The sequence below is a fragment of the Rhinolophus sinicus genome, linkage group LG01 (assembly GCF_036562045.2).
Source record: "Rhinolophus sinicus isolate RSC01 linkage group LG01, ASM3656204v1, whole genome shotgun sequence".
Taxonomy (NCBI): Eukaryota; Metazoa; Chordata; class Mammalia; order Chiroptera; family Rhinolophidae; genus Rhinolophus; species Rhinolophus sinicus.
In genome coordinates, this window is record NC_133751.1 from 168,548,418 (window position 1) to 168,836,775 (window position 288,358).

Below are 288,358 nucleotides of genomic sequence, written 5' to 3' on the forward strand. Positions count from 1 at the left end.
TTGATATAGATGATGAAATCTAAAAGGACAGTCTGTCTTCAACTAACACTCAGCTGGATTCATAGAACAAGGAATAGAAGAAAAGTGATTTAATATAGAGGAATTTAGAAATGTACATGAATGCAATAATAATTACAGCGCTGGTGGCAATATATACTAAATTTTACAAGTTAGGGCATTGTTCCAAGCTTTTTCATTGTATTAACTGGCTTATCCTCTCAATAACTCTATGGAACATCTCCTAATATTATCTCCACTTTATAAAGAAACTAGGATACAGAGAGATTTAAAAATCCATCCAAGTTCACACAACCAGTAAATAGTAGAGCTGGGATTCAAATAGTCTCCCTCTAGAAACCAACTATTTATAAAGTGAAAAATATTAATGACCCTTTTCATATTGCTGTGCCATTTAAACCTCCCCCTCACACCCCACTTCTCCACCCCCAGCAATTTAATAACTCAAAGTTTCTCTTTGTCACAATAGGTTATTATTGGTTTGACAGCTGGAAATGAAGAATGTTACTGTGTGTTACTGTGTGATCAAACCACTATATGGTTTTGGATCACTAATAACACCCCAGATTGCTTTCCAGAATCTAGATGGTCTTCTGCAAACAGCAAAAGGCATCCTCCAGTTCTATTTTTCATTGACTTGTTTTTCTACCGTAAAATGTATATTTAAGTGAGAAAGTCTCCTGTCTAGAGATGCCTTCTCTCCTCCCTCACTCCCACTTTCCAACCCATGCATGTGTTGTTGTTTTTCCTTTAAAAGGCTCAGTGTACTACTAAGACACTTTGCTTTCATAAGAAAATATGATAGAGGCTGTGTAGCACAAAGGCATTAGAATGGGAATGAAAAAATTCCTTTCCATTAAATGCAGGCTTGGCAGACTAAAATAATTAACCTCTTGGGACATGCTGAGTTAGCACTAGTTAAGAGCAATATGTTATGAAAAGAAGTAAATATACACAGCACTCAGTTACCGAGGACAGCTGCCTCCTATGCTGCTACCAATACAAACTCCAGAAAGATACCCCCACACAAGCCTAACATCAGATAACTAACTCCTGCCAGCATTACTGCAAGCAGAGATATGAGTGCATCCACTTCAGAAGTCCCAGAATACCCTGGGATGCTTGAGGGTAGAGTAAGGAGGGAAAGCAGGATAAAGTGCTGAGAGCAATAAACATGGATTTTTATAGTGCCACTGTCATTCGGCTGTTGTTGGCTATTTTAATGAAAAGTATTTTATCTTTGGAAAGTGGACAAAATCTGCGTCGAGTCTGATATGACTTAATACATTTGAACAGCCCCTCTTCAACCACAGCCAAGGCCTCGGACAACCCATAGGAGGTGTCAGCAATTTCACTTAGCTGCTCAGGGAACGTGTCTGTGTCCCGTGAGCCTCCATGCCTTATCCCACTTGCTTTGTTTTGGCAAATCCAGTGTCATTAGTGTTCAACAATATTTACTAAGCAAGGGCCCTACATAGAATAAACATAGTCCCTACCCTCATAAAACCTGTAGCCCAGACTAGAGGAGAGGACACAGTCCTGTGTGAAGCACTAAGTAGACCTTACATCATGGTAAGTGCTATACAGATGTTATTATCATCATCACTTCCTACTACTGCTTGCCTGACTTCATCCTCATTTCTTACTCCTCTTAGATTCATATCTTGGTTGGACTCTGACTTTGCTTTTTGGCACTTTCTTGTATCTCCCTGAACACCATGTCCCCAGACAATTAGTCTTTTCCATCATTCTCTGTCTTCCTCTGTCTCGCTCTGTCTCAGACACACACACACTCCTACCCCCAGGATCAGAGTTCAAGTTCAGAGCCTCAGATTTAAATGGATACTTCTCAACCCTTAAATTGATGAATTTACACCTTAGTTACAATACAAATGGAAAGAAATTAACTGTTCTACCCTAGAAAAATTGTCTGTGTTTAAAAGAATAATAGTGTGGGCCTATCTGCTACAAAAGGACTAGTAAATGATCAAAATTAATGACTTGAACTTTTGTTTCCATTTAAAACACTGTGTTGAATGAGTAATTGCTCTGTTGAGGGATGGTATACATCTTTCCAGTCAGCAGGATGTTGTTCAAAATGCGTTTCTAAAGGACATGAGTTACAATGATTTCACACTTGCCAAAAAGAATTATAATTCCTATTTTGAAGCCAACAGAAGCTCAAATGCTTCTGACTGTGTCAGATCTGACTGGAAACAGAGCCCTTATGTGAATGAATCATTGAACAAAGTCATTTATTAATACTGACATTATGTAGGGCACCCAGCTAGAATCCTGCCTTCTACCAGCTTGCAAATATAATGAGGAGACAAGATATATATATAGAAGAAATATACACACACACACACACACACACACACACACACACACACACACATATATATATATATATATATATATATATCCTGAATTATATATGCTAATGAATAGGATAGCCCAGTAAAGCCAAGGCTGTCTAAACTGGAGCATGGAACAATTACTGGTACCTTTTACCCCCAAGGGAATTTCACACCTAATGCCAAGGCAAGGGTATGTTTTCTCGGGATTCCTACTGTGTATAATACAGTAGCGTCTCAACAGTGCCTACAACACATGGCAAGATTAGTGGGAAGTGCAGTAAACATTTTTTCTTGCTGCCCAATATCTAATTACGCTGCTTCTGGTAAGAGCACACAATTTATGTTTGGGGATTGGCCCCCCCCTCACTCTATCCGTGTGGTTCCTATGCAGGTAGTTCCACGTTCAGCTCTGGACGGTGAGATGTGCCCCAGACATCGCCAGAGCATCATTTTACATGGTGTCTGTTACTAATTCAGAAGCAAGTCAGTCATGCTAATGAGACTCTCAGACTTTAGTGGACTCATCAAGGTGGCAGACTCCTTCTTTCCTACTGGATTCAAACCCAAAAGGTTGTGAAGCCAGGGCTGCTGCAGCTCTCTGGTCACCACGAGGAGCCTTAGAGTCAAGCCTGTGCATGGATCCTCATAGGGAGATTAGAGTCAAGTTAGAGGACAGACAGAAGCCAGACTTCCTGCCCTTGGATTTTTCAGTTTTGGGATCCCGCCAATTCCTTCCTTGCGCGAGTTTGCATTTGAGAGTTTTGTTGCCTTTTGTTTTTGCCTAACACAACTTGTTAGAGTGGTATATAGACAAACAGTGGCTGATTCTGGAGCTAGTCCTGAAGGAAACTCCCTTTCCCTCAAATCCATTGAGTCAGTACTATTTTGTCTCTAGAACCCATGACTCACATGGCTGCAGCCAGAGCTGTTGCTCCCTCTCAAGTCAAATTTTCTCTGCCACCTACTTGACCCTGGACGTGTCCCAAGAGCCAGTCTGGGTGGAACTGTATCACCCTCTCCCACCTTTCCCCCTCATGGTACTGCAACTTGCTGGCTGTGGGGCCCTGGAAAACCCTCTCCCAGCCTCCACCCTCTCCTTTCTCACTGTCACTATTGCCGCAGTCCTTCCTCAGCAGTTCTTTTGTGCTGCCGTCCTTGAGGAAGGGTTTTGCCTACCCATGGAAAATGTGGGCATCATCTGCTGCCACCCTGTTCTTGTAAGCAAGTAATAATTGTTGACATGTGTTGAATACACATTAAGAGACAGTCACTGTTGAGAGCTTTAAGTAGATTACCTGATATAATCCTTTCAACAACCTGTGGGTTTAGTATTATTTCCACTTTCCAGATCAGGAAATGGAGGCATAGGTCAGTTGAATAAATTTCCCAAGGTCACACAACCAATAAGCAGCAGTATCACAAAGCGGAAAGGAATATTGCATATTCCTATGAATCTTGGCAATGCTTTGATGTACTCTGGTCAGATACTGATAATTTCTGTTTCACAGGACTGGGTAGGGGCAGGGGAAAAGGAGCCCGGGGTCAGGCAGAAACCAGATGATTCAGTTATGTAGAGATAAAATAAAAGAATATATGTAAGATCTATTTAGGGCGGTAAAGAACAGAATGATGATGTACAATTACAAGGAAACTGATGTCTTAACAATTTGCAATGGCTCATAGCAAATACTATCCTGCAACGAAGTGATGCCTCACAAATTCACGTATCTTTTATCTTGGACAAGACCCATTCCAGAAATGTTGTCTTGTTATGTATTCCATCAGCATTCTTTTCCTATCAGTGTGTCCCCTACATATTCATTTCATTAATGAAACAGATATTTGTTGCTTGTTTATTATGTACCAGGCACCATGCCAGGCATGAGGATATAATCGTTGCAAAAAAGGTCAGTGTGCCTTCCTTAATGGAGTTTGCACTATCAATCTATATATTACACAAGTAATTGTTAATTTACACTTGAGGTATGTGTTTCAAAAGAGAGACGGGTGATCACATCTGTGAGAGCCTATGTTTGGAGAAGTGGCCCAGTGAGGGAGACTAGGCAATAGAGAAAGAAACAAAAAAGATATGTATTTGGAAAACATTTCTTCAGCCCTTTAGTCCCCACATTTGCTTGAGACCCACCCCTTCATTATTCTCTTTTTTTTTCCCTATAATTTTTTATTTATTTTTATTCTTTTTTATTGGGGAACAGTGTGTACTTCTAAGACTTTCTTCCAAGTCAAGTTGTTGTCCTTTCAATCTTAGATGTGGAGGGTGCCGTTCAGCTTCAAGTTGTTGTCCTTTCAGTCTTAGTTGTGGAGGGCGCAGCTCAGCTCCAGGTCCAGTTGCCATTGCTAGTTGCAGGAGGCACAGCCCACCACCCCTTAGGGGATTCGAGGAGTTGAACCAGCAACCTTGTGGTTGAGAGCCCACTGGCCCATGTGGGAATGGAACCAGCAGCCTTCGGAGTTAGGAGCATGGAGCTCCAACCGCCTGAGCCACCGGGCCGGCCCCATTATTCTCTTTTTTATTCTCCACTCTCCACCCTTTAAGTCCTCTACACTCCACCACAGCCCACCCACACATACTGTCTAAGCCAGCCCCTCCTCACCCTTTCCCAAGCTCTGACTCATTCTCCAACCTGGGGTCCCAATCAAAATGTATATGTCTTTACGTCTGTCTCATTCCCCAGGCCTTATTCTACTTTAAAATTATATAGTTGTGATCACACTGTATAGATATGGCAAAAACTGCCACCTGCCTAGCCAGTATCCACTGGTCCTTTCTTCTTTCACACTAGAATCTTGATTTTATTTATTAATGAGCCTAGCTAAAAACACTGTATTTGTCAGCCTCTTTGGAAGCTAGGTGTGGGCATGTGACTAAGTTCTGACAAATTAGATATATGCGGAATATTGTATGGCCGCTTTCAGGAAACTTCCTGAAAAGCTAACTAGTGTGGGATGTTGCCTCTTTTTCTTTCGTATCTCCTTCTCTTTGCTGCTAGCTAGATTATAGATACAGTATCTAAAGGAGAAAAAAAAAACAAAACAAAACATTCCTATTTCTCTTTTGTGGTGACTCTCTAGGCTCAATACTTTGCTTACATTCAGAACACTCTACACTTCCGACGCGCCAGATACATGGGTTTTCCACACACCAAGCTTCTGCAATACCAGTTGGGTGTCCTAAAAGTTAACTGACACTATCTACCTGGACATAGCATCAGATCCTACAGATTAAACGTTCAGTCCCACAAGACTGCCCCCCTAACCCCCCTTCAGACACCAGCCTGCAATTCCAGGTTACCAGCACCTGTGCTTCTGACAGACAGCTATGAGTCAGAGGTTCCCAAAACCCTCTCCTTGGGTTCAATTAATTTGCTAGAGTGTCTTTACAGAACTCGGAAAACAATGCACTTACTAGATTCCCAGTTCATTATAAAAGGATTATTATAACTCAGGAACAGCCAGATTGAATGATGCACAGGGCAAGGTAGGAGTATGTGGGAAGGAGCTTCCACACCCTCCCCGGGTGAGCCACTCCCCCAGCACTGAATGGCAACCAGCCCCCATCATTAGGTACTTTCCAAAAGCCATCTCATTAATATAAACTCAGGTGTGGTTGAAAGGTGCTTTCTATGAATAACAAAAGACACCGTTATTGCCCAGATCACTTAGGAAATTCCAAGGGTTTCAGGAGCTCTGTGCCAGAAACCAGGATGAAGACCAAACATGTATTTCTTACTATAAATCACAGTATCACATGATGGCTGGAGCTAGAGCAGCAGTTACACCTGGCACATCCCTAAGCACTTTAAATCTTATCTCATTTAATCTTTACCAAAACCCTACGGGGCACATGCTGTCATCATCCCTGTATTGCATATGCAGATATCCAAGACCACCCCCCCAAAGGTCCCCACCCTCAGTTAAAGGAGATCTAGAAAAAAGTCTGCCCATGGGCCCCCAGAACTCAAGGTAACTTATCTCTGCCTGGACAGTTTGATTCTGGTCCAGTGATGGTCAGTGATGCCTGGTAGGAACAAATGAGAGACCAGTAAGAGGAGTACTTCCATAAATAAAGCCACGGGAAATGTCCACAGCAAAAGAAACCCCTGATGAATCCTAAGATACATGAAGAAATATTTTGTCATGAGCAGGACTCAGCAAATACTGTAAGTGGAGAGATTAACACCTCCATGAACTTGAGAAAACAGAATAATATGAAATAGGCTACAAAATAAGTATTTTCAAAATAACATGAAAGGAGAAAACATAAGAAAAGAAAGCAAATTACAATAAAAGGAACAGGTAGATTTCAAAAAAGACCAGATAGAATAACTGGAAAAGAAAAATGTATTGAGAGGTTAAGTAACTTGCTTGATGTCACTCAGCTAAAAAATGACAACTGGAGCTCAAAATGTGCCTTTATCTATCCCACACTATGTTCTAAACATCAAGACACACTAGCTCCCTACAGATCAAAATCTAAGCTAATGAATTCCACAGGGAAACCTCACTCTTTTGACTTGGCAAAATCTCTTTAGAGCAGGCATATTGCTAAAAATCACATGGGGGCTTGAGGTAAAACAAAAGTAAATCCTTGCTTTTCTCAGGGAATTAACAAGTTACAACAAAAAAGGTCTTGACATTGGTAAGGTCAACGGGGCAATTTTTAGAAATCACACGTGAACAGATCCATCAGCGGCTTTAACAATGAATAGCACAACTCATCTATTTTCCTTTTAGCTTCTGAACTGTTCGCCATTTGTCTTATGTGGTTATTTGGATGAGTTGGGGAGGAGTCTGGGTGAGATCTCTGAGTGGAGATGGGACATTGAGCCGCAGACATGGTATTTAAGAAGGGAGTTGGGTATTTATTGGTTTGAACATTTCAGATTCTGCTCCATTTATCTCTCTACTTCCTAACTATTCTACCAATCCTGACAAACAAGCGATTTATAGACAATTACTCCAACCCAAAAAATGGCAGTTTGTTCACGTGTATTGTTCTGGAGGACTGGCAATAACCAAATCACAGAAACACGATTGCCCTGTGTCACATCCAGCTACTGGAGCTAGGTTTGTTATATCAGACTTTTTGGAGGAGGTTTGTTGTACTGGACCTTTAACAAATACACCATTGTTTTCAAGTAATATAGTTTCCAGTACAAGGGCCTATAAAGGTTATTGTTAATGAAAAACTCATTATTTTGCCTTTCTCATAGATTAGCATGATTTTGCAGGCATTTATCTCTTCATTCCCAGGACATCGCTGCTGTTAAGGTCTCATGCTGTTCTTCCCACACTTTCCAGGCCACCTCTTGCATAAAGTGCTCAAAATGTTAGTGAATGCAAAGAAGGATATTATCTAAGCCAATGAATTCCAAAGGGAAACCTCACTCTTTTTATTGGGCAAAATCTCCTTAGAGGGAGCATATTACTAAAATTATAAATTATGTAGTTGATGCCAGGTGGTAAGCTGTAATGAAATGGACATGACATATCCTTCTTTCTGACTGCCTGATTACAGGGCACATTGTGTCTCCTCTCCTGCAAAGATGCTAGAACTTTTGGAAAGGTGTTGATTAAAATCTGAATCATGCAAGTAGGGGTTTAAGTGAAGTTATACAGCTAACACGGACTGGTCTTACGTTGTCTGCTTTTGTCTTTTCAGTGTGTAGTTTGATTTTAATTTTTATCAGGCATCCAGAACTTTCAAGATTTAAGGGCACTAACTGAAATCGGTACATCTGTTCATTCTAGCAACAGTGCTGAGTTGATCATGCAGATAAGCACCTCTGAAAAGGTGTTTTCCTGCACTTAGTCACTCAACAAGAGAAGGTAGTTTAGTCATCAATTCAGGCCATAATTACATTCTATTCCAGTGACCAGTGATAGCTAATTGTACTTTGCACCCAGTGTAAAAACAAACAAACACAGGAAAGTGTAGTGTTTGGTGAACGCCACAGGCATTCTTGGAATTCAGGCTACTTTCTTTGAATGGTGTAAAGGAAGAGGAAGCCTCATTTTTACCCCAGAATAATATCAGGTTGTAACAGGCCGCTGACTTGTAATAGTGCCCTCTCTGCTGAGCCTTTAAGTCTAGCAACTTTTGATAAGAAAAGCTGACGCTGTACAAAATAAAGCATTAACATTGCATATATTCTCTCAAAGAACATAAGTTACCTGTACAGACCTATATATAAAGCTTCACCTACATAAGCACTTTGGAAGAAAGACAAATGCACAGACCGCTGAGAGTACATTGAGTGTAGATCCATAGACTAAAAGACTATAAGAAACAATTTAATCCTTCATTAATTGATGGAGAAACTAAATTCAAGGAAGATAATAGGACCTCCGTAAGGTTAGTTAGTACCATGTTAAGTAACACAGTTTGGATCCAAACTTCAGCCTCTGAAAGTAAGTCAAGAGCTCTACGATACAGTACAGCCTCATGTCAGGGAATGAGGAATAATTAATTTTCCCATAGTCTAGAACCCTCAAATCTAGAGCCTAGAGAAATTCAAAAGCAGTAAACATTCTGTTTTCTTTAGAATTGAACTTTACATTTCTTCCTTAATTCGAACATTTTCATGCAGCTAGTGGAAATAAGACAGCAGGGTTTTTTTCTTGTTGATTTATTTAAAGTATTCTAGATTTTTGCCACTGAAGTTCTAAAGTGCATGATTTTTGACAAATCTGCATATCAACTCTACTATGTACTTTTTTAAAAAATGTATTTAAATTTTGTTTTAAGAGGATATATAGTCCTGCCATAAATGGAAAACAAAGCAATACAAAACAGAATCATTCGCCATAAATAGAAGGTAGCCTTAGAAATGAATATAACACGATGTTACTAAATTGTCAGTAGGTACAGTTGTCTATTAAAGATCCCCAGTCCAAGGCCTGTCCTTTGTTAAAAAGGATTATTAGCAAATATCAGTGGAGATATTAACACAAATTAGCCCAATCTGAACTTGACTTTTAGTAGAATGGCCTTATGTAGTAGGTGTCCTGTGGGGCCTAGTAGCACTGTCTCCCTTGTCACCAGAGCTGGGTGCTCCAGGTATGTCCTATTGTAGTTGAGCCTTGGTTGCTGTTTGCACGTCAGTAGGAGGGATTCACCCTTGGGCTGATTGGTTTGAGGACTGGCTTTGTCTACAGTGGAGGAGCTGTTGTGTAGGGGCTGACCCTACAGAGCAGAATTTGCTTTAGCAGGGCTCTGGTGCCTGGCCAGTATGCCCTTTAGATGTGTCATCTATGGAGGTGGCTGGGTGATGCTGTGGCTTGGTCCAAAGCTAGCCTCTGGGTATGCTGGTTCCCAGGGCTTCCTGGGAGGGGCCCCACCACAGGCCAAGTTCAGCCACAGCCTGTGTCCTGCCCTGGGCCACCTGGCATGAGCCACCAAGCAATCCACAGATGGCTGCCACTTGAGCTGTGCTTAGAGGTGCCTCAGGAGGCTCAGCCGTCAACCAAAACCAGTGGCTAGTGCCACTGTCATTAATGCCAGGCTTAGAGCTGCTCCACAAAAGGTATGGGACATGCCAAAGCCAGATGCTGCTAGTTTGGGTTTTGTGAACCTTTGAGAAATTTTAGGAATCTCTCAATGAGAGATTTTAGGAATCTCTACCATGAGCCAATACAGGCTGTTTGTACGGAAGAGGCACTGGAAGCAGCTTGAGTGTGCCCAAATGTTGGGTGGGGTGGGATCTCAGGGAATCAGTAGGGCAGGGCAGATGAAAGGTGTTAGCCAGGTTGATGGAGACTCAGATATGGCTGCCTGCGTCTGCATGCCAAGAGGAGGGAGGGCTCAACAAAGAAACAATGGTTTCCACCTGCTCCTCCATCCAAGAGAAAGCTACCCCTCTAGCCCTCGCATTTAAGCCAGATACTTCAGTTCCTCCCTGTATGAACCTGGTGCCGTTTGAGCTGCTGTCGCAGTGCTGGAGCTCAGAACAAATGAGTACCTCAGAGAGTAACTCCATGCATGGACCCTTTAAGAAGAATACCTAGAATTGTAGCCTTCCTCCGGCTCACTCAGCCACAATCTCCACTGGTTTCCACAGCCAGAAGTTATGGGGACTTCTCTCTCCAGCTCTGGGGAGCCTGGTGTGAGGCTAGGACCCCTCACTTCTCCAGAGTGGGGGGAGAACCTCTGCAGCCAACACATCCCTCCTGACTTTTAATGGTCACTTGCAGGTGTGTGACCAGCCCATTCCATGTCTCCACCCCTTTACCTGTCTTGAGGTGGTTTCTTCTGTATGTCTTTACTGTATTTCCCTGAAAATAAGACCTATCCGGACCATCAGCTCTAATGCATCTTTTGGAGCAAAAATTAATAAAAGACCCAGCATAATATAATATAAAACTGGGTCTTATATTAATTTTTGCTCCAAAAGATGCATTAGAGCTGATGGTCCGGCTAGGTCTTATTTTCGGAGAAACACGGTAGTTGTAGGGCTTCAGTTCAGCTAGACTTCAGGACATTCTACATGATGGTTGTTCTGTAGTTTAGTTATATTTTTGATACGGTCTGAGAGTAGATAAACGCAGCATTTACCTACTCCACCATCTTGACCAGAAATCCTCAAATAACCTATTTAAGCACTGGTTCTGTTTGTAGAAAACTACTACTCTTATTGCATTTACTATCATTAATATATAAAATTGAAGTCCTTCAGGATCCTGTTATTCCCTGTAAGAACTATAAGAGGTAGTGTATTATGCAGTAGAGGCCTTGGATACATTCAAACATGTGGTAGTTAAGCTGTATGCAGGGTTTCGCCTCTAATTGGATTTGATTTGTTGAGGTTCATATCCTGACTTGACTACCCATTTATCTGTGTTATCATGGGCAAGTTACTATTCTCTAAGCTTCAGTTTTTTCATCTTTTTTTTTCATTTATTTTTTATTGGAGAATATTGGGGAACAGTGTGTTCTTCCAGGACCCATCAGCTTCATGTCAAGTCGTTTTCAATCTAGTTGTGGAGGGAGCAGCTCAGCTCCAGGTCAAGTCATTGTTTTCAATCTAGTTGTGGAGGGCGCAGCTCACTGGCCCATGTGGGAATTGAACTGGTGACCTTGGTGTTATGAGCACTGAGCTCTAACCACTGAGACAACCAGCCTCCCACTGGTGGCTCAGATCCAAGTTCAAGCCATTGTTTCTTACCAGCCCATGTGGGAATTGAACCACTGACCTTGGTGTTATGAGCACCTTGCTCTAACCACTGAGCAAACAGGCTGCCTAGTATTTTCATCTTTAGAATGTGAATAGCAATAATACTTGTTGGGGTGGTTGCAAAGATTTAATGGTCTATTACATCTAAAAACACAGCTTAGCTTAGCGACTGCTTTGTTATCATATTGTACAATGCACTGCTATAGTTTGGGCTAAGTTTTAGGAAAATGTGTATAAGCCTTTCATGGCAGGAAGAATAAACTACCATTGTTTAGAACAAAACATTATTAAGCGGCTGCTTTGTATGCAGGACAGCTCAGGTTAACTTCCTTGTCATCATGGGAGATTTCTGTTGCCCTTTAATGGTCTTGTACCTCTTGAGCCACAGGTTAGCAGCCTTTCAACTGGCTGATGGGGCCACCCAGTGTCAGCGGCATGTGTGGGCTTCTTAAAGTTCTTTCCCAGGGCACGGTAACTACTGCTGGAGTTAGTGAGGGAGGCAAGTCAAGTATAATATCTAGTCACAGACTCTGGAATGTTTGGTCACAAGGTAGGGAATTGAGTAGTGATGGAGGGTGTACGCTGGCATGAATGAGAGAGAGATGAATGAAGTGGACAAAAAAAAAAAAAAAAGGATAAATAGAAAGAAAGAAAAAAATTCTGTGGGATAGCACTCCAGTGGAAAATATAAGAAACCTAAAATCCATTCTTCAAGGTAAACAATTTTGCAGAAAATATTGTGATTTAAGGAAGGTGGCATAAAAATGGATGACACTAAAGTAATAAAATTAGAAGAAAAAAGAGCAAAGTTTTTAGTTAAGAAACAAGTCTTTTGTAGAAGTTTCCCACAGCTAATTTTATGTTAGCATCTGTCTGTTTTGTGTAAGCATGTGTTAATATGCATGCTGTATTCTTACCAGTAGCTTTGAAGGCATACTTTTATTCGTTGACATGTCTTTATTTGAAAAACAACAAAAACTTAAAGATTTAATTTTTTTCCTTAAGTCACATTCCTTGACTCTAGCCAAGCCTCACAAAAGAGTAACAGATGATAAATTCCAGTCTTTTCCAAGACAGACTGACTCTGAGATGGTGGCTGTTTGGTTTCCATTAGAAACGTTAGGAGAAGTAAATTATTTTAGACTCATGGAAAAAATGTGTGTTACAAATATAAAATTTTCCAAATTTGGAAAATTAATTTAGTAATCTAACAGTTAAAATAAGAAAACCTATTGCTTTTCTCGATTGCTTAGAAAGCATAACTGAAAGTGGACACATTGAAAAGACTGTGGTGGCAATCCTTCACAGTCAGTGTCTCAAGATTACAGTTAATGTGTAATAACCACCATGCCAAGTTTGTTTTTTAAAGAATTTTGCCTCCAAGCCAGGTGATAATAAACATTAACCAACGCCAAAGTGGATTCATCAAAGACAGCGATTCTCAACATAGACCGCACACTGGGAGCACCTGAGGAGCTTTTAAAATGACTCTCTCCTAGCTGCCACCCCCAGCAAATTCAGATTTAATTTGGATGGATGGCAGCTTGTGCATCAGGGAATTTAAAAGCTCCCCAGGTGATTCGAATATGCAGCAAAGTTTGAGAACTATTGAAAGCCTTGTTACTGAAAAGTGTGGTCCAGGACCTACAGCATTGCTGTCAGCTAATGCAGAATGTCAGGCCCTGCCTCCTGCTGCTGAATTAGAATCTGAATTTTGCCAAGATCCCCATGTGGCTTCTATGCATATTAAAATCTGGGAAGTACTGCTCTAAAGAATTCTTGTCATTGGTAATTTTTTATTTCTCTGATGTTAGGCAGTAATTACATGATTAATACAAGATGAAAAAAATAGCTCCACTTTTGTCCTCAGGAAAACTGACTTTCATCTCTGACATCCTGAGGCGTAATCAAAGGTGGATAATATGAAGTGAGATCCGTACATGTAGTGTTGCCAGATAATATAGAATGCCTAGTTAAATGTAAATTTCAGGTAAATGATAATTTTTTTTTAAGTAAAAGTATGTCACAAATATTGCATGAAACATACATATACTAAAAAAAAATATATTCATTGTTTATCTGAAATCCAAATTTAACCAGGCATCCTGTGTTTTTATTTGCTAAATCTGGTAATCTTACGTATATTCCCAGGAGTGTCTCTTTGCTCTCTAGGCTCTCCCAGTAAAAAAGGGGAAATGATACCATAAATGGCCAAGTCTCTGCCCCCTAAGTTGTCTAGACTGATTGACTGTAATGTTGTTTCTCATCCTGTCCAGACAGCCAGGACTCTGTGACTCCCCTAAGCAGTGCTGGTGACTCACCCAACGGGAGAGTAATGGGAAATTTACTTGCTGACTAAGGAAGACATAAAACTTGGCAAAAATTTCCTTCCGTCTAAAGCAAAAGAAAAAAATTTCCAAGGCAAATGTTAAATAGAGTACAATATATTTAAAACACTAACTTGAGGCAGCAGGCAAATTTAAGGGCTTGTAATCACATGTTTTCTGTTAGTTGATTACAAAGACATTTTCATGGTTTGTTCCACTATTGCACTCAGAACCTATTATTTTTAAGTATTATTGCTGTTTTAAGCCTCCTCAGAGGCCACTTTCCAAGTATACATTTTAGATCTATTTTCTCAGATATTGCATGTAGTCTGCAAATAAAGTGGGAAATTCTTGGAGCAGAGATATGGGTGTGGATTGAATGGCCACCCTACCTTTGTCACTGACTCACAACAGGCTTTGTAACTATAGGCAAATCTGGTATCTCAGTCCTTCTTCCTGGAATGATTGTTTAATTTTCTAATCTGTACCTAACTCCTCAGATTGATTTTTAATCCCCCTTTATTCTACCCCACCGTTTTACTATTTTTAAATAAGACCTCTTGCTGTTATCAAATCACTAAAGGATCAGCTATGTTGGAAGAGGAAAGTAAACTTACATTTGCCAATTCTGACTTTTTTTTAGTTTGAAAAAATTTTGATCAGAAAAAATATGAATAAAATAGTTGTGAAAACTATGCAATCCTACCATATATATATAAATGATTTTTTCTTAAATAATTCCATAGTTACTTTTGAGTAAATTGAAAATGGAGGTGTAGCTACCCAGTCTTTTTGTCAGCTTCTGAATCTTTTCTGCTGAGGTTGGATCCTTATATGTAATGAGTTATGATATTGACAATCCTAGTTTCAGGACCTGAAAACAAACCAACTTGTTTCTAGCAAATATAGGAAGAAACTTCTATTTAAAAGCAAAGCCCACAAATAGCATACTCCAGAAGTTTCTTAACTACAATCCCTGAGACATGATGATAAAAGCTCAAAGTATTAAGTACCTAATATATATACTTAGCAATACACTATGGTGTGTGTATTATATGGTATGTTTACATACAAATGCTTTACAGCTGAGTCTATCAAGAAATGGAGTCTATTTTCCCATACTTTGAACCTGGCCTGACCTTGTAACTTGCTTTGACCAATAGAATGTAGCAGAAATGATGACGTGCAAGTAAAGCCTAGGTCCCAGGAGAGCTTGCAACGTCCACTTTTGCCTTCTTGGAACACTGCCTTGAGAATGCCATGTAAGGAAGTCACTCCTGGTTTCAGAAGCTGAGCAGAAGATGAGAAGTCACTAAAGGGAGAACTGAAGCACTCCACAGACAGCCAGCACCGGCTGACAAATACACGAATGAGGTCATTTTGGACCTTCCAGTCTAGCCATACCTTCACCAGAATGATGCTGCCTGAGTGAGCCCAGGAGAAACTGCTAGTCAAGCCACATAGAATCATGAGAAATTATAAATCATTGCTTTAAGCCACTACGATTGGGGGACCAGGAAAGGGATTTTACGTAGCAATAGGTAACTAAAACTCCCCTAAAGGAAATAGTTAAGAAAGAAGATCCCAGGTCCCACCCCAGAAATTCTGATTTAGTAGGTGTGGCTTGGGCGTCACACAAGTACTCCAGATGGAGGTAGTCCTCAGACCACCCTTTGAGGAACACACCCTAGTGAGATTTCCTTCAGTGCAGCGCAGGCCTGAGCAAGTGGCCACATAATAATAGTGCATCATACCTGCTAGTGGTGCTCCTGGAGTTGTGCAGTTCATGTCTGCATCCCCACATGCAGTATTCAGGTACAGACAGAAGCTTTGTTTTTAATGTTTGTGTGAAAAGATTATATATATATATATAGATTAATTGGGGGAGCAGTAATAGCATAGACCTCCTGGAGAAACCAGATTTGCTGGGAGATTTTGAATGACTTTGATGTGGGCTAAACTCTTGAAGAGGTTTAGGTACAAAAAATGCAGCAGAGTTGAGGCAGGTGCAAAAAGTGTGGACTTTTTGAGCACTGTGAAAGGAGGAGACAGGAGACTAGGGAAGGGAGATGCTCAGGGAGGTTTATTGGCGTGTAGAACAACATGAACTGCCTGCCAGTAAATATTCTGGAACCACTGAGAACGATGAAGGTGAATCTGCTTGAGAGAAACAAGGAGCCTTGGAGTCTTACTTACGTGTGCACCCTCATTATCCCCACGACAGGTACATTACAAAACTAAGCTGGCTTGAAGTGTTTAAAGCAGGGGTGTCAAAACTTTTTTCAACGTTTTTTACCAAGGGCTATATGGAGTAAAATACACAAACAGCCGGCCCACTCACTCGAGGTGAAGTACGTATTGCCTCACCTGGTTTATTTAAGTAAACTAAATATATTTTTGGAATTTGCTGCAGGCCAATTAACAATGGATTGCGGACTGCAGTTGGCGCACGGGCCGCAGTTGGCCCACGGGCCACAGTTTTGGCACCCCTAGTTTAAAGCCTTAGCTTTGTTTGTGCTGGATGGTGACCCATGGAATTTCTGGGTCTTGCTTTTATCTGTCTTATATATGTGAATTCTGCTAACATGCCATCAGAAGAGAGAGAGTTCCGCTGTGAAGAAATATTTGAAAACCAATGAGTTAAAAGCACGAAGGAAATGTTATTTAATTGAAGAGAAAGATTAATTACCAGACAAGTGTTATTTTAGTTTCAGAGATGGCTGCTTCTCGGTGGTAGATGAAAAGTCAAACTTAGTCTTCACGTGGTTCTCTTTTGCGCTCAGGAGATGATGGGAACCAGAAGCCCCTCAACAATTGCTATCTCCCAGGACCAACTTGCATTTTCAAAGGCGAGGTCAACTTGCATTTTCTTTGCCACAGTGAAAGTGAAATCACTTGTGGTAAAAACCCCAATTTCTGGTATAGTACCATAACTTCTACTGAGAAATCTCCCTTTTCAGGAGCTGTTTGTGAAACTTTAGTTTCTGAAATAAAGAGTAAGAAAAAAAGTCTAGGTATCTACAGATAGTTGGCAGAGAAGATCCTCCCAGGCCTTTAGGACTTGAAGACTCTCGATATTCACCAAATTATGATGTTTCCCCCACCCCTTTCTCTTGATAAAAAGGTGGAATTGGCTTACTCTTAGGAAAGTCACACAAATATATGTGCTTTTGCCTAGAATATAAATTATACATATTGTAATAAGGGAAAGTATATGATATTTACATAATTATGGTGAGAATCTTTTTTATAAATTATGTAATTTAAGACATCTGTATTTGTCAGGATTGGCTAAGATATATTACAGAATCAAATTAACTCACAAATCTCAGTGGCTTAACCCAACAAAAGCTTGGATTTCACTCTATTGCATATGAGACAGTAAAAAATGTGATGCAAACATCAGATTTTTCAATTTCTATATACCAAGACAACATGTATAGAAAATAACACAAATTATGCTTTCTAGCCAATAAAATTCCTATGAATATAGTGATAAGTTTTTATGACCAAGCTAAAATAAACGATCTCTAAATATAGTAGCAACCAAAGTGTGCTGAAACCAAGAAACAATTTTCAAACCATCACAGCCAAAAAACTAATGTTAACTGAGGAAATGGCTTGTTAGATTGACAATTTTCACAATATCTAAAGATAATTTATAATTTATTATACAGACAACAAGTTTTAAGCCAACATTGCATTTTGACTGCAAAAATATTATGACAATGATTAAATAATTTTCACAGTTTAAAACTAACAAAACTAGATTTACATAACAGTAAGAAACAATGGGAGGACATTTAAATGTTTTATAATTGAGGTAACAGATTAACACGGAGACTTAAAATTTGTGGCACATATGTGGATATTTCTCCCTGTACATGTGTACTAAGATTTATATGGGAAAAACTTGAGGACAAGACATGTTACTTATTAATCCACAGTGGTCATATATCATGTGTATATCTGTGTGTGTATATCTGTGTGTGTGTGTGTGTTGTATGCCTTGCTGCATCCCCTTTTTTGCAGAACCACCCTTCCTCCATCCTGAATGGTTAAGAACATCCTATCTACTGCAGTGCTATGCCACATCCTCATCACAGAGTGATCACCTGATCTAGGTATGGCCAATCATAATATCTCATTCCTCGGAACACAGTGATTGGGTCAGGGGTGAGCAATTATTATAAACATAGCCAATAAGAATCATTGCCTGGAGTTGGTAATACTGATTTGGGAAGAGGGCAGCTTTTTCAGCTAGGATGGGATTGCTAAATAAGAACACAGCTTTAGATTGTAGGTAAGTATTTTCCCTGGTTAACTGGGAGCCTGAAGCAGTAGGAGAGGGTAAGACTAAACAAAGAAAGAAGCAGAGCTGGAAAAAGAAGAGAGGGAAAAAGAGGGAGGGAAGCAGAGATGGGGGACAGCTACATTTCCTGGAAATTGTGTTGTGTTTGAAACCAGAGCCAACCCTGGGCTTCCTGGTTACATGAAACAATCCATTCTCTTTTTGGTTTAGTTAATGTGAGTTGGATTATTATTACTTGCAGTTGAAAGAGTCCTGACAAACACTTCATTCTTGAAGGCCCTGTAGGATCTGCCATAGTGCCATGGTAGCTTACATGTAATACTGAGTCAGTAAAGGGTTTCTTTTCTTTCTTAACCCCTTCCCCACTGTGAAGGTTTTAACTCAATGACAGCATATTTACTTGCTTCTCTAACTCTACTCCGAGAAAATATATTTTTTAAAATTTAAATTTCCATTTCCTCTATGTAACATTGGGTCCTCACAGTATGTCTGAATTCTTAATGTCTCCATGTGAAATAGCATAACACCAAAACTTTCTCTCTCTCTCTCTTTCTGTCTCTCTCTCTCTATTTCTTAATTACTTCTTAAATCCATATAGATTTCCATTTTAAATGATTTGTTTTCCAGTTTTTTGTCATGCCATTTTTCTAGTGCTCATGAAATATTTCCCATTTGGGATAATGTTATAAGTGATTGTGAGATTCTCAGACATGTTTATAGAATATTATTTAACCCATATTGTTTATGGCTGTAACATAATAGAAAGATAAATGCTTTTCAAAAGCCTGGTCTTCTAATTCCCATAACACTTTTTATTATTTTTATGACCATGGCCAAGTCTTCTCTGAAACTCATTTTTCTTGTAGTAATATCTAATTTCATGAAATATATAGTCATATGAAAAAGAGAAAATTTTATTTAAAAATCTTGAGCCAGAATCCTTTTTTAGGGTGAAAAAAAATTTTGACTTAGATTTTTATTTGAAAATTTGACTCTGGCAATATAAGTTCTAAACGTGGTCTGAAAAAACAGGGCAAAACAAAGAGAAGCCTGATTTGCTCAGAATAAAAAGCACAAGAGAAATGTAGACATGGCCTTTTCTCAGAAAGAAGAAATGGGGGCTTGGGCATGAAGAGAAGAGAAAAAAAAGACGGTCTGGTGGAGGTGGGTGCAAACAACATGATGGGAGAGTCTGAGAAGGAGACAGGCAGAAATTCCCACAGTAAGAAAACTGACAGCTTTAAAGGGCAGGGCTAGCTAATATACTGCAACATAGTCCTCCTGTCATTGCCCTCAAACTTCCTACAGAATTCTGCTACATGCAACTGCCTTGCATTTGGGTTGCTTTGTGGAATCAATGTACAAGGGACCATGGTACCTGTTTGGGTTGGGATAGTGTACATGCAGGGTTGAATGAACAAACCAGACGCGGAAGTGAGGTGCAAGTGAGACTGAAAACTCCATGTAGGCTGAAGCCCCTTGGAGAATCCTGGGAAACATTGTGAAGGATGCTGGCAATAGTGGGAGTTACTTACAGCCCACCAGATGCATATCTCAGATGTGCAATTCATACCACATTATTTACTTTAAGATCAACTTGAATCTGAGTCAGAACCCTTATTGCTCTTGTTGACCTCATCAATTCCTGTGGCTTTATTCCTCTAAGCAGAAAGCTCTCTAATGAATCTGGAAGTCCCAGCATTTAAGTACGCTCTCCACATCCTGCCACCTAGCCATAGTATTTCAAGATGAGAGAGGTGTCCTAGAAAGGAAGGACTATTGAAGGCAGTAAAAGGGAAAACCAAGAAGATTAGAAATGTTGATGGCAGAGCAGATTCTGGGTTTTTTTCCCACTGCACTTGGCACATTGTAGTTTTGTGATGACTAACCTAATGAATGAATCAATTTCAAATATCAGAAACAGGGAAAATTTGGTGCAGAATGGAGCAGAAAATGGAGGAGAAATAAAGTTTAATCATTTTTTCAGCTATGGAAATATAAAGTTGGAAGAGTCTTTAGAATCCATCAACTCCAATTTTTTCAGCTCTGTATGAAAACCATTTATAACTATACAGTCCAATTTGAGAGCCACTAGCCACATATGGCTATTAAAATGAAATAAAATTTAATTTTTCATGCTAGCCACATTTCAAGTTCAAATCATCACATGTGCCTAATGCAAGTATTTGGGGCGGTATAGGTTCAGAATATGTCCATCATGACAGAAAGTTCTATTACATCCCTATCAAATAATCATTTAGCCTTAGCTTGAATTATTTTTAATGAGTGTCATTCCATATTGCATTTTGGGCCAGACATAATTGTTAGGTTTTTCTTAAAGTTTTCTTCCATATTTATCCTAGATTGTTTAGATATATAGATTTATTCTCTGTAGGGAGCATTTTATTCCAGTAACTTTTAAAATTTTGTTAATGATAAAGATATTCTAAACTAAAATAGAATAACTAACCTAAAGTAATTACAAAAAAAAATTAATGCAGTTTCTTAAAGAATCTCACTGATGCCTAAAGAAGAGCATTAATTAATGTAACCATCTTCCTAATAGTAATTATTTTTTCAAAATTCAAAAGAAAAAAAAATTCACTGTAGAAATACCTCATGCTTCACAAAAATGTTGAATGTGCATCAAACCTTTTATTTCTTTTATGTTTCTATGAGCTAAACCTAATGCAATTATATGATTAAGAGCTCTGTATCTAACCCCTTAGTGAATGTAATCATTTCCTATTAAATCTGAATATCTAACATTTCATGAAAGTCCTCTGGCATATATCGATAATGACTGAAAGGTGGAAATCTTTAATTAGTCTTCAAGTTTTTTAGAGGAAGTAAGGCTGGAGAGTTTAGAAAAAACCCTAAATGAATCATTTAAAAGGGACAAAATTGGTGAAGGCTCCAACCCATCTAAAATAGTATTATTCATCAGAACTGAATGAGCTTCCATAAGACCCATAAAACTCTATTATGCACTGAAAAGTAAACTAATTCTGCTTTCTGTAAATAATAAAAAGCTTGTATCATCAAGGAAACTGTCAGGCAAATGCTTCTGTTTTAGCTACTTAAATAAATAGGACGAGTGGCAATATATTTAGAACAATTTCTATCAAAATGGGGTAAGAATACAAATGTTTGGTACTTAAAATTTAAATCTGTTGTTTGAGGAATTAAGGTGGATATATCAGTTAGGATAAGTTTAGTTAAGGTATAAGTGAAAACCTTAGTAATGTCTGCTTAAGCAAAGGTAGAGATATATTTTTCTCTCAGACAGCATAGTTTGCAGGTTTACAGTCCCAGACAGGAATGATGGGTCCATGGTTATCAGAAATCCAGATTTTCAGCTCTGTAATTCTTAGATCATGACTTCTGTTACCAAGTGAGGCTGCTGCAGCTCCAACCATCACATCCATGTCCTAGGCATCAGCTATAAAGAAATTGCAGAGGAAAAGGGACCTGATTGTTAAGCTAATTCCCTTCTATGAGCTTTCTTAGTAGCTCCACCTGACAACTTCTACTGAATTATTTTGGCCATTTCTAAGGGAACTGGGAAATGCAGGGGTTTTTTGTTTGTTTGTTTGTTTGTTTTTAGTGAGACACATTATTGCCACAACACAATACAGAGGTTTGAGTACCAAACAGGAAGGAGACAATGAATATTGGGTAGTAGCTAGCAGTCTCTGTCAGAGCAGGCAGATTATCCCTTCCCTGTGCTATACTCCCATTGTTGGACTGGTCACATTGCACATACTTATTTATATAGGAAACAGAATTGTGTAGCAGTAAAGAGCATAGGCTGTTAGAGTAATCCTATGTCTCAGTTTGCCCTAGATAGTTTCAGTGCATAGCTGTTGTACCAATATGATTATTATCAGTATCCCTATTATTCTCTAAAGTGACCCACTCAGTTGGACAATAAATTATTTGATCACTTTAGCTATAATGGACTGGCTGGAACATCTCTATCACTTGCTAGCTTTGTGACCTCAGCAAATTGCATAACTTCTCTAAACTCATTGTATGTTATCTGTTGCTGAATAACAAATTATCCCCTAAATGTACTGGTTCAAAGCAGCAAACATTTATTATCTCACAGTTTTTGTGGGTCAGTAATTGAAAAGCAGTCTAGATGGATAGTTTCTGGCTCAGGGTCTCTTTGAGGTTCGATGTTGGCAAGGGCGGCTATCATCTCAAGGCCTGACTGGGCAGAAGGATCACTTTGAAGATGACTCACATGCTATTGGAAGGAGGCCTTGGGTCCTCACCATGTGGGCCTCTCCATATGGCAACTTGTATGTTCTTACCACATGGCAGCTGACTTCCCATCCAAGAGAGAGAACAAAAGGGAGCCACAGTACCTTTTATGAGCCAGCCCACAAAGTTGACTACTCTTCAGTCTGTTCATTAAAAGCAATTCACGAAATCCAGCTCACACTCAAGGGGTGGGGAATTAGGCTCCACCTCTTGAAGGGAGCATATTTTAACATCACCACACCACTTACTGTTCTCACTGTAAAATGGGGTAAAATCACCGACATGCAATAGTAATATATTGTTATGAAGATGCATAATATTTATAAAGCATTTTAATAGAGCACTGGGCACGTAGTAAAATATATCCCTTAATAAATGTTAGCTAATATTATTTACATATTTGTCTAATTAAACTGTAGGTTTTTGGCAGGGTCATGTTTGATTTCTATTGGTAAGTCAAACCTCTGTTGAAGTGTAGAGGGGATGTAGTAAGTATTTGATGAATGAATGATTAACATATTTTTTTAATAAGACCAGTTAAGTGGAGTGTTCCTGTAAGTGGAAAGAAAAACAGTGCAATAGACATGTAAATAAATTTGTTTTATTTGTGTTAAAAATCAGATTTTCATAGCTCCTTATATAAGAGGGCATGAAAAGTGCATACAAATGTAATGTGTAATGGGTTATGTAACTTAAGTGTAATATTCACTAGTATATGATGCTATTATAGGCTCACCTTCTTATGTTCTTGATATTAAAATTGGTTCTGCAAAATTGTGTTTTGTGGATGTATATCTAGCTATGTTTTTTTTTTGAGACATGGAGATTGTTTTTATTACTAAAGAAAATATTTCAATAGTTATTTGGATGACATATTATTAAACAATGGGATTAAAGCATGTATCTAAGGAAAATAATTTCAAGAACTGTACATACATGTATATATACAAGTGGTGTGTTTTGTCATTAATGACACATTTTCTTGTCATTTTTTTCCCCAAGGAAAATAAATACTATATGCATAACTTTGTAGACTATAGTTTTTGAAGATCTTCTGGTTAGGAGTGTTTATAAATTGTCATACATCTGAAGAAAAAATAGAGAAGTTTTGGCTTATAATTTCCAGTTACTGCAAGGCTACATTTATAAAAAATAATTAGTAGGAGGAAAGTATTAGCAATCATCTATCAACTGCCAGAAATATTTTAAGTTATGCCACTTGTTCCTTTTATGAATCATGACACAAATAAAACATAGTGATTTTTTAAATTTTTGTTTTTTGATCTATTCTATTTTTAAATGTATTTGCTTATTCTGAATATACCACAAATATTTTGCTTTCTATATCTAAGCCTCTTGTTTGATTTTTCAGTGATAGAAGAGTAAGTTAGAATTACCTTCTTCCAAACATGGATTTTTCTTGTGGTATAGATTCTGTACTGAGAAATGTGATCTATTTCTTAGCATACATCAGAGCACACATCAACACTTCAAGCATTTAAAACAAAATAAATCCCCTTTAGTAGTTATAATGTAAGAGGATGCTGTAATCTTTATTATCTTAAATGGAATAATAGACATAATTTTCCTTTCACATTTTTACGGCATGTTAACCATTTGAAGGGAAATTCTGAAAATCACCAGGCATGTCCTTGAAGTAAAGAATGCCTGTGTGAGGGCACAGTGCTTTTTCACAACGAGATGCAGAGGACTCTGGGAGTTCATAGGATGTTTCTTGCTATTCATGGTGAATTTTTATCTGCTTCATAGACCCCAAACCCTAATCCCACGTTGCAACAAGGAAAGAAAAACTGCTACAAAAGCTTAGAAACACTATTCTAGATGAAGTTAATAGTTTAATCCTCTTTTTTTTGTCAGTTATAAAATGAATCTACTAGATATTCTTGGGCTTTTCTACTTCTTGTAAACTACATATTCATTCATTCATTTGTGCAAGAATACTTACTGAGTTATTACCTTCATGTGTTCAGTTTATAAAGGTAACAATTGCTTTTTTGTTCATACATTAATTCATCCTCAACAAATATTTCTTAGTTTCTTGCTATTCAATAAGAAACATGCTGGGCACTGTACATGTACTGATGGATAAGAGCAACATTTTCATTACAATTTTATTTGTCAGTTATACCTCAGTAAAGCTGGGTGGGGGGAGATCAACATGTTCACTTCTCATGTGGAATTTACAGACAGTCAATCAACAAGTTCTCTATGATTTTTTTTGAAATATAAATTCAGCACTGTATTCAGCGTTATGGGAGAATATATAAATTATGACAACATAGTTCCCATTTTTTAAGGAACTGATCATTTCACTAGGGAAAAATACTAAGATGCCTGAAAACATCAAGAATTCATGTCAAACAGAACGCATTCAAATACTGTGAAAAACACCAGGAAATAAAGACAATAATACATGCTAAGTTGTGAGTATATTCAACCTGGGAACACAAGACATTTTATTTTTTAAAAGATTTTTATTAAGATACAGCTAACATACACTATTATATTAGTTTCAGGTGTACATCATAGTTATTCAACAGTACCCACCTGGCACTATACATAGTGATTACCATATACTGATTATATTCCCTATGTTAAAGAAGCAATCATTGTGATAAGTCGAACAACCATCTGACACCATAGCACGCTATCAAAATGTTATTGACTATATTTCCTATGCTATATATTACATCCCCATGACTTACTTGTTTTATACCTGGAACTTTGAACTTCTTATTCTAACACAAGACATTTTACAGTGAGGGGAGAAAAATGAAGCCATGCAATGCTTCCTGGAGAAGAAGAATCTTGAACTGAATGCTGAAGTTTGAGTGAAACAGGAATAGAAAAGCAGGGGAAAGATTAATATTCCAGGTTGAGAAGAACAGAACTTCAGGAATAGAGGCACAGAGGAAGTGGTGAGTGTGGCATATTCGTAAGACTTGAGGAGACCAGCACAGGTGCTTACCTTGCAGAAGCTCCCTGCCTAGATGCTCTGCTCCCTTCACACACAGAATTCTAGTGCTTGTTTTTATATTCCCAGGTCCGAAAGGAATCTTAGGATTTTCTATACAAAGGTAATCAATATGGTCTCTTCAATTTGACCTTTAAGTCCCACAGTATTAAAAAGAAAGGATGAGAAATTTAAAACTAGATTGTATAAGTGAAATGAGTAAACTGAATGCATACTGGAGAGGAGATATTCAGCTGTAAACAAGTGAACTATGCTATTTCCACATTTTTCCTAACATGTATCTGAAACTTCTTAAGTTTGTAACTAACTTTCCTAGTACATGGATAGTGTGTCTGATCTGAAGGCCACAAATTGCTGATTTCTTACTGCTTTGAAAAGATAAATATATTATCTATTGGTGAGGAGGAGAAACATTTCCCCTTTTCATTCCTGATTTTCATGGATGTGAACCAGTTTTTCCTCAGTAGATGTCATTATTCTGCCTAGGGTGGGGGAAAGATATTTGAACTAAACCAGGTGACTCTGTTTCATGGGGCCTATCAACAGCCACCCCAGTTACTCTGGGAAGGTCACTGAGGTGGGTAAGACCTTGGGGGATCATCACCAGCTCCCTTCCTTGCCCACAAGGATATGGAAATCAGGAAATGTTAAGATATTAGTAGAGGAAATATACACACAAAATTGTCTCTTCTCTTTTAGATTAACCCTACAAAATATTCACTTACAATGATTTTCTTCATAGTCTTTACTGAAATCGTTGTTCAATTCCTCTTTCATAATTACTTCTTAGACACACCTTGTCAAGTTAGTTGAACTTACCTGATGAATACAACCAATAATAAAGTTTGATTAAAATATTTTATTGTTAAACATGCTGTAAAAAGTTCAGATGGATTGAGGATAAAGACAATTTATTAAGTAAATTTTCAGATCACTTTGGATATATTATATTTCTTTTATCTTTGTTTATTTTTATATTGTTATATCATGTATTTTTATATTGCAAAAGATAACTTAGTGCCAATGAACATGAGCTTGGAGTCAGATCATCATGCATTCAAAATCTGCCTGTGCCACACGACATTTGTGACCTTGGGAAAATTATTCAATCTTATAGAGAATCAGTTTCTTCATTTTTTAAATTGCGGGTACTAATAGAACTTACCTGATAGGGTTTTATAATTAATATGTGACAATATATACACAAAATGCTTAACACAGTATCCAGCACATAATGAGTAAGCTTAATAAAAATTTTAGTTATTATTAAGTCTCCAGACAATGGAATTAATTCCATCATTGAGCTCAGAAAATACAAAAACAATAAGGCATATTTCCTGATAGAAAGCTTCCTGGAGGACATGATGATGCCTGATACACATCTTAAAAGAGGAGTAGGAAACAGCCTGGTGGAGGAACTTGCATAGGTTTGTATGTGGTGGAAGGATGATGACTGGGGGAAGTGGTTAAGGAGGAGGGCTAATGTTTTCTAGGAAGAAAGAGCCCTGTGAGCAAAGCATTCTGAGGAGACTGTAGTAATTTAGTATTGCTAAAATTACTTGTGTGGTGGGGAGTGGTGGGAGGTGATAGTTGCAAGTGAATAAGATTGTGGTGGGGACGGGTAGAGGGAGAAATGCAGTGAGTCAAGGACAGAGACCTGGCCACTCCTAACATTGAAGGGATAGATTAGAAAGCAAAGTCCAGAAAGGAAACAAGTTTCTTGCCTTCCTTTTCTACTCTTGCACCCACCCAAGGAGCACTGATGTTGGGGATCTTTCATGATACAGATCAGATAGGAAAAGGTAGCACTGGGGGTGAGAATGGGGGTGAAGCCAGAGAGGCCAAGTCAATCTCCCTAATACATAGGTGGCAGAGGAGAAGCAAGAGTCAGACAAAAAGACCACAGCAACACTGTAGAGTTTAGTGGGTTAAAGTCTCTGGAGAAATGGAGTGTGGATGAAGGGAATTTCGGAAGGGTTTCTTGGGGTTGTGAACTGAATCCTCCTTGATATTCTTTGGGAGATTAAAAATGTGAAATTACTCTTAAATTATTTGGGGCTAACAACTGAGTTCCACAAAGGATGAAGCCAAGTGGAGCCTTGGTTTGATTATGGTTATTGAAGGAATTGTTGGATAGGTACTAGAACTAAGAGAGTATAATAATAGTCATACACATTTACTAACTACTGTACTAAACTAATAGTAGTAGAAGTATTAATGGCAAAAAAGTACTATTCAATTCTATGAGGTAGGTGCTATCATCATTCCCATTTTATAGATAAAACTGAGGTACAGAATGGTTGATTGCCCAGGGTCACACTAGTGATGAGCTAGTACTTGATGAAGTCAGGAATTGAACTCAGGCATTTGAATTTACAGAAACCAATGGAATCAGGATTTTTACTTAAGGGTAGAGGGGTAGAGGGTAACATTCAACGTCCAAATTATTTTTACTATCTAATGTTTCATTTTCTGTGTTAGAAAGTGATTATACTTAATGTAGATATATTATGCAGTTTTTTTAAAGTTGGAAAATTGTTATAATGCAGTTTAAAGAGTCATGCCATGGGAATGGGAAAGGGAGATAGGTTTTCTTCCATAGAATAAAAATGCTTTTCCCTCTCCCATGTACACAGTATCTGGCACATTGTGGATTCTGAATAAGTGCTGGCTGAATTGATATGTACTGTAATAAACTCCCTCAATTTGCAAAGTGCTGCATAGATGACTGCTCAATCATGACTACTTTATTACAAAGATGCCTGCATTTATAACCCAGGAGGCCTTAACGCACTGGGTTAATCTGGTTTACTGTCTCCTAATAGAAATGTATTCCTGATTCACTCAAGTTTCAGTGGGCACACAGGTGCTGCCATTGCTTTGGCTTCTTCCTTTCCTTGGTTTTCTCATTTCTCCCCTCCCCTCTTCTGGCCTGTTAGACCTCTGTCCAGGATCAGAAGTTGGGGAGTGGGAAGGCTTTTGGGTGTAGACCTCCACACTTCTCTGCCTTCCCTATTTGGATGGAATTCGGGGTCGAGGATTCCATAGGGATTTGTTCTCAGGTTTTTAAGGCCATGTGGGTTTATACATACATACCCACGGTCTTTTTGGTATACTAGGAAACATCTTGAGGCTAAAGGTACTATTGTATTTATGTGTATCTGTGTAGGATGGCCAGTCTCACAATTTCCTTTAGGCAAGTGCTGGACCATGGCTTGTAAAACATACCCATGGTTTTGCTGCATATCTTTTAGTCAAATTTAAAAATCAGAATGTATAATGCAATTAAGTACTATAAATTCAAGTCAGACATTTCAATTTATATACATATCCCTTCACAGGATTAAGAGCTGTTAGGTAACTGGGCTCAAATTTAAAAGCAGAGCCTAGCAGCCATTTTTAAATAGGGACTTCTAACGCACTTCAGGGAGAAGCCTGCACTGACTGAAGTGTGTTCCTGCTGTCTGATCCAGCCTTCATTAAAGGATTGTTCCTGGAATTGTATTTCAACCGAGAGGACTGAGGCTTTCCTCCTACAATCGGAGTTGTGGAGTTGCACAGCTATATCTCCATCAGCATCTTCACAGACCAATCAGAGGGGCTCCATTCTGACCAATCAGGACAGTGCCTTTTGGACCACTGAAACTGCAAGGATTTGGAGTCCTCATTTACATGAGGATGGACCAACCAGGGAACAGGGGTGAGGACTTCTCTCTATCTGTCAGCTCTCCTCTGGCTCTGGGAGTGCACTTTCTCTTTCCATCAAAGACTGAAGACTGGGTTTCCCCAGCTGCCCCTGAAACACCAGTCCAGACCTCTTACCAGACAAGAGCCAAGCAGAGCTGTCTAGCAGGAGAGGGCGGTGCCCCAGGGCTGACACACCCCAGAATTGAGCTTTAACACTACTGAGGTGTTCCACAGCCTTGCTATCCTCACAGATGTGGTGTATCACATTGAGCTGTTCCCACTGTATATTAAGTTTCCTTCTTCACCACACCCCAAATCGGGGATTCCTCTTAGCATTGAATTGGTGCCAACAACCATTGGTTGACAGTTTTAATAGTTACTTTGGGAAGACGATATGAAATTACTGTTCGAGTAACGTATACTTTTTAAGGTCCACACAATACTCTCAGTCTTGTTCACCAAGTTCTTTAGCATGTGATACACAATATGGGACAGTTACTTCTCTGGACAAGTTTACTCATCATTTCATTTTCATTCATTCATTCAATATTTTATTGATTGCTTACTATCTGCCTGGCAAGGTGTTGGAATTTGGGAATATAAAAGGTCAAGAATTGCCGAACTCAAGGAAGTCTCTCAGTCCCTGCGTGTGGTGCAACATGCCAACAACATGCATGCCCCAATGGGCCTTATTTCATAATAAAAGGGTGCATATTCCTTTTTCCAACTCTGAAATTGTATTTCCATGCAAATGCTGTAAATCAAGGAGTATAACAAATCATATGACTTCAGCAAATAAACTAGGAATGAGGTTTTGACTAGTGACTTGATTTAAAACGATTACTACCTAGTCAATGCCTTGCCAATCCTTTTGTGGACTACTGAAGGCTTTAACACAGCTCGCCGTGAAAGAGGCTGTGCTAGCATTCTGGAAGTTTATAATTAAGTTCAGTGTTGGTGTGTGGCATAGAGTAGGGAGGAAAACGACCGCTAATTATGGAGTTTCGTTTCTGAGAGCATGCTAGACTTTGAAGTAGCAGAACACGAGAAGCGGGTAAAGCATTCCTCATTTTTAAACAAAAGTCGCACGGGAGTTCCTGACGGGACCGGGGAACGTGGGGTACCCTTGGCACTCCGATGGACCCGGGCGGGTAGGGATCATCCCTCCCCCTTGCCCCCCCATCTCCGCCGCCTCCCCTCCCGCTCTCAGTGTGGGTCTGAGGCCTTTGTCCAAGAGCGCTGCCGCCCACGGGGGCTATGAGGGTCTGGGGCGGCCTGGGTACAGACTCCCCGCTCTCGGGACAGGAGGCGACAGCGCTCACGGAAGTGCGATAGGGCTCGTCCCAATAGAGGACTATTCTCCTCCTCCACTTCCTCCCGCACAGCGGCTCGGCTTCCCGGGCCGGCTCCTCCTCCTCCTCTGCCTCCTCCCCCTGCCGCCGCAGCACTCAGGCGGGCGGTGCGGCGCTCACCCCGGCAGTCCCGAGCCCCAGGGAGGTGAGGGGCCTCCCGCGCTGCTGCCCCCCGCCCCGCGCGCCGCGAGCTCCACTTCCCCGCGGCTCAGCCCTCCGGCCCCCCCCGCCCCGGAGCTGTCCCGGACTCGCGGGGAAGCGAGCGGCAGGCAAGTCTCGGCGCGCGCAGGCGGCGGGCCACGGACTCCGTGCGCTCCGGGAGTGGTGGCCGCGGCTCCGGGCTCGGCGCCCTGCGCGCACTTCGGCGATGGCTTCTCCGCTGCCGCGATGGCTGCTGCTTCACCTCCGTCGCCTCCTGTTCCTTCTTCCCGGATTCCTGCTGCCTTTTTGCGGCGCCTTCAACCTAGACGTGGACAGTCCCGCCGAGTACTCCGGCCCCGAGGGAAGTTACTTCGGCTTCGCGGTGGATTTCTTCGTGCCCAGCGCGTCTTCGTAAGTGGCCGCACTTGGAAGCGGGGGAGGGGGGTCGGCCCCCTCCCTCCCAGCGCTCACCCGCACTGCGTTTCCCCAGGGAGAGAGATTTCTGGGAGCGATCCTGGCATCTGTCTGTCTGCCCGTCCTCCCCCACCCCCGACCCCATGGGGGTGGTTTTGGTTTTGGGTGGATGAAATATTTGGGGAGATGAACCCTGCAGCACCCACCACCCAGTTTCCTCCTCCTCTCCTGAGAGGGAGAGCGTTGAAGCAGACCTGTGCTTAAAACTCCGGGGAAGCGAGAAATCAACAAAGGCTGGTGCGGCCGGACTGCGCGCCGCCGCTGCCAGTGTCCGCGATGTGGTCTGTTTCATCTCCAAACTTCTTTTTCTCCGGTACCAGTTAGCCTTCTCTTTAGTTGTTTTCTGCTTCAGACTTAAACACCCGTCCTTTTCGCTCTCCCTAAACAAGCCCTCCCCCACTCTTTCCGCCTTCCTGGCTGATTCTGTTTCTCCTCATTTACTCCATTTCCAGACATTCTGATGACTAAAGTGACCGTACTGACCTAGTGTCTTATCTCTGCGACGGTCAGACCTTTGCACATGTGACGGTGAACAGATGAATTGAATGTGTCAATTATTCTTTTTATAGTGATTCATTATTTAGGTCATTGTTTAGAAAGAACAAGGGTGTTTGCTGCGTGTTCACTCACTACAGGTCATTTGAATACTGCAGTATTTAAGAATTCAGTTATGTTTTCAAATTGTCAACGTTTCGCGTGCAAAGACCGTCAGGATTTGTAATAGAGTAATTGTCGTTATTGGACTAAAAGTTGTCTCTGACTTTACCGAACGTTGACATCATTCTCGCCACCCCACCCCCGTATTAGCGTTAGAAATACCTATTTAATAAGTGTTCAATGGATGTCTTCTGATGTTTAAATTTTCTTTTCAAGAGGGAGACCTGCCCTTAGTTCTTTCTAAGTTCTTAGAAACATATTTTTGTTTAAATGTTCTTTATATTTTGAAGTATTGTTTTTTTGGGGAAAGGGATAATGATTTTGATGTTCAGTACTTAGAACCATTTTTTCTGATTCGTACGTGCCTAGTTTGAGGATGATCTAAATACTTTTCCATGACAGTTAGAACAGTCAGCAGGATTTATTCTTATTGTTTTTCTAGATGTTGCTGAATGTCATTCATTTTGGTAACAGTTGCAGCAGTAAATAGGTTGGAAGCAGTTAGTGGAAACTAGACATTGCTTTTATGTAGTGAACTCAATTTAGTTTGTTGTTTCCAGTTAAAATACTTTCTAAGAGACCTGAGCACAGATTTTCCGAAATGATAAAAATAATCATTAACTTTTGGCAACGTTTACTGCCTTCTCATTTGATTTAATCATTTTGTCAACACTATCTGTCATTTAAAAATTTTTTGTTTCCAGATATTTTTAAGTGTATGCTTTTATGGTACAGAAGATTTTAGTTTCCCCAAGGGTGCTCTTTTAGATTTAATTTGTACAGAAATTCTAAGAATTTTGAAAATATATATTGTTTTTTGTCAAGAGTTAGTACTTAAATTAGCAAATTAGCACTCTATACTTCGAAGTTGATGGAGTGTTTTGCAAATGTTTCTTTTAATTCTGTATCAACCCTCTGAGTGTAGTATAAAGATACAAGATGATAAACTTAAACTGCGGAAAATGCAGTAATGTTGAACTGTTGGCATGAGATAGTTGCTATTTTGTATTACAAGATTTTGACTAGTCATTGTAGTCATTGGATATACTATGACCTCACAGGTTTGTATGACCTCCCACATGGGCCTTCAAAGGTAAGGTAAAATTGAACTTGGTTTGGTTTCATATAATATTTTGAAATCTTCATCAGCAACTTTGTTACTGATAGACTAGTGAGCTCCAGGTATAGCCTAACTTAAAAAATAGAAATCAACTTTGAGATTTTTTTAAAACAAAATATATATATGTAAAAGGTTTGTACTTATTGAGCTTTTCAGATTTAACAAAGATTAATGCAAAGCTATGCTCAATTTTATAAAAAGGCACTTTTAAATTTAACAAGAGTTGGAATCCAAAGTACATGGGATGCCGTTTATAATACTACCAGCTGCATTTATTGTTGTAATTTATTTGGTGTGATCATAAACTTCCAAAGGAAAAAAAATCCACACAATAAAAAAAAAAAGGGTTTGCTAATTAAAGATTCCTTTCTTCTGAAGGGAGATTGTCTGGATTAATGAGGAAGCAGGGTAATAAAGTCTCCTCTGCTTCCTGTTTCTATAGCTGTCTAAATACTTTTGGCAAGCTGTAGAATTGTTTTATGTCAATTTTTCTTGTTATAGAAAATTGTTATTGAATTATTTCCATATTCTGAAAAATAATGAATTAATGTTTATTACAAAGAAGGAAAAATAAGCACTATCAAATATTAAGGTGACTCTTTAAGAAAATCCCTCTAAAAATAAGTCTTAGGTATGAAGTAAAAAGTCACAAATGTAGTGATTTAAAAATTATGAAAAATTAAGAAATTAGCCTTCCATATTTTTTTCCTGTATGCATTAATTTATGGTGGCCATATTGCCATACTTATATAAAATATACAGATTATATACAGGCCAAGAAGTAAAGTCATGTTTTTTCTTGTGGAAAAATTAAAAATTGCACCCTAGGTTTAATTATAATCATGATATTTTACATTTAATTATAATAATGATGTTTTATAATTTGCAAAGCACTTTTACTTATGATGTCTCCTTTCACTCTATAGCACAAACCAGCATGGGAATTCTGGAAGCAGATAAACTCATTCTCAGAGATGAGGAAACAGAGGCCAGAAAAGTTTGCAGTCTTTAGTTGTTTGAGTGGGTTAGTGTGGGGTAGGGGGCAAGGTGGTATTAAAAAACATACGGTATGGAATTCAAATTCCATTTCATTTTTATATTCAAATTTTAAAATTTCAAGAAAATCATTGAACAATTTTCTTATTTATTCAACTACAAGTTATATATAGTTCTCATTTTACATATATATTTATTTTTAAATAATGCTATACTACGGAACACTGGATTAGAATTCTTGCCTTTTCTCCTATTAAACGCTAATGGAGCCTCAATTACAGTTACTTCAAGTTCCTATACCCCAGAGACAAAGTGTGGGTGAGTGTGCCCTGGTCACAGGAGGTCACTAGAATATTCAGAGGTTCTCAATCCTAACTTCCTGTTTGCAACACCTGGTGAGCTTTTAAAATAAAACTGCTGTCCTGACTGCATCTTAGATCTAAAAGTTGAGTTCTGACATCATACTCCAATAGCCTGTGGATCATTTCTCCTTGAATAGCCCAATCTTACCTTATTGTGCCTAAAACTGAACTCTTTTTTACCAAGACATGTCAGTTGCACCTCTGTTTCTATTAACGGTGCCATCATTTTCTGTCATGCTGGGAATAATGTCGTATTCCTCCCTCTCATTTTCTATTTTTCTTTGTCATTATAACTGCACTCCCCTAATATTAGTCAGTGATTAGTCACCAGGCAGAAAGTCCTAGAAATTCTTTCTTGTTAATGTTTCTTGCTTTCATCGCTGCTTTCCACTTCTATGACTGCCCTTTTTCAGCCCAGTCATCGCAAGTGTGGTGTGGCACTTAGATCCTTACCCCTTGCCCATCATTTGGCTCTTAAACCTGCAAAACATCTCACATGTTTCTAATAGTTTTATCTTTGTGAAACATCTTTTGTTTTTGACGTTTAATATTATTTTACATTCATTTCAGGTGTACAGCATAATGGTTAGACATTTATATAACTTAAGAAGTGATCCCCCTGACTAATCCACTTACCACCTGATGCTATATATAGTTATTATCATATTATTGACTATATTTCCTATCCTTTACATCCCCATGACTATTTTGTAACTACCAATTTGTACTTAATGCCTTCACCTTTTTTGCCCTGTCCCCCAACCCTCCTCCCATTTTTCATCCCAATATATCTAGTACCCATCTGACACCATACATAGTTATTACAATATTATTGACTAAATTCCTTATGCTATAACCTACATCCCCATACCTACTTTGTAACAACCAATTTGTACTTCTTACTGCCTCCTCCTTTTTCACCCGACCACAAGCCAACTCCTGTCTGGCAACCATCAAAATGTTCTCTATATCTATGAGTTTGTTTCTGTTTTGTTTGTTTGTTCATTTTCTTTAGATTCCATATATCAGTGAAAACATATTATATCTGTCTTTCACTGTTTGACATACTTCACTTAGCAAAATTCCCTCTGGGTCCATCCATGCCACCTCAGATGGCGAGAACCCATGAACTTCCATGGCCAAGAAATATTCCATTGTGTATATGTACCACCTTCTCTTTATCCATTCATCCATTAACAAACACCCAGGCTGCCTCCATATCTTGGATACAGTAAATAATGCTGAAGTGAACATATGGATGCACATGTCCCCTCAAAGTAGCATTTTGGGTTTCTTTGGATAAATACTGAGAAGTGGAAATACTGGGTCCTTCTTTGTCTCTTGTTATAGCCTTTGTTTTAAAGCCTATTTTGTGTGGTATAGTATTGCTATCCCAGATTTTTTTTTTTTTCATTTCCATTTTCATGAAATATCTTTTTCCCATCCCTTTACTTTCAGTCTGTGTGTGTCTTTTGATCTGAAGTGAGTCTCTTGTAGGCAGCATATGTAAGGGTCTTATTTTCTTATTCAGTCATCCTGTGACTTTTGATTGGAGCATTTAATTGATTAACATTTTAAGGTAATTATTGATAGATACATAGTTATTGCCATTTCATTATTTATTTTTTCATCTTAAAGAAGTCACTCTAAGATTCCTTCTAATATAGTGATACCTTAGTTTTCGAACGTAATCCATTTTGAAAACCGAGGCACGGTTTCCCCATAGAAAGTAATGCAAAATAGATCAATTCATTCCAGACCTTTAAAACCAACCCCTAAAACTGCAAATTTAGCATGAATTTTACTATCTAATGATACCATAGATCCATAAAATTTATGGCATTCATAAACTGAAATGTTCATCAATGGAGACGTTTGAAAACCAAGGTACCACTGTACTGGTTTTGTGTTGATGAACTCATTTAGCTTTTTCTTGTCTGGGAATCTCTTCATCTGCCCTTCAATTTTAAATGGTAGCTTTGCTGGGTAGAGTAAGCTTGGTTGTAGGTCCTTGCCTTTCGTCGCTGAATTATTGCCTGCCAGTCCCTTCTGGCCTGCAAAGTTTCTGTTGAGAAATCAGCTGATAGTCTTATGGGAGCTCCCCTGTAGGTAACTAATTACTTTTCTTTTGCTGCTTTGTGATTCTTTCTTTGTCTTTAGCCTCAGGCATATTAATTGCGATAGGTTTTGGTGTGGGCCTCTTTGGGTTCATCTTGTTTGGGTGTCTCTGAATTTCCTGGGTTTGTGTATTTATTTCCTTCACCAGGTTTGGGAAGTTTCTGTCATTATTTCTTCAAATAGGTTTTCAATTCATTGCTCTCTGTCTTCTCCTTTTGGTACCCCTATGATATGAATATTGGTATGCTTGATGTCCCAGAGGCCCCTTAAACTTTCCTCATTTTTTTTGGATTCTTTTTTCTTTTGGCTGTTATGTTTGGGTGTTTTCTGCTACCTTATTTTCTAAATCACTGATTCAGTCTTCTGCTTCATATATTCTGTTGATTCTCTATAATGTAGTCTTCATTTCAGTTATTATATTCTTCATTTCTGACTGGTTCTTTTTATGTTTTCTATCTTTATTTTTATGTTTCGTATCTCTTTGTTGAAGTTGTCCCTGAGATCATTGAGCATCCTTATAACCAGTGTTTTGAACTCTGCATCTGGTAGATTGCTTGTCTCCATTTTGTTTAGTTCTTTCTCTGGAGCTTTGTTTTGGTCTTTCATTTGGGACATGTTTCTTTGTCTTGCCATTTTGGCTGCCTCCCTGTACAGAGGTACCTCGGTTTTCCAACATAATCCATTCCAGAAGAGCGTTCGAGTTCTGAAACGTTCAAAAACCAAGGCACAGTTTCCCCATAGAAAGTAATGCAAAATGGATTAATTTATTCCAGACCTTTAAAATCAACCCCCAAAATTGTGAAGTTAGCATGAATTTTACTACCTAATGATACCATAGATCCATAAAATTTATGGCATTCGTAAATTGAAATGCTTGTCAACAGAGACATTTGAAAACTGAGGTACCGCTGTATTTGTTTCTATGTATTAGGTAGGGCTGCTATGTCTCCTGGTCTTAGTAAAGTGGCCTTATGTAGTAGGTGTACTGTGGGGTTCAGTGACACCCTCTTCCTGGTCACCTGACCAGGTGTGTCCCTTGTGTGGATTGTGCATGCCCTCCTGTTGTAGTTGTGGTTGCTGTTTGCAAGTAAATGGGAGGGATTGATCTTGGGCTGATTGGTTGTGAGGACTGGCTGTGATTACAGTGGAAGAACTGTTGTGCAGGGGCTAAACCTGCAGAGCAGCATTTGCTTTATCAGGGCCCTGGTGCCTACCCAGTATGCCCTTTGGGTGTGTCATCCTGGAAGGTGGCCAGGTGATGCTCTTGCTGGGTCTCAAGCTGGCAACTGGGCATGTCAGTCCTGGGGTCTTCTTGGAAGGGCCCTAGCAAACCTGTGCTCTACTTGGAGCCACATGGAATGAGCCACAAAGCAATCTGCAGATGGCTGCCACCCACGCTGGGCTTGGAGTAACCTTGAGAAGCCAAACCGTGAACTGGGGCCAGCTGTTGCTAATGCCAGGCTTGGGGTATGGGACACACTGATGTCGGATGTTGCTTGTTTGCATTTTGGGAACTTTTGAGAAATTTTAGTAAAGTCTGTACCATGAGCCAAGACAAGCTGTTTATACGAAAAAGGCACTACAAGCAGCTTAGGTGTGCCTGAATGTTGCGTGTGGTGGGGTCTTCAGGAATCATTCTGGGCAGGGCATACAAATAGTGTTAGCCAGGTAAATGGAGACTCAGATATGGCAGCTGCCTGCTTGTTCATTGCAGGAGGGTAGGGCTCAACAAAGAATGATTTCCGCTAGCTCCTCTGTCTGGAAGAAAGCTTCCCATCCATCCCTCGTCCTGAAGCCAAACAACTCAGTTCCTCCCTGTATGTCCCTGATGCCTTTTGAGCTGCTGCCCCAGAGCTGAAGCTCAGAAAGTTAGTCAGTCAGCAAGGAAGTCTGTGCATGGGCCCTTTAAGAGGAGCACCTGGGAGTACAGCAACCCTCGTCTCACTCAGCCACAATCTGCTGGTTTTCACAGCCAGGAATTATGGGGATTTCTCTCCTTGGCACTGGGGAGCCTAATGTGGGGCTGGTACCTCTCGCTCCTCAGGGCGGAGCTTCCACAGCCGAGATATCCCTCCCGACTTTTAATGCTCACGTGTAGTGTGGGACCAGTTGTTCCCCATTCTCTGCCCCTCCTGACCAGTCTCGAGGTTACTTCTGTATGTCCTTAGCTGTAGGGTTTTGGTTCAGGTAGACTTAAGGCAATTCTCAATGATGGTTGTTCTGTGGTTTAGTTGTAATTTTGATGTGATCGTGAGACAAGGTAAGCACAGCACTTACCTACTCTGTCATCTTGACTGCTCTGAAACATCCTTTTGATCCTGGTATTCTGCTGCTAAAATTTCCTCAGCAGTGATCCCCTGACCAGAGAGAAAACCCAAACTGCTAAATCTGAATGAAAGCCCCTTTCAGTCTGTCCCAGTCTTTTAAAAATTCATGTCCCATTTCTCCCATCATCATTGCAACTATCTTCACAACTCTTTATGAAATGGTGCTGGCTTATTTTCATGAACTTTAGTGTTGCTGTATTGGTTCTTTTTTTCTTGTCGTAAATAATATACATCCATAAACTCTAGCCTTATTATTTAGAGAGCAAATACTATGTAGATTACTCCTGATTAAGGCCCAATATTTATAGGACATTATAAAAGAGAAGGGAAAATTTATAGAATTTATAGTTACTGTGTCTGTTTTACATCATAAAAATGTTGACTGTAGCATTTTTTTTAAATGAAAAACAAGTCTAAGGCTGAAATTACAGCTCTGAAACAACATTCAGTGTTAAAATTTTACGCACATTTCTTTTTATATATGTATATGATAATGTTTCAGAAGTTCCGTTTGGTGAAGTCTCATTGGTCAACCCAGAGTCAGCCAAACATAGTAAATATGCTTTATCTTGGAGAGAGAAGTCAGTACTGAAAGCAGCCAAATAATTTAGTTCATTTGGAGGGTTTAAAAAATGCACTTGTCATTGTTTGGCTGGTTGCCTCTCCTTGGTAGTCAAGGTCACATTCCCTGAAGTAACTGCCCTTAAAGTACATTTTGGATAGGAAGGGTATTTGAAGGCCATCCTCTTGGTTGGTTTCACTTACCTTCTTGTCTGTCTCTCCTTCCCTCTCTTGCCCTCCATCATTCTGCCCCTCCCCTTCCCTTCCTCTGTCTTCCACCCCCCCCCACACACACACACCGATCATACACTTTGCCTTTTATCTTTTAGAATTTCCAGGCTTGATATTAACAGACTGCTCATATATGTACACTTTAATTTTCCAAGTCATTTATTGGAAATGTCTCAAGTCATTTAAAAAGAATGGTGAGGATGGGGATCCTGATATTGTTCTTGGGCAAACGTTTTGGAGTCTGTCAGGAGAAAGTTGCCGGCAAAGAAACTAAATTGCTGAGCGTCAGAATTTCTCTGCTAACCAGTGAAATCTCTGTGAGCCTCAACTAATCCTGTGTATCTTCCCCAGCTTTTCACCATTGTCAGGAAATGTTGCAAGCCAACTATTTCCTACCCTTCTTTTTCTTTTTTTCTCCATGAGTTCTTGCATTTGAGTTAGTTAATAGCCCTTCAAGAGAACTAAGGAAAGAAAAGCCCCTTTTAAAAACAGATTTTAACTTCCATATTTCCTACTTTATTAGGGAGTATTTTATTAATTGTTAATTTTAGTTCCGATGCAGTCATCTTGTATTTCTATAATATTTACAGATTTCTCTTAGTTTGCTTTTGTCTGTTTATATGGAAAAGCTATTCATACTATTCCATCTTCAGAAAATTTATTTTTTAGGTAACTACAGTGGGCATGGTTATCTCTATTCCTCTGTGGAAGAGGAAACTGAGACTCAGAGATTTAAAATGACTTTCACAATTGATTTATATAATGATTTGTAGCATTCAGTCCCAAACTGTGTGTCAGACAGTGCTGCTTGTATTGCAGATATTTTTTTCTGGTCTGTCACTTCTCTTATCCTAATTAAGCTGTTGTAGATATTCACCAGACATTCTTAGTTTAACTTCAATGAACAATTATTTCGTTTTTATAAAGTGCTTCAGGCTTTGTTTGTTGTTATTGTGGCAAAAAAAAAAAAAAAAAGACATAAAATTCACCCTCCCAAAACATTAGCAGGCTTTTCTCTTTTAAAAGTTTTCTATTATACCCTTAAAAGTAACTTAAATAACATGTTGATATTTTAGACAAAGAACTCTGTTCCTCAACGTCTGTTCCCTCATTAACTTAGCACTTAGGAACTGACAGTGCTCACACATTCCTCTTATATTAGTCTACCATTTCTGTAGTATTTCACCAATGTGCAAGACTGCACATGAAGGTATGCTTAGGAAAACTTAATAAACACTTATATTATACATCTAATTACCATCATTTCATGCCTATAATGTGCAAATGATCTGATGAAAAGCAGCAGCCTTGTTCTTGGTCTTATCCAAGGAACTCAAGCTATGTGCTGCCAAAAAAACGCAGTTCTCATTCAGAACTCAGTCCCCTAATAACTTCTCCGCCTTCTCTGTCTTATAGGGCCAAGGAAAGAAAAGATCTGAAATCAAAAATAAAGAAAATTATTTTACAGATAATTTAAATAATTGGATGTTTAATAGGAGATGATTTCTGCCTGCTAGGGGGTAGGGAATAATGGAAATGGCTTATTTATATATGACTATGTTAAGTTTAAGACCTAAAGCTATCAAATTCACTTGCTGCTCAGCTGTCAGTTTAAAAAAAAGCTTTTCTGGAGTGATTATTAGGTAGCAGGTACAAAGATGAATTAGAGTTCCCCACATTCAAGGAAGTAATTTATTGTAAAGTGGGAAGAATAGCTTTGACAAAAAGTTATAAAAGGATTGTATAACGTGTTATGTGATGCCAGTCCAGAAGTGAATTTTGCTTCTAGACTTTTAGGCAAATTCTGAGAACCAGCTCTCCTGTCCTGAGCTGGAACATGACCGTTTCCCACATCACTAAAGTCATATGTATACCTGTGCTTGTATTACGCTTATTAGGACTATGGCAAGAATGTCCCTACTCCTTTTCAGGTATAGACCCTGACAAGTACACTTGTCTGAAATGTTCTTTTTCACCATTGTGCACCAAAACTCAGTTAATTCAGATGAAGAGGGGAAATTTTGTGGTCAAATTTTTTACCCATTAAAATGAAAAACTTCATATACATACACACAAAATTAAGCTGTTAGCCATCTCTGCTGTAGAAAAAGAGGGTGTGATGACACTGAGTTACTCTGTTATTCACAGGGGTGAAGGCTGTTTTATTAATAGCCTAAGTTTTTTTCTTATAAAAGGTTCTTGTTAAATGAAAACTAAGTTGCTTTCTTACCCAGAGTCATTTGGCTGTGATGAGAGATTGCCAGCATTGGTGTTTTACTGATGCCAAATATGACTGCATAAAGCTTTATGAAATAGGGTGTGGTTTGATTGGGAGTTTTGTCCGCATTTTGAGTATGGAGTTTTCAGATTTGTGTCAGAGAGCAGATTTCCTGTAACACAGCAATTCATGCAACCAGCTCCTGAACAGTCTATAAACATAATTTGGGAGATACCACCCATGTGAAATAAAAAAATTGAAATTGACAAATTTTAAAATGATTGCATTCCATATTTAAGACTGTTAGACATAAGAATGTCCTAGACTATAGAGAATTTTTATATTTATTTGAGCCAAACAGAGGATACTCCTGGAAGCAAGATCTCAACAGACTAAAATGCTTCCTAGAATGGCAGTTGGCAATTTCTTTTATGCATTTTGAATTCAGGAGGGAACATAAAGAAGATTACATGAAGGGGGAGAAAGCAAGGCTGAGATTGGATTACAGTATAGTTAACAAGATTGTGTGCTCTCTTGAGGGTGGTTTCACATCTGTGGGGTCTGAAAAGAGGCGTTTCCAAGGTGTGTTAACCTAGATACACAAAGACAATGGACAGGTTTTGCTTAAGGCAAAGATAAACCTTTTATTAAAGAAGTTATATACCCAGGGTGTGACTACCCACCATGACCTGCCCAGTTAGGAATTTATAATCAGATCACCCTGTGAGGTTACTTTTGGTCACTGGACTTGTGAAACTATTATAAAGCCCTGTTTTTATCCAAAATAGTGAAGAACTAAAGAAAAGATCTCTTTTACTTAAAAATTGAACTCCTGATTATTTTATCTTCCTGAATTTTACCCTGATAAGAAATTGAATAGTGATCCTATTTGACATGGGATTGCTTATATTAATTTTCTGAAAAGAAATTTGTTACTCACTATTTCAAAAAAAAATTGAAGTACAGTACTATACCAAAATAAGTTTTCCAAATGGAAAAATAATAATATTTAGAACTATCATGCTTTAGAATAATTTATTTAGAATAATTATTTTTCATTCATCATTCAGGCTATAGAAAGTGGATAGCAAACCATACACACACACACACACACACACACACACACACACAATCAAAACAAAACTTTCCTGACTCTAGCCAGTGTACCTTTTTTCAGTAGCTGTAATGAGATATAATTGACATATAGTCTATACATATTTAAATTTGTCCAGTATAAATTTTTAAATGACATGTAACCCTGAAGTTGCCTTATAATATATTACTAGGATGAATAAACTATATTGAATAATGTATGTAAGAGAGCACCCAATGAATAATGAAGATTATGCCCTCAGTGAATAGTTAAAAAAAAATTTGTGGATAATATCAAGAAAATGATTGTTTTTCCTAAATTGTAAGATATTGTTTATGCTTGCTGCCATTTAAAGTCTTATTTTGCCTTTTGTATTTTAGCAGGATGTTTCTTCTGGTGGGAGCACCCAAAGCAAACACTACCCAGCCTGGAATTGTGGAAGGAGGGCAAGTCCTCAAGTGTGATTGGTCTTCCCACCGTGGGTGCCAGCCAATTGAATTTGATGCAACAGGTAAATGTTGATGCAGTGGTCCCTTTTCCTAAGTCATTTGATTTTTTTAGTATCACTTAATATTTGAAAGCTTTAGCTTAAATATAAACATTTAGTAAAATAACATATATAATAAGCGCTTCAGATCTCCTGAGAAAGTTATACACAAATGATTTATTATATGTTTTTTTTCCCCTGCAGTTTTGTGGCATATAAAAGCATTAAAAATACATTGCATTTTCATTGCTTTGGATGTCTTCAACTTTAAACTGATGGTGTCAATATGCAGAAATCTGGGGAAAATCTAATGAAATGTTTTTGCACATCGTCTGAGAAGAGGGAGCTCAGAGATACATACAGCAAGGCCTTTTGTCCTTTCTCTGTTGGCAAAACTGAAGCGTGACTCATTGGCAACTGTAGAAGATCATCTCTCTAATTATGAATATACCTAAGCTTGGGATTGTGCTACCAAAACCAGTTGAGGAATCTTTCACATTCCAGTAGATCTGATTGACTTAAAAAAAATTCTTATCCAAAATTTATTGGGAATGTTATGTAGTATGGTTCTGATAACATTAAAATTTTATTTATAGAGACAAATTTTAGTGTCAGGATTATGCTAGTAAGGAGAAAAATTACATAAGGAAAATGGGAAACAAGAAATAACTTACTGTATTTTGCTATGTATAATGCGCTCATGTGTGTAATACACACCCATGTTTTTGGCCCAATCTTTCAGGGAAAAATACCTTTTGTTTTAATTTTTTAATTCAAATTTTTATTTGTTTTCATTTAGGTCCTTGTTTTTTGTATTATAAAGGAATTTTAGGATTTATTTTTTAATATATTATGATACAAGACATTTTATATAGCAAGTAACTACAAAACACAAGAACAGATACAAGGTACAAGAAATGTTATGTACCCGTAAAAAAATTGTGATATTTATGCATCATAGAAGGCCAAGAATTCTTCATTGTTGCAAGTTCGTTGTAAGTTCTACAAAACCGATTATCGTATTCCAGGGTATTATTTTGCATACAGATATTGTTATTGATTTCTAGAGTTACACTCATCAGAATAAATAAAAGAATTAAAAACATGTATATAGATATGGAATTAGTACTACCCATATATATTGCACATCCTTATTTTTCCCTCACAAACTTGGGCAAAAAAGTACATGTTATACACGGCAAAATACATCAGTGATATAAAATATATATAATCCTATACACATCTGTATATTGAGATATGTATGTATATTTGTGAAAGCTTAGAGAATCCTCAAAGAAATAGTATGACGTTTTTCTGGTATAATAGTTTTACGGTTTTGTTTTGTTTTAAATGATTCTGGTTTGCTGGCTTTGATAGAATATTTTAAGTCAGAAGAAAATTAACCTTTTTCCATATTTTTACTTCCTACTAGTTCTAAAATCTATTCATTTTGGAAATTATGATGTCAGTGAAACAGGAATTATGACCGGACTATTCCATTTGACATTGTGACCAGTGCCATAATGAGTGTTAGTCAACTTTTAATAGGAATCAGGTCACATGTTTATTTTTTTCCATTTAAAACCATCTACATTAAGCCCTGTTGTGTCTTCCATATATGGCTGATATTTGGAAAACCCCAAGGCTCATGTTTACCACAAGTTGAGAAATACCTGTGGTACAGAATACGATGGGTCAGGGCATTTATATCTTCTAACAAAATATGAATGCTAATAAGATGAAACTGTAATCCAGTTTTGATAGGTTCAATTGCTTAGATAAATTTCTGTATCCAGCACCATAGATTTTTGTGCAGTGCAAGATAATTTATTGCTGGTCTTTTTTGAAATTTAGCTTTATATAATATTTTGTTTATTGAAAAAGTAATATATACCCTTGGTAGAAAAATTTACAAACAGTTCGAAAAGGTATACAATGAAAAATAGGACTTTCTCACATCAGCCTTTTCAGAGGCAATTACTCTAAACAATTTCTTTGTTCCTTCTCGAGTTTTGTTACTCTTACAAAAAAAAAAGGCAACTCACAAGTAGGAATATAGTAAATATACTGTTAGGCACCTGACTCACCCCATCCCTACCCCATACCTCACAATATAAATCTCTTGTAGATCTTTCCATATCAACATATTTACCTTACTCTTTGCATATCACTGATAGTATTCTATTGTATATGTAGCCCAATTTACTTTACTGTATTTCCTATTGATGGACACTTAAGTTGTTTCCAGTCTATTTATTATTATAAACACTGCTGTGAAAAGCTTTTGCACAGGTATTTGTGCAAATGTGTGAGTATGTCTGTAGGATAAAGTCCTAGCAGGAGATTTTTAGATCAACGTATTTGTATATTTAAAGTTTTGATAGATACTGCAAATTATTCTTCACAAAAGTTTACACTTCTGTAATTATATTTTCTGACGCCTATGCCAGTAACGTTTATCACCATATTATTTTATCTTTGTCAGTTTTGTATTGTTATAGTATTATTATATTGTTTTATTAATATGCATCCCTTTAATTAACAGTAAGACTGTGTCTTTGTATTTGTAAGCCACAGTATTCCTTTTCCTGTGAGCTTCTTTTAATGTATTTGCACTTATCTTATATTGATTTGTGAATTTAAAAAATGAATCTCAGTTGACAGCACTCTGTCCTTTTGGTTGTTTAGGAGAAAATCTGGGGTCATGTTTGACCTTAAATCTGTCGGCAAGTCAAAATCTAACTGCTTCTTGTCATTCCGCTGCTAACATCCTGATCCAAGCCACCATTGTCTCTCACCTGGACTGTTGCCCTAGACTCCTGAATTAGTTAAGAGTACTGCCAGGAAAGAGATGGAACACTTAAACTGGGATATTTTGAGAAGTTTTTAGTAAAAGTACTATTTACAAAAGATTGTGTAGGGTCTCACAGATCGGAATCCACAAGAGGACTAGGGGAAGGAGCTGCGGCTTTTGTCAGAGGGCAGTAGCCAGCTGAAGGACCGAGAGGGAGGAGCATGGGAATAGAACCCTGATCTCACTCTCCTTCCTCCTTCTGACCCTCTGTACCTGCTCCCCACTGGCTAAATCCAGTGGAAGCCCACAGGCACGGCAGCCCCTGAGTTCATACTGGTCAGCATCCTAGGCAAAGAGCAGGGTGGAGAACAGCGAAGAGGAGACCTGAGGGGCAGCTGAAGAGAGCTGGCTCACCTGTTCTTTTCACCTCTGCCCTGCATACCCACTGATTGTTTGCTCTCTACAGCAGCCGGAGGGATCCATTTAAAATACTCATATTATAACATTCCAGCTCACATTCCACTAATATCCTCCCATCCGAGACCGAGAGCACTCTGAGTATTCCAGCCCACTATTTCTGTCTTTACCTTCATCTACTATTCTCCCGTCCTTCACTCTCTCCCAGCCTCATTGGGTCTCTTTGCAGTGGCTTTTAAACACAGAGGGCACATTCCCACCTCACCTTTGCTCTGCCTGGATCATTGTTCCCCCAGATGTACATTGGGTCCCACCTCCGCCACCACCTTTGAAATGACTCAAAAGTCATCTCAGTAATGCTGTGACTATCTTATTAAAAACTGCAGTTGTGTCTTTCCCACTTAGTGCCTCCATCCTGTTCTCTGTTTTATTTTTCACTACAGTAATCACACTGCTGTATGTTATTTAGTTTTAGTTAATGTCTCTTTCTCAAATAGGATATATGTTCCAGGAGGATAGTTTTTCATCTGTCTTGTTGATTTACAAAATCCCTGGGCCTAGACAGTACCCTGTGCCTGGCACAAGTAGTGCCCAATAAATTGAATAGATGAATGCATGCATGAATGAATGAATGAATGAATGAATGAATGATAGAAGATTTTTCTATGGTGAAGAAATAAAGTCCTTTAGTTATACATGTACATATATATATATTTTTTTTTTTGTTGTTCTGTTCTCTTGTGTCCTTGCTTATGCTATTTTGTAACTATTTTGTATAACTTCTTAGACTTCTCTTATGAAAAGAAGATACAAATTAAGATTCCATTTCTTACATTAGAATTTTTATCTAAATTCTGTTTGAATTTAAAAAAGAGTACAATATAGATTCCAATATTCTAGTCTTGAGAATGTATTTTCTAGAAATAGCACCATTAGATTGCGTCTTGACTTTATGGAGGAAATGCTTAAAACTTACAGCGTCCACCAGAACTTGCCTCACACCTGTGTTCCTAGGAACCCTTATCCCATCTTAACGCAAACACACAAACTCTCTGCACCACAGCTGTCTTTTATCTTTTCCATTATCTCAAGAGAGTGGCTTTTCTCTCTTTCTTTCCCTTATCTTAGTCTTGAGATATATCTCTCCCAAGAAAGATTGTAGCTAAATGGGTAAGTGTGGTTTCTAGAGCTAAACTGCCTATTGCTCAAACCCTGGCCCTGCCATTTACCAGCAGTTTACCGTTCACAGGTTACCACCATCAGACCTGCTCCATAGGTATGCCTTAAACCAAGTGAGCTGATTATCCGTTAAGACATGTGAAGTGCTTACTAGTACAGGGACAGGCACATTGCAATCGCTCCATAAATATAAGCTGTTATATTGTTATGATTTACTCCCTTCTCGGGGACACTGCCTGTTCCTTCATTTATCTTTATGTTCCTGTTGTACATTTGTCCTTTCCTTTTTTTTTAACTTGCAAACATGCTTAAATTTTTTTTTACCTGAAAAATTAATCAGAACAGCTTTCTCTGGAACATGTCTTCTCTTAGTCATTTTCCTTTCTCCTTTTCTTCACTTCCAGGATATTGCATGCTATGCTTCTCTTCATTACTTCCCAAGTTTATCTATTTCTTTATCTATTTTAGTCTGGCAGCCACCTAACCCCAACCCAACAATGGCCCTCACTGAAATCGCTAGTGGCCACCTACTTTAGTGGACAATTCTGATCCCTCATCTTATTTAAGATCTCTTTCACAGTTCATCACATTGTCCATTCCTTTCTTATTTGAAGTCTCTGCTCTTTGTTGGAAACTGTTGTCCTCTTATTTCTCCTAACCTTTTTTTTTCCCCCCTTCATCTGCCTCCCCCACACCCCCCACTCTGGTTCAAGCTGTCATTTCTCAGTCTAGTTGTGTAGGACACAGCTCCCTGACCCATGCTGGTATTATGAGCCTTGTCCACCCCCCAAGCTGAGGCGATTGGTCGTCGGTCAGCCGCTCACAGCGGCTCAGGGTAGCTCTCACTGGCCACTCACGCTGTCCATTGGCCGCTCATGGCAGCCCACAGCAGCATACAGCAGCCCATGGCAACTCACGGCAGCCCAGCTCTAGGGAGAGCCATTGTTCGCAATCTTAGCTGTAAAGGGCGCAGCTCACTGTCCCTTGTGGAAATCGAACCGACGACCTAGGCGGTAGGAGCACAGTGCTCCAACCACCTGAGCCACCAGGCCGGCCCTCTCCTAACCTTCTTGATACTCTTGCGGCCTTTGTCCTTTGACTGTTTTTTTCTTTGCTCACTCCATATTTGCTCTACATCATGGTATCATGAAAAGGAAATAGGCCTTAGAGTCAGGCAGACTTGGGTTCAAATCCAGGCTCTCATTTTTCCAGTGTTATCCTGGGAAAGTTACCTACCTTTCCACATTCTATCCTATACTCCTGAAGTGAAGATGAAGAGTTTAAATTAGTCAGTTGATCTGCTTTACTTTATTGTGTTTTTGAGTCCAGAAGAGACTTTAATGTTTAAAAGGCTTCTATCCTTTTTTTTTTTGAGAAATAAAAATTTAAAAATTAGTTTATACAAGTTAGCTCTGATTTATATGATGTGGTAGGTACCTGATGGGGATGCTGTAGCTTTGGGGTTCCCTGAGTGCAGTGACTCTTATCACTGGCATGTTCTTTGCAAGAACTCTGAAAGCTAGAGCTATAGAGTCATTACAAGACGTACCGTACGTTCCTATGGGGCATGAGGCTTTGAAGCCAGGGTTGGTCCTGCACCTACCTGATCTTGTTTTTTCATATCTGAGCGGTCATCTGGTGAGACAGAGAGGAACTCTGGAGAGCTGTGTCCTGCTGCACAGGACTTTCACATAGGGCTCTTATCAAGGAGATATGTCTGTCTCGTTCTGTCCTACACCTTGTAAATAGAGTGGTGCTACTAGTAGCCTTTCATAGTTTTGTGAGTCTGAACGTTTAATTGAGCCCCGAGAAGCCCCTTTGATTGTTATTGGGTCAACATTTGAAGTGTGTAACTGTATGAAATACCTTCAGATCATTTGTTTCTTGGGCTGTTTCTTTTTAGAAAAAAAACAAATAGTGACTTTATCCATTGCTTTTTAAAAACAAAAACCAAAACCTCAGTTAGCCCCAGAATCACAATAAAAATTTGTACAGTAAGGTGCTTTTAAATGCTTGTTGTTAAATATTATGAATAGTCCTTTCCCATTTCCCTCCTCTTCCTTTTTGGTCAGGTTCTACTCTGCAGACAGCTTTAGTGCACTGTGTACAGCTCTTTTTCTTCATTAAGCTGCTGTAATTTATGTTGGGTTTTCTTTTTTATTTTTCTGCTTATCCTATGATATGTTTGTTTTCCTGACTAGATTGTAAGCGCTCCAAAACAGGGAGCAAATTTATTTCTGCTCACCATTGTGTGCTAGTGTATGGAGAAATGTCTAGCATATGGTAGGTTGTGTGTGTGTGTATTACATGCAGGTGTTGGGTTCTTAGTGAAAAGGAATAAAAATAGACACTGGCTAAATTTAGCTAGACAGGAATTTACTGGAAGTATATTGGTACCTGACCAGTTTTCTGCGAAATGGGCAGAACCAAGAGAAGCTAAAAGAGAGAGGAATTGTTAGTGCTGGGTTTTACTGCTGCTGGAATTGCTGTTGCTAAGTGTGGGGCATCGACAATTTCTTACCCATCCCAGACTCTCTGCATCACTTGCTAGAGACTCAAAGCTTTTAAGGTAGAACCTGACTGGCTGAATCTAAGTCTTATGCCTTTAAAAGTTAGGAAAAGCCTCTTATCTCACACAGCTAAGGAATGATAGATTATAAGCTTGTGTAGGGAACTAAAACTTGGAGTCCTTTAAAAGAAAAAACTGAAGAGGAATAATAGGGTGCCTTTTTCTCTTTTTGGTTGGAAAGCCAGGTAATAGAAAGAAAACATCCTTTATGAATACAGTGTGTATCTATTATTGATGAATAATTCATGGACTAATTTTACTTTCATTGTTTACTAAAGATGCACCTGGTTATTAGACAGTGTATAATTTATTAGAAGGCCATTTCATTGTGGCTTGTCACATGAATTAAGACATGTAGCAACTACTGAAGAAGAAAGTTTGGGTTTTGGTTTTTAGGTAGCATAATGCTTAGTTTCTTAGCTCTTAAAGAAGAAAGATAGTTACTTTTAATGTGCTTTCCTACCTGCTCCAGGACATGATTTTGGGTAGCAGGAGAGAAGGGATGATTTGAAAAATATGTTTGGAAAACCTATCTAAACTTATTTCACTTTAATTCTGAGCTATAGAGACACATAGATTTATACCAAAATAAAGAAGGTATAACGGAAAGTATCTAACTTTGCCTGGGGCTTTTGAGGAAAGCTTCCCAGATCAGCTGGTGACATTTGAGCTAGCTAATGAAAAATGAGATGGAGTTCATCAGATGTGGAAGAGGGGTCCAGGTAGAGGAAAGTTTTTTCACAGATTAGTGAAAGATGTTTATGAATGAAAATCAAGTAATTCCATGTGACCCACATATATGTGTCTATATGTAAGTACAGCAGGTCCTTGAATAATGTCATTTTATTCAACATTGTTTCATTTTAACACTGATGAAATGCTGTAGGAATTTAACTCTTATTTATATCAATTAGCTTATGGTAAAACTGATTTCGTTATATGTCATTTCATGTAGTCACAGAACCTATTGATGTTAAGTGAGGACTTAGTGTATAAGGTGTATGTGTGGATGGTGAGGGCGGTGAGGTGTTGAGAAGACGGTAAGAAATGAAGCTGGAAGTAAGCTGAGGAAGGTTCTAAGTTAATTTTTAAAAGATACTCTGAACTAGCTGTCTAACAAAATAAATTCATCATAAAGCATAACATGCATAGAGCTTTATATTAAAAATAAAAGGATCTAGAGCTCAGGGGTTAGATGTTGCGTGTTTGGTTCCTTGCCATGCTAAGTTGATCTGACATGAACATTACTGAGAAAATAACACTTCCAGTGTATAGTCTATTAATTTTTCCCAGTCATTAGTTTTGGTAGAATTATATAAATTATAATACTGTCATCAGGATAGCTTCAAAATATTGTAGACATGTCTTTTAAACAGTTAAGGGGAAATGTGGGGTTCTGTGATGAAAAGTTTAATTTAGTAGAAAATTCCATCCAACATGGCATGCTTACTTGCTGCTTTTATTATTATTTTTTTTATTGTGTATTTATACATTAGTGAGCCTGCAGGAACAAAAGGAAACCTCATTCTAAAGTTTGTTGTCTTGGTGAAAAAAGAGAAGGGGGAAAAAAATAAAAATAAAATTTGTTATCTCTTGGATTTGTGAAATTTAGATCCGGAACAAACTCTCTATTAATTTTCTTTCCAGCTATTGACTCTTGCTTGTCTTCTTTATTTTTGTTTTTCCTGCTGATTTTCTTGACATAATATGTAAACAAAGCCACACCTGGGATGTAAAAAGGAAAACCTATTGTGTTATTTTACTTGCGTGTATAGAGATTGCAATATTACGATATATATGTAGTAGTTGCCCTCTTGGATTTTTAAACCCTTTCATCTAGTGACTCCACCCAATTTGTAGGTTTAACCAAGGTCTGTATAATGGCTGAAAACTGATGTTTCCCGAAATTGACAGGCTCATACGACCTTTGAAGAATTGTGGAATTAGTGAAGATGAAAAGATCATTTTCGGATATAATTTGTTTGTTTTACACTACGATGACTGGCATGTAGAAAATGAACTGAGTTTATGTGAATGTGGATGTGGAAAAGTAGAATTTAAAGATTAACATATTATTTAGTTTGAAGATTAATGATCTATGTATTTTAGGAAGTAAAAATATTCCCAACTGTATTATGTTGGGATGCAAAATAATATTGAGAATATTCATGTGGTAGGCAAGGGGAGATCTGTTATTTGAAGTTTGTCTTCATGCTGAATTAGTTTCTTACTGCTGTTGTAACAAGTTACTATCAACTTGGTGGTTTAAAAACAACACAAATTTATTATCTTCAGTTCTGTCCAAAATGGTTCTCACTGGGCTAAAATCATGGTGTCTGCAGTGCTGCATTCCTTCTGAGGGCTCTGGGAAGAATCTGCTTTCATGCCTTTTCCAGCTTCTAAAAAGGCCACTCACATTCCTTGGCCTGTGGCCCCTTTTTCTGTCTTAGAACCCAGCAATGGCTAGCCCAGTCTTTTTTAGGCTACATCCATCATCAGACACTACTAACTCTTCTGCCTCCTTGCTGTGATTACATTGGACACACCTAGATAATCTAGAGTATTCTGCATTTCAAGGTCCTTCATTTAAGTCCCTTTTGCCATGTAAGGTCACCCATTCATTCACATGTCAATTTCTGGGGATTCGGATTTGGACATCTTTAGGTAGCAGATGGGTTGGGAGGGGCATTAGTTTGTTACCACAGTGCCCTTGTATGTATTTTGTTATTTAATATTGGTTATACTGCAAGCCACTTTAGGGCAAGAACTGTGCTTATAATGTAAGCAGTCCTTGTTCCGCTTTTATTCTTCTTGCTTTGGCTCTGTGGTTATGAGGAATGTAAATTAGACTTAGAAGATGTAGGCTCAGATTCAGGCGCTGGCACTCATTAAATGTGACCTTGAGCAAATGACTTAAGTTTGCCAGCTCAGTTTTTCCCATTTGTCACATAAGCATAATATCTCCTTCTCAGGGTTGTCAAATGAGATAATGTCTATGAAGGTACTTGGTAAAAACAGTGAAACTGTACAAATGAAGAAAGGATTATGTTTATCATCCCATACTACAGCTGTGGGGAGGTGAATAATTATAAAAAAAGGAAAGAAAGATAATTGTGGATATTCTTAAATGGATGCTATCTTGGTTTGCAGACATAAGGGACACATTTGGGAAAATCCTGTCCTTGCAACATGCTTTCCTTTTCTGGGAAGCAGATGTTACTAACAAACTGACTGTTGCCCAGTTTTCTTAATACTAAGTCTTTCCGAGAAGATGGACTGATGCTCTGCACCAAGGCGGGAGAACGGGCAACACCTGACCTCTGCAGAGTCTCTTTGTTTAGAAATACAGGCTTGCCTCCATGATGGTTACATATGCCCCCTAAAAAAAGGAGAAGCTCCTATGTTTATATTCCAAATTCAGTGAACGACAGTGACCTCTCACTGACAATATCTGTCTTAGACAAGGTAAGAAGTCACATTACTCCCCTGCTTACCCCAAATGGCTTTCTGGAACACTCACCACTTGTTCCCAGAAGGGCTTTGTCTGTAGGCTGTGGGCAAACCCTGGCCATGCCGGTTCTCTCGTCAAGAAAAATGCTGTGGAGTATTTTCAAGATATTACAACGCTTTGTATTTAATAGTAGAAAATGTTTAGCTGCTCTCTAGCCTCTGTGCCATATAGTTCCCAACTCACTGCAATTAAAACAGTCAGGCACATTCAAAAACAGCCTCTCAAGTTTGTCTTTGTCCTGTTGGTGAATTTTCGGTCTTCCATAGTTGTATCTGGATATCTCTACAGTTGTGACAGTCCTGCAAATTAAAAACTTAAAAACCCAGAGGAAAAGTCCCCCATCCCTTGTTACTAGAAAATAAATTCATACTATACTGGGGAATTATTTGTTTGTTTTTTTTCTTTTTAATGAAACTGTTTTCCAGATATAATCTGTCATCCCGTTATTCAGAATGATACAGTTACAGAGCTGGTAGTCTACCTAGAAATCAGTTAATCCAATTTATTCCTAGTTGACTAACACTTCTGCAGTTAGTTGGTATTTTAACACGTTAAATATTTTACCCAAACTAAATTCATATGGTTCTTTAAAGCCCGTCTCCTTCCTTGGCTACTTGGACCTGACTCATACCCATTATTTTAAGACTTAGCATTGACTTGGCTTTCTTAAAAAAAATCTTCAGTAAAGGGTTTTTGTTTTAAAATGTTAGATGCTTTCAGGATCAGTTTCTTCTCATCACTAGGAGGAAACAAACCAGCATTGAGAAAGCAGTGGGTGTTTTCAAAGAGCCTGTATTCTTTGTGTTGGCTCCAGCAGAACCATCAGACTTGCTCATGGAAGGAGAGGGAGATTTTGATTCTCTGTTCCCTGTGGTAGAGATAACTCAATAAATAAATACCGATGCCAGTGTAACAAGCTTCATGTTTTCTGCTGGCTCTGCTTTTCTGACTCTTCTGGTTTGCTTTTGGAGAACAATTATATCTAATTTTATGTAAAAGATATTTCTGGGCAGTTCTATGTAAATTAGTAACAATTTCTCATGTTCAAAGATTATGATTTTAGAACCAATTTTTATATTCACAAATGATTAGTTTCTCAGTAGCCTGTAACTCCAAACAATTCAAATTTAGAGACCTTTGTCTCTTGTCATTTTAAGTCAATACAGTTATACTTCTAGAAACATTTAAAGACACTTTGAAGTTTATAAGGTAAATCATCCTTTCATTAATACTAATATCTAACTACTACTTATTGTCTATCACAGTTGCTTAAATTAAGAAACTGATTTTTATTAAGTCAAATAAATTATTTACTCCATTTTTTTCAGTAATATATAGAATTTTGATTTTTTAATGGATTATTTTTTACAATATTCTCCTGTAATAGTTTGACTATAAGACACAGAGAAATAGGAAAGATAAAGCTTATAAAATTTGTTAGGAGGTGCTCCCTTCGGCAGCACATATACTGAAATTCGTTAGGAGGAACTTGCTTAATTTATATGTTTGTGAATATTATAAATTAAAACTCCTTTATGTGTGGGAGATGAAATGTAGACATAAAGTTAATTAAGAGGGGATATGGAAGCTCCTAACTAATTTGTATGTGAAGATTAACGGATACATATCCACACCAGTTTTTCTCCCACTTTGAAAAACATATCCATCACCATACATAGTTACAACATTTTTGTGTGTGTGTGATGTGAACTTTTAAGATCTACTCTCTCAGCAGCTTTCAAATATGCAATACAGTATTATTAACTGTAGTCACCATGCTGTACGTTACATTGTGGTAATAGACACTTTGGGGGCGGGGCATAAAATAAGCTCTCTGAGGACCTAAGCTATTTCATTATTCATAGAGTCATATAGTAATGGACAGAAACCAAATGATTAAAAACACAGGTAACTTCCTAATAGAAGTGTAGCGTCTTGCTTTTTTAATGCTTTGGCATTCTTCTTGACTTTGGCCTTTTTAAAAAAGATGACATAATCTTCTTGCTTCAAAAGATATTCTTTAGGCATGAAAAGAAGAAACAAAAAATTTAGCTTTAGTGTGATAAGGTAATTTTGTCTTAAAAATAAGCATCCCTGTAATTCTCCAGCAAGTTGAATGTTCAACAATGTCTTTTGAAACACTCTTGAGGAAATGAGAAATGAGAAGAATGGGCTACTACTCAGGTGGCATTGTCTAAAGCTATGACAGTTTGCTTTGCTCAATAGGTTTTTGTACCGAAGTCTTCAATCATGCGAGCTTGATGAAGTCCAATTGACAAAATTAAAAGCCAACAAAAATAGATATTAAAACTTCAAGTCTCTAGTGATTTACTTGCTAATTAACTTCAAGTTTCTCTAGCAACATTCTCTTCTGCGTATTTTTTAAAGTGATAGGATAGTATTATGTTAATTTATATAATATGGGGCATTTCTTCTCATTTTTACCATTGTGTGAAATGCCCTTTTTCTCTTTAATTCATTTAGAAGATCGAAGCTAATATTCCAAGGTGTTTTACAGAAGTATGGATAGAAATCTTTGTTCTTTCCTGACTGTTCCTGAGGAAGCCTTTCCTCTAACTCTGGAATTTCTGCAGTTGTCTGTATCCGCTCTCTCTTTCAAGGTCTTTCTCTTTCAAGGTCAGTGACATGGTCCAAGCAGACTGTGGAGTTCCAGCATAATTCGAAATGGTGACTTCAGGGCTATGACTCAAAATATTTACTTCACTCATATGCCTGGGATTAGCTGCCAGTTTCAGCCAGGTCATGAATGAACTTCTTGTCAGTTTGGAAAGTAGGCTTTCCTTTTCTTTCTCCCCACCCACCTCTATTCACATTTCCTCTAAGTGAAACTCCTGCCTGACGTTAAGTCAAGTATTTTAAGACTTGGTTTCTGGAAAAAAAAGTTCTGAATGGTAAAAAAAGAACTTCCTGTTGAGCAAAATTCTTGAAAATATGATAATTTGAGGTTATGTATGAACCTGTCAAAGCTGAAGGCATTCAAAGCAATGGGTAATACACCTTTTTTTTTTTTTTTTTTTTTGACTGTTGATTGAGTTCTGATGTTTGCCAGTGCATTATATCCAAATATATTTGATTTGTGTGGTGATGTAATTGAAAACACATTTAATCACCTGGTGTTTTAAGATATGGCTGTTGTTTTGGGGCATATCTAAGTTTTAGTAAAGCTCTAGGTTTTTCAAATGTACCTGTTTTTTGTTTTTGTTTTTCCCTATCAAAAAGAGCCATGGTGACTCATGTTTTATTGCTTTTGACTGGTGCTTCTTCATTTTCATTAAAGACTGTTGGTAAATAGCTTGCTACATGGAAAGAACTATGGATTTTTGTGCTCCACAATACTTGATGAAAGTAAAACCAAAAAGATATGTATAATTTGTACGTATCTTCCGTGACATTTTCTAACTTAAATTAAACTTGATGTCCACAAAAGCAGATATCCATAATTATTATGGCAGGGGATGTTTTCAATCCTTTTTAAGAATAGGAAATAGACCACGATAGCCACGAGAAGCATATGCTGTTTCATAGTGCACAGCAGAAGCCTGTACCATCACATGCAAATTTAGAGAAAAGTCTATTTGTTCAGGGAGAAAAAACTATCATGAAGGCAGTTTTTTAAAGTGGTGGGAAGAGAACTGGATGGCATTTTATGAAGAGGAAACGTCTCTTCAACCTTTCCGGAATATAATTAAAGAACAATTGCTTAGCGTAAAGGGCAATTCAGAAACAACGTGAAGCTCATTCTTAGCATGGCATAAAAGCTCTTAATTCCCTCCTGACGCTTCTCTCTAGTCACAGTGAATAACTCACAATTCTCGAAAAAATCCAAGGATAACTACTCTTTTGTTTCTTTGCATAGGATTTTTTTCTTGGGCCAGAAAGCATTCCCTGTCTTACACCGTGCCACCCCTTTCCCATGACTCATTACACATTCCTCTACCTTCACACCACCATAATTGTCCCATGAGTTAGATATTTCCTTCAGGGGCAAACTCACATTTCATCATGTGTTAGGGTCATGAGTGGACAACTAGAACTGAATTTTCAGGTAGAGTTTGAATCAAGAATGCAAGGAGTGAGGGTTTGAATGACGAATGGAAAGAATGGAATTTTCAGGTAGGATTTGAATCAAGAATGGAAGGAATGAGGTTTCCCAGGTTCGAAGGCCTGCAGTTGGGAATGAACATGACTTGTTCAGGAACTTTGGACTGAGGGTAAAGGAACTGTTACATATAAAAATACGTGTATCTTGAAGGCTTGGTAAATATTTATCTATTAGAATAATATTCTATATTACATACCATTTTATAGAGGGTTTAGTACCTTAATTTAGCAATGAGCCCATGGTTCAGACCCAGTAGCCTTAGGCTGAGCTTCTTGTTATAATGGAAGAGGAAGTAGATGCGACTCTGAGAGAGAATACGTCAGTTTCTTAAATCAAAATAGAAATATTCCTAAATTTGAAACTGAAGGAGATACAGGGGGTTGATTAAATAAACAGCCATATGGCTGTATCATGATGTACTACAAAACAATGAAAATGATGCTGTAGGTCTACCTTTATTGACATATTGTTACATGGAAAAAGGGTACATACATTGATGTATAATAATAACTTGAATGTTTTTAAAATATTGGCTTAAAGTATCTATGTTACATATAAAAGGATATGCATGTGCTCATGAAACAAGTCTTAAGGATAGATACTAAAATGTTAGCAGAGGTTCTTTCTTTATGGTGGCATTGTGGTATTTAGATTTGGCTTTACATATGGCTGTATTTATGTATTTTTACATATTTTATATGTTTTAACTTGTTTTGTAATCTTTTGTAATCAGTAAATACAATAAAGAATTCAAACTCAAATAAAGAGAAGTAGAAGATAGCCTGTTATTGGCCTTATAGTACATACAGTAGTGTTGATTGCTGTACTTTTTTTTGAAAAATTTCAAACTTGTAAAAAAATTGAAATTGTAATAAAATGAACAGCAGTATACCCTTCACCTAGATTCACCCATTGTTGCAGACATTGTGAAACTTTACTCCTAATACTTTAGCATACATCTTCTAAGAACTAGGACTTTCCCTTACACAACAAAACACTATCATTGCAGACTAGAAATGTGTCATTATTACAGTACTATGTTGTATTGTCTACTATACAGTCTAAATTTAAATTTCCACAGTTATCCTAAGTCTTTTGTAACTTAATAATCTTTGGACACAGATTCAATCTGCAGTCACATCTTGCATTGGTTACTTTGTCATTATTTTCTGTCAATCTTGACAATTTCTCTGCTTTTTTTGTGTTTAGTGACATCATTAAGAAATCTATATCAGGTGTCTGGTAGGCAGGAATACTTGTATTAGCAAAAATATAGTGATGTTTGTTCTGCATCATTTGATTTTGAAATTGGAAGTTTTAGATTATAAGAAAATATATGGAGCTTTAATTTGAACCTCGCTGATACTGTATTTCTGTTCAATCTAAGATTTCCTTCAGTGTAGAAATGTTTTGCTTCTGCTTGGACATCTTTAGGGTCTTGCCGAAAAGGCTGCTTCTTTTTTTTTTTTTTTTTTTTTAAATGAAAGCAAAAGCAGGAGGTAGCAGTTGTGAGGATGTTGCCCTTTTTGTTCAAATACATTAATCAGCTCATAAACTTAATTCCCTCAGGCTAAGATTACCTGAGTTTATCATGATGCTGTGGTCTCAAGGGACAATGAGTGGAAGTGAACCTATCCAAGCACGATCTCTTTCTTTCTCAGTCAAACTGAGTTTCTCCTGCTTCACTAATGGAAGGGGGGTGGGGGGGGAATACCTTCATTTCTTTTGTAGAAAGGAATAGAATAAAAAGCCATCAACACAGTAAGAGAATAATAACAATGGAATGATAACAACAACAAAAAATCCTATTAAATAACTTGTAACCATAAATTGTATGGTTAAAATCATTGAAAAACTATTAATTGAATCCAATTCTTCCAGGGGCTAAGCTTCTTTGTAGTTGTAGGCCAGGCCTTTTTGGAAATAGCATTGTATTTTTAGAATATATATTACTCAAGCTGTGCTAGGTTATGCTTCAGCAAAGCATGCTTTTTCTAACAAACAAATCTCCAAATCTTCCTCACTTTAAAAAAAGATTCTTTCTTACTCATGTCATCATGCAATGTAGGTTATTTGGCTGTTCTTGTGGTTTAGAAACTTGAACTGAGGCTGCTTCCATCAAGATTTCACCATCTATTCCTCTAGCCTCACGAATGAGAGCGAGAAAACATGGAAAACTCATATGCACTTGTGTTTGTTTGTTTGTTTTTTAATGAGTTGACTATTTTAGATTACACATATAAGTGATATAATGAAGTATTGTCTTTCTGTGCCACGCTTATTTCACTTAACGTCCTCCAAATTCATCCATGTTGTCTCAGTTGGCAGGATTTCCTTTTTTATGGCTGAATAATATTCCATTACATGTATATACCACATTTTATTTTTTTATTCATCCATCAATATACATTTAGGTTGATTCTATGTCTTGGGTATTGGGAATAATGCTTCAGTGAACACAAAAATACAGATGTCCCTTCGAGATGATTTTATTTCCTTGGGATATATATCCAGAAGAGGGATTGCTGAAGCATGCAATAGCTGTATGTTTAGTTTCTTGAGTAACCTCTACATTCTTTTCCATAGTGACTGTATCAATTTACATTCCCACCAACAGTATACAAGGATTCCCTTTTCTCCATATCCTTGCCAACACTATCTTTTTCTTTTTGATAAATAGCCATCCTAACTGGTGTGAGATGATATCTTCTTGTGGTTTTGATTTGCATTTCCATGATGGTTAGTTAACTCGTATCCACTCTTCATTGTCTTGAACTGTAAATGATACCTGCCACTTCTGCTCTTAACTTATGGGCAAGACCTAGTGATGTGGGTTGAACCTAACTTTGGGAGTATAGGAAATGTAAGGGAGTGCGTGGAGTAAGTAGTGATCTGTAGGTCACAGATGTGTATTGTTTCCAGTGGGGACAGTATGGTGAACATAAGCTTCAGAGGCAAGCCAACCATTGTTGGGGAATCTTGGTTTTCACCGTAAAGGGCTTGTAGTAGCTAGTTCCACTTCTCTTCCTTCCTTTTACTTATAAAACGGCGCCTCCGTGACCACTGATGAGAAGAACAGTGTTGTATAGACTACAGAGAGAGACCTTTGGAGATTGACACATTAATTTTTTTTTTTTTTTCCAAAAAAGGAAGTTAGAAGATTACAATGAACAAGGTTATACCCTTCACTTTGCCTATAAGACACCAGGCATTATCGAACTTCTCATTAATTATTCATAACTTCAGTTGATGTTAAGGTTTTAAAATAGAATTGAATAACCATAAGCACTAGCTTAGATAGTGAGATTTAGAAAACAGAGTTAACCAAACCTTTTGATGATATTTACATGTTGGCTGGCATTCTTAAAATTGACACTTTTCTGCTGTATTTGTCTAATATAGTTATTGAAATATATGTTTATAACAAATGATTATTATAAATTTTAAGAGGAACAAACTAAACTTTAAAAATAGTCTCTCCTAATCAAAATACTTTATGCATATATTTCTGTAATTATTTTCCTTGACCTGATCAGCTTTTCCATGGAAAAGATTCTTAGCTCTTTCTTTCTTTCTTTCTTTCTTTCTTTCTTTCTTTCTTTCTTTCTTTCTTTCTTTCTTTCTTTCTTCCTTTCTTCCTTTCTTCCTTTCTTCCTTTCTTCCTTTCTTCCTTTCTTCCTTTCTTCCTTTCTTCCTTTCTTCCTTTCTTTTACTTACAGTGCTTTACATGAATATCTGGTACTTTCAGAATAATTTTCTCAGTAATGTAGCCTGAAAAATAAGTGGTTATATGTAATGTGCCAAATCTAATTCTTTTTCCTACGAGCCAAATCATGTCTCCTGAACTCTTGTGTTACACTGTCACTGGCACCGTCTCAGTCTTTTACTACTAGTGCTCTACAGAGATGTTTTATAGCCTTTTATTTTCATAAATTTCATTATGCCACAGAAAGAACTACTGGAAGTGCAGTAGGTTATCCTAAGTATTTGTTTAATAGTTAATTATCCTACAATTTAGCAACTGGAAAACTTCACTCACTATTACTTTTTCCCATCTGATTATGATAACTTATGGGGTTAATACGGTAACAACCCTGAAACATTTCTAAGTCTTTATTTTATTTTTCTGATTAGTTGACAGTCCTGCATGTATATAAAGTATATGAGATAAATAGCCAGTGTGATATTTGATTAATCAAAGGCACACTATTCATAAACTTGGCTGGATTGGAATAATCTGTTATACTAAAGCATACATATTTTGTTTCTCACCCCTCACGATATATTTTTTAGGCAATAGAAATTATGCCAAGGATGATCCATTGGAGTTTAAGTCTCACCAGTGGTTTGGAGCATCTGTGAGGTCTAAGCAGGATAAAATTTTGGTAAGTCTTTTGAATATTTACTCATAGATGAGTTTAGTCAATTTATGTGAAAACACAAGAAGTTTTATTTTTAAAATCTGATAGTAAAACTGTGTGCGTGGGGGCACAGTGTATAATAAGATACCATAGCTCTGATACCCCATCTAAGAAAACCATCTCTCTTGCTCTTCACAGACTTGGCTTCTGCTACTTCCCACCTTCATTCCTACAGTTTCATTTCTGCCACCTCACTTGATTGATAGTTCCCCTCAGTTTGTTTCTATCCAGCCCTGTTTAGGAACAGTGTGCCTTTGATTAATCAAATGCTCTAGTGCTTCCTCCTTTTAAAAATACAGCAACCTTCTCTTTGCCTCATCCTCTCCTCTGTTATGACCCCATTTCTTTGCTCCTCTTTTCAAAAATTTTTAGAAAATGTTTCCCGTAGTAACCAACTCCACTTCTTCACTTCACATTCTCTTCGCACCCACTCCAGTCAGTCTCAAATAGACACGGCCAAGGTCACCCTTGACTTTCAGGTCACTGAAATCCACTGGTACTTATTCTTACTTTTTTTTGCCCCCTCAGCACCATTCAACAAAGTCAGCTGACTCATTCTTTTTGAAGTGTGGTTCTTCCCTTGGCTTTTGGGACGCTGTACTTTTCTGGTTTTCTCCCATCTTGCTGGCTGCTCCTTTGCAATCTCCTTTAATGGCTCCTCTTCTACTCAGTTTCTAAATGTTGAGGTGTCCCTGGGCTCTGTTCTGGGCCCCATCTTCTCTGTCTACACCTTCTACCTAGCTGCTCCTATCCTGTCCCCTGGCGGTAAATATAACATGTCATAATCTTCAAATCCTCAAATCTGTATCTCTGTGAGTTAGTATAGATTCTCTGAAACACAAATCTTTTGAGAGAATTTTTATGTCATGGATTATCCCCTTTTATTTCAGGCCTGTGCCCCCCTGTACCATTGGAGGACTGAAATGAAACAGGAGAGAGAGCCTGTTGGAACATGCTTTCTTCAGGATGGAACAAAGACTGTTGAGTATGCTCCATGCAGATCAAGTATGTATAGGACGTTGTGCCAGCTTTTCAGAACAGGGTTGGCAAGCCTAATTTGTTCAAAATATGTGTGTGTGTGTGAAAATTTTTAGACATCTTGTAATGTTTGAATGTGGCAAAATGAAAACAACACTATTAATGTAAAGAAGTTACAAATGTGAAATGAAGAGGCTTATCTTATCTTCCTAACAACTACTTTTCACCTTCCTTGGTTAGTAATAATTAAATGTGATTTTGGAAACTTGTATTTCTGGTCACTATTAGTTAACAGTTGCTCCATTAATCTTCTCTAGCAGAGATGTTAGAGATTCTGACTCAGTAGGTCAAGGTCAGGCCTGAGTACCTGCAGTTTTAACAAATTCTACAAGGCAATTCTAATGGAGACTAAAGTTTGAGAACTACAGCTTTAAATTAATAACGATGTTAAAAATTAAAAAGAAAAAACATCTTAAAGGTCCAGAGTTTACATAGGAAGGCAAAATATTAAGCTTGGAAGTATGTCTGAATTTCCTGTTTTTATCAGTTTCTTTGTCATTTTGTTATCAAGCTTACTCGCTTTGTTGGTCCAAAAGATCTCACACTGTTCTCTAATATTATTTGAAATGTCAAATGAAATTGATATTGTGACCAAAGATGATTTTGAGCACCTATAATTTTGATTATGCTTTTCTGAACTCTCTACATCTGCTTTTCCCTTGGAGATTCAAATCCTTTTGCCTTCCCACCTTTGTTAAACTGGCCACTACTCTCAATCCTCTTTATACTGGAAACATAAAAATAACTTATTGAAATGTGGTATGGTGTTTATATCTAGAGTACTTTTTAGGCCATTACTTTTTATGTTCCTCTGGTCACCAGATTAAGCATATGTAAGATTCTTAATGCTAGATTCTTTTTTTCCGCCCATGTTTAACAACTTATGACACCCGGTGAAAGGAACTACTCAGTCCTCAAAATTGTAAGCAGTTGAACCTCCAAGAAACTGCAAATAATTTCATTAAACCCTTATTTCTCTGCCTACCACCTGGATCCGACTTGTTGTAGGTGAGTGGTAAATATCAAAAGAATGATACCTCCCAGAACCACAGTGTTTATTAGGATAGGCCAGAAAGCATACCTTACACAGGACAGAGCAATTGGCTGCTTTATCCTCAGTACTTGATGCCGTCTGTATCACCACCTTTATGTTGATATTTTGATCATAGTGCTGTTGTCTTTGTGGTGTGTGGAAATGCGAGGACTGAATTAGTGTTTTTAATTTCTGTATTGCAAAAATGTTCCCATAGTGAAAAGACAATTTTATAGTTATGAAGAGTGAGTTAACGCTCATGTGCCAGGCTTGTAATGTATCATTCACATAACGGACACACACAGAAAATCACCCTTATGTTAATATGATAGATTTGGGACCTGAGATTCAGACAGTTGAAGTAGTTTTTTTCTTATGTCTTATGGTAGTGAATGGTCTGATGAGGATTTGAACCAGGTCTGTCTTATGCCGAAGGAATATTTCTTCTGTAGTACTAACAATAGAAAATATTTTCAGTTTCAATTGCCTCTGTATTAAGCAGCTTTTCTACAAAAACTACTTCCTGCTTTCACAAGTACAGATTTGGACAATTCCTGATGTATAAGAGTACATGGAACCCTTCTGAAAACAAACATTCTATTGGTGATCCCTTGTGGATATGTGGCCATGTTAGGCTAGTAGTTTTTGTCATTTTTGCCTCTTCAGTAATGAATAGTTATTTTCTCAACTTGTATTTAAAGGATTAGGGCAATATTTGCATGATGCATCTGTTACATAATACTTTCATTTTTATTTGGTTTAGGCACAGAAATTATAAAATCTTATTAAATCCTATTTTATAGTGTTTAACATCCAAATCAGGTCAGCAAACTGTGGCTTATAAGCCTCATTTTGTAAATAAAGTTTTATTGGAACACAGCCACACCCATTTGTTTACATGTTGTCTATAAAGGGAGAGTTGAGCAGTTGTCACAGAGACGGTATAATCCCTAAGCCTAAAATATTTACTCTTTGGCTTTTTTACAGAAAAATGTTGCTGATCCTTGACCTAAATAATAAAACCTCAAATCTTAGAAAAAGCACAAAGAATAACCTCAAAAAAGCACAGTGAATGTCTTTCTTCCTAATAAATCTCACTGTCTGTTTTCCTTGATCGTTGTATGCATTTTTCCACTCAACTTTTGGAATAGTAAGCTACCTGCAGACCCCAATTACAAGGGGCAACCTGCTCACGTGCAGGTATCTGACACTCGGGTTCTACTTACATTCTTCCAGCAACCTGCCTATGCACGTAACCACTCTGGGTTTCTGTCTCACCATTGGTAAAACGGTTTTGGACAAAGGACTTCTGAGGTACAATGTTAGCGATTTGTATCTTCTTCCTACTTCAATAAATTATGCAAACCAATGATTGATTTCCCATGGGGATAGAAGCTTTGTGTGGCTACATTGCTGACCTCTTGATAACTTTGCTTGTTTTGGTGGTGGGAATTAGTGGGGTCTTTTGTTATTTGTTTGTTTGCTTTTGTTTTTAACATGACCTATGTGGCCCCCCTGGGCATGGAACTTCACTGTCTGTAAACAGCTTACCTTATTACTGATTACATTTGCTTTTGGCTTTTTATAACTGTGTCTATGACTATTCTTGGCATTGCACAATAGACCAAATGTCTTTCTGTTCTAAAAGTGCCTGAGCCACAAATCATATGACTTAAATACTCTTTCAAGTCTGTGTCATACTGAGTGTTTTGTTCCTTCTGTCGACTTTCTGATGATAATATTATTTGTACATAGATATTTCTCAGTTTTGATTTCTAGTTGGCTTTTCTTTCCCATCGATCATTACTCGGGGAATTACAAATAACGTTGTTGATTTGAGGCAGTGCACCTTCCTGGTATAGAAATGCCTGGGCTCAGTACCAAGCTCTCTTATTTACTAGCTGGTTGACCACGGTCAGGTTACTTAATTTTCTTAAGCCTTAGTTTCCTTATCTGTAAAAGATTCTTTCTTACTCATTTGTGAATAATAATAGTATCTCTCAGGATTGCTGTAAAGATTTAAAAGGATAATGCCAAGGAAAATGCTTTAGTATAGTACCTTGCTTACAGTAAGTGCTTAATAAACATTAGCTGCTCTTACTGTCATACTCAATAATATTATTTATAATATTGTCAGGCTTAAAAATGGGAGAAACATTGATTGTTCATAGAAATAAAAACAAAAGCCTTCACTGAAACATTCTTTACATTTGCATAAACACTCAGTTTAATATGTACCAGTTAAGAAAATTGTAAAGGATAGTCATGTTCTCTAGTTACATGTTCTGGGAATCCAAGTAAAGCAGATAATTGTACAGTGTGATAATCAAAAAAGGATGTCTTTATAAATAGCCTGAAATAGTTCCCTAGATGCAACTCAAATAAAGGAAATAAAAGGCTGGTTTGAGGTCAGAGCAGAATTCCTTGGTATGAATTCACTAGACACTGGAAACCCCAGACCCATGTTTTCCCAGTCCCATTTGGTTAGAAAAATTTACATTGGGGTAACATTACACTCTTGAGGCTGTTTTCTTTAAAAAAAATTCTACATTTGGTTATTAAGTGTGTAATCTTGGGGCAGTTCCCAAGTTGTTAAAATAGGTTCAAAATTTTTGATGGGAGTATTTGACAAGAATTTTGGGAAATGGTCCTAATGACTGAAAATAGATACTTTTGGTTCCTGTATGTGGGGCAAATACAGTAATACTATAGTATGATTATTTATATATTGTGACATTAGCAATAAGAATTCCTTAACAACTGAAGAGTGGCATTTTTCATTGTTTCTTGTTATCTTCAGAATAAAACAAGGGAGAGTCTTAGGTTCATTGTTTCCTCTATTCTCAGTACAATATTACTCGTGATTTTAAAGTTAATTTAAAGTAATTGATTAATTATCCAGAAATCATCCCCTTTTGTGAGAACTACAAAAAGATGTAACTACCAAAAAATAAAACTATTGAGTCTATTATCATTTGGAAAATACTTGAAAGTGGCATGTTTAAAGACGTTCACTTTTATTAGACCCCAGTACGTGTTGTGAGCACAGTTTTATATTTTGTTCTTCACAGAACGTTAAGCTAGGGTCTAGCCATCTCCTGAAATTCTGAACTTTGTTTTTTATAGATATTTGTTTGCTGTTGTTAGCTATAAAATGTGCATGGGACATGTATGTATTAAGAATATATGTATCTCTGTACTAGTGAAAAGACGTACCAACTGTAGGGTAATAATAGTATGAGATAGGATTTCAGATTGGAGCTTTTAACTTGCCGATCACCACTCATCATTGTTTTATGAAAGCAAAATAGTGGGTCATAACAGTAATTTTTTTAAAAACTGGAATTAAATATAATAAAATAGCAAGTATTAGAGTGCATTATGCATAATAATAGTGATATTGTTTTGTGAAATTGTTTTATTGATATATCTGTTATACACACATAATGTGTGTGTGTTAGGTTGTGTGGGCTGTGATATAAAATATAATCTTGCTGTTGTCTGTGGTTAAAATAAGAAATTTGAAATCTGCTATCTTAGGTGATCTTTGTGTTCCCTGGTGATTGGTCCAGGTACATTAATTTCTTTCTGTTACCATATCTAAGAAAATGGTGCTGATACTAATTATGTTAGAATGTAATAATAACTCATTGAATGCCTGAGTGAATGAACCCTCCCAGAAGCTAGTACATTACCTTATGATTACAGTGATACCAGATTTTTCTCTTGTTTCGTTTTGTGTTATTTGTTTGTTTGTTGGGTTTGTGTATATTTCCAATCTTTTTATTTTAGAAAATATTGATGCTGATGGACAGGGATTTTGTCAAGGAGGATTCAGCATTGATTTTACTAAAGTAAGTTCTCATTTAAGACTGAATGAGATTCAGACCTGCCTTACCTAAATCACGGTTAAAAATTAATTGGTCATACTTGAGCTTCTCTATAACTATTACCTGTTTTATGAAAACAGCCAATAAAAATGACCCGTGCATTTTAATATTCTTTGCCTTATATCATTCTCTCCCTAGTAGACATTGCTTATTTGAAATTGACATCAAAATGGGAATGGAGGACAGTAGAAAATCTCCTCAGTAGGTGATACAGTAGATATGACTTAGTATTGAATTTCCAAGTTAGGTAAATTTCTAGAACATTCAGGTTTTCTGGTTTTGATTGAAATTGTTTTTTCACAAAAGCTATCACTGGTAGCTGTTTTGCAAAGTTAAAGTTTAATTACATAAAAGCTGAGAAACATGAATGTTTGCCAGCTATTACATGCCTACAGCCACCAGGTGAAGCTGAAACAACTTAGTTATTATAATAAATATATTCAGGACTCTGTATTTTTCACTAAGCTTATATGCTTTCTAGAGTTGGTAGTTTTTATTTCTCTAAAAAAAGAATTCCATTTATATTTTCAAAGGAAAATTTTCTTAACTTTTTTGTACGTGTGACTTTTTTTTGGTGGGATATGTGAACATTATGAATATCAAATTGAGAATGTTAATTACTCCTAGAAAAATCTCAAAAATGTGTTGGCTGATTCAAAGCAGAGCTTCCTAAGAAAGTTTAATATGGCTATCTCAGAAAATGTGAGCAAAAGTGCCTTACATTTATTGAAACAATAGAACTATCATCACATGATTCAGTAAAACTAATAAAACATTTTCTTATTTTTTTAATTTGTATTTTATTAATTTTTTTCTAGACTAGGTACTGAATTATAGCTAGCTCTATTTACTAAGTAATTGATTTTAATTTACTCAATTTGTTATTCATAATTCAAAATTTACTCAAAATTCAAAATTTAAGGAAGCAAAACAGATAAACTATATTAATAAATAGGCTTCAACTTACATGATATATTTTCAAATAGATGTATTTTAAAAATGTATCCATGTTTTCTGTACCTATGTCTGTACAACTGTAACCCCAGAAATATTCTCATATGGTGAATAGTTGTTGCTAAATTAACTATTCACTTTCTTCAACTAATTTCTAGGAAAAAAGTGTCAAAGCAGACAACTTAGAAGTATCTTTTACATAGCCAGGGCAGGAGATTGTTGAAAGTTGAAAGGGCTATAAGAAAATTTGAAGGGGGAAATAATTTCCTAGAGAAAAAATTTCCTAACTGCTCTGCTCAAACACTAAATACCTTGATTTAGATACTTAGAGTTTGTTACAGATATAAGAAATGCTAATCAAGTGTAATTTGTATAAATAACATACCCTGAAAATTTTACCTTCTAACTTCACTCCTGTTTAGATCTGTAAGACACTAAAAGTTTTCCTTTAGATGAAAAATTTTTAATGTTTGTTTGAAAGGAAGTTTGCCTATGTAGCCACAAATGTAATATACAATATTAAGGAGCTACTTTTTTCCTTAATGTAACTCAGTAATACTTTGCAGTAAGTACTTCATACCAAGTTTGTGAAGCAGCCAAGATCCACCCAATCTATATGTGTATTTATATGTTTATATATTTCCATATATTAAATGAATATATTATAACTTTCCTTATTGAATTTTATTTTACTTTATTTTATTTTATTTTATTGTGTTGTATTTTAGAAAAGTTACAATGAAAATTATTGAAACTGAAATGAGTTTGAGATTTATGATTTTGTTTGCTTTAATATATATGTATATGTTATATTCATATATATGCACGTATATGTAGCTTTTATGTTCATTACATTGCTTTCAGTTTTTAAAGCTATGTTTAAATATATGCTTTTTTGTTGTTTCATTTAATCTAGGCTGACAGAGTACTTCTTGGTGGTCCTGGTAGCTTTTATTGGCAAGGTAGGTTAATGTCATTTAAGTTACCCAGTAATGACTGTGTTTCAGACTCATCTGTCTTAGAACGTGCCTATGAGGTTTTTCAAATTATTTTAAAGAAATAAATGGGAAAATGCAATTTAGTTGTATAATCACTACCTGTTACACAGTATTTTAAAAAAAGGACTTTAACATAATATATATAAATATATAATGTTATATATATCATTATATATCTTAATATAACATTATGTTATATAATATATGTATATACTCCTAGTAGAAAATAATCTGAATATTTTAAAAGTAAATTTAAAAGTATTTAAAATAATTTATTTTTATTATTTGTCATATGTACTTCTCCATCTCTATATTCTAAGGAACATGATGTAAGCATTAGGAAGTATGTGGAACTGATATGTAATAGGTAAATTGTGGCATTCTGAAAACTCATGGTTTTAAAAGTGTTTTGAATATGCTTATTAGAATATTTAAATGGTTTTCTCATTAATCACTGACATCAACAATGACTTCTTTGTGTTTGGGGAGTTTAAAACAGAATATGTTATTAAGTTTCAAAAGAATATAATTAAACTGGCATTGATGATTCTTGTAAAGGTAACAGTCATTCAGGAAGGCCTATTAAAATTACCATTTGAACAAACATATAGCAGATCATTATTTGCTGACTGTTTAAAAATAATGTAACTAAATCTGCTTGTTTGCTTACTTTGTTTCATTTATCATTAGATACACACAATTATTTAGTCCATATATTCACATTTTTATTTTCTGCTACTTACAAAGTCAGTACCCTCGTTTATTGGCATTTTGATATTCAAGTATTGTCAGTATTTGGAAGAGCTGGAAAACCTATGACTATATTGATTTGCAAGTACTTTCTGATGCTGAATTTTACTTCTGTATTCTATACTATGCTTTCCTTACTAGCTTCTTTGTAGGAAAACCCATGCTTTTGCTTTTTAGAAAGGAATTAAAGGAAGAGATTTGCTAAAGGAAAATAGAATGGAAGGCAAAAAGAAGGAATGAGAAATAGGTATATCTGAGAAGTTAAAAGGGATGGGAAAAGAATGACAAAAAGAAAAATCAAGCAAAGACTGGGATCAGTATGAGTGACGTACTAACTAAAACTGTAAAGTTTGAATTTCTATGAGTTACATGTCTATTGGAAAATGAAACGATCTAGGAAAATTATAGTTGAATTTTACAGTTTTTCAATGAAAAAATAGTTCTAATTGCATATGAGAAAATAAATATTAATACTTTCTAGTTAGATATAAAACATGGATTTCTTTTTCTTCTTTAATGCCAGGTATGTCATTCAGTGGAGAGGAGGGAAGTGTCTGATCGGCATCTATGGGAACCAAAAATAGATTTTGTGATTCTCATTCTCAAACAGCCCTTAATATTATTATTCCATTTGTTTAACATTGACTTTTTTAGTGAATTAAAACAAATTCTGTATTCATAAATATTTGTTTATTAGCAGAGACTAATTTTAAGTACTAGCTTGGATAGACATAATTGTGACTTAAAAAATATTATCAAATTTGAGATTTAGTGTTATAAAGAATTATTTAAGGCTAATTAAAAATAGTAACATCTAATGCTATTTTCTTTCATGAAGGTGCCATCCATCATCTACATCATAAAGTTCCCATTAGAAAGTTATCATTTATTTTATATATATTTTTCAGGTCAACTCATTTCGGATCAAGTGGCAGAAATTGTATCTAAGTATGACCCCAAGGTTTACAGCATCAAGTACAATAACCAGTTAGCAACTCGGACTGCACAAGCTGTTTTTGATGACAGTTATTTGGGTAGGTGAAACCGAAATATAGATTTCATTTTCTGGAGCTGAGGTGGATTTGTCCTGTATTTGCATATGCTGCTTTAAGTAGGAAAATCTTTTATGTGATATATACTAAGATTTTTTTCTTTTAAATATAAGGGACATAAAATTTCAAATTGTTAATGTGTACTTTTTAGTAACTGAAATTTAAGAGCAGGATTATTTATACAAGGATAATAATAATAACATTTATGATATGCTTACAATATTCTAGGTATTGTTCTAAGTGCTTTATTTGTATTAAATCATTTAACCCTCCCAAGAAGTCTGTGAAAGTGTACTGTTATTCCCATTTTATATAAAAGGAACTCAAGTACAGAGAGGCAAAATGACTTGCCTGACATCACTTACTTATAACTTGCTGTTCTGAGATTCAAACCCACGCAATCTGACTCGAACTTTTATTATTCACTATGTTAAACTACAGTTTTGGTCTTTAGGATTTGTTCACTTTTCTCTCTTTTTAAATTTCATTCACTCATTAAACCAAGTACACGTGACAGAAATAGTACTATGCTGATTGATAAAATCTGTTATATGTTGCTACTTTATGATCAATTACAAATTATCATGTTTTTAACTGACTCCTTTGTAAAGGTGATAATATAATCTTAAAATTTTTAATAGAAATTTTGTGGTATTTGAGTATTTAACTCAATTAGTTCCTTTAAGATGCATGTGTTATACATATACGAATCTGTCACTCCTAGAGCATAAAATATTGCTTAAAGGAATTACTTGAAGATGTTGTCAAGGAAAGCTTAGTCAGCAAGTAGGCTGGAGATAACCGGTCCTGTCCTGATGGCGTTTCACCTTTGGTTGCCTTTTTAGGTTACTCGGTGGCTGTCGGAGATTTCAATGGTGATGGCATAGATGGTATGATGCGCTTGAACTATATTTAATCATTTTTTTTAAATTTTAAGCTAAGCATTTGAACAAGTAGCATTGACAATTTTCAGCAGTTAAACGAGTTTTGGAACCATTGTATTGGAATATAACAGGAGAAGCAAGGGAGATGGTAGTACATTGAGGTGAACTGTGTCTGTGTTAAACTTCCTCAAGCAGCAGCTGACATGGAGCCTGTGCTGGGGGCCACAGTCTCTTCCCCATCTGATCCTTTCCAGCCCCAGCACATCAACTATTTCTTCAGCTTCTTCCTCCTTGCTTTCTGCTGATACTGTTCTCTTGGAGAGGTTTAGTTTCTCTTTCCTTTAGGTATAATTTGTAACCTTCTTCTGGGCTCTGTGGGTGAGGTTGTTACCCCGTCCTCTCTCTATCCATCCATCTTCCCTCAGAGCTCAATCCAGGAATCATAGACTTTACCTGATTTTGATCACATCTCTGTGCCACTGCTACTTCTACCCTATTTCCGTTTGCTCTGTATTACTTTCCATTACTGTAAATGTAGTTTTTCTTCATTCTTAGGTCATTTTATCTTATCTATTCTCTTTTTAACAAGATTACAAATGGGTTGAGGGCACATGCATTTATTGGAGGGTCCTTAAGAATTTCTGTTTCTAATATTTGACTTTGTGGTTAAAAAATTCTGGGATCATTCATTATGGAATACTAATTTTTAAAAATCTCTTACTGTCTACTGAAAAAAACAACAATGCAAAGCTTTCTGGCATACCCACTTTCCCCTGCAGTTTCTAATATTGGTCTTAAAATGAGTAATTAAGTTTTTTTATTTTCAGACTTTGTTTCGGGAGTTCCAAGAGCAGCAAGGACTTTGGGAATGGTAGGAAAGTTAAAAAGTATTTTTTGAAAAATCTCTGGGTTACCTTATATTTTCCTACATTTCATATACTTTCATTTTTCCTGCACAGGTTTATATTTATGATGGAAAAAACATGTCCTCCTTATACAATTTTACTGGTGAGCAGGTATGCTTTTAAAATGTTTTTTTACTTAACATTTTAACATCAGCATTTGCTAATATCTTAAAACTTTTCTTGGCAATATTATAATGGTTTACTATTCAGTATATAATAAATATTGGTGTAATATTCAGTATTATAGATATAAAATAAGCTCTAAATATTTCATCTTTATTTTAACCAAAGTAATTTGTTTAAGTAAAGACTTTTGTAATTTCAAATTATGGCTTATTTGGTTTTCTTAAGGAAATACAAAATCAAATTGCATACACACAGAACCAAAAACTTGCTTTTCCTTTGCTGATGACATTAACTTTGCCGTTAAGGAATGACCTGTGCCTTTTAATTTTATAAGCTACAAAACAGAGCATGGCATAGATGTGTGTATTATAGATGGTACAAATAAACTTCATTTGTACTACATGAAATAAAACATTCTTCAGTTAAAACATAGTTTTAAGGACTAGACATTCTCTACAATTTTATATATTGTATTGTATGTCTCAGAGAGTTAAATAAGTCGGTAATGATAAAGGAACAGTTAAACAGTAGGTAGAGAAAAAAACATCTGGTTTGCAGATCTGGGATTCAGGCCACTTGTTCAGCTGAGATGGTTGGGCTTTGTGAGAGGACTGATAGGATGAGGAACGGACCTAAAGTCTCCAGCAACCTCTTTCCATTTGTGCATCAGTCAAGGTTGATGCACCACGTGAATGGTGTGCAGTTAACAGGCCCTTGGGGTTGAGGCGGGGTGATTATCCCTTTGTGCTGTTGTGACTTCTTCACGTCAAACAGCTTCTCCTGTTGAGCCCTTGTATGTCTCTGGATCATGGTGTATGCAGTCCATAATGCTTTCTTTATTCCTCCTCAGCCCTTCTGTGGGGGAAAACTTGGGCTTTGCATTAGGACAGACCTAGGCTCTTCATACTCAGTCTTGTTACATTGGACCTGGGATTTACCACTGTAAATCCGGTGGCTCATGTATAAAAATAGGGATACTCGTAACTTCCTCATGGGGTTGTGGTGAGAGTCAAATGAAAACATTTAAATCATAGTGCCCAGGACAGAAGTTATTTCAGTAAATGCCATCCTGTCTTTACACTTTCAGGCCAAATACCCTGAGAGAATAAGTCCCAAGAATAGTATTCTGTTAAATTCTAGTCATCACATCAACATGATACCCCAAATACAATACACTTTATTGCCCATGCTCTGATCTTGTCATTGAATACAGACCATGTCTTTCATTTTCTCAGTTACACTGTATCAATCCAAAATAGATAACATAGGAATCTCCCTTATCATTCCCTTCTTGTATCTTAACTAATAATAAAAAAAAAATTTGGAAGTTTTGCTAACTTTACATTATTTGGTTTGTTGATTCATTCTTCACCTTAGTTCATCTTTAATTTGTCTTCTCTTCTAGTTTTGCTTTGCATGTTGGGTTTTCTTCAGAACTTTCCTTTTTTCACATGTATTTCCAGCCAGGCTGCTCTGTCTGATGGCCAACAGTCTCCGGTGGTGGGGAGAGGACTTCCTTCTCCCTCTGCATAATAAGTCCATGATAAACGCAAACACATTTGTACTGTGTGTAATTCTAAAACCACTGGCATGTAATCAATTGAGATGAGAGACAAAAATGAACTCCATTACATGTCTTTCCAAAGAGTAATTTCTTTAGAGTTGTAATAATTTCACGTAGGGAGAGCCAATAATGACCTATTAATAATTACTGTCTTTGCTGCATAGACATCCATTTATAACTTCTTGGAGTCAACTAAAATGTTTGTCTGTGACTATATGTCTTTCTGATAGTGTGTCTGTGTCTGGTATACTTTGGGTAGTGGAGAGGAAGGGAGATAATAGGTTAGGTTTGGGAAGGAGCATTGATTGTACTTGAACTTAAATGGCATGTGTTGTAGTCACTGAAATGATATACATGAGGTATGTTGCCCATACATCTAGGAATATAAACAAGCTTCATTACCTGATTGTCATTGTGTTGGTAAAATAAACAAAAGAGAAGAATTTTAGACTGAAGCACTATATGCAGAGAAAAAAAAAATAACCCTTTCTATTTGGTAAATATACTACAAATATTAATAGTTAAACCAGTTGAATGAAATGTAAACATTTCATTTTCATCTTGTTATCCAGATGGCTGCATATTTTGGATTTTCTGTCGCTGCCACTGACATTAATGGGGATGAGTAAGTTTGAAAAAATGTTTCCAGAAACAGTTTTCCTCTCGTGTTTATGAACGCTTTACTAAAACTAAACATTTCTTCTTCTGTGTCTCTGTCCATTTCCTGCTAATTTTTCTGTTAGGGAACCAATTTGGAGCAACCTAATCACAAATACTAGAAAACCTCTATGTTTGTCATAATTTCTTTCAATAGCTTTTATAATATGAAGGAATACAGAAATTTTGTGAATTATTCATCATTTCTTAAGAGTTGAAAGAGCATTTGAATTTGAAATGATCATTTTATGCTTCAGTGTGGTTATGAGAGATGTGGAAAGAGGGAATGGAATTTATTCAGAAAGCGATTATTAATAGTCAGATGGAATTTGATCTTACTTTGGTGAAAAAGAAAAATATTCTGTTCTTTTAGTTATGCAGATGTGTTTATTGGAGCACCTCTCTTCATGGATCGTGGTTCTGATGGCAAACTCCAAGAGGTGGGGCAGGTCTCAGTGTCTCTGCAAAGAGCTTCGGGAGACTTCCAGACGACCAAACTGAATGGGTTTGAGGTCTTTGCGAGGTTCGGCAGTGCCATAGCACCTCTGGGAGATCTGGACCAGGATGGCTTCAACGGTAAGATCAAAGTCCAGCAACTATGGGTCCCTGATTTTCTGTGTCCTCCTGGAAAAGTCCTGTATTCTCATGAGTAAGACTCCTTCCTGGAAAGAAGGATGTGAGTGACAGTGAGTGACACACTAGGTTAAACGACAGGTTGCTTTTTTTTCCTTAAAAATCAGAGCAAAATTTTCAAAAAGTGATTCTCATGAGTTATTACTCATGCAGCCTCAAATTAGGGTGTTGGAATGGTTAATTTCTGATCGGCACTTGCATTGGTATGGAGCCCAATGTGAGCTGGTGATTTTGTGTCTCCTGCTAAGCGGCAGTGCCCTCTACTGTCCATTTGGATGCAAGTGTAGAAAATGCTCCCGGCGCATAGTCCACACAATGCTGAATAATGCATACCTCAAATGTATGATTTGCTATTAATATATTTAAAGTGATAACTTTGTTGCAACTGTCCAAAATATTCTGAGGGAGGTTATATCTCCCTTCATGGGGCAAGTAAAAGGTATAAGCTCATTGTTTTATAATAGTCCCATTTAATAATTTAATTAATAGCTGTAGGTATTTTTAAAAACAAAGTTGGCTTTTACTGTCAAATGAAATATAGATTAAAAATTACCAAGATTTTGGGCAGCTGGATGGCTCAGTTGGTTAGAGCAAGAGCTCTTAACAACAAGGTTGCTGGTTCAATTCCCGCATGGGATGGTGGGCTGTGCCCCCGCAACTAAGATTGAAAAACGGCAACTGGACTTGGAGCTGACATGCGCCCTCCACAACTAGATTGAAGGGCAACGACTTGGAGCTGATGGGCCCTGGAAAGACACACTGTTCCCCAATATTCCCCAATAAAAAAATAAAAATTACCAAGGTTTTTTTTTTTAAAGAATACTATTAACAAACCTTTCTAGAAATTACGAATCGACTATTGATTTGTTCATATAATCAACAATGTATAGGGATATGCCCCTGAAAATTTAAAGAAATTTGTAAATTAAGAAGAAAACTTAAAAAATGCAGATAACTCATATCTCCCAAGTAGTAGTGGAAAAGGAAAACTTTGGTTGGGCCTCAAGACTCCACTCCTGCCTTGTGGGGATTTTATGTCATGCACTGGAAGTATCATCTCTAAAATGAACCCTAGAAGTCTTCAGTGGTGGTGAAAAACTACTCAAAGGGACATTTTGCTTCCTAAAATAGTCTTAAAGATTTTTACTATTAAGAGAACTTAACATAAATCAAATGGAACTCTGGTGTCAAGTTCAAAATAGAACTTGAAAAGAATGCTATAGAACAGACCACACCAGAACTACCTAGAAAACATAGAGCCTAATTTGAGGTTCTACCTTGAGTAAATTGAATGAGTTCTTGGCTAGAGCTGAGAGTCTATATCCAGGTTTTCTGGGAGAGACTGCGTGTTTGCTTGTCTGGGGGATATTCCAGCCACTTTAAAGAACACTTTCTTATTATAATGATCTGGCCAAAGTCACAGCCTGCTTTTTATGTTTTTATTAAAATGTAATATCTATGAACACAAGAATTATAAACAAAAACAGCTACAAAATATTGAAGTCTCACCACTGTTTTACAGAGAGATTTTACTTTTAGAGATACATACCATAAAGGATAATTTTTGTTCTCCCAGGGTTTCTCATGGGGTCTTATTATCCCAACTAGTGAACAATATTGTCTTTAGTGGAAAATGATCTGAGCTGTATTTATGTTTGTAGATACACACTCGTAGTTTACGTATGTGTATATATATATTTATAGTTTCCATGTATATGCAGTTTATATATATGAAATGAACTATCAGTTATAACCTGGGTCTTCTCTTTGTTTAGACCTGATGACATTAGCCCTTTGCTATGCTCTTGTTCCTATATTCCTCCCTTTCCACCCACACCCGCCAGAAAAATCCTAGATATCATCAAGAGGGATACTGAAAACAAAACATTACAGTTGTGTTCCACAGTTATATGCAGTTTTTGTCAATATCCTTGCAGAAAAGCAGAGGAAAGAAAACAGAAAAGAGGAACTAAAATGATGAAAGGAAGAAATCAATTGCATGAAAAAGGATTCTCCAGACTAACAGATACCAGCCAAGAGAGAAGATGATTAGAATCTATAAAATTATGAAAGGTTTAGAAAAACTAAAGATCATTTTTATTACACGATCTCTCAACACTAAGCCATCATCTGTTGGGAAATTATATTTTAGTACTTTCTTAATACATAGGTCAATTCAGAAGTTATGCTTAGCTTTCGAAACTTGAAAAAGGATAAGAAAAGGACTCTTACATAATTTAAATACCACTTTTTTTTAAGGGTAACAAATTCTTAGTACTGTAAGCCACGCACTATGGTAGGTGCCAAAATGACAGAACAAATTAGAGTCCATCCATGTCCCTACGGGATTTAGCATCAATATGGGCTACTTTTATGTAAACAAGTAAACACTAGAATGCAATCATCGCAGTGTTTGGGATATTCTTGGATATAATGGTCTTATATAAAAGATGAATGATCAAGGTGTCTTTGATATCTCAGAGAAGGTGGCATTGAGCAGGCTGAAAGAGACTGGGTATATTAAGGAAATAGGCAGTTTATTTAGAAGGGCTGGTACCTAGGGATTGTCACAGGTAAGATGGATACGTCCTTGTTCTCATGAAGCTTATGTTTTGTGGAGAAGCCAGAAAGTAAACACATAATGGGGGAAATTCAGAGAGTAATAAGGCTGTGGATTTAAAACAAAGAAAGGCAAGGTAAGGTGATTGACTGCCTAGATGGAAAATGTGGTTGAGAAGTGAGGTGCATTGCCTCATAGAGTGGCCATGGAAGACCTCTCTGACAAGATGGCATTCGATCTATGATTTGGACAAACAGAAGGAGCAAACTTTGGAAATCTCTGGAGCAAGAGCTGTTAAGGCAGAAGGGAACAGCAAGTGGAAACCCAGAGATAGGAACTAGCTCTGCCTGTTTAAGAAAGAGAAAAAGGCCAGGATTGGTAAGAAGAGTGAGTGAGGGTTAGAATTAGAGGTGTGGGGGGACGCAGGAATAAATGGACAAGCCACTAGCATTTAAAGCTTTGGGAAATAATTGAAGGATTTGTAGAAGGAAGGTGGCATGATATTTACATTTGACAGTTTTGAGGAGAATGGATTATAGGAGCAAGAGTAGAAGTAGGAGGCCACTTAGGCTGTTTTCGGCAAAGGATGAGAATGCGTTGTCTAGGGTATTACCAGCACAGATCAAGGGAAGTGACGTATTTGTAAAATATTTAGTTAGGAAAGGTCATAATGACAATTTGATGTTTTTGGTTTTGGTTCTTTTTAGAGAAGTTCAAACTTTTTGTTTATGTTATTTCAATATAAGTTGAGCAAGATCAGTACGAAATCATAACTTTAAAGTTTCTGAGCCAGATTGACTTCTACTTCAAAAAAACCCCAAAACCATGCCCAACTAAATTAACTAGACTGTCGAGAGCTAGAATGAACCTTAGGTGAATCTTTTGACATGTCACTCTCCCCTCCATTTTAAAGATGACGTATTTGAGGTCCAGACAGGTTAACTGATTTGTTCAAGGTCAGGCCCAGAATATCTGGCTCCAAATTAATGTCATTTGCATATAGTTTCACTTGAATTTCCTTGAATTAGATTGTTGAATTGTATAAAGAGTGTGATACTGAACTTTGAATCAATATTTATCTTTTGATAAATGGGTGCATAAATATTAAGATCTTCACATAAATAATGACTAAGACTTCCTTCTCTCCATCCTTCCCCTTTCCTTCTTCCTTCCTCCTCCTTCCCCTTCTCCCTCTTCTTACTTCTCTTCATCTCTTTCCCCTCCCGCTCCTCCTTTTTCCCTACAGATATTGCAATTGCTGCTCCATATGGGGGTGAAGATAAAAAAGGAATTGTTTATATTTTCAATGGAAGATCAACAGGCTTGAATGCGGTACCATCTCAGATCCTTGAAGGGAAGTGGGCTGCTCAGAGCATGCCACCAAGCTTTGGCTATTCAATGAAAGGAGCCACAGATATAGACAAAAATGGATATCCAGGTGCTGTCCTAAAAATGCATAGAGCCTCTTAGATTTTTCAGTCCTGATAGCACATAGTATTAGTTACTGCGCTCTTCATTTATGTTATAAATTATTTCAATTCAATGTTTCAAGTATTGTTCAAGCCCCTACGGTTGTTTAAGGGATATGAAATAAAGACAGCTCTATTTCCTGGGAGCTTCCAGTATGAAGCACATGCTCTGAGTTTCTTTTATTGTCTTAAAGTCTGTGATGAAATGTCAGAGAAAAATATCACAGAAGCTATAAACTAAAGCTAAATGCTCATTCTAAGTTTTTGAATGTCAGCCGTATTTTTTGTTTGTTTGTTTATTTTGTTTTTAATGACCTAACGTTTTTGTGGACTAGACTAATCATTGTGATTTTTAAAAACTACATTATTTAATTTAATTATCTCGGTAAGGCTTGTGAAGAATACCATCTAGCTCAGCTCATTATTATACCATTTTCTGGATGAGAAAAGAGACTGGGAAAGATAATTTGCCCCAGGTGCCCACTGGTTTGAGCCAATACAAAGCATGAAGTCTTTTTCTGGCTCTTATATACTTTAGAGTATTATAATGGATCTAGGGTCATAATGGGTCTATTCTTTAAATGAAATATAATGTAGAAAACTTAGACTACCTTTGTTGTTGAAACAATGAATGTGAGCTCAATATTCAAGTATGGTCAAGTGTTTTTGGAAATAAGACATGAAATTAATTCTTGTCTATGTTAGTGTTATTTCAAGAATATTTTTGTTATAAATGCAATATAGCTATAGAACTTTTAGAAAATACAGCAAAACTTATTTTTCAGTCATTTTTCCAATGCATTCATACACATTTTTAACAAAATAGAATTATGCTTTATGCACTGTTAATAGCATAAAATGTTTCTCCATGTTATTAATTATTCTTCAAAAACATGAATTTTATATTTCCCATTTTATCAAATGGCTGTATCATATCTTACTTAACCTTATTTAGGGCATGTATATCCTTGTATATAATTCTGGTGCATACCTCTGATTATTTTCTTAGGGAAAAATTCTAGAATAGCTATGTCAAAAATAATCACTTTTTTTTAAGTCTGTTGATACACATTGTCAAATGATAGTCCCACTCTGTCCAAAAGAACGTTTCGCCACTTTTTAAGCACTCGCTAGTAGTAAGTGACTGATCATTTTCCCACATTTGTGCCCAACTGGCTGTCATCTTTTGTTTCTTTTAAAATAACTTTATATGATAGGTGGAAAATGTTATTTGTTTTAATTTGTAGTTTCTGATTATTATTGAGGGTAAGCATTTTTATTTGCATATTTATATATATATATATATATATATATATTTACTGTTGTGCATTTCCTTTTCGTTTCTTTCTCTGTATCTATTGAGACTTTTTTTTTTCTTTCATTCTTTTTTTTTTTTTTTTTTCTTATGGCAGTGCCTTAAATAGTGAGGCTACTAACTCTTTAACTCATACATATTTCTCAGTTTGTCACACTTGCTTTTTGGACATTAAGAAGTTCTTAATTTTTATGTAAGCTAATCTACCTGTCTTTATGGTTTTTCATGTGCTTTTCTGCCTTGAAAGGGTTTACTCAAATTTAGCTTGAGTATATTGCGATGTAGAGCTTGGATTTCATTTTTTTTTCCTAATTGTGAACCAGTTTTACCAATTATACATAAAAAGTAATACATTCTGTTTTTGTTGATTTGAATGCTATTTGCATTCATTCTAAGTACATGTAATGTGCTTTTTGTTTTTTTGCTTTTAAATAAAATAAATAAGATGAAAAATGTAATCCATGGGAATCTATACAACTTTTTCCTTTGTGGGTATGTGTGTTTGGGGATATATTTCCTGATTTTTGTGAAGAATCCATTAGAAAGATTCTTGTCTACCTGAATGAAAGACTAGTTTTATGATGAGTGTTTGCCGTTGATGATAGCTTATTTGCAGTGTTCATATTTTAGTCTTTTAGATGTTATGTTACAACCACTTACTGAATAGTTTTGAAACTATGTCTAAATCTTTATCTTATGCACTGAAAGTTTTATAGAATGCTATGTGAATTTAAAAAACCATAACGTTAATATTATTAACATTTTTTTCCTACTCTCTTTTAAGACTTAATTGTAGGAGCCTTTGGTGTAGATAGAGCTGTGTTATACAGGTGAGCGTGTTTCCGTATCCTGTAATATAGGAGTATTATAAATCATTTGAAAATTTCATAGTTAAGTATCAGTGTTTGAATTTCAGCTTAAGTTTCTTGAAGTAATACAATTTGTCTGTTCTTCCTATTTAAGATTTGTTGCAGATAACTATTGTTTATTCAAGGAGATCCCAAAGTAGGGGACGCTGTAGATTTTTTATTTAAAAAAAGCATTCAGAATTTTGCCTCTTTGTCCTTTAAATTATGTCCAGGATATTCTCCTGAATTTTAAATCTCTCTAAAAATTATAGGAGTTTACATTTTCCTCTGAGAGGCAAGAAATTAACGTGGCATATGTGCCACAGGTTTCTCTGACCACAAAGGCAGTATGTAATGACTTCTAAAATAAATATTTTTATTAGAGCAATGTGTAAATGCACATTTCTATAGTTCCCAGCTTTCTACATATTCCCAGTTATTCTCTGTATTTCATCAATTACTCATGCCTTAGACTATCATCTGGCATCCCAAGTAGATTAAGATGTGTATTCTACTGTGGACCATGTTCATCCGGCAGGAGAACTAACATTGCTGCTGTGTAATGGAGTTTGTAGTGGGCTCAGCTTCATTGGGGCCCTTAAGGCGGCAGCATACGTATGTCCATACAGATTCCAGGATTTATCATGATTGAGACAGGCTCACAGGCCTGAACCTACTGTATTTTCATCCAGAGCTTAAACCTTGTAAACCTGTGCCTCTGAACTTTGGAAAACTAATTGTTTCAATTTATTGTTTCAGTTTTTTGAATTGCTATTAATGAAGTAATACATATATGCAGTAAAAATCCAAATAATATAAAAAATCCATTCAATAAAAAATATACTTCTCACATAAGTGACTAGTGTATCCTACCAGAAATATGCAGTAAAAAATTGTGTGTGTGTGCGTGTGTGCATGCGCACGTGTACATGCATCCTTTGCACATTGTGTATTTTTCCCTGTCATACTTAAATTGTACCTTGGATGTATCTTAGAGACCATCGTATTAACACAGATGGATTTACGGCACTCGTTTTCCCCTCTGTGTTGCATTGCATTAGGTAGATATCCCATGACTTGTTTAACCGTTCTGCTTTAATGGACTGAATTCAGATAGGCTGGCTAATTGTCCTAGTTTGCCTGGAACTGAGGGATTTACCCAGTCATGGAACTTTCATGCTAAAATCAGGGCAGTCCTGGGCAAACTAGGACAGTTTAGGTTGTTTCTGTTCTTTGTGCTATTGTAAACAATGCTTCAGTAACCATTGCACTGTGTATGCAGTGAATGTGAACCTAAAATGCTTGTATCAGTCTAACATTTTAAGTAACTTTTTTTCTTTCTTTTCTTTTTTGTTTTATTCATTTTTATTTTCAATTTTACCAGGGCCAGACCAGTTATCACCGTAAATGCTGGCCTTGAAGTATACCCTAGCATTTTAAATCAAGACAATAAAACTTGCCCACTGCCTGGGACAGATCTTAAAGTTTCCTGGTATGAGTATTTGTTTAATAATAGTTATTATTGGTTCAATTATTATAAAAATAATTGAAAATGAAGGTGGGGGGCTGAAATATTTGTTGCTAAAGCAGTTTCTATGTTGATAGTCTATTTCTTTGTCATATGTTGGATTATAGAAATATAGTTCCAAAGAAGATATGTAGAAGACTTTAGAAATATGCTAAAAAGTAGTATAAAATTTTTTTAAGTGATGCATGCTCAATGAATTATAATCATAAAGAAGGAAAAGCTAATAAAATCTCAGAACTTATTTACACTTAATTCTAAACAGGCTCATGAACATTTTAATTTTTAAAAGACAGGATCTTTTTCAGATTTAATATCTGTATGAAAAATATTATGTTGTTTGTATATACTGGTCTTCTACTTGTTCCTTTACTAGTTTCTAAAGTAAAATATATTTTTGTAAATTTAATATCTGAATTCCTCTCTAGTCCAAGTCTCCATTGTTTTTATGCTACTCTTTGCTATATTGTATAATTTTTGCTATATTTTCATTTTATATGCATTTTAAAAATTTCCTTAAGATTTTTTTGTTTAAGTTCACTCATGTTTTGTTTTAAAACATTTTTAAATATAAGGGAGAAACCGGTATCTTTCTTGTACACGTTAAAATAAATATAAAATCAATCATGAAAAATCTTGATCCATATGCTGTGAACATTGCTATGAGCACCCCACTTTGGGAAGCACTGTTCCTGTCCCCCGCACCCACAGAAAAATCAGAGAACTTATATATGAAGGGTAGAATGAATGGAATCTGGGGAAATTTTACTTCAAAAATAAACTGAAAAACACTGTTCTATGGGAGTTTGCTAATTAAAGGAAGCTTTGGTGGGGCTTTTTATTAAATGAGACATTATTTTAAATCTGGACTGTCATTTCCCTTATTTAGATTTATCAACAGGTTCTATAAACTTGAGAGGTAGTTAGGAAATTCTTTTTCTTTTCTTTTTTTTTCCTCATCAAGGTACTATGAAAGGAAATGTGCTTAAATCACTGAAGAATGAATTAGATTATTTTTTGTAGTTTCATATTTAAAAAATAATATGAAGACATGACAAAAGATACAAAGTTTCACAGTGTAAACTATATACTTGAAATTTGAGATTTGGGTGATATTTCAAAATATGACTAAACTGAATTATAGGATTTATGTATATTTTTATTTTCCTACAGTTTTAACGTCAGGTTCTGCTTAAAGGCAGATGGCAAAGGAACACTTCCCAGGAAACTTAGTAAGTGTTCTATAGAAAAATTCTGTTATTTTAATGATCCTGCTTACACGGCACTTAAAACAAGCTTTTAGGATGTTTGAATAGTTTCTCAAATAGTTGTCGTTACTGTTTTTATTTAAATGTTTATGTTTAAAGACATTTAAAATTTGCAACATAATTTCTTTGTTTGGAAACTCTTAATCCAATTCAGAAATAATACATTTATTTATTTACATTGTGAATATAATAGCCCAGTAAATGGTAAATATGATCTTCAGAAAGTTAAGTAGTGACCAACGTGAAATAAATGAGCTCGAGGGGAGAGAAGTATCATTTGTAAGTAGATGATCTACTGAGAAGTTTATATTTTATGTCTTAGAGAAGTCCCCAGCAATCTCTGGAGTTGAGGTGATTTAGAAATAGTGAGAAGTAGGAGAAAAAGTTTTGACAACTAAATTTTACCCACACAGCAAACTCCAACTTAACTCTTCACTTTCAAAACATGGTTTATGTGGTCCTCAGAGCCAGATAGGAGAGTTAAGCAATTGTTGCCAAGATTTGTCAGTATGTTAGTGACAAGTGCTCTGGAGTAATAATAAAGCAGGGGAAGAGGACTGAATCTGTTAGGGGTGTTTTCGTACATGAAAGTTCTCATAGGGTAGCAAGGCGTTACTGGGAGAAAACTTTTCTGAAGGAAAAGAGCTAGGGGATGTGTAGAGGAGTATTAAGCACAGAGAAAATGGCACTTTCAAGAGGCCCGAGGCAAGAGCATGGAGGGCAGGGTGGGTGGGTGGAACAGAACTGAAAGCAAAATAACCCTGGGTTTTCACCCAAATTTGACATGAAGTTTAACATTTAGAGAAATCTGGGAAGAGATCTGTGGTTTTAGAGATCTGCCCTCTCACCTCCTTTGAAGAAACTACTTAATGACCTGAATCTTAGAAGCAGTCATCCTAACAGCTGTGCTTCCGACTATTGGCTGCATGTTCATTTTAAGATGATTCTTGACCCAAGCGACTATATATGGTCACTTGCTTCCTGAGGGACGTGTATTCATCTGACAGTTTGATACGGAAGCTTAAGTAGGAGTAGGCGTGCTGAGGGATGTGAACTGTTCCTTCATCATAGTGTGAATGGTATGGGTGTATATTAGTAAACATTTCTTCATCAAAATCAGCGAGAGTCCTGCTACATGCATTAATGGTGGAAGTCTTAATTTACATATATTTCAAGCTCTGTACTTCCTCCTCTCAGCTTAAATTAAAAGAAGACATTTCTCCTCTATCTCATAGTTGTTTTACTACCATCCTTATCTGTTGTCTGAATTAATATGGCATTACTTTGGAGATAGTTGGGTTAATTAATTATTACATATTTATTCAGAATTAATATGTTGTTGTCTTACTACAATGTGTAGACATTTTCAATGAATTAGAAGCAAATTACTTCTTTATTTACATGAAATACAGACATTTCTGTATTTCATGTAAATAGAATACAGACTATATTTACATGAAATACAGACATTTGGGACAGATAGGTGTCCATAAAGGTTATGTTGGTTATAAATCCTTTGGTTTGTATAGACTTCCAGGTGGAGCTTCTTTTGGATAAACTCAAGCAAAAAGGAGCAATTCGACGAGCACTGTTTCTCCATAACAGGTCCCCTGGTCACTCCAAGAATATGACCATTTCAAGAGGGGGACAGATGCAGTGTGAGGAACTGATAGCATATCTGCGGGTAAGAGATGCTTTTCTGCTCCATTATCTTTTCTTTTTACTCATTATATTTTCTTTTCATCCAAATGATTTTTACTTTCTTTACATTTTGGGTATGAAGTCAAAAAGAAAACACAGAAGAATACACTTGAGGTAGTGTGGCTTTTTAAAATGTCAGACCTGAGAAATCGACTTCTACTCCTGGTAGACTGGATATTCCAAATATCCTTTGCATGATAATGCTGCTGAATAAATTACAACAAATGAATTTGTTAAATACTGCTAGACTCTCAAGGACAGTAAAAAGAAATTCCCAGGGTCCCCCAAATAAGCAGTCCATTAAAAAAAAACAAAAAAACTCATTGCCAAAAACTGACTGGTAAGTTGTAAGCAGTTGTGTGAGCCAGGGTTTCTGGGGTAGGATGGAGCCGGGGAAAGGGTGAGCTGTGATCGCAGACACCAGCACAGGGCTTCATGCTCACCTGGGGCCTTCTGTAAGCCAGGTGTCTGAACCTCCTGCATTAGGCCCAGACACTTGCAAGAGGCTCACATGTTTCCAGGACAAAAGTACACCAACTCCAGCAAGAGTAAATGCAGAGCCTCTCTTTAACAGTGTAGTAAGGACCCCATGATTTCCACAGGTTAAGTTCAATCAAATACGAATCCATTAAAAAAAACAACACTAAACACAAGCTGTTAGAAAAAACAACAAACAAGTATTAGACCTCAAAGGCTTGAGATGTTGGAATTCTCAGGTACAGAATATAAATTTATATAAAATATTTAAAGAAATAAGCCATGCAGTTTTTAAAAAGAAGACATAAAAAGATTAGAAGATGCAACATAATTAACAAGCTCGATTTAACGGACCTATATAGAACTTAGTGCTCAACAATTAGACAATATAAAAATTGACCATATATAGGTCATAAAGGAAGTCTAAACAACTTCTTAAAAAATTGGAATCATAGAAAATCAATATTTGTGAAATTTTTAGAAATCAATAACAAAAAAATTAATTGAGAATTAGGAATTATGATTTTAAATAACTTACGAATCAAAAAAAAAGATCATAATGATGTGACTACACGGATGGACCTGGAAGGTATTTTGCTAGGTAAAATAAGTGAGACAGAGAAAGACAAATACCATGTGATTCTACTTATGTATGGAATCTAAAGAACAAAATAAACGAACAAATAAAACAGAAACAGACTCATAGATGCAGGAAACAAGCTGAAGTTGCCAGATGAGAGGGAGGTTAGGGGGCTGGTTGATAAAGGTGAAGAGATTGAGAAGTACAAATTGGTAGTTACAAAATAGTCATGGGCATGTAAAGTAAAGCACAGAGAATATTGTTAATAATATGGTAATAACTAGGTATAGTGCCAGGTGAGTACTAGACTAGTCAGGGGGAGCACTTCTTAAATTATACAAATGTCTGACCACTAATGCTGTACACCTGAAATTAATACAAAATATCGAATTTTAACTGTACTTGAAAAATTAAAAAAGGGAGGGGGAGGTGAAGGGGAATAAGAGGTTCAAATTTCCAGGTATAAAACATATAAGTGATGGGGATGTAATGTACAGCATAGGCAATATAGTCAATAATATTGTGATAGCATAGTACAGTGTCAGATGGTTGCTGGACTTACCATGGTGATCACTTTTTTAGGTATATAAATGTTGAATATGTTGAAACTAATACAATATTGTATGTTAGCTATATTTTAATAAAAATATTTTTTAAAACATCATAATGGAAATTTAGTTAGAAGTAAATTTTAATAAAAATACTATATGCCAAAATGTGTAGGATGTCACAGAAGCAGAGTGTAAGAATAAATTTATACCTTAAATGCTATTTATCTTAAATGTAAGAGTAAAAAAAAAATGAAGGGAAAAAAAAACTACAAAGTTAGGCATTGAAAGCTACAGATACAAGAAAGAATAAAATAATAGAATATTAGAAATAACCTTGTACTAAGACATCAGGAGACTTAGACAAAATAGGGAAATTCTTAGAAAAACACAACTGACATAAAAAGAAATAGAAAACCTGAATAATTTATTTAACTATACAAACTATTTAAAAAATTGAATTGTCAGTTAAAAATCTCTACACAAAGGAACACAAGGCCCAGATGGTTTTATAGGCGATATCTACCAAAACATCAAGAATGAGACATTTGAATATTTCTATTCTTTGAAAGACTAGAAAAAGAGAAATTATTTCCAACTCACTCTATGAGCTGGGTAATTGATACCCAGACTAGTCAAGGATAGTACAAGCAAGGAGAATTTTATGCTGGTCTTAAACAAAGATATAGATGTAAAATTGCTAAAACAAGTATAAGCAAACTAAATTTCAGCAGTTTATAAAACAGATAAAACAAACAGACCACCTTAGATTTTTCCTAGGGTGGGTAAACATTAAAAATACATGAATAGACTAAATACATGAATAGACTAAAAAAAAAGAAAAACCATAACCATTTTACTTAAGTGTGGAAAAAGCTTTTGAATCAATAACTTCATGATTTAAACAAACAGGACAAATACCTGAGGTTATAACTGAAGAAATACCATCTTATATTCAAACAAAATCTGGGAATACCTGTCGGTGAAGATGTGGATTAAAGAGAATTATTTTACATTGCCGATGGTAGTATAAATTGTTAGAAGACTTTGAAAGATAATATGGTATTATAGAGATGACAAACTACTTGCCACTATATAGAAGAATAATCATTATAATGTGTTTTGTGTGATAGCAAAAACTAAAGCCCAAAACAATCTAAGTAAACTTAGATGGAATGGATAAATAAATTGTGGATTTATCATATGATGAAATATTACTCACCAGTAAAAATTAACCCCAGCTACATGCAAACAGCATGGATGAATGTTAAGAATGTTGAACAGAAAGCAAATCACAAGAATATATATGATCTCCCTTTTAAATAAACAAACAAGAAAAGCAAGCTGAAGAACATATTGTTTAGGGACATATACACTATAATAAAACTGAAAGCAAGGAAGGGAATGGTGAACTTAAAATTCAGAATAGTGGTTACCTCAGAGAAGGAAGGCAGGGGGATAAAAAGAGAAAGGATTGCACATGGGTAGCTTAAGCGATATCAGTAATGTTTGTTATAATGGGTGTGCATTTGAGTGCTTAATTTATTAACGTGCCTTGTATATTTTTATGTGAATCAAATATTATAAAACAAAAAAATGATTAAGAGTTGTCACTGAATAATGGTAATCTTTTTGGATACTCTATTCTTATATAAGTGGTTTCTCAGAGAGCTTCAGTAGAATTGAATAAAGAGATGAATACAGATGGCTTTGTATTGTGCACATAGGTATTTGTCCAGATAATATGATGTCATAAATAATTCGAAGCTTTTCCATTTCTAGGATGAATCTGAATTTCGAGATAAACTCACGCCGATTACTATTTTTATGGAGTATCGGTTGGATTATAGAACAGCTGCTGATGCAACAGGCTTGCAACCCATCCTTAACCAGTTCACGCCTGCCAACGTTAGTCGACAGGTACTGTTCTTCCTTAGTTTATCATTACTTTTATACTGTAATCTTTTTTGTGGCCTTACAATTCATATTTTAAAGTACCATAAGGGATTGCTTTTATAATGTTGGGTTTTTTAATCAAAGGAGTCAGAGGGGAAGGAATCTGGATTTTCAGGTCAGATTTATTTAAAGCCACTTAGAACTTAGTGATATGGAGAGAAGGACAGGGTCACATTTCATATACATAAAACAGTTGGATAACTCAAGGAAAACAACAAAACACCAATTTATTTACATAGTATTTTGCTAAACAAGTTTTATATCTATGTTATCTTTGATTTACATTTTAATTGTAAAAATAGTATATATACACATATATGCATATTTGTAACACATAAATCATGTTTTATAAAAGCAAATAAAGCAATATAAAATTTTATAAAAAATATATATTTTTTTAGAAAATCTTGTATAAAATCCATATATTCAAATATTATGATTGTATTTCCTTTTTCTTCCACTTCTTTTTTATTACATGCTCATATTTTTAGATTAATATTTCTTCTCTTGTAGAATGCTTTACCCTAATTTAGTCTATTTCTTTGTCTAACTTTCTATGATCTCATAAATACCTTTTTATGTAATATGAGAAGACTATATATGGTAACAGTATAAGGCAAATGAAAACGTTTTTTAAAGTCTTTGTAATTTTAACAATTTATTTTATATTTTATTTTGCACATGAATAATCATAATGTATGTCCCACTTTCGACTACCCGTTAATATAAAACTTATAAACATAGTTCTGTGTTAGTTGATACTCTTTATATTTTTATTTTTAGTAGATCTACAATATTATGTTGATTAATAATTTAGTAACGAACATCTGAGCCTCTTAGGGTCTGTCATTTATTTTATACTTTATAAAAATGTTGTTACTTGTCCGTTCACATTATGTGTTTTGATACAGCGATTATAATTAATTTCTCTTTATAGTTTTATATTTTTGGGAAATCATTTATTAGCATTACCATTACTTTTGATTAACTTACTGAAATCACCAATTTCTTTAATACCAAAACGGTTTTAAAACCAGCTAATCAAGTAAGTAGGCTAATTTTTGAAACCCTTTGAGGGAAATATTAACTTTAGTAATATTTGGCTTCCTTATTTTCTTCCTCCTGCTATTGTTCATTATTTGAATTGTTTTTTTCCTTTGTGTCCTACATTTGTTTCAACAATAACATTATTTACTTTTAGGCATCTTTCCTTTTGCATTCTGAGCTTTATTATTTACTCTAATTTCTATGTTAATTACCCACCCACAGTTCTTATTATTTACTTCTCTTTAAAATGGGTCCTTCATTTCACTGGTCATGTTACAAACTTGATTACTGCACTCTCTCTATAGAATTCTGCTATCCAACAGAAATATAATGTGAGCCATATTTGTAATTTTAAATTTGTTGCTCAGCAACGTTTTTTTAAAGATAGCAAACAGGTGAAATTAATTTTAATGACATACCTGTATTAGTTTACCAGGACTGTCATAACAAAGTACCGCAGAATGGGTGGCTTAAACAATAGAAATTTATTTTCTCCTAGTTCTGGAAGCTTGAAGTCCGAGATCAAGGTGTCTGCAGAGTTGGTTTCATCGAAGCCTCTCTCCTTGGCTTGTAGATGGCCATCCATGTTTTCCATGTACCTTCATGTGGTCTTCCCTCTGTGTGTGTCTGTGTCTCAATGTCCTTGAAAAGCACCAGTTATATTGTGTTAGGGCCCACCCTAATGATGCCATTTTAACTTAATTACCTGTTTAAAAACCGTATTTCCAAATAAAGTCACATTCTGGACTTCAACAAATTATCCTATGAATCTTTTTCTTCCTTTACATTGACTATTCACTGGCCTATTTAAAAGTAAGTAACCATGATCCCTTTTCATTCAGGTATGCAAATAGGCTGATTAATTTATATAAATATATGTGTGTGTGCATATGTATATTCACATACTTCATATATATATTGATGTAACTAAATATGTGACCTGTATTGGTATTTTTTTCATGTAGGAAAAATAATTTCTTTTTTTCTAGGCTCATATACTACTTGACTGTGGTGAAGACAATGTCTGTAAACCCAAACTGGAAGTTTCTGTAGATAGGTAAGTTTTCTGCAAATAATAAATAGTATAATAAGAAATTTAAATGAAAGAGCACATTTTTCTATTCAAAGTAATTGTATATTTTAATGAGAATCAGTTATATTAGAAGATAATTCATGATTTATATAATAGTAAATCTGTCAATATTGAGCTTTAAAAAATAGGCACTATATTTTCACTAGTTGTCTAGATTAACAGATCTATTCCCATTCAGCATTAACTAGTGGTATAAAGTAATATTATATCCTCTTAAAGATACCTTTTATTATTAATATACCCTTAACTAAGGAAGTCTGATTACCATTTATATGATACATAAGTTAATTATTAAGGATATTGTGAGAATCATGACATGATTAATTCAGCTTTTTGGAAAAAGATCAGAGAATTAGTAAATACATACAAAGAAATATAAAATTTCTTCAGTAGTAGTAATGAGTGATAGTGATATACAAATGGCATCACTGTTTCCTTTTACTTAGAGAAGCACTGGATTTGTACCCACCGGGCTATTTCCAGTTTTCTGTTGAGCTGTGAAGTAGTCTTAAAATATCTTGAGACACTGTTGAACTTGTCATCTGTATATTTATCTCTTGTTTCTTTGAGCAGTCATTTTCTCCCCATGCAGTCTTTTTCATTGTCCAGATTTGTATTAACTTGTAGAGATCAGAAGAAGATCTATGTTGGGGACGACAACCCTCTGACATTGATTGTTAAGGCTCAGAACCAAGGAGAAGGAGCCTATGAAGCTGAGCTCATTGTTTCCATCCCCCCGCAGGCTGATTTCATTGGGGTTGTCCGCAACAGTGAAGTAAGCAAACTGCCTCTTTAAAAATCGAAATACACTCATAGATCTTGTTAACATTTATGAGCTGCTCCCCTCTTTAGTGTAGTGCAAGCTTAGCCATTCTACCCAAGGCTAAATTGCTAGACAGTAGAGTTCCTATCTTACATAATTCCTTTCAAGCTTAATACTTTGCATAATGCATTGATAGGACATGTTTAGAATTGCTAGCTAAGTGCCTGAAATGAGGTCAGACAGATAAAGTGTCTAAGCCTTTTCATCAGATAATTTGTCAGAGGTAATATGGTTATGTATCTAAGTACTCAAGGGATCTTTCAGAAATACTTTTACATTCATATGTGGCATTATACACAATTCTGACTTTTTCCTTACTCCCCATTTGCTCAGATAGATGTATTTGCTTTGTAAAACAAGAAAATTAAATATCCAAATGCATAGTATTGTCTGGGAACTTATAGTCGTATGGCTTCTGCTTTTTTTTGTGGTCATTAATTTATTTTCCTTTCAAATCTTTTTCTTTTTCTATCAAAGGCCTTAGCAAGGCTTTCCTGTGCATTTAAGACAGAAAACCAAACCCGCCAGGTGGTATGTGACCTTGGAAACCCAATGAAGGCTGGAACTCAAGTAAGCCATTTTAATTAAATGGATATTTTTTTTCTTCTAAAGAAAATAGCACAATTTTCTGTGGGTTTGTCCATGGTAATTTTTTAAATAAATACTTCAAAATAGTGTCTTTAAATTGGTTTTGATTTAGAGTGCAGTGATTAGCAGAGTTTTATTTAGTTTTGACTAAAATACTAAAATAATGGGGTGTGCTATTACACTGTATTCAGTAAGCTGGTCTTCACTTCACTTCAGCTGCCTTCACTTTGGTAAATGGATGAGAACATGGTTTAAACTAAGGACTGAAATTATAACTTGGATATTTTAAATCAATGTTTTAATGAATCCTCGAAGCTGCCCTGACAAATACTGTCATTCTTAGGTGAGATAGAATTCTCTCATTAACTTGAAATCTATATGGTTGTCCGAAACATGGTCAAAGAGCACCCTGATTGAATCAGGCTCCCCTTCAGCTAGTGGAGAAGGTAGCCCAGGAGCTTGAGAAGAAGTACTCAACGGGGAGCTTCCCAAATCCTCTAAAAAGTAAACAAAATACACTTTGCAGAATTCCTAGTGTCAAGGAACACTGGCACTATATTTGTTACTTTTTCAGTAGACTCAGACATTGGAGTTTGAAGATCTGTGATAATCTGGGGCTAAATATTCCATATTTACCCTTAAACAACATCTCTCTTATTAGATGTTGGTAAAGGTCACAAACTTATAACTAATTAGTAAATAAGTCCTAGAGATCTACTTCTCAGCATAGTGATTACACACAATGGTATTGTATTATAATCATCAAACTTGCTAAGAGACTAGAGCTTAAGTATTTCAACCACAAAAGAGAAATAATTATGTGATATGATGGAGGTGCTAACTATCACTGCAATCATATTACAATTTATATAAATGTGTCAAATCAACATGTTGTATACCTTAAATTTACACAATGTTATATATCAAATATATTTCGAATAAAAATTAAATATAACGTATTTCTTGACGTATATTTTCCATTAAAACTCATTATTTCTAGATGTGTGAGCTCTTCGGTAAGAGGGCTTGACCAAAGTACCCTGAATTCCATTTTTTCACATATATTTAACACAATGTTTCATTAGCAAGTGAACATGGTCTTTATTTTTTCATTTTCTCATTCTCTCTAGCTTTCCCTCTCACAGCTTATTCAGCACAGATAATTCCAGATTATTTCAAATGTCCAGCTCCAGTCTTTGTAAAGTGGGAGGCAGTTTGGTGAAGTTTCTCGGAAATACCTTTTTATGTGTCATATATGTTCCCCAAGAAATTTACTATCTCTTATCTCGTAGCTCAGTTCATTTTAACAATTTTCCACCTGCAGAAGTTAAAATGGTTGGTGTTGATCGAGTTATGAGCAGTATGGAGAAATTCTGGTTCTGGCCCTACACATGCCTTCTTTTGAAGTTCTGTTACTCTTGTCAGAAAGCCGTTTCTTCCTTCTGGCTCCGTTAGCACAAGTTCAGTTATTAGCTTCCTATAATCAAATCATTGTGTGATTATTGTGCTTTCATTGGCTCAACAAACATTTACTTCTGTAGTTTTCAGGAAGATAATAATTACAAGGGGATATAATTAATAACTTGTTAAATAGGCTCCATTATGGATTGGCCCAGGTATTGTAAATTAAAGAGATTTAATGGAAGAACAGATTTAATAATTTTTGTTAGAGTACTTTCAGTTTTATTGTAAGCTCAGAAAAACCCTGTTTTAGAACATTCTTTTTTATTTGGACATTAGATTTGAATTTTCACTAATTAGACACTGTTTTAACTAACTCTTAATTACCATCTTTTCTTCCTTCTTCAGCTCTTAGCTGGTCTCCGTTTCAGTGTGCACCAGCAATCAGAGATGGATACTTCTGTGAAATTTGATTTACAAATCCAGAGGTATAAACAGAACTTTTTCAATTTATAATAACATTGAGGAAATATTATTTGGTATAAATATATTATGTGATATATTTTAGATATTATGGAATAAAATAGACTAAAATTTAAGTACTTGATTATACCATTTTTCAAAATCAATATTTATAACATAAGAATAATTTTATTGTCAATTTCGAGTTTGTGAGACAAAAACCTGTTAAGAAGTAGAACTTGTTCATTATCTTGGAATTAAATGCTATGAAAATAATTATTTTGATTTACGTATTTTTCATGTCTTTGTTGCTTTTAATTTGTTCATTTTTAGTGTCACTCCATTTGCCTCTCTATGATTTTGATGATCAGTATGCACAATTCAGTCCTAAATATATCTTTTTTCTTTTTCAGCTCCAATCTTTTTGACAAAGTAAGCCCAGTTGTGTCTTACAGAGTTGACCTTGCTGTTTTAGCTGCTGTTGAGATAAGAGGGTCAGTATGATTACCGAGTTGAGTATCTCATTCTTATGATTTAAGCTACTTTAAAAAGTAGTTACATTTTTAAAGTAACTACTAGGCCCTCCAGCTTTTTTTGGATAGTAAGCACTCCACGTTTAGTGGTGATTTTACTGCTGGAGCTGTAGCTTCTGAAGAAAGAAGGTCCTAGGTGTGTATTCGAAAGCCCCAAATATTTTTTGGATATAAACCAGACAAGCCAGTGGCAAGCACAAAATAAGTGTACTGAACTTTTACACAAATTGACATCAATTCACCTGTTACATTAGATTCAACTAAGTATTGTGTGTGTGTGTGTGTGTGTACACATACATATATATGTTTTGTTTCTTTTAAATATGTAGTGATTTTTTTTTTATTAGTTCCGATTTTATTCATTTCGATACAGGGTATTCTTAAAAATAAATTGACCGTATCATTTTGATATTCATGGTAGGTTTTTTTTGGTCATTATTTAGAGTCTCAAGTCCTGATCATATCTTTCTTCCGATTCCAAATTGGGAGCACAAGGAGAACCCTGAGACAGAAGAAGACGTTGGGCCAGTTATTCAGCACATCTATGAGGTTTGTGGCTGTTGGATTTAACTGATTCCTGATAGAGAGCCAACAAAGAGATAAGCTCCTTTAAAAAATAAGTCTGTTTAAGTTTTATGTAAATTCTGCATAGTTGAAGTATACCAGAGATTTCCTTGAATTTTTTTCCCTATTATTCTTAAATTTGTTTTTATTAGACAGGTAGCTTCAAGTGGTTAAAGAAAGCAGTTTATACAAATTGTTGTTTAAAACCAACTAGTTCTACTTTAATAAAGCAATAGGTCATTGAGTACTTCCACATGGACATTTTGCAGTTCTGACTAAAAATCGAAAATGCCTATAGCAGATCTTCAAAATTTTGTTTCTGCCGAAAGAAAATTTTCTGTGCCATCTTTTGTCAATAATTTTTTTGTATTTTCCTTTTTGGTTTATTTTCATCCTGACACATACTGTCCTACACACTAGAGGAAAAAGTTGAGTTTGATCTCTTTTGCATAATAACAGTCATGTTGTAATATTGTAATAACTATGGTTATTAGTCTGCTGTTTCAAATCTTGTTGCTAATGATTCCTAAAGTTGATGTAGGGGAAAGATTATAGAATAGATTTTTGCCGAAAGCATTTATATTTTCTTTTCCTCATTAGCTGAGAAACAATGGTCCAAGTTCATTCAGCAAGGCAATGCTGAATCTTCAGTGGCCTTACAAATATAACAATAACACTTTGTTATACATCCTCCAATATGATATCGATGGGCCAATGAACTGCACTTCAGACATGGAGATCAACCCTTTGAGAATTAAGGTAATGTGCTTAGTAGCAGTTTTTCATTATGATAGTATTTTATTGCTTTTTTCCCTAAACCTACAAAAGAAATATATGAAATAAAACAACTATTTTAATCCACAAACCCATTCTGTAAAAATAGTTTATAATCAGCACACTAAGGATTAAATTGTTTCTTTGTATAATGAGTAAGTACAAATTCTATGAAGGCCCAGTGAACCTTAGCTTTATGTGGTGCTTAGTGAGCCTTAGGAGATATTCTTAAGTGACCCAGATTGACTTTGGTTCCATCACATTGTGATTTATCCACATGTAATATTGTGTCTAGGGTATCCTTGAAATTTTTGTCCTTGGGATAGGATAAAACATTTTAGTGCTGGTTCTCTTAACTTACATGACCTAGAAAAAGGTTATTTTATGGAATTCTGTATACTTTGGAATATAGTCATCTCTGTCCTAGCACATAAGTTTGAATAAGAAGCTATTGCACTATTTGGACTAAGGAAAGTTAAGAAAACAAAAAATATATACTCATGACTGACATTTCTTACAGATGTACACTGTGAAATTTCAGGCTCTTTCAGTATATTTTGTCAGTTTCCTCTCTAGGCTATGCAAGGAGAGAAAAATCATGGCTAGGCAAAGGTAACTTTTTCTACATATTAAGGACTCTATTTTCTGTGCTTTTCAGCGAATATATTAAGTAGTGAATTTTCTGTTATACCAAATTTTCAGTCACTATGTATTAATCACACATCACAGTTTATGCCGAAATGTCAATGTAAAATGTTTTCCATTATTATTTATCATGTGTATGAATGTAACCATAGGTCTCAAATTCACAAACAACTGAAAAGAATGACACAATTGCTGGGCAAGGGGACCGGAACCATCTCGTCACTAAGCGGGATCTCACCCAGAGTGAAGGAGACATTCACACTTTGGTAAGCGCCATTTTGCAACAAGCACTTTAAACATTTAAAAATATGTGATTATAGAACTGATGCCAAAGAACATTTCAAAAATAACAACAGCTGTGCTTGAAAGAACTACATATATTTTTATACCATTCAGTCTTATTACTTTCCTTGTTCATTGTCACATTAATGCCAGATTTTCTTCAAATGATCTATTTTTGTAGATTGCTAAAAAAATATTTTATGTTCCAACTTTTTGGTGTGACTACACTCCTTCATCTGACCTGTTTCTTGGCCTCACCCTAATCTTTGAGGCTTTAGTACAGTACTGCAGGAAAAACCCAGAAGGCCTCAACAAAAATACATTACAAGAAAAATTAGCATTATGGTTAACTTTTGCTGAGTTGGCCTATACAATAACAATACTGTTAAAAAGTTGCTTCTCAGTTAAGATTTTGAAATTTTGCAAACCATCAACTAACAGAGAACTTTGGTATAGTGTTTATTATGTTCCTTAGCAATCACCAATTACTTTACATCACCAAATTCTCATCAGTTCAACTGCTCAGTGACTTTTGGCACAGTAAATCTTTCCTCCTTTGTGAAACACTCTTCATTCACTTCTAGGACACTGTTCTCTTCTGGTTCTCCACCTACTGGTTCTACCACAACTGGCTACTTGTTCTTAGTCTTCACTTCCAAACCTTTAACCACTATAGAGGATTCCAGGGCTCAGGGCTCCAATTTCTCATCTGCTCCACCAGCATTCATTCCTTAGATCTATGCTGTCCAGTATTGTAGACACCAGCCACATTTCAGGTATTCAATAGTCACATGTGACTAGTGGCGACTATTTTGAGAAGGGTGGATACGTCCATACTGATGATTCCATCAGTATGATGTTCTGTCAGACAGGCTGCACTAGATGATCTTACTCACTGTGGTGGCTGTAAATACCACGTCTGTGTTGATGGCTTTGGTTTATATTTTCCAAACTTCTATTGGAACTCCTCTTAAGTATGTAATACCATGTTTCCCTGAAAATAAGACCTAGCCAGACAATCATCTCTAATGCATCTTTTGGAGCAAAAATTAATATAAGACCCAGTCTTATTTTACTATAAGATCGGATCTAATCTAATATAATATAATAATATAATATAATGTAATGTAATGTAATATAATATAATATAATATAATATAATAATATAATTTTACCAGGTATGAAATTATAATATAATATAATATATTATATTATAATAAATATCGGATCTTATATTAATTTTTGCTCCAAAAGACACATTTATAGCTGATTGTCTGGCTAGGTCTTATTTTTGGGGAAACATGGTAGGATTCTTAAACTTAATTCTAAGAACATACCCTTGAGTTTTCCCAACTCTGCTCTTTCTACAATGTTCCACATTTTAGTGAATTGCAACTCCATTCTCTGTCCAAAACCTGAGCATCATGCTTGACCAGTTTTCTGGTTTTCTAAGTTTCATACTTTTCACTCTTAGATTTGCATTTCTGATCCATATTAACTTAATTTTTTTAATGTGGTGTGAAGTAGGGGCCCAGATTCATTCTTTTGCATGTGGCTATCTGGTTGTTCCAGCATCATTTGTTGAAAAGACTGTCTCTCCCTGTTGAATGGTCTTGGCAGCCTTGTTGAAAATGAATTGACCAGAAATGTATGGGTTCATTTCTGGGCTTCCAGTTCTATTCCACTGATCTATGCATGTATCCTTATGCCAATACCAAATTGTTTGAATATTGTAGTTCTGCAGTTAGTTTGCAAATTGGGAACTCCATCTCCTCCAACATTTTCTTCTTTTTCAAGATGTTTCGGCTATTTGGGTTCCCTTACAAATTTATATTCATATAAAATATCACATGAATTTTAGGATCACTTGTCCATTCTACAAAAAAGATAGTTGGAATTTTGATAGAGATTATGCTGGACCTGTTTATCAATTTGAGTGTTGCCATCTTAATATTAAGTCTTTCAGTTCTTGAACATTAGATATCTTCTGTTTATTTAAGTCTCTAATTTCTTCCAAAAATATTTTATAATTTTCATTCTACAAGTTTCACACTTCCTTGGTTAAATTATTTCTATGTATTTTATTCTTTTTGATGCTGTTTTAAATAGGTTTCTTAATTTTGAATTAATTTAAATTGATTATTTAATTTCATTTTCAGATTGTTTTCAGTGCTAGTGTATAGAAATACAACTCATATTTGTATATTAATCTTGTATTCTGCACCTTTTCTATGCTTGTTTTTTAGCTCTAATAGTTTTATTGTGGATTCTTTAGAGTTTTGTAGATGTAAGATCCTGTCATCTGTGAATAGAGACAGCATTTATTTAATATTTTTTTCTTGTTTAATTGCACTGGCTAGAACCTTCTAAACAATGTTGAAAGAAGTATAGTAAGTCGGCAACTTTATTTTGTTCTTGATCTTAGAGGGAAAGCATTCATTCTTTCACCATTGAATATGATGTTAGCTATGGATTTTTCCTAGATGCCTTTTGTCAGGTCAAGAAAGGTCGCTTCTATTCCTAGTCATCAACTGGAGGCACCATTTACTAGATAGCATTGTTGCAAGGTGTACGCATCTGACATGTCTAATGCATTTTGGCCAGCACCTAGAAGATGGAAATATATGTTACCTTTGGCTGCCTGCCTTCAAGTCACTGATAAAAACCCTGAATGTAGCAAAGACCATCATCATGCCACTTGATTTTTACAGGTGTGACATGGAATAACTGTTAAAGATTCACTCTGTTTCATTTTCTTTCCCACAGGGGTATTGTGGTGTGATTTTCATGTCTTACTAAAATCATTGTCTGGGTTTGCCCAGAATTTTGAGAATCTAGCGATAGATTCTCAGAAGAATGTTGAGTTCTAACCATAAAAATAAATCTTTTAATATTATAGATATTATCCTTCTATAACAAATTATTCCTAGAGCCTAATATTGTACATTTTAAACATCTCTGGCCATCACATGAAATGACTAAAATGTCTGATTTTCAAACGTTAACAAGATGATAGAATGACCTTTTCTTGTAAACATATACCTTGTTTTGACAGGGTTGTGGAATTGCTGAATGCTTGAAGATTGTCTGCCAGGTTGGGCGACTAGACAGAGGAAAGAGTGCAATCTTGTATGTAAAGTCTCTGCTGTGGACCGAGACCTTTATGAATGTAAGTGGACAGATGCAGCCTTTAGCAAACTTATCCTTTTTTTCCAAAGAAATTAAAAAAGTATGATATCTAGGAAATCATTTAATTGTTATTTCCATACAGAAGGAAAACCAGAATCATTCATATTCTTTGAAATCGTCTGCTTCATTTAATGTCATCGAGTTTCCTTATAAGAACCTTCCAATTGAGGATATCTTCAACTCTACATTAGTAAGTTATTGATTTGGGGAAGTGGAATAAGCACACAGTTTAATGCTATAGATATTTTTACTTTATTTTAAATAATGGCAGTTATACTATTTTGATAATTTAAAGTAACTAAGAGTTATTTGATTGGGTTATAACTTAGTTTAATAATATTATTTTACTCCCCCACCCCAGAATTATTAAAGGTAGACCTTTTACTTTAGCATCTTGTCCTATGTAAGAGATTCTTAGTATATACTAAATTTTAGGCGGGGGAAATTTTGGAAGAAGTGAAGGCATTTTAAAGGTCTTTAATTTGAGGATTAAAAATGGGACCAACACATCATAAACTGGATTGGATTATCTAAAAATCATTTCAGAGGTGACCAGATGTTCACCTGTTACTGAGAGTTTTATGCAGATATGTGCCTGCTTTGATACCAGATATAGATAATCATAGATTATCATACACAGGAAAAGAAAATGATATGAATACCATTAAAATAAAATATAGTAGACATTCAGGTAGTTGTTGAATAAGTCAGTGAACTATTTTAAAACTCAAAACCTTTTTCTCCCCTGGCAGGTTACCACTAATGTCACCTGGGGCATTCAGCCAGCACCCATGCCTGTGCCTGTGTGGGTGATCATTTTAGCAGTTCTGGCAGGATTGTTGTTACTGGCTGTTTTGGTGTTTGTGATGTACAGGGTAAGTAATGGACTTAGGAAGAGAGGGAGGAAGGGGAGAAACAGAAGAAAAGATGGAAAGAGGGAGGGAAAGAAGGAGGATGGAAAAGAAGGCAGGGAAGGAGGAAAAGGATCTTTAATAACGATGCATGATAAGCGTTATGTATTATTTGAAGGAAGAAAAATTGTAATTGCCATTTAAATTTTCTTGGTGATAGCATACTCACTTAGAATACTTTTAATATTCTTCATTGATGTGGCAATAATGTGAGTTTTTCTTCAACTGACAGATGGGCTTTTTTAAACGTGTTCGGCCACCTCAAGAAGAACAAGAAAGGGAACAGCTTCAACCTCATGAAAATGGTGAAGGAAATTCAGAAACTTAACTGTGATTTTTTTTTGTTTGTTTCTTTAAGTTATGCTATATCCTGACCCATTAGAATTACCAAGGTCATTATAGATTTCAGTTCCCTTCATGAGGAATCCAATTCCAAGACTTTACTGCTGATGGTGCCCATTGGTATTAACCACAAAATGAGAGCAATATTTGTCAACCGTTTCATTATAAATAAATTCAGGCATACATTTCATACACGTTCACTGACGTGTGTTTTTAGATATTTAAATTATAAAAATTTCAAGTGTTAGTTCTTCAGTGTACATAAGACAGGTAGTGCTTGAGTTACCACTTTATGTAAAATAGTACCTCCTACAATTACTATTTCTGGTTTGAATGTTGGATTTTGTTACTTGTTGTTGTTATTATTCTAAAGCAATCCAATTCTGGACCTTAGCATCCACTTCTTTTGTACAGGTACTTAATGCTAATACACATTACACACTACAATTGAGTTTTCAAGCTACTAAAGACTTTATAATTGCATGAACTTAGATTTTAATACTACTTTCTGGTAAACTTAAAAAACAAACAAACAAAAAACAACTTGACCCCATCAAAATTCTCCCAATAATTGCATAGGTACAGTATTTTGTTTTAATATGAAAATTGGATACATGTGGTTAAATTTCTTTCATATTTAATCTACAATCCATTTTGTTACATTTCAATTTGTGTCAGTTGTATTTCAAATCCTTTAAGCCAACCTATACTAAAAATTAGTTTTATAATCAAGAGTGCCTTTTTTGTGTAATAGCTTTATTTCAGCTAAATATCATGATGCCTAAAGCCAGATAGAGTTGGAAATCATTTCCAAAGTACATTTATCCCATGGTATTCATCTGGCCATTTACAATACAAAAAAAAAAAAAAAAAAAGCATTCAAATTTAAAAACCATGTTGGTAGTTCTTTGATGGAGTTGCTTAGTAATAGTATGTTCTTAAATTAGAGCAAGAGTTTTTAGTTGGGATTAATTTATTTTCCTCCTATATATGTATTTTTTCTTATATTTCCAAAACTGTTACTGAGAACAGGTCAAGATCAGTGAGGGATCTTTACAACTTATAGCAACCTGCACCCAACCCCCTCAGCCCCATGGGAAATGCTTGGAATTAAAATCCTTAAAGTAGCTCACTGGTTTACTTCTCGCAATAACCTGATGCTACTCATACTCAATGGATATTACCTCATTTTGAGCAAGGTGTAATGTGTAAAACCAGTCTCAGCTATCAAAATGACTTCTAAAAGGTACTTTTATAATCAATTCAAGTTACTGGAAACCTTTCAAAACTTTCTTGGGTTTATTATAAATTTTCTACAATTTTTTTAATAAAAGCTGCACAGGTGGCAAGTTGTAGTTTTATATGTCTGTAGGGTGATAAATCACATATTCCTCTAGAAAATTTATTCACAGTTCCTCAAAACCTGGGGATGACTTAATTATACCTATTTTTGTGCAATTGCATCATGTTATGCATTAGATTTTGAGGGTTTAATAGCTTTTTAACTACTGTCTTCATTAGACAGTGATGAGTATTTCCCTTAAATAATTGAATATTTTTTTTACATGTTAAAAATAACTGAAATTTATCTTGCCATGTCTTGTGTTATAATTCCCTACACAAGTGGCTATAATCATAAAATAAAGGCACATGTAGGTGAGTTATACAAGATAGAACATTGACAAGAACCTATATTTAACTTTAGTGAATTTCAAAATTAATAGATTTTGTAATATAGATTTTATTAGTAGCTTAAGAGATCTTAGTCATACACAATAAGTATTTTTATTACCAATAAATTTTTTTAAAGAAAAAAGTATTTTTATCCTAGGGCCTGCCACCAGACAGTCATTAAGTTGTTCTGTAACAACTTTCACCCTACCTGTTTTCCCACCTAATAGCAATCATTCTTGAAAATATATATTGGATAGAAATTCACTCTTTGGAAAAAAAAGTTTGTATTTGCTTTTGCACAATCTATTCTTTCTATGGCCTTATCATCTTATATAGGAGATTGAAAGATGTTATTGGCAATTAACATGCTGTTTTAAATTGCCTTTATGAATTGTAATCTTAGGCAATAGTATTTTCTTTGAAAAAATGAAAGTTTATACCTCTAAAAAATATGGTAGCAGTATAATTTAAAAGCCTACTTTTTGACAAAAATGTTTGGGAAAATTTTGGGATTCTTTTTACCCTAAAGTAGCATGTGAATATATTTGGTTAAAATGTCAAAAAAATAATCCTATGGAAACTATTTTAATTTTCAAATATTTTAAATACTGTTTGATTTATGAGAATTAAAATCCATTTTGAGTATAAAATTTTTATAATCTGATTCAGTTTAAATACACATGAGTGAGGTAGAGAATATTTAAAGCATTTGATATTGGTAAGAAATATTGATACGATTGTTGATTTCTTATATAGGCATTTATTTCAGAATTGATATTTTGAAACACATTTATGTGAGAGATATTCTTCCCTTTACCTTTCTCTTGTAATTATTATTATAATTCTGATTAAGTTCTTAATAATTTTGAAGTATAAAGCAATTAATCAAAATATTAGTGCCACAATTCTACCTGTGTAATGAAAACTACTTATTCATAGTAAATTCTTATTAATACTTTATATTTATGTAAAGAGGAAATTTAAATGTTAGTAAAAGAGACTATACTGGCTTCTTTAAGAGGGCTGTGAAAGATTAATAGTGAACCATTACCCTAAAAAAGAGGTTTATGTGGCAAAATTATAGTATATGAGAGATCCACTGGTTTTTATAAGGCAAACAGAATTTGTAAGTTGATAGATGTTCCCATGTTGTGGAATATAGTGCCGAGTGTGGTGAAGAATAAGTCATTCTTGGAATACCTGTGCATGACCATTGCCTATCTCAGTGTCATCTTGTTTGTACTCTTGGATAGCTTGTATATGTGGTAGTTTGATAAATAAGAAAAAATATATATAAAGTTTGAAAATTGAATATAGGATCAAAAATGATGAATGAAATGACGTAACACTCAGTGTTTTGGAGAGTATCCCTTTTAACCTGTTGGTAGTTAGTTTGAATGATGAACCTAACGACGTGGAGCATGCATATATGCTTGTATTTCATTGTAATTTCTGATGCATAATGAACTTCTTGGGAGAGGTACTAAATCTTTAATTTTTGTTGTCATTGTTCTCAAGTGCAATATAACCAAATACAGATAATTTCAAAGTCATTAATTTAGTAAAACTAATATAGATGGAGATTTATTAATATTTTTGTTAGCAGGAGGAATGATTCTGTTGTGGAAATACAAATGAAGTTATTTACCCCTAAAAGGTCCATTCTACATTTTATTTCAGGCTGGACATGAACTATTCCCTATTAGTTCTGAAACACTTTGAAATCTCTTAAAGTAAGTTGGAACCTGTGTATATCAAATTAGTTTGCTACCTAAGTAACATAGAAAGTAATTTTCTTTATTTACCTTCTCTTGTGATCACCCACATTGGGTGAGACATAAAATGAGTGTGTTCTAAAATTTGTCATTTGCTAACTTGATTTGAATTTGTGAAAACTGGTACAGTGTTCTCTTTAGTTTCCAATGTGTAACTTGTGACTGTACAATAAACGAGTATGTTGTGCCACTTTTGTGTATAGACTATATTTTCCTTCTACGATGTTGTTTTTATTTTGTTTTTTAATCACACACACAAGCAATAATGCACAAAAAGGATGACCTCATTGAGGTGACATATTTCTCTAGACGTCTGAATTCTTAGGAGTGTTAGTTATCTGAAAAAAGGTAACAAAAAAAGAATTGTGTTAGATAGATGAATAGAATTCATCCAAAGTGAAGCACAGAGGGCAAAAATAAATAAGATTAAAAAATAAATAAATGAACAGTTTCAATGACCCGTGGGACAATCTAACTAGGTATACATGGAGTCTTACAGAGAGAAAATGTGTCAGATAAAATATTGGAAGCCAAAATGCTTCCAAATTTAATTTTAAAAAGCACCCTATAATTTTGGAAGCTCAATGAACCCCAAACAGGACAGTCACACAAAAACATTAACTGGGCACATCGTGGTCAAACTCCTGAAAACCACAGATTAGAAGGGGTTTACCTCATCAGCTTGAACACCTAAATCTCATCATCTAAATTATCTAAATTAGGTATGGGTAAGGTTTGGATTATGAACCATCCTGGGGTACAATTCCTCTCAATACATGGAGCTATGAAACTAAAGAAACAAGTTATCTGCTCCATAACATGGTGGGACAGGCATATGATAATTATAGACATTCTTGTTCAAAGAAGGAAAAAAGTCACTGATCCCAAGCAAACTCCATTTGGTTTCCAAGTCTGTAATTCTCTGTGACTCATGACTCCACACTGGATCGTCTTTCCCCCCATGGAATTTAGCACATGTTTGCAGCTGAGTACTGGTAAAATTTTGTGGGTCCAATACAATATGCTTTTTCACTTTTGTACTCTGTCCTTTTTAGACCAAGATGGCAATGGTCTGCTGATATAAAATTCACAAGAAACTTGCGGATCTTCAGTGGCTTCCAAAGGTCAACTGACCATAAATGTGTGGATTTATTTCTGGGCTCCCTCTTCTGTTCCATTAGTTTATATATCTGTTTTTATACCAGTATAATGCTGTTTTAACTACTAGGACTTTGGAGTATATTTTGAAATCAGGTAGTGTCATATCTCCAGCTTTGTTCTTTTTGCTCAAGATTGCTTTGGCTATTCACATTCTTTTGTGGTTTTATATGAATGTTAGGATTTACTTTTTCTATTTTTGTGAACAATGCCATTGGAATTTTGATAGGGATTGCATTGAATCTATAGATAGCTTTGGGTAGTATGGACATTTTAACAATATTGATTCTTCTCATCCATGAACAAGGGATATTTCTCTATCTATTTATGTCTTCTTTAATTTCTTCCATCAATGTTTTATAGTTTTCATTGTACAAATCTTTCCCATTTGGTTAAATTTATTCCAAAGGTTTTTGTTTGTTTGTTTGTTTTGTTTTTTTAATGCTATTTTAAGTGGGATTTTTTCCTTAACTTCTTTTTTCACATAATTCATTGTTAGTATGTAAAAACAACTAATTTTTGTATGTTTATTTTGTATCCTGCAATTTTACTTAATTTATTGATTAATTCTAAGTTTTGGTGGAGTCAAGATTTTCTATATCTAAGATCAATGCCATCTACAACAGACAATTTTTCTTCTTTATCTCTAATTTGGATGCTTTTTTATTATACTTTTTTGCCGAATTGCTTTGGCTGGGACTTCCAGTACTATATTTAATAGAAGTGATGAAAGTGGGCATCTTTGTCTTCTTCCTGATTTTAGAAGAAAAGCTTTCAACTTTCACCATTGAGTGTGATGTTAGCTGTGGGCTTGTCGTATATAGCCTTTATGTTGAGGTACATTCCTTTAATATCTAATTTGTTGAGAGTTTTTTTCTTAATTATGAAATGGTGTGGAATTTTGTCAAATGCTTTTTTACACCTACTGAGATGATCATATATTTATCCTTCATTTTGTTAATGTGGTGTATCACACTGTTTAATTTTCAGGTGTTGATGGATGGTGGTGGGAAATGGCCTGGGAGCCTGAGTCCATGGAGGCAGTCTTGGGCCCTGGGTCCACTGGAGCCTGGATCTGTGGGTGCTGGCCTGGTGTGAGGGTGGGCCTGGAGTGTAAGGCCACAGGGGCTGCAGAGGCAGGCCTGGAGTCTGAGTCTGAAGGTGTCTAGGGCTTTGGAGGCCAGTGGATGCTGGGGCAGGCCTGGAGCCTGGAACTGCAATGGTAGCTTCTTTTCTTAATTCTTGATAGCATTCATATTTTGTCCCAGAATTATTTGGCTTTCCTATAATTATCCAATCTTTCTTACTTCCAGCTAAAGGAATACATATCATACATAATATAGACATTATATGTATACATACACACACACACACACACACACACACACACACATACAGTTGATCCTCATTATTTGTGCTTCCATGCTTCTTAATTTGCCTATTGCCTAAAATATATTTGTAAGCCTCAAATCAGTACTTTCACAGTTATCCCCAGAAATGTTCAGTGAAAAATTTGAGTTGCCAACATGCACATCCCCAGCTGAGTTCAAGCAAGATGATGCTCTTCCTTCTTTCGGCTCACGTTTGAGATACATGTGTTCTTTGTGTGGTCTATTTAAGGCCAGTTTTTGTGTGTTTTATTTTTTTTCTTTAGTTTTGTACTTTTCACTGGTGATTTTATTGTTTAAAGTGACCCAATTTAATAGTGCTGAAGTGCTGTATAGTGTTCCTAAGCCCGAGAAGGCTGTGGTGTGCCTTACAGATACATGTGTTAAATATGTAAGCGTCTTATAGATATGACTTATAGTGCAGTTGGCTGTGAGCTCAATATTAGTGAAACAACAATATAAAATAAATAAGGTGTCTATACACAGAAATATGTGTTTTAAAGTACGGTTATGTATTGATGGGTTGATGAAAATGTTGCAAGAGGCTCATTAGAACCTATATGTTCTTCCTAGGAGCAATGGTTCAGTATTTGCTAATTCAGTGTTTAAAGTGACTTTATAAACCATAACTACCAAAAAAAAAAAAAAAAGAATCAACTATATATGGCATGAAATTGTATATATATTATAAAATATATGTAAGTAAAACAGAATTACCATATATGACATTATTAACAAAAGAAGTCATAGCTGACATTTACTGAACAGTTTCTATAGCGAAGAACTCTTAAGTATTTTACAGTATCTCATTTGGTTGCCTCCTTTAGGTGCTATGATTTCTCCCACTACACAGGTGAAAAAACTGAGGTCTAGAGTCTTGTGTAAATCACATAGCTGTGAGTGGTGGATATCAGAGCAGTCTGATTCTAGGGCCCTCCTCTAGAAGCAGCACTTCTGCTTCTTAAAAATTGATTTATTGATTTAATTAACCAAGTAATCAATCAATGTTAGACACTATCATAGGAGTGTAGGCAGCTGTGAACATGATGACTCTGGCACTTGTGGAATCTACACTATTTAGGGTACAGGCAAGTCAATACCCATTTTAAATAATAGAGTGCTACGGGGAAATAGGAGATGTCATGCAAGCTGATAGCAGGGGCACCTAATCAAAGCTCAGGGTGTCAGAAAATGTATACTGGAGGAAGTAATGTCTAAGCTAGCTGTTCAGGCTTTATGGGAGTTTGCCAGTTAAAGGGGTGAGGAAGTCAAGTTCCAGGCAGAAGAACTCAATATGTGAAGGTAGCTCTAGGGGCAACCCAAATAAATCTAGTTCAAGGGAATAAAAGATCTCTCTGTCTCTCTGTCTCTGTCTCTGTCTCTGTCTCTCTCTCGCTCTCTCATTAAAAGATGAGCTTGGGCAGTGAGTGGTAGAGTGTAAAAGATGTAAGTCTGGTTAGGGATTTTGGACTTTCTGCTAAGAGCAATGGGGAGGTGCTGATCGATCTTAAGTGAAGAACAATTCTATAATACATGTATGTTTTATACTTTACTTTCTGATGGTTCTTGTCGTATTTTTATAAAAACGAAGTGCTTCATTTTATAAAAATGAAGTGCAATGTAATATTAATGATTACATTGTATTAAGCATGAACAGTATCATGGATTATGAACTTGAAAATAACTTCCTGGAGCCTCTTCCATTCCTTTGTAAATTACACTGACTGCCACTAAGGCACATGCACTTAGCAGGACACCCCTTCCTGAATGTCTGCTTGGTTTTGCCCCCACCAGTTTGTTTATGTGCGTGCTGAAAGTCAGTTGTGAGTGTTCACAAATTTGTTTTTGCCAGTTCTATGTATTATAAGGTATAGATGAAACATACATTTGAAAAAGAAAAGTAGGGTTTTCTATGAAAACTAAGTTTAATACTAATTGGGTTAGAAAATTGTAAAAATATGGGGAAAATTGAAAATAAGAATTTGGGACTCAAATTGCTTGTCAATGTCTTCAAAGAACTTCTCCACTTAAACTAAAACTGCAAATCATAGAGGTGCGTTATAATTGTGGTTTATGACTTCAAACCCTAGGATGTGGTTAGAGAGTAAAAAAAAAATATGTCTTGGAACTACATCAAAAGACTAGTAAGTGAATGGACATTTACTCATTTAAGGTAAAATAAGCAGTTTAAAATATATTTAAGGTATGTTGACTTTTATGTCTCTGACCAACATTTTTGATCCACTGATCCTGATTGCGTCATTATCTGATAGCTTTTGTATATTGCACAGAAATTAAGCATAAGATATATGAATAATGGAGCATTTAAATATCATCTAAAAACCATTTTGACTGACAGAAATCTCTTTCGACTGTCCATAGTATTGAAGGATTTGATGTCCACCCTCTATGGGAGGCCATAAAATCAGTGGCTTGCCTCCAGAAGATCAGCTTCTAATATATCAATGATTACTTGGCCACCATAAGGCAGGATGACAGAAATCCTGGCAGTATTCCTTTCCTCTGGATCTGCCAGTCAGGCTGTTGGAGTCATTTCCATTTCTTTGTTCTCTCCAGGAGTAGGGAGGTGTAAATTGGAAGAAAATGCAACAAAAACAGCTTGATGACACAGATCTCCTTATTCAGCTTCCTCTCACTAGCTTCTGCTCACACAGGTGAGGAAAAGCCATAACAGAACAACGGTACTCAATGTAGGGGCCTCACTTTGGCATTTATTTTCCAAATGATTCTGTACCCACACAGTTTATTGGGTCTAAAATCACTAAAAAAAAAAGCAGTACAAGCTCATGGTAAAAGTTCCGAACAATGCAGAAAGGTAAAGTTACATGTTATACATAATTAGTGTATCCTAGGGCAAGTCGGTAACCTCTCTGATCTTCAATGTTTCCATTTGTTAAATAAGATAATGAAAGCTAATTTGTAGGATTGCTCTGAGGATATAACATGATAATGTCCGAACAATGCCTGTTAATTGTTTTAATTTGTGGTTATATAGGCACTGTTTTCATACTCTTCATCAAAGAATAATTTTCTACTACTGAGAAGTTTGTTCTTTTCCAGAAAGTTGGAAACATTGGGAGGAACATACATAAGAATGGTGAGGGTAGAAAGAGACTGTCCGCTCAGTCAAATCAGCTGAATCAACTATGATGGTAAATGATGTTGTGATGTCACATATCCCATTTACATTGTCCTGTGAGATGTTCCAGGAGCACACCAAAAACAAAGAGATTACAACTGGACAAACCATGGCTTATCGCCTATTCTGCAGTCAGTATTATTATTTAATAATCTTGATGATGTCATAAACAGCCACCCAGGATCAGTCTGGCAATTTGGGTATACTAGACATACCCATCTCTCTCCTCCCTTCTCCACCCAAATAGTCAACCATTTCTGTTGATTCTTGCTCTAAATAAAGAATCTCCCACTCCTCTCCTCTCCTTTTCAGTCTCACAAGCTTCTGGCATCTCCACAAGGGCTTTGGCAAACACTGTCTCCTCTCCTCGGATCTATCCTTCTATAATCCATCCTCTCTGCTGATAGCAACATAATCCTTCTAAAATGCAGACTGGTAGCACCGCTCTTGATTAATTGATTTCACTACTTCATAATCACTAGTAGTGTAAATGTAAATTTCCTGATAGAGCATCCAAGATTATTATAGGAGTTATACGTAAATCACTTGAACAGTGCCTGGCACATAGTAAGTACAGTGGTACCTCGGTTTTTGAACATAATCTGTTCCAGAAGACCGAGTTCTGAAATGTTTGAAAACCGAGGCGTGGTTTCCCCATAGAAAGTAATGCAAAAATGGATTAATCAGTTTCAGACCTTTAAAGTCAACCCCTAAAACAGCAAATTTAGCGTGAATTTTACTATCTAATGATACCATAGATCCATAAAATTTACAGCGTCCGTAAACCTAAATGTTCGTCAACAGAGACGTTCGAAAACTGAGGTACCACTATAGTGTTTGCTATTATGTTTTTAATGGCCTGATCTCCACTTTTCAATATAAAACACTGTTGGCTCTGTCACAATCATTCTTCACATGAAGCACACTGTCCTGTTAAACACCTCTGGGCTTTGTGCACACGTAGACAGACAGACACACACACACACACACACACACACACACACACACACGGCTCTTTTCAGTCCACCTGGTTACTCCCATCTCTGTGTGGAACTCTTATTCTTCTATAAACCCCACCTCCCCCAGGATTGCATAACTCCTTCCATATGCCACATAGTTAATTTCTTCCAATTCATTGCAACCTCTGCACTTTGCAGTGTTTCTCCAGTGGCAACCACCACACTGGATTATAATTTGCTTTCATGTTCCTCTGTCCTAACAGGCAGTGAGCTCCTAGGATACACGGGCTGTATCTTTCTTCTTCCAAACACCTGACTAAATGCTAGCACAGAGTAAACTCCTGGTACTCATTTAGTATAATATTTTTTGAACAATTAAGTGTGGGCTACAATTAGACAAAATGTAATTTACAATATTTTATAATACAGAAAGAAATTCCCACGAGCATAAAAAAAAAGGAAGTTTAGTAAAAGCCTGGAGAGCTGCAGTTTAATTTCTAGCTAATCAGTGATGGCCGTGATGCGGCGAAGCCTGCGTGGTTAAGAGTCCCTGGCTTTTTGATCCTCTGGTGCTGCGTTAAGTGCTGTAGGAGGTAATCAATGTATCACCTTCGCTTCTACTTTAGGATTAGGTGGGGGTAATTGTATTCCACTTTCTGCAAAATTTCCCGGGGCGTCGGTAGGGGCTGGAGGATACGAAGGTCCACCAGCCCCCAGAAAGGCTCTCCTTTCTCGTTCATCATGGGAGGCCAGCCACCACCCCGCACAGCTCGGAGCGCATCCCGCCGGAGCAGCGGGGCCGCAGGTGACCGCGGAGCGGCGGCCCAGGGCTCCCGGATCGCCCCGCCCCGCCCCGCGCATCACGTGCGCGAGGATGCTCACGTCTTCCTCCCCCACCTCCTGCTTCCCCTCCGCCTCCCGATCTCCTCCTCCTGCTGGGGAGGTTGTGCGAGGCAGACAACACTAGAAGGAGCGAGCGGGCGCTGCCGGAGCCCGCAGCCCTGGCGCCCGCCGCCGCCCGGGGCCCCGCAATATGCCGCCGCGGCCCTCTGGCTCTCGGCCATGGCGAGGCTCAGCCGGCGCGTCCCTTGCACCCTGCTCCTTGGCCTGGCCGCGGTGCTGCTGAAGGCGCGGCTGGTCCCCGCGGCCGCCAGAGCCGAGCTCAGCCGCTCCGATCTCAGCCTCATCCAGCAGCAACAGCAGCAGCAGCAACGGCAGCGAGAGGAGGCTGAGGAGGAGAGGCCAGAGGTGCCCGGGGCATCCTCCACCGTCGCCGTTCCAGGTAGGTCCAGCAGCCTGGCCCTCCCTGCCTGTCGGTGTCGGCTGGGGATCTCATTTAGCATCGCTGGCTTCCTTGTCCCTTCCCTAGCCGGATTGTTTCCCATCGCCTATCCCTACCCATCTCCAGCTCCCCAGTCTCTCCAATCTCCCTGTCCAGTACTCGGGCTCTGCTTTGGTTTCAGGAATCTGCCCCGTGGGTGAAGAGCCTTCTGGGAAGCACAGAACACTGCAATGGGGTGGGGAGGGTACGGAAGGGGTGGCGGGGAGTGACTGCCTCGATTGATCCTTTTCTTCGCCCCCCCCCCCCCGCCTGAATTCTTCCCTCTGCCCTGACTGCACACACACACACACACACACACACACACACACACACACACACACACTCGGTTCTCAAATCCCTTCAGTATTCGGTTCTTTATCCTTTTCTCTCCTAGAGACTGAAAAATCTTGCAATAGACACCCACACACTCCTTTTCATCATTTCACCCCGCCTGCCTGCAATATTTAAATTTAGACATGGAGAAAGAAATGGTTTATTATTTGTTTCTACCTCTTATTATCTTGGGAAGGTTTTAATGCAGTTTGCAAGAATGCCTTGAATGTCTGTATAATAAGATGTAACAAAACAAAATGAAAATAGGAGTTTGTAACTGAAGAAAGGGGAAAGGAGAGGGGACAGACAAGATAAAGTCCGTGGTGATCTTAGTACAGCAAAGCCGGCCCCCAGAAAGGGGAATCTCCTTACTTGTTTCTTGACACTTCACTGAGGGTGTGAGGAAATACACTATAGTATATGGAGCTGTAAGGGCCCCTCAGTTCCTGCCTCATTCTACCCCCTTTAAAATCCCACGGGTAAGCAAAAAGCTGGATTATCCATTTTAATAGCCTTTCCCCACCCCCACCCAACCCCAGTTCCCTTCCCCACTGTAGGTGCCACCTGCTATTTGGAAAGAAAAAAAAAATTTGATTTGTTGGCAAAGGGCTTACATTCCTGCAAAAACAGAGTGAATTATATTATAACATTTATTTTTGTTTTAAAATCCTGCCTAGTAACATTATACAAGATGCTGAAAATGAGATTTTAAAGAGTGGAATCAGCATCTTATTTTGTACTGCTTGCTCATCATCGGAGAGCAATACTCAGGCATCCCAGCTGTGATTCAAACACAGCCAGGATGATTTAATTTGTCAGAGTGCTCTGAGCAAAGAATGAAATCACCAAAGTGTGCAGGAAAGCATGTGTTTCTGACACCCTCTTCAAGCAATTAATAACACTCAAGTGTGGCTACAAGTCCTGAAAGGTATGCAGTGAGTGTGTGGTGGTTTTCCTACCTAGTGCTAACAGCATGGTTTGGGCGAGGCTGCTATTGCTAAACTTAAAGAAGTTAAAGATAGGAGGGTAATTGAGAGCCTGTCTTCAATATGACAGGGATTCCATAAATTAAATACAAAACAGAAGTCAGAGAGTACTGATGGATTTTATAGTTTGCAGTATATTTTTATTTTGATTTATCTTTCAGGAACATTAGTTAAATGGCTTTGACTACTATAATATAGATATGTTGTGATGAGGGTTATGAATAACAGCAATAATATGAAATCTTTTGTATACAGTGTGCACAATAAAATATTTGTTTCCTGATATTTGTGAGGTAATATTTTTGAAAACGGTGATTGTTTGGGAAACTAACAGTTTTTGTCTTATTTACCTATTCGACTGATTGAGAAAAGGGAACCACTATCCAATAGTTCAACCTAGAGCCTGAAAAGTAACATGTGATGACTCTTGCTTTCCCTTAAAAACTCTAGCTCCCCAAGCCCATGGTAAACAAGAGAACAAGCAAGTAATTGCTGTTTTAGTTATTGGAATATCAAGTCATATAATGAAGCACAAGCTATAAACAAATGAAGTTAAAGTATTTCTCTGAGTGCATTGTGATCTCTAGATTGAACTGGTCTTCCTGCTTTAACCTTTCTTCCTCTGCTGTCTATTCTCCTTACACAACTAGCAATCTTTTTAAAAACATTAAATAGGACCTTCTTGCTCACAGTTCTCCCATTGCTTCCCATCTCTCTCACAGGAGATGCCCAGATCCTGGAAATGGCCTGGAAAGGCCCAGATCCCCTGTCTGCTCCTCCCCGTGCCATCTCCCACAGCTCTGACCCTTGCCATTTTCTCTGCCTGGAATTCTGGTATTTCACATCCTTCAGGTTTGCTCACTACCAGGGTAGCCCTTTCCTGACCAGCTATATGAAATTAGCCATCTGTATACCCTTTCTTAGTGATTCTCCTCCATGGCACTTAGTATTCTCAGCCCTTCTTATAAGCCTGTCTCCCCTTACTGGAGTATAAGCTCTATGAGGGCATAAATTTTGTTTTGTTCACTATTATATTAAATTATCATGTTTCTAGTACCTAGAAAAGTACCTGGTATGCATAGGCATGCATAGGTTTGTTGAATGAAAGAAAGAAAGAAAGAAAGAAAGAAAGAAAGAAAGAAAGAAAGAAAGAAAGAAAGAAAGAAAGAAAGAAAGAAAGAAAGAAAGAAAGAAAGAAAGAAACTAAATGCGGGCATCAAGGATCACTTTCACTTTCTGAGTATTTGTTATATAACATCTTGTGAAATTCTTCATTGGAATCTGGTAGGGGTTATATACAAAATATAGAAATGTTAGGTAGAAATATTTGTAAGTAGAGGTTATAAAGCATATAAATTTTAGATCTTTAGTATTAGCTAATTTCATTGTTTATCTTATGTTGACTATAGAGAATTGATTGATACCAATACCAGAATCCAATTATTAGGTTCTGTCAGGAAGATTCTTTATTCGAATGTACTTATCATCCTCTTATCACCTAAGAGGGTATTAACGTATCTTTAAACAGGTGTGATTGAGCCAGAGTTCATTCTTTCTTTGCCTGGGTATAGTGCTTCTGATTCTTTGGACATATTGTGTGAAAAACTATATGGCTTTTCTCAGGCAAAATCTTGAAAACTAATAAGACACACTTGGAACTGGTACATGCTGAGCATATCAGTTCATAGTAGAGACATTGATATTGGTTACTATTCTTTTTATTTTATTATTCTGAAAATTTATGTCTCTTTGTATTGCTGAGAAATAAAAGAAAAACCCTGAGGTTAAGAAAAAGTTGAATATGAGATTTAAAAAATCAGGATTTAAAAACGGTTTATTTACATTTTCTCATTAAATTACAAAACACCATCTTCAGAGGGTAGTGAGAATAAAGACTAATGAGATCTATCAAGTCAATTATTTTCTCCAGTGTATGCAGCAGCTCTGATTTCTCCATCTGTACCAAAGTTTGTTAGAAATAAATATTTGAGTGGCCAGGGAAGAATTAATTTGGGGGCTGGTGGTAGCTGAGACAAGCATATCATATTCACTCAGATGGGCCATTAGATGGGAGGTATGCTGGGGGGGGGTGAGGGGAGCTGGAGAAAATAATGAGCTCCATTTCAAATTTTCTGTGTGAAGCACAGACACAGGGGATCTCCCTGGATTTTAATATCTTCTGCATATAGAGAAAGCTTTTGAGAGGTGTATTTTCATAGCATAAAATTTTTTGATTGCATATTTCACTGATACATAATTTAAACTTTTTATTTTGGAAAATGTCAAATATATAGAAAGTAAATAGAATTATTTTTAAAAAGCCAATACCCATCACCCAGCTTTAACAACGATCAAATTCTGCTGTAATTATTTCACTCAAACCTCCACCCATTTTCACAATGCGGGCTTCTTTTTTTTTTTTTTTTAAGGTAAAATGTACATATATTTAAATGTACATATCTTAACTGTACTATTTTGACAAATGGATATAACTGTGTAACCATCACCCCGTCAAGATAAAAAACATTTACATCACCCTAGAAAGTTCCCTCGTGCTTCCTTCCCAGGCAATTTCTGCCTCTTATCCAGAGACAACTACTTTTCTGATTGTTATCATCATAGATTAATTTTGAATTTTCTAGAACTTCATAAGATGAAATCATATGGCACATACTCTTTTTGTGTCTAGCTTCTTTAGCTCATTCTAATTTCCATAGGTTTCATTGATGTTGCCTGTTCAATAGTTTATTCCTTTTTACTGCTGAGTAGTATTTTCATTGTATAAATTACCATTGTGTTTGGTTTATCACTTTTTCTGTTGATGGATATTTGGGTTGCTTCCAGTTTTAGGTATTGTAAATGGAACTGCTATATTCTTGTACAAATCTTTGTGTGGACATGTCTTCATATCTCTGGAGTGGTATTGGAGTTGCGTTTTGGAGGAGTGGAATTAGTGGGCCAAGTGGTACACTTTTGAAGTTAAAAAAATATTTTTTATGTTCTATATACCTGGAACCTACCTCACTTAATAAAACTTCATTTACATTAATGAAATTTGATATAGATTATTACAGCATACTTTATGTTTGGACATATTGTATGAAAAACTATATTGCTTTTCTCAGAACACAAATAATTTAAACAAACCTGATTGAAATCTTCCATCCACGAAAGCATTTATTTATCTGCTTTTTGTTGTTCTTCAAGGAATTTGAAAATCAATAGGAAAAGTGGAATTAGAAATCTAGTGTTATATATAAAGTACTCATGTTTTGAAGGCCATATTCCCCTATGGGGTAATTATAATTTCTTTCCAGGATTTTAATAACCAAAGGGAGCTATTTCTTGGTGTTGATTACAGGTTGGAAAACACATGCCATTGTGTTAAATTTGAGTCCAATTTGTTTTAGTGGTGATTTTTCAATATTCTTAATGTGACTGAACAGAAACTACCAAATATTTTTCTGAAACAAAACTCTTCCCCCAAAGTATATAAATATTGAACTTGATTCTCTTTCAATGTTCTGTCTAACTAGGTTAGCTGCAGTATTATCATTCATTCACTTGGTGTAGTGTAATATGTCTTAAAATTTCCTTTTGTCCAAATTGCTTTAACTAGGAAATGGATATAATATTTCCATCTACTATTGGTAAAAAGTGTGCTTTGGAGTGTTTACCTGGAAAATTCTAAAACTATGAAAGCTGTGTGCTGTAGTAAAGTACATCATAAGCTTAAGAAAACAGCTTCTGTTTGCTTTGAAGATTCTGTTTGAAGATGTCCGTTTAATTGGCCTTTTTTGTAAGCATGATCCATATGTCCAAGACATATCAGATTCTGTGCCTAAGTTCTTTTTCTTTTATGACTGTCTATGTCATCAGGACTAGGCAGTAGTCTTAAATACATGTTCATGATGTCTGTGAGTATAAAGGCCAGTTTACTTGGGCCTGAAATGAATGAGTGATTCTGAGTGCCGTTTCATGTAGGGTAGAGGGTGTCAAGGAAATGGTAATCATTACTAACATGTCAAATCAGCCTCAGTGACCTACTGAACCAAGACTGTAAAATGCCTCAGTAACGTAGTACACATCTCTGAAAACTTGAGTTGATAATAATGCCTGTTAAGCTGTCCACATTAAGGTTCTATGTCGTCACAGAAATGAAGATTTAAAATTAATTTACTTATGAGAGTGAGACTTCAATTTCTATTTAATGTACTCTTTTTCTCAAGTATGTTTCTATATCGTTACAATTTAGGAAATAATTTAAAAGTAAAATAAACATTTGCCAGTATTATTTGTTCTTGTACTTTGTTTATTTTTGTTCCTGTTCAGTAAAGAAATATTATTTACAAACCACATAGCTTTAATTCACTTGCTATCCCTGCTGAAATTTAGAGCATTTAGATAGCTAAGCCAATAGCAGTTCATATCTGTGGACCTAAATGTTAGTTGGACTGCAGGTGACCAATTGGAAGCTGGGAGAAATGTCCACTCTCAACCCTGGGTTCATGCCATGAGCTCCCTGACATACCTCTGGGGCAAGTGCTCCAGGGATGTTATAGAATTCTATATCCTGTGGCCTTTCTAAAATAAAATAAAACCAGTGTCCCTGGTTTTATTCCTACCTACTTACTCCTTTTCGTAACAGGAATGTGACAGACACAGGATGGGTAGATGGATGAACTGTTTTTCCTAAGGAGTTAACTATAACCAGGAGTTGAATAGCAGCTTCGAAGGTCCTGGATTTTGTGATTTACTGGATTTTGATACCTATCTCACCATTGCTTACTCCCCTGTGTTTTTGGAAAGAATAGAATTTAAGCTGTCAAGTGTGCCTCTATATAGTTAGATTATGTTTCTCGAAAACTTTAAACGTGCTACTAATGTTCTTTCATATTTGCATGAGTATGGTTTGTTTATAAATGGCTGGGTGACTGAGACAAGATTACCAAGAGAATATCCATTTACTGTAAAATGGGAGGCCATACTTTTTGTGTAAGGGGAAAAGTGTCACCGAGAATAATGGGCATAGTAGGATTTATTTAACTATTTTTCTAAGTAAAATGAACCACGCATGGATCAATAAGTGTGTCATGAATCATGAATTATGATTAATTCAATTTGTATACCTGAAGTTACAAAATATATCTACTCATTTATTTTTAAATGATCGGTATATTCCAGATATTTGCATTTAAAGACAAATAACTTATCTTCATAAAATAAGTACTTCCCAAAGTACACTTTACAAAGTGCTATTAGATTCTGGAATTTTAGCAGAAAAGCTGTTATTTAATACTGCCTCAAAATTGCAATTTTTGAAAAATATTAATCAGAGTTTAACTTTCATTTGTTATCATATGCAAGAAAAATATTTCTATAGTAATGTATGAAACAACTAATCTGATCTTCTAATGCTATTTATAATGAAGTAATGCCTAATATCCATTAAAATATGTAATGATTAAACAAAAGTTTTCACTTCACAGACTATAATAAGACTTTTTGGAATTATAGGCTCTTGGAACTAGAATGAGATAGAAATGACCTCTTAAGTGCTTTGTTCTGGCAGCATTTGAAAAGTGTGTGATGTAAACTAGAACACATCCACATCATAAAAGAAATGTGGTAGTTACAACGTCTGATAAAACTGTTATTTAAGGAGGATAATTTGATAATTTCATTCACAGCAAATTTAACTATGATGAGTGAGCTTTTTTATAATCTAAACTTTCTATACCAGCTTATTCAAGTTTGTCAATCAGAAGAGTTAAAAGAGGTGTATTTTTAAATTGCTTCTATATCCTGGTATTTCTAATGGGGGGGAATCAATAAAGCTTAATAAATATAGGATGTAAAAGTGAAGGAGGTAAAGTTTTTGGAGGCTCATGAGAAAAAGAGAGTTATAATAACCTACTGTGACAAGTATCAGAGAGGGTCAAGTAAGTTTGTGTGGGAGGAAAGTACACACAAGTAGTAAATCTTTTTCTCCCCCATATGTTTAAGGGACTCTTTGTGTCTTGTACCTTCTACAGCAGAAGTTCTAGGGAGCCAGTGGAGGGTGTAGGGGATGCATGAGCACCCTGAAATTAATGATACAATCTGCAATTATCTAGTGTTTAGAGCATCTGTAAGATTTTCAAAGGAATCCTTGACCCCCACCAAATGGTTGATAAAACCTGCTTCGGTTAATTAGGCCTTTGTAAGTAGACTCAATAAGAAAAGAACAAAGGTAACATTCAGACTCAAGTAACATTTTTGTGTTTTCTTAACATGTGAAGTGTTTCTGTTATTGTGCACATGTAATGGGTAAAATGAGTAAGCGCGACAATAACATAACCAATCCTGCCAGAAGGCAACCCTTAAAAGAACTGATTGCTTAATATGCACCTTGGTCAGTTCTTTCATCCTTTGCCTTTTTCATTCTGTTTATAAAATGGCCATCAATACACAAACCAATACCTTTTGATAAATCACATGATTTTGAATTGTTTTATGTCCAACTTTCGTTATATGAAAAACTGGAGGGAAACCTTACACCTGAAAAGACCCTCTATTCAGAAGTCTTTGGCAGTCAACCCAGAAACTCTGCCCCTTGGCTAGTCCACTGAAGGATAGGGTCACTGAGATTAAGTTAATAATCTTAATAAGGGCTCTGATGACTTTGTGAGTTATTTAATCCTTCCAGGTCTGATTATAAACTCAGTCAGTCTTAGCAGATAAGGGCCTACCCTAGTTGTTATTAATTCCCAAAGAATGCATTTATAAAAACGTAAGCCTTCCCCCACCTGCTGAAACAAGTCTTAACCTTTGGTGTTTAAACACTTTGGGGGTCAAAATAGTAATTTTAGCCTACAGCAATTTAAATCCACCTTTGAATTTGCTATTTTCATTGCCAGTCCTCTTCCAGGCTTTCGGAATTAATATAATTTCTAAACTCAGCGAAACCCATATTTTCCTTACCTTTTTGAGTCACACCTCTCTTGGTTTCACTCATAACTGATTACATTGGAAGAGCGAATAGCAGAGTGAAGAATTTGTTTTGCGAAATAGCTTTATATTGCAGTTTTTCTTTCATTTGAAAATCCCAATGGAGAAATTTGTATTTCAACACATTCTGATGTTCCAAAGATAAAGGATAGCATGTGTTGAGACTTGGAAAGCTGAGGCTTCAAAGAACAGCATGGAACAAAGACATGGAGGTAAAAAAGACTTAGGCACCCTTGGCAAGTCTAAGTCTTACTGTGGCCATTGTGTTTCCTGATATATGGACTGGCTCACTGACCAGAACGCTATATGCAGTTACTATATGTGGTGCCCCTCATGGATCCAGCAGCTTAGAGATAGGTATGATAAAGACCAATGAAAATATAGTGACGCAATTTACTGCTCTTTATTTTCTACCAATATTCCTTACCAATAATACAGTATCAAGCCTGTAACTCTTGAATAATTTGCTTTGCAATAGTTATATTTAAAACATATACTTAATATTATAACCATGAAATGTTTGATACTGTAATCTATAGGTCATTAAAATACCTTTATATTCTAAAACTTTACAGTAGAAAAAAGTTTATTATGAGAAACAAAAACTCATAGACATAGACAATAGTTTAGTAGTTACCAGAGGGTAAGTGGGGAGGAGGGTGGTAGATGAGGGTAAAGGGGATCAAATATATGGTGATGGAAGGAGAACTGACTCTGGGTGGTGAACACACAATGGGATTTATAGATGATGTAATACAGAATTATACACCTGAAATCTATGTAACTTTACTAACAATTGTCACTCCAATAAACTTTAATTTAAAAAAATAGTTTGTTTTTTCCATTTAATTTAACATCCCCTGACTTTTCTCACTGTCCTCTTTCAGGAGGTGATCTCATCCACTCTGGTTGCTTTAAGTACCATCTATGTACTAAGACTCCTCCGAGCTCGCTCCTAAATTTATCCACCAGTTATTTTGACATCTTTATGATGGCAATATCACAGGTATCTCAGTTTAAGCATGTTTAAAACTGGAGCCTTGATTTTCCACCACCCCTTCCAGTATAAAAAAAATCTCCTCCCTTATTGTTATTGAAAACCAATAAACTGCCCCACTTTTCAACAATGGAGAGCTGAGGGTGCTGTCCTTGCCACTTCCTCTACCTCCTCTCCATCTATTCAATCACCAAACCACATCAAGTCTATCTCATGAGTATTCCTCCTGTTAGTTTTTCTCCATCTTCAGAGCCCCTGCTCTAGCTCACATTACTCTTATGCTGTAGTCAGGTTATCAGTCCTAACTTTAAAATCCATACTCCCCAAAGCAACCATGGGGATTATCTACCTACCCCAACAATGATGATTTTATTTTTAAGTAAAAATCTGATCTGGCTTCCCATGACACTGAGAACCAAGTTGAACGTCTTAACATGACCTGTACGGCTTTGCATAATTCACCACTCCAGTCTCAGCTCCAGCTTCTCCCACTTTTCATCACTGTGGACCAGTGCTCTTACCTTGAATGTGACAGGTTTTGTACCTTAGGGCATTTACACAGATGTCTCTGCTTGCAGCAGTTGATCCAGAACACACACACACACACACACACACACACACACCCTCCCCATCCCCCATTCACCTAGTTAATTGCATCCAAACTTAGGATCTTAGTTTACATGCAACTTCTTTTATATAGGTTGTCTTCGACTTTCCAATCCGAGATAGTACTCTCCTAAGCACCTCCTACTTGTTGAAGGTATGTAATTGATCTGTAGCTAGGCACCTGTTCCATATTTGCGTGTTTGTCTTTAGATAGGAAACCAAGTGAGGCCAGGCGCAATAATTATTTTGCTTGGGGCTGAATTCCTATATAATATTTATTGAATGAATAAATGAATGCTCCACATAGATAAATATTTGTGCAATTGAATATCTTCTTTCATCCCAAGCTTGAGCTGGCTTCTCTAGAGAGTGTATATATAAAAAGGATATTACGTGGTGTAAAGGCTGTAGGACTTTTGGAGTGAAGTGGCCAGAGTACACAGGTTTTGGATCAAGAGTGATGCCTGCTTTAGGCAGGAAAGAGGAACTGGTATTTATTCAAATTTAACACAACATATGTTGGCGTATATATGGGGCTAGAGATAACATACAAGAGTCCTACAGTGACTTATTCCATTCATTTTTTCTTTTTTTAAACAAAACTCATCGAGTATCTGCTATTTGCCAGGCACTTTATCATCACTATTGCAGAGAACACCCAGTATGGACATAGATACAGAGATTATTGCATATGATATGAGTATGATCAGTGCAATATTAGAGGGGTATATAGGATTCTGTGGAAACATGGGTTTGGAGGGAAGTAATTTGGCCTGTTTCCTGGAAGAAAGCACACTTAAAGTGAGTTGCAAAGTGATGTGGAAAAGCAGAAGGAAATAATTTAAAAAAAATTTTTGATTTAGAGCTATTTTTTCCATTTCTTTCTGTGATAGCAATATATTCCACTTTAGCTTAAGTATTCTCTAGAATTCTTTGTATTTCTTACTTTTATGGCTCATCATTCCATATTGTTAGAAAAGATAAAAAATAATTTAGTTTCTCCCATAGTGCCCATATTTCTTGAAGACACCAGACTGATGATGCACCCTCCTTTCTTAAATAAAGGAATTGAGTTCAGTATTCAAACATAAGCCCCATTTCTACCAATTTAGATCTACTGTGAGCTAGTAAATGAATTGGTACTTTTTGCCTTTACGTTGACAATAGCAGAAATATTTTCCTGTGCCATTAAAACAGCATGATACATAACCTTGACCAAATTATGCTGTTTTCTTAACATACTACCAGTCCTCAAAATGAAGACAACACAGACCAGTTGTGTCTCGATGTCTTCTGTAACCTCTTCCCCCCATAGCCATCTGTGCCAGCCTGCTGGCCATTTCCCCAGTCTATCATGAAAACAACTTGGCTTCTCTTCTTTCCCTTTTAGTGACCCCAGATTTCATTTCCACACCCCACCACATGGCAGTGAGTGATTTTAAATATATTTTGTTAATGATCGTGGTTGCACCATCTTGAGACTTCTAAAATATGTAATAGCACATAGCAGTTGCCTGGTTTTCTGCAAAATCAGAAAGTTTATGAAAACTAATAGAAATGGTATGTATTTATGAAGTTTTTCTCCGTTAAGGTTAATCTAGAGATGTACTCATAGCAAGAGGCCATTTAGCTGAAAATGACCAAAGCATGAAAGAGTATCACCTTCACTTTAAGCTGTGTACATTGATGTATTGTGGATAGAATCAGTTTGCTCTTTCCAACTTAAAACACCCTGTCATGTAGTTTTTGCACTTTTTTTTTTTTTTTAAACTCTGAAATTCGTTAAATCTCCTAGGCTAGAGGAACTGAGACACTGAAACAGGTGGCTTAACAGAGGGAGCATATGGACTGACAATGGCTCTTCTCCCTCGGGCTCCAGTCCCAGTATGTTTGCCTCTCATGGTACTTGTGGGGTATGTTGTCTTCTGGGCTCTCAGAGACTAATGAGGAGATTAAATCACACATACCACCATTCAGAATGTGAACTGTATTTACACATATAAATCTATTTAATGAAAGGTATTGCCTTAACCCAATAGATCTGCTCCCATTTTAGATGTTATCTATTTCTATCCTTTCTCTAATCATCTGACCTAAAAAACCTGCGGTCATCATTGATTCTATCTTCTCTCTCTCTCACACTCACCTGTCACTCACTGGGTTCTTTTAAGTATCCATTACAGTGTCTTTGGTGTTCATTCCTTCTGTTTTATTTTCATAGCCCCTTTCTCTCTCCAGGCCCCCACTCCGTCTGTTTGGACTGTTACACGAATCTATGAGGTCTCCCTATTTTTTTCCCTCCTCTCACTCAAAGCACATCCTTACTGCATGCATCTTCCTGAAACACTGCTTTCTTTGCTTAAGCTTTCATGTTGTCATTAAAAGTTGAACTCTTCTGTCAGGCTTCTACTTCTCTCCAACTTTTTATAATGAAACATACTGAAAAATTGAAGTAGTATAACAAACATTCATATACCCTCCACCAAGATGCAGTAGTGTTAAATGTTTTTATTTGCTTTATCTCTCTCACTGTCTGTATACACACACACACACACACACACACACACACACACACAGATACACATGGGGTATTGCTGAAACAATTGAAAGGTAATTGTATGCATCTTGACTTTTCATCCCTAGCCAGATCTTAAGAGAGGCATCCCCTTCTGCATGCCTCTCTTAAGATCTGGGTGAAATTTTCTGTGGGAAAGTAACTTTTTTTGAAATAATAAAACAATTACCTACAACTTTTTAAGGAACTATATATAAAAATGAGGAAAAGGTACAGATCTTCAAGTAATGAATGAATAAATGAATTTTGTAGACTGTATGTGGCAAATTCTTAAGAAGGTTTCACTTTGTTGTGATATTTGTGCAAATAACATTTTACTTATATTACTTGTCCACCAACTTGTGGTAAGACTGAGTTTTGTAGAAAGATAGCGTTTTAGCTACATTACTCTCCATAACCAGAGGTTCTGCCAGGCTTTCAATTTATTTTGTTCTTTGGTCACTTCCTACCAATCTTGCATCGTTTCCCATTGGTCAGCTCTTAACATGTAACTTTTATGGTGAACATACTTAGAATTATCTATCTGGTACCTCTTTTGCCCTGTTTTTTACTTATGCCACCCTAATCCATCCATATTTGATGGTGGAAATGGTAAGATATAAAACATGAGAGTTGTCATCAGCCTTGCTCCCCACCACGTGGAAAGAGCCTATAGCCTTTGAACACAAAGAATGAAGCCAGTACAAGGAGATGGAGTTCCTGGTTCCAGTCATACCCAAGATCCAGTAGGATAATTGTCATCCCTGTGGTTTGCTTGTACAACTGTCCCTTGTATTTCATGAGTTGATAAATTTCCATTTTTGCCGCAGCAAATTCCGGTTGGATTTCTATTAAACCCAAAAGCTTAACTTGCTCCATATGTTATTTCCTAAACTAAGTCCAAGTCAAAGCAAATTTTAAATCTGTAGAGACTTTTCTCTACCCATTGGAACTGCCCTCCCTCTATCTATTCCTAACTCCAGCAAGAAATCACCTTAGCTCTACTTTCTTCATGAAGCTTTTCTAGTCCACAATTATTTTTCTTTTACTAGATCACTTATAATCTCTATTTGGTGATTTAATACTTGATAATATGTTGTTTTAAATTAGTCTCTAATTGTTTCTGGTGTGTTTATTTTGTGTCTCTCATGAGTGTCTGAATCCCTTCAGAATGAATAGGTATATTCACTCAATTTACATTCCAGAATGCCTAACACTCAGTAAGTGCTCAATAAATACATAATGTTGATTCATAACACGTTATGATTGTATATATTAAGAGAAATATCTAAGGAACTAAGTATCTTGTGTTGTTTATATATTTAGTCCTCATGCTTATCACAGTGCTAGACACATAGTAGGAACTCCAAAATTCGTGTTAATTAAAAAATGTTCTTAAATTTATGAATTTGGGCAAATGCTGATGGCATTAAAATGAATTGGAAGATGAATACTGCTATGTGATGCTTTAAAATTGAGCACTGTCAATCAATCATGATACTAATAGATCAAAGTACAATTCTTAATCCCGGAGCACTTTTTAGAGTCATTTTTCTTTCCCTTTTCTATATTTTTGTTTCTTTGCATGTCTACATTTATTTTTCTGTCTCTTATTAGCACTGAGTTTTGTCACTTTTTGGTCCATGATGATAATCTCATGCCTCTCGCTCCCGCTCCCCTCCTTTTCTCACCTTCATTTTCCTCTCAATTCACAGTACTAAATTAGATATCCTTAGGATTCTAAACAGGAATTTTTTTCTGTCTTCAAAATACTTCTTTAGGGCCTCTGACTTATAAAAACAAATTTCTAAATCTCCATTGCAAACAATTAGTTAATCAATCTTCAGTAATTATCAAATAGAAGTTCTCTTTGCCACAAACAGCATAATAAATAAATGAGGCCAATCATTATCTTCTTTTCTTGGCATTTTAAAAAATTCAGTGACTAGCTGAATGTTAGTTCATGATTGTAATGTTGGAGAGGTCAGGCCTTGGTGCATTAGACATGAAAGGCCAGTGTGGCTGCCCTGGAGTGGGAGGAGGGGGCTGTGGGATGGGGTTGTAAAAGGAAGCAGAGCCCAGGTATGGTTGGTCAGGTCAGAACCGAGGTTTCAGTTTCTGTGCGCTTACACGTGCTTCTGTGGTTGATGTCTTCACCATTCTAGGGTGATTGATTTGGTGGCTAGAACATGGGGCTTTGGAGTTTAGGCAACTGGAGTTCAAAATCTGCTCTGTCTCTTCTTAGGTGTGCTCTTGGGCACACTAAACTTTCTCTGATGTAGAGAAAATGGGACTTACCATGCAGAATTGTTGGTAAGTTAATGTATATGAAATACTAGAACTTAATTTACTGTTATTATTAGAGATAATTTTTAGTAAATTAAGTATTTCAGAAGTGCGACTATTCTGTCCTGATTTATGTTCTATGATATTAGGTTACTAATGGCTGAGTAGGTAATGAGAGAAAAGGTAACACACCAGGTTTACAACTTTCTAGTAAATGAGGCTGGATTTGTTTTTATTGTTTTGTTGTATTTCCTGTAAATTGACTCTAAAAGTACATAAAAGTTTCAGTAGTAAGAAGTATTAAAACATCTCCTGGAATCAAAGTACTGTTTTTCTTTTAAGACAACCTAGAAACAACATTGTCTTTGGAACATTATCTAAAGCAAGTAAAATATATTTGAAAGCCAAGAATCAGAGTGAGGTATTCATCTGTGAGCTCCAAGTTTTCACTATTATATTGATTCCTTTTGTTTTGCTGAGAAAGCAAATTGGCTCTTAAGGCTGAATTCAAACAGTTTATTATTATTATTATTATTTTGTCCAGAAAATCTTAACATGAGCTAGAATATTGTCAGCATAAAAATAAGCCAATGAATATTGGCTGTGGTCCTTTTGGAAAACTTCATATTATAAAGATAGTGTTTCTTCTCTGTGGAAAAAACAAGAATGTTTTGCAGCTTTCCTTCTTTCTTGTTGCTAGCCTTGGCATTGTGCTGGCAAGTATTATTTATCCATTAAAATGGTGTGTCTTGTAGCACTCTCTTTAGGAAAGAATTCTGCTGCATAGCAATGAAATCTTATTTATTTTTTAATACATACCTCAGAAGTGCAGTAAATTGTTTCTCTCTAGTATTGTGGTTACTACTCCACAGCAAAGGGCATTCACATCCTAATGGAGGCAGCTAATTGATGAATATATTGATTAGTTCTAGAGGATTGTGTTCTGTGAAATTCGAGGTCATTTGAATTCTCAAATTGGCATGATGGTTAGCATCTAACCAGCTTAAAATTTTCTAATGTTAACAATATTTACAAGCAAAACAACACTAAGGAGTTTTCATTAAAAGATGGGATGAAAGAATGGAGTAAAATTATAAACTACATATTAAGAGGAAAGTGTTCAGAAACTATTTGCCATTCTTATTTCTCTAAGTAGGAAGCAGGAGAAAGTCATGAATTATAAAGGCCAAATAGAATTCATCAGGAGTTTACTAAAAATTCTTAGTCATGATATAGGTTGTATTCAAATTAAAGTAAAAAATTAAACAGAACACATGAAGGTTTAGAAAGCTCATAGGGCAAAAATCAATTGGAGCAAGTAGATTAGGATTTTTTTTTTTAATCCATTTCAAATGTAACTGAAAACAAAGGATTCAGCCATGTCAGACTGATCTTTGTTGCTCTATACTTCCAGAGCCTGCCAAGTGGCAGGAAGGCAGTCTCAACCCTGGACTTGTACTGGGTTCACAGTAATAGCTTTCTGAAAGGTTAGATCGAGGGATAAATGTTTGCTTCTTGATTGGTTAGGTGGAATTGATTGACAAGTGTGGTGAAGGCTAATGAGGCATCTGTGTCTAAATTGATGGCTGGCTGAATATAAGACTTGACCTCTATCACTCAGGGCTTAACCTAAAGCTGCTTATGCTGTTCTCTCAAGGCTTTGTCATTAGAGAAAGAATTTGAAATTTTTACTGTAGAGGTGGCAATATCTTAGTCTGTAAAGTCTCATCATTAAAAATTAAATATGATATACAGAAATTCAAAAATGGAAAATTATTCAAACAATCAAATGGAGAGATGGGTGTATAGTATAACACTCAAATTCAGTATAGCAAGTGCAGGTAAGCTTTACCATGTGGAGTCTCTGACTTTTTGAAGGAACTTTGAAGAGCAAGTTTTCTGCTCTCAAGATACCTAATATTTATTGGTGGAGAGAACATAAACATATATAGATAAAATATAATTTAGCAGAGTATAGGAAGATATCATATTATGCCTATTAAAGTTTCAAAGTGCTGTGGGAACACCAGGGCAGGAGAGACAAACTCAGTTAATAAGAGGCTATTTCCTGACTGTTTATGGCTTAATTACCTGTTTTTGATCACCACAGTTTTAGAGCCTACATAAAAGGAGGTGGCTGGAAAGGAATAAGGAGAATTTTTTCTTTTTTCTTTTTGCCAGTTGTCTCTAAATGGGAAGCTAGCTGGTGAAACCTAAAGCAGGAAGTAGAAACTAAACTTTTGATTTGTATTTTTATATTTATTCATGTATTCACTCCTCCCACTTCTGTTTTTATTTTCAAAATTTTATCTTATTATGAAACATTCTAAACATGTAGAAATACAGTCTATATGTAATGGACACCCAGGTATTCATCACTGAAATTAATCAAATATTAGCTTTTTTTCTTTATTTGTTGTCAGGTTTCTCTCTTTTTTAAGAAATAAAAATTAAAGATAGAATCAAGCCCTAATCTCATCTCTTACCCTCATTACCCAGAATCAATTACTATCCTGAAATTCCTGTTTAAAAAACTGCAATATATATACATTCATATTATACAGTTTGATTTTTTTTTTTTCATTCAGCATCATGTTTTGGCACCTCCTCGATTTTCTCCTATTATTCTGCCTTTTGCCATTTTGATTATTAGCCCAGCCAAAAGAACTTTCTATTATTTTTTTTTATTTGCTATAACAGTTAGCATTCAATATTATGTTATTTTCAAGTGTACAACATATTGATTAGACATTTATGTAACCTGTAGAGTTATCACCCTGATAAGTCTTGTACTCATCTGACATCATACTTAGTTATTTCAATATTGACTATATTCCCTATGTTGTACATTACATCCCTGTGTCTGTTTTTGTATGTGGCAATTGGTGCATCTTAATCTCTTCCCCTTTTTCAGCCATCCCTCCCAACCGCCCTCCCATCTGGCAACCATCAATTTGTTCTCTGTATCTATGAGTTTATTTTTGTTTTGTTTGTTTGTTTTTCAGATTCCGCATATAAGTGGAATCATATGGTATTTGTCTGTCTCTGTCTGATTTATTTCACTTAGGAATAATACCCTCTAGGTCCAGCCATGTTGCTGCAAATGACAAGATTTCATTCTTTTTTATGGCTAAGTAATATTCCATTGTATATATATGCACTACATCTTCTTTATCCATTCATCTATTAGGTTGCTTTTATATATTGGCTATTGTAAATCATGCTGCAATGAACATAGGGGTGCAATTGTCCTTTGAACTTAGTGTTTTGGATTTCTTCGGATAAATATCTAGAAGAGCTTTCTAAGGGAAAGAGGGAAAATTATTTTATTTTACAATTTTTTTTCCTCCCCCACAGTGCCCAACATTGTTTTCATGCTTTTCCTCTTCTTCTTTCCTTTTCTGTGAGTTGTCTTTTTATATGCATTGTCTGTTTTTCTCTGGGGTGTGTTTTTTTTCCGTGTTGATTTTTTTAGTTCTTTATATATTCTAAATAGTAATCTTTGTAGTTTATATGTTCTGCAGATTTTTTTTCCCCAGTGTCTGACTTATCTCTTAACGTTGTTTTTTTAGAGACTTTTGTGGAAACTATTTTTTATATCTTAATGTGGCAAAATTTATTAATCATCACATTTATGAATCTGGTTTAAGAATTCCTTCCCTAACCTGATGTGATTAAAAAAACAAACAAACAAATAAAAAAACCTGTGTTTAATTCTAAAGTTTTCTGTTCATATTAAAGTATGTCATTTATATGGAATTTATTTATGTGTAAGGTGTGATATAGAAGCTTAAAATGAAATAATTTGTCTTTAAAAAAAATCCTTCAAAGCTTGTATATAGTTATATCTTTTTTGTTCTCAATAAGCTCTAAGAAATATTAGAAAATTTAAAAATCACCTATACTTTTTATTCAATATTTAGTTATTTGTATTTAGTGCATCATTATTTTTATTTAAAACGTGTATTCTATTCTCTTAAATTGTTTTATTTATGAAATGTTGTTTTCAAAGCATTCAATATAAAAACCATCCATAAGGAAAATGATGCCATGTCATTCCTAGTACTGGTGTGAAGGATGCAGTACTAGACTTGGAAGAATGTTAGGAAAATTATTAATATAGGAAATATTGTGTTCAGTATCTGCTAAGGCCTGAAATAACATGCTTTGTATCAAAGGATGAGACCACCATTTGATAGCTGAAAAAAACAAAATGCTGAATTTATTGACAGGGAGAGCTATGCAGATCAGACATTTTTTTCTCAGCAGAGCTGGAAACTGACCCTACAGAGTTTTGGGGAAGTGTTGAGTTCAGGGATTGGGGGACTTTCAGAGGTGTTGGTGGGATGACATTAGCAGTAGAAACTGGCTTCTTAGCTGAGACTTGCTATTTGGTTGACACACAGACACACCATCATTGGAATGAGTCCATTTATGATTGGCTGATGCTCAGGAGTGTTGGTCATTGATTGGTTGCCTTACAGAAGACGGTTCAGTGAGGCAATTAGTCAATGATTGATTGATTAAACAAGTTTCAAACTAATTCTGTGGTTCTGAGGCTATAGAACAATCCTACATTGATTAAGCATGTTTAAAGCCTGTTCCTGTGGCTACTTATGGTTATAGAGCAGTCTGTCTTAGGAGTGTGAGAATTTATTCTTACATGTTTAATTTGTTTTTATTTACAGTTGACTGCTTCAGAAATTGTGTTACTGTATAGCTTCATCAGAGAAACTTATATTCACATTTGGGGATGGAAAAAAAGCAACGCATCTGGTTCCTCAATAAATTTGCCTCTATGCAGCTTTTGGCATTGTTTGATATAGGGAAAGGAATTACATACAAGTCCATTTGATGTTCTAGAATCCTCCATAATAAGTGATGTCACGTCATTGGATGCCTCAGTTTTTTTACTTAAAAAAGAGGAAAGTTTTCAAATGGGCAACACACTGTCTTCACTACGTTTTAGCAGTGAGACCTTGAGCAAGTTTCTCTTTGACTCCTGCGTCCCCATTACTAATTGGGAAGAGTAATATGTGCTAATTTTTCTAAGCAGGTCTTGGTAAATTCAAAAATATCAGAGACTTATGTTCAAAGCTAAAGAAATACTCATAGTTTCAAATATGGAATTATAATACCAAACATTACTAGTACTTGGAGCCAGGAGCTATTCTAAGCATGGTTTATTATTACATTATAAAGTAACCTTATGAGGTATATCTATTAATTAGGTGCTGTTATTGTTCTCATTTCATAGATTAATTTCAGGCACAGATTGGCTGTGTAACTTGCCACAATCACATAGGTAGTAAGAGACAGAGCTAGCATTGGGACCCTGGCTGTTTGGCTCTTCAAATAGACGATACAGTCTCTGGAAAAATGACCCATGTTAACCCAAAAAGTTAAAACTCATTTTTGAAATTGACAGTGATAGTTAGGACAATCATTCTTGTTAAAAAAAAAAAAAAAGAAAAAAAAAGAAAAGAAAAGAAAAGAAAAAAAAAGCAAAGCACCTAACATTCTGTTGTTCTCAACAAAATTTAGAAACCCTCGTTTATGGGAATCTTTGACCGCACCTCCCAACCCATGAATTACATGCAAAATTTTTGTATGTTTGTGGGTATACACAATTTTTTGTTGGGGTGGAGGTGAAGAGAGACCATAGATTCAACAGATTCACAGAGATTAAAGATTAAAGAATTGCTGATATAAAGAGGGGAGATCTTTTCAACTGAGTTATATCATAGAACTACCAGGATGGACTAACTTTGACAGCTTATTTAATTTATGTTTCTTTCCAGAAGGACAGTAGGTAAGTCTACTATAATGGGTACCTCTGTTCAGATTCCACTCGTTCTTCTCAGTCTCCTTCTTCCCATTTTGTGCTATAATTAGTCTCTCCTGTCTGCAGTTCCCCCCCTCTGCCATCTTTGGTCTCAGCATTTTTGTTCACGCTGCCTAGAATTCTTTCCTGTCTGAATAGCTTTGGCTTGTCTACGTACGGTGAGAGGAGCTTTCTGGTATCAGCTTAACTTTCAACTCTATCAGGAGTTCTGGACCCTCCAGACCTGCCTTGGGGTCCCCACTCTGGATTTCTATAGCACTTGATGTAGGGAAGCACTCTTGGCTGTCAGTTCAAATAGCCTGTTGATTTCTCTGCAGCCTAGTCTTTCCAGTCCAGCATAGGGACTATGGTGATCTTGGTCTATTTGGCAGACTGTCAGTGCCTATCACCTTGATCAACAATTATCAGGCGCTCCATAAATAATTGTTAAATGAAAGACTATTATTTCTATTCTCCTAGTCATTGAAGATCAAAAATCTCACATTGTTTTAAATTTCCCACAATGTCAATATCATGTCAGTTTCCAAATCCTAAATGTTTTTGCTTCTAATCTTTCTTTGGCATTGCCTCTCTTCTAATTTTGACTTTCTTTACTTGATCCTAAACTATTTCAATAGATACTTTTACTTGCTCACTCTCCAGGTGCATTTTACAAATTTTTATACCTCTCTTAAAAGGTCTGGTCACACACTGCTCAACCTTTCATTACATAAACAGTGGAATGAAATTCAATCATCTCCCACTGTTAACAGATTTTTTTTTCTTTCTTGCTACAAATGTCTGTCATTCTCTTAATATGGCATTTATTTCCTTTTTTCCCCCTTTTAATCCTGGTAGCCTTTCTCATGCTGTTCCTTCTTCCTGAAGTGTCCTTGCCTCTACTCTGAATTTTAAAATGTATCTACTCTCTACATCAGCCTCAATTAATTCCTACTTGGAAATGTCCCACATTCCTTCATTTAGAATTCATATTTCCCTTTTCTATATATCCATAATAATTCGTTCGTATCATTTTTGTATGCCTTTCCCACTAGATTTGGAACGACTTCAGCCTAGAAACTGGGTAATATTAACTATAATAACATACATAAAAATTTAGCGGAGCGTAGTTTCTGACACAGAAAAGGTATTGAATAAATAGAAGTTATGATATATACTCCCACTGGACCTGGCACTTTACCTTTTGTCTGGTCAGTATGCAATAAATGTATATTTAAGTAAATTTAATCTATATCTGAATTTTAAAAAATATTGTGATATTACCTATCAGCCTTTCCTTTTTATAAAATGTGTACTGCATATGCATGGTCATATCTGCTTTGTTTCTTAAGATGTTTTAATTCATGTGTGTTTTTTTTCACTGAAAAAATAAATTAATGATTCATTTTGCTTAAAATTCCCAGGCCTGTCAATATGTTGGCTACCTGCTAATACTAGACTGCATGTGTCCCATCATGCTGTGCTATTCATGCTGTGCTAATTAATGCTTTAGGCACGTGAATTTCTATTTACTGGTAGCACCTGAATTTCTATTTACTGGTCAGTATTCCTTTTAGATGTCTAATTACAGGGAAAATGCTGCATTTTACTAAGGTGTCAGAGAAGCATTGGAGGAAATGCTGGGACTCATTCCATTTAAATCTAACCACTCACTACGCATGGGTCTTATCCTGCTTAAATGAAATGCTGACAGTAGGTTTCAAGCGCCTTCTAAAAGACATGCTGAAGTATGTGTCTGGCATGTTCTAAATAAGTTCCATTTTCTCTTCATTGATTTAAACATTCTTTGCATGTGGAAAGAACAAAGAGAGAAAGCCTTTGTAATGGGAAGAATGGATATTTTATTAAGTCCTTTCCACTTTATTTTTCTGTGAATGAAGTCTATGAATTTACCAATGCAGTCCCAAAGCAATAAAATGGTATGTGTTGGGCTCTTTGTCAGGCTATTGTTTGTGTATTTAGTTTTCTTTGTAAGAGGATCTCTCAACCTATCAAGAGGACGTGAAGGAAAAGAAAATAACAATGGTGGAATGAAAAGTAAAGTTAAAGGAAAATAGAATTATTTCAAAACTTTACTGAATATATATTTTTTCATATTAACTCCCTGGGGAGACAGGAGCAGTCATATTGATATATTGACTACAGTAAAATAAAAACATGAATACTCTCCTGTTTATAGTATAAATTGGTATCACTTCGGGAAAGCATTTTAGTGTAATCGATATCAAGAAGCTTTAAACAGTTTATACCTGTGACTTATTATTTCTTCTTCCAAGGAAATAGTGATTGAAAATTCAAATGAAGATATGTATACATGGATTTTTGTTTAAATCATTAGAAATGACGAAACAAACATACATTACGAGTTAAATGAATAACAATTCATAGAATGTTTTTCAGTTATGAAATATGTTAATATTGAAGACTAATATCATGGATACATATTCACAATATAATCTTAACTGAAAAACACATATGACATATGACATTTTTTATTGGCTTTTTTTTTCTTTCTACCAATAAGTCATGCTCACTGTATACACCACAGCAAGTCAAATGGTATTCCTCACCCCCATGACCCAACAAATACAGTCTATGTTAACAATTTGGTGAGTTTTTTCATACTTTATTTCATGCTTATTTATATAAACATATACACAGTTATATACGTATACACATATGATCTTAATTTTATAAATCCATTGCTTTCCCTTAGTATGCTTTTAAAGGTACTGGGATGGGGGGCAAATAACTTCTGAGAAATTGGATTAGGAAATAGTTATTTTCCTCTATTTTTTTGTATTTTCTAAATTTTCTATATAGAACATTAAAAAAACTAATGAAAAATATTGAGTGACGCCAAACCCTGAATTAACCAGGTAGTTTGAATATGAGAAGAACACAGAAATAAATGATTAGAAAATGGCCGACATCAGTGATTAAAAAAGCAAACAAGCTAATAATAGCTATCTGTAGATGTAACCATCACGGTTAGCTTTCTTTCTCATCAGTATCCTGCATCTCTGTTTCTCTGCGTGCTTGTGCCTCTAAGGGTATGCAACAGAGGAACCAAGGCAAGCCATGGAATAAATGTACATGCCCATTTCAATCAAAGGTAAGTACTTTAAATTATTTTATATTAATAGAAACAGAACAATTGAACTAAAGAGGATGACTTCGGGTCATATCCCTACCCCTTTCAGGATATACTTACTCATTTTTTTATCATAGGTCAATAGTTCTCAACCTTGGCTGTGCATTAGAATCATCTAGGACCTGTCTTTTAAAAATGCAATTCCTTGGACCCTATCTGCAATGATTCTGACACAGTTGGGCTGAAGTGAGAACTGGGAATATAGCAAAAGTTCCCCAAATGATTTTAATGTCTACACAGGGTTGAGAACTGCTGTACTAGGCCAAGAGAATTGAGCATACTGGAAAAGGTAACAATAATAAAATATTGTGCAAATTGGTAACCTCAAAGTTTTGTATAATTTTTGTTTAATATTTAATTTCTTTGTTTATTCAAGCAATCAGTCATGCATTCAAAAATAATTAAGTAGATACGTGTGTTTACAATACTAAATGAGTTTTTTTCAAAGAAAAATTGTTTCCGAAATATTTTTACAGACAATAAAGTGATTTTTAGAAAGATGTACAATAAAAGTTCACATATGATTAGTTTCTTGAGTAATATTGTTACCCAGAATAATTTAATCATACAGTTCGCTGAATCTCAAATGCTTTGTATGCGTGTTTCTTGGTACTATCACCTTTCCATTTGACTCTTTTACACATGTACAGAGGGTGCCAAAAAAATGTATATACATTTTAAGAAAGGAAAAAAAACTGTATTAAAATAGTAATACTCAATATATACCAATAATAAAGATGAATATAAGTCATGTGTATACATTGTTTTGGCACCCCCATATTTGAAAACAACTAATTTATTTGTATCTCTCACAAGGACTAATACAGATCTTGCATATAGCAGGTGCTTAATAAAAGTGTGTACCATAAAATGACTGCCCAAACACACAAGTTCCTAAACTCTCTTGGTTCACAGTCCATTTAGCGTCTCAGTAATTTTTTTGTGACCAAACAATTTAACAACTTCTAGCAACTTAGTAATCATTTAAATAATAATAATAATAATAATACATATTTGCTAATTACTTAATGGGATGTATTTGTATATTAGACACTGCACAACTTCTCAGACCTTGGAATGAGAATGAACACTGCCATCCTCATGTCCTGTTCAACATTCGTTTTCATGCAGTGTTTGCTTTTTATCAAAGCAATCACTGAACACCCCCAACTTCAGAAATGTGTAATATCATTCATTTGAATGTAGTACATTGAATTATGGACTCTGAGTTTGTATGGTGACCCAACAGATGTTAGCATCATTGTGTGTGCACGAAAATTTAAAATATCTTCTGGCACCCCTGTGTGTTTGTTGTGTGACTTTTGATGGCTTCAAGCACAGTTTGGGAACTGTGGCCCCAAATCTTGGGCTTTTGATGTTCTCTATTTTAGGTACTTCAAAGGATTTGTTTACTAAGTTGTGGTCGATTATGTCATTGGCTTTAGGTATTCATTTGCTAAGCCTCTCTATACATTCTAACAGAAAACACTAGTCACACTGTTTCTTGGCAGCATAAAAATGTGAAACCACTAAAAATAAGTACTTTAAAAAAAAGCACTTAACTCGATTCAAAGCACTACACTGAAAGTACTTTACAGTACCATATTCTTCCGTTCTGAGATGTTTTTGAAATTTGAATGCATTGTACAAGCAATGCTAAGGAAAACCTCCCTGCTGCAGGATAGAGAGGACTAGGCTCAGAGATGACGATGGTCTTTGGGCCGTGCTGGACAGGTCTTGGCAAGGCGTGGAGGCTGCTGGCCATCCCAGTTGGTAGAGTTGACCCTACCTTAAATTAGCCCATTCTGGAGAAATGTGTTAACAGTAACTCCAGCAATGAGTTTTCTCTTAACTGAAGTCCCCTGGCTTAGAGTTGTGCAGCTCAAAATATTAATCACACTTTGCTGTTATTTGCTGTTTGGGGATATTACATGCTTTCTAGAAACTTGGTGGAAAATATTTTGGCAGAATAATTTTTGGGGGACATTTTCAGTTTGCTACACCAAATCCTTTTCAGGATGTTAATTACATAAGTAGCAATAGCTTGATTCTCCTTTTAGCATGGATGGCAGTGTTCTCCAGACTCGTCCATCAATTATGCTAAATTGGGAATACATAAGGACAGTGAGTCATTAAGTTGCAAAAGAGGCTAGAGACTTTGTGTCCAATTCGCATAATCCATACTTAATTCATCCCCCAAGGGGGTGTTGTACCCTGGCTAACACCTAACCTAATTTCCCTTGTTACATTCATGAGAGGGAACATTCAGTGATGGTTCTCCAATGGTCTCCTTGTTTCTCTCATACACCATCATCAATATGCTTGAACATCAAGGGGAAAACATGTACTACTCGAAGATTCCTCATGGATTACTCCTTTCAAATAGCAACTTATTAAGAAACCTAAGTCTGTGTGCAATAGATTTTACAACAAGTTTACATTTTAAAATGTCTTTAATTATTTTCCAACATAAGACTTTTTCCCTTGTAGCATTATTCTTGTTGTCACATACTTGTTTCCATTTTTATTGCCAACTCCGATTTTGGTGATATATCCATCCACAGAGTATTTTTCCAATCAGTTATTTAAAGTTGGGTAATTTTTGGAGGAACTCAATCTTCATATATGTAATTGCTTTTCGAAGGAAAAGCAACAGTGGTTGCCCTAAATCTTGCTTTTTGAAGTTCTTTCTCAACATTGCAAGAATGAATGTTGTCTGTTGCAGAAGTAACTGAAGGAAGAAGTGGTGAAGAATCAAAGAATTTGTATTCTTAAAATACATAATTCACAAGTGTTTTCTGCACAGAAATAGTTGCTTACGCATCTTCTTGTCCCACCCTCCACTTCAAGACTTATCTACCTCATTTTATTATATATATTTGCATCCTCCCTGGCAATTATTAAGTGGTTCTACGCCAGTGGTCTCAATAATATCAGAGTAATGAATTCATTGATTCATTCAACCATTCATTCAAAAATAAGGGTACAGCAGTAAATAAAATGAAAAAGTATGACCTCATACTAACATTCTAGTAGAGGAAACAGAAAATGAACATAATGAGTAAATTATGTATGCATAAAGAAGGTAGTTATGGAAAAAATAGGATGTGAGGGGCATGGTAACACAGAGGGTTTGATTGCTCGATCCTTGCAAGTTGCTAGGGGAGGCTGGAACCATGATTGCCCCTTGGCCAGCTCCTGGGAATGTGGCCCTTGCAATGTTCCTTATTTTACTGATGAATGATGTTGTATACGCCCAAGCAATGGGACTCGCTGTTCCAGCCTGTCAGAGATGTTTAACAAATTCATGATACATACCTGGTGTACCTATGGTGGGGTCCGGCTACCATACTTGGTTACCTAATAGGAATGTATCTACATGACCAGCACCACCCTTCCAGCCTTGGACCCTAAGACTCTATTGGCCTTCCCTGCAAAGAGACACTTTGTATATGTCCCTGCAGCTCACAGCTAAGAGAGAACTTGTGTCCTGTGCAGTTCTGGCAGAGAAGGACTTGGAAGCCCGTGCCTGACCTCTCTGGAATTGGCTGGTGCATTTATTCTTCATCCTGTGCTGTAATAAATCTTAGTTGTGAGTATGACCTGCCAGTGTGAGTCCTTCCGGTGAATTAATGAACTTGAAAGTTGTCTTAGGACCGCTGAAACAGGGTTAGGGGGACTGGTCAGGTAGGAGTTATGAGAAGTGTAATTTTGACAAAGACTTTAGGGAGGTGAGGGAATACGCTCTTTGGATATCTGGGGGAAGAGAATGCTAGACAGAAAAGAACAGCTTGTACAAAGACCCAGAGGTGGGAGCATGCCTGGCATGCTCAAGGCAGCAGCGCAAGGGGCCGACGTGGATCAGAAGGTGTGAGGACATAGGAGGGAGTGAGCTCAGGGACACGGTGGGGCACGTCAGCACACAAGGACATTCTCGAGGGAGGAGGGTGGTGTCTATCATCACATGCTTCCTGGACGAATTGCTAAATTCCCGTCTTTCCAAGGAGGAATATCTGCTTCTCACATTTTCTCAGATCACTTATTTCTATTTTTGGCAGCGTCTTCACATATTCTTCTTAATGTCATTGTTCTTTCCTCAGTCTTTAAAATTTTGCTGAGTTCTCTCAGAGAAAATCTTACTTCTTTCAGTCTTTTTTTTTTTAATCTGTGATGCCAAACATGACCCTGATAACTCAGAGTTGAGTGATCAGTACAAAGGAAGAGGAACAGCACTGCCTGTCATCCCTCAGCATACCTGGGTACTGTGTCCTGGAACTGGGTGGGGTGACCCAGAGAAGACCTCAGTATGGAGTTGATTTCTGAGCTGAATCTTAAGGATGAGTATCAGTGATTGAATTCTGGGTTTCAGGGCCTATCCTTTGCCCACATCCCTTCTTCAAATCAGTTCCAATCTTGCCTCCATAGAGGAGCCGGGTCTTCCACCTCAGTGTGAGTTAGGTGCCCAGTAGTCCCATGGCAGCCAGGACCAATGATTTTTCAAACACATAAGTAAAAAAGTGATCCTTAACTTTTCCTCACTGGGTTCTTCCGTCACTCCACAATAAGTGCCTACTTATATAGAGTACTTATAAATGAATGTTGAATGAATTTGTGAGTGAGTGGATGAATAATTGTGATTCTAAGGCAGGATAAAAAATTGGGAAGAAATGGTAAAAATCAGGAGTGAGCTTGGACAATATATTTTAGGAGCTTGAATCTGATATACTATTTTCCATTGAGGAAAAGAACCTTTTGGGTATGCAAACAGGAACTGAGACTAAATACTAATGGCTCAGCTCTCTCATTTGTTCCCTACTGAGTGGTTTGCAATGTGCTCATTCTTACGTTACAAGGATTCTTTTTATTTTATTCATTTCATGAGTTTGGGTGAATCACATTCTTTATGTTATTCATTTCATGAGTTTGGGTGAATCACACGCATTTAGGCTCTATTTCTAATGTAAAAAATGTGTGTTTGCTCCATAACATTTTTTACCTTTGGAGATCATGTCTTTATTTTATTTCTGTAATGTCTTCTTAGATTTGATATTTTCTTTGTGATGAATATTAATTTACTGCAAATAAATTTGGTTTTGTTTCAAACAGGCACAGATTTTTTTTTCTTTCAAACTCCAAATCCAATCAGCATTTTGGATTCAATCTGGTGCTTAAGCAATGAAAAGGAGGCTTTTCTATTTTACTAAGTCTTTTTCCTTTAATTCAGCACTCTTTTGTTCCTTTGAAAGAAGGAGGTAGTGTGTCCATGTTTGAAATGCTGTAAAGATTAAACTGTTGAAGCCCTTTTCACTCTGCTTTACAGAATGCAGAATAACATGGTCCTTTCTTTTTATAAGCTTCTTTGTTGTCCTCACCCTTTTCTAAACTTTCCGCCCTCCTTCCAATTAAATAAGGAAATTGTACTGAGAAAGAATTGTAAGACAACTTTGTTAACATTGTTTTGTAATAGTCTAAGTAAATTTTTAAATTAATCTTTGCTGTAATACGGTTGCATTGTGTTTATGAAGTTTTGCTACTTCTGTATTCGCTAGTCAAAATTTCCAAGTTAAATATTCTTAAGAAAAAGAAGGAAAAGCTGTATGAACTTCCTAAAGCAAAATAATTTTAATGTTTATTTGTTGTGATTGTTGTAATAATATAAAATTTTTCTCACTGGCAACGGTCGGATTAAGCTCAAAATTTCACTGAATATTTGGGGCTAAAAAGCTGGCTATAAGTTCAGCTGGCTTCTGTGGAAATCCTGCGAGGTCAGACAATTAAGTTTGAGAACTTGCCAGCATGCATTTACATTGGCAGCACTGTACAAACAGCTTGGTTAGGTTTCGTAACTTTGGTATATCAGTGTCTCACAGCTGTGTTCATGTCGATGTGTGGCAGTGCCACACATCATTATTGTTGTGTGTTTTTGTGTACCATCATGAGAATGTCTGAGCTTGAATGAGAGCAATGAACAAACATTAAATTTCTTGTTAAACTTGGCAAGAGTGGAAGTGAAATCAGGGACATGTTAATCCAAGTTTTTGGAGATAATGCCATGAAGAAAACAGCAGTGTACAAATGGACTAAACCTTTTTCTGAGGAGAGAGAACATGTCACTGATGAAGAGAGGTCATTGTGGCCAGTAATGAGCAGAACTGATGAAAACATTGCAAAAATTCGTCGAAATAGTGCATCAAAATTGTTGCCTGACTGTGAGAAGCACAGCAGACCAAGTAAACATCAATAGAGAAATAGTTAGGAAAATCTGAACTGAAAATCTTGGCATGAGAAAGGTGTGTGCAAAAATGGTCCTGAAGGAGCTCACTGATGCACAAAAGAAAAGGAGAGTTGAAATTTACCAAGACCTTTTCAGGAGGCAAGACAATATTTTGGGCCTTGTTATCACTGGTGATGAAACATGGGCGTACCAATACAACCCTGAAAGAAAAGCATCAAAGTGCACAATGGCTATCAACCACTTCTCCACGACCAAAAAAGTTCCATCAGTCCAAATTAAAAGTCAAAACGATGTTGCTAACCTTTTTTGAGATCAGAGGGATTATGCATTATGAATTTGTACCAACTGGACAAACAGTTAACCAAATTTACTATTTGGAAGTGCTGAAAAGGCTGCGTGAAAAATGTAGATGAAAACGACCTGAACTTTTTGCCAACAACTCATGGCTCTTGCATCACGCCAATTCACCAGCCACACAGCATTGTCTGTGCTTGAATTAGACAAAGGAGTTTTTAGCCAGTAAACAAATAAGTATATTGGAATACCCTCCCTACCTACCTGATCTGGCCTCCAATGACTTCTTTCTTTACCCGAAGATAAAGGAAATAATGAAAGGAAGACATTTTTATGACATTCAGGACATAAAAGGTGTAATACGACAGCTTTGATGGTCATTCCAGAAAAAGAGTTCCAAAATTGCTTTGAAGGGTGACTAGGCACTGGCGTCAGTGCATAGCTTCCCAAGGGGAGTACTTCAAAGGTGATATTCAGCAATGAGATATGTAGCACTTTTTCTAGGATGAGTTCATGAACTTAATTGTCATACCTTCATTAAATCCACATTTTCAATACTTATTTTTTTAAAAAACTACTTTATTAACATATGATTGACATGTAAAAACCTGTACATATTTAACGTATTTAACTTGATGAGTTTGGAGATAAGTATATACCTGTGAAATGTCCACCACCATCAAAGCCATAGACATATCCATCACCTCCCAAAGTTTCCTCCTGTCCCTCTTATGTTTTATTTTGTGGTAAGAACACTTAAACTAAGATCTACCCTGTTAGGAAATTTTAAGAAGATAATATAGCATTGTTAGCAATAGGCACTGTGCTGTATAGTAGATCTCTAGTACTTATTCAGCTTGTATAACAAACGTCATTACCTTTGACCATCATCTCCCCATTTCCTCCTCCCCCAACCCCTGGCAACCACCATTCTACTGTCTGCTTCTATGAGTTTGACTATTTTAAATTCCACATCTAAGTGAGATCATATATTATTTGTCTTTCTGTGTCTGGCTTACCATACTTAGCATAATGTCCTCCAAGTACATCCATGTTGTTGCAAATGTCAGGATTTCCTTTTTTCAGGCTGAATAATATTCCATTGTATGTGCAACATATTTTTTTTTATTCGTTCATAGACTGATGGACATTTAGGTTGTTTCCATATCTTAGCTATTCACTTAACTTCACTGAACATGGGAGTGCCGGTATCTCTCTTTGAGATTGAGACTTATTATAGGAATTGTTACATATTTTGATTCTGAATTAATTTCTACATAACTTCATAGAAGACTATATTAGGTACTATAGAAAGTTCTTGTCTGTGTTTCAATACTGTTTCTTTTGAAACCTCTTTTATGGTAGTATCAGATAATTGTGCAGTACTGTTTTTTCACATGTTTCCTCAGTATAAACTTCTCAAGGCAAGACTGTGTCTTATTAATGTTTGTATCCCCAATATCTAGCTAGTGTAGAGCTGCCCAAAAATAGGCAGTCAGTAAACATTTGTTCGGTGAATTAATATAGGTGAATATTTCTAATTTTACCAACCAACTATTTCATTCCACTATATTTTTGTACTTTTTCTTATTCTTTTTTTTAAACTTTTTTTTATTAGTTTCAGGTGCACAAAACAATGTACTAGTTAGACATTTATCATTTATATCCCTCACACAGTGACAACTCCCCCTCCCCCATCCACTACCCATCTGATATCGAACAGAGCCATTACATTTCCACTGTCTCTATTCCTAATGCTGTACTCCGCTTCTTGTAACTATATATAACTATATATAACTATATATAACTATATATATATATATATATAGTTATATATATAAAATTGTAGTTGACATTCATTATTGTTCAGCTTCAGCTTCAGCTGTACAGTGCAGTGATCAGGCATCTACATCATCCCCGAGGTGGTCTCCCTAATGAGACAACTGTCCATAGGATACCCTACAAAATCTTTACAACATTATTGATTACATTCCCCAAATTGGCTTTCATATCCCATGGCAATCTTGTGGTTACCGACTGTGCTTTCTTTTTGTACTCTTCATTTTTTTTCCAGTTCTCATTAGAACGCATAGACGTCAATCAAGTTTTTAAAAAATATATTTCATGGTTAAAATATTGTATTTTTTAAAAATTGGATCTCTGATCTGTTTATAAAAGCTTTATATACCTAGTATATTTTTAGCATTGTATTCCTAGAGAGGAAAAGATTTGTATATGAAATGAAATTATTGTAGATGCTTGAAACATGAAAGGAAAGAAGGCTAGTTTTCGTACAGGAGAAATCTTAAAATAAGGTGATTTTTCCATGGGCACAGCTGAAATCCACATAATGGGAGCTACATAATAATATGATGTCAAATTCTCTTGAAAAGAAATGGGATTGTAATTTATCAGCCCACCTGACTTCAAGCGCTAAATGTTGCCGAAATAAATAGCGGTAATTTTTTTAACCCTTTCTGGATTTTGAGTTACCTCTGTAGATCTAGGGCAAAACCATAATATCGTGTTGGTTCTGTAAACTTTGTCAAGAACATTTCTTTATACCTATTTATTATTACCTTTTGAATTTTATTAATTCTCACTACTTCACAGCACTTGTAATTATGTGCTAAATAGTTAAATCTTACCAGCAACTTCAGGACCTTGCTCACTGATGTGTATTTTATTTTTACTTATTTCTCTCAACATTTAGATTATATGTTTTTTAAGGGTGCAGTTCAAATCATGATATTAAACCACTTTTAAAGCAGTGATGACATATTGAAAAGAAGATTACATGGGCAAAGCATAATGGTTATAATTAAGTGACAGAGAAAATAATATGTGTGTGGAAAGCTGAAAATACAATGGAAAAGAGTAGGTAGATTATGGAGATAAAAGCCCCTCTGGTTGAAAATCATATGTTTAATCACAGAATCTGCCCAATCTAAATGCTAACGTACTTTTGTTGGAGAAGAGCACTAGTGGGGGGGGGATTGTTATGGATATATGTTGCTTCTGGCTACCAGCTTTGTTTGTCTGGTGAAACTGTTGCCATCACAAAAGTCAGAAGCATCCTATTTTAAATCTTGGGCAGGTAGTTCTTTATAACTTTTCCTTTTATTTGAAGGGAAAAGAGTCGCTTGTCTCTGTTTAATTGTTTTGGCCAGGCTTTCAGCCAAGTTTTTGTTTTTGTTTTGTTTTTAATACAGTTTTTGCTGGTACTTGTGTTGGGGCCACAGAAACCAGGCTGAGGGATGGGGGGTGGGAGGCTCTTAGGGTCAGCGAAATACACTTCCTCCTCAGACTGGTTGGGAGGAAGTAAGTAAACTAGTAAATTATGATGCAAACCAAATTCCTACAGCTTTTCAATGATAGATGTGTGGACTGAAATGCTGGGGACTTGGAGTCAGATGAATCCGTCTGTCAATCCTACTGATATCCTTACTGTGCAATTTAGCCTTAATTTCCTTGCCTTAAAACAGGAGAAATGTCTTGCAGGTTTGTATTAGGATGAAACTGGACAATTTCATTGTTGTGTTGTGTAAAAGTTCTAGCCCTGGTCCTGGTAAGTGTATCACATGACCATCAATAGTTTTTTCCAGTCTGAGCTAGAGAAGACGCTCCTGGTCAGGCCTTCAGTATGTCCTAAGTCTGTAAGGCAAACTAGAGAACAGAGATAGGGGATCTCCTCAGAGAGGGAGTCTAATTTTGGTAGCCAAGATTTGACCTTTGCAAATTGTTTTTTCTGAATTTGATATTCATTTCCTCATCAAATTTATTAACATTATTATATGTGAAAAAATAAAATCATCCATTCTGGATTAGAAAATGTTTTAGAAAACATTTTATGAGTCAAATCCAGCTTCAGAATGTCAGGAGGTTTTAGTGTGTCTTATTTTGGCAACTGTACTCTTACCAGGATGAAACAAGTGGAATGTGCAGTTTTTTTAAAAAACGAATTTAGCCTAAGATCTTACTACACATTGGAATTCGTCCACAAATCCAAACGGTCTGAGAATTTCTGAAATTAGTCTTTGCAGCAAATGAATGAATAAAAGTTCTCTATTGAGTTTCCATCACTGAACATGCTGTTGAAGGAGCCATTGTAAGTACACTTAGTTTGAATAAGGCCATCATTAAATTTGAATAGGAAATCCTAACTCCCTTATCTTTTCGTTATGTGCAATCTTCATCTCATATGGTTTATCATATTTTTGGTACATAGCATTATCCTTCCATACTTTGCCTTCTCTTCTAAAAACGTAGCATATAAAACACCCTGATTTACAGTTGTACCCTATATCATTTAAGTGCTTGCTTTGGAATCAAGCAACAGAATCCAAGTCTGGCTACAAGAAATAAAGGGACTTTTGGGAGGGATTATGATATAGCTCACATATCAGCAGGTGGGCTGCACAACCCAGCTTCTGGAAAGAGAAGGACCAGGGAAATGCTGGAAAGCCTAAAGGGTTGGACCTCATAGACTTTCTAACATGGTTCATCTCCAGCAATGGTTAGCCTCTGTGTATCTTTTTTCTTTCTTTCTTTCTTTCTTTCTTTCTTTCTTTCTTTCTTTCTTTCTTTCTTTCTTTCTTTCTTTCTTTCTTTCTTTCTTTCTTTCTTTCTTTCTTTCTTTCTTTCTTTCGTTGTGGTTTGTTTGTTTGTTTTTCATTGTCAATTAGCCTCTGTGTATCTTAATTCACACTTTGAGGTCCTAACAAAATCTGTCAGGTCCACATTAGTTCGATGCTTTATGCCGGTGGCTCAATAAATTCTGTCTAGGGAATTAAGGACAGGAGACTGGGGGAACTATTTTGAATTGAGCATCAGCAACTTATCCTCTACACAAATCATTTTCTGTACTACGTAAGCAGACCTACTCAAGTACATTTGGTTTAGGAGTCCATCATGTCATATATATTACAAACTTTTATTTTTTTACCCAAGAGTTATATTTCCATTTGAGTTTGAAGCCTTGGTTTGGCATTTGCCTGTGTGTATGGGAACCCTTTTGCCCCGTTTTTAATTGATATTGTTATATAAGAATTTAAGTTCTCGGTGATGATTGCAATCATACATTCCTTGAATTAATTTTGGTAGTGTTCCCCCAAGACTCACTAACATGGTGTAAAGATCGGTTTGGAGTCATTTATAGGGACACTTGACGGCTGACACAACCTCTTGATATCTGTGAGACGGGCAGTTTGCATTACCTGTCTGAATTCTCATTTCTTCATCAGTAAAATGGACTTGATATTCCATATTTTACAAAGATGTGTTGAGGGTTTTTTTTTTTTTTATAACAAACATACATACAATGCTTGGCACCAGGAACATATATTTATCCCAGCTCCTTTTCATGTTTTGATTTTAAATGCTTACAAACATTTTAATTTACTTTAGAATGAAATCATAGTAATGAGCTGAACTGATATGATATATTAATAATAATATCAAATGACAACCAAACACTGTGCTGAGCACACTATTTGCATCATTTCATTTTATTTACTTTGAAAAGTAGTCACTGTGCTCTCAATTAGGTGAATAACTTAACAAGGTCACAGATCTAGGGAGTGGCAGAGATGGTCCTTGACTGACTCCAAAGCCCATTTTTATTGGAAGGGAAGGCATCTTTGGCAAAGATGTTGTAATACAGGCATTGTGAAGGCATTTCCATGATGATAAGAGTTTTTTTTATTAAAGCTAGGCATTATCACTGGTAAATCCATGAACATATTGTCAAGATTTGTACTCAAAGAGTAGACTGGAGGTTTAGATAGAAAGAAGCTTTAACTCCTCATTTTTCTTAATTTATTATGTCAATGTGTTTTCTTATGTATTTAGTGGATAATACTTTTTGATATTTTAGAGAAAGATTTTTGTTCGATATTTTGTATATTGAAACTGAAAAGCACCCCATGCTTTCCATACAACAGAATAAAATGAAGAAGCTAGCCATGCACTAATGGATTTGGTTACATGGCTTATTATTCTAAGAACTTTGACTGAATTCTGATTTAGTCAAAATTAAAGTTAACACTAGTGTTAAATCTATATAACTTGCTGGCTTAAAAGTAGTGAGACAAAGTAAAAATGTATTTTCCTGAAGAGAGAACATCTGTCATTCTGTTATTCATGGCTTTCCTTTCTTCTTGTAGTCGGCAGGAGAAAAAATGGAGTAGTTATACCATGCCTTATTAATAACAAATTCAAATTTATTTAGTTTTAGGAAGAATAATGACTTTGGAATGTTTTCACACTGCTTTCTATCAATCTGTCCATACATATGTATTTCCTAAATTTATCAAAAGTTTTGTATTGTTATTCAGATGTCTGCATGGCACTTTAAAGTACAGTGACATGTACTCTAGGATCTAACATATAACAGCGCCATGTCTGGCTTTTTTCTCTTTCAGTGTCTGTGTTTATGCTGAAAGTCCAGGTGAATGACATCATCAGTCGCCAGTACCTGAGTCAAGCAGTTGTAGAAGTGTTTGTAAACTACACGAAGACAAATTCCACAGTAACTAAAAACAATGGAGCAGTGTTGATAAGAGTACCCTATAAATTAGGACTCAGCTTAACCATTATTGCTTACAAAGATGGCTATGTGTTGACACCTCTGCCTTGGAAGACCGGAAGAATGCCAAGTAAGTACTTAAGCAGTGTTTTGCCTTCACTACATGTAAATGTTTTTGTTTGTTTTTTTTCCCTCAGCTTTGGGAATCGCTTACTATGGTAAGCTGAAAATGAAACTATCTATGTGAAGTCAATATGAGGTTTCCTTTTACAAAGGCTTGAAGGAATCCTGAGCAAGACCAAAGCTTATCTGCAGGTGGCATTGAGGGGCCCAACAGATGGAGAGAGATGCAGGGTGGGCCAGGTGGAGTGGGGTCACATGATGAAAAGATGTTCTTGAAAGATGAGACAAAAAGTTTAGATGTATGTGCTGAATAATAAGGCAGTTATTGTAGATTCTTGAGCAAAATGAGTGTAAGCTGTTTGGAAACTGAATTTACTTAGCAGCATATGTAATGAATGGGCCAACACAGGGGCAAAAAGGATTCATGGAGCCCAGCTACGATGTTGGGGTTGTGCTCCTAGTGGACAGTAATAATGGAATTTCAACAGTTACTGATTGCAAAAGTAGCATTAATAAATACATGTTTTTATGTACCAGAAGTAATGACTAGTTATGAAAAATAATAAAAAGAGATCCCTCTCAACAACAACAAGAACAAGAAATATGCAGGGAAACCTGAAAAGAAAATGTCAAATAACTGTGTGGGGAAAATACAACCACCAAATATTACTGAGAGACCTAAAGAAAACCCAAATAAATTAAAACCCCAGATAACTGGAAAACATTATACTTCTTCTTAGCCTGAATACTGTAAAAATTTCAGTTCTTCCCAAATTAATTTAAAAGTTTAAGGTGTTTTTAAAAAACTTGGCAAAATAATTTATGAATGTAAATAGGCCCAAATTTAAAAAAAAAAAAAAAGAAGAAAAAATGTGTAAAAATACCTGAGAATCTTGTTTTAAAAGATTTACTAGAGACAATTTGCCATTCCAGATAACTTAAATATTATTTAGCTACTAAAATATTAATAGCTACAAAATTAAAACTATATGATATTGTACTGTGGTACAAATCAGATATTAGTACCTGTATGTATTAAAAATGTAATCTATGATAAAGTACCATTATAAATCGTTGGAAAAGGCTGGTTAACTATTTAGAGTAAATTAATTTGGATCCATATTCCAAAATATATTGCTCAGAGTTCAAGTGTGGAAAATCAAATCATATTAAAAATAAGAAAATAATAAATGATCTGATTTTTACCAGGATGATCTGTTTAAACTTAAAATCAATGAAAGATGTCATAAAAGGTAGATTTGACTGTATTTAAAAACAAACAGCTGTACATCAAAAATAAATTAAAATAAAATGTGAAGATAGGAAAAATATGAAGCAGTAAGGGGCGATATCCTTAATATGCAAAGAACTCATACAAATCAGTAAGAAAACACCAAGGCCCTGCCTAAATATGGTAAATGGACAAAATCAGGACCTAGCAATTTTCAAAACAGGAAATATCAATGATTAGTAAATGTGACAAAATGTTTTGTCTCCTAATAGTCTAATATTTGTACGCTGAAGAAATACACATTCCTTAGATTTTTCATATTAGAAAAGTTTTAAAGAAATGAACATACTGAATATTGACCGAGTGAGGTATAACCAGAATTGTCAAACACTGTTGGTGGAAGTACAAATCAGCAAAATTATCTGGATAACAATTTTGAAATATGTATGTCAGTGTCTTCAAAATCTTTCTATTCTTTGACCGAGTATTCCACTGTGTGGAATCTATCCTAAAAACAGACATAAAAGTAAAGTTGACAGAATGTGCACAAGGATGTTGATTCAAATATTATTTTTGTACAAATAGTGAAAATGGAAACAACCGAAATATGCAGTATTAGTGTAGCGGTTAAGTAAATCTTGATACTTCAAGGAATGAAATATGTGACCATAAAAATGTTCAAAAAGTTCCTATTGAGGGACAGAAATGCTTATGATATTGTCTTAAGTGAAAAATCAGGGTAAAAATATTCTGTATACAATAATATACTCCCTATTTTAAAAAAAAATCACAGGAAAATCTAGGAAGAGCTATGTTAAATTATTAATAGTGGTTGTCTCAGTGTTGCTATTGTGATGACCATCATTTTCTTCTTATCCTTTTCTGTATTTCTCAATTTTTCTGTAGTGATAGACATCTCTTTTATAATCAGAAACTTTTTTTTTAAGTGAAGGGAAATCTGAATGTAAGTTTTAGTGAGGTTCAGAATGATTCACCTGGTGTAATAGCGTTAAAAAGCTGCCGCTTTTAAGCTACCTGAAACCAAGAAAGTATCCAAATATGGGGCTAATGCCCTAATTAGAATTATCTCCAGGTTCAAGCTACTACCTGTCACCTCCTCTCCAAGCTAATAAATCCCTTAATCGGTCTAAATGTTAATGTATTGTGAACCAAAATTACACTTTGAGTTGGTAGCTACTTCTCTTTTTCTATTGTAGAAGAAAAGTATATTTTGTTTCACATCTGCCCAGACATCATTGTATACTTTTTATCCTGTCTTTTCCATTAGAGCTCTTGGAAACATCTCAAATTATTAACAATATTCCCACGCAATGTATTTTATACTCTCCTAAGTGATTTTGGGGATATTATGTTATTTCTATTAAGTTTAAATACTTATATAGCATACAGGAGTGATACCAAATAAGAACTTGTGCTTTGGGTGACTCCTCAAAATTTATTTTTCTTTTTCAGGATTGGTAAGCTTCTTTGATTTGTTCTTGCTTATAAAAATGGTGATCAGTTGTCCCAGCTTCTTGCTCCTGATCTTGAAATAAGTATTGTCTTTCTGGTGATCTGTACTTACTCATCCCACCAGTTATTTCAGGTGCCTACTCTTGTAGGTTGGTTCAACCCCGTCCTGAGTTACTACTAATGGTTGCCTATGAATCATTTTGTGTGTTAAACATTTTCTTCATTTGCCAACTCAGAGTCTGTTTGGCAAACCATACTGTGTGAAGAAGAGCTTTGCACCCTTACATGGGAAGTTAAGAAGAGCGGATGTAGAGAACCTTGAATCATGGAGCCAAGAAAAAGAGATTTTAAAAATTATTAGGTTGGTACAAAAGTAATTGCGGTTTAAAAGGTTAAAAATAATTGCAAAAACCGCAATTACTTTTGCACCAACCTAATATAAGAAGGAAGGAAGGGCCGGCCCAGTGGCTCAGGCAGTTAGAGCTCCATACTCCTACCTTCAAAGGCTGCCGGTTCAATTCATACATGGGCCAGTGGGCTTTCAACCACAAGGTTGCCAGTTCGATTCCTCGACTCCCGCAAGGGATGGTGGGCAGCGCCCCCTGCAACTAGAAACAGCAACTGGACCTGGAGCTGAGCTGCGCCCTCCACAACTAAGACTGAAAGAAAGGACAACAACTTGAAGCTGAACAGCACCCTCCACAACTAAGACTGAAAGGACAACAACTTGAAGCTGAACGGCACCCTCCACAACTAAGATTGAAAGGACAACAACTTGACTTGGAAAAAAGGCCTGGAAGTACCCACTGTTCCCCAATAAAGTCCTGTTCCCCTTCCCCAATAAGATAGGAAAAAAAAAAAGGAAGGAAGTAATAATTATATAGAGAATATAGCAGAAGGTTATTCAAGTATTTAACTTGATCGTATACATGTAGGGTTAGTTAGAGAGCATTGTTAGTCACCTTGGTGCAAACTACTGTATGAAATAGAAAAGATTAGTAAAATACAATCAGGATGCTCAGTCTTTTCTTCTCACTTTATTGTGGTCCTTCTGTTTTTCCTCCATCATATTTTGCAGTCATCCTTCCTGGCTTTTAAATTGCTTTTTCTATTACAGTTAGCTTTTCCCCACTTTTTTAGGACCTGTGGGAACAGAGCTATATTTGTCTGTTTTCCTCCCATGTTTAATAAAATATTTTAATTGTGCTATATTTCACAGTATATTCATCAGTTACACTTTCACTGTTTCCGCAAAGCCAAGCAAATATATGGCTATTTGAAGACACTGTTTTAATTACTGGAAAACTGGCTGGTAAGTACAACACTTTTTACTCAGAAAGTAAACACTTAAAATAGTTATTATGTAACTATACTTTACTAATGAATCAGTGTTGATTATAATGTGGGAAAAGTCTAAATTGATCAGAGATGATTAATACTGACTATAAATTGATCTGAACTGATTCTTGTATCACTATCAAGCTATAGTATTTTTTTTGTGTGTGTAGTGGGAATCATTCTCTCCCTTACTATTTTAGCTCCTCAGATAAGAACATTAGACTTTTGGAAATACTGGAAAGAGAATCTGAACTTATTTCCAAATCACATCTCTCACGGGCCTTTACTGGTCGGTGAAAGTGGAAGAACAGCTCAGCCCTTTGGGGCTCTCTAATGTGCAGGTCACCTTCATTCCTGCCTCTGGCATTAATCTTGGGAAAGGCCCAAGACTGGGCAGTTACGTATCTGCCCAGCAGACATACTGGCCAATTTGTATATTCCAAGGGGAAGGATATAAGAAGCCTTATTTGGGATCTGATTCAAGCTGTGTCCTTCAGTACAGCTTTGCCAACCGTGTAGATGGTAGTTTCATCCTCACCTCACCTCCTCAGCTCCCTGAACTAGTCCTTAAGGGAAACCTCAGCATTTTGTGACTCTTACTGCATATAAAACTTCTATAAATGATAACAATTTGCTTTTTTGTTTCTTTCTTTTGGACTGGGGAATTAATGTTTAGGACTAAAGCATAATAGGAACAACTGGTAAAGGCAGAAAATTCTCAAAGTAGAGTTTATAAGAGAGTCATGGTAAAAAGAATTGTTTTTGAAAGTTCTCTTCATTTTCAGAAGCTATATTATTTATTCCTAAAGTATTGAAAAAGAAAACCTAATACTATTATTTGGAAGAAAACTTTAAACTAGGGCTTGATTATTCTTGGAGTAATTTACTGAATGTGGCAGTAGAATCTGTTATTCTTGAAATGCTAAGGTATTTGCAGAATATTGATCCGCTGACTTTGCTGGTGCGTGGCAGAATGGATGGATGTGAAGTTGTGTGTAGAAGGATGAAAAGTCAACAGGAACTATGTACGTGCAGAGAAGCCACATTTTATGCAGCTGGGGTCTTTGTGAAATCACATTCTCCACAGTTCCTCTTCCATGTTTTATTTGTTTTGACACATTCCTACTTTTTACTGGCCTCTTCAAACCCCATAAACAATTGTAATTTCTGCTAGAATATGGAAGTGGATTGGTGTGAGCATGTCCATGTGCCACTCCTTTGCCACTGTACAAAGCAATGGGGAGCTGTCATTTGTCTGGATAGGATGTCCATGCCTTGGCACGTATCCATGACAACACTGTGAGCCCTTTTGAATTCTCAGATCAGTTCCTTTTACTGCCCTATTTCCCTGAGAGTTGACCCATTGGTAAACCCATGCAGGAAAGGATGGATGTTTCTAACATATCCTCATTTCCTAACTCCCATAAACTGTTTATATTTTTCCCTTCCAAGATTTTATCAGACATATGTTCAGTTTGTATAGTGCAAGTATGTGAATATACTTGCAATAAAAGGAGCAGGAGAAGTTGGAAACTTCAGGAATGTAGAAAACCTTTGAGAAACTCGGCTAGATGCTTCCCTTACTGTACATGTTTTCAGTTGTATGAAATTTGGAGCTTCAACATAATTAAGCCACATACTCTAAATGTGTAAGTTGTAGATAGTATCTGTAACTTATCAGAAGGTATCAGATTGTGCCCCCAAACAACGTAACCAAGTAAGAAGAATATATTATAAATGTGCTGTTTTTCTTTATATCCCTTACCTATTTATCTTCCAGGTATTTTTCTAGTTTCATATATAAAAAGTAAACTATACACTGATTTTGAGTATTATCTTACATTATTTTATTTATCATTTATTCTCATGTAATTCTTTAAAAACTGATACTTCTTGTTTTATCATAATAATTTTAATTTATTGCCTCTGTCTTTGTCAGTCATCTTTAAAAAGTCCAAAGCGAAAGCTGATGTCTGATAATTTTTCATTTCAATGATTTAAGAGTTGACTCTTAAATTGTTATATAAGATACGATGATTACGGAAATATGAATATTGCCACTGAGTTCTCACTCCATAAGTTATAATAGAAGGTAGTCGATTCAAAGTTATTAATGTTAAATAATATTCATAAATTGAGTGCCTGGCATTTGGAAGACTAATGCATGTTTAGTTATCTGATAGAGAACTTACCCACTTAAGTATTAGGTTGGTGCAAGGGTAATTGTGGTTTTTGCAATTATTTTTAACCTTTTAAATCACAATTACTTTTGCATCTACCTAATATATGACTGAATATCAGCAAAAGCACTTTCTGTTTCAAGTAGTTGAAAACCCAATTCTAAACCAACTTAAACCCAAAGGAGGCATTTATTTATTTATTTATTGCTCAAATAATTGATAAGTATAGGAGTTGGACCAATTTTAGACATGGCTTGCTCAGGGCTTCCATTGAAATAATTGAGAACTAGTTTTTCTCTCTCCATTTCTCAATTATCCACTCCTTAAATATTGTCTCAGTTTTTAAACCAGCTCGCATTTTTGGTCACAAGATGGCTTTTGCAACTCCTGGATATATACCTGATTATATAAAACCCAGTGAGGAAAAAGTAAGTCTTTTTTTGTTAGAAAGCCAAGCAAAACTCACATTGCATCTCATTAACTGTGGTTGTCACAAGGCCCATTGTTGACCAAATCAGTGTAATAAGAGAATAACGAGATGCTTTTGATTGGTTTTAGCCCATTCTGGCATGCACCATTAACTCTACTCCTGTTACAGAAATGAAATTCCAAGTGAACCATATGGGCTACAAATAGTATGTGGTTTCCTAACGTGAAACTCAAAAAAGGGGTGAAGAAATTCTGGGCAGCAGAATTAAGCAGTCTCTAGGCTAACGGTGCCTTGTGTGATCTATCAAAAGGGAAAATTTTTTATTCTTAATTTAAAATCATTATGTGAGGAAATGTTAGTAACATTTAGAAATAGTTATAACTGCTTCCTTTAAAGTATAATGAATGTCCTGACTAATGATACTGTACTTAATATGGATTTGTTTTATCTATTTATAATGAGGTTTCCTTTTTCCAGATGCCAAATCTCAACCAAGCGTTCAGTTTTCAAAAGCCTTAATTAAACTACCCGACAACCATCATATTAGCAACGTTACAGGCTATCTTACAGTTCTGCAACAATTTTTGAAAGTGGACAATTTTCTGTATACATCTGGAATTACTCTTAATAAATCAGGTATTGTCTAATTTTTATAAAATATAATCATATGTATAAGAAATAGTACATAAAGCTCTCATGAAATACTGGTAAACTTATATAGATATTTGACATTTATTTAAACTTTGGAGGATACATGTCACTATTGAAACATAAATCTAGTTATTAAAATGGTTATAAGCCATTAATTCCCTTTTATTCAATGAAAGTAAGATGATGCCAGAGTCTTCTGCATACATTATTTCAAATTAATGGAAATTTCATTTACAGGATACTTTTATCCAAAGGGGTAAAAATGATATTGAAAATAGTAATGATTATTGTGTAACTTTGCAAATTAAAAAATACATTTAAAAATGGAAATTTGGTTTAAAGAAGTTTACACATCTTTTTATAATTTGACCTTCTATTCATTCTTATAAAATTGATCAGAAGTATCAATAATTGTTAAATATAAAAAAGTTAATAGGTTGGAGTAAGCAATTATAAATTTTTTTTTCGTATATATTTGGTATTCTCTATGAGTAAAATACATCTATTCCAGATTGAATAGCACTAATACATTTATACAAAGTTGTCATGATCTAAAGGTTAAGGGAATGATGGAATTTTACATTTTGTTTAACAATGCACCTATGAGAATTGCCATAAGTACTCTATATTCTCTCTCTACATCTATACTTGTTCCACCATTTCTACTATTAGCTGCAACATAACTGAAACTCCACTGTTTAATGTCACCTAACACAATCTGTAATAGATGGTTTCAGTTGTGTCAAATTTTTGGTTCATTTCATTTGAGAAACAGCCAGAAATTAGAGGAATAAGGGTATATGGGTGTTTTGGTTAGATATGTTTGTTGTTTTTTCTAACCTGGGATAGCTGATGCTATCAGTTACCCTAGCCAAGATGACCCTAACTCTTCTAGTACAAGCCTGTTTCCTGCTGCACACATTTGTGACTGCCTAAGGGCCTTCCCTGGTCCAGGAAGCAGGCTTGGCTCTCACATGGGGCAAGCTCTCAACCAATGACAGATAAGAGTACGTAAATACTCCAGTTTCTTTGCCTTGGCTAGGACAACTCTGAGCCAGATTCTGTCCAGTGAGACTGAGCTGGAGTTGCCACAGTGATGACCTGCTCATTAACACATCCTGTGCTGGCTTCCTTCCCTTCTTTCTTCCATATTACTTCTCCACTCTCTCAGTGGTGCTTATCTCAGGGTCTGCTTCTTGAAGAAGCCAATCTAAGACATCTGCCGAAATTTTCCAGATGTAAATTACAAGATGCTTAAAACAAACACATTGACAAGAATGGTGCCAATACACGCTGTCACAAATGAAGCTTCTGTTGCACTAGAGCAGGGGTGTGCAAACTTTTTTCAACGTTTTTTACCAAGGGCCATATGCGGTAAAATACACAAATAGCCGGGCCACTCACTCGAGGTGAAGCACATATTGCCTCACCTGGTTTATTTAAGTAAACTAAATATATTTTTGGAATTTGCTGTGGGCCAATTAACAATGGATCATGGGCCGCAGTTGGCCGGCGGGCCGCAGTTTGGACACCCCTGCACTAGAGGGTTTTTATGGACAAGACTCATTACACATAGTGAAAAGGGATCAAAATATGCTCTGCCCTCTAACGTTCTTCTACCACCTGCTTTCGAGATTATTCATTAAACGTTCCAATTATCCTGAGAATGCTAACATTTTAAAAATTGTAGAGCAATGCTGTCAAACTGGAAAGTTCTTCTGCTCTGCCCAATGTGGTAGCTACTAGTCACATGTGGCTATTGAGGTGTTGCAACATGACCGGTGACTGAGGAACTACACTGCTAATGTCACTTAAAGTTAAATGGTGACATGCTGCGGGTGGCTACTATACTGGATTGCACAGTTCTAGAGTTCTGTGCATATGAAAATACTTCATTTTTTTTAATAAAGGTTTACTCCTTCTCTTTGTCTTTTAGTCTCTTTTTTCCCTAGTACTATTCTTCCTTGTTTCTTTCTTCTTTGAGTTGGCCTTATCCCCAGTAGTAGGGTGTTGATCTCAGCAGTTTCAGCTGCGTGTGATCTCTGAAGCCGCTGTCTGCAGTGAGGGGGTGTGGGGGTTAACAGCAGTCACTTCAGTAAAGCCAGCTTGCTTTACTAAATAGTCTGATATTATATAAGAGATTTTAATTCACAAATTACATAATACTTTATTTGTGCTTACATTGGATCACTTACTCATACTAGTCAGCAAAATTTGTATGGCATTACTTTGCTCATCTTATGATCTGTGTTCCAGGCAGTTTAAAAGAGAAAATTCTCTTATATTTAAATTTTTCAGTATGCCAGTAGTCTGATAACTGATAATACCAGATGACATAGTAGCAATAATGAGAATTCCTTTCTATGGCCTCTAAGGTCCCACCTCTCTGCCTCCAGCCCTGTGGTCTGCTTTCTCCGTCTCCCCCCTCCGTCTCCCCCTCTCTTTGAGATCACTTTTGATTTGGGGGCTTTGCATTTGTTTCTTCTGCCTGGAAAGCTCTTCTCTGAAGTCTTTGCATGGATGGCACCTTCTCATTTGACCATAGCTCAAACATCACCTCCTCAAAGAAGTGGCTTTGCATATTTTTATTGCCTTTCCATATTTTCCTTAAAGAGCTGGTGAGGTACTTTCTGTCATGCATGGGGGGAAAACTGACAATGAGTAAAGAAAGGAAAAAAGGATTTTTGATAGTAATGAGGACTATGGGGAAAAAATTGCAGACATGTAAGAGATCATGTACTCACCGTATCTTTGGGACCTAAACGAGTGCATGGTGCCAGTAGGGGATGTAAATATTTGTTAAATGAATGAACAAAACTCTAATTTTAAGCCATAGATTCAAAATTTCAGCCACAAAGAGTAAATAATATGTAATAAGTATACTTAATTCAACTATTTCTAATGTGTTAATAAATGACTTCGAAAACATAAAATTATCAAATTATTTGCAGGAAATTTGTAACTTTAACATTATCTATAACCACATTATTTTATTCATTATAAATGTTTTGTGTATATTATAACTTTATTTGGCATTGCTAATATTTTAAAAAACAAAACAAAGACATTTTCTGCTTTTTTTCCCCCTGAGTAACAGAAAAATATAGGTAACTCCTGATATTTAAAAAAGTATACTATAAGTTGTATAATCAAATTTTTAAAACCTTAGTCAAAACAGAATATTTAGTCAAAACAGAATACTTAGTCAAAACAAAATAATGAATTTTTCTGTTCATCTCTTTTCTCCTTGTTTTCAAATTTTGAAGCCTAAATAATACAGTAATACTAATTTTGAAGTCTACGTTTATATTAATTCTTTTAAATATAGTGTTATTAATCAAATATACATAAAGATATATATATATATATATATATATATATAGCTGATATGTAATTTTATCAGCTAACAATGTCACATAGTGATTTTGTTTGCCAAACCTATATATTAAATATTGCATTTTGAATCCAAGTGCTCTTTATGTAAGGCAACTTTAAGGAGTGCAGCTGAGTCTATTGGTCTAATACTTGAAGCAGATGGTCTTGGGAAAAGGAGAGACAGGTGTTTTAGGTCCATATCTGCATTGATGATGTGGTATGGTAGAACCTTTATTTGGGTATGATACTAGTAAGGTGTTTTTTGGTTATTGGTTTTGTAGGTTTTCAAAAACATTGAATTAGAATCCAGTGCCTTTAAGTCAGATAACTCTGAGAGAATTAGATCTCTAGGCTCATATACATTTGTCATTGTTACACAAGGATAGCCTATATTTGTTTATGTTGTATTTTGAAATTATATTGTAAAAGTCCTTAATGAGGATTCAGTATCTATTTGATACTAAAATGGATAGCCCTGGGTGAAATAGAGGAACTAGTTATTTTAGGCCCATGTTAATGTCATTAATACATAACTACAACCTGTGTCTTACATAAGATTTTAATAAACTGTCTTCACTTTTAGGTTTTGAAAGCATTGAATTGACTCCTCTTGCTGCAATATGTGTGAAAATATATTCTGGAGGAAAAGAATTAAAGGTGGATGGCTCTATTCAAGTTTCTCTCCCCCTTCTGCATACGAATGATGTAAGTGCAGGGGATCACATACCTGCCTGGACATTTGATATGAACACAGGTATGTGATCTAGGTAAAAATATTCTGAATTCTTTTCTTTTGAATATTTGGTCTTAGAAATATGTTTCTGTGTTATTTTTTTCAGCTTTATTGAGGGATAATTGCCAAGTAAAATTTCTATAGTTTTACTATAAAGTTTAATATGCCATATTAAAACATATTAAAATGTCATTTATAGTTGAATGTTTTGTTTTCAGTAGAGCACTAAATCAGTAAGTTAGAATTTTAAGCACTTTGTCAACCACTCACATTGGCTCCAATTTGATTAATGTAATACAACTTGGGCTGGGGGGATGACACAAATATATTACATTAAGAAATAGCATTATTTACTCATATTCCTATGCTTTTTTTTATATTCCCTAACATTTTGAGAATAAATATTTTTTAAATTGTTTCTGCTCTTATGGGTTTTTGTTTTGACAGGTATATCTTTAAACATATATCTAAAAGTTTGGTTAAAGCAGTTGAGGAATGTACGCTAATTTTATGAAAACCAATAACACTCTATTATTAAGGAATAGAATGATTATTTAAAAAAAAAAAATCTTGGATATCAATTTTTTTCACCAAGTTTAGCCTCCTGAATGGCTGCTTGAATTACTTTTTTCCTCCTCTACTTCTCTTAGTTTTGTTTTTGTGTTCCAATGTAAATAAGGAGAGAGTGTTTAAGTTATCCACCTCCCAAGAAAAAAGGAAATGATCAGTCTACAATTGAAAAGGCCATGAGTAGAACTGTGTTGGCTGAGTCATGGTGCAAAGCCTAGACAGTTTCACAGGACTTGATTTCTTTCCTCTCTCATGTTTCCTCTGTGTTAATACCTTTCTGGGATCGGATTTCCTTTTAGAATACCAAGGAGGTTGTAGCAGATCTAATTTTATACCTTCCCAGGTTGAAATCCAGTGGACAGACATTATTTTCCTAGTAGTTATTGCACAAGCCCTTGGATTTACTGCAGCTGTAGAAGGGAGTTTGCATCTCCATCTGAGGACAGAGACCTTTGTGGCAAGTGGCATGCACAGATTTATTTAGGAGTAGATCACATGTTGAAGGTGGGGATGTAATCCAAAACTAATCATGTGGACTGAGAATAGGGAGTAGACGATCCTCAGAGGAGACTTGAAATGAGATTTCACTGTAACTGGAAAGGTAGATAGCATGGACAAAAAAGGGAACCTTTGAAATGCACCCTTTCAAGTCCCTTCTAATACGTGATTACCCTTTCTGACCTCCTCCTTCTAATTTGTGACCACCCTTCCAGACCCATCCTTTTTAAATCTTGACCAACCTCAAGAGAACACATAATCTTAACTATTGTATAATCCAATCCTTGCTTTTCCCCACCTCCATGTAGTATTCCTTTCATTCCCTCCTTAATTTCAAATGCATGTAAGAAGCTGCAAAATTGTTATTCTACAGAGCATTGGAGATCTTGCTCCCTGACATATGTCATCAGTTTGGCTCAAATAAACTCATAAAAATTGTCTACGAATGTGGATGTTTCTTATACCGACATTTCCTTGGCACAGTCTGGTAGGATTCTAAAGAATCTCACCCAGGACCAACCTGTAGACCAAGACCAGGTGTTAGAAACAAACAAGGACCCATTGTGCACCACCGGCTCCCGGCTTCAAATCGGTTGAACTTGAGGGAGTTTCTCTTGGAATTCCGGGTCTCCTTGCTTTACGTAGCAGACCATGACTTTATTTGAGCTATTCTTAGAAAATCCTCAAGGTGGATTAAGGGTTGAGTTAACCCAGGGGAAAGAAAACAAAATGGGTTGCTAATTTCGGCTTTTAATTGGATTGCTTTAATTGGATTGCTGAATGAAATCTTTGCTGGTTAAATGAGAGACTGAACTCTCTCTAGCTCTGAAAGAAAAAGGATATTTGCTTCCCTAACCCAAATAGCCAACGGGGTGACAAGTTGTTTCAGATCCTCAAATCCAGAGTGGTGGAGATGGGTGCCCGGAGTGGTCTAGTGCAGTAACACAGCAGATCCTGGAGAAGCTGACGGGAACCCCAGGGAGATGGGCAGGGCACCCTGGAATGGGTTCACCCCAAGAAAGAGAAGGGCCTATACTTTGGAAAGTGTTGTGGTTCTGGTGGCATCTGGTAAGCTTTTGCTGTCCCTTGCTCAGGTATTCTTATGTGATTAGAATTTCAGGGTTTGCCTGAAGAAAATTTCCTGTAAGCATGAAGCAGTCCTATAAGGATATTCACCACACTTGACTCGTCTGGTGATGTCCACACATGCAGTAAAGGCTGGCTTTCCCTAGAAATTTGTTCAGCCTCTACATATCTCAGAATTAACATGGGAAATCGTGCCTCTCAGGCAGAGAAGTCCCACCATGAAAATCAGCCTCTCTTTAATACTAACATGGCTGACATGAGGATACTTCTAAATTAATCTTGTGTGCACAATTAGAAAAATCTGGCTATAAAATTAGGCAGAATGAATAGAAAACATATTTAATTGGTCTCTCTCAAAATTTCAAAATGAGGATTTAGATAAATGTAACAACCTATGATGTCATTTAGGTGTCAACTGAATTCTTTGAGGTATGGCTGTTCTTATTTTAAAAGGGTGAAAGTCATTTGCAATTTGATAGATATAAATTGTAAATGCCTCCAAAACAAAATTTGGGTCCAGCTGTTCAGTGTTTCTCTATATGTTTCTACCTCTGGATGGTATTATTAAAATTTTAAAGGCAAGCACTTGCAAAGATAAACCTTTTATGAAAGACATTGTATGCCTGGGGCATGACTACCCACCATGACCTTCCCAGTTAGGAATTTCTGATCAGATCATCCTGTGAGGATACTTTCCATAGAACCCCCTTTTTATCCATAATTGCCCATTTGATCATAAATCAATTTGAGGGGTGCATTGATGACTAAACTTTTGGTTGGATAGAGTGGCCTGAAAGCACTAGAAAGCCTCGTTCCTAGGAGGTCTCAGTATCAACGTTGTCTTATTGACCCCTGGGTCTGGGGCGGTGTCATAACCATGGAATATGAGTTGAGTATAAATTTTCCCAAAAAGGAACAGGCAGGTAAATGGAAGACAGTCAGATCTTATGGCCTTCATTGCACAAATGAAACACTCGATCATTTCTATCCTGTGAACTATCAGGATCCGAGTTTTCCTTTCCTTCTCATTTTTCTAAACTTGGCATCTAGTATAACATTTACATAAGCCATGAAAAAAAAAAGCATTAAAATCTACCTAATACCTGTTCAATAATCACAACAGTTGGACTATCTAGAAAAACCGAAAGAACTGTTGTAACTAATATCATTAGCAGACGGGTAAAGACAAACAATTGGTTTCTGAGTTAAGCATCAATCCATAGATATACAGGCTTTGTTGACGTGTTGGGGGAGCTGTCTAACTGACAGCTCCTCATCCTAGAGGAGTCTTTGATGGCTGTTGTAAGTGGAGGTGACTGTCAGAGACAGGTTAGAGGTCCATTTGTGGTTAGAAGCCTGATAAGATCGCTTCCAACAAGATTGGGGAATGTTTGTTTGATGTCCTTTTCAGTAAATGAAATCTCCAGGTGGCAGACAATGAATGATCTTTAAAGTCTTTGTCTCCTGGGAGCTTGCTGTGAAAGGAAGCAGTTAGCACTGTGGCATTTTTTTGAAGTGACTTTATCAAACCTTGGCAATAGTGTAAGATGTCTCCTTTCAATAACGTCAGCTCATAAGTTCTTTCATCTGTATAAGTCCAGCTTAAATGTGCTATGATGAATGAACAAATGCAAAAACTGGGAAAAAAAGGGGGCGGGGGGTTTGCCAGGGAGCCGGGAAAGAACCAAGTGGCTGTCTTGAGCTACCCATAACCCCGATTGTTTAATTTACAGACTGTTTAATTTACAACCATTGTTTACCCATACAATATCTCCTAGAAGTTTTTTCATCACTTGTTTTAAAATGAGTCCCATGCAATTTCAAATCTTTTGAGATGTTCCAAGCACCCTTCTGGAACACCACAAAGTTATTTCTACATATATTGAGATTCTAACACAGCCTCAATTTCTAATGAAAACTAAGAAGTAAAAGCAATTAGCATTCTTTACCTTCACAAATCTGCCAAACTGTCTTTGTAACATCTAGAAACAAAATTTCATAGACATCAAAGTCAATTGTTAACATGGGCTTATTTTTGTAAAACCCATGAAAAATAAAGAGGTCTTTTATTTAAATCAACAAACTTAAACTAGCTTTTATTTACTAGGCATTAATCTTAAATCATGTGCACTTAAGTGCTTTTTTAGAATTTTAGAATACCCAATCCTTGAAGGCATTTGCCTTTAAATTTTAACAATACCATCCAGAGGTAGAAAATTATCTCACATTTACAACATGCATATATATAAACACACATACAGATAGACACAAAGACCTTTTAGCTATAAGAAAAACTCACTAATTTATAAAAGAACAGTTGGATCCAAATTTTACTCTGGAGGCATTTACAATTTCTATCTGTCAAGTTCCAACTGATATTCCCCCTTTTAAAATAAGGACAGCCATTTTTAATACCTCAAAGAATTCAGTTGACACCTAAATTACGTCACAGGTTACATTTATCCAAATCCTTTTTTTGAAGCTATGAGACACCAATTAAATATGTTTTCCATTCATTCTGTCTAATTTTATAGCCAGATTTTTCTAATTATGCACACAAAAGATTAATTTAGAAGTATCAAAGGGTCCTCATCTTGGCCATCTTAGTTATAAATGGGAGGCTGACTGTCGTGGGACGTGTCAGCCTGGATGATTTCCCATGTTAATTTCGAAATCTATAGAATCTGAACAAACCTCTAAGTAAATCCAGCCTTTACGTGTACGTCTCCAGATCAAACAAATGAGGTGAATATCCATCTAGGACTGCTTCATGCTTAGAGGAAATTTTTCTCAGGCAACCCCACAAAGTTTCTTAGTCACCTAAGAATACCCAAGCGAGGGCCAGAGAGAGCTTACCGGCTGCCGCCAGAACCGCAATGTTTTCCAAGGCATGAGACCCTGTCTTTCTCGGGGTGAATCCACTCCAGGGCATCTTGCCCTTCTCCCCAGGGCTTCTGCCAGCTTCTCTGGGATCGGCTGTGTTACCACACTGGACGCCTCGTGGCACCCATCTCCGCCACTCAAAATTTGGGGATCTGAACAACTATTGTCGCCTCATTATCTATTTGGGTTAGGGAAGCAAGTGTTCTTTCTCTTTCAGAGCTAAAGAGATTTCAGTCTCTCCTTTAACCAACAAAGGTTTTGTTCAGACTCCCGGTGAGCAATTCAATTAAAAGCCAAAATTAGAGGCAGCCACCCATTTTACTTCTGCTTATTTCAACTCATATCCACCTTGAGGATTTTCTAAAAATAGCTCAGATAAAGTAAGGAGGCCCAGAATTCCATGAAAAGACTCACCCAAGTTCACCCAATGGGAAATGGGGAGCTGATGAGGCACAGTGAGCCCCTGCTGACACCTGGCACCTGGTCCAGGTCTGCAGGGTGGTCCTGGGTGGGCTTCAGAATCCTGCTGTATAATGCCAAATAATTGTTGACATAAGAAACGTCCAAACCTGTAGAGAATTTTTATAAGAGTTTATTTGAGTCAAAACTGGAAGCAAGATCTCAGATGCTCCAGAGAATAACAGTTTTGCAATAACAGTTTTGCAGTTTTTGCATCTGAAATTGAGGGAAAGTAAGGAAGATTACATAAGGGTGGGACAAAGCAAGGCAGTGATTGGATTACAGAGATTATGTGCTTTCTTGAGGGTGGTTACACCTTCTGGGGGGGGTATTACCTCTGGCATTTCAAAGGTGTGTTAACCTACATGCATAAGAACCATTGGCAAGCCTGGCTTAAACAACTTTCACTGAAGAAGTTATAGGCCTGGGTTGTGACTACCCACCATGACCTACCCAGTTAGGAATTTATGATTTATTACAGCAGCCCCTTTTTTGTCCACAGGAAAAACTCTTTCTTTTATACTCAACTTTCCATTCTATGCTCAATACTTCATTTCTGGTCATCAAATATGGCAGTGTCTATAACCCCTCACCACGCAGTTTTCCGACAGCAGCTAGATGTGCTGCAATTCAATTCAGACACTACCTGTCTGGAATTCGCATCAGATCCCACAGGTTAAGGGCTTAGTCCCGCAAGACCACCGTTCTTCCTCTAACACCAATCACAAGTCCAGTTTATCACCTGTGCTTCTGACCAACTGGCTATAAACCCTCTGGAGGTTCTTGTGACCCTCTCCTCGAGTTCAATACTTTGTTAGAACAGATCTCAAGGAGATAATTTACTTATTGGATTGAGACAGGTTAGTTAGCATGTTTTCAGGTAGACAGGGAGGTCCCTGGTGGAATAAACAAAAAACAGACATATTCTGAAACTTCAGGTTTTGAAATTATTCCTTCCCTCCTGGACAAAATATAACAGTGCCTTGAGATTAATCATAAAATTCCTTTTGGCTTGACAAACGGAGCAGATCTAATAGGAGTGGGGTATTTTGCAAATTCCTTCAGGATGGGCAAACAGAACAAACCTGGTAGACGAATTTCATTAGAAGGCGCCAGTTCCCTTCTTCAAACGGGCAAGAGAAGATATAAGCCTTTGCCCCACGCTGGGCACCCCCATTCAGGACTCCCTCCCGCTGGGGAGTTCTGATTCTTTGTTTTTAATAAATTATCCTCTTTTGAAAAAAACTCCTCACCTCTCCTTGGTCTGTGTTTCCATTCTTCGGTCTCACGAGGATCCCGGCACTCAAAGCAAAATATCTCCTACATCACTAAGACCAAATATATATTTCTTATTATAAATCACCATATCCCAGTAGTATATTACTCTAAATCACTGGATTGAGAGCTCTCAGACCTGGATTCTAAATCATTTACCAGCAGTGTGATTTTGAACAAATCACTTAATGTATTTGGGTCTCAATTTCCTAATATGTTGAATGAGAGAGTTGTTTAAAACACTTTAAAGAGAAATATCTGCTTTGAGTCCTGATTTCTGATTGTTCCTTCTGGCAAAGGTCTTTGTCTCTAATGTACCTTCCAATGACAAAATTTTTGAATTGATTTATCGCATATGTGACACTTACACACAATATATAGTATATCTGTTTAATCAGAATCCCAGAACAGGTGATAATTAACCACCTATTGACAAAATTAGATTTCACCTTTCACATCCTTAAGATATATCTCAATATGCACAATTTAAACATTATTTGGAGAGTCATGATTTCCTTAAATATGTCTACATCTTTAGTTTACTTATAATGATTTTATTTCCTGTACTCATAACATATCATTGAAATTATTTTATTTTATATATTATATGTACTCTATTACCATGTAATATATGATATATGTATATTATGTCATGATAATATATTGCTACAGTTTTCATAATCTTTGAAAAAATCCTGCTAAGTATTCTATACATAACTATCAGCAAACTCCTATCAGTTCTAAAGAGATGTAAACTATAACTAACTGGTATTTTTTACTTACCTTGCTTTTTAGGTACTTGGATAAATCATGGCCAGGGACTGGTCAAGGAATACAATAATCATTTAATTTGGACATATGAGGCACCACATTTGGGCTACTGGATAGCAGCTTCACTTCCAGGAACTAGAGGTTTGTAAAAATGAAACAAAAGTAATTTAAAAAACCCAATCCAAATAGTCATACTGGTATTCATATCAGCAGACCTCAATTTCATTCTAAGTATTGCCACTTACCCGCTGTATGACAATGGAAAAAGGTTCTAGTCTCTTCATCTCAGCTTTATTTTTTTCACATGTATAAGAAAAGTTTAAGCTCCACGAACTCTAAGGTTTCATATAGCTATACTGTCTGATGAATCTATGCAGTGTGAAATTTGTTCAAATCAAGTTGTTGTTTTTTTCCTTAGTTTACTTTCTGTGAATAAATTCTACCCAGATCTGTTAGAGCTTTTGGGTGTAAGCCACAGGAACAGATTTTGGATAATTAAGATAATATTAGGATACAGGGAGTTCATAGGATGCCAGGGAAGGCTGAAGAACCAGATCTAAAAGGCAGAAGGCCCAGAGGCCCAGTTAGCGTGCCTGCCTGACAGTCTTCACAAGATCACAGCTCATGATGGCGGACTCCAACCCTTTGTAGTCTTTTCCTCACACTGTTCCTGATTATTCTAGCGATGAAGAATTTGGTTGGCCCAGAGCAACCAAAGAATTTGGTGTCCTGAGCACAACACACCTTGGTTGGATTTGGAACTGGTGGTGTGGAGGAAGGGCTGTTGAAAAATAGTGTCCCAAGAGAAGACAAATGATACCCCAAATGAAGACTGGCTTGACCTATGAACAGAGGTGGACAAAAACCAAGAATTGTCCACTAGGGATGATCTATTCATATTCTAGGTGAAATTAGTATTTCATTTTTTTCTAGATTTAACGTGGCATCAAATTACCTATATTGTTTGTACCTAAGGAAATTCTACATTTATTTTGAGTTATGTAAATCTCTCAAAATAGTCAAACATTGCATACTTGATCCGTTAAATCTTTTAAAAAGAAAACTCTTCTAACCTGCTGTAGTATAGACTTTATATACCATGGGCCTGCCACCACTTTCGGGCCTTCTGAGTGTTCACTGGTACAAACTGAGTTGCCTCTTGGCTTTTTCCGACAACAGCTTTGCTAAGTCAACTTTCCACTCTTCAGCATCTTGTTGCTCTTGTCTCTTATCCCATTTCCCCATAACCTGTGGGTTTGTATATTTACAAAAACAAAACAAAGCAAAACTTTCAGTGTAATTTTAGTCAAGTTTTCAGAGACTGTGAGAGTTGAATGAATATCTCATTCCTTCATCTTTAAATCAGTATCACAGATAATTAAATTGGTTTATCGAGTGTCTTGGCTCCCAGCTGAGAGGCAGCTGAGACCTGTCTGTTTCTTGTTGGCCAGGAATAGTCCCAATGCACATCCTGATCCAGGATGTGAATGACATTTTACATACATTTCTCTGCAGCAGTCCATCATCTAACTTTATTAAGGCTGTCTATTAATAATTTAAAGGCTCTCATAGTTTTTCTGAAAAAGTTAGTTTTTAATTTTCTTTTTATGTTGACAACCTTTGAATTTTAAGTTGTACAAGGTAACAAGACTTTTTTTAATGAAGCCAAAATTTAGTATTCCAATAGAAGAAATAAAAGCCATTAACCATATATGATCAAGAGGGATGTTCTCTCTGTGTCTGTTTGAACTTAGTGCTTAAGAGATTATTTATTCAGAAGCCAGAGGGTAGTTACGTTTGTTCTTCATGATGCAAAATATCACACAGTCTTTCCAGCTGTCTTATCCCACTCTAGGTTTGCAACTATAATGAAATATTGATGAAAAAGAATATTAATATTTAATACTTCAACTCAACTAAATCCAAGTTATTTCATTTCTAATAAAAATAACTTAAGGAGTAGTTGAGTTTTACATAGAAGTGTACCTTCCACTAGATATATATCTGAAACAACCAACTTCTTTAAGATGACTTCATGAATTATAAAAGCTCAATAATTTTCTAAAATAGGTTAAAGTTTTTTTGTTTCAGCTTATATGTTGGAAAAGATTTTGTATGAATCAGAGTACTAAATAGAGCTGTAGGATTCCCATTTAATTTGAACTAGATACCTTCTAGTAATGCTTTTATTCTACAAGCATGTCACAGTCTAAGGAACACTATACTAGAAATATGGGTAAGTTAGTTATAGCTCTGGCTTTGCCAGTAACTAACTAGGTGAGTTTTAAATAGGTACTTACCCTTCTGAGTATTACTTTTCTTGTTTCTAAATTGTAGGAGTTGGATATAGTGATCCCTAATATCTCAAACATTTTAGGATGTGAGTATTACTGTAAAATCAAAGTGGGCTAGTTACCGTGCAGGAGCTACTTTGTTGTAATTTGGTTAATATATAAATCTGTTTTTTAAATAAATCTTAAGTAGAGTTCTGGAATTCCTTGAAAAATTAAGTACAAGAAATTAAAGCCAAATAGTTTTTCATAGATTGTTCTAGGTAAGTATGCAGTTGAGTATAGAGTTTAATAAACAAGTGTATATTAATGTTTTTAAATATGCATTTTCAAATATGTTTTGGTTTCAATGAAAATGTATTGTAACCCCTTCTAGGTCTACACACACACATATGCAGATGCATAATTTTTTGCTATTGTCATACATGCTAGGTGTAATCAACAAATACGGTGAATGTTTAAATAAAAAAATGTATTACAGTAAACGACACATTGCCATTAATTCCCCCTTAAAATACTCCCCCTCGCTTCGAACACACTTATCCTATCGTTCTTGCCACTTTCTGAGGCAGTTCTGGAAGTCTTCTTTCCAGTCTTTAGTTGCACTGTCATGGCTGCCTCGATGCCCTGAATCAATTCAAAATGTTTACCTTTCATGGTCATTTTGACTTTGGGGAAGAACCAGAAGTCACACGGTGCCAGATCCCATGAATAATGTGGATGAGGACACACCATAATGTTTTTATTTGACAGAAATTACTGTACCAGAAGTGATGTGTGACATGGAGTCTTTCTGTTATGATCACAAAATGCAGTGAATGCTGCTGCCAAGTGCCATCCAATGGAAAGGCAGGGATTTCCAATACAGGAAGCTGAGTGTCAAACCTTAGTAACAGTGTGTGACAAGTTTCAACTTGTTCAGTGCAGTCAGTAGGTGTGAGCTACGGTTGAGGGGTGTGGTTAAAGTTGTGCCGTGGGGGGTGGCCAGTTAGCTCAGTTGGTTAGAGCGTGGTGCTGATAATACCAAGGTTGCCGGTTCGATCCCCGAATGAGCCACTGTGAGCTGTGCCCTCCCCAAAAAATAAATAAATAAAAAAAATAAAAGCGTGGCATAAATCATCCTCCATCATGACAGTGTTCTGTGTCACACATTGCTTCTGGTATATGGCAATTTCTGTCAGTTAAAAACATTACAGTGCGTTCTCATTCATCTTACTCACCAGATCTGGCACCATGCAACTCTGGCTCTTCCCCAAAGTCAAAATGATTCAGGACATCAAGGCAGCAACAACAGCACAACTAAAAACACTCACGAAAGAGGACTTCCAGAATTGTTTCAGAAAGTGACAAGAACGATGGAATAAGTGTGTTCAAAGCGAGGGGGAGTATTTTGAGGGGGATTAATGGCAATGCGTCTTTTACTATAATAATTTTTTTTATATAAACATTCATCGTATGGTTTGATCACACTTCATATAGTATCAGCTTCCTATTTCCAAAAGTGAGTTTCATTGAATTCCTGTGGAATGAAAATTGTTAGCATTACTGTACCGTGGAAACATATACTCTCATATTCTAAGGAGCAGAAGTTGAATTTCCCAGTTATAATTAAACTTTACTCAGTTGCAGCTCTGGATCCTGAATAAGAATCTGCAGATGGAATCATTACTCATTTCTTTTTGTTTGAAGAAATATATTATGTAATGCTGTACTTGGTTGTCTGTTAGATATGATAAGTGCTTTATTATTAGTTACCGTATTTGAAAGTGTGACCAATACTGGAGTGCTTGTTCTTACATAACCTTGAAGTTTCATTTCACAAGAGTGTAGTTTAGCCAACACTTGAGTGCTTATCACGTGCTAAACACTGTTGTAAGTGTTTTATCAGGATTAACTCATTTAATCCTCATAAGAACCCACATGGGTTACGTATGATGAATATGGACTGAGACACAAAGAAATGGTACTTGCCCAAGACCACACAGAAATAAATGGTGAGGCCAGGATTCCATTTCAGGCACTCTGGCTCCAAAGTCTGTGTGCATATCCACAGAGCTGCTTCTCCAAATCCTTTACCATCACTGTTACTTTACTTTTATTAAATTAGATGATGTGGAATTTAAAGGATAGATCTAAAGACCTTGTGGCCCTGTCTCATCTGGTGTTCTTTGTGAAGGTGAGAGCTCATTCTGGATGTTTTCTCATGGTAGAGATCACCAGAAAACCTTCCCACTCTCATCACCTACTCACCCTGAATACATATTACAATCTAGTTGATACTGATCAGTAGACTTGTTATATACATTTTTTGAATAAAATGAAGTCTTAGTGATACTGAAACAGATGACCTCAAAATTAGTTGTCCAATAGCATTGATTTTCATGCAAAGTCTTAATAGCCTACACTCATTTTAGTGTATTAGTCAGCTTTTACTGCAAAACAGCATTGTATCTATGTGCTCACTCATAAAGGAGGATCGTGAGTTAAGTGGGCTTCTACTGGGCTCAGCTTACAGGGATCATGGCATCTTCTTATTCTAGAGCCCAGGCTGAAGGAGTTGCAACTTTTAATCCTTCAAGTCCCAGAATTTTTGGATTCTCTAGTCCTTTATCCCTGCTTACTTTAGCAAATTCTTTTTTGAATGTATCTTTACATTTTCTTTTTTTAATTAAATGCAGCTAATAACAAACAATCCACACTCACTACCGATATTCTGTCTCAAAACCTCTTTGCACAAAGCTCAAATTAATGGGAACTATTTTGCTACTACGTAACTTGGATCAGAAGTTTCATTGCCTACTGAAACGATTTCCTCACTGCTCCTGCCTGGCCTAGAAGCCAGTGTCACATATTTTGGGGTTCTGTTGTAGCAGCATTTCAGCATCTCAGTACCAATGCCTGTAACAGTCAGCCATTGCTGCAGTTATCTCAGTGGCTAACAATAGCAAACATTTATTTGTTGCTTACATTTAATGACTGTTGGGCTCAGGTTGGTTTAGTTCAACATTTTTTTTTCATTCCAGAACATAGGTTGAAGGAATAGCAACTCTCTGGGATATACTATTTGCATATTAGAGGACCTTAGCAAGAGGGCAGGGCTATATCATGCAACCTCATTTAAGGTGCTCACATTTCATCAAGGAGAGCAAGTCAATTGATGAAGCCCAAAGGGTAGGGAAGGTAGTCTCCACCCAACGGTTAGTCTGCCATGGAAGGGGAGCAAAGAAATACAAGTTTTTACACATATTCAATCTGCTTCACCTGGAATAGGACATAGTTGAAAATTTGATCCAAAATTATGTATTTTCTCTTTATTTTATTTGTTTGTTTATATTGAACTATTTAGGTTTAGGTATAAATGGAGACTCAAAGGACATAACTGCGTACCACACAGTGTTTCTTACGGCCATATTAGGAGGAACAATAGTCATTGTCATTGGATTTTTTGCTGTACTTCTTTGTTATTGCAGGTAAGAAAATATTAATCAATGTTCATAAACCCAGAAAACTATCAAATTATAGTATCATGTCAGTGTGTTCTATATATTACAAAGCTTATTTGTAGAAGTTGGTGGTTTGATCTTGAAATATGAAGATTCAAATTAAAATGGATATAGTGTATCAGTAGCATTGCTGTATAATGTACATATTGTGGGATGGTATTTTTAAATGAACCTTCTACACTATAAGGTTTAAACATGTTTTTTCTTCTCTTGTACTCTAGGGATAAGTGTGGTACTCCTCAGAAAAGAGAAAGAAATATCACTAAGCTTGAGGTCCTCAAGAGAGACCAGACGACTTCAACGACACACATAAATCATATCAGTACAGTCAAAGTCGCATTAAAAGCCGAGGACAAGTCACAGTTATTCAATGCCAAAAACTCTTCCTACAGCCCTCACAAAAAGGAACCATCAAAGGCAGAAGCAGAAGAAAGAGTGTCCATGGTAAAAACGCGGGACAGTTTTAAAATCTACAATGAAGATGTTTCATTTCTGTCCACCAATCAAAATAATTACTCAAGAAACCCAACACAGTCTTTGGAGTCCAATGTAGCGTCCAAACAACCTAAACATATTAGCAACAATCTATCTTCATCTCTAGGTGATGCTCAAGAGGAAAAGAGGTATCTCACAGGTAATGAAGAGCTATATGGGCGTTCCCACATTCCCGAGCAGCTTATGCATATCTACAGCCAGCCTATTGCCATTCTTCAAACCTCTGACCTTTTCTCCACTCCAGAGCAGTTACATGCTGCTAAATCAGCTACTTTGCCAAGAAAGGGACAGTTAGTCTATGGCCAATTGATGGAACCAGTAAATAGAGAGAACTTTACACAGACATTGCCCAAAATGCCAATGCATTCTCACGCACAGCCCCCAGATGCCGAGGAAGAGAATATCCCACTTGAAGGTCAACAGAGCTTGCCATCCCAGACTTCAGAGTGGAGCCGGTATTCAAACAGCTTACTAGAGTCTGTTTCTGTTCCTGGAACACTAAATGAAGCTGTTGTAATGACTCCCTTTTCATCAGAGCTTCAAGGAATTTCAGAACAGACCCTCCTGGAGCTGTCCAAGGGAAAGCCCTCCCCTCATCCCAGAGCCTGGTTTGTGTCTCTTGATGGAAAGCCCGTTGCACAAGTCAGGCATTCGTTTATAGACCTGAAAAAAGGCAAGAGAACCCAGAGCAATGACACGAGTCTGGACTCTGGTGTGGACATGAATGAGCATCACTCAAGCAGAAAACTCGAGAGGGAGAAAACTTTCATCAAAAGCATGCATCAGCCTAAGATTCTTTACTTAGAAGATTTAGACCTGAGCAGTAGTGAGAGTGGAACCACTGTTTGCTCCCCCGAGGACCCAGCTTTAAGGCACATTCTAGATGGAGGGAGTGGAGCTATCCTGGAGCACCCTCGGGAGGAGTCCCCAGGAAGAAAAAGCACTGGTGAAGATTTTGAAGCCAATACATCCCCCACTAAAAAAAGGGGCAGACCACCACTAGCCAAAAGAGATAGCAAAACTAATATCTGGAAGAAGCGAGAGGAACGCCCTCTCATCCCCATAAATTAACACTACGGATGGTTGTGTCTCTGCTGTCTCGTGCTGTTTATTATTGCTTCTTGTTGTAAATTGCAGTATGAACTTCCTAGGAAGGTGAGACTGAGCTATCTCATGGTCCCTGGACATGTCTTAAGCAGAGTAAATAGTAAAATGGCAATTCAGTAATGAAAGAGAAAGATCCTAAGGCATGCTTCTTCTGGCCCATTCTTTGCATTTATTTTTGGATGATGAATTTGAAGTATCCAAGAGTTCGAATTGTAAAATAGCTTCAAGACTAGTTATCTGAAAATGTTGCTTAGTCAGCCAATTTGGCCCCCATTTCTCTTAAGAATAACATTGTGAAACGTGTACTCTTAAAGTTGCTTCCAAAAATGTTGCCTCTGCTGTGATGACTACCCCTGTGAAATATTTAGAAATGAAACTATTCTTCAGGCATCATATTCTTCTGAAATGTTACTATTATGTTCTCTGATGCCTATACTTGAAAATAACTTGATAAATGATCTGGATTGATGTAATTCTAGAGTTTAAAGGCCAAACAACATTTTCTTTTTTTGTGATAAACAGCATGTGTATTGTATCAACCCCAAAGTAAATCCCATACTCATATAAGATGGGCAAGCAGCTACGTGGTTGTTAGAGAGGTTACTCCAGCAATTTGGTAGTTTTTGGATACAGCTTTACAGAATAAATGGTAAGGTGTTAATTAGTCATTAAGAAATCTGAGAAATGAATACTGATATTGAATTTTTATTTTGAATTTGTTCCCCCTTTTAACCAATCTGAAAAAAATAAAACATATCTTTAGTTTAAATCTCACTGATACATATAAGCTAAAATCAGTTTTAAGATATTCTGTTAAAAAAATTCTTGCACTAAACTGCTATTAAATTTGATGTTGTTTTTTTTTACTATCAATGAATTGAAAGGTTTCTTGTGAACACTAAAAAATTAACAAAGTATGTGGAGCTACAGGGGATAGACAATTCAATTTTTTCTGAAATGTTGATGAGCTGAAAAAGAAATGTCATTTCCCAGAGATTCAAAACTACCTTCAGTATATCTACAGATTTTTATTTTTTTTCTGTTCACATTCATAAAAGATGTTTGAGAAAAACAGTTTCAATTTCATGGGAAAAGTAAAAGTTTTTTTTTTCTTAAATCATTTATAGCTTTTGCAACATTTCCCCCCAGTTTGCAAGTAATATGTTCATGTCTTTTTCATTGTAGTAAAGAATTCAGTGTGAACACATTCAACAGCAGTTTTTAATTATGTGTCTTCAGCTCTGAATTATCAGTCATTCATATGTCCTAAAAATAAAGCTCTTTGTTAATTAAAATAAACACAGCCCAATTTTCTTTAAATTTCCATGAAGGCAAATGTCTGAAGCAGCTTCCCCTTTCCCATGGGGGGAAAATGAGACTAAATTGCTTATCCCCTATAATCAATATGGGAGCATGTAAACAAGTTGAAAGAACCAAAATTAGTCACATTAGCTTTAGTCAAATTATAGATTGATGTACAATGAAAGACAACAGCTTCTTCTGCCAAGATAGTAGACTTCAGCCAATTTTTTCCTGTAACCGCTTCTGAAGCATCTAATCTGTCAGATAACACTGCTACCTTTCTCTGTTAACCCAAAGAATTTAAAGACCAAGGCAAAAGTTTGCTATATTTTATCCCAATCCGTAGAAGAGATACATGTTTTGGGTAATAGATAGGTTTACTGTTTTGCAGGGGGAGGGTAGTGATAAGACCCAAAATTAGAGGAGGCTTCTTATTGGTCTAATACAGAAAGATGCATTAAAAGCAGCTTAAATGAAAATGACTTGGAAAAGGTTAAGGAGTTAGTGCTCTGCTGAAGTGCCTTTGATATAGACTTGCTTTATTAGAAGGATATGATAACATCTTTCTTAAATGTACATTTTCTTTCTGTTACCCAAATTAAGCAGATGTGCAGTTTTTATTAATTAAAACATATAGACCTAGTGTTTCACGTTGGAACAATGAATTTTGCATGCAAGTAATATTTATCTTTCTTTTCTGAATCCTGTTTATATTGATACCTTGTTTATGTTGGAATGAAGTTAGAAACTATATAGAAAACGTTGTACTTCAATATTTTAAGTGTATATTTCTCCTACCTTTAAGTAAAAATGTTTCATCTCTCAGCTTAGTAATGGAATACATTGTTGATGTAAGGGTGTGCCACTTACTCATTCTTGTGTAAAGGAAATGAGAGGATGTATCCCCAAGGGCTTTTCTAGAAATACATTTTTGGGTTTCAGAATAAAACTTTATTTTTTTATATACTGCACATTCTGTTCTCAATTGGGAAGTATAGGCAATTTATCTTTTCTAATGATTAAAAATGTGTAACTTCTCATTTGTGAGTAGTCACAAATTTCCTGTTAAACTGAAGCCATCTACTTTTTCTTAACCCAAATGATAATGAATCTACAATAGTCACAGCTTTCTTAAATTTTTAAATTGAAAACCAACCCAATTTTTTGCAAATGTAAACCTAGAGAATTTTGGTCACAAATTGTTAACATTTGTGGATTCTTTGTACATACTTTGAATATATCTTAAAAGCAAAATTATCCCTCAATTAACTGATGGATTCGTTTACTAAAGCACAGCTATATGTATTTTTGAATACATATTAAGATCTTGAGACTTTATAAAATCCATTTTTATGACATTTATGCAGTTGTATAGGGATTGCACCCTTTTATAATACACAGTATATCACAAAGATCACAAATGTTGAGGAATAAAAGCACTTCTTTGCTTTGGCAATCATTTTCAGATCACTTCCTCTGTGTTTGAGTCCTCTAGTACCAATGCATATTGTAGAGTTTTAGGGATCTGTGGGTCAAATAATGTCCCTCAAAACTTACCGGAAAGGTGAAGCTCAAAGTTACATATTCATTTATAGGCACTGAGTTATTCATTTCCCTATGTACTATCTTTGTAAAGAATTTGACCATGTTAATCTCGGATCTAGAGTTGACATTTTGCCCTCTTGTTTCCAAGTGTTTCTATCTTTTGTATTCTTTCATCAGAGGAATCTCACATTTCACTGTATATTTATTGTTATCACTACTCTATTTACTGCTGAAAACTGTAACAGCTGAAGATTTGTAAAATGTTAAACATAGTTCATTAAAGATAATAAAATAAATCAAAATGTACTTGATGCATTGTTTAATTTTGGATATACTGAAATAGTCCTCTCTAAATTGTCATTTAATCTAGTAAATACTCAATTATTACTTTTTCCTAATATATTCCCTATAGTAAAATAAACATTATATATTTAAATACCCTTTGTTTACATAATGAACTTGATTTCTCTTTTTATGTCATGTTCTCCAAAGTTCACATTTTATTATTAAAGCTGAGTATAGACAAATTGTTTTTCCTCCAATGAGAAGCCTTCTTAAGATAATCTAACAGAATGTAAAGTAAATTACAATTCTCAAAATACCTAAGTGAGAAATTGATATAATATCTCCCTTCCACCTTTAAAAAAATTTTTTGGACTGTAAACCTAAGACTAAATGATAACAAAATCTGTTTACACTTAGAGTGTTAGAGCTCCTTCAAGAGCCCATCTGCTCAATTAATTGAACAATACTTAAGTTCAGGTAATTTGCATCTTGAGCTTTAGAATATCTTTAGAATCATTATACTGACTACCATGTTTTTAGACATTTTGTATAGCAAATAAATATGGTACTAGAAATACCTTTGGTCAGTTCTCATGGGAATTGAGCGCTGAATCTATTCACAAATACAGTGCGGATTATGACGCTACCCCCCCCCCCCCAACAGTGGCATTGAAATAGACACTTCCATTTGGACCCCTGCTGCATACAAGCCAGGTTGTGGCCACCTTTGTTTCAGGGCCTGGTCTCCACCTAGGAGAGTCTGGCATCAAAATGATGCAGCCCTTGGGAGTCAGACAGGACCCAAAGTCACATGGAACTGGATGTAATAGAAAACTTATTTCATAAATCACAATCAGAAACTTAGCTGCCAAGCAGATGATGTTCCTGAGCTGGTCATCACAGTCTCGTCAAAGAAGGGAAATGTTAGAAGACTGATGCGTAAAAACTATAACAAAGGTAGTTGGACGGAGGTAGGAGAGATTTTAGTTGGATGGATATAGGAGAGATTTTAATGAGAGTCAAAAGTAATTCACCTATCAGTTCTTGATAATTGTGACAGTTAATCAAGGGACCTTCCCTTGAATTATATGCTGGAAAAATGTTGAACTATACCACAGTGTTGCTTTACCTAAACTTCATAAAATCACCTTTTGGCCTTTTTTTCATAAGTACACTGCACAGATACACAGTGAGACAGCTTAATTCCATCAGCAAGTTCTCTAAAAATCAATTGGGTTAATTTAACAAATCTGTTGTATTGTCTTAGATTTGGACTTGTTTGCTCCATCAAAATGAGTATTATTTTCTTCACTTCTCTTTTCCCCGTTATTTTGAACCTCTGTTTATTTTGGGACTGTGGATGTCTGTCCATCAAGTGTTTTGTTTTGTTTTTCTTTATAAAAATAGTTTCAGAGTTTGACTAGAAAAAAAATCATCTAGAAATGAATCACAATTTATAGTGTTAAATACCAAAAAGTTAATAAACTCAGTTACAGATGATGGAAAACATTTTTATTAAATATACATAACACATTTCTTAGGGAAAAAAATTGAAACCTAGGGTCCTTATAACTGATGAAATTTAGTTTTAAATCCTAGTTCTAGAACTCATCCCTATCTCTGTAAAGATCTGGCTTCTCCCCCCACCCCCACCGCTCCAATCAGCAACCTTCGAGGCAGCAGAAGACAGTGGCCCAGTCCAGACCTGTGGCTGGCTAAAGATAACATCTTGACCTAAGTTATGATTCAGTTCCTGAGCCCTAAGGTGGAATGACCCCCTAGCTACTTTCTCATGAGACTAGACAGAGGAACTCCGGAAAGAACCTTAGAACTGTCCTCAAGACCTGAACAAATGATTCATTACTCTTACCTCACTTCCAACCAATCAGCTCCCAGTGCAATCCCAATCCCCTAACCCACAGTGTCTTGCAATTTTGCCACATGTAATATGTAACCTACATTCCAATCGGAGAGCTAGATCTTAAGAGCGCTGTATGATTACCCTTATCCCACAGGCCAAGAACTCAATGTGGGATTTGTACTAATTATTTCTTATGTTATTCTCAACAATACTTTAGGGGTGGGGGGGTAGGGAAATAACTGCTAGATGGATCTGAAGAAATAGTGGAACCACCACAAGCCAGATGTGTCTCATTGATCCAGGATTGTTGCTTAGTGAATGCCGGGGTTTGTAGTCTTGTGGAGCCAAAGAATGGATACACCGACAAGGGAGAGGCAAAAGTTGCACAGGAAGATAGTTTATTATAGCAAGCAAAGGATTACAGCTTTCGAGCGAGAGGGGATACCCGAAGCTGGGACGCCCACTAGCTAAGGCAAAAAACTGGTGTTTATGTACCTTTATTTTTACCTCGGAGGGGGATGTTGGGATGTGGGTGTCTATGGATACAATGTTTCCCAGACTTGCTCTACTACTTAGCTTGGTGGAGACCATTGAAACGAACCCAGTTGATGATATTTGTGTTCTGGTGTGGTTGTCCTGATACAGTTGCCCTGTGTTCTGGTTTTGCTCAGTCTACCAAGGAGTCTTTCACTGCCTGACGTCATACTAACTAACCTGTCTTATCATGACTCCCATTATTATCTGGCCCATTTGCTCCAATTCTAATAGAGGGACCATAATAATGCTTCAAGTTTCTGCATATCAGTGTAAATTAAGGTGGTGTCCAACATTCCTTGAAATGCTTGGCTATTTCCCTTTCCCCAACCATAATACCAACTCATCCCAGTTTGCTCAGAAGTTTCCCAACTAAAAAAAAAAAGTCCCCTGTTCCAAGACACCTGAGTTCTGAGAAAACTGGGATGAGTTGTCACTATAAAAGTTAACCAAATAAATGACTTTTGGGGGAAGGAGTAGGGAAATCATTATCTAGTATATTTTCTGTGCTATTGCAATTTCCTTTCTATTAGGGACTTGGCCTCCTCTTCATTCAGTGGAATCTGGGTCAGAAAACTACCTCAGGTCCAGAAACTTAACACTGGATTGTGACTTTTAATTAGGACAATTGCCCTTGACCTCCTGGTCATCTATTCTTGATTCTTATGATAGTGCAAGCAGATTGGAATACCCTTATTGGACCTATTATGCCCCGAGCGACATTCTGTTTGAGTAACCATCTCCATCTCTTGGTTCGTGCCTCCTGGCTGCTATTCTGACCCTGCCACTTATTACTATAATTTCACACACACACGGGTTTTTGGCAATTAAGTGCTAGCAGCTGGCCCTTATTTGGGTCCAATCATCACCATGGCTGTCACTGAGCCTGGGAATAAGATCCTCTCTTACTGTCAGCCCTGGATAATATAATAGAAGAGAGCCACCATTGAACCACTGGTGGTTCTGTGCCTCAGAGAAGAACATTGCTTATGGCTTTGGTAAATGGTGTATTTTACAGGCCTGCCCATGGGACATAATCATCTGGTGGGGCTCTTGGCCTTACACAGTATATTCACTTCAGCATGCTGGCTTCCATGGGTTGTTAAATCCCTTGGTCTACTGTCTGCTATGGAAGTCTGGTATTTCAACTTCAGTTAGCATTGGCCATAGCTTTCCCAGGCCTCTATGAGTCATCTCAGTAGTGAGCATGCACCATTATCTGGATGGCCCTCACATCCATGTTCTCACCCAACTGTTAAATCCAGTATCATTAGGATGCTCTCGAGTCAGTGAACTCTCCCCTGCCCAATCGTATTTTCAGGTCTCCTTGATTGAGCACTCTCAGAATTCAGATCCACAGGTTTTCCTCCAGTACCTGCCAATATACAATGACTAAGTCTTGCAGCTTCTTTGGGATATTAGCTCTTATTAGCACCAGCATATCCCTGGCTGAATTATGCTGTGACCTAACCTAATTATATGTCTAGTGGTTACAAAGGAAGATAAAGGCAGATCCTGAAGTGGGCACATGATGTTTGGTGGGGAGAGGACTCTACAGTAGCTTTAAGCAAGGAAGGTGGGCTGGCTAGCCCTTAAGAGGAAGAGATGACTTACTTCTGCATTTTCAGAGGGTTCAGAAGAGTCTGGGGGTTCAAAATGTTCAGGCTCATGCACCCAGATGTTCTCTTCCCAAATATTAGGACCCATTTTCCCCTTAAACAAGCCCTGATCATGTCATAACTAAGCTGCCTTGAATGAGCAAGTCACCTTAATTGGAGCTCTGCCACTCTATTAACGCCGGGGCCTCAGGTTCCTCTGCCTTCCCGCTGCAGGAGCGTGTCAGCTCCCAGGAACATCCGTTGGCTTTCCTGCTTGGTATTCAATCGCCCACACCTTTTCATGATCTTTTTCTAGGGTAGCAATGGGCTTAACAACATCCATCCATTCCCATTGTCCTTATAGTTAGGTTCCCCAGTACTTTTCAAACGTTGACACTTTACACCAACTAATGCATACTCCTCTCCCAGTGGGATACCATCATAACCCACCCATGAAGAGAGCTTTAATGATTACCCATCCATGCTATGCCCGGGAATGTCTGTGCTTCTCTTAGCATTGATGGTCTCCTTGCCACCTGGGCTGAAAGTGACCCACCTCCCAAACCCTAATTTATCACCTACTTTCTCAGACCCCTTGCATTACCAACAGGTGTAGGTGATTTCTTCCAAAAGTAGATGCTTAAATAGTATTTGATGTGCAAGCTATTTATTAAGCATGAACGCCTATGAAAAGGAGATGCCTGATCTTATCTGTATTTAAATTTCAAGGTTTTGTTCATCATCTTCTCCTGACCCTAGTCTGTTCCCTGGGGAAAAGAAAACCAAGTTTGGCAGCAGGACAAGAAGAACTGGAAAGCCGTGGTGATACTCCTGCCACAATGCATCATGAGATGTAGGCCATCTCAGCAAGGCTGCACGTGGCCTAGGTCGTGCGCTCGGCTGGGGCTTCAGCTGGTCACACTCTCCGCAAGCATTGCCACAACTTCTTCCAGGAAGGCTGAGCTGGGCAACCCATCTTCTGTTTACTATAAATGTAGATGGAGAAAATTATTGAGTTAAAGAAACATTGAGGAAGTCATTAGTAAGGGAAAGAAGGAAAAAGAAGTGTGAAACAATTCTTTTTGTGGTAAATATTACATGGATGAAGAAACCAGTATCTGGGGTTGTTTTTCTGGGCATTAGGGAAACTGCCCTTTCCTGCCCCACTGTAATCAGGTGGAGCTGTGTGACGTGCTCAGGTGAGTGAAAGGTGAGAAAAAGTGAAGGTTGTCGCTTGCAGCAGATGCAGTGGAAAGGTCCAGCACAGTCTCATTCCCAGCCACGGCCTCGGGGAGCCACATATTCCACGTGGTACAACAACAAAGGAGTTGACCTTCCAGCAGCCTGCATCCTTGAGGTAAGCACTTCAATGTAAATTTTGAGTTCCGAAGAGGTTTGGGGTGAAAATTTATTTATGGGTCATAAGCATGTTGACAGAAGCTATGTAGTGGGTAATAACAACCAAGGAGTGAATCCAGAGTAAATAGAGGGCGTTGGACAGAGCTCTGAAGAGCTCCAACATTTAAAACTCAGGAGAAGATGCTAGCAAGGATGCTGAGAAAGGGTGAGAAATGTTCTAATTTGGAATTTAGTAATATTTAACTATGCTACTATCCTCATAACTCTTTTGAAGACTAATGAAATTACTAATGAAATTAATTAATCCCTTAAAACATAAGGTACTTGGGGGCCAGACTTTGTTTTCTCGCTCATTGCTATGTGCTAAGCATACAGTGTTTGACATGTGAATGTTCTATAATATATGTTGAACTATTGAATTATGGAGACAAATGGCCAGGTAGGAAGGGAAATTTTTTTTTTTTCAATGTGGTGTTAGAAAACTAAATAAAAAAAAGTGTAGTTAACTCATACGGATTAAGTCAAGTAAGATCAGAACTGAAGAATGCAATTTTGCTTTAGCAATAAGAAAAGCATTCATGATCTTAGCTAGGAGAGTTTTACTGTAGTGGTGGGAGGAAAGTCCAGACTGGATTGGGTTGCAGAGAGAATGCAGGGGAGAACATGGAAACGGGGAGCACGCTGAACTCCGGAAGGGAGACTATGAGTGAGAGGAGAGAGTAAAAGAACTGGAAGGGGATGTTTGTTTCAGGAAATTTTAAAAACTGAGACATGTTTAAATGTCATTGAAAGCTGGTGTGGTTAATTGATAATAACAGAAGGATCAAGAGCACATGTGATGGGCTAGCCTGTGGTGGATGCAGGGACATATCCCCTCTAACAGAAGGAAGAAAGGGGGAGAATTTTAGGGGGAAGCAGGTTTGAATCTTTGCTGGCAGGAGGTGGGGAAGTTGCAGGAGTGAGTAGAGAATAAAAAAGCTTAAGGTCCTTGGAAAAGGATACAGAATATTTTATTCAGAGAAATGGAAAGTGAATTGAGTAATGAAACATGATAGAAATTCAGGCAGTTTTAAGGACATTTAAGTTTGTTGGCTCTGAATTTATGTCACCATTCTGACTTATTTTGATGATTTTTAGCTGCACAGAGCAATCTATGTGCAACCATAGAGAACTTGGAGAACTGAATTTATTCATGGTTGCAGTTTTAGTAGGCAGTTGTAATCAAAGGAAAATGAACAAAGTCTGGGGTCTCAACAGGGAGAGATTAAAGAAATAGACTCAAAATCTAAACTACATTAGAAAAGAATGTAGCAGAAGTCTGACTAAATGAATCAGAAGACAAAGATTGATCAAACAATGGTACTTAGGCAGACGATGCAAAAACAAGAAGGAAAACCAGAGAAAGTAATGGCTGCAGAACAGATTTCAGAGGTGGTTTAGCCTCATAGATATTAATGTGCTTCTTGAAAACGAGGTAGGGAGGAAAGAAAGTTGGTAAACCTGTTGTCAAAAATCCTCAGGGAGGCAGTACATACAAGGTCTACAGAGGAGGGAATCTAAAGGAAGAAGCATAAATAAATGGTAAACCCCTTGAGGGAACTGGCATTTTTATAAGAAAATCAGCAGCTGTGATCTGAAACTGGCTACAAGGAGTAGGGAGAAAACTGATTCCAATCCTTAATTCTGCTGCAAGGAGAGTAGGAGAAAATAAAACATTTTTCTGACAGGGTGCAGGGAAATGCAGTCCTTAATGGGAAGAACATGGGTTAAGGCAAGAGGGGAAGCAGGCAATGAAACATTTTATGAGAAAGTGCAGGGAGCTCATGGTAGTGGAATCACAAGTACAGAGAAAAAACATAGGAAGAGATATGAGTTGTTAGGGGAGAAGAAAGGAAATGCAAAGTAGAATATTAGAGAGGTATGAATGACAGGAAAGAAAATGGGGCTTAACCTGAGAAGTGACCAAGAAATGTGAGTGTGAAGGCAACGTGAACGGTCATTTCAATGACTGTTCAGAGCTTTAGTCCCCAGTCAGTTGTGGCCAGGTGGAGAGACCCACAGGTGGATGTGAGCTTAGGCATTTTATGCTCCTTACCCTCAATTTATCAGTAGCAAATGAGGCCCAGTCATGCTGCACACAATTCTGTGTTCTCTTAGTTTCCCTTAGCCCCTCTGAGAGTCATAGAGTTTGAGCTGAAAGAATTTTGGGAGATCCTGTTTACTTTATGAGATGAATGAAGTTTAAAGGGTTTTAATGTTTTACCCTAGATGAGGAACCAAAATTAGAGGATAAAAAATACACATTTTCTTGCTCATAATCTGATGTTGTCTTTTTCCCTCTCCCTCAGAATCAGTCTCTCTCTCTCTCTCCCCCCCACCTCCCTCCTCTCCTCTTCTCAGTCCCCTCCTCCTCTCAATCTCACTCTCGATCTCTCTGTTGAAGAGTATTATATTATCTCATTTTAAAGGAATCTTCTTTTGTTTGTTTTTTAATGGAAAGGCAGAATAGTGTTCCTTTTTGTTGTTGTTTGTTTCCAGATTGGGGCCACTTTATAGTCCTCCGCTTTTAAAAGTATTTTTAATAAAAAATATAGCTAACATATGTCAGTTTTGGGTGTATAATACAGTTATTCAACATTTATATACCTAAAAAGTGATCACCATAAGTCCAGCAACTATCTGACACTGTACTATATCACAATGTTATTGACTATATTCCCCATGCTGTACATTACATCCCTATGACTGGTTTGTTTTATACCTGGAAATTTGAATCTCTTATTCCCCTTCAACTGCCCCTACCTTTTTAATTTTTCAATTACAGTTAACATTTGAAATTTTGCATTAATTTCAGGTGTACAGCATAGGGGTTAGACATTTATATAATTTAAGGAGTGATTCCTCTGACTAGTCTAGTACCTACCTGGCACTCCGAGTATACACAGTTATTACCATATTATTGACTGTATTGTCTGCACTTTCCTTTACATCCCCATGACTGTTTCATAACTACTAATTTGTACTTAATTCTTTTACCTTTTTCACCCTGCACGTCAATCCCACTCACATCGATCACCCCAATAAATCTATAACCATCTGACACCACAGTTATTACAATATTATTGATTATAGTCCTTCTGCTATATCCTACATCCCATGACTACTTTGTAACAACCAATTTGTACTTCTTAATCCCTTCCCATTTTTCACCCACCTCCTCCAACCCCCTTCCATCTGGCAACCATCAAAATGTTCTTTGTACCTATGAAAGTGTTTCTGTTTTGTTTATTTATTTTGCTCTTTAGATTTTGCATATAAGTGAAATCCATTCCATCTGTCTTTCTCCGTCTGAAATACTCCACTCAGCATTATAACCTCCAGGTTCATCCATGCCACAGCAGATCGCAAGAACCCATTCTCACCAATGGCTGAGATACACACACACACAGACACACACACACACACACACACACACACACACACACACACACACGCTACCTTCTCTTTATCCATTCTTTCATCAACAGACACCCAGGCTGCCTCCACATTTTGGCCATTGTAAACAATGCTGCAATGAACATATGGATGCACAGGTCCCCTTAAAGTAGCATTTTGGGTTTCTTCAGATAAATACCCAGAAGTGGGATTACTGGGTCCTTTGTCTCTTGTTATAGCCTTTGTTTTAAAGTCTATCTTGTCTGGTATAAGTATTGCTATCCCAGATTTTTTTCTTTTTTTCTATTTCCATTTTTACAAAATATCTTTTTTTATCCCTTTACTTTCAGTCTGTGTGTGTCTTTCAATCTGAAGTGAGTCTGTTGTAGGCAGCATAGTAAGGGTTTTGTTTTCGTATCCATTCAGCCACTGAAATTTTTGATCAAGGCATTTAATCCATTTACATTAAAAGTAATTGTTAATAGATATGTAACTATTGCAATTTTATTCATATTTTTTTACCTTTTTTTCCATCTTAAAGAAGTCCCTCTAACATCCCTTGTAATACTGGTTTGGTGGTGATGAATTCCTTTAGTTTTTTTCTTGTCTGGGAAACTCTCTCTCCTTCTATTTTAAATGATACCCCTGCTGGGTAGAGTAGTCTTGGTTGTAGATCCTTATGTTTCATTACTTTGAATATTTCTTCCCAATCCCTTCTTGCCGGCAAAGTTTCTGTTGAGAAATCAGCTGACAATCTTAGGGGAGCTCCCTTATAATGAGTTACTAGTTGCATTTTCTTGCCGCTTTTAGTATGCTCTTTGTTTTCAGCCTTTGCCATTTTTATTATATGTCTTTGTGTGGGCCTGTTTGGGTTCATGTTGTTTGGGACTCACTGCACTTCCTGGGCTTAAATGTTTATTTCCTTTGCCAGGTTAAAAAAGTTTTCAATTATTATTTCTTCAAATATGTTCTCAGTCCCTTGCTTTCTGTCTTCTCTTTCTGGTACCCCTATGGCGTGAATGTTGTTATGCTTCATGTTCTCCCAGAGGTCTCTTAAACTATCCTCATTTTTTTTAATTATTTTTTTTCCTTTTGCTGTTCTGATTCAGTATTTTCTGCTAGCTTGTCATCCAGATAATTGATTCGATCCTCTGCTTCATCTAGTCTGCTGGTGTTTCCTTGTAGCGTATTCTTCATTTCAGTTATTGTATTCTTCACTTCCAACGAGCTCATCTTTATGGTTTCAATGTTGTTGTTTTTATGCTTGCTGTCTCTTTGTTGAAGTTCTAAGTTCCTTGAGCATCCTTACAACCAGTGTTTGGAACTCTGTCTCTCGTAGGTTACTTGCGTCATTTTGTTTAGGTTCTTTTTCTGGAGTTTCCTCCTGTTCTTTCATTTGGGACGTAGTTCTTTGTTTCTTCATTTTGGCTGCCTCTCTGTTTGTTTCTATGTGTTAGGTAGATCTGCTACATCTCTTGCTGGGTGGCCTTATGTAGTAGGTACCCTGTGGGGCCCTGGAACAGTCTCTCTGGTCACTTGCTCTGGGTGCTCCAGGAGTGTCCTTTGTGTGGGTTGTGTGTTCCATCCTCTTATAGTTGAGACTTGATTGCTATTGGCATGTCATTGGGTGGGATTGATCCTCAGGCTGCTTGGCTGTGGGTTTAGGCCACATCCATAGCTTATGGGCTGCTGTGCTAGGGAGCTTGCCACATGGAGCGGGATTTTCCCCAGCAGGCTCTGGTGCCTGTTGAGACTGCCCATTGTATGTGCCACTTGTGGGGCTAACTGAGCAGTGCTCTGCTGTCATCTGAAGCCAACCTTCAAGTATGTTGTTTCTTGGGCCTTTCGGGAGGGGCTCCAGTGCAGGCCCAGGTCAGCTACTGCCTGTGACCAGTTGGGGACTACCTAGTAGGTGCTGAAAGCAATCCACAGTTGGTTGCTGTCTGTGCTGGGCCTGGAGGTGTTTGGGAGAGGCCATGCTGTGAACTGAGGATGGCTGCCACCAGTGCTGGGCCTGGGGTTGCTCTGCAAAAGCCAGGACACCCTGAGTCCTGTTGCTGCCTGCTGACGGTTGCCAGCTTCCCTAAGGTTCACCCACAGGTAAAGCCTCCGGTTGTATGGAGTTGAGTGTAGTGGGGTCTCAGTAAGTCAGCAGGGAGGAACAGCGGAGCTCACCAGGCCAATAAGATTCAGATTTCGCCATAAGTGTAGTGGGTGGGTTCAGCACAGGAAAGATGGTGCCCGCCTGCCAGCTGCACGAGAAAAGGAACCAAAAAGGGAAATTGCCGACTTTCCTCCAGGCCATCTCCCGAGGTCACGCACTTCACTCTGCCCCCCATATGTATGCCTCTGACACTCCCCAAGTCACTGTCCTTCCGCCGGAGCCCAGGGTGAGTGCCTGTGAGCAAGTCTGCATGCTGGCCATTTAAGAGGATGTCTGGGTTTCCCGCAGCCTTCCATCACACCCAGATGGTTGGAATCTCCACTGTTTTTCACAGCCAGATGAGGGGGCTTTTTTGCCAGCACCAGTACTCCTGGATGGGAAGCCCGGTGTGAGTCTGGGGCCCCTTGCTCCTCCATGGGGAATCTCCATAGCCAAGATATACCTCCCAATTTTCATCAGCCATACAGGTTTGGAGCCTGCCCATTTCGCATCTCTGTCCCTCCCACCAATCTCAACACGGCTTCTTTATATTCTTAGTTATAAAACTCCTGTTCAGCTAGACTTCAGATGGTTCTCCAGGTTGATTGTTCTATAATTTAGTTGTAATTTTGATGTGTTCACAGGATGAGGCAAGCACAGTGTGTATCTACCCACCATTTTGGATCATTCCTCCTCCAGAATATTGTTCTTAACAGTGGCGTGTAGTTAATTTATATTTATAGAGTCAATTTTATACTGAGAAAATATCTTTATTAGTATTATCATGATTAATTTCTACATATAATGTGTGTTGTTTATACATATGGTACATATAGTAATAAATATTTTATTCAAAGACGCCATTATAATCAAGTATTCAGAGGTACATGTTTGCAGGAACATTTCCAAAAGCAATTAGAAAATTGAAAACTGATACAACTGCTTTTTTCTAAGTGATGACTGCTGTGAAACAAGTTGTGTTTTAGTTTAATGTGTTCTTTGAAGAGGGGGGCAATTTTTGTAAAGTTAAAATTTTGTTATTGGGAAAGTGACTGATCTCTCTTGGGTGTAGTAAGCATTTTTCATGCTTATATAGGAAACACTGATTCATATAAAAGACAATTTGGCATATCACAAAGGTTTAAATCACTAGAGAGGCTCTAGTGTTTGAAAATTGGATTTCGGTTTGTATTGTACTGTTTTGTAGCCATCTGTTTCATAATTGAAACATATTTCTAAGATGTGTGCTTATTCAAATATTTGAAATCCTGAGAGTAAGTACTGGAAGATGTAACATTAAAGACAAATTGTGTTTAGACACAACTTTAATATAGTAGTTATATACTAGTTTATTCTTATAGTACAAGATAGCTAAGAAAATTAAATATTTTAGGTAGATGTTTTTATTTGAAAAATGTCAATAATGAAATAGAGGTATGATTCAGTGATATTTAAATAATATCTGAATAAGATACGGTATACTGACAAAAATTATTCTTTTGCAAAAAATACCACCATATGAGTTATAACTTTATGAGAAACATGTTCAAGCTAGAATACACTTTATAAATCTACTAAAATATAATAATTTTCCAAAGTTTCACATACCCATGTTACTAATTATTTAAAATAAAAATAACAATTTTCTTTTTATTAGTTTTTCTCATTATTATGGATAATGACTTGAAAATGCTAAACATTTGTTATTGCTTGTCTTTTTGATAATAGTATTCTACATGCGTGAGGTGATCTTTCACTGTGGTTTTGATTTACATTTCCCTTATGATTAGTGATGTTGAGCATCTTTTCATGTCTGTTTAGACCCTCTGCTAATTGTTCAATTATTTGGGGTTCTTCTATTGAGTTGTGTTATTTCTTTAAACATTTTGGATATTAACCCTCTTCAGATACATGATTTGCAAATATTTTCTCAAATTCCATAGGTTCCCTTTTCACTTTGTTGATTGCTTCCTTTGTTATGCAGAAACTTTTAGTTTGATATAGTTACATTTGTTTATTTTTTTGTTTTGTTTTTGTTTTTGTTTTTTTGCTTTTGTTGCCTTTGCTTTTGGTGTCAAATCCAAAAAGTCATCACCAAGACCAATGCCAAGGATCTTGCCACCTGTTTTCTTCCAGGAGTTATATCGTTTCAGGTTTCAGATGTTTAAGTCTTTATTTTCAGTTGATTTTTGTGTATGGTATAAGATAGTAGTACAGCTTTATTGTTTTGCATGGGGCTGTTCAGTTTTTCGAACATCATTGATTGAAGAGACTCTTCTTTCCCTATGATATATCCCTGGCTCCTTTGTTGCAAATTAATTGACCACATATGTATATGTTTATTTCTGGGCTCTTTATTCTCTTCCCCTGATATATGTGTATGTTTTTATGCCAATGCCACACTGTTTGGTTACTATAGCTTTGAAATAAGTAAGCATGATGCCTCCAGCTTTCTGAAGGCTTTCTTTCTGAAAATTGCTTTAGCTATTCAAGGTCTTTTGTGATTCTATGCAAGGCTTAAGATAGTTTGTTCTGTTTCTGTGAAAAATGCCATTGGAATTTTGATAGGGATTACATTAAATCTGTAGAATGCTTTGGGTAGTATGGACATTTTAACAATATTCTTCCAATCCATGAGCAAAAATATACTTCCATTTATTTGCGATTTCTTCAATTTCTTTCTTCAGTGTTTTATAATTTTCAGCATATAGGTCTTTCACCTCCTTAGTTAAATTTATCCCTGGGTATTGTATTCTTTTTTTAAGCAATTGTAAATGGGATTCTTTTCTTAATTTATCTGATAGTTCATTATTAGTTTATAGAAACACAATTATTATTATTTTTTTAAGACTTTATTGGGGAAGGGGAACAGGACTTTATTGGGGAACAGTGTGTACTTCCAGGACTCTTTTTTTTTTTTTTCCAAGTCAAGTTGTTGTCCTTTCAATCTTAGCTGTGGAGGGTGCAGCTCAGCTCCAGGTCCAGTTTCCGTTGCTAGTTGCAGGGGGCACAGCCCACCATCCCTTGCGGGAGTCTAACCGGCAACCTTGTGGTTGAGAGGACGCGCTCCAACCAACTGAGCCATCCAGGAGCTCAGCTGCAGCTCAGCTCAAGGTGCCGTGTTCAATCTTAGTTGCAGAGGGCGCTGCCCACCATCCCTTGCAGGACTCAAGGAATTGAATTGACAGCCTTGTGGTTGAGAGCCCACTGGCCCATGTGGGAATAGAACCGGCAGCCTTGGGAGTTAGGAGCATGGAGTTCTAACCGCCTGAGCCACCGGGCTGGCCCCTGGATGTTGTATCTTGTCAAATGTTTTTTCTGCATCTTTTCTGCACTTCTTTCTTCATTTTGTTAATGTGGTGTATCATGTTAATTGATTTGTGCTATACTTTACATCCCCATGACCATTTTGTAACTACCAAATTGTACCTCTTAATCCCTTCCCTTTTTCACCCATACCCCAACCTCCCTCCCATCTGGTGAACATCAGTTTGTTCTCTGTATCTATGGTTTTTTTTCTGTTTTGTTTGTTCATTTGTTTTTTAGATTCCACATATAAGTGAAATTATGTGGTATTTATCTTTGTCTGATTTATTACACTTAGCTTAATACCCTCTAGGTCCATCATAAATAGGAAGATTTAATTCTTTTTTATGGCCAAGGAATATTCTATTGTATCATCTATTGATGGGCACTTAGGTTCCTTCCATATCTTGGCTACTGTATATGAAATGTCCTTCTTTGCCTCTATTATTTCCTTTGTTTTAAAGTCTATATTGTCTAAGTATTTCTACCCCAGCCGTGTTTTCATTTTCATTTGCATTAAATATTTTTTTTCATCCCTTTACTTTCAGTCTGTGTTTGTCTTTCGAGTTGAAGTGGGTCTCTTATAGGCAGTATATGTATGGTCTTGTTTTCTTATCCATTAAGCCACTCTATGTCTTTTGGTTGGAGGATTTAATCCACTTATATTTAAAGTAATCGATGGTAGATATATAGTTATTGCCATTTCATTATTCATATATTTTTTATTTTAGTTTTTTCTTCCTCTTCTTAAAGAAGTCCTTTTCACATTTCTTGTAATACCAGTTTTGTGGCAATGAACTCCTTTAGTTTCCCCTTGTCTGGGGAGCTCTTTATCTCTCCTTTGATTCTGAATGATAGCCTTGTTTGGTAGAGTAATCTTTGTGGTAGGTCCTTGCTTTTCATTGCTGAATATTTTGTGCCAATCCCTTCTGGCCTGCAAAGATTCTGTTGACAAATCAGCTGATAGTCTTATGAGAGCTCCCTTGTAGGTAATTAACTGCTTTTCTCTTGCTGCTTTTAAGATTCTCTTTTTCTTTGACCTCTGACTTTTTAATCATGATATATTGTGGTGGGCCTCTCTGAATTCATGTTCTTTGGAACTCTGTGCTTCATGGACTTGTATGTCTATTTCCTTTGCCAAGTTAGGGAAGTTTTCAGTCATCGCATCAAATAGATTTTCAATCTTTTGTTCTCTCTCTCTCTTCTCCTTCTGATACCCGTATGATGTGAATGTTGTTACACTTGATGTTGTCCCAGAGGTCCCTTAAACTATTCTCATTTTTTAAAACTCTTTTTTCTTTTTGCTGCTCTGATTGGGTGTTTTCTGCTACCTTGTGTTTCAAATCACTGATTTGATCCTCTGCTTCATCTAATCTGCTGTTTGTTCCTTCTAGTGTATTTTCATTTTAGTTATTGTAGCCTTCATTTCTGTCTTTTTTTACGTTTTCTCTTTGTTGAAGTTCTCCCTGAGTTCATCTATTCTTCCCCTAAATTCATTGAGCATCCTCATAAACAGTATTTTGAACTCTGTATCTGGTAAATTGTTTGCCTCCATTTTATTTAGTTCTTTTTCTGGAGTTTTGTCCTCTTTTTTTTTTTTTTTTTTTTATCTGGGACATGTTTCTGTGTCACCTAATTTTGGTTGTCTCCCTGTGTTTGGTTTTGTGTGTTAAGTAGATCTGCTGTGTCTCTTGATCTTGGTATGGAAGCCATATGTAGTAGATGTGCTGTGGGGCCCAGCAGTACAGTCTCCCTGTTCACCTGAGCCAGGTGTTCCAGGTGTGTCCTTTGTGTGTTCCCTCCTATTGTAGTTGAGCCTTGCTTGCTGTTGGCATGTAAGTCAGTGGGATTGACCCTCAGGCTGACTGGCTATGAATACTGGCTATGACTACAGTGAACAAGCTGTTGTGTGGGGGCTGACCCCATGGAGTAGGGATCTGTTTTAGTGGGCCTCTGATGCCTGCCAAGTCCACCCTTTGGGTGTGTCTTTTGTCGAACTAATTGAGTGGTGCTCTGGTATGGCCTGAATCTGGCCACCAGGTGTGTTGGTCCTGAGGCCTCTTGGGAGGACCACTGGTGCAGGCCCAGGTCAGCTACTGCCTATGCCCAGCCAGGGGCCACCTAGTAGGAGTTACAAAGTGATCTGCAGTTGGTAGCTTCCTGTGCTGAGCTTGAAGGCAGCTGGGAGAGGATGTGCTGTGAACTAAGGATGGCTGTCACTAGTGCTGGGCTTAGGGCCACTTATCAAGAGGTACAGGGTAGGCTGAGGCCAGTCATTGTGTGTTTGTGGTTCATGGATCTTATAGAGATTTTAGAAAAGTCCTTAAGTATGCTAGCCACTTTTGAAGCACAGCTGAAAGAGTTCCCACTGGTCCAAAAGCTGGGTGTGACGGTGGTCTCAGGGAATCACCAAGGTGGGGTGTGCAATGATAGCCAGGTTGATGAAGACTCAGATATGGCTCCTGCCTGCATCTTCATGCTGGGTAGGCAGAGGGTGCAACAAAGGAACAATGGCACCTGTCCATGAGAGAGCTGCTCCTCCAGCCCTCACCCTAAAGCCAGACAATTCAGTTCTACCCTGTATGTCCCTGGTGCTTTTTGAGTTTCTGTACCTTTACTGGAGTTTAGGGTGAGTGTTTGTGAGTGAGTGAGTCTGTGCTCAGGCCCTTTAAGAGGATTCCTAGGTCTTCAGCAGCCTCTGCCTCACCTAGATGGAATTCATAGCCAGATGTGATGACTCCTCTTCCTAGCACTGGTGTTCCAGGCTGGGGAGCCCAGTGTGGGCATGGAACCCCTCATTCCTCATGGGGAACCCCAAGAGCCAAGATATACCTCTGGATTCTTAACCACCACACATGGGTGTGGGACTAGACTGTTTCATGTCTCCATCCCTCTTACCAGTCTCAAAGTGACATCTTTATATCCTTAGTTATAGGACTTCTATTCAGCTAGTTTTCAGGTGGTTTTCAATGGTGATTATTCTATAATTCAGTTGTAATTTTGATGTGGTCACGGGAGGAATTGAGCACAGTGTTTATATACTCCACCATCTTGACTGGAAGTCTCCTCTTACATTTCTGATTTTATTTGAATCTTCTCTTTCTTTTCCTCAGTGTTTCTAACTAAAGTTTGTTGACTTGGTTTATTTTTTCAAAGAATCAGCTCTTTGTTTCATTTATCTTTTCTATTGTCCTTCTATTTTTGATTTTATTTATTTCTGTTCTGATTTTCATTATTCTGATCCTTCTACTGACTTTTTGCTTCATTTGTTCTTATTTTTTCTAGCTCCTTAAGGTGTGATGATAGATTGATATTTTTTGTTGTTGTTTTTTGAGGTATTGCATGAGCTTTCTTTTTAGTAATGCTTTTGCTATATTCCAAAGACTTTGGTATGTCAGTTTATTTTTATTTGTCTCTATGTATCTTGATTTTTCTTTTATTTCTTTATTGACCCAGTAGTTGTTGAGGAGCATGTTGTTTGCTCTCCATTTCTCTGTGATTTTTTTTTTTAAAGGTTTCTTCTTACAATTGATTTCTACTTTCATACCATTGTGGTTGAAAATGATGCTTGATGTGATTTCATGATTTCAATCTTAAATTTATTGAGACGAGTGCTGTGTCCCAACATATGGTCTGTCTTTAAAAATGTTCCATGTGTACTTGGGAAGAATGTTTATTCTATTGCTCTGGGATGAAAACTTCCATAAATATCTATTAAGTTCATCTGATCTAATGTGTCATTTAAGGCCGATGTTTTCTTGACTTTCTGTCTGAATGACCATCCATTGGTATAAGTGGGGTTGTAAATTCTCCTAATATTACTGTGCTACTGTCTTTTTCCCCTTTTAGGTCTGCTAATAATTGCTTTATATATTTTGATACTCCTAAGTTGGATGTATTAATAAATTTTGTCTTTTTTGTGAATTATTATAAAATGTCCATCTTTTTCTCTTGTTACCTTTTGTATCTTGAAGTTTATTTTGTCTGATTTAAGTATGGCTATATCCACTTTACACTGGATACATTTTCCTGGAGTATCATCTTTCACTCCTTTACTTTGAGCCTATGTTTGTCTTTGGAGCTGAGATGGGTTTTGGGAAGAGAGCATATAGTCATGTCTTCTTTTTTAATCCATCCAGCTACTCTGTACCTTTTAATTGGTGAATTCAGTCCATTTACATTTAGGATGATTATTGATATATGATGACTTACTACTGCCATTTTATGTTTTGTTTTCTGATTGCTCTGTATCTCCAGTTTCTTTTCTCTTGTGTTTCTGTCTTCTATTTTAGTTTGGTAGTTTTTTATTATGTTTTTCTCCCTTTTCTCCTTTTTTAAGCTTTTTCAAGTTTCATCCTTTTACTTCTCCCCTTTTATCTTTTTGCTGTCACAAATTATTCCTTTTCACATTGTGCATTCATTGCCAAATTGAAATAACTGTAGTTATTTTTAATGTTTTTTTCCCCTTGATCCTTTATAATTAGTGTTTGAAATGAAGTTGCAATTTTCTGCTTCTCTCTATCACTTTAAAGTTTTGTGTACTTTTGTCTTTTTGTTTCAGATAGCATAACACCTTTCAAACATTTATTGTAATGCAGGTCTTAAGGTAGTAAATTACCTCAGCCTTTGTTTATCTGTGAAAGCTTTTATTTCTCCTTCAGATATAAAGAATAACTTTGCTGGAGGTATTATTATTGGCTAGTGGTTTCCATCTTGTGATATTTTGAGTATATCATTCCACTTTCTCCAGGGCTGTGGCATTTCTGCTGAGAAATCTGATAACGTTATGGGGTTTCCTTTGTAGGTAACTGTCTTTTTTCCCCTGTCCACCTTGAGAATTCTTTGTTTATTATTAACTTTTGATAGTTTTAACATAATATGTCTTAGAGGAGGTATTTTTGCATTGAGATAATTAGGTGTTGTGTTTCTTGTATTTGAATGTCCAGTTTTTTTCCTAGATTTGGGAAGTTCTCATTGATTATTTCTTTGAATAGGCTCTCTGTTCCTTTCTCCCTCTCTTCTCCTTAGGGAGTACCCATTATATTTTTGTTGTCCTTTCTAATGGGGTCAGATAATACTTGCAGAGTTCTTTCATTAAAAAAAAAAAAAAAATCTTAGTTCTCTCTCCTCTTCCACCTGAGTCATTTCTAGATTTCCCTTTGTGAGCTCATTAATTCTCTCTTCCATATGGTCTGTTCTATTTCCAATACTTTCTAATGTAGTCTTCATCTCATTTATTGATTTCTTCAGCTCTAGAATTTCAGTTCAGTTTCTTTTTATAGTTCAATTTCTTTGGTACTCTTTCTGTCATTAATTTTATTCCTGAGCTCATTGAACAGCCGTTCTGAGTTTTCTTGTATCTTCTTGAGTTTCTTCATGATTGCTATTTAAAATTCTCTGTCATTGAGATCACAATCTTCCCATGACTTTGAGATTGGTTTCTAGAGAATTGTCACTTTCTTTCTGTATTACCATTGTTGTTCATGGTGTTTAATGGGTTGTACCACTGCTGGTGCATTTGAAGTAGTGGATAGCTTTCTTTTAGGTTAACATTTTGATTTTAACAATTCAGATTGATAGAGGTATTTATTTTGTTTTCCAGTAGATGGTGCTATAGCCCAAGCTTCTGTTTTCTTTTATTTGCAGTACTTCTGGTGGAGGAAGGCAGTGCTGTGATGTTGGAAATCACCACCTAGGTGATCAGGGTGATAGGTGCCACCACTATGTCTGGGTCACTTGGGTTTCAGTGTACCACTACCATATTGCAGGGATGTGGCTGGTGGAGGGGAGCCACGTTAATGAGCCTGCTGCACTGCTACCTGATTCTCTATGACTGTGACTTTGTGGGAGTCTATAGACACATCTCTGCTGCTGCTGCTGCTGGACTCCACCACAATTTAGGGAGAAATTTAGATTCTTGGCCACTAATGCTGCTGCTGCCCCTCTTGCTTTCTGCCAGCTGTGGTGTGGGGACTGTACCCTGACTCCTCCATCACTACTGAATGTGCGGGAGCTACAGGCAGCTGGGGAACTGCATCCACAGCCATTGTCTCTGTCCTTTGCCCCATCCTGCCTCCCCTACACATTTCAATATGCCCACCTTAAGATGCACCAATGTGTGGATCTCTCAGGCATTCTGGTATGTTGTGCAGAGGAATCTTTGTTGGGTTCTAGATGTCCGACGAGTTGTAGATTTATAGGGAGATACAAAGGGGTTGTCTTTGCCATGATGCTGATATCACTCCCAAATACATATATTTTGAAACCTTTAGTTTGGGCTTTTAAAATGTTTAGTTTCAAGAAGTACATAAATTAACTACAGAAACAATTTAAATTTGATACAACTGTTCAGAAAACCAATTAGCTACTCCTCATACTATTGAATCTGTGCTCCAAGGGACAGAGAGGGTCCTCATCCTCAAGAAGCTTAATATCTACTAGGGAAGGGAGTTAAATAGGCAGCCTATAATTTCAGATACTGATAATGAATCAAAAAATAAGGGCAGGATAATATGATAGAAAGCACCTGGGGATCAGAGGTCAGAAGCCAACTTAGATGGGGTGAGAGGTCTCAGAAATTCAATAGCAACCTGAACAACAATGATCAGAAATAGCAACATTCCAAAAAGGAAAGGGCAAATGTAAGAACCCAAGGCTAAAAATGTCTTGGAAGTTGGAAGGAATTTAAAAAATAAAAACAAAAAACAGCCTAGAATATACTGGTCTAGTGTGGGGAACACTAGCAGAAACACATTTACATTAGAGAAAGACTAGGCATTAGGTTTCCAAATCTAGTTCATCATCAAAATCACCTGTATCTTCCTATATACATTTTTGTGGGCCCACCCACTCGGAATTTCCTGAAATAGGACTCAAGAACATTAAACAAAACAAAACTCCTTAGGTGACATAGCTACCACATTTGAAGAGGACTGACAAAACACTACAGGCTGAGGAAATGGAATATGATGTGTTAGCCTTAAAATAAGTCAAAGTGAGAGGCAACAAGTGTTTACTTGAGATCAAAGAATAGCTATTTGGAAAATACTGATTCAGGCAGAAAGCCCAATAAAGTCCCAATTATGGGGTGAAGACAAGGGGTGTTTATGAGAAAAACAAGGAAAATAATTCAAATAGAAGGAAGGAAGTTCTATAGGTGCTATTCAGCCAAGGAAGGAATTTCTATAGGTGCAAATAAGCTAAGCTATTCTTTAGCTATATGTGTGTGTGTGTGTGTGTGTGTGTGTGTTAATTCTAAAGAATGTCCTTAATTATCAGTCCCATAGTCAGGTCTGCTTTCCTGTTAGCAAACAGTTGTTCATATGACAGTGCTGCTCTGGCCAAGTCCAAAGTTTATTTTGCCCAGTTCAAACATTCCAAAGCTTCAAGAAGTAAGACTTGCAATGCAGTTCCTCTGGAATGGCTCCTCTCCCTTGTTTAGAACAATTTTTTACTGTTATGGACTCCAGAAAACATTCTGTCATCAGCCAAATATTACTTTAACGTGGGATAACATAATCTTTGGGTTAAAAGATAAAGAGAGAAAGAGTTCAAATTACTGAGTGAAAGAAAGAATAAAGTGGACTGAAACTTAAGGAAATTTGATTCCTGTCATATTTCAGCTTCCAATTGGCTACTTGTGGCGTAGGGTGAACTACTGATATTCTCTAACCCACCTTTCGTTGAAGTAAGAGTATCTCTGAAGTTTCTTTCAGTCCTTAAACTCTATGCCTCTCTGCTAAAAGAATAATTCTTATTTCCATCTCACATGGTGGCATCACTGTGCCGTCCCCCAATGCCTTTTGCTCCACATGTACTGGGACAGGGCAGTAATCTGATCATGGAAAGAGATGTCTGTTTCCCCTTAGTGTAGATACCCCAAACTTTGCCAGTGACCTTCTTGTTCCCCAACTCAAGCTTCTGGAAGGAGTACCAGTAAAGTGATCTCTTTACCACCACCACAAGAGGGGAGGGGAGGGATAGCTTCCTTCATAAACACCCCCTCCCCTGGTATGGCATTTCTCTGCTTCCCAATTCTTTTTCATTAATGAGATGGAGGGGGTTGGGCAGGGGTTTGCGCCAACTCAGCTGAAAGGGCAGCTTTCAGCAGACCCTTCAAAGAGATGGTTGACCTAATACCTGAGAGTTCTCTTGACTTAAAATACATGCTTTTGTTCTTTTTCTATGGACTTGAGTCTTCCAGCTAACAGGAAAGTGCCTATTCAAATTTCAGTCAGTTCTCTTACAAGTTTTAGGATACATTTAAAATATCAATGGAGAGATAAATAAAAAATAAAAGTTTCTGTTTTTCTGAAAGAAAATACATAATTAAATACTTTGAAGTTGTATAACTTATACCTTAGATTAACAATAATTTAGGAAAAAGAACTACTGGATAGATGTTTAACATAACCTAATTGCCTTTGATTCATGAATCACTGGACAACAGGCCCCTAAAAATGCTCTTCTGCATGTCATTTCAATAATTTTTGCTAAGTTATCCTGGAGAGCTGAGAAGTTACTGAGTTACATGGCACTTAATATCAAGTATGGGAGGCAAACTATGCATGAGAGCAGCTGAGCAATACTACCCCAGTCAGTCGTCTGTATCCCTTAAATAATTTTAGTGATTCTCTTCTTTCCCCAATACCTAACGGTCCTGATAAAAAAGCACAACAGAAGTGGCTGTAAGAACTCTGGCATCTGGAGGCTACACTTGGATACTATCAGTGATATCAGTGTTGGTTTGCTGGGATGATAATCAGCTCTTAATTGTAGATAATCTCATTGGTTAACAAAGTTAACTCACAAAAGCGACCCTTTGTACTATAATTAACCTCATCAAATGTAGTATCATAGAACAGTAATATTTGCCTAGCCTGAGCCTTTTTTCCTCTGTACACCTTAAGTCTTACATTGCTGTGTAAAGGAGGTATCGTGGCCATTGTCAGACCCACATAACATGAGGAAACTAAAGTTCACTAGAAATGTGAAGTGCCATAGCTTAAACCCGTGACTTTTGCTCCTGTTTGTCAAATATTTATTGAAAATCTATGTTGTGTGTGACAACATGGATGGACCTAGAGAGTATTAATGCTAAGTGAAATAAGTCAGACTGAGAGAAAGAAATACCCTATGAACTCACTTATATGCGGAATCTGAAGAACAAAATAAAGGAATAAACAAAACAGAAACAGACTCTGTCGTGCGGGAGACCCTGCTCGCTGCGCCATTTGTCGTGCAGGGAGGCCTGCGGGGTCTCTGCTCCCGCTCCCCACACAAGAACGCAGGACATGGTGAGGCCAAAAAGGAACACCCACGGAGCCACAGACGGGGGAGCCACACCACCATACTCTCCATGGCGGCACTACACTCTCACTGGAGGCTGGATCCACACTGTCCGCAACCCGCCATCCACACTTGCCAGCCCAGCCGCCATCCTCCTGCCAGTCCCCATTCCCTCTCTCTCTCTAGCGTAGCCACAGCAGTTATATTAGTGGCCAATGGCTCACTGGTTACAGCTGATGGCCAACTAGCCACAGCTGATGGCCATCCCATCACAATTGATGGCCATTTACTACCTGAGCCAGCACCTGTCTATGTGAGGCCGAGGAGCAAACAAAGCAGAAACAGACTCATTGATACAGAGAACAAACAGATGTTTGCCAGATGGGAGGGGGTTGGGGAGCTGGGTGAGAAAGGTGGTAGTTACAAAATAGTCACAGTGATGTAAAGTACAGGATAGATAATATAGCTCATGATGTTGCAACAACTATGTATAGTGCCAGATGGGTACTAGGCTAATCAGGGAGATCACTGAATGAATTATAAGAGAAAAAACCTGAGCTTGATTTCTGGATGGGTCAGCTGAGTATGTGGGTATAAACTCAAAATGGAATAACCTGTAGCCTCACTAGGAGTGGTCTTAGAAGACAGTGGTGAGCGAAAGTTTTCCCAAGTGGTGGAGCTTTTGGCAGTGCCTTCATCCATATGTCCTTCCACACCTAACCTGCTTGTCTGCAATTTTTCTTCTTCTAGGCCCCTGACCAGCCTGCCAGGTCATTCACCACTGCCCTTGAGTATTATGTTAATGTCAGACCATTTCTTCTTCCTCATAAATAGTATGGTCTTTATATTTAGAAATCAGGCACCTTTTGTGAAATTCATTGTCTAATAAATAACAAACCAAATAATTAACACTCCCACCCCCACATTGAGTCATCTAATTCCTATCCTCAATGCTTTCTGAGCAAATCTTGTTCAGAAATTGTTCCTTTAGTAGCTGATATCTACTCTTCTTTTGTAATCATGGGTAGAATATTTTGTATTAGTATACTACTGCAGTAACAAAACTCAAATAACTGCAGAATGATCATTAATAAATTTGGCTAGTATAGGTATAGTGTCTATGTTATATCTTTAACTGAAAAATAAATTTTACAGCATTGTTTTTCTCTACCAGAATCCCAATTTATTATTGTTCTTTTATAGCTTTTTCATGTTTTGCTTTCTAAAGTATTTTCTATCCTTCTTTTTCGAAGAATTATTTTAAAAAGGAGAGCACAATATCTATGAGAAGATAAATAACATTTCATTAATTGGGAAATTATTTCACCTGACAAAAGAAAAGGCTGATAAAATCCTGAATTGCTGACAGATATATCTGGCCCTCCATTTTATATATCAGAAATCTAAGCCAAACTTTCCATTTATTTTTAAGATGCAGCTCATGTTTTAATTAACTGTCAGTTACTATTTCTGAACTACATTTAAGTAATTACTTTCCATTTATGATTAACCTCAATTTAATTGATCATTCCTTTAAATTCAAAGGATATTTTCAAAGAACTTTCTCTGCTTGATATCTTCATGATTTGTTTCATAGAACTATGTATTCCATTACCACCATGACAAAAAAAAATGATGTGAGGTTTTTTCCTTGTTATCAATAAAATCATCAATGTTTTTTAAAAAATTAAAAAGCTACTGAGCCATAGAATTTAACAATAAACAAAATAAGAATATAAGGGTTATGTTTTTCAAGTGAACATTTTAAAACAATGATTAATTATTTTGGAAATAGAGATGGTTTAAAAAAATAGATCCTTTACTACTGATTATATTAAGAAATTTCGTAGTACTTATACTTTTCTTGAAAATAAACCATAAAACCATCATAAATGTAGCATAGTTTACAGTATTATAGGTATATTTTATTTTCAATTCATGTATAAGAAAACTGCTTCAAGGAAATAAAAAAGAAAATCACCACCTGGGTTTTCTTATAGGTTTATGGTGATTACTACTATAAGTAAATGCAAAAAATACACAAGTACCTGGAAAGAATCCCTGTATGTAATCAAGTGGAATGTTTGAAAACAGTGATTCAATACAAGGAAAATCTATTTCCTTAATTTAAGTAATAATAATTATTTTAATCAGTGTAAAATCAGATATAAAATATCTAAAAATAATTCATAACCTAAACATATGAACATTCATCAACACCTAATACTTTAAGTCTCATAAGGAGTGTGGTAATTTCCTTTAAGTGTAGTTAGTTATTCATAGACAAATAGGCAAAATGACAACAGAGAATTTTATACACATTTATCAAGAGTATATGGTATTTTTTATGTTCTACAAATAAAATATTTCATGTTTAATACCAAAATATTTAAAAATGATGTTTGTTGTCAAAAATATATTTTCATAACTGAACTCCTTGCAATATTAAAGATAGCTCAGTACTTCTTGTATTTAAATGGTGAGATCTAGGCCTTCTTGATAGATGACTGTATTTTGGTCTAATTTTCCCAAAGGAATTATTATACGTTTTAGATAAACTAAGTTTACTCGTACCCCAATTCACAATAAGATTTAAGTCTTCTGGAGGTAAAGTATTTGTTCTTCTGCTTTCCTCTCTTATTTTAGTATCAAGCTTCTTCTTTGGATTGTGGTTGATATGTTTGCACTCTTTGGTCATCTTCTGGCTTTGACTAGTATAGTAGTTTTCATTGATACATGGGCTTGCCAGTCCACTGGGACATATCATATTCTTGTAAGCAATAGAAGGAAGAAATGTTTGAGATGATATTTTTCCAAAGGATCCAGTGGGTAAACCTTGAAGATACTTGGGGAAATGTTGGCTAGTTTTATATTCATAGATTAATTTTCTTGAATTTGAATCATCTGATTTGATTGAGTATAGATCATCTATTGCTTTATTTTGACAGGTATCTGTTGAACTTTGAGGTGTATTCAACTTTTCAGAATTATGTTGAGGTATGCTAGGTAAAATTCCAAGTCTATTTTGTTTTAAGACTAATCCAATGCCAGGAATAAAAAGTCCTTGTTCTTCCTGTTTTGATAGATGAGAGGTGTCTGTGTTTGAAACAGAATGATGTACATGTCCATTCACTGCTGTATCTTTCCAGATTAAAGGGTTATATATAACTTGTCCATCAATAGGGCATGAATTGCACTTGTGGAATAACCAACTGTCAATACATTTCCTATGAAACTTAAAAAAAAAAAGGTTATAAATTAATCAGGGCTATGATTATCTTGTTTATAATGTATATTATCTATGCAAATTTTCCCAGTTTCATTATTACTATTAAAACTATTTAGCAAAAATGGAAGATAATTATAATTTATCAAGTTTCATGAAAATATTGTGAAGAGGTATTCTTAAAAATGTAGTTGGTTATGGGCTGATGTCCATTTTCAACATTAAAATGGAAAACCTTCATTTTTGTAATTTCATTAAAAACTACTTATTCAAGACATTAATTTTGCTGTTGCTTTCTAATGAATGAAAATTTTAAAATAAAAAAGTCATAACCAACTAGAGTTGAAAACCAATCTGATGATGGTAACATATAAAATAACAAATCACATTCTTGGGGGAAAAAAACCTATCAGATATTTTAACTATGGTGACTCTAAAACTATAAATGTTTAGTTATTGAAACAACTTGATTTCAGAAAAAACCTGGTTACCAACTACATAGTGATCAAGAAACATTAGACTTTTATTCCAGTGGGTTAATTTCAAATGATAACTATGTCAAATTAAGCATATGAGTATCTGTGTCATCCAAAGAATCACAAAAATACATTAAAAATTATTCCATAAGCTTTTTCTTTTTATGGATAACTAAAGTAGACAAAAGAATCTAACTTAAAGGGCCAGTTTCTCTTTCCTAGATTGTATGTACAGAAATGAGTCCTAATCAATAGGAGGAATCCATTCTTAGGGGCAAAGCTGCCTTCTCAACGGTCTCTGCTGCAGCTCCTCTACATATGCTGTTCAATTTGAACATCTCTTCAATAATACAACTAAAAAGTGAAAGGAGAGACTTACATTGTCACTTCATTTGTGAAAACTGGCCCTATAGGGAAAGTCAAACTAAAATAATGTAACTTCTACCTTGTGAGTACATGGTAGCAATCTTGTAAATTGACCAAGATGAAATGCCTTCAAACAAAGTCGGCACTGGTACCCTGGAGCAAGCAGCTTACTACTCTTTGTGATCAGAAAGAGAGGCAGTGACTTTACCATGCATTTTGGTGTGTAAACCTGGCTGAATAAGAATAAGCAGAGACAAGAATGTACACATGTAATTACAGATCAGGAAGTAATCAATAATGCAGGTAATAACCTCCATATGAATAATGCAAATGAACCCAATGTTTTCTTGAACTGAAAATAATAAATCTCGTATATTAAAAAGTTAAAAAAATCTATTATGAACATCAACTTCATAAAAATACAAAATTTAGTAATTTCAAATAAAAATACTAACATGAAATATTTTGATTTGCAATTTTTAATGTCAATGAAACCAGAACACAATTTTGATGAGAACCACATACTCAAATTATTTCAGTCTGAGCCAGCACTTAGGCTTGTTTTTAGGAAAATACAGCCCAATTTAGTTTGCCATCTGGCAGAAAGTAAGGTGTACAGTAAGCCACATTAAATATTCTAAGTTACTATGTATGATAAATTGGTAGATCATAATTCATGAGGAAACTCATTTTCGCTTGGGGTATATACTTACTCTGTCAGTATTGTTAGACCATGTTGATGTGACTCTAAAAGTACCAAGCCCATTTATGTAGCCAAAGTGCCAACCAACATAACTGAGATTATACAATGTAAATTAACTGTTATTTGATGCCATTAGCTACTGATAAAAAAGATAAAATAAATATTTAAAAGCAAAAGCTTGGTTAAAAGGTTAGATGCATTCCTATTATTCAGAACAAAGTTCAAATGTATTCTTCAGAAAAGCTTGTATTTCTCATTACTCTACCTATATACTTCACTCATGCTATAGAACTTGCTTTTATCAAGGTCATCTAATTGTCAACTAAAACAAACAACCTGTGTACTTTCATTATTTCAGGTTGTTAACCACTCTCTTTAATTTTGAAACTCTCCTTTTATTTATTTCACTTTCTCTGCCTAGAATGTCCTTCTACCCCTAATGTTCTCTTGGCTCCCCCCACTAGTCTCCTAAACCTTTAGTTATACAAATTATCATTCTAATAGGTAGAAGTGTGATACCTAACCAGGGCCAGGGAAAAGGATACGGAGAGCCTTTGTATAGGCTCATTTTATACCTATAAGGCATAAAATGCTCCACAAGAGCTGTGGTCTCCAAAGTGTTAGGCATACCCATAGGAAATGTGCTAAATATCCACTGGGTTGCATAGAAAGATATATATGAACAAGCACAATTTTTGTTTGGTTAATTCACTGAATGTATTTATTTATTTATTTATTTATTTATTTATTTATTTATTTATTTATTTATTTATTTTGTTGGGTGAAGGAATTATTTAGATGTTCTTCTGTGCCTTTGGGAAGCACTGGTTTACCACCAATCTCTCCCTATGGCTCAGAGAAATCCATGGGCCTTGCTACTCCATATTTCAACTTTCTTTCTTTCTCCCTCTCTCCCTCTCTCCCTCTCTCCATTTCTCTCTCTCTCTTTCTCTTTTCTTTCTTCCAGGTTTATTTAATTAAAGTTTATTGGGGGTGACAATTGTTAGTAAAGTTACATAGATTTCAGGTGTACAATTCTGTAATACATCATCTATATCTCACGTTATGTGTTCACCACCCAGAGTCAGTTCTCTTTTCATCACCATATATTTGACCCTGTTTACCCTCTTCTAGAACACACTCTTCCTTACCCTTTGGTAACCACTGAACTATAGTCTATGTCTATGAGTTTTTGTTTCTTCATTTGTGTTGTTCTTTTGTTGTTTTCAGTTTTATATACCACATGTCAGTGAAATCATATGGTTCTCTACTTTTTCTGTCTAACTTATTTCGCTTAGCATTATAATCTCAAGATCCACCCATGTTGTCGCAAATGGTACTATTTCATCTTTTCTTATGGCAGAATAGTATTCCATTGTGTATATATACCGCAACTTCTTTATCCATTCATCTATCGAAGGACACTTTGGTTGTTTCCATGTCTTGGCCACCGTAAATAAAGCTGCAGTGAACATTGGAGCACATGTTTTTATGGATAAATGTTTTCAGATTTTTTGAGTAGATACCCAAAAGAGGGATTGCTGGGTCATATTGTAATTCTATTCTTAATTTTTTGAGGAACCACCACACTGCCTTCCATAGTGGCTGCACCAATCTGCATTCCCACCAACACTGTATGAGGGTTCCTTTTTCTCCACAGCCTATCCAAAACTTATTTGTCTTGTTGATGATAGCGATTCTAACTGAGGTGAGGTGATAGCTCATTGTGGTTTATATTTGTATTTCTCTGATGATTAGTGATGTTGAGCATTTTTCATATGTCTATTGGCCATTTGTATGTCCTCTTTGCAGAAATGTTTCTTCAGGTGCTCTGTCCATTTTTAAATTGGATTGTTTGTTTTTTTTCTTGTTGAGTTATATGAGTTCCTTATGTATTTCGGATATTAGCCCCTCATCCCATTCTTTTAAAATGATCTTTTGTGTATGTTTTATAATGGACCTAATATGTTAATAATAAACAGCAACTTTAATTTTCTTTAGTTGGTAAGTATTATGACAAAAGGTCTGGAGGCCTGTCCACTAGTAGACAGTACAATCTGTGTTCATCAATACACTCAGGACTCTTTCTCTGTGGGGGTGGAGTAGAGGAGGAATGAGGCAGAGGAGACTTCCTTCCCCCAGAGACCAATTACTTCAAAGAAAATCTCAAATGCCCCTATATTTTTTCTTTATATAATGTATAGTCAGTTTAAAATTTACATTTATTGAGAGGATCATTTACTGAGGAAACGTCTATGTTCCTATTATCTAGTACAATCTCTGATAGAATAATTATAGACAACATTATTCCTACTCACAAAATTCCTCTGAGGCTGGTGTTATAATTATTCTAATTATTCCCATTTTAAAGATGAAGAAAAAGTGGCAGAGAGAAGTGAGGTAACTAGCCCCAAAGTCATATAGCCAGTTTATGGTTGTACTAGGATTGGGTTTAAGCAGTCTGACTGCAGAGCCTTGCTCTTCACTTGCATATTATGTCATCTAGTATATAATAAGAGCTCAATACATATTTATTGAATAAAGGAAAGAATAAAACTTATCAAACTGAAAAATTATATAAGTATCCAAAGTCATACAAGAAATGTAAATTTCACTGAGAGTCTTACCCCTGCTTTTCTTGAAAATGTGGCATCTTTTCTTCTATCTCATTTTTAGTATCTATATATTTTACAATTTCATTTGATCTTTTTTCTAGTGCTTTCCATCTTTGATTTCTCTTCTGTAATAGGTAAAAAGTAAAGGTTACTTTGCAAATCATGGTAATTAGGGGGTTAAAATGAATAGGCTGCATATCAATAAGATAAAATTGTGGTAAGTCAGTTTGTAATGTTGAGATCTGTTTTTTAAACAAATTTTCAAATTTGATGGCTGTTCTTAAGATTTATGTGTAATGTTATCAGATGTTTGTTTTTGTGTTGGATTTTATAAATTATCTATGTAAGAAATGATTGCCTTGTACATCCCTATGAAAAAGAGTTTCCAAAAATTAGTCTTTAGCTTTTATTGAAACTCAATTAACTATATTCCAGAGTGTTACCTATTCTTATTATTCTCAGATTTATTTTTACTTAAGTTTACAACAGGACAAATATGAACACTATATAAAATTCAAGATGGATACTGTACCTCACGAAAAGTAAATGGGTGAGAAAGATGGCAGCAGTTATCAAAACATTCCTGGCATAAGTGATATTCTATACATTGGGTACACCTAAAAATGCAAAACATCAAAACATATAAGGAAAAAAAATCCAATTACTTTGATGTTTTTTCCCGTTTTCCTACACTCCTTCCCCCACTACTGTTCAAGCTGTTGTTTCTCAGTCGAATTGTGTAGGACACAACTCCCTGGCCCAGGCTGGTATTATGAGCCTTGCTCTCCCCCTGGCTGAGGCAGTCAGTCGCTGGTTGTCGGTCAGCCGTTCACAGCAGCTCATGGCAGCTCTCCCTGGCTGCTGGCACGTCATGCTGGCTACTGGCCACTCATGCTGGCCACCGGCCACTCATGGCAGCACACGATAGCCCACAGCAGCACACGACAGCTCACGCCAACCTCTGGCTGCTCATGGCAGCCCAGCTCCAGGGAGAGCTGTTGTTCACAATCTTAGCTGTAGAAGGTGCACTCGCTAGCACATGTGGGAATCAAACCGCTGACCTCAGCGTTAGGAGCCTCATGCTCCAACCAGCTGAGCCACGGGACCGGCCCTACTTTGATGGTTTTTGATGAAAAATCTGGCCAAATTTTCTTGGGAACTATGCAGATATGACAAGGTCTATCTTAAGTCTCGTCTTGTATTAGTTACCTATTGCTATTATAATAACTGAGAACAAATTTAGCAGCTTAAACAATGCCTATTATCACATTGTTTTGTAAGATAGAAATCTGACATGGGTCTCAATGGGCTAAAATCAAGGGATTTGCAAGATTTCATTTCTTCTTAAACACCCTAGAGGAGATCTCTTTCCTTGTGCTTTTCCATTGTCTAGAGGTTGTCCACCTTCCTTAGCTTAGCTTCTGATCCTTTCCTCCATCTGCAAAGCAAGCAAAACAGCATCTCTCTGTGCCTTTCTTTCATAGTCACTTTTCTCTCTGATTCTTTTGTTTCTCTCTTCTACTTTGAAGAACGCTTGGAATTCCAAGATTACACTGGTCCCAGGTAATCCAGGATAATATCTTTATTTCAAGGTTAGATGATTAGCAATCTTATTTGCATTTACAATCTTAATTCCCCTGTGACATGAAGCCTACAGGGTCTAGGCACAAGGGTGTGGTCATATTTGTCCAGGGCTTCCAGGACAGGATGCTACTTCAGACTCAATCTAGGCTAGAGTGCAAAGCCAATATTCTTGTGTAAGTGAAGAAAATAAAACAATGGCAGTTCTGAGGTAGTGGGCTGACAGAGATCATCAACCTGTGAGTCCTAAATAAGTGGCCGTCAATTAAGGCAAACACACTATTATATAAAGAATGAGAGGAAGAAGGCAGACTAGATGACTGGTACTCCAATGTTCATAGTTTCCCCAAGGTAAAAAGAAAAGTTAGAATATGTGTTCATCACTTTACTGATGGTACTCACTTATAACACTTCCCCTCAATTGGAAATTGTTTACAGTTATTACAGGGAATTCCAAGGTGTTTGTCCAGTCGCTGTTTCTCAGCTGCAGCCACAAGTTTGCTAGAGTTTTTGAATTCCTCTAAAATAAGCTTTAATGGTGCAAACTCTTTCCTACACAGAGGACATTTCAACATGGAAGTGTTTGATGCCTTGTCCTGATAATTAGCTAAGATCTTCATGCATTTTATATGTACATTATTGCCACAGCCAAACCTGTTAGAAATAAAATTCAAGGTTATCATTTGTATACACAAAGTTATATATATTTATATAAATAAAATTTTCTTTGCTTCCATATTTATTTCCCATAGAAATAGATTCAGATTTTCCAAATATAGCTTGATTACATACACAAGCACATACCTTATCTGTCTTATCTATCATCTTTAATTTAGGACATCAGAATTCCAAACAAATTCCCTCCCATTCCAATGAAATGGTGGTGAAAGATTTTACATCATTAAAGTATTTTTCATTTGTAAAATGAGAATGCATGTAGTCTTAACAAAAAAGAAAATTATAATTATTTAAATAGAAAGCATCACTGAGAGCAGGATTGTCATCTTTTTTCCTAGAAATCACACAATATATGGTAGTACTCAATATCTGCTGAAAGAAATAATATTTTAGGAAATAGTTAATAATTTTAAAATACACAATAAAAGCAACCACATGAGAAAACTACAATGTGGATGAAAATTTTGGCAAATGATCAGGAGAGAAAAGAAGAATGAAAAAGTTCAATGGCAAACGGTTGCCCAAATTTTTCAAGTGCAACGTTATAGTGCCTTGAAGAAAAGTTGACTGACACTCTCAATAAATATTTCTGTAAAATTTTGAATTATTTAGGTTTAAAAATAGTTTTGAAAAACTGAAAAGAATTTTTATCATTTTAAAGTAAAATAATCTTTACTTTCAGAAAACTCTGAAATTACTCTAAACCATGGCATTTATTCATGTGTTAAAACAAAAATGCGACAATTATTCTACTTTAATAACTTGAAGTAAAAAGGGAAATAAAGTGGACTTATGTTTTAATTTTCATCCTTTAAAAACATAGCCCAGGAATAGAGTAAGAATAGGACCTCTCACAACATATAAGGAAACAAAAGAAAGTCAATTGAGCATAATTGTTTAAATATATATATTGTTTCTCTATCAACATGTCTCATAATATAATCAATTACAAACATACTAAATTAATTTTTTTTTGGTAAGCTTTTAGACTCAAAAAAAAAAAAAGAAGAATCACCTGCAAAAGGTGACGGGAAGCTTTTTCTCTAAAAGTACTTCTTGACAAATAGAGCAGATATCATCTGAACCAATTTCCTTCTGTTTAATGTACCCATCTGCTTCAATATGTGTATTTTCATCATTTGTTCCTTTTTGGGGAGTTTGAACTCGATGAATCCCCCGAAGTAAGTCACTGATTTCTCCTTCCACGAGACCTAACTGCAAAGCAGCTAGTGAAAAATCCCAAAGTATTAAAATTCAGTGACAAAATTAAAGATACAAAAATTTAACAACTTGTGCTGACATTTTATTTCAAATGTCAGAAAGATAGTTTTGGTTAAATTATTATGCTGACCTTTGCCACTTTTTTGTATTCCTTTCAGAGTCAAATGATCACAAAAGAGTCATTTATAAAAAGAATAGAAGTTCTCTCTCTCTCTCTCTCTCTCTCTCTCAACTAAAAAGAGTCAGTGCAAGTAAAGTTTTGGATTAATTTTATGATAGTGTTCATCCTTGGGTTGGTGTTACAATTATGTCTTACAATTTGAATCTGCTCACTTATAAGGACAGCAGGATCAGCACTCAGGAATGTTAAAAGAAACGGAGCACAAACACATAAAGAGAAAGCAGGGGTATTTGAGTAATTAATGTAATTAGTATTTGTTAGATGAATAAATAATAGGAAAGCAAGACTCAATTGTGCCTGTTTTCCTGTCTCAGTTTTATGTCTCTATCAGAGTGTCTCGGTAGCTACATCCTTCACAGATTTGGTAAATATTTCTCAGGATAATCTATTAGGAATTGTATTGCCTGTACCCTTGAGATGTACATTCTTTAAATTCTGAATTTCCTCCAACCTGCTGTCCTGATAAGAAATAGATTCTAAGTGCATATAGTTTTTATCAGGGCATCCTAGATTCTTTTATTCCCTGGCCCATCCCTATGTTTCTTTCCCCTTCCCTCTCCTTAACATGCCATAATTTAAATGCCAGCTGCTCTTAATCCTCTTGAGTTCTGATATTCATTTTACATATTCTTTAATACACGTAGGTTAAAAAATTATTTGCAAGATAATGAAAAACTCCATTTCCTGGAAACTCTTAATTAAACACTAAAAATACTGAAAACATCAGTTAAATTTCAATACAAAAATCTTTGTTCCTCATCGAGGTGGGGTGGTAGATGAAATGCAGGAAGGTATCATCCTTTAATTAACCACTACTTTGGAGGATGAGGGTATTTGTCACAGAGACACAGCAATATCTCTTTCCTAAAAGAAATGGGGAGGAAAATGAAGAACAAAAGATTGTGCTTTTGGGAACAAATATTCTCTAAGAAGGAGGGAATACTGAAACATGATAGTTCATAAAAGAAGCTGGCCATACACTGTTCTATGTGGTATAACATGAATTGGAGAACAAAAGGGAAAAACAAACTCTTCTGAAATTAATTTGGAAAAATTAATGTATGAGACTATGAAAGAAATTCTTTTATAGAGAAGAAAAAGGCAGCTATCCTTTTTAGATAACACAGTATATTACAAAAAAACAAATTACAGAACTCTCTAAATAATTGCCATTACGAAACAACAGCCATTATGAAACAAGGATAAAAGAAGCACTATTACATAACTGTTATTGAGATAACTGGGTAGCAATATGTAGAAATTTTGATTAATTCAAACCAAATACCAACTTCCAACTTAAATCAACACAACTATACATGGATGACATAATGAAGATTAAAAATAAAATAGAAAAACTAGAACAGAACTTCCAAAAGACTATCAATACTACGGAAGAAGCATTGAAACAATATACACAAAAGGTAAAATTGGTCAGATTTAACAACTCAAATATCAATATGTGTAATAAAATTTAATAAAGCCATATAAAAAAGAATTATAACTTTAGGAAAAATATGCAAAGAGGGGTAATCCCTATATTTAGGAAAACTGTGTAGTTTTATCTCAATAAATAAATAGCCAAAGTTCACACAATTCACACATAAAATACAAATAGTGAAAAAGGCAAGGGAAGACATTCAATTTCATTAATATAAAAAAAAATAAGTTAAAAATAAGAATGAGGCACAGACATGGAATAAAGCCTAATGAATAAGCAATAATAAATAAATAGAATGTTATCTTTTATTTGTATTTTTTTGTATTTAAAAAAGTTATTTCAAGGCGCTCTAGATCATCTAAGGGTATGTTAGATGTATGGGAGAATGGAAACCATTTTCTTATTTAATTTACTAGGTATGAATAGATTAATATGAACCTCAGATATGGTATTTTTTCCCCCACTTTGTGTGACTTAGTCTTTTTTTCTAATATTATCGAAATAGCATTACTGTTTCAAAATATTTCCATGTATCTTTAATTATTTTCTTTGGAGACTGAAATATTTTTTGTTCACATCTTTCATAATATGCTTAAGTAACATAGTTAAATGTGCCTAAAACATGAATACAAGAAACAAACAAAAATGGCAGAAAATTGATATATTGCAGAAATTGTAAATCAGTAAAAGTATTTTGAAGACCAATTTGGCAATATATATGAGTGGCAGACATAAAAATATTAATACTTAAGAAAAACACCCCAAACTTACAGATACAGAGAACAGATTGGTAGTGTCAAAGGCTGAGGCTGGGGGGTGAGATAAATGTGTGAAAGTGGTAAAAAGGTACAAACTACCAATTATAAAATAAATAAGTCATGGGGATGTGATGTACAGCATGGTAACTGTTGTTAATATTGTACTGTATATTTGAAAATTGCTAAGAGAGTAGATCTTAAAAATTGTCATCACAAGAAAAAAAACTATGTGTAGTAGTGGATATTAACTAGACTTATTGTAATTGTTTTGCAGTATGTACAAATATTGAATAATTAGATTGTACACCCAAAGTTAATATAATGTAATATGTCAATTATATGTCTATTAAAAAAATCGAGGAGTTCCGGAAAAATGGCGGAGTGAGGTGAGCCTCTGTAAAGCTCCCCTGGAATTTACAAAGAATCGAACAACAAAAACTCCACAAAGGACTCCCTGCACAGCAGACAGGCAAGACGAAGAGGCCCACTACCGACTGAAATCACCTACAGGTGGGAGATTCGCGCGCGCGAGCGGGGGGGAGGAGGAAAGTGAGAAGCGGGCGGAGACGCAGCTCCGCGGGCGCAGGACTCAGACCCAGCTCAGTGCGCCGAGCTCGCTGCTTCCCGGAACTACCGCAGCTGCGGGAGATCGGACTGCTAGGGCTCCGCCAGGGCTCCACAGGGCTGAGGGGACAGCATATAACACGGCTGAACCCAACGCTCACGGCAGAGACCTCGGAGAAAAGACTGAGGGAAAAAGGCTGAAAACGGTGGTTTAAGCCCGCACTGCCGAGCAGAGAACGGAGCCTTAGGCACTGAGACTAGCCGCCTCCCTCCCTCTCAGAGCTCGCCCGCCCCCACCTGCCCGGTGCTAGAAGCGAAACAGTAGCAGTGTCAGATCAAAACAACAGAAAATTTGCTATATTTGAGAACTGTGGCCCACAAACACAAATCCACAGCCCAACTAGTTCCGGCAAAGGGAAGAGAGCTGTGGAAGCAGGACAGGCTGTGGTGGTGGTCGCTGCCATTGCTCTGGGCCACCTCTCACAGCTCACCCGCCCCTGGCCCCACCTATCTGGGCGGTTCCCTGCAGGAGTAAACAGAACTGCTGAACAAAGAAAGACCTCTTCCTATCAACTTGTTGCAGAAGTCACTCCTGTAGATGTCTAGGAAGAGAAATAGTAAACCAGTAATCGCCATGAGTAACCAAGGCAACAAGATAGCTCAGAAAGAAAGTGAAAAATCTCCAGAAAAGGCACTTAAAGATACAGAAATATGTGACTTAAATGACAGAGAATTCAAGGCTACAGTTCTGAAAAAACTCAACGAGATACAAGAAAACACAGATAGGCAGTTAAATGAACTCAGAAACTCAATTAAAGAACAGTATGAGCATTTTACGAAAGAGATTGAAATTTTAAAAAGAACCAAATAGAATTTCTGGAGATTAAGAACTCAATAGAAGAAATTAAGAATGAAATAACCAGCTTAGGTAGTAGAGTTGACCAGATGGAGGAAAGAATCAGTGACATCGAAGATAGAAACCTGGAAATGACACAGATAGAAGAAGAAAGAGACTTGAGACTTAAAAGAAATGAAAGAACTCTACAAGAACTTTCTGACTCCATCAGAAAGAGCAATATAAGAATAATGGGCATACCAGAAGGAGAAGAAAGAGAGAAGGGAACAGAGAATATATTCAAACAAATTGTCGATGAGAACTTCCCAAATTTGTGGACAGAACTGGACCCTCGAATCCAAGAAGCAAATAGAACACCTAGTTACCTCAATCCCAACAGGCCTTCTCCAAGGCACATTGTACTGAAGCTGTCTAAAATCAACGACAAAGAAAGAATCCTCAAGGCAGCCAGGGAAAAGAAGACGGTAACTTACAAAGGAAAGCCCATTAGATTATCATCAGATTTTTCAGCAGAAACTCTACAAGCCAGGAGGAGTGGAACCAAATATTCAAACTATTGAAAGAGAGAAATCATGAGCCAAGAATAATATATCCAGCAAAGATATCCTTTAGATATGAAGGAGGAATAAAGACCTTTCCAGACATACAGAAGCTGAGGGAATTTTCTAATACACGACCTGCACTACAAGAAATACTAAAGGAGGCTATTCGACCACCATCAACAGGGACAATTTGTGGCAACCAAAACTCAAAAAGGGGGAGAATAAAGGCCTGAACCGAGATATGGGAATGGAGAAAGTAAGCGTGCTGAAGAAAATGGAATACTCTAAATATCAAACTTACTTTTACATAAACTTAAGGGTAACCACTCAAAAAAAATCCAGAACTGAAATATATACTGAAATAAAAGAAGAAACAGAGGGAAACATCATAGAATACCACCACACAGAAATAATAGACAACAACAAAAAGGCAAAGAAACAATGGAGACACAGCCTTACCAGAAAACTAAAGATAGAATGACAGGAAATTCTCACATATCAATAATCACCCTAAATGTAAATGGACTGAACTCACCAATAAAAAGGCACAGAGTAGCAGATTGGATCAAAAAACTAAACCCAACCATATGCTGTCTCCAAGAGACACATCTCAGCTACAAGGACAAGCATAGACTCAAAGTGAAAGGGTGGAAATTGACACTCCAAGCAAATGGTGCCCAGAGAAAATCAGGTGTAGCCATAATGATATCAGATGAAACAGACTTCAAGGTGAAAAAGATAACAAGAGACAAAGATGGACATTTCATAATGGTGAAGGGGACTGTAAAACAAGAAGACATAACAGTCATCAATATTTATGCCCCCAGTCAGGGAGCACCGAAATACACCAAGCAACTACTAACAGAACTAAAGGGAGAAATTGACCAAAACACAATTATACTAGGGGACTTAAATACATCATTGACAGCTATGGATAGATCATCCAAACAGAAAATAAATAACGAAATAGTAGCCCTAAATGACACATTAGATGAAATGGACATAATTGACATTTATAGAGCACTTCATCCTAAAACATCAGACTACACATTCTTTTCTAGTGTACATGGAACATTCTCAAGGATAGACCATATATTGGGACATAAAATCAGTCTCAACAAATTTAAGATATTGAAATCATACCATGCATATTCTCTGATCACAAGGCTTTGAAATTGGATATCAACTGTAAAAAGAAAGCGGGAAAAAACACAAATACATGGAGACTAAACAACATACTTTTAAAGAAGGACTGGGTCAAAGAAGAAATTAGAGGAGAGATCAAAAGATACATAGAAACAAATGACAATGAAAATACATCCTACCAAAATTTTTGGGATGCAGCGAAAGCAGTTTTAAGAGGGAAATTTATCTCATTACAGGCCTATCTCAAGAAACAAGAAAATTCCCAAATAAATAACCTCATGTTACACCTTAAAGAACTAGAAAAAGAAGAACAGGTAAAACCCAAGGTCAGCAGAAGAAAGGAAATAACAAAAATTAGAGCAGAAATAAATGAAATAGAGAACAGAAAGACAATAGAAAAAATTAATGTGACAAAGAGCTGGTTCTTTGAGAAGATTAACAAAATTGACAAACCCTTGGCTAGACTTACTAAGATAAAAAGAGAGAAGACACTGATTAACAAAATCAGAAACGTAAAAGGGGAAGTTATCACGGACACCACAGAAATACAAAGGATCATCCAAGAATACTATGAAGGACTATATGCCACCAAATTCAACAACCTAGAAGAAATGGATAAGTTCTTAGAAACATATAGCCTTCCAAGGCTGAACCATGAAGAACTGGAAAATCTAAACAGACCGATCACCAGTAACAAAATTGAATCAGTCATCCAAAACCTTCCCAAAAGCAAAAGTCCGGGACCAGATGGCTTCACTAGTGAATTCTACCAAACCTTCAAAGAGGATCTAATACCAATTCTGCACAAACTCTTCCAAAAAATTGAAGAAGAAACAGTACTCCCCAACACATTTTATGAGGCCAACATTACCCTGATACCAAAACCTGGTAAAGACAGCACAAAAAAAGAAAACTACAGACCAATATCTCTGATGAATACCGATGCAAAAATCCTAAATAAAATTCTAGCAAATCGAATACAACAATGCATTAAAAAGATTATTCATCACGACCAAGTGGGGTTCATCCCCGGGGCACAAGGATGGTTCAACATACGCAAATCCATCAATGTGATACATCATATAAACAAAATAAAGGACAAAAATCATATGATTATATCAATTGATGCAGAAAAGCATTTGACAAGATACAACATCCATTTATGATTAAAACACTTAATAAAATAGGTATAGAAGGAAAATACCTTAACATAATAAAAGCCATATATGACAAGCCCTCTGCTAATCTCATAATTAATGGAGAAAGACTGAAGCCCTTTGCTCTACGTTCAGGAACACGACAGGGATGTCCCCTATCACCTCTGCTTTTCAACATCGTGTTGGAAGTCCTTGCCAGAGCAATCAGGCAAGAGAAAGAAATCAAAGGCATCCAAATTGGGAATGAAGAAGTTAAATTATCACTCTGCAGATGACATGATGCTATATATAGAAAACCCTAAAGACTCCACCAAAAAGCTATTAGAAACAATCAACGAATACAGTAAAGTTGCTGGCTACAAAATCAACGCACAAAAGTCCATTGCCTTCCTATATACCAACAATGAAATCTCAGAAAAGAAATACAAAAACAATTCCTTTTACAATTGCATCAAAAAGAATAAAATACCTAGGAATAAACTTAACCAAGGATGTGAAAGACCTATATGCTGAAAACTATAAGACTTTTCTGAAAGAAATTGAAGAAGACACAAAGAAATGGAAAGACATTCCGTGCTCATGGATTGGAAGAATCAACATAGTTAAAATGGCCATATTACCCAAAGCAATATACAGATTCAATGCAATCCCCATCAAAATCCCAATGGCATATTTTAAAGAAATAGAACAAAAATCATCAGATTTGTTTGGAACCACAAAAGACCCCGAATAGCCAAAGCAATCTTAAGAAAAAGAACTATAATGGAGGTATCACACTTCCTGACTTTGGCCTGTACTACAGGGCCACAATAATCAAAACAGCATTTTTATGATAGTGTTCATCCTTGGGTTGGTGTTACAATTATGTCTTACAATTTGAATCTGCTCACTTATAAGGACAGCAGGATCAGCACTCAGGAATGTTAAAAGAAACGGAGCACAAACACATAAAGGGAAAGCAGGGGTATTTGAGTAATTAATGTAATTAGTATTTGTTAGATGAATAAATAATAGGAAAGCAAGACTCAATTGTGCCTGTTTTCCTGTCTCAGTTTTATGTCTCTATCAGAGTGTCTCGGTAGCTACATCCTTCACAGATTTGGTAAATATTTCTCAGGATAATCTATTAGGAATTGTATTGCCTGTACCCTTGAGATGTACATTCTTTAAATTCTGAATTTCCTCCAACCTGCTGTCCTGATAAGAAATAGATTCTAAGTGCATATAGTTTTCATCAGGGCATCCTAGATTCTTTTATTCCCTGGCCCATCCCTATGAAATTTCAATACAAAAATCTTTGTTCCTCATCGAGGTGGGGTGGTAGATGAAATGCAGGAAGGTATCATCCTTTAATTAACCACTACTTTGGAGGATGAGGGTATTTGTCACAGAGACACAGCAATATCTCTTTCCTAAAAGAAATGGGGAGGAAAATGAAGAACAAAAGATTGTGCTTTTGGGAACAAATATTCTCTAAGAAGGAGGGAATACTGAATCATGATAGTTCATAAAAGAAGCTGGCCATACACTGTTCTATGTGGTATAACATGAATTGGAGAACAAAAGGGAAAAACAAACTCTTCTGAAATTAATTTGGAAAAATTAATGTATGAGACTATGAAAGAAATTCTTTTATAGAGAAGAAAAAGGCAGCTATCCTTTTTAGATAACACAGTATATTACAAAAAAACAAATTACAGAACTCCCTAAATAATTGCCATTACGAAACAACAGCCATTATGAAACAAGGATAAAAGAAGCACTATTACATAACTGTTATTGAGATAACTGGGTAGCAATATGTAGAAATTTTGATTAATTCAAACCAAATACCAACTTCCAACTTAAATCAACACAACTATACATGGATGACATAATGAAGATTAAAAATAAAATAGAAAAACTAGAATAGAACTTCCAAAAGACTATCAATACTACGGAAGAAGCATTGAAACAATATACACAAAAGGTAAAATTGGTCAGATTTAACAACTCAAATATCAATATGTGTAATAAAATTTAATAAAGCCATATAAAAAAGAATTATAACTTTAGGAAAAATATGCAAAGAGGGGTAATCCCTATATTTAGGAAAACTGTGTAGTTTTATCTCAATAAATAAATAGCCAAAGTTCACACAATTCACGGCAAGGGAAGACATTCAATTTCATTAATATAAAAAAAATAAGTTAAAAATAAGAATGAGGCACAGACATGGAATAAAGCCTAATGAATAAGCAATAATAAATAAATAGAATGTTATCTTTTATTTGTATTTTTTTGTATTTTACTAGGTATGAATAGATTAATATGAACCTCAGATATGGTATTTTTTCCCCCACTTTGTGTGACTTAGTCTTTTTTTCTAATATTATCGAAATAGCATTACTGTTTCAAAATATTTCCATGTATCTTTAATTATTTTCTTTGGAGACATCCAGAATATACAAGGAACATAGTTCAATGTGCCTAAAACATGAAAACAAAAAACAAACAACAATTGCAGAAAATGGATATATTGCAGAACTTGTAAATCAGTAAAAGTATTTTGAAGACCAATTTCTCCATATATAAGAGTGGCAGACATACAAATAAATAGACATATGAAAAATGCTCAACATCACTAATCATCAGAGAGTCATGGGGATGTGATGTACAGCATGGTAACTGTTGTTAATATTGTACTGTATATTTGAAAATTGCTAAGAGAGTAGATCTTAAAAATTGTCATCACAAGAAAAAAAACTATGTGTAGTAGTGGATATTAACTAGACTTATTGTAATTGTTTTGCAGTATGTACAAATATTGAATAATTAGATTGTACACCCAAAGTTAATATAATGTAATATGTCAATTATATGTCTATTAAAAAAATCGAGGAGTTCCGGAAAAATGGCGGAGTGAGGTGAGCCTCTGTAAAGCTCCCCTGGAATTTACAAAGAATCGAACAACAAAAACTCCACAAAGGACTCCCTGCACAGCAGACAGGCAAGACGAAGAGGCCCACTACGACTGAAATCACCTACAGGTGGGAGCTCTTCTGTAATAGGCAAAAAGTAAAGGTTACTTTGCAAATCATGGTAATTAGGGGGTTAAAATGAATAGGCTGCATATCAATAAGATAAAATTGTGGTAAGTCAGTTTGTAATGTTGAGATCTGTTTTTTAAACAAATTTTCAAATTTGATGGCTGTTCTTAAGATTTATGTGTAATGTTATCAGATGTTTGTTTTTGTGTTGGATTTTATAAATTATCTATGTAAGAAATGATTGTCTTGTACATCCCTATGAAAAAGAGTTTCCAAAAATTAGTCTTTGGTTTTTATTGAAACTCAATTAACTGTATTCCAGAGTGTTACCTATTCTTATTATTCTCAGATTTATTTTTACTTAAGTTTACAACAGGACAAATATGAACACTATATGAAATTCAAGATGGATACTGTACCTCACGAAAAGTAAATGGGTGAGAAAGATGGCAGCAGTTATCAAAACATTCCTGGCATAAGTGATATTCTATACATTGTGTACACCTAAAAATGCAAAACAACAAAACATATAAGGAAAAAAAAATCCAATTACTTTGATGTTTTTCCCCCCTTTCCTACACTCCTTCCCCCACTACTGTTCAAGCTGTTGTTTCTCAGTCTAATTGTGTAGGACACAACTCCCTGGCCCAGGCTGGTATTATGAGCCTTGCTCTCCCCCTGGCTGAGGCAGTCAGTCTCTGGTTGTCGGTCAGCCATTCACAGCAGCTCATGGCAGCTCTCCCTGGCTGCTGGCAGGTCATGCTGGCTACTGGCCACTCATGCTGGCCACCAGCCACTCATGGCAGCACACGATAGCCCACAGCAGCACATGACAGCTCACGCCAACCTCTGGCTGCTCATGGCAGCCCAGCTCCAGGGAGAGCTGTTGTTCACAATCTTAGCTGTAGAAGGTGCGCTCGCTAGCACATGTGGGAATCAAACCACTGACCTTGGCGTTAGGAGCCTCATGCTCCAACCAGCTGAGCCACGGGGCCGGCCCTACTTTGATGGTTTTTGATGAAAAATCTGGCCAAATTTTCTTGGGAACTATGCAGATATGACAAGGTCTATCTTAAGTCTCGTCTTGTATTAGTTACCTATTGCTATTGTCACAAGTGAGAACAAATTTAGCAGCTTAAACAATGCCTATTATCACATTGTTTTGTAAGATAGAAATCTGACATGGGTCTCAATGGGCTAAAATCAAGGGATTTGCAAGATTTCATTTCTTCTTAAACACCCTAGAGGAGATCTCTTTCCTTGTGCTTTTCCATTGTCTAGAGGTTGTCCACCTTCCTTAGCTTAGCTTCTGATCCTTTCCTCCATCTGCAAAGCAAGCAAACAGCATCTCTCTGTGCCTTTCTTTCATAGTCACTTTTCTCTGATTCTTCTGTTTCTCTCTTCTACTTTGAAGAACGCTTGGAATCCCAAGATTACACTGGTCCCAGGTAATCCAGGATAATATCTTTATTTCAAGGTTAGATGATTAGCAATCTTATTTGCATTTACAATCTTAATTCCCCTGTGACATGAAGCCTACAGGGTCTAGGCACAAGGGTGTGGTCATATTTGTCCAGGGCTTCCAGGACAGGATGCTACTTCAGACTCAATCTAGGCTAGAGTGCAAAGCCAATATTCTTGTGTAAGTGAAGAAAATAAAACAATGGCAGTTCTGAGGTAGTGGGCTGACAGAGATCATCAACCTGTGAGTCCTAAATAAGTGGCCGTCAATTAAGGCAAACACACTATTATATAAAGAATGAGAGGAAGAAGGCAGACTAGATGACTGGTACTCCAATGTTCATAGTTTCCCCAAGGTAAAAAGAAAAGTTAGAATATGTGTTCATCACTTTACTGATGGTACTCACTTATAACACTTCCCCTCAATTGGAAATTGTTTACAGTTATTACAGGGAATTCCAAGGTGTTTGTCTAGTCGCTGTTTCTCAGCTGCAGCCACAAGTTTGCTAGAGTTTTTGAATTCCTCTAAAATAAGCTTTAATGGTGCAAACTCTTTCCTACACAGAGGACATTTCAACATGGAAGTGTTTGATGCCTTGTCCTGATAATTAGCTAAGATCTTCATGCATTTTATATGTACATTATTGCCACAGCCAAACCTGTTAGAAATAAAATTCAAGGTTATCATTTGTATACACAAAGTTATATATATTTATATAAATAAAATTTTCTTTGCCTCCATATTTATTTCCCATAGAAATAGATTCAGATTTTCCAAATATAGCTTGATTACATACACAAGCACATACCTTATCTGTCTTATCTATCATCTTTAATTTAGGACATCGGAATTCCAAACAAATTCCCTCCCATTCCAATGAAATGGTGGTGAAAGATTTTACATCATTAAAGTATTTTTCATTTGTAAAATGAGGATGCATGTAGTCTTAACAAAAAAGAAAATTATAATTATTTAAATAGAAAGCATCACTGAGAGCAGGAGTGTCATCTTTTTTTCTAGAAATCACACAATATATGGTAGTACTCAATATCTGCTGAAAGAAATAATATTTTAGGAAATAGTTAATAATTTTAAAATACACAATAAAAGCAACCACATGAGAAAACTACAATGTGGATGAAAATGTTGGCAAATGATCAGGAGAGAAAAGAAGAATGAAAAAGTTCAATGGCAAACGGTTGCCCAAATTTTTCAAGTGCAACTTTATAGTGCCTTGAAGAAAAGTTGACTGACACTCTCAATAAATATTTCTGTAAAATTTTGAATTATTTAGGTTTAAAAATAGTTTTGAAAAACTGAAAAGAATTTTTATCATTTTAAAGTAAAATAATCTTTACTTTCAGAAAACTCTGAAATTACTCTAAACCATGGCATTTATTCATGTGTTAAAACAAAAATGCGACAATTATTCTACTTTAATAACTTGAAGTAAAAAGGGAAATAAAGTGGACTTATGTTTTAATTTTCATCCTTTAAAAACATAGCCCAGGAATAGAGTAAGAATAGGACCTCTCACAACATATAAGGAAACAAAAGAAAGTCAATTGAGCATAATTGTTTAAATATATATATTGTTTCTCTATCAACATGTCTCATAATATAATCAATTACAAACATACTAAATTAATTTTTTTTGGTGAAGAATCACCTGCAAAAGGTGACGGGAAGCTTTTTCTCTAAAAGTACTTCTTGACAAATAGAGCAGATATCATCTGAACCAATTTCCTTCTGTTTAATGTACCCATCTGCTTCAATATGTGTATTTTCATCATTTGTTCCTTTTTGGGGAGTTTGAACTCGATGAATCCCCCGAAGTAAGTCACTGATTTCTCCTTCCACGAGACCTAACTGCAAAGCAGCTAGTGAAAAATCCCAAAATATTAAAATTCAGTGACAAAATTAAAGATACAAAAATTTAACAACTTGTGCTGACATTTTATTTCAAATGTCAGAAAGATAGTTTTGGTTAAATTATTATGCTGACCTTTGACACTTTTTTGTATTCCTTTCAGAGTCAAATGATCACAAAAGAGTCATTTATAAAAAGAATAGAAGTTCTCTCTCTCTCTCTCTCTCTCTCTCTCTCTCTCTCTCTCTCTCTCTTAACTAAAAAGAGTCAGTGCAAGTAAAGTTTTGGATTAATTTTATGATAGTGTTCATCCTTGGGTTGGTGTTACAATTATGTCTTACAATTTGAATCTGCTCACTTATAAGGACAGCAGGATCAGCACTCAGGAATGTTAAAAGAAACGGAGCACAAACACATAAAGGGAAAGCAGGGGTATTTGAGTAATTAATGTAATTAGTATTTGTTAGATGAATAAATAATAGGAAAGCAAGACTCAATTGTGCCTGTTTTCCTGTCTCAGTTTTATGTCTCTATCAGAGTGTCTCGGTAGCTACATCCTTCACAGATTTGGTAAATATTTCTCAGGATAATCTATTAGGAATTGTATTGCCTGTACCCTTGAGATGTACATTCTTTAAATTCTGAATTTCCTCCAACCTGCTGTCCTGATAAGAAATAGATTCTAAGTGCATATAGTTTTCATCAGGGCATCCTAGATTCTTTTATTCCCTGGCCCATCCCTATGTTTCTTTCCCCTTCCCTCTCCTTAACATGCCATAATTTAAATGCCAGCTGCTCTTAATCCTCTTGAGTTCTGATATTCATTTTACATATTCTTTAATACATGTAGGTTAAAAAATTATTTGCAAGATAATGAAAAACTCCATTTCCTGGAAACTCTTAATTAAACACTAAAAATACTGAAAACATCAGTTAAATTTCAATACAAAAATCTTTGTTCCTCATCGAGGTGGGGTGGTAGATGAAATGCAGGAAGGTATCATCCTTTAATTAACCACTACTTTGGAGGATGAGGGTATTTGTCACAGAGACACAGCAATATCTCTTTCCTAAAAGAAATGGGGAGGAAAATGAAGAACAAAAGATTGTGCTTTTGGGAACAAATATTCTCTAAGAAGGAGGGAATACTGAATCATGATAGTTCATAAAAGAAGCTGGCCATACACTGTTCTATGTGGTATAACATGAATTGGAGAACAAAAGGGAAAAACAAACTCTTCTGAAATTAATTTGGAAAAATTAATGTATGAGACTATGAAAGAAATTCTTTTATAGAGAAGAAAAAGGCAGCTATCCTTTTTAGATAACACAGTATATTACAAAAAAACAAATTACAGAACTCTCTAAATAATTGCCATTACGAAACAACAGCCATTATGAAACAAGGATAAAAGAAGCACTATTACATAACTGTTATTGAGATAACTGGGTAGCAATATGTAGAAATTTTGATTAATTCAAACCAAATACCAACTTCCAACTTAAATCAACACAACTATACATGGATGACATAATGAAGATTAAAAATAAAATAGAAAAACTAGAACAGAACTTCCAAAAGACTATCAATACTACGGAAGAAGCATTGAAACAATATACACAAAAGGTAAAATTGGTCAGATTTAACAACTCAAATATCAATATGTGTAATAAAATTTAATAAAGCCATATAAAAAAGAATTATAACTTTAGGAAAAATATGCAAAGAGGGGTAATCCCTATATTTAGGAAAACTGTGTAGTTTTATCTCAATAAATAAATAGCCAAAGTTCACACAATTCACACATAAAATACAAATAGTGAAAAAGGCAAGGGAAGACATTCAATTTCATTAATATAAAAAAAATAAGTTAAAAATAAGAATGAGGCACAGACATGGAATAAAGCCTAATGAATAAGCAATAATAAATAAATAGAATGTTATCTTTTATTTGTATTTTTTTGTATTTAAAAAAGTTATTTCAAGGCGCTCTAGATCATCTAAGGGTATGTTAGATGTATGGGAGAATGGAAACCATTTTCTTATTTAATTTACTAGGTATGAATAGATTACTATGAACCTCAGATATGGTATTTTTTCCCCCACTTTGTGTGACTTAGTCTTTTTTTCTAATATTATCGAAATAGCATTACTGTTTCAAAATATTTCCACGTATCTTTAATTATTTTCTTTGGAGACTGAAATATTTTTTGTTCACATCTTTCATAATATGCTTAAGTAACATAGTTAAATGTGCCTAAAACATGAATACAAGAAACAAACAAAAATGGCAGAAAATTGATATATTGCAGAAATTGTAAATCAGTAAAAGTATTTTGAAGACCAATTTGGCAATATATATGAGTGGCAGACATAAAAATATTAATACTTAAGAAAAACACCCCAAACTTACAGATACAGAGAACAGATTGGTAGTGTCAAAGGCTGTGGCTGGTGGGTGAGCTAAATGTGTGACAGTGGTAACAACGTACAAACTACCAATTATAAAATAAATAAGACATGGGGATGTGATGTACAGCATGGTAACTGTTGTTAATATTGTACTGTATATTTGAAAATTGCTAAGAGAGTAGATCTTAAAAATTGTCATCACAAGAAAAAAAACTATGTGTAGTAGTGGATATTAACTAGACTTATTGTAATTGTTTTGCAGTATGTACAAATATTGAATAATTAGATTGTACACCCAAAGTTAATATAATGTAATATGTCAATTATATGTCTATTAAAAAAATCAATACTTTTACTCCAAGATCCAATTAATAAGATGTTAGTTAAACAAATAATTGAAAAAAGGAAAAACTTCAGGTACAAAGAATATAACAAGAAGTCAGAAATAAGTTAAATGCCTAATAATAGGAGAATGTTAAATAAATTATACATATTGAGTGGAATATAGTTATTAAAGACTTTAATTATAGAAATTACATAGCATTGAAAACATAAAGTAACAGAGTGTGATAAGAGCAGAACACTGACTATTCCCACAGACTATTAGGTATACATAAATACAAAGTAAAAAAGGAAAATAGAAAATAAATCTTTATTGTGTATTTGTAGTGAGGATTTTAAAAACTTTCCATTAATAAGGCTTTTATTTTATTCATAAATTTTTAATTTTAAAAAGAGACAGATGACATTTATCAGCCATTTAGAAGAAACTATTAGGTGATAAATCTAGGTTTTGCTGGGAAATATTTGTCGGGTGATGGGAAAGAATATTCAGCATTCAAAAACTGATATAAAATTCCTATGTAATTATCTTTGTAGGGCTTCAAAAATAAAAGAGTCTGAGGTTTCTAATATGCAACACTAGGGTGCAAATGATTGTTCTAGATTTGTTTTAGAAAATAATCTATGAATGACGTTCAAAACACTCCTTCATTACTAGTAACCATCTCCTCCATATATATATATATATATTTTACATAATCCTGATGAATAATTGTTTATAGCTTGCTTTGAATTACTTTAATTTTCATTGTTTGTTCTAGCTTTCACTTAAATAGTAAATTCAAAACACTAAGATTTCTATTTTCTTTGAATATTTATTTTCTGAATGTTGACTAGTTAATAGTTCTTTTAAATATAGGAGATATGAAAAATCTTTTATTTTAGTAAGAAGTATAAATCTTCAAAATTCATATATAAGATTAATTTTAGACATTTTAAAAATTCCCTACAGCACACTGATATTTATAAAATGAATAAGACATGGTTTCTGCCTTCAAGAAGTATAACATAAATAATAATACAATATAATTAGATTCATTCATATGAAATTGCTATTTTTATAGATGAAAAAAAACCCAATATTAGCAATTCATATGATTCAATCTATAAAAAGCACCTAGCAGAGCTCCTAATATGCAGTATAATAAATATTTGTTGAATAATTGGGTAAAGCTGCACTGTCCAATATGGACCATTAGTCATATGTGGTAACGAGCACTTGAAATGAGGCTACTATGACTGAAAACTGAATTTTTTTTTTTTTCAAGATTGTTTTGGCTATTCTTGGTTCCTTGAATTTCCATATGAACTTTATCATCAGCTTAATTTCTGCAAATAAGCCAGCTGGGATTTTTTTTTTTTTAAAGATTTTATTGGGGAAGGGGAACTGGACTTTATTGGGGTACAGTGTGTACTTCCAGGACTTTTTTTTTTTTTGTCCAAGTCAAGTTGTCCTTTCAGTCTTAGTTGTGGAGGGCGAGGGCACAGCTCAGCTCCAGGTCCAGTTGCCATTGATAGTTGCAGGGGGCGCAGCCCACCATCCCTTGCAGGAGTTGAACCCGCGACCTTGTGGTTGAGAGGACACGCTCCAACCAACTGAGCCATCTGGGAGCTCAGCGGCAGCTCAGCTCAAGATGCCATGTTCAATCTTAGTTGCAGGGGGCGTTGCCCACCATCCCTTAGGGGATTCAAGGAGTTGAACCGGCAACCTTGTGATTGAGAGCCCACTGGCCCATGTGGGAATCGAACCAGCAGCCTTTGTTTGGAGTTAGGAGCAGGGAGCTCCAACCGCCTGAGCCACCGGGCTGGCCCAAAACTGAATTTTTAATATTGTTTCATTTTTATTTAAATGGAAAACTGATAATATATAGTTATTAAAAAATGTATAAGTTTGTAGCAATTTTGGTATTATGAATCTAGTTTTTAACTGAGTACTTTATGAAGTCTACCATGTTTCCCCGAAAATAAGACCTAGCAGGACAATCAGCTGTAATGTGTCTTTTGGAGCAACAATAAGACCCAGTCTTATTTTACTATAATATAAGATCAGGTCTTACATAATATAATGTAATATAATATATAATATAATATAATAAAATACAATATAATATAATATGAAATACTGGGTCTTACATAATATAAGACCGTGTCTTATATTAATTTTTGCTCCAAAAGACGCATTAGAGCTGATTGTCCAGCTAGATCTTATTTTTGGGGAAATAGGGTAAATGCAGATCAAGTATTTCCAATGAAAAAATAGTGTCTGAGTTAATGAGCTGTAAACATAAAACACATACTAGGTTTTGAAGAGTATGAAAATAAAATGTCTCATAAGGTTTATATTGATTACATGTTGACATAATATTTTGATGTACTGGGTTAAATTCGAATATTAAAATTTAATTCCCCATATCTTTTTACTTTTTATAATATGGTTACTAGAAAAATTACACCTACAGCTCATGTTATATTTCTCTTGGATGGCCCTAGTATAGATGCTTGTGGAAGTGATATGGAAAATAGTGTAGAGAAGAACTAAGACTTTGGGGAGGACATGAACATTTAACATCAGGTAGATAAAATGGAGAAACAGAAAAGAAAACAAATATGGATGAAATTATACAACCTGATAATTATGTATGAAGGGACCCGGAGAGAAGTTGAGGTAGAGAGTGAGTGATATTTCAGAATGAAACTTTTGTCTACATTGTGAAGGGGGAAGCAACAAAGTGCCAATGCTGAAAAGAAGGAGGCCAAAGAGAATAGTAATAAGGGCTGATGAAGGTTGAACAGGGGTAAGAATGAGGATGGAGAGAAAAGAACACTACTGAGAAGCAGGTAGAATGTCAGCATAAAAAGGATTTGTTTATGAATATATGAAAGAAGATGGGAGAGGAAAAATCAAGGAGAATTCCAAGGCTTCTAGCTTTGGAGACTAAAGAAAAAGAAAACCAATATGTGAGGTAGGGAATACAAGAGGGGAGCACATATGGTGGAAATTTAATATTTAATATGCCTGTGGGACCTCCAAAATTGAACAGCCCAGAAGGTAGCTGGAAATACTGGTCTGTTGATAAGATTTAGAAATCACTGGTATAGAGGTAACAGCTGGAGACATAAAAAAAATGAGAGACATTTCTAAGAGAATGTAGAGTGAGAGAATAGTAAAACAGAAAAATTCCCGTGAAACACAAATGTTAATTATCTAGGATAATTTTAAATGTCTACTGTGATTGTACTTATATATAATAGTTGGGGGGAAATGAACTTGCCTAAACAACCAATACTCTTTGAATTAAAAAAAAAATTGAAAACTGAGTGTCACTTGAATTTTTTATGAATACTATGAACATTTACTAATAAATTGTAAAATGCTGTTGCAGTTCTTAGATGGGTCTAGTATAGGTCAAATGACTCTTTGACTGCAGGGAACATTTCCATTATGAAGTACCTTTATTATAAAATGTACAAATCTAAATGAGCTATAATACAAATTATTTTTCTTTCTCTATTTTAGAGAACTCTAGAGTTTAAAGTTTTGCAACTCTATGCCTGACTTTACACTCAATTTTAGTACTGACCTTAAAGCTATTTTACTCTAAAAAAAATATACATATATATATATATATATATATATATATATATATTTGCGTAAAAATTTCAGACAGTAAACATTTTTAAATGAAATTATGTGTCATGTCAACTATTTCTGGGATCTAAAAAATTACATTTGTTATTTTTCTCACAATTACAATAATTTAGATATAGAAACTACTGTGACTCTGCATAGAACATATGAGGGAAATGTTTTCTACCAAATAATTGGCCATTGTTTCATCCTTTTTAAATTAAGTGCCTTTGAATTTGAAAATGGCATAAAAAGTTACTTTTTTTTTAAATTAAATAGGAAGAAAAATGTTCCAATTGTCTTAAGTGTAACAAACTGGGCTATAGATAGTTGTCAGTTTGTCTAGAAAAATAACTGCCTAAATTTGGGATATGTCTAAATAAAGATTATTAAATTTGTTAATTTCATATTAGTAAAAATCAAAACAAAATAAAGCATACAACTTACATTCATGATTCCTTGGAAGCTTGAATTTTTTCAACAATACCCTATTCACAAGTAGAAAAACCAAGTAAAACATTTATTTTTGACATAACCTCAAAAGATATTATTTCATTTTAGTTTTAGAATAGGAATGGCATTATAGAATTTATAGTGCTGAATGTGTAAGGATAAACTTAAAACTCTCATCAGTTTTCTGTTATAATAGTTAATTTATGCTTTAAAATAAGCATATGTGAAAAAACAGTATGATAAATGGAAACAAAACATATTTGCAGTAAAGAGATTTGCTAGAGAGAGTACATACATTTCTTTATGACATAAAGTTGTCACAGAGAGAGGTTAGTGAGGGAATTTAGGTATTCATTGTACTTCCTTTAGCTTCCCTGGAAGCTTCTTACTCCTGGAAATGGAGTAATTTCCTGGATAGAGTACTAAATGATTGCTTTCCTATATGTACCACTTTAATGTATGACATAAAAATATTTTTAAAAATCACCAATTAAAATGGAATGTGGCTGTTTTTTTAAAAGTGGAAAAATATACATTAAATTCTTACTAAATATATTAAGTATACTTTAGTATATTAAATACTTGGATTATATTTCCATCTAGTTTATGGTTAATACACAATAAGAGTTACATTACATAAAAATCAGAACATGTCCTTGCCCTAAGGAAGCTGGCGTAAAATAAAAATAGAAAAAAAAAAACTATTCTAAGTATAATAAAACAAAATTGCAAGTTTTGGAAGGACTGTATTTTATATCTTTATACTAACTGGAGCAAATAACTTATGTTGGAGATGCTCAATAAAAACTGATCCAAAAAACTTGGTAAATAATATCATTAGAAATAACAGATATACACTGTTTTTAACTTGTAAAGAAAGCATTATAAATATGAGATACATACTCTTAATTTTTTGTTTGATATTTTCCTCTCAAATATCAAGTACAATTTTTTATAATGTAATTAATTATATGTTGGTATAAGTATGGTAGGTAAATAAAGTGAATTGAATTAAACTAAACGGGATTCCCTTACAAATAGTTTCTGACACCAGAGTAAAACTTTCAGATTTAACAAAAGCAATCTTCAGTAAAGTCCTACTTCTATTTTGAAAGACTCATAGTCAAACAATTGTAAAGGAAAACAAATTGAAAATATATATAATGAACAACATAGTTACCAATGATGTGAATCAGGAGGTTTTTTCGCCTGTGTTGCAGTTAGATTTCACATCTGTACATAAGGAGAATCTAAAAATATTTTTTTCTTACTAAAAACATTATCATTCAAAACATGTAAAGGTCATAGTATGTTTCTCAACTTAAATCGTAATTTTTGGAATGAAATAAAATACCCAAAAGTATATTGATAAGGTATGACCATTTTACCTTGATATTTTCGCAACACCAAATTTCTTATATCTTGCAGTACTCAAACCATGAAAAAAGCAAAACATGATATACCCAGATGTTTCTTTGTGGAAGCATCTTCATTACAAAGTCACTTACCAGCATATATGCTTACAAAGTTCTCCTCCTTTTTGAGACGTGGAACAGTTACAAACATGAGGATTTCCTAGAAAAACCTTTCAAAGAAAAACGTATACTTAAAAAAAACACACCTCCATTTTAAAACTAAATTAATACATTAAAAGAAATTTCAAGAGATAATTTGGTTTAGGTGACTTCAAAAGGTTGAATATAAGCTACTGGGATATCTTAATTCTTGACACATCTAATTTTTTCACTTTCATAATCTGCCTTAGTCAACAACTTGCAACTCAGGCAAGTAAAAAGAAGTCTAATTTTTAAAAGCTTAAAAAAACCTGTAAATTTGTTACTAAAAGGAAATTTTACCTTGCAGTGAAGCTAAAGACTTTTAGTGGGGTAGCTCATCTTGGAATTTTGTTTGTTTCGTGCACTTGAATTGGTGAGTTTATTTAACTTTATTCAAGAAGACTAATTTTATTTACCAAGTGTATACTGGTTAAAACTATTTATTAAATGCAGTTAAGTGTTGTAAGCAACAGAGTAAAAAGAGGATGTCTTAAATAAGCACAGGTTAGTAATCTGTATTCAATATTTAAAATGCATGACACTAAATTAAAATTTTCCAAGTCAACTTCTGGGAAGTAGTGGGATGGCTGATTTTTGAGTGGTGAGAGTAGGATGTATGAATATAAATAAAGTGTCTGTGGTCTTTGACCAAAATATATATACGTATTATATATATATATATATATATATATATATATATATATATATACACACACACACACACATATATATGTATGCTGTGTTTTCCCGAAAATAAGACCTAGCCAGAGAATCAGCTGTAATGTGCCTTTTGGAGCAAAAATTAATATAAGACCCAGCTTTATACTATATTATATTAAAGATCCAGTCTTGTTTTACTATAAGACCAGGTCTTATATTAATTTATATTAATTAATTTATATATAATATATATATTATATATATTATATATATTATATATATATTATATATATAAAGACCTTTCCAAGACAACACCATTTAAACGATACATTTTTTTTAAAAAAAGTCTTGTTACTAGTGTGAGTGAATAAAAAGTAAAGAAAACCCGATTTTATATATTGAGCCAATATATCCGGTATCTAAACTCATTGTAGAATTTTCATTTCGTTTCAGTTACAGGGCTGGTGACTGCTAACAACGGAAACAAGAACGCACGTAATGCAAACCGTATATTCATATAAAGCGTTTCACTATTTCAAACCTAAATATCAAAGGGTCATCATTTTAACAAGGGTTGGAAGCAATTTGGAGTCCTACCCTCCAATAATGAAACTTTTCTAACAAATGCTATTTCCCTCTGCAATTTGCACATCCTTAGCGTCTGGGACACTCGCGGATAGGGTGCAGCAGCGAGTAGCCGCAGGACTTGCCAGGGGGGCTAGATACAGGGTGGGGGACCCGGCGGGCAGTGGGCCAGGCTGGAGCCCAGGCGATAGTTACTCGGAAATCCCTGTTTTCCGGCTCCTCTTCCCTCAGCAGGAAGCCAGTGGGGCCCATCTCTCTTAGGAGGTAGATGCTGCTGCTCAGCGCCTGGTCTTGTTGACAGCTGAGGCGGTCGCTCAAGTGTCTTCGCCTTTCAGAGGTCTTATAGCCTTGGCGAAGCATCCTGTCTGGGTGTGGGCAAAGGCGGCCCCTGGACGAGGCCCTCCGAGCCACCCGCCGGTCTCTATGACAACCGCATGCCCGCCGGTTGTCATCGGTGGCTGAGCACTGCGATGTCCCCCGTGCTGTGCGCGGAGTCAGGGCTGGCCACACAGGTGAGGGCGGGTGTGGATGCCGCGGCTCACTCGCCTCCGCCTCCACTCCTGCCTGAAGCGATGCTCCTAACAGAGGAGTGTTTCTAATAACCAGGTGGCTGCTTTAAAAGCCGGTGGTGGAAGGCATAGCTGTCACATCTCTCCCGTCCCTTCTGCTGGTTCCTTGCAGGCAGGGCTGGTGAATTCTCTGTGTGTGTTAGGACAGTCGTACAACCCGGTTACAGTTTAAGCTCTGGATGTTCAAAGCATCCTGTTTATTCATTATGAGAAAGCCCAGAGTGATTGTTGATGTTCAACAATAGTCCACAAATATTTCCCGATTGCTCACTATGTGCGTAATCTGAGCTGGGGGAAGATCGAAGATGCAAGATCCTTAGATAGGAGCGTGTGTGTGTGTGTGTGTGTGTGTGTGTGTGTGTGTGTGTGTGTGTGTGTGTATCTTAAAGCGAGGGGACCATCTCTAAATCGCGTGCTTGGGTGTTGGCGGGGTGCAGAATCCATTGACTCTATGCCCTCTGAATTTACTAATTCCTATTTAAGGAACACGATTTTCTAGGTAATCAACGTTGTCCCAATACTTCAAATTGCCTGTGAGCTTCATTACTACATTCTAGGGGGAGAGCTGTAATAAAGTATGAGTCAAGTAAAGAGCCATATTACTAGACTTTCCCTAAGAATTTGAAATCAGGAAATCGCCACTTGATAACGTAAAAATGGAGGATATTTGTCCCATTTTATGGGCGGAAGCCACAGTTAGATGATGTTAAGGAGAAGAGAAAATGGCCAGAGGCCATGATATGAAAGAAGATAATGGAAATGGCAGCTTTTACATGTGAGGTATCTGAATAAACACCATCCAATCCTAGGTCTAAGGTTTTAACTTACTAAATTTGATTTCTACTCTCCTATTCTGACTTGGTAACAACTAACATACATACTACGGTACTCCCAACTTTACCATCAGTTTAATTGTGCTAGAGGTTAAAGTAAAACATTTCTACATTAAGAAAAAAACAGCATATTGAAAGCAAAATAAATTATAAATTGAATTCATTTAGTTTATTAATACTTATAATTTTAAAAACTCAAAATAAATGAATGGCAATCTACACTTTCAATATAACAAGATGAATAAGATTTCAGAGTGAAGGCACTTTATTCAACCACCATTCCTCCTCCCCATATATGTGTATGTGTATATGTATATACATATATATGTACATAATATATGTCATATATATCTCCACATAGAATATATAGCTCCATATATATTATATATAAAGTATATATAGTTCTTTAAGAATTACCTGGAAGAGAGATTTTAAAAACAAATAATTATTATAGTAAAACTTTTGTGTTTTGTTATCAAATAACGGGACTCTGTGTAAGTGATAAACACCATTTTCAGAAAGGTCACATGTTTAAAACAAAATAGCAGTATGTAAACTGAATATAGGTTCATAAATTCCATTTTGGTGGATGATAAAAGTAGCAGTATTCGTGCATTCATGGGATTAAAAAGAGAAAGCACAGATTGTTACACAGAACTTCAGTCTAGCTGTAAGACATTTGTTTGTGTATCTGTCAGTTAAGACTTTAAAAACATTTTTATTGCCAGGTGACTATCCCATATGTTTGCTTCATCTCTTAAAAGTGTGTGACAGGGTAATGTTTTGCAAATATTAAATTAGAGAATTAAATTTCTCCCTTAAATTCAGTGCTCTTCCATTCCCCCCAGCCCCCAAGTTATATTTTGAAGCAAGTTGCCCCAGGGAAGAGGGAAAGTGGTTAGAGCTAGAAACAAGTCATTGATAAACTTTGAATTTCATGAGTTTTTGTTTAGCCCTTTAGCAATATAATTTGGTCAGGAAAGACAGGAATTAAATTACTATAGCTCCAGATTGAGATATAAAAAGCTGAGCCTAGAGTATTAGACCCTGGAATTCTGTGGAAGAGAATGCCCTGAGGAAGTAGGAAAAAGAGTAACAGAAGTTAGTGGAAGAAGTCAGCTGTCGATCTCAACATGGGTGTATGTGTGTTAGGGTGAGGGTGGGAGTATGTGGAAGCATGGATTGAAACATTGAAATGGGTTTGGGTCCACTGAGAACACCTGGGGTGCATGTGTGTGGAGAGTATTCTTCTCGAATAGTGTTAGGGAGGTACAGGCTACTAGGAAACTTCAGCTTTTGGCTTAGTGCCCTGTCTAACACATGGTAACAATATGCAGAGGCGCCAGTGGAATAAAGACAGGTAAATGAACTGAATGTCATGCCCTGGTTCTCAAGGATTGAAGACATCCAACAAATATAGCAGTTTATGTTATAGCAGTCAATGATTTCAAGACTGGAGCAAATAGAACCAAGGACCCCAGTAGGAAGCACCAACATCACACCATCCATTAAAAAAAAAACAAAAAAAAATCAAATAGGGCCATTTACAACTCAGCAATCACCAGCACACCAACAGGGTGCAGTACAGACTGGTTACACACTACAGAAGTGACCAGCAAGAATCCAGGGGACATTGTATGGATTCAAGGTCCTCATCTTTTGTCATCAGACATATGATTACATTAAGCTTCACTTTCCTCATAAACTCATATACCTTTTTGGAGAGAAATAGGGGATGGGTAGAAATCTGAAATGCTAAGCATTTTACAGTGACTAAGGCAGCTTTAACAGTCCTCTCTGCTTCACTAAACTTTAGACAGGTTTCTTCCTGACTTTATGTTCCTGACCTCCCTTTTCTTAGAGCATTTACTTTAGGAAACTTTCTATTGTAAATTCTTTCTCTGCCCATTTGAGATGTAAAACTTCTCTCACTCTCTTGCCAGTTTTATAACCTAGTAAAGTCTTAAGAACCTGGGAGCCATCCCTTTGAAATGAAATCATCATGAAAGATATTGCGCCTATCTCCTATTCTTTGTGCCTGTGTGGAGCCCAACTGTGTGGAGCCTAACTTACATAATCACAAATTAGCAAATACAGGTGGCCTAATTACACTGTCCTCCAGTACTTTTCCACTACCTTCTGCAGGCGTCAAAACACCCACCTTTTGTTTCAATATAGTTGAGGTCAAACTCTCTCTCCTATTGCAATCATCTTTCTTGCCTGTTTAACTCTGTCCAGTGGAAATTTTTCTTGGGAGTAGATATCATTTATGTAAAAAGATTTTAATTATTAAATCAGACTAAACTTACAGTTTACTAAGTTTTTATTCTCTTTCTTGTGATCAAGGGGAATGGTGGCTAGCAAAGGTGATTGGATCAAACATACTTAATATTTTGCACATCCAAGTTAAGTGTACTATAAATAAAATTGCAACCCAATATGAGTGTGATTAGAACTTTTAGTTTAAGATGCCAGACCGAGTAGATATGTCAGTTCTTTCATCTGAGGAGCCTATGAAAATGATAAAAGTGAGCTGGCATCTTAAGATGACTAACCACAGAGCTGGGAGGTCTATGGGCAGAGCTGGGCTTCCTGCTACTCTCTAGTCCTGACTTCCTGTTAAAACTTTATGATACCAGCTTCCAGTAGAAGGATTTATATAGGGGGCCATCTTGGGAAGAGGTCTTTTTCTTTTTGCATATGGATGGCTGGCTGGAGGTTCAGCCAGAGGTGTGTGTCCTCACACTGCTGGGATGGTTTTGTTTCTTTTATTTTTCCCAAATAAACCCTCTTTTGGTGGACTACCTGGAGAATTATTTTGTCCAGTCAACAAAAATAAAAATAAAAATAAAACCTCTGACATTGAAGAGAACTAGAAAGAGCTGAGATAGGCATAATTCTAAGAATGACCTCAATGACCTTTGCCCTTATGTAATTCCATCCCCTGTAAATATGTCATGCTACACAGCAAAAGAGATTTTACAAATGTAATTAAGTTTACTAATCAGTTGATTAAGTTAATTAAAGAGAGATACTTTGTGTCATCCTAATTACACAAGTCCTTTAAAAGCAGTTTTCTTTGGCTGGTGGCAGAAGGAGAGGTCAGAATTGAAATATGATTCTCTTGCTAGCCTTTAGGATGGAGGGGGCCATGTGACAAGGAATGCTGGGGCCTCTAGAAGAAGAAAGCAGCCTCTAGCTAAGCAGCCAGCAATGAAATGGGGACCTTAGACCTACAATAATAAGGAACTGGATTTTGTCAGCAACCTGAATAAGGTCGAAATCAAAAATTTCCTCACACCTCCAGATAAGAGTATAGCTTGACTAATACCTTGATTTAGCTTTATACCCTAAACAGAGAACACAATCAGGCCAGTGAGCTAATAGAAGGGTTTTAAGCCACTAAGTTTGTAGTAATTTTTAACACAGTAATAGAAAATCCATATGGGAACACTGGCAAATTTCGCCAAACTGCTAGCAGAACAAATATGGATGGAAAGTGCTGATGAAAGGGGGGAAATCTAAGGGTATGAATACGGAACAGTTTACTCCTTCTTATCTACCAGCATTGGGTTGGACAATGGAATCACTTGGGCTGGTTCTAAGTATAAAGGAATTTATTATAGGAAGTAAGTTAGCTTGCGCAATGCCTAGAAAGGCCACTGAATCAAGCAAGGCACTCAGGAAAACTGTTCACTCATACTGTGAGATTTTTCCAGTGGTTATCCCTTTAACCACTTAAGAAGCTAGGGATTAGACGTCCAATATTGTTGCTGCAGAAAAACCAAAGGCCTTAATAACTGTGATTGCTAGTTGGGCTGTGTGTTCTCAAGAATTTTACTTGTGCCTTTCAAGTCTTGGCAAAAGCTACACAGTCATATGTTTACAATCTAGAAGTCAAGAGAAAAAAAACACAAAAAGATCTGGGAAATAGGGAAAGGTAGTATTAACCTGGAGAGCTACCAAAATGGTTAAGAAGGGAGAGATTAAAATAGTTTGGACAGCCAAAAGGAGCAATCAGAATAAGAAAGAGCTTTTTGGTTTTAAAAATGATCATCAAATTTGAAAATTCAATAGAAGTTTTGAAAGATGAAGTCAATGATCCAGAACATAGAGTAAAAAAAAATAAGTATTCAAAGAGGTAAAAATTAGATAAGCATCAAATTTTCATTTGAATCTGGGATGGTAAAAGATTTGAAGCAATTCTGAGGGAAAATGACACTGACACTAGAATCTTATGTATAGCTGAGTTATCAAACAAATGTTAAGGACATTAGGTTTCAGAAAGCTCCTCTCCCACACAGGCCCCAGAGGATACTCTTATATACCAGAAAAACCAGGGTTGTTTAAGTTTGTATTTATGTAGCTTTTTTCTTGTTGTTTATGTTTAAATGGTTCCTATTAATGCCTGTTTTAATTTTTCCTTTTTTTTTTTTTTTAATACCATACCTTTCCTTTTCTCTTTGCTCAGTTGATTCATTTCTTGATTGGCTTGAAAAGCTTCTTGAATACTTTTTGCAGGGAGAGAATGTGAGTTGTTTACTTTCTGTAGTCTCAAATAATCTAAATTTTCTTAAAATTGCTTTCACAGGTGCATAACAATTTGGCTGGTTATAAAATACTTTGATTAAAATCTTTCTCCTTCAACTCTAAAGATATTGCTATATATTCTGGAGGTGATCCATGATGTAGAGGGTATAAGTCTGAGACCAGCCTAATACTTCATCCTTTATTTAATGGTAACATTTTTATTCCCGAAGCTTAAAAATTCTTAGTATATAACACTTCAAGAAGGATCGTCTCGTGAGTTGTTTTTCATTACATTTTTCTGGCACTTGGTCAACTCAGTGTCTTAGTCTATGATGTTGATTATTTTTGTTCTGCTTCAGATTCTCCTGACGGAACAAATATTGTCTGTATTTTGCATCTGATTTTATTTGCTTGTTTTTGTTAATTCTTATCTATTATTTACTGTTTCATTATATTTTCTTGATCTTTTCTTCTTCCTTCTGGAAGAGCTTTTCATATTTTCCCTCTTCATCACAAAGCATTTGAAAATTATGTCATCATATGTTTAATTCACAACACTTAAAAAAATTCTAATTAATTTGCTGTTTCTACCAATTTTTTATACAGTTCTCCTTTTGTCTCAGCTACTTCTCCTAAGATTGGAGATAGTTATCACCTTGAATTTTATTATTTTTTTATATAACCATAAGACCATGTTTTAGTAAATTTTACAAAGCATTAGAACAGATGCTATCTCATATTTATGAGTTCTTTTTTTTTTTTTTTTTTAAGCACATCTTTCCTCTCCCTTTTGAGAGGTGTGCCTCTTTTGTTGATCTTTTCTAAGTTATCTCATTCTTTTCATTCATCCTTGATGGTGGTAATATCTTCTAGGCTTGGTGTTGGTCCCTAAGAGGGTGAAAGTGGAATCTTCTTGTTTTGTCTCAGTGTCTACTGGGAATTTTTAGAAACCTCCTGTAACACTTTAGGCTGGTGGGGTGGTACACAGTTCAGTGATCCAGGAACAGGAAGAAGCTAGGACTGTGGTCAATATCACCACAGGAACTTATCTCTGTGAGGTTTCTTCTTATGTTTGTGAAACAGTTTTTTAGGGGCTTTACCCAGTGTGGTCCAAACTCCTTTGTAAATCTGTTGCTCACAGCATCAAAGAAGAGCCCTGATGTTGAAGGGGGATACTCTCTTCCAGTGCCACTGCTGTTTTATTTTGTGTGATTACTTTGTCTTTAGGTCTTCTGACACAGCTATAAAATCATATTGAAATTAAATAATTTTGCTCTCCTTACTGTTGATGCAGCTTACGTAGTCAAGGTTAGAGTCATTGATTTTTATAGACTAGTTTCTTTGTTACCAGCATAATCTCTCTGGTGTATCTCTCTGGCTCCTGTGGCATAGTTCTCTGCAAATAGGGCAGAACAGGGTTCCAGATTTTCTCCTATTGTTTTGCATTTATTTAATCTTTATGCCATAAAATAGTCAAGCAGAGTCAGGTGCCTTTGTTTTCGCTGCCAACTGCATTTGGAAGTCTGTGGGCACTACATCTTATGAGGGTTTTTTAGAACACATAAACAATGCTTTTCAAAAAAAGGCAAAACATTTTGATCTATGTTGTTCTAGAGGGCTTGATGTACTAGAGAGGCAGACTAACTCATTAGAGGAAGAAACTTTTGGACAATTTCAGCTGTCCATAAGTGAACTGGTTTTCTTATGATGTTTTGATAATTCCATCACAGAAAACATTTAAGGGCATAGTAAATCAGCATATTTCAGGTATACTGTGGAAGGTGTTCTTGAACAGATAGGAGATTGTCTTAAATATCCTCTTTTATCATTTTAGCCTTAAGAGTTTATAATTGTGTAGATTTATGTTGTTTTAAAACTTATTTGAATTGGTTGTCTTTCAGTGTTCACTTGTAGAAACCATGTCTAATTTAAGATCTATGATACAATTTTCAGTAGCATTCATGAATCTTTCCTGTAAATATGACATATTAAAATATTACCCTAATTATTGTAATGAGAGAAAATCAACAAGAAAACATTTTGCGAGATCTCTAAACATATACAAATTCCAAAATTCTGTATATATATATATATATATATATATATATATATATATATATATATATGTTCACACGTACACAGAATGCTGGAATATCTATATCTACAGATCTGTATCTATATATATTATATATATACACATATATGTGTGTGTGTGTGTGTGTGTATATATATATATATATATATATATATATATATATTCTATCTTACTCTTTGGAGAATCTTTGTTGTGGAACTCATGGGCCATAATATTACCAGTATAAATATTTGACATATGGTCTTTATAAATAAAAAAAATTAAATTAATGTTAAAGTAGTATCTTATTTTGTCTTAATTGTTTAGTCATTAATTTGGAAGGCAGCTATGCTTACCACTGTACCACCAATGCCTTATAGTCATTAATTTGGAAAATACATTCAGTCTATCTCTTCTCTTTACCTTCCAGATGGTGATTTTTCTTTTTTAAAAAAACATTTAAAATTTATTTGGGTGACAATGGTTAGTAAAATCACATAGGTTTCAAGTGTACAATTCTGTAATACATCATCTATATATCACATTGTGTGTTCACCACCCAAAGTCAGTTCTCACACAGATGGTAATTTTTCTGATGTTATTTTGGCACTATTCTTAACTGTGTGACAGCAACTGAGTTTAGCTAATCTTGAATATATAATTGAACATTGCCTTTGTAACAGATGTCAGCACATGAAATTCTCAGGGTAGAACCAATAAGAATATCATAAATAGAAAAATATTACCTTCCCTAAGCAAAAGGAACTGAAATGTATGTGTGTGTGTGTTGCTTTTAGAGTCAGCAAGAAAATACGGAACTTTGACCTAAACATTGTGGGAAATCTCAAAGTGAGCTGATGCCCTGAGGAGAATATTATCTCCTATTTTGATTTCCAAAAGTTGTTTCCTGAACTCCACTGGTGTAGCTCTAGATAGGTGCAGTCAATGTTGGCATATGTAAGGGAAAGAAGGCAAAAAAGAGAGGACTCAACTGCGCATCTATGGTTACCTCCCAATGACTCTCCTTTCTGAAAAAAGGAAGAATCTTCTCTAGGGAATCTGCCCAGCCCTACACATTAATAACAGGCACTCCCCTGTGACGCTGACGTGGTGTGGCCTGATCCTTGCACTGATGCTTGCTGTCGGCTGTCCCACCGGCACACTCAAAGTTTCTAACTGGGGTTTTCCATCACCCACTCTTAAATATGAGCTAGAATCCAAAGACTGGAAACTTAAAAAAAGACCTTTAACATCAACAGTAGAGATTAAATGGCTGAAAGCAAAAAATCTTTGAAGAAGAAAGAGAGACACAGCAGGAAGAAAACATGAAAACTTTTGCATAATCGTCTCAGATAAATCTACTGAAACCATAAAAAAGAACAGGAATGCTATAGTTAAGAAATACTAAGAGAACAAAAGAGAGCTTTTAGCAATTTAAAGTATTATACAAAAATACTCCAGAGGATTGTAAGAGCTGAGGAAATCTTCCCCCAAAATAAAACAAATCTAACAAAACAACAGCAAAACCCAACTACCACCACCAACAAAAACAGAGAATTTAGGAGAGACAATAATATTGCAAGGTAGTACAAAAGGTAAAATAATTAATAGAAGTTCTAGAAAAAGAGCAAAGAAAAGAAAGAATACTACTTTAAAGAAATAATTCAAAAAGCATTATCTGGAAGTGAAACACATGATTTGACCGATTGGAAAGGGCCCATCAAGTGTAACACATTTGTTGAGGTGGGAGTTTATGTTGGGCACTGAACAACTCCTAGGGGCGCCCTGTATGCGTGAGAAGTTCTGCAGTGCATGCCTTAGTGCTGCATGTGGTGGCCCTGAGCGCCCAATACCAAGGGCCATGATTGTGACATAGCCTCAGGAAGCTACTGGCACATGTCCTCCATCAAAACACAGAAATAAACCAATAAAGAGAAAGACACAGGCCACAGGCCACAGGAAATCTAACAGAAGATATGGGTAGAGGGACCCCAAGGATAATAACTGTGCACAAGGAGTGCAAAAAAAAAAACCAGTCCAGAGTGGAACAGTTCAGAAAGCTCCAGGGGATTTGCTTTTTCAAGATGAAATTGATAGAATATGTGATATGTCTAAAAGCTTTGGGAGGACCTTTTGGTATGATTTTTCAGTTTCTGGTTGAATCAGTAATAGGGACAGAAAAATGACCTGGTGCTGTTAGGTATGAGATATCCTTCAGGGACCAGCTGTCCTGGTTTTCCTGGGTCTGGAGGGGAGGAGGGATGCCCAGGAAGCAGGACTTTCAATAAACACTAAGCTGTGTAAAATCATGGGCAAATCAGTCTGACTGGGGCTCAGAAATGCTTGGAATTTAACATCCCTGGAGAGAGTAATGGGAGATGGCAACTTGTGGATAAGTTGTTTCCCTGCCTCTACTCTGGACTGTCCTGAAACAGACTCTGAAGATGGTCCTGCCAGATGGAGCAATCCTGTGCTTGATACCAAGTAGGGACCAATTCAATTATTAATTTCCTCATATTTGCTTGCACTATTTTCCTGCCCTTCTTTCCTTTATTCCTATGTCCCTGGGTTTTCACTCCCAAATAAAATATTGGCATACAAGTTTTACCCAAGGCTTTTTTCTTTTAATTAAATTTATTGGGGTGACAATTGTTAGTAAAATTACATAGATTTCAGGTGTACAATTCTGTATTACATCATCTATAAATCCCATTGTGTGTTCATCACCCAGAGTCAGTTCTCCTTCCATCACCATATATTCGATCCCCCTTACCCTCATCTCCCACCCCCACCCCCCAACCCCCTTACCCTCTGGCAACCACCAAACCATTGTCTGTGTCTATGAGTTTCTGTTTCTCATTTGTTTGTCTTGTTCTTTTGTTGTTTTTGGTTTATATACCACATATCAGTGAAATCACATGGTTCTCTGCTTTTTCTGTCTGACTTACTTTGCTCAGCATTACACTCTCAAGATCCATCCGTGTTGTCACAAATGTTCCTATATCATCTTTTTTTTTTTTTTAAGGGAACCTAGGCTTAGACGCAAACAAACGAACGAACATTTCCTCAACAATGATTAATTCGAGGAGAAAAAATATTGTACAGACTGATGTTTACGTATTTGTGATTTCTTAACTTATTGGATAGCAACCTAACTAGAAGTATCATGGAACTCTTTTGTGAGAATGAGAGGATGGGAAGGGTGAATGTGTGTGATAGTGTGAGAAAAAGTTAAACCCTTAACTTCCATAGTAGGAAGTAAATGGAAAAATAAGACATTGTTTGAAGGTATAGACATAAAAATGAAAAGAATCGCTAGAATAATTTAAAGTATCTGTCTCTAGGGAGTGAGAAAATGGTGTAGAAGGAGCAGAGACCATTTTTTGTTGTTGTTTTAATGAACATTTATTCTTAATTAAGTTTATTTAAAAGTTCATTTAAAACTTTGATTAAGTAAAAATAAACTCCACAGCTACTTTTAAATAATTTTTATAGAATTTGGTGAGGTAATATTATTCGAGATCCAATATGATCGCTTTCAAGTGTGAAAGTTTAAAAATGTAGATTTCTTGGCAGCGACGGATCCTGTTTTATTCCACTAGGTGGCAGCATATCACTGTGAATAATTGGGTAAACAATTAAATAATTGCTTGTTCATAAACATGTTTTTATCTTTCCACAGATGATGATGGGAAATGTAGATTTAATGATGTAATAAGCTCGTGTATTATAATAATTATTGTCTACTCAAATGGTCATTTCTATTATACCTATTCAAATTAATGTCAGCTGCTTAAATTGGTTAAACTTTGGTGCTAATCTACATCAAGGGAATAAAAACAGTCACACACAGGAATGACAGTAATGAGGATGCTTCCTGCATCTGTATTTTGGGTTTTCAGTCACTGGCCTTTTTCTTCAATAGGTTATGAAAGACATTTGGCTAACAGAGAAGATCAAAAGCATGACATTTCCCCCGTCTCTTATCTAGTTTATAAATATGCTTTAAAGGATATGAGCAATAATTGACTAGTTCAGTGTCATACTACCTGACAAGCTTTCTTGTTAAGAGGGCATGTTGGGTAATTCATAAGTTAGATATTTATAGCTTATTTTCCCCTACTGCCCAATGTAACATCATTAGCTTTGTCTCTGTGTTGACTTTCATCTGAACATCATTTGAACACCAGCTTCATCTTACATTAAATAGTGAAAATGTGCCTTAGGTCATATCTCCATAGGCCAGAAATAGCTAAATATTCGTGAGCTATTCCATATAGAGTTCTGTTTTCTTTAGTATGAAAACATTTTGTCATTTTGCTTGCTACAACTGTTACCACATTTTAAAGGAAAAAACAACATGCTGAAGTGTTTTATATAACAATACATAAAAATTCATTAAAGTGTGCCATTTTGGCACTTGTTTTTAATGTGGTCAACATTTTAATAAATTTTTAGCCACAGGGGGCAGGGGGGTACTCAGTGGCAACGTATTTTGATTTTAATGAAGTAATATAAATCTCTCATTAATTAGTTAATTTTTGTTTATAATCTTGTATTTTATTTTTTTTGAAACTTTCCCTCAGAATTCACAGGCAATTCCACTCCTCCATGCTATTTTTCATAGTAAAAGACTTATTTTCAGTGTTAATGTACTCACAATATTAATTGCACACTAAAAAGCCCTTATCAAACAATATTAACTAGAGAAATTTTGGGATATTAAATTATTCCATACTATAGGGAAAGAATATAGAGAAATGTTAGGTAAACCGATATCTCTAAAGACCTTCTGTTTTTTGCAAAACTGTCATTTAAAATTTTAGACTGAAGAAATTTTATATGGTACAACTCTAAGATGGAGGATACATATACACACATACATATGACTATACATACATGTATATGTGTATATATACACACACATATCACAAGAAACATGACTAGCTTTATCTTTTGTTCATTATTATTAGCACAGTATCTGGAACATAATAGCTATACAGTAAATATTTGTTAAAAGGATAAAGATATATGTAAGAGAACTGATCATTAAGACTTGGTCACTTATAGAAGCAGAAGGTTTAGGACTTGAGAAAGACTCTTGGGGTTCTCTAACTCAGAAGGCTTGGTGGTAGTATTCATTAACATTCGATACTCCAGGAAGAGGCACAAGTTTGGCAGGAAAGATGAGTTCAGATTTTGCCATTTGAGGCAGTGTAAGACGACAGCAAAGTGAAACTGTCTGACAGGTATTGCCTGTAAAACATATGCATTAAATGGAAATGTTAGAGCTGAAGATAGTTTCTGTAAACTATCATGATGTAGGAGGAACCCGAGAAGTAGCTCATATTATCTGGGAAAGCGGTTCAATGAGAGAAAAAGGCCAATGGCAGAAACCTTGCAGAAGAACAACGTTTTAGAAGTGACATTAAAAGAGGGTCTTGGAAAGCGGGCTGGAAAGGAAGAAATAAAGTGGTAGATAATGAGAGCAGTGAACACAAGAAAAATAGAGTGGTTACCAGGGTCGAATGCTGCAGAAGTCTAGCCCAGCTTTTTGAGCAATAGAAGAAGTTCATGGATTTATAACTTAGGAAATTTTCACTGACTCTTCCATGAGCTGGTTTAGTGGAGTTTGAGAATGAATTACTGTTTACAGTAGGACTGAGGAGTCAGTAGGCGGTGAGAAAGTGAAGAGTTAATTTAGACTGTAGATTGTTTTGATGGAATATGGGTATTTAAAGAAAGGTAGCAAGAGAACATGGCACTCAGTATCTGTTAAAATCAGCTGACTCAAAGGTGGGGTTTTACGGAGCAGTGGATCAGCAGTCTTTACACTGACGTAGGTACACTTCCTGAAGTCCACAAAGACTTTACAAAGTACATGGAGTTGAAACAGTTTTAAAGGAATCAATGTCCAGGTCCTCAGCTCCAATACTCACTCTTTCTTAATATTAATCAGCCTAAGAACATTGGTTAAAACATCATGCTTGTCTTCTTTTTCCACTTTCCTTTTGTAACTATACTTTTCTCCCTTTAGAAAACAAAATCGTATCTCACATCCAATCTTGTGTTCATCATCCCGAGTGAAAATCACTAAGATACTAAACAAAAGGAAATTTTGTATTGATGATACAAAAGTGAATGTCTCCCAATGGCTCAGAAACAAATCTTTTTGAAGGAATTTGAGAATTAAAAACACCTTGGTATTTCTAATCCTTTGCTTTCAAAATAACTGAAGGAGCTGATGAATCATTAAAATATATTTTTTGATAATAGATCAATATGTGATTTTTGGCATATAACTTGAAAGGAGTTTAAATAATTGAGTTACATTGCAAACACCAAAACTCCCATTCCTATCTCTCTCATCCCATGTTGTTATGTAAACAGTTTTGCTCAGTGTTTATAAAAACAACAACCCAAAGTAATATTTATTGGTTGTTACATACACTAATTTAAAAACAAAAGAAAACAATAAAAAAGAATTCCTGTGGGTACAAAGGAAGTCTTGGGAAAGAGAAGAGCATTGGCAGTTAATGGTGAAGTGTTAAGTGGTTTGTGAATGAGAACATATGAAAGGAAATGTCACCAAGGGGCTTGAACTTTTTGCTGGACTGGAAAAAACAGCAACAGAATGGGATTCATGCCTCCAGGTTTAAAGATTCTAAGTAGATTCAGACAGAGGCCTCAGGTGATGTCAGCTGTTCAGTGAGGCTAATTATGTGTGACTAGTTTTTCCTCAGCATTTGTAACTTTGAGAAAGGCCTTTGAGACAACAGTGACTTGATTAGATGAACCCTCCCATTAGGTAGTGTGAGGAGATTCACTACATCTAAGAAAACTCACCTGTTATGAAATAAGAGCTTGACTGTCTTTTTTAATGCAGTATTCTCAGTGTTTAGAACCCTGCATGGCACAAAGTGCTCAAATATTTTCCCTTAAATGAATTGACGGTGATTACAGGTGGCCAGACTCCTGAGTCCTCAGTTAGTAGAACTAATTTGAGTTGCCACTTTAATAAAGCCTATTTAAAATATATATACTGTTTGTTCACTCCATATAGAGAGGAACAAAAATAGGTTCCAATTATATATTTATATAATTCAATTTAAAGTTCTCTTCCAAATAAATCTAATTTTTCTTTCATTAGCTAAAAGAAGGGATAGAGGTGCTACAGGTTACCAAAAAAAGTGTAATTCAAATTATAATGTTATTAAATTACATTCTAGCTACCATAATTACTTGTTTATAGCAATGTGTATTAAACTAAAGAGTATTTGTTTGTTTGGATGACAGCAGAGAAGTAATAGGCTAAAAGTGTTATTCAGACTTGGTGTCATGAGTTGAAAATGTCACAGATTTAACTTTTAATAAGCTAGAATGATCGCATAAAATAAGATTAGCAGTAAACTCCAACTGACATTCTTTGGGACATGAGGATGACTTTGAAATTCAGAACTATTTTTAGATGAAAAGTCTTGATATTTCTGTCAGTTCAAATGACTATAATTAAGTGTTTTAGTCAAGAGTTATTTAATTGCAAATTATAGAAATCCAACTATAATTAGTTTTATCCAAAAGTGGGAATTTATTGGCCCATAAAAGTGGGAAGCCCTAGGTACATGCAGATTTAGCACAGCTGGTGCAGGAACTTAATATCAAGACCCGCCTCTTTCCTCCTCTCTTGGCTTGTTTTCTTTTGTGTTGCATTTACTTCTAGGCAGAATTTCCCCACTTGGTGGCTGAGGGAGCCTCAAGGATCCAAGCTTTGTTGGTACTTAGTGTCTTTAAGCTCCGAAGGAGAAGATGAGTCTTTTTGCTAATAGTTTTAGCAAAAATGTTGGTAGGGCTTTCATGGTCCTGCTATGGGTCATGTATCCAGCCATAAAGTATTCATGATGGTCAGCATAATGTCAGCCTCTGAGTGACCAGATCTGGGTTCTTTGTATCCCTACAGAAAAGCCCTACCTACCTGAACCACTTGGATTAGAAATTTCCCTAAATAGATTGTTACAAGATAAAATATGACCTTTAAAACATTTTCACATATTATATTTGTACTGATTAACCAAATAATACAAATTGATGTATCAAATAGGTTAAGCATCTATAACAAAGAAAATTAAATATACAGTGGTTCAAACAACACTGTCTCTCTAAGAACATCCCAGAGGTAGGTAAACAGTTCAAGGAATGTAAGTAGCTCTTCTTTTTAAAATCAATCAGGATTTGAAATTTCTTCTATTTTGTTGTTTCTTGTTCTTTAGTGCTGAAACTATCTCCTTGGCAGCAGCCCACGGGACAGGGAAATGAGGACATATGGGAAGAAGGAAAAAGAGAGGAAGCGGTTTATGTTTAAGGAGATGATCCAGGACTGGCACACATTACTTTTGTTCATATCCCATTGGCCAAAACATAGTCTTGTGACTATTCCTGGTGGCAAGGGAGGCTGGGAAATATGGCATCTAGATGGGCAATCATTTGCTGAGCTAAAATGTAGGGGGATCCTATTACTAAAAGAAAGCAGGTGAGACTATATAAGGGGACAATTAGTTGTCACTCCAACATTTTTTTTTAGCTTTTAGATATACTAAATTAAATAGAGTAAATTTAAAAAATTACCATGGAAAAATTACTATGGAAAACATTGCTGAAATGTGTCTTTATTTATATGTGAAAATGGAAAAGAGAATTTCTACTTTTATATTAAAAGAAAAAGTAGCAGTATTAGTTTTTAGTCCATTTTAAAGTCCTTCAGAAATGTTAGTACTATTGAGGGATGTTTAATTTTTGATATTACTATGTACATATTAAAAGTATTTTTTATTTTCAGAAGAATGGATATTGATGCTCTCAAAAGGATTATAAATATTTTGGTTTTGAACTTTTTATGTCATTGGCCACTACAATTTTTAGAAAACATGAAATTTACTATCTTGTTTTGTAGAGGATCAAATTGTTGTAATATCTGTTGTGAAAGAGTAGATTAACAATTCAAGTCAAATGGAATTGCAAGATTGCATCTCTTTCTAATACTAAAAACTTACTGAACTGGAAAAAGTATAACTTAATACATCACCCACATGCCAAAAAAAAAAAAAGAAGAAAAGATGCCTGGCTTGGATTTCATCCAGGAAGACTTCTGTTTGCCTGGAACTAATAATAGTACAACCCTAATGATGTGCCAAACAAGTTATTTTAATAGAAATGCTTTGTTTTGAGAGGTTAAGTTTGGTTACTCAGCAGAACTGCTGTGTTTATAAGGTATTATGTTTGAATCTTCAACTAGAAAACACATATCCCAATGAAGGCAATCTTAGAAAACTTGGTGGGAGTTGCTGCACATCTTAAAGCTAAACTAAACTCTTGATCTCCAAATGACCTTTCAAGATTAACCACATTAAGAGAATGGATGCAAGGTAGTAGCAAATCACTATTCAAGTTTTAGAATAGATACTAGAGATTGTCCATTGTTTCAAAGAGCACAAATGTTCATTCAAAGGCCTATCAACTCTTTCTCAAAATTTGCTCAAAAATTCTATTTGGTTCTTTTTGATGCCACTATTTTTTACTCCTAAATTTCCTCTAAAACATTTGAATAAAATGAAGAAGACATAGTTGAATAAATATTTGGTGTACATGATTTTGAACATCTGAGGTTTAAAATCAGAAATGATTGACTTTATCAGATTTTATTCAAACTCCCTACCTACTGTGTATATTTAACATGTTAGTAACTTTGTAAAAACACTGCTATATGAACTAAACCAAAAGGAATAATGGAGGGAAAGTCATTTATAAACCTTTCAGGCCTGTTGCCTGGTCTTAGTGACACTCTGTTCAGTTTTCATTGTGCCAACACTGTTTTCATTTAAGCATTAGACCAATGGCTAATACTCATTTACAAATATGTCTAGAATTTTATCCAATATGACTTTGGTTGTTAATTCAGAAGCATCATTTACACCAAAAATGAGAAGCTAAAGTGTCTCTTGTAACAAGATTAAGTTCTGGGACTTAACTAGTGTAAGAAAATATTTAATATTTTATATTTTACTTTCTTGAACTAAAGTACTAATGATATAATTGAAGAAGTATAAAGACGCTAACACATTAAAATTAAAATTAAAGTTTTCCATAGAAGACATTTCCATATAAAGATATTTTGTAAGATTAACATCATCTAAATGTTTTTATACTGAAATGTGACTGCTATTGTGTAATTATCATCAATTTTTATATTAATTAGCCATCTTTGATTCTGAATGCTATGCATAGAGAGTGCACATATGAATATTTTCTGGCCAAGTCTGGTTCCACATGTTGTCCCTTAACATGGAAAACAGATTTTGGCCAAAATAAACGCTAAGATTATTCCAGGAACTTTCTGGTACACCTGGATTTCTCCCCCCCCTTAATTAATGAGTCTCTACTGAAGAGATTTTTCCAGGCCTAGGCTACTTCTGGGGCAGGTATTTAAAGAATTGATTTAATTCTAGATATCCATGTGGAATTTCAGAATATGCTAAGGGTTTCGGGAAAAAATAATAATAGAGGGAGTTCTAAACAATTAATTGTCTTTACAAAATAAATCTATTAGACTTGTTTATTCAAGTCTAATTTACATATAGTAAAATAACCCTTTTTATGTGTACAGTTTCATGAATTTTGACAAATTTAGGTAGTAGTTCACCACAATCAAGACAGAGAACATTTCCATTGTCTGAAAGATCTCTTTCATACCTCTCTGGGTTTGGGTAGCCAACCCCAGCCCTTGAAAACCATTGATCTGATTTCTGTTCCTATAATTTTGCCTTCTTAAGAATATCATAAATTGAATCATATAGTCTGGCTTCCTTCACTTAGCATAATGTTTTTGATATTCGTTCATATTATTTCATATTTCATATATCATATACATATATATATATATTTTTTTTTTTTTCTGCTGAAACTCCCCCACTTTTAATGCTAGTGGAATCCCAAATTTATTTGTGCAGACTTAAAAGTGGTTTGAGCTGATCATGGCAATCACATTTTCCTGAGCCAAGTAGTCCCTTTCCCATAATCCTTAGCACCCAGGAATGGGCCATATGACTGTCCAGACAAATGAGAAGTAAGGGGAAATCTATTGGAGAATGTATAGGAAAGATTTTTCTCTCTTATAAAAAGGAAGAACACAAGTTTATCATAATCTAGTCCCAGTGATTCGCCCCTCCCTCTTCCAGATTCCTGCCTTTAAACAAATGATATCCAGAGCTATAACAGCCGTCTTATAAGCATGAGAAAAGGCCAAGAGAATCGTAGAGATAAAGTCCCAGTACCTTACCATTAGCTTGTCAACAAAACTTGAAACTGCCCACCTTCAGATTATTTACTGTGAGATAACTGAATATGTTTGTTATTTAAACTGTTTTATTTGTAATCTATGGCATTCCTTGCTGAGAAAGTATCATCCAATCTGGAAGCCAGTTGACGTTGGAATTGGGGCTCCCAGTTTTAGAATTTTGATGACTATAGTTAGAAAATCTCTACTACTACTTTCTGCAGTAACTTCTTGTTATACTTGAAATCGATTGGCACCTAAGTATTTTCCTGAGGAATTCCAACCTTTCAGTCCACTTGCATGATTACAAGTCTATACTTTTATGATTTGCCCTTCGATCCACCTACCAGGCTTGCTCCAATACTTTCTGGATTAGTCTCAGAACTGTAAAAACTATATTGTTTACTGATTTGAATATTGCAATTCTCTAAATTTAAGCATGATTTTCAGGTTATTCTATAAAAAGGAGGAGAGAATTAACCAGAATATTTAATTAGTCTGAATAGGAATGTATTGCCTATATTGCCCATTATTGTAGTTTCATAATGGTTAATATAGAGTTGTTCAACTAATACATTTTATTATTTTTAGGCATATAAAATGTTAAAATAAAGAATAGATATAGCATTTACTTTGGAGAATTGAAGGAACTATAAGGTAATGCCTTTAAAACAAAATAAAAAATGAATGAAAATTATTTCTCTAACTAGACCTGCATTTTTATCGAGGGTGTATCAAATACGTGCTATTTTTCCTTACTATTAAGAACTTGGCTCAAAGTTATTGCAAACCAAGATCCTTGTAATTTTGCAGCCACTGAACAGGAAATCCTGTGCTTAAAGAATTGTTTTCCCTGCCATTAACATAGGGATGTGAACCCTGGGAATAGCCTGAGAGGGCAATTGGCCCTGCAACAGTATTAGAATAAGATAATATAACATTATGGAATGTTTTTGTTAATAAAACATTTTTATCCTAATAATTTAGAAGGCAGGTAATTTTAGATTTAAGTCTATTTTATGTCAAACTCTTTTTGCAAAGAGGGCCAAAGTTTTTGATTGAAGGAGGTGCCCATATGCAAGTACAATCCAAAAAAAAAACTTGAAAAATCTTAGAAATAAATTATTCTTTTACATATAAGATATTCCATAAATTTTAAAAATTAAACTAGTGTGAATAGTAAGAAAGTAGGCTGGGTTTGGGATTGAATAATAAATTCTATAGTCTTCATTAATATTTCATAAAGTAATTCTGCAAATGTTAATAAAGAACAATTTTGTGATTTTATTAGGTCTTCAACCAGTCTAAGGGACAACTGCTTTGCTTTTTTCTAGTATATGTGAAACACTCATTTTTGAAAATACTTACCAAAATCTTTGGTCATTTAATGTAGTAAGGGTGGTAGATTACTGAAGACATGTAGCAAATTTATGTTATTTAGATTACCTGAAGGATCTTTTTTGAGTTTGCCTTGAGCTTTCTTAGAGTTGTAACTCTTAGAACAAAAAAGGTTTTAGAGATCATTTATTTGTTGTTTCAAGTGCCCTGATTTACCCACTGATATGTATACTTTTTTTTTTTTTTTTTTTGAGTTGGAGGAAAAAGAATAAAGTTATAGAAAAATTACTAGGAATTGCTCATAATCTATTGTCCATCTCATCTGTGGTATAGTCCATAGGAGAGTGTTGTGCTTCTAAGCTGCCATTTGCCATGGCTGCATGGAGATAGAGCTTGAGAAATCCTGATCTATATAAATTACATTACACAGTTGAGAAAAACCAGTGATCAGAGAGGTGAAATAATTTGCTTAGTACAAAAAAGCTACTTAGAAGCATAGGGTAGAGAAAAAATATCTTAAATAAAAATATGTATTTTTTGGATCTAGCCCTATATGTGTCAACAATTTATTGGAAATAGCAGCAGAAAAATGACTATAACTGACCAGTGACTTACCAAGACTACATAGTTTACAGTGTCTGGGACATTTCTATTGCCTGTGTGAATTTAGCATGCTCACATCTCCTAGACAGGGCTACCATTCATATCCTAAAATCCTGGCTGTGGGCAACAGTGACGCAAGCCATGGAGGACAGTTGACTCAATATTAGCCATATCATTGTTTGTGTAGCAAGGATCAAATAGGATGATGAGCCAGTTTGGGAGGAGAATGAGGTGGTGCTGATTGTAGAATTTGGGCACAGCTATATGGAGTCTGAGTGATTCAAGGTACACAAAGAGACAAGCAGAGGTAAAAATATGATAGTTTATACACATGGAGCACTTACTACATTTTACAAGTATTATTGTAAGAACTTTACATCTCAAATGTCATCATAGCTTTATTAGAAAGATACTTTTTTATTCCTATTTTTTAGATGGGGAAAATAAAAATTAGATATATTAAATATTTTATCCACAATCATATAGCTAGCAAATGGTGAAACAAGAGCCCACATTCCTAAGCAGTGAGAGATGCTGAGATATGGGACAAAACCTGATGTCAATAACTTTTCAGTTTTTAGGTCTAGTTTTTCATAATATGTGTCCTTCATGCTTTGGGGTTCTGTGAGATTCACTGTATACCTTTCTCTTTACCTTTTTACATGAGCTAAAGGTATTTGTTCCTTACACACACACACACACACACACACACACACACACACACACACACACACAGAAAACCCTTCACTAAATGTTAGGAAACCAGGAGTTGAGAATAGAGACGACTGAGAGGTTTACTACAGGTTATTGAATCTATTTACACAGATGCAAAATACTAGATAGGGTAGCATCTTAAAAAAGTCATCTCTATATGGAAGTAAAGATAAGAGATATGGATTACAGAAACAATGCAAACATGGACAGAATAAGGATTGATAATATGAACATCTAAAAATTCTGAGAATGGATGTATGACAAATTTGGGATCATAATTTTAAACTCTTGGAATCCAAGAGATCGGAGCGGAATGATGTGTCAGTTTTAACGTGTTTCCAATAACAAAGGGCTGCACTATTATTTGACAACAGAAGCCAGTCAAAATATGTTATCTACTATTCATTACATAACAAAAAGATAATTATATCTTATCTAAGTAATTCTTTTTAAGAAAAAATAGACGAGTTGATACAAATGCCTTTCCAATGATTATTCTTTGAATTACATCTTTGGATTGCAATCATATCATCAAGCAAAGTGATTTATGTGCTATACAACATTTTAAACCCTCTTACCAATGTTTTTAATGTAAGTACAGTATTGATAACCATAAGCACAATGTCATACAGAAGATCTCTAGAACTTTTTCCTCTTGTGTGACTGAAACTTAATACCCACTGAAAAGCAACTCCCATATCTTCAGCCTCCCAGCCTCTGGCAATCACTGTTCTATTTTCTGCTTTAACCACCTCATATAAGTAGAACCATGCAGTATTTGTTCTTTTGTGACTAGCTTATTTCACTTAGAATAAGTCTCAAGATTCATCCATGCTGTAGCATATGACAGGATTTCCTTAGTTTTTGGCTGAATAATATTCCACTGTATGTATATACCATATTTTCTTTATCCATTCATCTGTCAATGGACAATTAGGTTGTTTTCACCTCTAAGCTATTGTGAACAACGTTGTGTTGAACATGAAAATACAGATACCTCTTTATAATCCCGATTTCAATTCTTCTGCATAAATACCCAAAAGTAGGATTGCGAGGTCATAGGGTACTTCTATTTTTAAAATGTTTAGGAACTTCTATATTGTCCTCCATAGTGACTACACCATTTTACATTCCCACTAACAGTGCACAAGGGTTTCAGTCTCTTTACAACCTTGTCAACATTCATTCTTTTCTTTTTTTTTCAATAGCCATTCCAGTGTGAGGTGATATCTCATTGTGGTTTTTATTTGAATTTACCTGATGACAAGTAATGTTTAGTACATCTTCATATACCTGTTGACCATTTATATGTCCTTTTTGGAGAAACATCTATTCAAGTCTTTTGTCCATTTCAAAAATCAATTATTTATTTATTTATTCACTCACTCACTCACTCACTCACTCACTCACTCACTCACTCACTCACTGCTATTGAGTTGTAGGTGTTCCTTAGATAGTTTGGTGATTAACCTCTTATCAGATAGAAGGTTTGCAAATATTTTCTTTGATTTCGTAGATTTCCTTTTCACTTTGTTGATCGTTTTCTTGGCTGTTGCAGAAGCTTTTTAGTTTGACATAATCCCACTTGTCTGTTCTTGCTTGTGTTGCCTGTGCTTGTGTCATATTCAAGAAATTATTGCCAAGACCAACTCAAGAAAATATTCCTCTATATTTTCGTCTAGGAATTTTACTGTGTTATGCCTTATGTATAAGTCTTCATTGATTTGGAGTGAATTTTTCTGTATGGTGTAAGACAAGGGTCCAGTTTCATTCTTTTGTATGTAGATATCCAGTTTTCCCAACATTTGTTGAAGATTCTATGTATCTTTTTTCCAATGTGTTTTCTTGACACTCTTGTTGATGATCAGTTGAGTGTACAAACATAAGTTTATTTCTAGGCTTTCTAGTCTGTTCTATTAATCTTTGGTCTGTCTTTATGTATCTACCATGCTGTTTTGATTACCCAAGCTTTGCAGTATATTTTGAAATCAGTAAGTGTGAGGCTTCCAGTTTTGTTCTTCTTTCTCAAGATTATTTTGGTTATTTGGGGTCCTTTGTGGTTCCATATAAATTTTAGGAGAGTTTTTTCTATTTCTGTAAACATGCCATTGGAATTTTGTTAGGGATTGAATTGATTCTGTAGATCACATGTAGTACAAACATTATAACAATATTATGTCTTCCAATCCATGAACATGGGTTATCTTTCTATTTATTTGTGTCTCCTTTAATTTCTTTCAGCAATTTTTTACAGTTTTCACTATACAATCTCTTGCTTTCTTGGTTAAAGTTTATTCGTAAGTATTTTATTGTATTTGATGCTATTATGAATAGGATTTTTTTCTTAATTTCCTTTCAGATTGCTTGTTGTTAGTGTATAGAAACAAATTATTTTTATATGTTAATTTTGTATCCTGCAGCTTTACTGGGTTTATTTATTAGGCTTAACAGTTTTCTTGTGTATGTGAAAGTGGAGGAGAAGAGGGGACAAAGAGATTTGAATGTATGACCATCAATTTTCTACCTAATGGAATCTCCTGAGAGTGGATAAATTTAACAATAAACCTATTGCGACTTAAATCTAAATAAAATTATATGTTTGTACTATATAAACAAATTTATAAAATTTTGCATTAGTTCTTACCTTTTAAACATTTACTGGATTTTAGACTCAATTCCCAATAATCATAGTGAGTAAATTTTTTTTTTTGGCTAAGAGCTTTTGCTATAGTGATTGTGAGAGGATAATTTATTGCCTGCTATGCTTTTCTTGTTATTTTTCTTCAGTTTATCTTGGTAGAGTTTCATTGTCTGGAAGGGCTAAAATTTGCAGAAGTGATTTTCTAGTGCCATAACTAAAAAGATTAGCAGTGACACTTTTCTAAAATATATGTTTCCTACCAAAGGCAGCCTTCTCAGCCCATTTCCTTTAATGATATCTGGGTAGGATCTGATAAGCTTTATTCTACTTTGCACAGGTTAAAGGGCATTGTCTTCCATTTCACTCCAGTAGCCAACAACAAAGCCAAGCATATGTTATCATCATCACACAGGAAGCTGCGGGCTTGCTTGTGTTAAACAGAGCACAAATACAGGAAAAGTGTCAGGCAGGTTAAAACCTGGTAGAGCTGTGCTCAGAGAATATTATGCTAATAATATACAGACAGATCTAGAGATATGTGATTAGATTTCAGCATAAAGTACTTAGAATCCTTAAACATTTAAAAAGCTATGTAAGAAGCAGAGCCATTTTATCTTTCTCTCTTTGGAATGAGAACCCCATTTTTTTTAAAAAAAATAGGAAAACAACAGTTAAATTAAAGTTATGTCAGGAAATAATATATATATATATTTTTTTTTTTTACCTCAGAGAGCCAGAGGCCTTCCTAAAGATTGTCTCTAGTCCCTCATTTTACAGAGAAGGAAACCAAGGCCCTTAGAATCCAGTGTTATTTCATAACATTAAGCTGGAACAACCCAAGTCTCCTAATTTTCAGGTCAGTATCTATATTGTACTGCCTCTGTTTTGTTGAACATCTTTCTAAAACCTATTTATACATTTTTTTTTTAACTTTTAAAAAATGTATTTTAAGTGTGTTTCTCCAGGACCCATCAGCTCCAAGTCAAGTAGTTCTTTCAATCTAGTTGTAGAGGTCGCAGCTCACAGTGGCCCATGCGGGGATCGAACCAGCAACCTTGCTAAGAGCACTGTGCTCTAACCAACAGAGCTAACCGGCTACCCCGTTTGTCAGGAAATAACACTATTTCTCAAAACATACAATTGAAATTTTTCTAAATAATTTTAAAATGTTCCCCTTTGTTTTCTGTAATTCCAATTGCATTCTCTTATTTCAAAAGAAAAGAGGATTTCCATTTTATGGCTCAAATTTTGTCATAAATAAAGGGTTTGTGCCTTTTGGAAACTAAAGAACTCATTTCATTCAGAGATTTTATTTTGTGTGTTTTAACTGGGGTATACACTTGGTTTTAGCGTTATCTGAATCATGGTGGGTATATTCTAGAGATAGCTATCAATGTAGTTTTATGTGTCATGGTGGATTTATTTACAAAACTGATCTGAAGAGTTTTGTACAATGATTTTTAAATGCCTTCTTTTAAAAAGACTAAAAACAAAGTGAATTACAAAAATATCTGAAGAATAGAAGAGAAACAAAAACCAGAGTATACAGTCTTCCACTTTGACATAGCCACTGTGAACCTTTTGATTCATTTTCTCTCTCTATATATTTTTCAATAAATTTTCAAGATTGCATTCAAATGTGTATATACATACACATAGAAAAGCATATATGTTGGCTATCACTTTTTGAAAGTTAATACTATATCTTACATATTTTCATGGTTTTTGTATTCTTCATAATCTTCATTTTTAAAAGCTGCATAAGGTTTCATTCAGTGAACAATTGTATGGGATATACCAATATCTTTCTTTATTGGATTCTTTCGAATCTTCTGGTTATATTAGGGACAGGGTTTCCCTATACTTTGTATCATTTTGTTGTGACAATCAGGAAGGCCCATATCATGTGGATCAACTATTGGATTTAGTGGACCTGTTGTAATACATGTCCTTAGCATAAAGTAAGTAAATATTAAATTATTAAGTTAACTGTTTCCATGGGATAGCTAATGGTGTTGCATAGGAAGTGTCATAGTTTTATATAAATATAAGAGCCATTTCCAGTTTGGATTCAAGCAGGAAGAGGTTGTACACTGCTGAAGAGGCTTAAAATATCTATCATCCTTGCTTCAGAGCAAAATTATGCTGGTCTCTAGCCAAAATGCAACCAGAAAAAACTCATGTTTGAGACAATACCAGAGTTAATAAGTAAAAATAGTTCTGAAAAAAACAGTCTTACAGTGCATTTTCATGTCTTGATGTGTTACAAACCACACTAGGGCCTATTTGTGTTGGAAAAATTATGCTGGTTGTATATTTTTCCTCTTAGAACTCCACGACAATTCTAATAGTCATATACTGATTAAATGTTTTCTCTGACAATTGCTCTTGAAGAACAAAAATCCTACTGCATACCACACTTTATCAGAGAGTGATTGTCATTATTCCCAGAAACATTACTATGTGCCCTCTGACACTAGAGAAAGGAAATTTTATTATTGCTTTACACTCTCTTTTTTTCTTCCCCATTATTTCTTTTCTCTCCCTATTCCCCGAACTCTTTCTGTTTAAAGGAGAGGACTTGACAACCACATTTTAAACAAATCAAATATATTGAAGTTGCTGAGTATCTTTTTCCATAGAGCATGTCACATGGAATAGTCATTTTTATCGTCACAAGAATAATTATATTTTAAAAAATTCTTTTTATATCTCTAACTTTATGTTGACCTTATCAGGTTTTTACTTTTGAAGAATTCCATTTTTCTTATTTATGGCCATATTTTCAAACAGTTTACTATTGAATAAGTATATTTAATGTGGTTTTTTTTGGGGGGGGGGTTTTTTTAATCCCCACAAGAAAATTTTCTTGAAAAACCACAATATAAAGAAAAGAGAAACCTACTACCACAGCTTGGTTAAAAAGCAAACTCTGCCTTATTTTTATTTAGGAAAATCACATGGAAATATTAAAAGAAAGACAGTATTACTTAGCAAGTTTAGTTTTGTGTTGGGCTGACAATGGACCCAACCAATGAGAAGAAAAGTCTTTCTCTGCTGCAGCCCAGATGTTACAAGGTTGTTGAACTTGGGTCCAGCTAACCCAGGAGAATCAGTTGGCTGCTAGAGTGGCTCTGCTTCTGGCTTTGCGGAGATCAAGGAAAGATGTTTTAGCACGTCTGAGAATCAGATCCAGGGTGTCTCAGGCAAGCTGGGGAGCACTTTGGCAAAAGTCTTCTGAATTGTGCAATCTCTGACTCTGTTTTTTTCTCCAACTTTTTTCCCCTCAAGATCACATGCTTAAATTGGGCCATGCAGCTGTGTGTGGGTGGAGTGCCTTTACTCAGAGGTCTTAGGTCTGATGGGTGCCGGGTACACTATTTCTTGCCCCACCCCCATCCTGCGAAGCTTTAGAAGCAACCCCTTAAAATTGGTAACATGATCTGTTCACCCTAAATAGTAAAATAGGGCTTGTCCTTTTTTTCTTTCTCTTTTTTGGTATTTTCCTTGGTAAATGTAATTTGCAGCTGTCAGATAGTTTGAAAAATGTTTTCCTTGTTTTTAAAAATGTAATAACAAATGTTATATCAAACTTAGTTATCAGTTTAAATAACTCTACATTACTGCACTGTTAACTTTTAAATTTAAAGTTTTACAGATACTTTACTAGAATTTTCGTTATTGTAATCATAAACACTCATATTATCCTTTAACAGTACATTTTGAAACACTCCTAATTATACTTGCCACTGACATTCTTTGAATTATGAAGCACATGTTTCAGCATACCTCAAGAAGGACTTGGTCCTTAGGACAAAGTTAACCTTACAAGTTCAAATAATAATTTGTTAGAGACTAGTTATCATGGTCCCTGGGAACACTATTCATTTTTCTGTGCCTCCTTGGATCCAAGGACATTATATTTTATTATTGTTGAGTCTACTAGCCTCCTTTCCTTGTCCTCTTCATCATCCTTTTCCTTACCCTCACCCCCTTGTCCTCCTCCCAGTTAAGGAAGAGAGTTGTCAGTCAAATTAAAAATTTCACATGCAGTGATGCTATTGAGTTTCACCAGACAGCGTATTATATAGCAATAGGAATAATAAAAATCTTAATAGGAACTTCAGTGACATTTATGAAACTATTGTAGTGGATATGATTTAATTCAATGGAATTCTAATTTTATAACTATAAGCCAAGCTTTAGATATTCTAGCAATTAAGTTTTATTGATACATTCTTGTCACCGACAAATGGAAAAAGTCTTTGCTCCAATTGTGTTTTCAGAGTGGAACTTAAAAATTTACTTCATTAGTGATAATATCTTCTCATTTGAAACTATATGTGTAAAGTAATTTTGACTTTTTTAAGTGAATCTATTCAAGTCAAACCTAAAGGGAAAGAGATGAGTTCAAAAGCTTCATCCAAACTGATTCACTTCTTGACTTTTTAAAAACATAGTGAATATTTGTGCATGTGTATTTGTGAATACAATTTACCGAGCACATTCACTTTCATTTGTTCATTAAGTTTTTAATGAAAATTCATTACACATATGTATTGACCACTTAGTGGTCAGCTACAGAGATGCTTCAAAGAAGTAATAGTATTTTGGAGGCACTCTCCTCATTGTCACAATCTCTAGACATATATAAATCCTCTTTGTAATGAAGACTGATATTCGAGTTCCAAGTGAATGAAAATTCTTGAAATAATAGCAAAACTGTGCCGTTAATTTGTTATTCCTTAAATTGAGCGTGTTCTTCATCTTCAAAAAATAAAGTAGGTAAGAAAGTTATTGTTATTCTCACTAAAAAGAAAGAAAATAAAAAGGAAAAAAAGTTACTTTGTTGAGTAATTATTTTAGGCTAGGTTCTTTACAGATGTGTCATTCAATTCTCCCCACATTTGTGGGAGGTATATATTCTTTACATTTCATAGATGAGAAATAGATGTTGAGTATTATTTAAGTAACTTGCCAAAAGTTACAAAGTTGGAATTTATTGGAACCAGAAAGTGAATCTCACATTTTCTGATTATAAATCTGGTGACTTTTTTTCCCATGATACATACAGACTTTCCTTTTTTTTTTTTTTTTTTTAATGTCTCTGTATATAAATGCAAATATGAAAGAAATGACAATAATAAAGGATGGAAGCAGAGTGACATCAACATCATGGAGGCAATATGTTTCTTTTTAACAACAAATTAGAGATCTGTCCATGAACAGAAGCACCATTTTGGGACTTGTGGAATCCAGCACCATATGCATGCAGACCTGGATGCATTCTTGCCCACCTGTGCATCCGGTAATAGGCAGACAGAACGCTGTATAGGCTTCAGAACCAGTAGTCAGCGAACCTACCACAACCTCTCTTGTGATAGTCAGGGGAAAAATCCTGGAGAGTACTAACGTGGGCAGATAGCCTCAGATGAGAGAGAATTTGCAGAAGTCCAGCCTTCCTAGGGGGAGATTCCAAGACATCATTGGAGGAGAAAAAAAAAAAAAAGAGTTTGGCCACAATGGAGATAATAAAAGGAATTTTCCCTGCACTGTCCTTCCCTACCTCTAGGGCAATGAGCTCTCCCTTGGGGGAGATGGAGAGTGCTGAGTGCCCATCTATCTCAGTTGTGTGGGACAAGCCTGGAAAAGCCCATTTTACTCCAGCAGGACCCAGTACTGATGCAGGAACTCTGTGAATGTGAGGGGGAAGGAAATCAGGAAAGAGGCAGATAAAAATATCAAAGAGCATTAAAGGGACATGGTTTCTGATGAATAAGGACTTTAGCAGGAAGTTGCCCACGAGCTTCTTGGTGTACTTCCCTTGAAGTTGTACCTCACTTGAGGATCTCCCCGCTGAGCCCAAAGGCACTCTAACACCCTGGGTGCTAAACCCAAACTTTCCCCCCACTCTGTATGCTCCAGAGTGCAGCAGCCAAAGCAAATTTGGTAAATGGAATACTATCAGAAAAAAAGTACAGAATCTGTGGGTAGGGGAGAAACTACAAACATGAGCTACCATGTTACCTTTTGAAAAATCCAGAAGGCAGAGGAAACCCCAGTTATGACTATGCCAATGAACAGTATTCCCAATCTGAAAGCAATTAGTAAAGATTTAAGGAGGTGTCTGATATGTCAAATGCAAAAGTGCCAATGCGTATCTACAAGGGACATGAAAAATCAAGGAAGGAAATCATCACAAAAAGAAAATAACTCTCCCATAACTGAGTTCAAAGGCATGGAATTTTGAGATCTAGAGATAAAGAACTCAAAATAGCTATTTTGCAACAACTCATTGAGCTACAAGAAAACTCAGAACAAATCAATAAAGTCAGGAAATACATGGCAAAAATAAGATTTTGACCAAAGAGATAGAAACCATAAAGAACCAAACAGAAATTCTGGAGCTAAAGAATTCAATGAATAAAATAAAAATCAACAGAGAGCATCTGCAATTAAGTAGAGCAAATGGGAGACAGAATAAGTGAACTACAGAACAGGAATTTGGACATAACCCAGTAGGAGCAGAACAAAGAAAAAATAATGAAAAAGACCAAAGAAATTGTACATGATGTATGGGACTTCATTAAAAATACTACTAGAGTAATTGGCATTCTGGAAGGAGAAGGGAGGGAGAAAGGGGCAGAAAGTTTATTTAAAAAAAATGATAGCTGAGGAAGTCCCAAATTTGGTGAGAGACAGATCACCCTATTATATCAATGCAAAAAGGACTTTTTCAAGACATATAATGAAGCAGTAAAAAATCAAAGATAAGTAGAGGTCCTAAAAATAGCCAGAGAAAAATATATTAAGACCTATAAAGGATCCCTCAATAGGCTATGAGCAAATTTCTAAATAGAAACCCACAGCCAGGAGAGACTAGAATGACATATGCAAAGAAGAAATTGCCAGCCAAGAATACTCTACCCAGTATACTGTGTTTCCCCAAAAATAAGATCTAACTGGGAAATAAGCCCTAGCATGATTTTTCAGGATGACATCCCCTGAACATAAGCCCTAATGCGTCTTTTGGAGCAAAACTTAACATAAGATCTGGTCTTATTTTTGGGGAAACATGGTAGTTATCCTTCAGATAGAAAGGAGAAATAGACTTTTCCAAAAAAACAAACAAAAACTGAAGGAGTTTATCACCATTAAACCTACCTTGCTATTGGAAAGATGGCGGAGGAAGAGCAAAGAAAAAAGATACCTTTGGTTCCAAAAAATCTCCTAAAAAGGGAAAAGATTATCAGGCCATCAAAGCTACCCAGGCAAAGCAAGCACTTTTGGAAAAGAAGGAGAGGAAAGGAAAAGAGCTCAGGTTTAAGCAACTGGAATGGTTCCTACACCATGCCTGGAGGCAACAGCTTAGCAAGGTGTGTCTCAGAGGACTAGAAGTGAAACCTTGTGGTTTGGAAGTGCCAGATGAACTTTCCTTGGCCTTTGTAGTATACATCCGAAGGATTAATGGGGTGAGTTGAATGGTGCAAGGATCTTGCAAGGCTTCGCCTGAAGATTTTCAGGGGTGTTTTTTTTTTTTCCCAAAGTGACCCTCTGAAACCATAATAACACTTACGGGACCTGGCGATTTCCAAATCTGAAGTCTGTCCAGGAACTCATCTTGAAACGTGGATAAACCAAAGTCAAGAATAAAATCATGCTTTTGATAGACAACACAGTGATTGAAGTGCACTTGGGGAAGGTTAGTGTCATTTGCTTGGAAGATCTCATTCATGGAATTGTCTTCCCAGGGAAGAATTTCCAGGTTATCTCAGGGTTCTGGTGCACTTTCCATCTCTCAGTGGCCCACCACACTGCTAATAACAGAGTGGGCTTCCTCAAAGAAGTGGGCTCACCTGGCTAAATGCCTCAATTAACTCATCTGGCAGCTGAACTAAACCCAGAATATCTGAAAGCACAGTGCACTGGAAGCATGCGTCATGTGTGTTTGCTTTTTGGAATTATTATCCAGTATCCTCAAAGACGATTATTTTCTGCTATATCTTCAGGAACTGGAGGGGAAGGGTCAGAGAAAAGATGGCCATATTCCTGGTAGGGACTTCTCATCACAGCCCAATTCCAAAGGAAAAGTCCCAGTGTTTTACACATTGGCCGCTGCTGCTGCCTCTGAAATCAGCAAAGGACTCATGCCATGGAGGAGGGGTCTTGTTCCGTCACATCTTTATGCAGGAGTTTAATGTTGGTGAATGAATACCCAAGCATGAATACAGGAAGGCAGTGAGCCAAGCCCAGGGTCATACTTGAATCTGGGGTTTCCTAAGGCCTTGTTTTGGAAAGAGCTTGAAATACAGTTAGAAAAGTGCGATACCAGTGCTCAATTGTCTCTGCTATGAATCTATGTTCTAACTTTTCTATGACAACTTTGCAAGTTCTCAGGAATGGCTAGCTGTAAGTCGATCTGGTGGCTTCCCCATCTTAGCCTGCACTGGGCTTAGTCCTTTTCTCTAGCTCAGGATTTTAACTTATTCTTGGATCTGTGAGAAGGGAAGGACCCTTTCCCCAGGAAAACATGTACATACTCAAATTTTTTCTTGGAAGTTTAGTGTGTTTGTAGACTCTTCTCAGGGACCCATGCACTTTATGTGATGAAGTCCTGCACTATCAGGATGGGTTCCCGGCCTGATCTTGCAAATCTGGTTCCATGTCTCGTGGAAGACCAAAGCACCAAAAAACCTTTTCCCCTGCAAACCAGTGGGTGTTTCCTATTAAGAACACAGTGGTAGAGTGTGAGCCCCTGTGCCATCTTTAACTGCCCTACCATTTCTGCTGGGCTTCAGGATGGAATTTTCTGGTTTCCCCAGTGATCAGTCCTCTGCTTAGAAAACCCAAATCAGGAAAGAGTAGACAGTCTTCTTGATTTGGCATGGATGGAATTAGCACTGTTTGGTCTTTTAGGCCCTGGCAAGCTTAGCTGGAACCCTTCCTTGTGTGTTCTAAACTCAGCTCCTCCAGGAGTGTTGCTCTCTACTCTGCTGGTAATGACATTGTAGACCAACACTCGGTCTCCTGGGGACATTAGACTTGAAAAGGGTTCAAACCGGCTTGTGTTTATATCCAGTGTCCACCCCTAGTCTTTCCTCTGCTCCTGTCACTCAGTTGCCTCAACCTGCCATCTATGCAGTGGGTGAGGGTATACCTGGCCCAGGTTAAATCTTAAAAACATGTTTAGCCATCGTGTCCCCTGGTACTTAAGATTATCGTTGCTGCATGTATGGCTCATGGGGCATTCAGACATAGCTGCGAGATTAAGTTAGTGGTATGACAGTGCCTTAAAATGTGCCAGGTTATGAGGTAATTAATTAGGTTGGTAGGCTCAAGAGTTACCCTGTTAGGAATACGCGTTACTCTTATACTGTAAAGTATTGTAAAATCAGATTACTTTAAAGTGATGTGTCAGAAACTCATGGGAAAACAGCAGTTGTATGGAAGCCTAGGGTTTATATCCCAGATCTAGCTTATACTAAATATGGAGTATTTCTACTGTTGCTTAAATAATAGGGCTAATATAGTCTAACCTGTCTTCCTGACATGGTTATTAAAAGGGTTAAGCAAAATAATAGTTTTTAAATTGGAATTCTATATAAATAAATAAGAAGTTATATATATATAAAAAAACTACCTTGCAAGAAATACTGAAAGGAGTTCTTCAATCTGAAATGAAAAGACACTAATTGGTGAGATGAAAACATAAGAAAGTGTACCACACATTAGTAAAGGTAAATATACAGTCAAACATAGAAAATTCTAAAAGAATGGTGTAGTAACCATTTAATTATAGTATATAAGTTAAAGGGGAAGAGTATTAAAAAAATTATAACTACTATAATTTGTTATCAAATACACAATAGAAAAAGAGGTAAATAAATGATATAAAAATTATAAAAGGGGGAGTAAAAGCATGAAAATTTGTCAGACATAAAAGCTAAGCTGCTATCAGCTTAAAAAAGCTGTTTTGTCTATGAGGTATTTTATATAAGCCTCATGGTAACCACAAAGCAAAAATGTAAAATAGATTTATAAAAGATAAAGAAAGGGGAAACAGCATACCACTATGGAAAATTACCAATTTACAACGGTAGGGAGAAACAGAGAAAAAGAAACCATGGAGACAAAAAAGAACAAAAAACCCAGCAAACAACAAAAAATAACAAAACAGAAAGTAATTAATAAGATAGCATGAATAAGTCCTTCCATATCAGTAATAATCCTAAGTGAAAATAGATTGAATTCACCAGTCAAAAGGCTGGTGCCTTTTTAATGCTTTCCCTCTGCCTCACCCTAGGTCACTGATATCTGCCAGAAAGGAGCATGTGAACATGCATAGTGCCCCACTTACTGTGGCTGCTGCCTAGGAGACACTTCTTGATCACCAGCTGTCACCCAGGGGGGGATGCCCCTTGATCACCTGGCTTTGGTGGCCAGCAGGGCTTCTGTTCGTGAGTCCCATAGGATTGTAACAAATAGACAAACAGTTCTGAACAGGATATCGCCTTAGGGTGCAGCACAGAGGCAGAAGACGGAAACACAACCCTTCTCTTTCTGTGAAAGAGGGCTTTCAGCTTATATTCGTGGCTGAGACCTGAGGGGAAGGGTTCTCATCCAACCAGAGCAGCAAAAAGAAAAAAAGTGCATAAGAGTGAATATAGCTTAAGGAACTTACAGGACAACATCAAGTGGACCAACATTCACATTATTGGGGTTCCAGAGGGAGAAGAGAGAGAGAAAACAGAAGAAAACGTACTTGAGGAAATAATGGCTGAAACATCCCTAACCTGGGAAACAAAACAGACACCTAGGTTCAGGAAGTTCAGGGAATTCCAAATAAGATGAACTCAAAGAGACTTATACCAAGATACATTTTAATCAAATTGTCAAAAGGTAAAGACAAAGAAAGAGTCTTAAAAGCAGCAAGAGAAAACAACTTGTTACGTACAAGAGAACCCCCGTAAGATTTATCAGCAGATTTTTCAGCAGAAACTTTAGAACCCAGAAGGAAGTGTCACAATATATTCAAAGTGCTGACAGAAAAACAACAACAAAAAATAACAAACAACTGGCAACCAAGAATACTGAACATGGAAAAGTAGTCCTTCAGAATTAAAAAAAAAAAAAAAAAGCTTTCCAGATAATAAAAAACTGGAGAGATTCGATGTTAATTATTTGCACCACAAAAAAGAAATGATATCTATATGCTATAATAGAGGTATTAGCTAATACTATCGTGGCAATCATTTTGCAATATATAAACGTGTCAAATCAATATGTTGTACACTTTAAACTTATATGCTTTGAGAATTATATCTCAATAAAAATACATTTGTGTGAAGAAGAATGGAAGGTAGGTAAAATTTAACTGTGAAGTAAGGTTTACTTAAGTTTAATCACATAGTGATCTTCTGCACTACTGTCTTAAAAACAAGTTACTAAGGACATACATACATTAATAAGAGCATATTGAATTTCACCATTTACTGTCTACCAAGAGGCTTTGGCAGAACAACTTTTCATTTCACAATTCCATGATGAAATAATCTGATGCTATGCAAACTTTGGCATAACTAAATCCCAGGGGATGGTGATGTTGAATAAAATTAATTTTTAGAAAATGAAAAAGCCTTGTATATATTTCCCTGACAAGGAAATAAATGACCTGTTGACTAAGACTAAGAATATTTATCTAAATGAGTATGGTACATTGAACATACATTTACTATGTCTAGATTGATTCCCAAACAAACGTTCATAGAAACTCTTATGTGTTGATAGAAATGGATATATATGAGAGAACAATTCAGTCCTTAGATAATTATAAATGAAGTTCTTATTAGTTTGGATGATTTTGGTAGTAAGTCATACAAATGAAATTATTTGTAAGTGAAATATTTTAAAGATCTTTTTAGTATAAATGAAACTGTTAAATAAATGACTATCAAGCCTACGAGCTGGCTTTATTTTTTATATAACCTCTCCTTTTTAAACAAACTATGTATAGTCCACATAAAAAGTTCCCATAATATTTAATAATGACATCCATCATTTTTTGAGTACTTACTCTGTGCCATTTGTTTAACCTTCAGAATCTCTCCAATAGAAATTACTATTTACCTTTCACAAAATAGAAATTGAGGATCATATAGAAACCATAAAGCTTATTAGCCATGAACTGATAATGTCCTTAGGTTTATCTGATACCAAGCCTGTGGTTTTTCCCTTTACATTGTGGCCTTAGGGGAGCTTTCTGCTCACCCACTCTGTGCCAAACCTGCCTCTACATTCTTGCTAAACTACCTATCATCTTTGACCACTTTCATTCCCACACTCTGTTTGGCCACAGTTATGTGGGGGATGGTCCCTGCACCGTAAAAGACACAAGCTCTTGTTTCTCACTTTATAAAGTTTATAGTAATTTCATCCAGGGCCACTCCTCCTTTCCTCAACTTTCTTTGTCCGTACAGCTATCCAGAAAGTGGTAAGATCCCAAACTTTATATTCATGTTGTGTGAGTGGAGAGGGTAGGAGATGAAGAACGTAGTGGGAAAAGTAGATTGCCCATGGCTTCTCACAGGGCTTATTCGTATCCTTATGAGTAGAGCACAGTATTAAGTGATCTTGTGCTTGCTCTGATATTAATGAAGTATCATTTGATCCTCATTCTCCTCTTGGTCCTTGTGTTGATTCTCCTGACCCCTCCTGCCTCCCAACCAATGGAGGAAAAATGCTGTGCAGTGCAGGGTTTGTTCATTCCTGGGTATATGCCATAATACCATTAAAATATCTTAAAAACTTTGCTTCATACACTATATATAGTCTCCTTTTTTCTTCATCACTATTAAAATGCTTTCATTTTTAGAAAGCAGTTATATTTGTTGTAAAAGCATTGCTACAATAAAAAATCAATATGAAATTAGGGCAATGTCTTCTGATTTTTTTCTATGTAAATTAATCATGGGAGGAGAAAGTCTTGATGTAAATGTTTGATTATAATGTTCAGATGTCAATCACATTGAGACATCTTGATTGAAGAAGGAGAGCCTATCTATTAACTGTGTTGTATCTAATCTCTTCTTATAAACAAAGAACTCTATTATGGAGGTTTGGAAGTACTGAGGTTGGGGAAGCCAGCTGGTTAAATTTCAAGAAGCCAAGAGGCCATACAAAGTAGAATTACAACATTGGTGATTTCACTCTGGTGTAGCTTAACAGATTCAGAGACCCAATCTTATCAATACCCTACAATAAGTCAGATGTGTTGGATGACTCACACTGACTAAACTCACAAGACACTGAAGTATATAAATCAGAAAGCAGTGTTTTACTTGATGGTAAGAAATATAACAGACAACATAACCTAAAACTCCTGTCCTCTATCCAGAGTGTTCTTTTCCGCAAATAACCAGAAATGTACTTGGTGTACATGGAATCAGATAAAGTGACATGTTTGGGCTGAAGGTTTAGCAGCATTTCTACAATAGAAATGGGTACTACTCAACACTGCTGAGATGGGCTAATGTCAATATTTGTCTTTCTGGTTCTATTGCTGTTATACTCCTCATGATTTACATATTTTTTCTTTGTACTTAAAAAATACATTTAGTTACAATCTAGTCTTTTTTGGAGCTTCTTTAAATGATATTCCAATTTATGGTGGGTATCAGAACAAAAATTGAATTTGATCACTATAGGGAAAGATTCGTATTGATTTAGTTCATAACAACTATATTTACACAGTGAAACCATGCTTGGGAAATAAGATGCTCCAATTACTGTCAATGATAACTTCTTAATCAATCATGTCCAAAAAGTTCTGTAGAGAGGGAAAAAATGTTCATATTATACCAGAAAACAAATGTAACATGTAATTTAGAAGACAAAGAAGATACTACATATGTACTAAAATTCCAAAGGGCATATTACTTTAAAATTTAAAAAACAAATGCCCAAATTATGTCAACTACATAAATATTTTGGTTTAAACTGAATCAGTCTTGAACCGCAACCGAAAGAATTTATTTACTGAAGTGCCTAAAGTTGCTCATTAGGATAGTCTTGCTGAATGGAATGGTCCTGTAAAGATTCACATGGTAACCTTCTAACAGAACTATGAGAAAGTGCTATTGTAGCACTGTCAAATGGTATATAGTGTTGTATACTTTTTTCTCATTTGGACCAACTGGTGGCAACTAGGAGACTGTATTTTGCAGCCAGGTAAAAATTGATAAACATTTTCTGCCTTCCTGCTGCTAACCTTGACAGGTGGCTTGAGGTAGGTAAACATCAGAGAAGAGGAACAGTCAGTTTCTTATTAGGTGAACATAAATTCTGAACAAAGGGTAAGCATGTTCATTCATGTTAAAATCATACCCTTGAAAGGACACTTACCTATACTGAAGCTGCCTTTTTTTCCATATACTCTTTTATAGGGCACTGATACCATAATATGTTTTCTCCTCCTGGAAACATCAATAGACTCATCTAAATTAATTTTATTAGTACCATGGGTTTAGTGTTACAAATTATCTTATTTTTTATTTCATAACTAAAAATGTGAACTATATAAATATTTTATCAGTACATTTAAAATACTTTTTAGGTTTATTTCAGGAGTTATCTTGTATAATTTATAAAGTGAATCATCAAAACCTGCTTTATACTTACATTTAAAATCTAAGATTAACGTAAACTAAGCATTTGACTCACAACCCTCTCCACTCCAAGTTTTGCTGTCTCCTTGGGTAACTCAGTGTCCATGTGGATAATTCAGCGGCTCCCCAGTCAGGTCTTTGATTTACACATCTTTAGTGACTTTACTTCCACAGTAGTCAGCCATTTCCTCAGCCACATCCGGGATCTTTTCATCCCTCATCACTTTCCCTTTCAAACATTAAAGCCAAACAGTCAGTTTTCAATATCATGTCCTTATAGCTTAATGGTTTTCAGCAGTGGCTGCATATTAATATTACCAAAATCCTGATGCCCAGGCCAGGCCACAGATTAATTAAATCAGAATTTCCATAATCTCTGGAGGTGCCATGCAAGAAGCAGTACATCTTAAAGCTCCCCAGGTGATGCCAATATGCCACCAAAGCTGAGTCACAGTTTTAGCTCTTTCACTCAGTTATTCCATTACATCTGTTTCTGAAACAGTGAACCTCAGCTGTACCAGATCCCCCCCTTTCTTGTCCCACTGACTTTTTTGTTTCATTCCCCAGCACAGCATCAATCCTGAATCAACCTAATGGTCCCCTCCATGCCTCAGGAGGTGGATGGCTGAGCACTGGCGGCGAAAATCACATCATAGGTCAAGATGTTGCCAGCAGTGTTTCTTCCCTTTTAATAGCACCTGAATTCTCAGTGATGTCAGACAAGCTTTCCTTATTTTGCTAGTCATTTCATGCTCCCAGTCTCCACAAGTCTTATTAAAAATATACTTTTCTCAAACTATAAATATCTGGATTTAAGAATTCAAACTAACTTCATTTCTCATGAAATAGCAAATGTTCTCATTTTATCTCCCTTTGTCTAAACTTTCATTTTTATTGTTTTTTTTTCATTCAATTTGCAGAAATATCAACATCTGCCCTGAATCTTTCTTTCTTTTCCTCCTTATATCAAATATACCGAATATCTTGTGGCTTACATATTTAAAAACTTGGTCCACTTCTCAATATTGCTACCGTTATGACCTTAAACCGAACAACCACGTACCCTCTTCTTGATTACTGAAGCACTCTCCAGTAGGTCTCCTTACCTCCAGTCTGGCCTCTTTCCAAGCAGGTCCCAAGTGATATGTCTAAATGCTAATCAGAATGTGTCTCTCTTTTGCTTATTAGTTTATGAGCTTTACCCTTAAGATAAAGTCTAAATTCCTGAATTTAAAGGCCCCCCACAATGTGTCCTCCATTTTTCTCTGCTACCTCACATCAAACATCTCACAAAATCTTATAAATCTTAAATATTTATCCACTTTTAGCACCGTTCTTTCTGCCTGGAACATTATTTCCTCCCCTCCTTTATTGGCTCAGTTTGGCAATCATTTTCTCTGGGAAACCATCCTCTAACTTTGGGACTAGTGGCTTTCTACTTTCCTTCATTCTCTCTTGCTCTTCAACCTCTATCAAAGCATGTATCTTATTGCTTTGAAAGTTTTTTTTTTTCTTATAGGTATTCCACACTAAACCATAAGAGCAGGGACCATGATAATCATGTCCACTGTTATAATAGGCTGAAACATAATATATGATATGATGTAATATATAACATGTTTTAATCATAATAGGTTAAAACATGGATAAATTCAAGGGGATGTTCAAATGCTTTTAATAACATATCATAAAGTTCAGCTAGAACTCCATATAATTTCATAGTGTAATAAAATACCCAACAGAGGACTATAAATAACAATAATGAAAATCCTGGGACTCGAGTGAAAATCAGGTTAGTGATCTCATATTCCTACATTTAGTTTTGAGAACTATTTTCACACTTGATGCACTGAGCATGATTCACATCTCACCAGGACGATCATTAGACATATAGAGAGAAGACAGAAACCTTTACTTGATGTCCGAATATCACCTGAAAAAAATCTTCTGGGCCAAAAATATGTCCTTATTTGCTGACTGTAAGCAACATAAGTTTTTTGGAACTAGACAGAGCTGAGTGTCAAACTTGGATCCACTATGAACCATGTAACCTTGGGGGAGTTACTTTTTAAGTCTCAGTTTTTTCATCTATAAACTGAAGATAATTTCATCTATACACTGAAGCTTGCATTACAGGGATATCATGAAGATTAAATGAGGTCATATATGTAAAGTGCCAAATATAGTACCTGCTAAAGTAGGTGCTCAATACTTTCACGTCTTTTACAATGGTGACTAAAATACTATATTATTTTGGCTTAAAGGATCATATCTCCAGGAGTGCCCTGTTAAATGCAAATACAGGATGTAAGAGACAAACTCTGAGGTTATAGAATATACTGAGAATCAGCCATGGAAGAAATGGATAGGGTGCTTTATGGGCTTTTGACCTGTATGGGGCATGGTGTGATGGGCATGGGATATAGGACATTGACTAAGAGGAGGTTTAAGGGTACATTTTGGTCCTAGGTCCTTAGATAACTTTGGATTCTTGAAAAAGAGGGAGATAAAGGCTCAATGTTAAGGCTTAAGAGTGGTGCTGTTTAATAGGGAAGAGTGCATCGAAGATAAGTCAACCTCCTTATATTTTAACTGACTGTAGTTTTAACTGATTTATCTCAGTTGGCCTCTGAGACCGTGAAAGGAAACAATTATGCTGAGGCTCCAAGTCTGTGCACACTGGAGCATTTCTGTGAGTCTGGACCCTTTAATGTTTTCAGGACAGAGATCCTTTACTCTTGCCACCTCACTTTAGCCATATTTTACAAATATCTGTGAAAACTATTCAATAAAAATGCGGGCCTTGGCTAAAAGTGATTTCTTGTTAAATCCATCTGAAGAATTTTGTTGCTTGTTTTTTATCTTGTACTCTAATTTAGTTTTATTTATCAAGAGATTTAAAAATATACATTTTGAAGTAAAGAGAAAACACAAAAACTTAAAATTTGATATTGTCACATTTTGATAAGTTATGAATTTCTCTTTGAATGAATTCTTTTTAGATGTGTAAAGTATTTGATATTAAATGAATTTCATTGAACATTTATAGCCTAGCTAGGTTTGGGGAATTTCATTAAAATCGCTATTGAAACACTTATGTAGCATTTACATTTCATTTATCTGTCACAAGAGGGAGTAAGAATGCTGCTAAATATGACATATTTTCAAAGTTTTCTCAAGATAAGTTATATGAAAATAATCCCCTGGAGTTATAATGATAAAATGGTTTTTCTTTTTCTAATCAATCTAGGAACTCCTTTATCAGTTCTTAAATTTGAACTGATATGACATTGTATCCAAACTATAACAACTAACTTCATAAAAATGTTAGGATTTTTATGTTTAATAAAGGATTGTTATGCATTCTGAAAAGGTCTGAATATAATTTTTATACTCTGACTAATATACTTGAGATAGCCATCAAATTTTTAACATTTAAGTGGTTGCAAAGCTGTGTTTTTTCTTTTCTTTTTGATAATGATGCAATAGAGATGAAATATGTTGCAAAAGTGGAAAATAATCTTTTATAGGAAAATCTGCAAATTCTTTTCTTAGGATGTCTGTAACCTATGACAATTTGCTGTTTTTTCTTCTGAATTTATCGTTTTCTTTAAGAAGCTATGTGCTAATGTGCACTCAGTCACTTCAGCTACCTTGATAATCTGCAGAAAATTAGGTACTTTTGGGAGCAAAAGTTTAAAGTATTTCCTGTGGAAAGTGCAATATTGCTGACGTTTAAAAAAGTTCTTAAGAAATAAAAATTTGTACCATCTCTTCCTAATTTAGGTCTTCAAAAGTTCACAGGCATGCTTATTTTACATTCTTTAATAGAACGAATATAATTTCCCCTGCAGGTTGCTTCTTCCCGCTTAGATATAAAACAAAAGTACCCAAGTATCCTGTAGGTATTTAAGGAAGGAACTCCCCAAACTTAACATTAAATGGGTCATATATATGCTTTGTTTTATGCGTATAGTACAGACATTGTAATAAACTGATGCAACAAAACATTTTTTTCTTCAATCTGAAATTCTTGCAAGGATAGCATGTGGAAAGCAAGATATTTACTAATATAAAATAAATTATATAGCTTAATATATTAATCCTATTTTATTTTTGGTTAAGTGTACAGATATTAAATGACCTAGAAATTTTGTTCTTGGAATAGTCATGGAAACTATTCAATGAAAATGTGGCCTTGGCTACAAGTCATTTCTAGCTAAATCCATCTGAAAAATTTTGCCTACTTACAATCTTTAAACTTTAATTTTATAGTAAGAACTATGAACTACAAAAGAAGCACTTGTTATTCTTGTTAATGCCTTAGGTATTACACATGTCAGTGAACTCCATGCAAACTTCTGGGAATCCTGAAGAAATACAGTACTTCCCAACTCCACCCACTATTCTTAAAGTTTCCCACAGGGTTTTCTTTTTTTTTTCTCTCTCTCTTTCTTTTATGTGGCTTAAACTTATAAAAGTATGAATACTGAGGGTCTTTGTAATAAAAATTCAAAAGAAATGACTTTAAATCCATTACCTCAGAGCAGTTAGACTACAGTTGTTTTACATGGAAGAATACAAGTTACACTTTTATTTTAATAGCACAATCCTAAAGTCTCATTTAGTAAATTGCTAAATTACTAGAATTATCTTTTGGAAAAAGTTTCATAACATAGACTATATTGTAAATGTAGAATAGAATAGCTATATAGAGTAGTTTTAGCACTTAGTCTTTGTTATATCTATAACTTATATTATTGAACTTGTATTGATGAATGAAGGTTAAAGAATACATACAAATTTACCTAATATAAGACAAAAAAATTTTAAAAAGAAAAGTATATGTGTAAATTCAATGTAATTTTAAATTCATAATGTATTTCGTTCTTCAATTATTTAAAAGACATTTGTTGAACACCTGCCATTTGCTTAATCATCTTGAAATCTTTTTTTAAAAAATGAATTTAAGGTGATTTACACAAATGTAAGTAATTGAAGAAGATAAAATAATTTGAAACTAGTAGAAGAGAAAAAGCAAGTAGAAATAAGGAACCGAAAATAAGATGGAAACAGGAATTCAGTATTTTATACAAAATAAATTCTCTGTCATTCTATACACTTTTTGTTGGTGATATAAATTGGTTTTTCATTTTCTAACAGCCAAAAGGAAAGAAGGAAACACACAGAAAAAAGAATAAAAATAATCCAGTTTCTTTAAAAAAGCACAATTATTTATGATTTTGAGCGCAAACAGTATTTCTTCTTTGGGTTCTCATAGAGACAACACTGTGTAAATTAATAAATAATACCCTCTACAACATTTTTTACAGTGAGTTACTACTTCCTTACACTGAGGATTCAAAGATGATTTTGATCCAGCTCATGGTCTCAAGGGAGTTTTGAATTAGCTAAGCAGATAGAAATATACAATTAGAATACAACACTAAGTTTTATGATACAGGTAAAGTCAAAGTATTGCAGGTTCAAAAAATCCTGCCAGAGAAAACGTTTTTAATGAGATTCGTAGTCTTATTCAGTAACATACAATGATAAAAAATATTTTATAGGTCATAATATTCCCGTGTTTAATATTTAATCCCATAGCCACAGGTGTTCATTGCTTTATTCTTGAACTTGTGCAGTATCTCCTGGTTGGTCTTGTCTCATTCAACTAGTCTCTCTATTGCTTCTATATATTCATTGGACCAAAGGTCACAAATAACTCATGATTTAATATTTGTTACAAAATAAATTTGAAACTTACTGTCTAATTTTTTTATATGATCAGATCACAAATAACATTCCTATAAAATTATAAACATTTTTGAGAACACAAATAATTTAAAAAGATAATCTTTGTATTTGTCTTATTCCCAGTACTTGTACATCTACTCCCGTGCTTGTATACAATATGTGCTCAAAAATACTTGTAAAAAGTATCAGATAAATGAATTCAGCTGGTTAAACAATGCAATGTTCCTTGAACCTTCCTGTTAGTGGGGATGTTGAAAAAAATACCAAAATGCATTTATGCTCTTTGTCTATTGTAAAAATATATCTATTAAGTATATAGCAAAATTCCCTTACTAATATTATGTTTAGTGACTATTTAAGAAAGAAATTCCTATTAATTTTAGATTTACTAGAAAAAGCATGTATTCTTTTACATACATGTAAAAACACACTACGAGAGCTGTCATTTCTACGCCTATCTGTAAACATGTTTGTTTGTATATAGAGACATTTCAAACATTATCAGCTTACCATAAAATTAAGAGACTTGAGCATGCATGCAAGCTGGAATCAATTAGTAGTATTCTGTGTATATCTTCATCTGTGACTAGGTTAATCAGTGGGGTTAACAATTGGAATAACCTTAGAAGAGCAGCTAAATAAAGATCACATCCAAATATTTGTTACATATTAAGTACCTAATAGCAATAATAATGTAATGACTGCCTTTACTTTATAGCATTTTACAAATTATCTCTTTTTAAATGATATAATTATTTCATAGATAAATTTTTTGGGGAAAACTGACCAAAACGGAGATGGTAAACCTTTGCTTCACATGTGATTGTGATGAATCAAAGCCTAGAGACCTGTTTTTAAAGATGTTAAGTCAGAATTTATGCATTTAATTATGTTTTGTATACACTACAATTTTCTGAAGAAACAGATTTTGTGAATTTTAGCTGATTTCTAACCTTGGGTAAATGAAACATGTGGTTGAATTAGAATTAGTCATTCATTTATTACCTAACAGTTATTGGGCATGTGCTGTTGCTCAGCATGAGTCAGGCGCTGGGAACAGGAATATGATTTATCATTTCATGTCATCTTCAGTTCAATTCTAAAGATTTCTCACAGGATATTTTGGGAACCCAGATGAATGGGGGAGGATTTGCGGAAAACTTCTAGGAGTGACCAGTGTTCCAGCTGCTTATTAAAGGAGGAGTGGGAGATAACCAGACAAAGAAGGTGGAGGAACCCAGGGTGGAGCAGCTTGGATTGTGTGGGGAATTAGATGCCCTTAAGTCTTGCTGGAGAACAAATTGCTAAATGGGGAGAGGCAGAAATGAGACCAACAGTTATTCATTAATGTATCTAGATAGTCATCGAAGTTTATTGACTGATATTGTTTAGTTTAATATGAAGCGATGTTTATTAGTCATCAGAAACTTCGCTGGGCCTTCAAAACAAGCATCTATGATCACATTGTAATTTGTTTATCGAATGGGAATTTTGCATGAAAATCATAGGGTAATAGTTAGCGCATTTTAAATGGCAAAAATGAAGAGAAAAACGTGCCTTGTAGCTTAGGATGGGATGTAGACTTTTAAGTGTGCACAGATGCGATCAGAATCCAAGTATTCTGCTTCACTGCATTTTCCTGTCACAGTGTCCTGCCTAACTACCTTATAAACTGCATGTCTCCACTTGCTTTATGTTATTTTTATTAAGACTATGCAACCAACCTGGCATTTGTAATTCTTACGTTTTGATAAGTGACGTGGAACTGTTTATAAGTTCAGTCCTGTTTTTAATGACTAGCTTAAAACAACTCAAAACCTTTATATAGCTCTTCTAGTAGCTTATTCTTTTTATCTACAATTAAATTGTTTCCACTTGAGGATTTATTTATGCATTGCTCATACAATAACTGATTGCTCTGTATTTTCTATTACATAAAATATTTTAAAATGTTTTGATTTCAGTCTCTGAAATTGTACTGATAATGTGGTTGCAGTTACTTAATACGGTCAGGAGTTTAAATTTGAGGTTGTACTCACACTTCCATCTCCCATGTCTTCCTTCCTACCATAGAAATTTTTGTGAAAGGGATTCCTGGTGCTATTTCTGCCATTTGCTTACATATATTCTGTTCCAAGAGGGCACACCCTGAGAGTGTGGGAATAAAACATTTGGGCAGAGACTCTAGTGCAGCAATTATCTTAGATGAGGCTATTGGATTGTTTGATTTCTCCAGGGAGTTCGGTTATGTAGCTCAAGAACACATCCTCTCCTGTTGCCCTTCCAGCCCCACCTGTTTTTCAATGCACCATCCTAGTGTAATTATCTCACCTCTCACCTCGAACATGAACCTTCTAATTCTGACCCATTGCTGAAATCAACTCTGAAGGACTTTATAATAATCTTAGAGGGGGAAGTTATGTTTTTTAGCACCTCCTGTCAGTTGAAAACTTCTAAAACTTCTAGAACTCAAAATTCAAATTGTTACGAGAGATTAGTTTTTGATATTGCTACATTATAGAAAAGAGAAAAAAAAATTGCTAACACACAACCAATCTATGCTTTGACTTATGTTTTTAATTTAAATTATTAAGATATAATTAATTGGACACAGTTGTAATGCCATGCAAGTATGAATCTTAAACCTTTTTTTTTTTTTACATTAAAGTTTATTGGGGTGACAATTGTTAGTAAAGTTACATAGGTTTCAGGTGTATAATTCTGTAATACATCATCTATATATCACATTGTGTGTTCACCACCCAGCTAAAACTGAAAACAACAAAGGAACAAGACAAACAAATGAAGACACGAAAACCCATAGACACAGAAAACAGAATCCTAAACCTTTCAGGGCCAAGTTTATCAAAAGCCATTCCCAATTTGTCACTTTCAGCATGAAATAGAAGTGCAGAATTATAGGTATCTCGTATCTGATCTAGGAAGCAAGATTGGACTGTTAATAAGACAATAAGCATAACTGCCATCTGCAGAAGGCTTATTATTACGTGCTAAGCCATGTACCTGCATATTTCCTTTAATCCTCAAATATAGCTATTACAGTAGAGAGGCAGTGTAAGGTCACATTTAACTGATGGGATCTGAAGCCAGGCTGCTTGAGTTTGAATTCTGCCTCTACCACTTATGAGCTGAGTGACCTTGATTCAGTCAACTAACCTCATTGTGCTTTAGTGTCCTCATGCGCAGAGGAAGGTACCAACACTTAGAGTTGTTGGGAGGATTAAATGAGCTATTTTATGAAAAATGCTGGGACACGGTAAATGCTCAATAAACATTAGAAATTATTATTTTCTTATTTCACTGATTAAACAGTTTAGGTACTTGAGATTATACTCATATATCTTATAAATGTTGGCATTTGAATAGGAAATCTGAGCTCTTGGACTTCATAGCCGTTGTATTTGATTACCAGGTTTTGTATAGTTTTGAGAGCATCTTCAGGTACAAAATTAAGTAATGCGGCAAGGTGAAAGGCTAGATAGGTAGGAATGGCTTTTTCCCATTAAGAGGTTTTTCTGAAATAAGGTGCAATAGACATTTTTGTGTGCCAATAAGGGGCAAAGCACTTAGCTGGGTCTTGGGAACACAAAGAAACAGAAAGCAAATCTCCTGCTCTCCAGGAGCTTATGGTGTAGTGGAAGAGAGAAAACAACAACAAAGACAATTACTGTAATTTAGTAAAATAATTATGCGGGACTGCACAGTATTGAGGGGGAGTGGAGAAGCAGCAGCAGCCCACGCTGCTTTAGTGAGTCATGGGAAAAGTCATGGCATTTGGGTGGAATCTGAAAGACAAGTAGAGGCCTGTCCAGTGGAGCAAATGATAGAAGGATTCTAGTAGATGGAAGAACATGAGTGAGGGTGATGAATGGGAGAGAGCTTGGCATTTTGGGGAACAATCTTAGAATTGTTTAGAATCATTGGAGTGTGTACTGGGAAAGGATATGGACTGTGGCAAGTCCCAGGAGACAGTCAGATAGGCAGGATGGGGCCAGGTGAAAGCTTTTGTATGCCATGTAGTTATGGCAGGCTTTTATTGTGATGGGAGTTATCAAACAATAGGAACAGATCATGCAAAAGACAACTGCAGATACAAGCCAAACCTGGGACACAACGTGAAAGAAATTTCCAGATAAATGTTTTGCTTGGTTAGTCAATGGATTTGATTAGGGATTGTCAGTATTAGGGATTATAGAATAACACATGGTTACTGTCTTTCCCCCCTTACTATTCAGAGATGTAATAATACAATTTGACGATTTTCCCAGCTACAAATGAACTTGAGACTGCAGCCATCATAGTTAAACATTTTCTAAGTTGAGTCCCATTCAAAATACAGGAAACATTTATATTGCCTTAAAAGAAACAGTAAGAATTTCCAGCCATCAAAAGTGACTTTTTTAATAGTTTTTGTTTCTTCCTTTTTTTTTTAAGGCTTTTTTTTTCCAGAGTAGTTTTAGGTTTACAACAAAATTGAGAAGGTACAGAGATTTCTCAAATACTCCCTGCCCCCGCACATACGTAACCTACCCCATTAGCAATACCACTCATCAGAATAGTACATATTTTACCAAGGATGGACCTTCATTGGCACTACATAATAACCCCAAGTCCGTACTTTACTTGAGGATTTACTTTGATGTTGCACATTCTATGGATTTAGACAAGTATATAATGACATATATCCATCATTAAAATATCATACAGAGTATTTTT

The 288,358-nt window shown here is 35.9% G+C and overlaps 3 protein-coding genes and 1 pseudogene across 5 annotated transcripts; 3 read left to right on the plus strand and 1 right to left on the minus strand.

The window, feature by feature from the left end:
* The first annotated feature begins 30,611 nt into the window (after positions 1–30,611).
* On the plus strand, positions 30,612–107,337 carry ITGAV (integrin subunit alpha V). 3 transcript variants are annotated; one of them, XM_019754499.2, is made up of 31 exons: positions 30,612–31,066; positions 43,193–43,323; positions 62,186–62,277; positions 63,204–63,318; positions 68,177–68,238; positions 70,145–70,190; positions 71,885–72,010; positions 72,874–72,918; positions 73,740–73,783; positions 73,872–73,928; positions 76,080–76,132; positions 76,538–76,740; positions 80,604–80,795; positions 82,926–82,971; positions 84,374–84,481; positions 85,688–85,746; positions 87,312–87,466; positions 90,871–91,008; positions 93,081–93,148; positions 93,812–93,959; positions 94,485–94,577; positions 96,405–96,484; positions 96,872–96,952; positions 97,435–97,540; positions 98,156–98,314; positions 99,127–99,240; positions 102,312–102,425; positions 102,528–102,635; positions 103,198–103,320; positions 103,589–103,661; positions 107,053–107,337. In XM_019754499.2, exons 1-31 carry the CDS (start codon positions 30,882–30,884, stop codon positions 107,061–107,063), a joined length of 3,135 nt encoding a protein of 1,044 aa, XP_019610058.1. In that variant the 5' UTR covers positions 30,612–30,881; the 3' UTR covers positions 107,064–107,337. The 3 variants fall into 3 exon arrangements, with proteins under 3 accessions (XP_019610058.1, XP_019610059.1, XP_019610057.1); XM_019754500.2 differs by lacking the exon at positions 107,053–107,337 and having other exon boundaries at positions 103,589–103,888; XM_019754498.2 differs by lacking the exon at positions 107,053–107,337 and having other exon boundaries at positions 30,744–31,066; positions 43,196–43,323; positions 103,589–103,888.
* A 7,353-nt stretch (positions 107,338–114,690) lies between these two features.
* FAM171B (family with sequence similarity 171 member B) lies at positions 114,691–181,564 on the plus strand. The gene is made up of 8 exons (XM_019754501.2): positions 114,691–115,094; positions 151,836–152,069; positions 155,986–156,078; positions 159,192–159,350; positions 163,324–163,494; positions 171,040–171,156; positions 176,653–176,776; positions 177,031–181,564. Exons 1-8 carry the CDS (start codon positions 114,875–114,877, stop codon positions 178,373–178,375), a joined length of 2,463 nt encoding a protein of 820 aa, XP_019610060.2. The 5' UTR covers positions 114,691–114,874; the 3' UTR covers positions 178,376–181,564.
* A 25,925-nt stretch (positions 181,565–207,489) lies between these two features.
* On the minus strand, positions 207,490–239,363 carry ZSWIM2 (zinc finger SWIM-type containing 2). The gene is made up of 9 exons (XM_019754496.2): positions 238,769–239,363; positions 237,281–237,357; positions 235,767–235,807; positions 228,736–228,946; positions 227,473–227,724; positions 226,024–226,108; positions 212,466–212,578; positions 209,215–209,368; positions 207,490–208,302 (listed from the first exon to the last, which is right to left on the minus strand). The coding sequence occupies exons 1-9, from the start codon at positions 238,931–238,933 to the stop codon at positions 207,490–207,492; spliced, it is 1,911 nt and encodes a 636-aa protein (XP_019610055.2). The 5' UTR covers positions 238,934–239,363.
* A 31,017-nt stretch (positions 239,364–270,380) lies between these two features.
* On the plus strand, positions 270,381–271,065 carry LOC109459748 (large ribosomal subunit protein uL30; annotated as a pseudogene).
* The last annotated feature ends 17,293 nt before the right edge of the window (positions 271,066–288,358 follow it).

Excerpts from the sequence above, each read along its gene's own strand:
- ITGAV (XM_019754500.2), top strand. The coding sequence starts at position 30,882 with ATGGCTTCTCCGCTGCCGCGATGGCTGCTGCTTCACCTCCGTCGCCTC. Across the intron at positions 68,239-70,144 it reads TCAGCATTGATTTTACTAAA|GCTGACAGAGTACTTCTTGG; the intron begins GTAAGTTCTCAT and ends CATTTAATCTAG. Across the intron at positions 72,011-72,873 it reads TTTTGATGACAGTTATTTGG|GTTACTCGGTGGCTGTCGGA; the intron begins GTAGGTGAAACC and ends TTGCCTTTTTAG.
- ZSWIM2 (XM_019754496.2), bottom strand. The coding sequence starts at position 238,933 with ATGCTTCGCCAAGGCTATAAGACCTCTGAAAGGCGAAGACACTTGAGC. Across the intron at positions 228,947-235,766 it reads GCTTCCAAGGAATCATGAAT|CTGCTTTGCAGTTAGGTCTC; the intron begins GTAAGTTGTATG and ends ATTTTTCACTAG. Across the intron at positions 227,725-228,735 it reads CTTCCCGTCACCTTTTGCAG|GTTTGGCTGTGGCAATAATG; the intron begins GTGATTCTTCAC and ends TATTTCTAACAG.
- FAM171B (XM_019754501.2), top strand. The coding sequence starts at position 114,875 with ATGGCGAGGCTCAGCCGGCGCGTCCCTTGCACCCTGCTCCTTGGCCTG. Across the intron at positions 171,157-176,652 it reads TTCACTTCCAGGAACTAGAG|GTTTAGGTATAAATGGAGAC; the intron begins GTTTGTAAAAAT and ends TGAACTATTTAG. Across the intron at positions 176,777-177,030 it reads GTACTTCTTTGTTATTGCAG|GGATAAGTGTGGTACTCCTC; the intron begins GTAAGAAAATAT and ends CTTGTACTCTAG.